The 210,352-nt window shown below is 39.5% G+C and overlaps 4 protein-coding genes and 1 pseudogene across 6 annotated transcripts; 4 read left to right on the top strand and 1 right to left on the bottom strand.

The window, feature by feature from the left end:
- Window positions 1-278: 278 nt before the first annotated feature.
- Window positions 279-28,522, top strand: LOC122738067 (inositol 1,4,5-trisphosphate receptor interacting protein). Of its 3 annotated transcripts, XM_043980117.1 has the most exons (3): window positions 279-751; window positions 4,626-4,723; window positions 25,404-28,522. In XM_043980117.1, the coding sequence occupies exon 3, from the start codon at window positions 25,417-25,419 to the stop codon at window positions 27,067-27,069; it is 1,653 nt and encodes a 550-aa protein (XP_043836052.1). In that variant the 5' UTR covers window positions 279-751; window positions 4,626-4,723; window positions 25,404-25,416; the 3' UTR covers window positions 27,070-28,522. The 3 variants fall into 3 exon arrangements, with proteins under 3 accessions (XP_043836052.1, XP_043836053.1, XP_043836054.1); XM_043980118.1 differs by lacking the exon at window positions 4,626-4,723; XM_043980119.1 differs by lacking the exons at window positions 279-751; window positions 4,626-4,723 and adding an exon at window positions 12,880-13,015.
- Window positions 28,523-46,242: 17,720 nt separating this feature from the next.
- Window positions 46,243-64,408, bottom strand: LOC122744019 (glutathione S-transferase omega-1-like). Its single transcript, XM_043989312.1, has 6 exons — window positions 64,106-64,408; window positions 63,744-63,852; window positions 62,180-62,402; window positions 60,314-60,415; window positions 48,207-48,313; window positions 46,243-46,552 (listed from the first exon to the last, which is right to left on the bottom strand). Exons 1-6 carry the CDS (start codon window positions 64,137-64,139, stop codon window positions 46,399-46,401), a joined length of 729 nt encoding a protein of 242 aa, XP_043845247.1. The 5' UTR covers window positions 64,140-64,408; the 3' UTR covers window positions 46,243-46,398.
- Window positions 64,409-85,459: 21,051 nt separating this feature from the next.
- On the top strand, window positions 85,460-85,660 carry LOC122739917 (cytochrome c oxidase assembly factor 5-like). The gene has a single exon (XM_043981645.1). It carries the CDS (start codon window positions 85,460-85,462, stop codon window positions 85,658-85,660), a length of 201 nt encoding a protein of 66 aa, XP_043837580.1.
- Window positions 85,661-85,681: 21 nt separating this feature from the next.
- On the top strand, window positions 85,682-208,751 carry LOC122738364 (cilia- and flagella-associated protein 43-like). Its single transcript, XM_043980409.1, has 40 exons — window positions 85,682-85,698; window positions 86,525-86,667; window positions 86,782-86,878; window positions 88,069-88,322; window positions 91,590-91,686; window positions 93,012-93,179; window positions 102,572-102,722; window positions 116,712-116,848; window positions 119,096-119,103; window positions 122,840-122,910; window positions 124,782-124,913; window positions 126,803-126,919; window positions 128,955-129,035; window positions 136,495-136,643; window positions 138,963-139,066; window positions 141,153-141,293; window positions 142,483-142,655; window positions 147,193-147,339; window positions 149,813-149,943; window positions 150,964-151,111; window positions 155,641-155,754; window positions 158,572-158,649; window positions 159,185-159,310; window positions 168,037-168,141; window positions 174,277-174,513; window positions 175,686-175,892; window positions 176,714-176,803; window positions 177,055-177,135; window positions 178,009-178,137; window positions 182,254-182,373; window positions 185,090-185,197; window positions 187,030-187,116; window positions 187,627-187,715; window positions 189,527-189,734; window positions 192,231-192,343; window positions 195,722-195,881; window positions 204,442-204,606; window positions 206,551-206,631; window positions 208,015-208,168; window positions 208,585-208,751. The coding sequence occupies exons 1-40, from the start codon at window positions 85,682-85,684 to the stop codon at window positions 208,749-208,751; spliced, it is 5,085 nt and encodes a 1,694-aa protein (XP_043836344.1).
- Window positions 165,990-167,063, top strand: LOC122741471 (annotated as a pseudogene).
- Window positions 208,752-210,352: the final 1,601 nt, after the last annotated feature.

Genomic DNA, 210,352 nt, shown 5'->3' on the forward strand with positions numbered 1-210,352 from the left:
GGATCCCCTGGCCAGGGCTACTCCCAGGAGCCCAGCTGCAAGGCTCAGCAAGTAGCTGGGAGGAGGGCAGACGTTTTTCCAAGGTTTATGTTGGAAATATTTGGAGGGGAGGAGAGAAGAGGCACAGCGTCTGTTCCGGTAGTCGCTACAGCAACTCCAAGCTGCTGGAACCCCTAGGCTGAGGGAGGGAGGGTGGTGCTTAATTAACCCCCTCCGCTCCGCTCCGCTCCGCAAGCAGGAACTGGTATTTACTTAAGGCGGTCTGCCCCGGCCACCTCTCCCCCCGCACGCTCCTTTTAGGTTTCAGTGCCCACCCTCACCTTGCCCATGGTAGGCTCGCCTTCCAGCCCCGGGGAGATGCCCAGCTGCCCGTCCCTCGGCCCGTTCGGCCCCCCGGATTCTCGAGCCCGGGCAGTGCCTCCTTAAGCAGCGTCTACGAGCCTGAAAGTTGAGGCGGGGGTTTTGTTCTTATAAGGAGGGAAAAAAAGTTTCTCTGACATCCAGGAAATGAGCAACCCCCGAAGCCCATTAGGGCCCTGCTGATGGAGACAAGAAGATTGGAGTCAGCAGCGCTATCACCGGCTCCTTGGAGCTCATTAGGCGGAGAAGCGCCGGGCAGCAGTTAAACATCTCTCGCGCCTAAGTTTCCAACTCCCTGTAAACTTTTCGCGGACCCACCCACCCGCCTGTGGGTGGGGGGAAAGTAGCGGGACAGCGAGCCAGCAGGCAGACGTCGGTGGACTGCTTGCAGGTAAGTCCTGGGACCATCGCCTTGTATTTCTGTCTTTTTGTTGCTCTAGACCTGTCCACACTTCTCTTCCGGGGCGATGGGAGAAACACTCTTTGTGGGTGCCATGAAGAATGGAAGGGGGAAAAGGAGGAAGGGGATTTGGGTTATATTATAGTTATTCTGTTTTAGGGTTGGAAGGGACCTTTAGAGACCATAGAGTCTGATTCCCTCATCTTACAATCGAAGAAACTGAGGCCCAGGGCGAAGAATCGACTTGCTCGTGATCGCGTAACAAGTTGGAGGAGAACCGATACTAGAAGCAGGGCTCCTGGCTCCGGGTCTAGGGCCCCAAGATGCCCTCCAGATCTCTTACTGATTTTTGATTGACTTTAGGGCCCTCTGTGATAGGATTAAACAAAGAACAGGGCTGAGTAAGCTGGACACCAGTTATAGAAGATGCATTTGTTTTGTTCCTCCCACTTTCTGCCGTGCCGAGAAAGGATGCAGTTAAACTATCAAATCTGCTTTCCTTTTCCCATTCTGACAAGGCAGGGATGGAATCCTTCTGTATCTCCTGTTACTGCCAGAAGTGGAAACTTCATCTTCAGCCCCCTTCTCCAGTTCTGTCATTTGATTTGAATGACAGCCTCTAAGGCTAAGCTGATAAGTGGACTTAAAGATCATCTGGTCCATGAGTTCTCAGAGTGTGGTCCAAGGACTCCAAGGCAGTCCCCAGAATCTTTCAAAGGGTCCCAGAGGTCAAAACTATTTTCATAATAATACTGAGATGTTTTAATTTCTAGCAAGACGAATGTCAATAGATAAAACCCATATCAACAAAAGTTCTTTGGGGAGTTCTCAATAATTTTTAAGAGTGAAGAGTCAGGAGACCAAAAAATTTGAGAATTGATTATCTAAGCCACAGCCATTTGTGTTATAGGAATGAAGAGTCTGAGATCTAGAGTTAAGTGACTTGTCCAAGATTACATAGCTAGGGGCAGCTAGGTGGCACAGTGGATAGAGCACCGTCCCTGGATTCAGGAGGACCTGAGTTCAAATCTGGCCTCCGACCCTTGACACTAGCTGTGTGACCCTGGGCAAGTCACTTAACTCCAATTGCCTCACCAAAAAAAAAAAAAAAAAAAAAAAAGATTACATAGCTAGTTGGTGTAAAAGCCAATCTAGAGCCTAGGTCTTCCACTTTCTAGGCCTTTGTTCTTTCCCCTTCACCTTTCTCTGATAAGGAGAAAGTAGGATTCCCTGGACCCCTGAAATCTCAATGGGAAAGACAACACTTCCTTCTTCAGGTGAAAGAAAGTTGAAGTTAGTGGTTTATGTTTGTGGAGGTAGTGAAGCAATGAGGTCTCCACCATGACCGGATGATGTTCCCACAGCTTCCTCTTTCTGAACCTGTAATAAGGACCCACATGTTGTGTACAAATTTTTCCACTGGCCAAACCTTCTTTTTCTCCTGGATTGCTAGCATCCTTTGCTTTCTCCACCCCCAATACACCTCTTCAAGAACTTCAGCTCAATATTCAGGGCAAAGGGGGAATCCCTAAGAGGAAAAAGGAGGGGATTTAAGATTGTGATTGTTGATGTTGTTGTTGTTGTTGTTTGTCCTTCATTCTCGAAGAGGACCATGACATCAGGAGGTGATGTCATGACTTGCAGTGCGTTGGATTTAAGTCAGGCAGGGTTGTGCAAGGTCACCAACCTCACTTTTTACACCAGAGCCATCTGGGTCCAGGGGCAAGATATATATCAGGACAACTAGAGATGGCCCCAAATATTTAAGTCAATTGGGGTTAAGTGACTTGCCCGGGGTCATACAACTATTAGTGTCTGAGGTGAGATTTGAACTCATATCCCCTTGATTCTAGGGCCAGCACTCTATCTACTGTGCCACCAGACTTAGGAAGCAGCATGGTGGTTGGTATAAAATGGGGAAATCCTTGGCTTTAATGTTAGAGGACCTGAGTTCAAATTCTCCTTCCGATGCTCACTACTTCTATTACTTCAGTCATCTTACTTGACCTCCCTGAGCTCCAATTTCCTCATTTATAAAATGAGGAGGGGTTGGACTAGATGCTCTCTGTTGTGCCTTCTGGCTTTAGAGCTATGATCTGAGGAGAAAGCTTTTTTTCCCCCTTCTTTATTGGGTTTCTGGGTGCCAAAGAGCTCTCAGTGGTCCTGAGGCTAGAAAGTGCCTCAGACTCAGATGTAAAACAACTACACCTAATTCTGCTGTTAGCTTTCCTCTTTGAGATTTTTCTTGGAGTTTTCCCTCTGGCTCACCTCCCAAGCAAATGTCAGCCCCCACCCTCAGAAAGCCCTCTTGTGGCTTTTGTCCTGAGAGAAGGAAGGTTGGGCTGGAAGGGGACAGAAGGGGAGGGGGGGGGTCTGCCCCAGGGATTGCACTACAAACTCCAGGCAGAACATGGATCATGCACACCCCCTCAGTAATAACATAATGACAGGGTTAGTTTATATATCTCTTTCCTTCCATCTGCTCCACCACGAGGGCTTCTTTTACCTCTCATTGCTTACTAATTCTCCATGTGTGTGACTGCTCCAGGCAGTGCTAGACTCATATTTTCCATGTGCATAGTATGACTGTCATCTTTCTCGAGCCTCTTACTGAGTAGATATAAAGGACTTATTTCCTTTGAGTGGGAGCCTACAGTTTGATTAATTTCAGAGAGGTAGTCATATCTAGCTTCTAGTTTTTATGTGTGAAAAGTTCTAAACTTTTAACTTCTTCCCCATACTCCGGATGCTTTTCTCTTCTCAAAGCACTGGTTTTGAAATAAAGAACATCTGGGGTATGTGTGTTTGGTTATTTTTGTTTTAGCACCTCAAAGTGTGGGAAACAAGAGGAACTTCTGGGCTAAGAGATCTTTCAAAGATCCTGCTGGTTTGGGAGTTTCATATAGGAACATGGTCTTTTGCTCCTAGCTCCAAAATTCAGGCATGGGAAAGGGACCAAGGAGAGAAGGGGACATTCTTTTAGCTGGGGATTGTAGTAAGTGCATCTCTCCTACAGGGTAAGTTTAAAAAGAAGGTTGAATTAGTAGAAAGGTCACCTTGGTCAGATCTATACACTTCTGGCCATTACACTATAAGAGGGTCATTGACAAACGTGTCTGAAAGAAAGAAATCACCATGGTGAAGGGACTTGAAAGAATGCCATATGAGAAACTGTCTAAAGAACTGGGGTTGTTTATTCTGGAGAAGAAAACTTGGGAGGTTGGTTGGATAGGGAAGACATCATTGGCTTTAAGAGGAGACTGGCTTGGTGACAGCAGAGAGCCCCTGACAAACACCCAGGGATTCCCCTTTTTAATTACTGCATAGCAAGAGGTAGCAAATCCAGTTTGGGGACTGGAATGGATCAAGGTAATGACTAAGTGCTGCCCGGGTGTGTCTAGAAGAAATGTGCTGCTTTATGCAGGGTGCCTGGCCCACAGCTGCCAGTGGGGAAAGGGTGGAGGGAAGGAGGGAGCTGGCAAAGTACCTTTTAAACCACCCTTTCTCCTGAAGGGGAAGGATGGTGAAGATCTGAAGACATGAAGTCCAGAATTGCCCTCGAAGGGATCGGATCAGTAAGCAGGTCTGGCTAGAATTGGGACAGCTGATAATGAATTCCTCTCTGTGACAGAGGCAGCCCTGTAGCTGATAGGGTATGGGACTTGGATTTAGAAAGACCTGTCAGATTCTGCCTTACTTACTTATACTTACTAGCTGTGTGACCCGGGCAGGTCCCTTACTCTCTCTGTAAAATGAGAATGTACCTATCTCATGGAGTTGTTCTGAAGATCAGTACTGATACTTTGTAAGCCTTAAAGTGTTATATAAAATCTGAGCTATTATCAAAATTATTGTCTGTCCTTAGGGAAAGTAAGCTGTCACCTATTCGGGAATAGAGGAACTCCTCACCTGCTGGCAGAAACCTAAGATTATTCCAACGGGGACAGAGCTTTTTATTGCAAGGTGAGAGAGAAAGTTTGGGAGTGGCAGCTGTGACATGCTTTTTTTTTTTTTTTTAAGTGAGGCAATTGGGGTTAAGTGACTTGCCCAGGGTCACACAGCTAGTAAGTGTTAAGTATCTGAGGCCGGATTTGAACTCAGGTACTCCTGACTCCAGGGCCGGTGCTCTATCCACTGCTCCATCTAGCTGCCCTGTGACATGCTTTTTAACACAAAGGGTTTGGAATCAGCAGACTTTGTTTCTGTTTGGCCTAGGAAAAGTCACTTAATCTATAAGGGCCTCAATTTCTTAACCTCCTCTCACTCCAGCTCTGTATCCTATGAATGCACATCCTCCTAGGAAAGAAAGAATATAGTGATTGAATTTCATTTACAGTCAGGTCTAAGGGACTAATACCAAATCCTTCAAGAAAAACAAGTGTGGAGAAATCAGGAGGACACTGAGACTTTGAAAATGGGATATAGAGGGTGCTGATTTCACCATGTGGTACAGGACTGGCCTTGGTCCTAGGTTCTGTGTGCTATACCTTGGCATAGAAGCCTAGCACATACAGGCCCAGAACTGTTCCATGGGTTGCTGTCCTACAGTCATCAGCCACCAATCAGGGGGAAAGAGTATAAATTCTGACTGCAAGATGATGATATGGTTAAGAGCTGCATCCCTTCACTTCTGCCCTTGGTGAACCAGTTTGCACAGTGATGACTTTTCTAGCTCAAAGGGGTTCCTTGGTTTTGTCACTCATCTAAGTTCCAGGGGCTACTTGAATGGAATATACCATGTATATCCATGCCCACAGTGTTTTGCACTTGATAAATATGCTAGGTGGCACAGTACATAGAGTGCTAGGCCTGAAGTCAGGAAGACTCATGTTTCTGAGTTCAAATCTGACCTCAGACACTTCCTTGGGTAAATCCCTTAATTCTGTTTGCCTCAGTTTTCTCAGCTATAAAATGAGCTGGAGAAGGTAATGGCAAACCACTCCAGTTTCTCTGCCAAAAAAACCCCAGATGGGGTCACAGTGAGCCTGACAAGACTGAAAAACGACAAAACAACAACAAATGTTGGCTCAGTGTCAACACATGACAAGAATGCCAGCCTACAGATAGCACTTGCAGGCACATTGTGGACCCGGGTACCATTATGCTGGTCTATGGTTCCTCTTACAAAGTGGTCTCCTGTTCTCCACCATCTCCTTCTCCAACTCCACCCCCCTCTTGTTCTTTGAAGTTTTCTTAACTGTAGCTAAACCTAACAGGTGACTAGACAGCAGCCATAATGCATAGAGGAGAGTACCTAGAGTCAGGAAGACCTGAGTTCAAATCCAGTCTCAGATGCTTACAAGGTACATGACCCTTAACCTCTGTGTACTTCATTTTCCTCATGTAAAGTGGGGGGTAATAACAGCACCAACCACACAGGGTTGTTTTAAGGATCAAATGATATCATATTTGTGAAACACTTATTTCATAAATGCTTTGTTCTTCTCTCTTCCCCACCAACAAAAATTTTAGTCACCCTTAGGGTTCAAATGTACCATTCCTTTCAGGTGTCAATTCCCTTTAAGGGTGTAAAGGCCTAATAGTGCAGGTGTGTGAACTCTCTGTCATACTGGTGAGATTTACATAGTCTCAAGGTGGTTAGTCTGGAGGTCAGGAGGGGCTTCAACACTGAACAGCCAAGGTTCAGGAACCAGAGTTCAAGCAGGCCAGCTAGAATCCAGGGGAGCCAGATAACAGCAAAACAGAGCAGAGAGGCTCATAGCTCTTACTCTGTGGTGGTAACCAGAAGGCTTCACTGGAGCGTCCAGGGCTTGGGTGGCAGAGTTAGTACACACAAGCCTGGGGTCCTTAGCCCTTCATGTCAGTCAGTCTAGTGAAACCTACGAGCCCCTTCCCAGAACAGTGTTTTTAAATGCACTAAATACTTAATATTACAACAGAAACCAGTTAATATTAGAACATTTGTTAAGTATTATTGTATTGAAATCATTTATCAAAATAATAAGTGTTTTCTTATTACACACAAAAAATAGTGTTTTCTATGAAGATTGCAGTTACACTGGTTAGGAGATAGCTACAGCTACCGTTGCCCCGAGCTACCAAAGTATTTCTATGACCTCTGATTTTAGGGGGACTAAAACTGCTTAAGACTCCTTGCCGATCATTCACTGAACCTTCTCTGGATGGATAAGGGGGACCAGAGGGATTCTCTGTGTTCCTGGATCCTAGGGTCTGACCACATCCTTACTGCCTTCATCCTCTGGAATCTGGGCGATGGGTCCTTGGTTACAGGGGTTCTGAGAATCCCAGAGGTGTGGAAAGGGTACCATTTCACATGGGTTTGTTTAGCAGTGAGCACAGTGCTGCCAGTCATAAAGTTTCTGTTTGTTTTAGGCTTGAAGGATCCACAGGAAGAGTTAAGTATTAGGAATGGCTTGTAACAGATATACAAATTGGAAAGGAACGTGAGGATACTTTTGTAGGGAAGCAAGGATCTTGTTTGGAACTAGATAGAGGTTAACCAGATGATTAAGCCCCTTCTGATGGGCTCTAAAACATCTCCAAGTGGGTCTAGGCAACAACCAACCTCCCACTTTGCCACATAGTCCTTCCTCCATCTGCTTCCATCCAGATCTATGACATCACCAGAACAGTAAGAGCCCATATGCGTCATCACTGTTGCCCGGGGCAATACTGCTATAACAGGGCAAGATGCTCAGGAGACACCACCCAAGAGTTGATTGGCATGAATGCTGGTCCCAAAGTGAGGATATTCAAAGACCTTACCTTCCTAGGGGTTCTCTGGGGATTTCATCAGGGAGCATGGTTGGCTTAGATTTACCAGCCTGTGTTCAGTTGGTAGCCGAGGCCCGAGTCACATGGGTGGGATGTGGGAATGAGGGAGTAGGGTTTAGCAGAGGTAACATTCACAGGTCATGAAACCCTATACCTTTCGTAGTCTCTCAGGCCTTTCTGAGGCTGGGGGTAAGGCAGAGGCAAGGTGAAGCTTTAAAAGTCCCTAGGGCTGCCTGGCCTCAGGAGGAGCTGTCTTGGCTGCTGCCACTGCTAACTTCTAAGTTTGGTGGGAGGAAAGAGGAACTCTGGGGTTCCTGTACAGTTCTTCAAACTGTGGCTTGTGGGTGTGGAGTGAAGCGTAGCTCCTGGTGAGGGTTTTCTCTTAGGCCTGGTCACGCATCTGTCTACCCTTACCTCTGTCCTACTCCTCATTTACTCTGCAGCCAGAGTATTGGACAAAAAATTAGGAGACACAGAATCTTGTTATGACTCTGAAACTACTTGTGTGACCTCAAAGCAGATCCTTCCTCTTTCTCAGTCTCAACCTGTTCATCCGTAAAATACGGGAAGGGGGGAGGGGTTGGACAAGAGGAACTAACTCTAAAGTTCTTTCTACCTCTAATAGTCTGTTACTCTTAATTCTTTGACTCTGCCCTGTCCGTACCCCCCCCACCCCTCCCAAGAGTGGCACAGACTGAAAATGCACATGGGGACACAAAGGATTTAAATAAACTCATGTATTTAGCTGTGACCCTCCCTTTCCTGGGAGGGTCCTTAAGAGAAAGTTGGGGTGTTTAGGGAGATCCCCTTGAGAGGCAGTGTGGGATAACAGGGAAAATGCAAGACTTGAAAGCAGATGGTTTCAAAGCCCATTCCTGTCAATGAATAACTGTGACTATGTACCTCATTTTCCTCACCTGTAAAATAAGAAGGCTGAACTAGATGACCTCTGAAGTTCCATTCAACTCTATTTCTGTGATTCCATGATCTTTTGAGGTTGACACTGGGGACAACAGCCTTGACCTCCTCCCTTCTACTTATTAAACTCTGGAATTGGATGAACCCTGGGCCTATGCACATATAAAAATTCTGATTTTCTTCACTTAGTTGGAATGTAGCTGTCTGCATTGTCACACCTGCTGTGTCCCTTTAATTGCTTCTGTTATACAGAAATCTAGAATACATTTAGCTGCAACCAGAAGATTGCAGAGTAGAACTAAAGATGTACTTCCTATCCAGAAAAACGATGAGAAACCAAAATAGATTAAGAGAAGGAAGGTGTGGTGATCTTCTCTCTCCTTTGCTGCTTGGGTCTAGAGTGCTAGACTTGGGGTCAGGAGGACCTGATTTAAATCCTACCTCCGACATTTATTGGGCAAGTTACATAACCTCTTCATCTGTAAAATGCAGCCAACAATAGTACTTACTTTGAAGTTGTTGTGAGGGTCAGATGAGATAATATAAAGTACTTTGTCAATGACAGATCTTAAAGCTATATAGATGTTAGCTGTTAATATTATCACCTTTCTGAAACACGGATGGTGCAGGCCTGCTTTGAGGCAGAGGTTTGAGTTAAATAATTATCTCATGCCTTCCTCTTTGGCTTAGCTTTAGGTTTTATGATAAATTGGGGGGAGGGATCAGAAATAGACAGGTAGGTGGTACAGTGGATAGAGTGCTAGGCCTAGAGTCAGGAAGACTCATCTTCCTGAATTCAAATCTGGCTTATTAGGAACATGACCCTGGGCAAGTCACTTAACCCTGTTTTGCTTCAGTTTCCTCATCTGTAAAATGATCTGGAGAAGGCAGTGGTAAGCCACTCCAGTGGCTTTGCTAAGAAAACCCCAAATGGGGTCATGAAAAGTCAGACACCACTGAACAACAACAATTATGAAAATTTCTCTGGATACAGTTGCCCAAGTTATATATAAACATAGCTGTGAGTCAAGATGGAAGTCAGGCTTATATGCTATAAAGAACAGTGAACTCATTCATGAATGATACTTCTATTTACAAGTCTCTTCTCAAAGCTAATTATGGAAGGAGCATTTCTGTTTTGATTATGACCCTTTTCACAGAAAGGGTATTTACAGATTATATCTTAATCCTTTGTGTGAAAAGATAAAGCAATTTTGAAACAAAGATGAGAAAGAAACTAATTATTAGCCCCATTTCCATGTCCCTAAGTCTGTTCCCACTCTTTGGGGTGATTCATCTTGTGATGGCTGACAGATGGGTCTCAGTTGTCAGGCAGATGGGTCTCAATTTCCCCATCTTTTAAAGGGAGTTAATAACAATCACCACCACCAGATAATATTCAGAGTACTTTGAGATCCTTGGATGAAAGCCACTTAGGTAAATACGAAGCACATAATTATCGAAATATCTAAACCACAGAAGAAGAATATAGAGTGACTGGAATGTGTGGCCTGGAAAAGGGGTCTAGAGTTTTTCCTCAAAATTGGCTTTGAAGGGGCAGCTGGTTGGCGCAGTGGATAAAGCACTGGCCTTGGATTCAGGAGTACCTGAGTTCAAATCTGGCCTCAGACACTTGACACTTACTAGCTGTGTGACCCTGGGCAAGTCACTTAACCCCCATTGCCCTGCAAAAAAAAAAATGGCTTTGAAGGGGCAGCTAGGCGGCACAGTGGATAAATCACCAGCCCTGGATTCAGGAGGACCTGAGTTCAAATGCGGCCTCAGACACTTGACAGGTACTAGCTGTGTGACCCTGGGCAAGTCACTTAACCCTCATTGCCCTGCAAAACAAACAAACAAATTTGGCTTTGAAGCTGCCTTGGGCTCTGTTGATTTCCCTCCCTTTGCTTTTGCCTTTCTCTGTAGCTGTGGGCTGGGGAGCCCCAGCCCCTTCTGAATTCTCTATTCTAAACTGACTTCAAATAGGGACTGAGGCAGGGAGGAGAGAAGGGGGAAAGGGGAGGGAAGTTAGGGAGAGAAGAGGGAGTAGGGAGAAAGAAGAGGAGGGGGAAAGAAAGGAGGAGGAGAAAGAGGAGGGGGAAGAGAAGGGAGCAGGAGGGAGGAGGAGGAGATCTTGAAGTTTGGGGCTCATCCAGAGGCTGACAGCAAATGTGCTTATAACTGGCCATCCTCTTGGGAATGTGTTACATTAGCCTTCTATCCAGGGAGGGTAGAAAAGGAGCCAGAGGCCCTCAGCCTCTGGTTTATGAAAGTGGCCTTTGTTCTCCCAATTCTTTGTTCCTCAGTCACTGAGAATGCCAGGCTTCTGCAGACCCAAATTAAATGGAAACTGTGTGGCGGGAATCACCCAGCATTATTCATTTGTGAGCTGCACAATATGCCTTGCAATAATACCTCAACATACCTCTTGCCCTTACACACATTCCCTACAAGATCCAAAACAATCTATATCCTTTTTCCCTGATTGATTTTGGTAGAAACACAGGGAAGGCAGGGCCTTTTTTGCAAAGTTCAGAGAGCTTCCAAAATCCTCTGGCTGGGAGAGGACCTCAGCAGCGTAACCTAGTCCACCCCGCTGCCTCCCAAAAACTCTCAACAATCTCACAGCCATTTCATTCCCACATCTCTTACCCATTTACTTATTTGATTTGGCTATCATCCTAACTTGTCACTACAAGCAAGTCATTGCAATGGAGAGTGGCATCGTGGGAAGAGCTTTATAGACTTAGGAGGAGAGAAGACCTGGGTTTTGAATTCTGATTTCAGACACCATTAACAGCTGGACGACCCTGGGCAAGTCACTTCACTTCTCTGAAGTTTGGGATCCTCTTGATCAAATGTAGTTAATAATAGTGCTTCCCAGCATTGTTGTATCATATAAGATTAATGAAGGGATGACAAGCCCTTTGTAAACCTTAGGATCTCATGGAAATATCAGCTGTTTTTACTAATCATCCTTTCCCTTCTTCCTACCTGACCAATGCTCTCATTGCCATTAGCTAGTAAATTTATTCAAATCTGCTCCTTCATTGTGAGCCACTTCTTTCTATCTCCCAGGGTCTATAATACAAAGCCTCATGCATAGTAGTAGTTGTTGCTTCAGTTGTGTCCTACTCTTCATGACCCCATTTGGGATTTTCTTGGCAAAGATACTGGTTATAAGAGTGGTTTGTCATTTCCTTCTCCGGCTCATTTTACAGATGAGGAAACTGAGGCAAACAGGGTTTTAAAGTACCTTGCCCAGAGTCATACAGCTAGGAAGTATCTGAGGCCAGATTTGAACATTGGTCCTCCTTATTCTATGACCAGTTACTCCATGCACCTAGCTGCCCCTCTTATTTTCTTTTTGAAAGAGACTGTGTGGATAGAGAACTGAACTTGGGTTCAAATTCTACCTCGGACACACACTAACTGTGTGACCCTAAGCAAGTCACTTCATCTCATGCCCCAGACAACTCAAGACTATGAGTTACGGTAGCTAATGTACAGTAGTAAATGAAGTTTTCTTCCCTGGAGTTTTCCTTATATCTGTGAAAGAAAACACAGATCAGGATACTCCCTTCCGCACCCCCTCCACAAGATATTTTCATTGTGAGTAAATACAGAAGTCTGATTGTGTCCATTTTTATATTCCAATGATAAATTCAAATCATAGGATCATGAGATTTTAATATGAAAAAGACCTCAAAGATCATCGAGTCCAACTCTCTTGTTTTATGGCTGAGAAAGTTGAGCTACAGAGAGTTTAAGTTACTTAAGTCAAGTACCCAAAGTCCCACAAGTCAGTGACAGGCACGGGATTCAAATCCAGATCTTTCTATTGCCTCTCCAACTAAAAGGGAAATTAATCATATTCCAAAGAAGGAGAGGAGAGCCCAACTCTATTCATCTGAAAATCATTTCCCAGCTTTGTGACCCCAATCTCCCCCCTTCCCAGAAAACTTGTTTCTGAAAAAGCAGAGGGAGGGAGAGAGACAGTCTGATGAGCTTTAGGTCTAGAGGGATTGTGGGGGGGGGGAGGGAGGGGGAGAGAGAATTGAGTGTATATTTGAGTATACAAGTTAATAGGGGGATAAATAGAAGGAAGCAGCTGGCAATGCTAACTGTATTCTATGACTTTATGGTCCCAGGGGCTTGGTTCTCAAAATAATAGAACCGGTCGGCTCTGAGTAATGCAACCAGGGTGTAGGAGGGTGGTAGGGCAGGCAGACACCCCAGCTCTATTGTTCAGCTGGGCCCTGGCAGCAAAGAACACAACAATCAAGCTCTTAATTTTTTATAACTGGGCTGGCTGCTTTTTTTTTTGTCTGATGTTATTGTTCACCCTTATTAAGATGAAAGGGGTTGTTAGAGACAGCCTCTATGTGTATGTGTATATTCCCAGCTCTTTCCCCCATCATCTTCTGTCCTTCCCCTGGCACTAAGTTTTGGCATCATGTGAGGTACAATCTGGCAGAATGGGTGATGGGTCTTGGAGGAGACAGGAAGGGGCTTCCCAGGCCAGGAACTAAAGGTTTAGTAGCTCCAGGAAGAGAAGGATCCAGCCCTACCAGCATACAGGTGAGAGAGTGATGAGGAGGGAGGAGGGCATGTGACTGGGTGTGCCAATTGTGACATGAAGGAGAAGTGAGTGTGAGGAGCTGCCTCTTTCCAGCCATTCAAAAGCTTTTGAGAATTTTCCTTTTTCTGATGGTGGTAGAAGAGCCTTCGAGAGGCCGACCGGGCTGCCTCTCCCTTCTGATCTGTCTTTGTTATCTAGGAACAGAGGGAGCTCTCAAGGACTGATTTCAGGTCAGATTATTCTCTTCTCTGAATGGGGTGGGATGAGGAAAGGGGACTGGCTGGTTGGTATTCCAGCCACCCTGACTGAGCCTCCTAGACAGAAGTGATGAACTGAATTGGTTCCTTCTGTCTGCTAGTGGGTATTGTCTGTGTGCCCCATCGTGGCTCTGAGTCTTCCAGCTCAGACCCAAAATAGCCAGGCTCTAGGAAGGGAAACCACAGCTGTTAGCTGAGACTGGAGCATAGATACAGGTAGGTTGGAGTGACTCAGCCCACAAAAACCTAACTGATATGAGGGAAGAGGCAGAAGGAAAAGAGTTACAGATGAGGTTCACAGTATGAAAAAATGCCATACCATATACTTTTCCCAAAGTACTTTTGCTATAAAACAGAGGGGCATTTGTTTTACTATACCATTTGTCCCTCTGTTACTATGTGGAGACTCCTCACCTCATCCTCCCACCAAAATTTAAATTACAGTTCTATAAAAATGCCAGCATGGTGAAGTGTCAAAAGCACAGAAGATTAAGAGGCAGGTTGGTATGGTAGACTGGGTGCTAGACTCAGGAAGACCTTTGTTCAAATCCTGCCTTAATCAATTTACTAGTTGTGTGACCCTAGACAAGTCACTTAACTTCTCTGTGTCTTCCTCATCTGTAAAATGAGCATGTGGGAATCAGTGGCCTTTAAGGTGCCTTTCCCCTCTAAGTCTATGATCCTTGGTCAGTGACTAAATTGCTCTATGGCTTTAGGAAAATGTCTTTCCTTCACCAGGGCTCATTTTCTCCATCTGTAAAATTTAGGGTTGAACTAGATACAGAAGTATCAAACTTACTGTTGGCTGGAACCAAGTGGCCCACAAAACTCCTGAGTAAATGTAATTAGGAAATGTTTAACACATAAAAACACACCATAGTGTTGATAATTTATGATTTTCTAAGTCGATGTGCAGCTTGTTTGTTTTTGAGTTTGATATCACTAGACTAGAAGACCCCAAAGGCCCTTTCCAACTCTGACATTTAAGGAGGAAGTATGGCTGAGTATTGAGAACATTCCAGATAGAGGGAACAGTATGAGCAAAGGCATGGAGATGGAAGCAGTCAGGGGTAAGAAGTAGCTGAGTTTGACTGAGTCATAGTTTATGGAGGAGGTACTAGTAGAGGAAAGACTAGAAAGTTAGGCTGTGTGGAGATTATAGAGAGCCTTGGAGAGCAGACTGAAGAGTTTGGATCTTATTCAGTAGATGATGGGGAGATGTGGAAGAGATTTGGCCAGAGGAGTGACATGCTCAGCGGCTCTCCCTCTAACAGAATGGTCCAGGGCAGTGTGGAAATGTTGTATGATCTTCTGTTGAGATATTGGATGTTTTGGAATCAGGCAGCAGGGAGGGAGGGACTCTTTGTTCCCAGGAAGATTGATGGCACACATTTCCCTTTCTAACCTTCTACCTAAGGGAAGGAGTGCAGTCTGAGGGCAGGAAGGATGTCTGACTTTCCACCCTAGCACTACCACTGTCCCTTCCTGTGCCTTGCCTCCTAACATTCTTTGCCAACTAACTGTCACTACTGGATGGGGCCAGAGATCAGTGCTAAAGCTGACTCATAACTGTACGATATTCATTGATCTTCAGAGAAGCTTTGTTCCTTCATCCAACAAGTATCTACTTATCCCTAACTTTGTACCAACCACTAAACTAGGCACTGTGAAGGGACAGGAGAAAGAACCCTGCCCTCAAGGAGCACTTGAGGGAGCAAGACTCTTGGAACAGTTAAGTATCAATATGAATCGGCATCTGATTAACTGTCTGTGAGTGCTGTAGGATTTCAGAGGAGGGAGATATCAGTGTGGGCTGAGCTGGTCCAGAAACTCTGCATGGAGATATAAATTGAGCTGGGCCTTGAAGGTCTGATGTTTTCTTTGCCTACTCATCTTGATCCCCTATTTCTTGGCTTTTTGTGTGTGTGTGTGCGCGTATGTGTGAGGCAATTGGGGTTAAGTGACTTGCCCAGGGTCACACAGCTAGTAAGTGTTAAGTGTCTGAGGCTGGATTTGAACTCAGGTCCTCCTGAATCCAGGGCCGGTGCTCTATCCACTGTGCCACCTAGCTGCCCCTATTTTTTGGCTTTTAACTCCTTCTTAGAGTGTAGTGTTGCTTCCAGGACACACTGTTCTGAACTACAGCATGGCTCAGGGGGTGATTGGGCTTCTCAGCTTGCCTGGCCTGTGAGTAACCACAGCTGCTTTCTCTTTGTTCGGTCTGGTTGGACTGGAGTCTCCCTGTAGGACAGGAGCTCAAGAGAGAAGTTGGGCCTGAGAATCATATGCAGGAAGGTAGTAGTTAAGACTTAGTAACCAATGTGCCCCAAGGGAGGGAAAAAGGGATAAAGACACAGCCTGCTGTGCCTGCACTTTGGGGATAAGTGAAGAGTTAGGCAGTATCACTGAAACCAAGAAAGGAGAGGTGATCGACAGAATAAAGTGCCACAGAGAGGTTGAGAATAAAGAGAATTAAGAGAAAGTGGTTGGATTTGGTGATTAGGAGGTCAGTGGAAAGCTTAGAGGCATTTCAGTAAAGTGCTAAGATTGGAACCCAGGTTGTTAACGAGGAACTGGGAAGTGAGGAAGTAAAGGCAGTAGACCTAGTCTGATGTTAGTGGAAATGGGAATTTGCTGGAAGGGGCAGGTGAGTCAAATGAAAGGTTTTTTTAAAAAATTTCTCTATGGAGAATAAAGGGAGCGAGAGGACCCAAGGATGTTTGAAAGATAAGAGAAAGGAGACAGTGGAAAATCAGAGTTTGAAAATGTAATAGAGGGGGCAGCTAGGTGGCACAGTGGATAGAGCACTGGCCCTGGAGTCAGGAGGACCTGAGTTCAAATTCAGCCTCAGACACTTGACACTTACTAGTTATGTGACCCTGGACAAGTCACTTAACCCTCATTGCCCCACCAAAAAAAAAAGAAAAAGAAAATGTGATAGAGGGGAAAGAGTTGGACTAGGGATGTTGAAGAGGAGAGAGGGTTCAAAAACAGAGACTAGAAGCTGTCCTCCCCAATAAAGGTACCTCCCTCAAGTCTTCTCTTTCTTCCCTTCCACTCTTCCTTCTCCCCATTAGAGTCAGGACTTCTTAAGAGTTGACATGGATCCCCGAGGTCATATCCAACCTCAGTCCAAAACATAAGTCCTGTCTATGATGATTCTCACCAAGTAGGTCATTTACCCTTTGTTCAAATATCTCCCAAAGCAGCCCTAACAAGTAGCATTCTCCAAAAAATGGAATGAAATTTTTCCCCTTATATTAAGCCACAATGTAGCTCTCTAGCTACCATCCATCTCTCCTGGTTCTGACCAGACAAAATTCTTATCCTCCTTAAACATCAACTATGCCCCATGTATATTCAATAAATCTTCTCATGGTTTGGAATCTTCATTCTGGACTCCTTTCTCTGAACATATTCTAGCTAGTTAGTCCTGCTTCCTAAAAGATGGTACCCAGAAATGAATACAATCCTCCCTCCACATGTGGTCTGACCAGGGTGGGCTACAGAAAGACTCTGTTTTTGAACATCATATTTCTATTCATGCAGCCTAAGATCTGGTTACCTTGTTCATCCACCTTGGTCATCCACAAATTTCTGATTCATATTGAATTTGCTGTCCACTGAGATTCCCCGGATCTTCTTCACATGTGATGCTTTCAAGTCACATCTCCCTCTGCCTGTGCTTGTGTAGTTGATGACTTAAACCCAAGCTCAGCCTGTCTGTCTTCTTGGCACCCAATTCCTATATTAGCTACCTTTTGATTCCTCTACCAGTGCCATGTCCCTTTCTTTGTTTTGCCATGTCCTTAGCTCATAAGTACCTGCTCTATAGTATCATATAAGGCCCTTGGACCAAAGAGAGTCCTGACATCTGCCTGATTGCAGTGGCCCCTGCCCAGGTTTCCAGATCTGTCTTAAGATGCTCCTCTTGTCATGTCTAGAGAGCCTAGCAGTTTTAGTGACCACTCTTTAGTTATTTTAGGAAGCTCAGTAATCCCTGGCTCCTGCTAATCAGACCAGAGAGCCTGAGCCAATACCAGCTGCCTTCTAAGCAACTCTGTTCCATCCCTGAGTTTGTGGATAATCTTCATAAAGTTTGTCACTCCTGCAACCCTGGAAAATGAATTCCTGACCCATACCCCTATCACATGGGATCGATTAACCAATAAGAACTTATTGATCACCTGTTATGAGCCCAGTCTGTGTGGAAGGCAGGAAAAGACAACATCCCTGCCCTGTTCCCCCTCAAAAAAGCTGGATTATAACCTTAGAAATCAAGAGTGATGTACATGAAATAATTAGCAAACAAGTATACACTAAACTGTGTGCTGTAGAAATTCAGAAAAGAGAGGTCACTGTAGGCTAGAGTAGTGTGGTTAGAAGCTTAGAAAATGAGGGAGAGAAGATATATGAGGGCATTCTCATAATACTGTGATACTGCCAATGGTATGTGTTGTCTCTCAGGATGGAATATCATCTCCTTAAGAACAGGGAATGTTTCATTATTGTTGTCTGTTTGTATCCCTGGTTCTCAGCCACACAGCAGGTACTTTTTATTTATTTATTTATTCATTCATTCATTCATTCATTCATTCATTCATTTATTTATTTTAGTGAGGCAATTGGGGTTAAGTGGCTTGCCCAGGATCACACAGCTAGTAAGTGTTAAGTGTCTGAGGCCGGATTTGAACTCAGGTACTCCTGACTCCAGGGCTGGTGCTCTATCCACTGCGCCATCTAGCTGCCCCCATACAGCAGGTACTTAATAAATGCATGTTGGCTGGTTGATTGAGGTGGAATTGTCACAAGACAGGGAAGAGGCCAGAGGAGACGATGTGTGAGGTGAATAGAAAGAGATGAGATGGGAGGCCTAAGGTGGGGACATATTGTGTAGAACTTGAATGCTAGTGCTCTTCATCTGTTGAGTATTTCCAGTTTATCCTGTCTATACCTTGTTTGTACATAGTCATTTGCACACTGTTTCTCCCATTAAGACATTGAGTTCCTCTAGAACAGAGACTATTTTTTGCTTTTCTTTGTATTCCCAGTACTTAGAACAGTGCCTGGCATGTAATAGGTGCTTGACAAATGCTGGTTGACTAACTAACTGGCCTTGAATGCCAACCGGAGGAATTGGGAGGTGATGTTCTATGGGAATAGAAATCCTAGACCAAGTCTCAGGAGCATATGGGTTTTGTTTGTTTGTTTTATTAAAACACTTTCTTTTGGATAACCTGATTTCTCTTGGATAAGTGAGAAAGCAGGGGTCGGTGGTGGTTCATAGAGTGTCACCTCTTGAGTTCAAGGAATCCAGGTTGAGAGAAAGTGAGAAGAAACTAGATCCAAAGGTGAAGAACTAGTCTAGGTGGATCTCTCCTTCCCTTGTGACCCTCACAGCATCTTTCTGTCTTTTCGATTTGGGCTGAGTCATTTTGTTTTTGTGGGATTCAGCTTCTTCTCTGTAAATGAAGGAATTCAATAAACTAAATGGTCTTAAAAATTTCTTCTAGCTCCAGATTCTAAGATCCCTCATATCAAACCACTGTTGAACTCTCTGTCAAACCACTATAGGAATGAATTACATGAGCCCCAGCTAGCTATTGCCCTTCTCTGGGCCTCAGTTTTGTTTTGTTGTTTTTCTCTGAAAAATGAAGGAGTTTGAAATAAATGAGCTTTCAGTTGCCTTCCCTGCTATGACATTTCTGCAGTTCTGTTATCTTTCCATGTGTGTAAGTCTTGTCTCCCCAGCCAGACTGTGACCTCTTCCAGAGCAGGAACTGTGTCCCTCTTATCTCCCCTGGGGCCCAGGGTTGGGCCCCCACAAGATGTTCATTGCACACTTGCTGATTTTTTTTATCAGTTATGTCTCATTGGTTCCTTCTTAGGTAAGGTTCTGTTTGTTGTACATTTTTAGAAAAGGGGGGAAAAAATCTCCTTTTGGTTTATATGTAACATCTTTAAGTCAATGGTTATTAGACAAGACTTGTATGGTAATAATACTAGCATTTATATTGTACTTACTGTGTGCCATGCACCATGCTATGTGTTATGGGGAAGAGAATGATCATTTATATAGCACTTACTAAGTGCCAGGCACTATGCTAAATGTTAAGAATTTTGTTATTGTTGTTGAGTCGTTTCAGTTGTATCTGACTCTCCATGACCCTATTTGGGGTTTTCTTGATAAAGATACTGGAGTGGTTTGCCTTTCCCTTCTCCAGCTCATTTTACAGGTGAGGAAACAGAGGCAAACAGGGTTAAGGGATTTGCCCAGGATCACACAGCTAATAAGTATATGAGGCCAGGTTTGAACTCAAGTTTTCCTGACTCCAGGCCAAGCATTGTATCCACTGCATCACCTAAGCTGCCCAAGTATTAACAATTAAACTAAATGTTTGTAGGCATGTAAATTGTACCATCAGGGCTATGAATGAGCTAAAAAAGAAGGTGAGCCGGTCACATCTCAAGTTCTAATAATAACAACTCATATTTACATAAGATGTTAAAGTTTGAGCTTTGCATATAACCTCAAGATACTGAACATGCTAGAGAAATGTCTCCAGGGCATCTGATGGATCCTCTCTGTAGGACATGGAGAAGAACATGGACAGATTACACTGGAGGAAGTGGGTAGGGAATATAATCTGTCCTGGTAGGTAGAATACCTACATTAAGGAAATCATGGATCTATCAAAAAATCCTGGGTTAGGGCTGCTCTCCGAATTGTAAACCTGGCTAATCATCTGATGAACAGGGTATCTGCCCAAGGCCAGATGTCCCACCCAGATTTTTTTCAGGGATGCCCTCCCACAGTATCACTTTTTTTTTTAATTGGAAGTAGCTGTCAAGTCCAAGTCATGACAGCCCCCCCCAAAAAAAGAACATCCACTCTGACATACCTGAGAATTGATCATCCAGCTTCTGCCTGAAGGCCTCCAGCCAGTGAGAAACACTACTTCCCAAGGCAGCCCATTCAATAGTTCTAATTTGTAGGAACCTTCTCCTGATGGAAGCCTAAATCTCCCGCTTTGCAGCTCCTAGCCATTCTTCCTGGTTCTGCCAGGAAGTCCTCCAGGTTACAGCCATTGTAGGTATCAGAGGATCACTGTTAGGTTTTCCCTGACCTTCTCTCCAGTCTTCTCTTCTGTCTAAGCACCACTATTTTCTTCAATTTATCTTCATTATGGCAACAGGATCGAGGTTCGTCACCATCCTGGCTGTCCTCCTCTGGACCCTCTCTTCCCAAAGACAACCAGAGTTTATAGCAGGATTATTTATCTCACTCTCTCCCCTATTCCCCACAAACCTATAAGACCTTGGTCTTGGCTTGGATTAGTACCAGTACTATTTTTTTTTTTTAAGTGAGGCAATTGAGGTTAAGTGACTTGCCCAGGGTCACACAGCTAGTAAGTGTTAAGTGTCTGAGGCCGGATTTGAACTCAGGTACTCCTGACTCCAGGGCCGGTGCTCTATCCACTGTGCCATCTAGCTGCCCCAGTACCAATACTAATGACTAATAACAGTACCGTGACTGTTGGGATCAACTAACTCATGGACAATGGAAAGAGTGTTGGCTCTGGCAGACCTGGGTTTTAATCCCACTTCTACCATTGACTATCTGTGTAATGTTGGGCAAGTCCCAACCTCTATGAATCTGTTTCTTTATCTGTAACATAAGGGGGTTAGACTTTGAGGTTCCTTCCAGCTTTAAATTTTTGACCCTGTAGGTATATGGTCTATGGGCCTTGGAAGGGGGAGGGTGGTCTTGACCCATTCTTCCCAATTTAAATACCTTTTATTACCAGCCAAATATGGGGATCCTGACAGGGAAAGAATGGAGTGAGAAAGGACTGGTAGTATCTGGACATGAGTATACCCAGATGGTCAGCAGGTTGAAAGGTAGCAGTTAGAGGCAAACATGAAGCCAGGCTGGATTATCAACCAAGAGTGGTGTTGAGGATGCACAGAAAGAAGTGGGCATGAAGTGACGGTGTATGTAGAAGTTTCCAGCCTCTCCCTAAGACCCTAGTAATGAACTTTATCAGTGGAAGATAACAGGAGTTCACCATAGTAAGATAACTGGATTTGAAGTCAGGGGACCCGAATTCAAATCCAGACTTTGTTGTATTTTATTTATGTGACTACAGCCAAGTTCCTTAACCTGTCTAGTACTCAGTTTCCTCATCTGTAAAAAAGAAACAGCTGGACTAGATAATCTCCTGGAGATCTTTTCCATTTCTAAGTTCTATAAGCCTCTAAGCAAGGCTATGACCTTCCAAGAAGGCAGGGTGGGGAGGAGAGGGAAAGAGAGGAATTTAGCACTATTTCCTGCCTGTTTCCTGGCAGTCTGATAAAAAACCCTACCCCACAAGGTGACCCTGGTTTATTTTCGAATCTGGTTGCCGCTAACCAGATCCCTTAGTCTGTGTGCTGCTGACTGAGCGGAGACTAACTTGATTTAAGGGGTAGTCATACCCAGGACTGGGAGTCCACAATGGTAGGTAGTTGATTTTTTTTAGATATTTCTCTAAAAAAGTCAGGAAAATTATGTCTTTTGGCAAGTGACTTATCTAGTTGTTCCGAAGGAGTTGTCCCCATGGGTGTTTGTAATCAGTAGAAATTTTTACACTGCCATCCTGTGCGGTGGGTGCACATGCGCACACACATATATAAACATACATACACACACACAGAATCTTGATTCCCAATTGTTCTTTGCTGGAAGTGCAAACCCTGCTTATTTAGTATGTGGCTAGATTGGAGGGAGGAAGTGGCAGAAATTTCAAACTCTGGTCCCCTGGGGGAGATGTGGTGAACCACCAAGGCCCCAAATCCCTGTTTTGGACAAGTTCCACAGCTTCATCACTGTTGTAATGTTGGAAACAAAGGGGGCTCATAAAATTTAATGAGGAAGGAATAATAGCTTTGCTCTCAGATGGGAATCCTGGCCAGTCTGCTGGAGACCTGTTAATTTCATGAAGGTGATGACTCAGTAACCTGCCAGCCCAGTGCCTCCTTTCCCCATGGGAACCAACAGCCTGTCCATCCCACTCATCTGCCTTCCTCCCTTTGTTTGGGTTTAGAGTAGGCAGTGTTCCATTCAAAGGAACCCAGATCATTTTGTACGTCATAGCAACAACTCCCAGCAACATTGGGCTATAAGGTCAGCCAAGTGCTGTTCCCACAACTCCTCTATGAAGTAGATGATATAAGTGGCATTGGGCTTATCTTAGGGAGAAACTGAAATATCAGGGAAGTTAAGGAAATTGCCAAAGGTCACATAGTTTATAAGCATCAAAGGGGACCAGGATTTGAACTCAGGTGTCCTGACTCATTAAGTACAATGCTCTGTCTACTACTCAACAGCTGTTTCTTCTATATGTGTGCACAGAGTGAGCTTTATGCTCTTCATAACCCTTTCTCAATAATTAGAAGGAATATGTGTAGACAGAGGGTATGGTAACAACGTGACATTGATGGAATGACACCCCAAAAAACAAAATAAATGAATAAGAAAGAAATTGCATAGAAGGAGGGGGGAAATTGAATGGGGTAAATTGTCCCACAAAAAAAGAGGCATGAAAGTTAACTATCATAATGGAAGGGAAGAGAGGCGGAGGGTAGGGGAGCAGGCAAAGATTAAACCTTACTCTCATCAAAGTTGTCTCAAAGAGGGAATAACATGCACAGTCCGTTGGCTATAGAAATCTATCTTACCCTATAAGAAAGATGAAAAAGGGACAGGGATAATAGAAGGGGGAGGGGGGACTTATAAGAAGGAGGGGATATTGGGGAAGGCAGTGATCATAAGTAAAACACTTATGAGGAGGGAAAGGGTGGGGGCTGAGTGTGGGGGGGTGTAAACAGGTGAAAAATAAACAGGCATCATAACTATAAATGTGAATGGGATGAACTCACCCATTAAATAGAAGCAGGTAGCAGAATGGATTAAAAAACCAAAATCCTACAATATGTTGTTTATTCTTAGAACCCTTTTCTCAAACAATTATGTCATTTGGTCCTGCCAATATCCCTGTGAAGTCAGAAGGATGGGGATTATGAGCCTTATTTTTATATATGTTTTATTGATCTTTTTTATGTAAACACAGTCATTTGCCTAATTTCATAGATGAGCAAACCAAGTCTCAGAGGAGGAGAAGCCATGTACTGTTTTTCCATTTTAGGTCTCTAGTCATTGACTTTCCTGAGTACACAGGAGGCTACTACAACCATTTTCCAGGGATATGCAAAAAGAATAGATTGAAAGCCAATCATTATATTAGATGAAAGGAAAACTTCCTGTTACATATAAGGATGAAAAATCCTCTCCTCCAAATGACAAGGCAATCACCCATCAGTTCTGTGTAGATCCCCTATGAAAGGTAGTATCTCAGTCACATGTAAAAGATTTCATATCATACTCATTAGTACAGTTAATATTACTGGGACTCTGAAGACCTTGGTCCCCCCAAAATCCACCTGATTCCCACAGGCTACTGCCTGGAATAATAATAATTAATAATGAAAATGGCATTTATATAACACTTTAAGGTTTGCAAAGTGCTTTACAAACTTATTTAACTTATTTTACCTTCACAACAGCTCTGGGAAGGAAGCTATTATTGTCTGGGAAGAAGCTATTATTATCCCTATTTTTCAGAAAAGGAAACCAAGGAAGGCAGTGTTTCAGTGACTTGCCCAGGATCACACAAATAGTAAATGTCTGAGGCAGGATGTGAACTCAGGTCTTCCTGATTCTAGGTCCAGCACTCTCCTTTAGCTTCGGGGGAAAAAAAATTTATCTCAGGTAAATGCCCATCCTTCTGGAAATATTTTAATTCTTTTATTAGATTGTTTTAATCTGTCATCAGCCATTTAGCCCAACAGTGGTCAGAAAAGCCCAAAAGCAGACTTTGAAAGAGGAAGGGAGGCCCAGAGGGTGCTGGCCTAAGAGGGACCCTCAGAAAGAGGGGATAGATTGAAGACCAAAGAGATTTCGGGGACTACACATGGAATTTGTTGGCTTTCACACTTTCACCAGCCCTGACTCCAGTCATTCTTTCCACTGTGGTTTCTCTGGTGGAGAGAACAGAGCATCTGCTTGGCTCTGTTCCCTTGGAGCCATACTCAACAGCCACACCCTCCAGATCCTCAACTTTCTCACCCTTTTCCCAGGTGTTCTCCTGAATGGGACCCTGGAGAATTCATCTTGGAAGGCTGCTCTTTTCCTGCCTTGAATTCAGCAGAGACCTAGGAATTCCTTTTCCCCCTCTGACTCCTCCAATTGGCACTCCACTGAACCATACCTGAGGGGAGGCCGGCCTGACTGAGAGTGGCTTTTAGCCGTGGGTAATTTGTGGGTAATCTGAGGCCTGTCTCCCAAAGAAGACAACTTCTAGAGATAGTCACCAAGTAAGAAACCCTTTCCTGCCTGTCCCATCACTACCATGGCAAATGATTTGTCATAAGACTGTGAACCTCTCTGAGAGTGAATTAAGGGGCAGCTAGGTGGCGCAGTGGATAGAGCACCGGCCCTGGAGTCAGGAGTACCTGAGTTCAAAACCAGCCTCAGACACTTAACACTTACTAGCTGTGTGACCCTGGGCAAGTCACTTAACCCCAATTGCCTCACTAAAAAAAAGAAAAGAAAAGAAAAAGAAAAGAGAGTGAATTAGAACACGCTAAAGAGGAAATATTGAAATAAGACCAAAAAAACTCTCCCAGCATGTGCCATCATGCATTGGAGGGAGGGGTGGGAGGGGACTGTTTGTTTTCCTTGTCTTAAAAGAATGGCCTCAGCTGATTTCAGCTTGGGTGTCGCTCTAGGAGCTTAGCCTGCTTAACAGTTGGGGAAGGGCCATGGAACCCCAAAGACAAACTTGAACAACTTCATAATTATCATAGGCTGACCCTGCCTGTGCTATCTTGTCTGGGAAGTGGTGGGCAAATAACCAAGCTCTTACTGAGGTAAGGGAGGAGGACAGGGAAAGGAGAGTCCTTCACTGAGGAGTTTAAGGAGAGAAGAGAATGGGTTTGCAGTAGAAAAAGATCAGGGACAGCCCAGTAATTGGGGCAGAAGTTGATTGGAGATTCATCCCCACCCCCTCTTGTCTCTTTCTCCCATTAGGGAAGTTTTCAGCATGACAGCAGGAATCTTCAGGGTCTGCCTAGTGGTGGTCACTGCCATCATCAATCATCCAATCCTGTTTCCTTGGGAGAATGCCACAATCCCAGAAAACGAGGAAGAAATTATCCACAAGATGAGGGCGCACCAGGAGAAGCTGCAGCTGGAACAGCTGCGGCTGGAGGAGGAGGTGGCCAGGCTGGAGGAAGAAAAGGAGGCCCTGAAGCAAGCCGCTGAGGATGGCCAGCAGCAGAATGAAGGTCGGTTGGCCTGGGACCTGTGGAGTACCCTCTGTATGATTGTTTTCCTGATGATCGAGTTGTGGAGACAGGATTACCTGGACGGCATCCCACCCGACTCTCCTGGAGAGGAAGATGACCTTCCCAGCCCAAGGACCACCTTCCAAGGCATCAACCTCCCTGACAAGGTGATACTGTCCCACTTTTATGAGCGATGCATCCGAGGGACTACCGGAGATGCAGTCCGGACCCGGGAGTTTGTAGAAGGCTTTGTGGATGATCTATTGGAGGCACTGAGGAGTGTGTGCAACCGGGACTCTGACATGGAGGTGGAAGACTTTATTGGTGTGGGGAGCATGTATGAGAACTGGAGAGTGGACAAGCCATTGTTGTGTGATCTCTTTGTGCCTTTCACACCCCCGGAGCCATATCGCTTCCGCCCAGAGGTCTGGTGCACTGGCAAGTCAGTCCCCTTGGACCTCCAGGGATATGGCCAGATCAAAGTAGGCTGGATCAATGAAGACTCCATGGGCTGCATCTGTGGCAAGACCAAGCTGGGGGAGGACTTGCTCTGCCTTCTGCACAGTAAGGACAACAAGATGAGGCCCAGCAACGAGATGGAAGACCTACTGTGTTTCAAGGACTCTCCATTCTTAGATATGGACCAGGTCATGAAGTGGTTCCAGACAGCCCTCACCAGAGCTTGGCAACGCATCTCCCGCAAGTATGAGTTTGACTTGGCCTTTGGCCACCTGGATACCCCAGGATCCCTGAAGATCAAGTTTCGTTCGGGGAAGTTCATCCCCTTCAACCTCATCCCAGTGGTCCAGTGCGAGGATTCGGATCTATACTTTGTCTCCCACTTCCCCAGAGGCCGTCCTGTTGGGGCCCCATCCTCTAGTACACACTGGTTTCTCTCCTTCGCTGTTTATGAGAGACACTTTCTTAAGATGATCACTAAGGCACTGCCGGAAAATGCCTGTCATCTCAGCTGCCTCCAGGTTGCCTCCTTTCTGCTAACAAAGCAAAACCGCTTGACAGGTGTCAGTGGTCTCAGCAACTACCACCTAAAGACAGCTTTGCTTCACCTCCTGCTGGCCCGGCCAGCTTCTGACTGGGGGTCTGGACACCTGGAATCCCGCCTGAATGACCTGCTCCGCTTCCTGGAGAAGAGCCTTCTAGAAAAGAAGCTCTGCCACTTCTTCGTGGGCAACCAGAAGGTGCCTAACACCATGGGCATTCCTGAGGTCTTCAGACGGACAGAGCCCTTAAACCTCTTCTGTCCCTTTGTCCTTCAGCGAAGTCTCTATCAGAAAACAGTCGATTCCTTCTACGAGATGCTAAAGAATACTTCTACCCTCATCAGTGAGTACTCCTTGCACATCCCTGCTGACCACTCCAACTCACTCCAGAAACGGACCCTCTCTTAGGGTAGCAGGAATGCAAGGACCAAGGTCAGGGGGCATAGAACATTCCTCTTCCAGGTTCCAAGGCCTTCAGAATCACTTAGAAACCCAGACCTGAGAAGAAGGGCAGACTTTCTTGGGAGCTGTTGGTGCTCATCCTCTGGAGGAAGCCAGTGGCCTCTAAGAGCAGGGAATGTGGGACTTGGGGACCCCCCCCATCAAAGGCAACAACTCAACTGCTTTTATGCCATATTAGCTGACTGGTGGTTGATGGTTCCCTCTACTTTAGAAATCATTCTTTTTAAAGCTCTCTTTGATTTCTTTCTCCCATCTCCTTCCTCCCCCCACAACCACCAGCAGGAAAGTGAGGAACAATTCCAAGCTTTATAACTTGGGTGTAATCATTTTTTTGTTTTTTTACGTCAGGTCCACAATCTCTACTTGAATAGCTTTGCTTTAAGGAAAGCAGAGCAGGGAGTCTCAGGAAACGGCAGGGAGAACACAAAGGGCCCTTGTTGACAGAAGCATCTAGCCTCTCTTAAAATTTACTAGGTCCTTGGCTGTGGGCTCCTACAACCAGAAGTACCAGTGGAATCCTAATGTTAGAATTCCTAGACTCAGCCTTATATCCTATATAGCCATCTGGGCTTCTTTTTATATAAAAACAGAAAAGAAGGATGATGGGCATGCAAGGTAGTGGTAAGCTGATGCCTCAGATACAAGGGAGATGCATAAAGATTTAAAATGAGGCAGGTTCCTTCTGCATTCACAGTGACTCCCTTGCCCCAGCTTCATAGTACATCAGCTCCCCAGAGCACAAAGGCTCACCTGGGTGAGTTCTAGCTTCCCCCTCTGCCCTTGTCTATCACTTGCCAGCTAAACTGGCATTCTTGCCAGTAGGATGATGGGGTGTATATAAGGTGGGCTTGGGTGTGGATTCTAGCTGAATATTAAAAGGGGAGGGGGCAGGAAGAAGCTGAGATTAGAAAAAAGTTATGTTGGAGGTGGGGTGGGGAGGAGAGAAGAAGAAAGAATAGGATACCAAAGACTAATTTCAGAGCCTAATGGTGATTATGAAGAGAGCACCTACTCCCTACAACATTTTTGCTGCTAAAACCCATCTGTTCTCTTAGTCTGGTCCCAGTATATACCTTTCCTAGTCCTTTGTGTCTTGTGACTCTGAGGTCACAGAACTGAGGAAGGCATTTTGAACAATCAGTGAGAGAAGCACAGCCTAATGGGCAGCAGAAGTGCCAGAGGGAACCTGCCTATCTTGTTGAGGGGTTTCATAGAGAAACACTTAGGAGGAGCCCAGGAAGGTTCCTTGGCAGTCTAGATGTAACCTTCTGGCTGGGCTTCTGCAACATGCTGAAATGTGCATTGCGGAATCTGTCCCTGCCTGCATTTCACCATGCCAGTGACTCAGAAGCAAAACCACAGAATGTCTCAGAAAAAAGAAAGAAAGAAAGAAAGAAAGAAAGAAAGAAAGAAAGAAGCAGAGGCTTCCCAGGTCCCCAGCCAGCAGGCTACCAGCCATTGTTGGGACACTGGCAGTAACTTAGCCAGCTTTGCCTCGGATGTATTTGGTCTTGAACCACAGGTGATGGAGGCCTTGGGCATGGGGACAGGCAGTTCATGAAGGAATGGACCATAGAAGTTCTCCAGCTTTTGGAGCCTGGCATGGGTGGCCCCCACCCCAAGGAAGTTTTCACTTACACCCTAGGTTTCTGCTACTGATCTTTGGCAGTAGCTTCCTCCATGCAAAGGAAGCCAGAAAGAAAAGGGGGGAGGAAGGAAAGGAGGTGAACAATCCCCTTGGTACAGTTTCTATTCCAACTCTATCCTCCTCCCTGCCCTACCAATACAGAGTTATGGAATAATTCATCTATTGATCTTCAGGGTCTGAGAAAAAAGAAACAATTTCCCCATCTACCTCTCTCTGACTCTTGATAAAAGCCTCTCTCCTCCCAGGGATTCTTGACAGTGTGCTAAATAAAAGGTAATTATCAAAGAGGGAATCCTGACAGGTGAAGGCCCTGGTTAGGAGTAGTTAAATTACCTTAAAAAAAACAACAACCTTAAAACTAACTTCTAGTCCACAGAGGTTACTGATAACACAGGGTACTAACTTATCCCTGCCTAGCAAGGCCAGCCGATTGAGTGAAAGTGGGAGGCAGGAGAAAAGTTTCCTCCTGCACTGATTCTGGTCTCCCACAGGGAACTGCAGTCATCCTTCAGATGCCATCTTGAGGTTCCTTGGCCCAAACCTCCAAGGCACTCAGTGGTGGCAGCCCCTGAACCATGGGTGATAAATAGCCTTATTTATTACAGCCTTTTTCTTTTCAAAGCCCTATTCTGGATTCATCTGATTCTCTTTGAATAGATTACAGAGATCAGAAACCAACACCTGAAATCCAAGACCCAACCCAAACTCCATTTGACTTTCCTCTCTGACTCCATGAGATATTTTGCTAAGGAATATACTCTGCCTTGTTTTTTGTTTTTATTGTTAAGACAAATCCTAAAGGGGCAAAAGGGATCCTTTTTATTTGTATCCAAACGCTGCTTCTAAAGCAGAATGTTGTTGAAGTTTTTGTCTGCACTCGGTATTTTATGCCGCCTTATTTATATTATATTAAAGAGTTAAGTCTTGTAAAAAAAAAAAAGTGAAAAAAAAAAAGAAAAAAAAGTGGATGTGTCCGTGGTGGTTATTTATAGCCTCAGGAAATCTCATGGGCCTCAGAGGGCAGTGTTGGATGGGGGAGGGCTGTGAATTTCCTATTGACATAGGGAAGCTTTCACTCCCTTTATACGAATTCAGGAAGCATTAAAAAAATATATTTCTGGCTGGTCTTTGAAGCAGGCAGGGTGCTTATGTGCTGTCAGCTATGGTGGAGAAGAGAGTCTTGTGAAAGAGGGCATCAGCATGTGGCTGCCTTACAAATCGTTTATCCATGGCGGTAAGCGTTGGCCCTGGAAGCAATGGAAAGTTTGGAGGAACTCTTAAAATGGAAGCAAGCATCCTGGCCCCCTGGCATTCGCCTGTTCTAATGGCACAAGCATTCCTGTGACCCCCTTGGGAGTCATTTGCTGCTTCCCAGGAATGTCCCATCCTATTCCAGCATTTCTTGTGCTGTGTGTGGGACTATCATTCCCTTTGCCTGCCCCACCCCCACAAAGGATGACAATGCCAGCCCTGAGCAGGATCATGGCAGGTAAAATTATAGAATCATAAAACATTAGGCCTTAGAGGGTCCTTGGCTCTCATCTAGTCCAATCATTCTACTCATATCTCAGACTTATTAACCTGAGAATCTCAGAGAGATTAAGACTCAAGAGTTTCATTTTCCAAAATAAAAATTTAATTTAAAAATTTTCAATTTAAAAAATTAATTTTTTTAATTTAAAAAAGAGTTTCATTTTCAAATCCCTCTCATTTCCCTTTTCTGCCTTCTTTCCTCCCACTTCGCTTCTCTTTATTGCCTCAATACCAAGTGTCCTTCTACCACTACCCTAGCATCTCTTGATGGGAGAAGAGCCTTTGGCAAACTCATTTGGCAGGTAGGTAACGGGCTAGGGAATTCTCACAGTGTAATTTACAATTTTTTAGAGGCTCTAACTCCAGTGCAATGAGCTTCTAATGATGGAATTTTCAGGATCCTAGAATCTTGGAGGTGGAAAGGACCCGTTTAAGAATTTTAGGATGTTGGAAATTCCACTCTTAGATCTGAGGGTGGCAGAGATATATATGGGAATGAAAAGGCCCTTCTCAGAATCCCTCAGATCCTATATCTGTAGAAAGCACCCTAATTGGCCTATATCTAAAGGCTAGTCCTGGGAATTAAAACAGAAACTTGAAGAGCAAGCTTTGGGTTCTGTTTGCAATGGCAGTCACAAACATTTTGTAATTAGAGATGCATTCAACATCAAGAGACCGGTATGTGAGAGGATCCACATGGGATGGAAGCTTCAAAGTTTGCCAAATGCTCTGTGCACACCATTCCATTCAAACCACCCAATACTACAGAAATTACTGTCCCCATTTTACTGATGAAGAAACTGAAACCCAGAGAAGTTGTCTGCTCATTGTCCCACACAGCTCAGCAGAATTATATGACCCAATGACATCTAAAAAGCCAAACAAATTGGAGAGGTCCCATTGGGCATCTTTACAGGAAGTTTCATGCTATGTTCCTGATGTACAGATGGAAGGGGAAGGGGACAGTGAAACCAGACTTAGGGTGACCAAGTGCCTCAGGAAGGAACCCTAAACTCATAGGATTTAGAGCTAAGAGAGGCCCCCAGTGCATCTGGTCTAATGTCTTCATTTGACATGAGGAAATTGAGATCCAGAGAACAAAAGTGATTTCTCCAGTTATAGAGATAGTAAGCTTCAGAGACAGGGCGCAAGCTCAGATCTTCTGAGTTCAGGCCTTCCAAATTCAATATCTTTTCCAGCCCAATTCTGTCATCTCTGAGGAGGTAGGGGATGGGAGTAGATTAAAATGAAGTGCCTGCATGTATAATAATTATAATCCACAGAGAGGAGCCGATGGAATCCGTTGAAATCTGTGTACCCAGCTTAGCCAATTGGATCACAATTCAGAGGAAATTTACCTGGCTTTAATGATACTAAAAGATATAGTAAGGACACGTGTCATCCTTTGGCAGACACCTGGGTATCTTTTTGTGTTGATTCTAGGACATAACAGACACATGAGATCCAACTAGGAGATCTGCTAGTATTGCATGCTAACTTGTTGTTCAGTCGTTTCAGTCATGTCTGATTCTTTATGATCCCATTAAGGGTTTTGGTTTTGGTTTTTTGGGGCAATGAGGGTTAAGTGACTTGCCCAGGGTCACACAACTAGTAAGTGTCAAGTGTCTGAGGCTGGATTTGAACTCAGGTCCTCCTGAATCCAGGGCTGGTACTTTATCCACTGCGACACCTAGCTGCCCCTCCCATTAAGGGTTTTCATGGCAAAGCTACTGGAGTAGTTTGTCATTTCTTTTTCCAACTCTTTTTACAGATGAGCTAATTGAGGCAAACAGGGTTAAATGACTTGGCCAGGGGTTATATAGCTAGTTAATGTCTGAGGCCAGATTTGAACTTAGGTCTTCCTGACTCCTAGCCCCAGCAGTCTATCTAATGTGTCACTCAGCTGCATGCTAATGTGATTCACTCCCCAGTATTGAGGTTTATATTGATTGATAATTAAGGATTAGAACTGGAACTATTACTTCATTGGCACAGAAACTCCCAAGAAACTCAGAATCTTAGAATTGTCTTAGAGCAGAGGTGTCAAACATAGCCCACAACACTCCTGAGTTCAGGCTTCACTAGATTAAAATATAATTGGGAAATATTTAGCAAAATAAATGAAAATACAATAAAACGTAGATAACATTAACTTGTGGTTTTCTAAATCAATATGTGGCCCACAGGGATCCCTATATATAGCTTAGTGGCATTTCTATTTGATTTTGACATTACCAGCCTAGTGTTGACAGGTTCAGTGACTTTCAACGGTCACATAGTGAGATCTTCCAGGCTCCAAGGCTAGCTTGCCATTCTCTTCTTTAGGAAAGCTCCAGTCAAGGTTTGCCTCCTCCTCTTCACCTTTTAATGTTTTACAAAATATTATCTCATTTTATCCTCACAAAAGCCCTGGAAGGAAGGTGCTATTATTATCTCCATTTTATAGAACTGAAACCTGAGGCTGGTAGACGTTAAATATCACAGGGTCACACAGTTAGTAAGTGTTTTGAGGCCAGATCTTAACTCCATTCTTCCTAAATCCAGGTCCAGGGTCTATGCCTATGCTACCTAGAACCTTCTCCCTTTAATAAGCTTCCTTTAATTTGGCTACTGTTGAATTATTATTCTATTTCTATTTCTATTTCCATCCAAGTACAAGGACATTCTCAAGGTCTCTCTGAAAAACTTTGGAATCTATTTCGAGACAAGGAAGATGCTGTCAAAGGGCCACCTAGCATGACATGCTTGCCTTCAGAGCAAAGCAAAGCAGAATTGCAGCAGCTAAAAACAAACATGACGTGCAAATTTAGAGAGATCTCCACTCCAAATGTTCATACAGACTATTGCTGCCCAACCTGTTGTAGAGGCTTCCCAGCTCATACACAGTTAGACACACTGTGCCTTGACAACAACCTGGCCTCTCAGTGTGCCCTAATCCCAATCACCTAGACCCCTAGACAAAAGTAAAGACTTATTTAAGTACTTGCCATGTTCTCTTTTGTGTTGCAGTTATTTGTGTACCTGTTTTATCACTAGGGCAGCTAGACGGGTACAATGGATAGAGTGCTGGGCCTAGAGTGAGGAAGACTCATCTTCCTGAGTTTAAATCTGACCTCAGAGACTTACTAGCTGTGTGACCCTGGGCAAGTCACTTAACCCTGTTTGCCTCAGTTTCCTCATCTGTAAAATGAACTGGAGAAGGAAATGGCAAGCCACTCCAGTATCTTTGCCAAGAAAACCCCAAATGGGATCACGAAGAGTCAGACATGACTGAACAACCACAAAAAAAAAAAAGTATCACTCTCTACCAGAATATAAGCAACTTGGAAGCAGGCACTCCATCTTCTTTGTCTTTATTTGTCCCACACTTTCAGTAAATGCACTGCATAGAGTGGATGCATAGTAAGTATTTGTTTCATAGTGATTGAGTGAATTTGTTCTAAACTTTACCTCCTTCAAGCTCCCAAAGGAGTCCCTGGTTCTAGAATTCCACAAAGTGGTAAATAAGACCATGTTCAACATGCTTTTGGTTTTCTCATCTGTATGATGAGGGGATTGGATCTCTAAGGTTTCTTCCTTTTAGAACCTGGGAACATGCACGAGTTCATATTTATAGGCACTTTTCAGTTCAGGGTTTGCCTCCCTCCAACATGTGAGGACTTAGCTGTCCTATCCGAGAAAATTCTGAAGCAAACTATCATTATAGTCTATCCCCCACACAGAGTGCCAGCACCCAGGACCAGCTTTGTTTCCTCAATAGGATATTCTGACCCCATTTGAAATGCTTGTGTTTGATAAATGAAATTGGCATTTTCCACCCTTCGATGTTCATCTCCAGCTTCACAAAGGAAAGAGGCAAATAAGATTGTCAAAGAGAAGCACAACAAAAGCTCTCACAGCAAGACCCAAACAAATAACAAACCTTAGAGATCCACACTCAAAGATGTTCCTACAATAATGCGCCTGCATTATTGCATGAAAAGGCAGCTCTTAAGGGGTGAAGGCAAGATTTTCAGGGGAAAGGGGTTGGGGAGGAGGGAGGAGTCAGAGTTAGCACAGTCATTTCTCTGAAGTCCACTATGGAATTAAATTCCATTTTGTTCTTCATGTCACCTTCCAAGATCTGTCCTTTAAAAACAAAACCAGGGGGGCAGCTAGATGGCGCAGTGATTAAAGCACCAGCCCTGGATTCAGGAGTACCTGAGTTCAGGTCCGGCCTCAGACACTTGACACTTACTAGCTGTGTGACCGTGGGCAAGTCACTTAACCCCCATTGCCTAAAAAACAAACAAACAAAAACAAAACCAGGGGGGCAGCTAGGTGGCGCAGTGGATAGAGCAGCAGCCCTGGAGTCAGGAGTACCTGAGTTCAAATTTGGCCTCAGATACTTAACACTTACTAGCTGTGTGACCCTGGCCAAGTCACTTAACCCCAATTGCCTCACCAAAAAAAAAAAAACAAAAAAAAACCCCAGAATTCAGCTTCTGTCTCTGAAGAGACTGTGGTTTCCATCTCATAAAACCTTTAACCTTATCACTTGGACTTGTCTTCCCATTCAGCCTTAGGCGAGAGGACCTGAGGTACCAAGAGAAAGATGACTCATGTAGCCTCCCTGCCTCCATTCATTCTTTCCTATAGGATTCGACTGGGCAAGGCTCAGTCTGAAAGTCTCCTGGGAAACTGAGTGGACCTAAGGGCTGACTCAAAGCCACAAGTCTCCTTTAGGTGAAATCAGAGAGTTGGGACTAAACATGTCCCTGAAGGATCAGAGGCCTCCAAGTCAGACCTGTAAGTGGTCCAAACCAGATCTAATTAGGTCAGAAATATCCCCTCTACCCTAGTGATCAGGGCTCATCCCAACCAGGAAATATCCCTAGGGGTTAGGAACCAGAAGTATCTCCCGCACTGCAGTATTATTCATACCCAGGTCACTTAGCACACAGAACTGTAGAATCAGGAAGACAGGTTAGAGATTATTTAGTCCCATCTTCCCATTTTGCAGAAAACAGAGCAGAGGGATAGTGATTTTCCCAAGATCCCATAAACAGGAGCAGAGCCCAGTCCCTGCACCGCCAGTTTAGAGCTCTTTTTCATGAAAAACTTTCCATTAGGAACATTTCCAGACATAGCTCCACATATGTGCTCCTTGCCTTTTTTCCTCATAATACTTTTCTTTCTGTATTCCTTTTGGAAAGTCTATCTATCCAAGCCTCCCTGTAGTCAAGACCTAACTTCCAGTAACAAACATGCTGCAGCCCAAATCTTTAATGCTATAAAGAGAAAGATGGAAGATTTGCCCTGCCCAAGGCCAAGTCAGTCCTATGCCTTCTCTCCATGTTCCAGATGTAGAGATCCAGATGTGGCATTCTGCCTACTTTGTAAGACCCATTGCTGTCCACACTTCTCCTGAGAGGAGACTGCTTTTTCAATTTAAAAGAAAAAAGAAATTTCCTTATTCCCTACTAGAGGGAGCAACAAAAAAGATACCCTACCCTAATTAACACTGAATGTTTTTTGTTTGTTTTGGGTGGGGACTGGGGACTAGCCAGCATGTTCAACAAACAAGTGTCTATTCTGGGCTCCACTTTACATCTGTCCTTGTTTGGTTTCAACTCCATGGAAGATGCCCCAGGATAAGCTCATGACTTCTAATTCTCATCCCCACGATGCTAACTCAAGGCTTAATTGATTCCACCTCCCTTAGCTTCCTCTCTCCTCTGTTTGGAGTGCTGGAGGGTGGGAATACTAAACTCCTTCCTTTGTAGACTGCAGAACATAGATTCAGTTCACTCCACTTTGTATCTGCTGCCCTCCCTGATTTCAATGCCATGGAACCAGGTATTTCCTGGTGTGTTCCTCTTCCTCCCCTCACTTTCCTGCCTCCTTTTTTGTGTTGTCTTCCCCCCCCCCTCAATAAATTGTAAGCTCCTTGAGGGCATGAGCTGTCTTTCTTTTTATTACTATATCCCCAGAAATTAGCAAAGTTCCTGGCACATATAAATTTATTGGATGGATGGATGGATTGATGGATGGATGGATGAATGTGTGTGTGTGTGTGTGTGTGTGAGAGAGAGAGAGAGAGAGAGAGAGAGAGAGAGAGAGAGAGAGAGAGAGAGAGAGAGAGAGAGGCACTATGCTAGCTGCTGAGGATACAAGGCAAAGAATGAAACAAACCCTGACCACTGAGAATTTATTTTCAAGGAAAGACAGGTGGAGGGGACAGGTGAGGAGTGATATAGCCTGTATACAAGTAAATACATAGTCTATGCAACATAGAGAGAGAGAGAGAGAGAGAGAGAGAGAGAGAGAGAGAGAGAGAGAGAGAGAGAGAGCTATTAAACCGAAAAAATCAAGAATGGCCTCATGTAAGAGATGGAACCTGCCCTGTATCCTTAAGGAAGACTCCAAATGGCAGATGTGAAGGGAGAGTGCATATCAACTATAGTTGTTGTCCAGTCGTTTGAGTTGTAGCCAACTCTTTGTGATCCCTTATGGGCTTTTATTGGCAAAGATACTGGAGTGGTTTATCATTTCCCTCTTCAACTGAGGAATGGAGGCAAACAGCATTAAGTGACTTCCCCAGGGTCATGCATCTGTTATGTGTCCGAGGCCAGATTTGAAGTCATGAAGAATTTTCCTGATTCCAAGCCCAGTGCTCTTAACCACTGTACCACCTAGCTGCCTCACATAATTTGCACTCACAGGGGTGGGAGATGGAATGTTAGTAGAGGTAATAGCTTGTAGACCAATATGATTGGGTCTCAAGACTGAGCCCAATCCATCTTCCAATAGGATGAATTCCCCACCAGACATAAACACACACACATATAGACACAACATATACACCCATATACATATAAATACACACATTCTTTCTGGGCTTTCATACTCTACTGCAGGTACCATTTGTACCATATTTTCAACTTTTGATGAACTCAGGTATTCAATAGTCAAAGTGAGATATAAGATGGAGAGCTTTCTGCTCTTCTTTCCTTGATTATTTGCCTATTTCTTTTTCTCTCCTCGCCAACAGAAAACTTCTGTTTGGAACGGTTTGATGCTTGGCGTTTAGACTTACCACAGTCATTGGACTAATGTGGCTCTCACTGGTTTGCCACATGACTAATGAAGGAACAGGAATGGGAGTGGGGTAGCTGATTTTTTTTCCTCCAGTTTGTGCCTTCACAAGCCTCAAAAGCTAGCTGTCTACTGCTAGCCAGGGAGCCTTGGGATATATTCCTACTAAGAACCAAATAGACTGGGGGATACTCACTGTCTGTGTAGGAATGGGTGGTAATGGTTGATATTTAAAAATAAATTACAGGGCAGAGTATTTCATATTTCTTGTTTATGTAGCAAATTGTAATGGCTCTTTCCTGAAGCCAGAAAATGCCAAGGAAATTTTTGTGTTCTATCAACAGACCCAAGCTGCCTGGTAACAGAAGCATCCCCTGCTGCTGCTATAAATCATGTTTCAAAACTCTGACATCTAAAGCCTTGCCCTGCTGAGATGTGCTCTTTGTTAGAGAATGGAGAAAGGATTCTGACTCCTCCTGTGACTTTAGATTTCATCATCACTTCTAATAATTATCACCAATGAGTATTTTAGAACCTACTGTGTGAACACCACTGCATGAGGCATTGGAGGGAATTTGGGGTTATGGAAGAGAAGTTACAAAAGACATGAAAGACCCTCCCCTCAAGAGACTTACAATTTAGTTAGAAACAAAACTAGCACACACAAAACAATCAGAAAATAGCCAACAATCAATCAGGGGCAATTTAGGTGTCACAGTGGATAAAACACTGGCCCTGCAGTCAGGAAGACCTGAGTTCAAATCCAGTCTCAGACACTTGACACTTACTAGCTGTGGGACCCTGGGAAAGTCACTTAACCCTGATTACCTCAAACATCTAAAGCCATCTCCAGTCACCCTGATGTATATATTGCCATTGGACTCAGATGGCTCTGGAGGAGGGAGTGCACAGCCCTCCCTCATTTAAATCCAATTCACTGAAAGTAATGACATCACTCTGATGTCATGGTCCTCTTCCAGAATGAAGGACAGGGGCAGCTAGGTGGCTCAGTGGGTAAAGAACCGGCCCTGGATTCAGGAGGACCTGAGTTCAAATCCAGCCTCAGAAACTTGGCATTTACTAGCTGTGTGACCCTGGGCAAGTCACTTAGCCCTCATTGCCCTGCCAAAAAAAAAAAAAAAATGAAGGACAAGCAACAACCAATCAATCAACAAGTACTTAAGCATCTATCTACTCTATGGAAGGTACTATGCTAAGAGCTGATGAAGAGTGAAAAATCCTTAATTACTTGCCAAGAATTCACATGTGTAATCATGAAGCCATTTGAAAATACATGTGGGGGACAGCTAGGTGGCACAGTGGATAAAGCACCAGCCCTGGATTCAGGAGTACCTGAGTTCAAATCTGGCCTCAGACACTTGATACTTACTAGCTGTGTGACTTTGGGCAAGTCACTTCACCCCCATTGCCCCGCAAAAAAAAAGAAAAAAGAAAAAGAAAAGAAAATACATGTGGGTCAGTGTGGTTCAAATTGCAGACAGTGATGAGAGAATGCAGAATGAGTGACCACTTTGGGGTGTTACTCATCCTGGAGGAGCTGAGTGTGTCTCTGTTGTGATTATTTGAATGGACACATAGTGGTGCAAAGAAACAAAAAGGCATTTTAGAAAGGGGAAACATTTACAAAGGTTCAGAGGTTTGAACAAGATATGGTTGGGACACGGCCAGAATCAGTTTAGCTGTCGCCGTCCCATCTTCTAGGAAGGGTGGGGCATATCACGTCAGGGTTGAACATACGATCCCAAGCTTGCCATTTAACTCCTGGTTCAAACTGCCCAAATTAATCAGAAGCTAAAACTGTTCAGTGTTGGGTAGAATGACTTCACCTGAGGAGGATATCCCTCAAGCCCAATAGTCCTTGGGATCTGCTGCCACAGTTTCCCTCTCATCGCTTCTATGTTGACATGATGCTTTAAAGCCAGTGTAGTAAATGTTTGCTTTGTACTATAAATTGTGAGGATCTTTGTCATGGAGAATCTAGACCCTCTAAAGAACCGTTCTATCAATAGAAAAGCAGAAAGGACTCAAATTCTTTTTTTTTTTAATGCTTCCATCTGTTTTCAGACACCATCAGTTCTTTCTCTGTATGTGGATTGCAATCTTCATAAGTCTTTCAGAGTATTCTTGGATCATTGCTTTGCTGAAAATAATAACCAAGTCATTCACAGCAGATCATCTTACACTATTGCTGTTATTTTGTATACAGTACATTTCACTCTGCATCGGTTCATGTAGGTCTTTCCAGGTTTTTCTGGTAACATCCTGCTCATCATTTTTTTTTGTTTTGTTTTGTTTTGTTTTGTTTTGTTTTGTTAAGGACTCAAATTCAAGCTCATAAATAGTCAAGCTAAATCTCCTTCCCTTTCTGGTGGGCTTCCATTTTCTTCAAGAACTACCCCACGATTTATATCGAAGAAAGCATTAGGGGTTGACCTCTTTCCCTCTAGTAATATCCATATTTCCCAGAGGTAGGTATACAATCTTCTAGACTTATTGTATTGTCTTGTGGTTGAGGCCCCCCCAAAAGGAGAAAGTACTGGTATTTATATTTTTCCCTACCCTTGCACAGTCCATGTAACTCATAGTACTAGTGAAGGATAATGTCTGGGTTTATTCTTCCACATCATGATTCTATGTCTTGCTGCTCCTTGGCTTTGGATCCTACCTGGTGATGAGTTTACTCCATTTGGTCCAGGAACTTGTCATTTTCCAATAATTTCTCCTTTTCTCTCTGGAAAGCTTAATAGAATTTTTGAATTGTCTACAAACCTTTGCTAGTTCACAACCACCCCTCTGTTTTCTAATATAGCCCACTATAGCTAGGAGGCATCCAGTCATACCTTACTTTATACCTAGTCTATATCCTTGCAAGCTGCTTCTCCTGTATCCTCCACTATGTCCCTATAACCAAATACCATTGATCTATTCCCCTCACATTCCTTTAACTTTCCAAACCAAAATGCTTCTTTCTGGCTACAGATCCTTTATAATGGTCTGTCTCCTCCTATTAGAATGTAATCCCCTAGGGGCAGCTAGGTGGCACAGTGGATAAAGCACTGGCCCTGGATTCAGGAGTACCTGAGTTCAAATCCAGCCTCAGAAACTTAACACTTACTAGCTGTGTGACCCTGGGCAAGTCACTTAACCCCAATTGCCCTGGAAAAAAACCCAACACTAAAAAATAGAACATAATCCCCTAGAGGGTAAAGACAATATTCACATTTGTATTACCAACTCTTGGTACAATGTTTGGCGCATAGTAAGCATTTAATAAATGTATTTTCATTCATTCCATCAATCCATTGTTATCTCTGGGGCCACATGGTTCTCCCAGGAAGAGTTGAAGTCTCTGTGAGTAGAGCCTCTCCTGTTGGCATCTATCAGCTCCCTAGTTCTTGTTCCTGGAGGTGTGTAACATTGGTCAGGCTCCTCTGCATTGGATGGCAGTGTGTAAAGGCAGTGGTATAATGTCAAAGAGTAGTTCTTAGACAAATTTCTAGACCAAGCCTGCTGGGCACAGAGTAGTAGTCCTGGACTACTGGCATGAGCCAGAGCCAAGAAACAGCAAGGGACAGAGTCATGGCATAGGGGAGCATATGCAAGCCTTGTTCTACATTACATTGAGCTATGTGGTTTTGGCGGGGGGACAGGTGGGAAAGAAGTTGATTTTCTTACAACTGACCCTGATTTGCTTGCTTTCCTGCCCCTCCCCCACTTTTCCGTTGTGGGGTAAGTGGTCTCAACCACAGGGTATTCCTATAAGTCTAGAGGAGTGCATGGATTGCCTGAAGGTGAAGTTCACCAGAAGAAGGGGGTTTGAAGTATTCTTCCCTTGCAGAAGGGAAGTAGGACTCCACTCTGGGAAAGAGTCCCTTGGGAAAATGGAAACCCACCAGAGGGAAGGAAACTTGCCTTGGCTGTCTATACGCTTGGCTTGAGTTGTTTTGTGTTTTTCCATTGGGTTAAAGTAATATTATTCTATATTCAACAAACTCTTAGCTAGCATGTTCACATGGAAACAGAACCTTCTTACCTAAGCTTACCTTAACTGGGTAAATTCTGATGTTCCTAGAAGAAATCCTGGGTAGGGGGAGGGCACAAGAGAAATATGTGACATTCCCCAGATCGAATCCAGTCCATAAAGCTCTTTTTCCTGGTGTACCCCAAAACTGGACCATTGGTTACAAATAGAAGGAAGGCCAATATATACCCCAGGTAGAGCCACTATAGAGGATTTCTGGGGACTCATGAACAAGAGAAGACAGGAGGGAGCATGACAGTGTTTTTCGAAGTTTTGAAGGGCTGTCACATGGAAAAAGGATTAGACTTGCTTGACCCCAGAAGGTGGAACTAGGAGTAATAGGAGGCAATTGCAATGAGATAAATTTAGACTTGTTGGGAAAGATTTCCAAACAATTAGAACTATCCATAAATGGGATGGCTTGTCTTTAACAGCAGCAAGTTTCTTTTCATTGAAGTCTTCAAGCAAAAGTTGAATGACCATTTAAATGCTCAACCCTACTGTAAGGGGCCAACTTTAATATGTCACAGGCTCTGAGGACACTCCTTCTCAGGGTTGGCTAAATTTAGACTAAGGTCTGATAGGATGGGCCAGGTGTGGCTCAAGATCTAATCACCTTAAGTGGGTACTTAGTGGTTTCTCATTCACACCCAATTCAAACACTACTAAGTCAATCAAGTGGACCCCTGGCCATATACCAAATTCCATTATTTTACCACACTACCTAAGAGAGAAGGTTGTAACCAACAGAGTGAAGTTTTTAGCCATTTTAGCCATACTTCCATGTTAGTATACCAACATATACCCAAAGGCTGGGGGTATGCCATAGTGGGGACTCACATTTAGGTATAAGTTGGGCTAGCTAGATGGCCACTGAGATTTGTTCCATTTCTAAAAGTTTGTGATTTTGTGGGTTGTTGAGAACGAGAATACATACATAGTGGGGTTTTATGTTTTTAAATGAGACCTTTCAAAGTAAAAGCAATGGGATTCAAATATTTAAGAAGCTTAAATTGAGCTATGAAGCCTTGAGATGAATGATAGGGAAAATAGATTCAGATCTCTAGTTAGTCACTCAGTGATTATTGTGCCAAGAAGGACATGACTTTTATAAAAACAATACGTGGTGAAGATATGGAGAGGGAATAATCAATATGGAGCTTATGTGGCTACAAGGATGAAGTCACAATGAAGAAGTCCCCAAATCAGAGGGAAATAATCCACACCTTGTAATTTGGATCAAATCTCCTTTCTTTTGGCACAACTATCTTTCATTGTCAGACAGCTTATTATAGAATCAGAGAATCTTGTGGCTGTAAGGAACCTTGAAAAACCCCCTTGTCTGGACATTCAACTTTAACATGGGGCCCTGCTAAAGCCATTCCAGCTAGATGATAATCCCTCTTGTTTAAGTACCTGAAAAGAAATTTTTACAATCTCATTTTCTCATCTGTACCAATATTTAACATTGAACACTGCTGTGAAACTCTTCCTTATGACAAATTTTAAGATCCCTTGGACAGATAATGGTTTTTACCCTCCCTGTATACATAAGCCCTTCACTGACTTTATTCCTCTCACCCATCTTTCCCAAGCATCACCATACTAGCTCCTTTAATTTTTCCTCACTGAATTTTTTCTCCCAATTCTTGATTTATCTTTATGACTTTTTTCAAGTTCTCTGATTTCAGATTCATAGAACCGGGTAGTTCCAGTAGAATGTATTTTATGATGTCCAGCATACTGACACGAACTTACTGGGAACTAGCCTTTGTGTTCAGATAGTTCCACATCCAGCCATCTGGGTGGCACAGTGGATAGAGTACCAGGCTTGGAAGTCAGGAAGACTCATCTTGAGTTCAAATCTGTCATCAGAGCAGCCATGTGACCCTGGGCAAGTCACTTAACCCAGTTTGACTCAGATCCTCATCTGTAAAATGGGCTGGAGAAGGAAATGGCAAACCACTCTAGTATCTTTGCCAAGAAAACACCAAATGGGGTCACAAATTAAACACACAAATTAAATGACTAAACAGTTTCAAATCCACAATAGCAGATTATGCAGTCTTTTAACAAACATTTGTTAAAACATGGAATCTGTGCTGGCTATAGACTCTGCTAGAGGAGACAGTCAGGTCTATGATGTTAAGGGTTAAAATTCTAGCTAAACTGTCTAAAATATCTAATGAGTGGTCGCCAATAAATTATAAGCTTTAGCAAGAGTTAGACTTTTAAGCATTTATTAAGGAGAATGAGAATTTGGTAAAGAGAGAGAAAGGCCTAGATTCCTATCTATTAAAGGGAGAGCACATTTCTAGCTCCGCTCTCCACCAGAGTCCAAAGGAAAAAGAGCGAGACTGAGTGCCAGTCTCTTCCTTCCTCCTCCCACTAGCCCGCGTCACTTCCTGACGCCAAAGAAAAGACTCCTGGTCTTGCCCTCAAAGACCTTTGCTTCATGGGCGGAACTCTTCTACAGTAAGTCTCCAGCAGGTGGCGTCATTCCAGTCGTTACAATGACAACTGATGACTGACCATAGGAAAGTTTCTCCTGTTCCCTACCAAAGACCTAAGGGAAATGATTCATATCTTTGACATATCAGCCTTTCACACCATAGCAATAGGGCTGCACAACTGAACAGATGGCAGTATCAGACTGCCCCCTATCACACAGGTCTTGTTTAGGCATAATAGACCTCCAGTTATTACTGTGTCTATGGAAAGTTTTCTTCTACTTCAACTGGTATTTAACTATTGATTGGGATAGGATAGGAATTAGTGTTGAACCTTTGATTTTATTGATACAGAGAAATTCTGAGTACTTTCTTCTACCAATGTAAGTTGGCCCTTTTCTCTGCAACTTTTATATACATACATAAGTTGTAGAGAAAGAGGCCAACCTATGTGCACACACATGTAAATGTATGCATGTATGTGTGTATACATACATATACATACACATATGTAAAAAGATGCAGAGAAAGGGGCCAGGCTACAGAGGTCTATGAATATACAATTTATTCTTAGAGTTGCCTGGGTCACAATGAAGTGACTTTTTCAGGATCACACATCCATAACCAGCATGTGTCAAAGAGGGGACTTCACCCCATTCAGGTCTTCCTGACTTCAAGGCCAGCTCTCTAGCCACTATATAACATTGCCTCTCTATTAACTATTAATATCATTTTTAAAAGCACTCAGAATCAGCAAAATGGTAAGGATGTAGAAAAAGTATATGTAGAAAGATGAGTTAGCTGGGACTGATACTGAGAAATCAAATGAATGCAATAACTAAAAACTTGACTCTGCTCCTAATAGCCTTTTTTTTTTGTAGGACAATTGTAGGGGGTTAAGTGACTTGCCCAGGGTCACACAGCTAGTAAGTGTCAAGTGTCTGAGGCTGGATTTGAACTCAGGTACTCCTGAATCCAGGGCCGGTGCTTTATCCACTTCGCCACCCAGCCGCCCCTGTAATAGCCTTCTCTTTCATCATAGCTACCTAAAGGCCAGGAAGAGTCAGCTTCCAACAAAGCTGAAATTATAACAAGACAACTACTCCAAGATAGTCCTGATACTAAATATGCCACTGGAAAGAATTAGACCAAATTGTACATCATACTCAGACACTGGTACCTAGCGTAGGGCACTTAACTCTTTGGCTCAGCTCCCTTTGTTGTTCTAAGTAATGAGGTATCGTCTGCCTGAAATAGATGGGTATAGTGGACAACACTCTCTTTGCTCTTGACAGTAATGTTCAATTTATCTGAAAATGGGGCTACTGATGGAGAGTCTGGTCATGCAAACTACCAAATCTGAGACCTCCAACATACAAAAGGATTCCTGCTAGCGACCTTATTTATTTTAACAAGGGTCAAACTGGGAAGCAAGTTCATCTGTGTGACTTTTGCCTAGGACTGCATTTGGAATGTGCTCTATATTTATATTTTCAGTCAGGAAGTCTGTTAAAAGAATATTTTAATGCAGACATCCTGGACCCTGACAACGGCAATGAAATATGGACTTGTTTTGTTCAGCAACATCAAGTGACATGTTACTTCTGCTTGGGAGTACTCTGTCATTAGAACTCTGCACTGTCTCCAAGATCCATAAGCTTTGCTTTAAGGGAATAACACCATACACATACCTACACGGATATAAACACACACCTATACCATAATAGGTCTTACAACTGAGCACTTCCTCTTCTCCTTGTTGTTGTTGTTTTTACTTCATTTTCAAAGAGGACCATAGGAGGTGGGGGGGTTGGGGGGGGGGGAAATGTCATGAGTTGCACTGAATTGGATTTAAGTAAGGCAGGGCTGTATAAAGTTACCAACCTCACTCTCTCCTCCAGAACCACCTGGGTCCATTGGCAAGATATACATCAGGATGACTAAAGATAGCCCCAGATATCTAAGGCAATTGGGGTTAAGTGACTTGCTCAGGGTCATACAGCCAGTAAGTATCTGAGGTCAAATTGGAACTCAGGTCCTCCCAACTTCAGGGTCAGTGCTTTATCCACTATGCCACCTAGCTTTCCCTACTCTCCTTAACCTTATCTCATCAGTAGCACCTTTAAAAATATCTAGCACATAATGACCTACGTCAACAAGGTTCTCAACCTCAAACACTAAATTAGCACAAATAAGATGAGGAAGAGTCAAAGGGTCATACATGTTATGGAGAGAGAAGCTTCAAGCTGAGCCTTCTCTGTATAAAGAGTTCAATACTTGGCATTTTCCAAGATCACCTAAAGTGGGGAAGCTTCTCAACACAACGCTAGAGACCGGTGGATGGGGAGAAAATCAACGGTTTTCTCTCATTTAGGACATTTTAAGTATTTATTGAGAACTTCTCGAAAACTAAGGATTATCAACCCTTAGATAAGTTCAAACACAATGATTTTGTTGTGAGTTTCTGTTGGAAATACCCAATGGTGAAGCAGTAGATTCTATAGTTGGTGCTTCAATATACCACATCACAGTCCATAGTCAAAGGCATCAGGATTATTCTGAACATAGAGATCAAAGAAGCCTTTATATGTCTTCACATCCGTGAGGAGAGCTTGGACGGTGGAGTCCTTTTTCATGGCGGCAACCCACAGTTTCAGAGCAGGGGTGTGCTCCACGCAGCTGTGCAACAGAAACAGAGACATAAGCAGAACAAAGGGGGAGGTGCCAGGAAGTAGCAGTATCTATTAATGTGTTAATTTTGCAGCTTTATTTTGTTTATCTTCCAATTCAACTCTACAGAAGAACATAGCTTTGTAGCTTTAGTTTCAAAGGATGTGAGGCACTTTTTTTTTTTAATTTATGAAACAGGCACTAAAACAACGACATAGATATTATACCTAATCCTTCTACTTCAAAGGAGCCTAACACTGGGTGGGTGGGGCATCAAAAGACTTGAAGGCTACCTGGTATTATATCCATGCCCCAAGGAAAAGCTATTACACTGCAGAAGCATCAATAACTTTCCAAGCCCCATGGATATAAAGGAAAGGTTCTTCATTCCTGAAATTGCAAATTGCCCTGGCCGCTCTAGAATCAAAATAGTTTTTATTCAGTTACTCACCTGCCTAAATGAATACACTGGCTACCTGAGTATTATAAGGGTGCTTACTTCTCACTAACCACTCTTCATGATGACTGTCCACACCTAACTTGTGCTTGCTAGTTAGATATTGCTTGCACATTAAAGAGTCCTGGCATTGTGATATTTGAATAAAATATACAGTAGTAAGTAGTTTAGCAGGTAACCTCCATGAAACTAAACAGGAAGGAAAAAACCAAGTGGCTGTCAAAGTGTGCTGTGGCTTTCAGACTACCTTAAGCAATGAGGTCCAAGTCAGTATTGTATTAAAAACCTTAGACCTGGAGAACCATCAAGAGATAACTGGGGGGCAGCTAGGTGGCACAGTGGATAGAGCACAGGCCCTGGATTCAGGAGTACCTGAGTTCAAATCCAGCCTCAGACACTTGACACTTACTAGCTGTGTGACCTTGGGCAAGTCACTTAACCCCCATTGCCCCACAAAAAAAAAAAAAGAGATAATTGGACACATAGGCCTACAAAAACACATTCAAGGGAGAAAAGCAGAAATACAGGTATAGTTTGGCCCTTGGTAAGTGGCAGAACAATTCACCTATATTTAATACAGCAGGATCTTATTTTTATTTTATTTTTTGCGGGGCAATGGGGGTTAAGTGACTTGCCCAGGGTCACACAGCTAGTAAGTGTCAAGTGTCTGAGGCCAGATTTGAACTCAGGTACTCCTGAATCCAGGGCCTGTGCTTTATCCACTGCGCCACCTAGCCACCCCAGGATCTTATTTTTAAAACTGGTTCTTGTGCATACATGAATAAATAACTGGAGGGGCTTGATAAAGGAGTGACAAATCATTATTTGTGTGCATAATATTTTACAGTAAACAGGTTTTTTTTGTTTTTGTTGGGTTTTTTTTTTTGCTTGGGAATGAGGGTTAAGTGACCTGCCCAGGGTCACACAGCTAGTAAATGTTAAGTGTCCGAGGCTGGACCTGAACTCAGGTACTCCCGAATCCAGGGCTGGTGCTCCATCCACTGCGCCACCTAGCTGTCCCAGTAAACAGTTTTGAAATTATGTTGAATTTCATCTTTAAAGTTTGTTATAAAGTTATTTCAAAAAATACAGAAGATGACTATCACAGTCCACAAAAATCTAAAGGATAAATAAGTAATACATTATTCTAACAATAATTATACTATATTTATCAGGAAGCCCTGACAAAGTAGCCAGATATCTTACTCAGTCATCTCATATGATTCCAAGCGTTCAAACCAGGGCCAGATAAGGTAATCAATCATAGATATCGAGTTTCCACCAAAGAATGTTGTCTTCTGTCGGGTAAGAACCTGAAAAATTGGACAGGACAAAATCTAAGTTTTTGTGTATGTATCTATTATGCTGCCTATAAAACAGCAGAAGCATCAGCTGGACCAGTCCTCCCATGCTGGTTTTAGTTATAGCCCATAGAAAATGTGCCCTATCAAAGGAGCCCAAAGTCCAAGGGCAGGGTGAAAGGCCTCTGGCAGAGCCTAACTCAAGGGGCAGCACTGGGGCCCCAGCAAAGCCCAACTCTACAGAAGTCAGAGTCCCTTGAAGAAGGAGCCTATTCCTGGCCAGGCCAGGCAGGGTCTTCCCAGGCCATTCAGGAGTGTAGCAGCAGTGCATTACCCAAGCATAGGCCCCCAACCTAAAAGCTGCTGAAATAAGTAAACCAAGAAAAACACGAAATACTATAAGGAAATACCGTGGACTAAGAGCTACACAGAAAGTAAAGTCTAAAAATAGAGCAATCCCACAACAAGTAGAAAGAATCTGGTCACAAGAACTACAAATGTACCTGGAAGAAATGAAACGTGATATAAAATAGAACAGCTAGGGAGGAGATAATAGCAAACAGAACTGATACTTTAGAACAGATAGTGGAAAACTCACCACAAAACTGAATGCAATGAAAATCAGAATATGGCCCAAGAGAAAATGACTATATGAGACAATAAGAAATATTAAATCAAAATCAAAAGATTGAAAAACAGAAGAAAATGTAAGAACTATAATAACAAAATCCTGGAAAACAATTCAAGGAGAGATGATGTAAAAATTATCAGACTATCTAAAAAGCATGACCAAAAAAAAAAAGGCAGCCTAAATACCATATTTCAAGACATTATAAATGAAAACTTTCCAGAACTTTTAGAACTAGAGAGGCAAGTAAAAATATAAATTATACCAGTTATCTCCTGAAAGAAACTTCAAAATAAAAGTTGTCAGGAAAATTACAGCTAAAATCTAGAGCTTAGAAGTAAAAGAAAAATATTACAAGCAGTCAAAAAGTAAGAGTGCAAGTAAAGATCATATAAGATTTGACACCTGTCACCATAAAGAGAGTTTGTTATACAGTACTCCAAAATGCAAAAGATAGAAACTTACAAAATATTTTTTAAAAAGTACTATCTTGGGGCAGCTAGTTGGCGCAGTGGATAGAGCACTGGTCCTGGAGTCAGGAGTACCTGAGTTCAAATCCAGCCTCAGACACTTAACACTTACTAGCTGTGTGACCCTGGGCAAGTCACTTAACCCCAATTGCTTCACTTAAAAAAAAAAAAGTATTATTTTATGGGGGAGAAATGGAACATTATGGAAATAGAGGATTTCTAAACATTTCTTATGAAACAGCCAGAATTGAGTAAAAACTGTGAAATGAAAATGTAAGAGCAAAAAAAAACATTGAAAAGTACACATATTTGTTTAAATGGAAGGGAATATGTGGGGATGAATTATATGGTGAGGTAGTGAGGAGGTAAAAAAAAAAATGCAATCTCCTAATCCTAATAACTTTAAGGGCCAGAGAGAAAGGTAAACATGACAGAGGGCCTATGGGTGGTTTTGTTCTATTTTGATGGACTCAGTAAAAGACAAAAATGAGAGGTACAGAAGATAATATCGGGGAAGGAGGAAAAAGGAGAAAGAAATCAGTATCACATAATATAGGTACATAAGATGAAGAGTATTTAATCAAGGTTGTAGAATCAAAGAGAGAAGAATGTCAAGATATGGATTAAAAGGACAGGAAGAGTAAAAACCAGAAATTAGGGGCCAGGCAATAGGAAGAAAAAATGTGCAACAGAGAGAAAACAGGCCATTTTCATTTATAGATCACAATTGTCAGACAAACTCTCTCTTTTACCACCTTTTTACTTATAAAGGGAAAAGCTGGAAAAAAGAAAGGAAAAAGTACAAGAACAAAGGAGAGATGGAAATACACAATTAACAATCATAATCATGAACGTGAATGGAATGAATTTCCACATAAAAGGGAAGTTAGTATCAGTATGGATTAGAAAACAATCTAACACTATGTTGTTTATGACAACACATGAATGTTTATAACAATATATTTTATGCATGGATGTATAATATATTCTATTACATATAGAATGACTGATATGACTATTTCATAGAGAAAAGTGACTTTGAAAAACTTAAGAACTCTCATTAATGCAATGATTAAACCATGAATTAGAGTACTGAAAAATACGGAATGACAGCTGCATTTTTGGACATGACCAATGTGGGAAACTACTTTTGCAAGACTATGCATGTTTGTTATGAGGGTTTTATTTTTCACTTCTTAAAATTGTCCAATTGAGGGAAGCGGTGAAAGGGAGAGATAATAAATGCTTGTAAAATTTTTTAAAGATTTTTTAAAAAGAATCTTATAGGTTAAAATTCTTTAGGGAAGTCAGAATAGAAGGGACAAGAAATTCTCGGGAAAGAAATTCTGAAGACAATAGAACAATTCTGATGAGGAAGAAAAGTTGTACAGGGAACTCAACTATATCTTAATAAGACATGTCTAAAAGATGGCAACAAGAACAGGTAATGGGAAAATGGACATAGAGTATTACATAATCCTTTGAGTATAGTGTGAAGAATGCTGAAGCTTTAGATCAACTGAGGTTTGCAAGGAAAGATAAAGATAATAAAAGGGAATAATTTAAAAGTGTGTAAGAGAGAGGACAGGACCTTATATTGGGATGGATGGAATGATAAAAGAAATAAAGCTGCTCAACTCTTATTATGCTTCTTTTCTCTATCAAAAAGAATGTTCTTTGACCTGGAAAAGAGATTAAAAATGGGTCACGTGGAATTAATATTCAAGATAAATGGGGAGAGAGCATCCAGCTCCTTCATGAGTTTAAGTCAAAAGGCCTAGATAAACTATATAATGGACACTTTTTCTTTCCACAGTATTGGAAAAGGCAAACCTTTCCCCAGTTTTGAAAAAAGAATGAAGCCTGCAGATTACAGTTCAGTGGGTTTCATTTAAATTCCTGGCAAAAATCTGGAATGGCTTATGAAAAGGATAGTGTGTGAACATTTGGAAGAGGAAACTGTGCTCATAAAGAGCAAGCAGGGCTTCATGAAGAACATACCACTCAAGCCTAGCCTCATTTTTTGACAGAATATTATAGATATAGTGTACCTACACTTAACAAAGTACTTGACAAAATCTTTCATGCTGTTCTTGCAGACAAGATGGAAAGATGTGGGCTCAAGAATAGTAAAGTTAAATAGATTTAGAACTGGTTGTATGACCAGATCCAAAAATAAGCCATAAACGGTTCAATGCACTGCTGGGGGATGGAGAGGGAGGGAGGAAGGAAGGAAAGAGCAAGTTTTGAACCTAGGTCTTATAGGCTCTAAACTACTATGTTCCATGCTTATTGTATTCCCCAAAAAAGTTGACTGTAAAATGAATCCTATTTAAAAATTCTATCACAACTTGCTGAACTTATCAGCTCCCATGGTTTCAATGGTCATCTCCAAGCTGATGATCCCCAGATCTCTTTATCCAGCCCTAACCTGTCTCCTGACCTCCAAGCTCACACCAGTAACTACTTACTGGACATTCTGAACTGTTTGTCCTATAGAAACCTCAATCTTGAGATATCTAGAATAAAACTCATTGTCTTTCCTCCTAAACCCTCCCTTCTTCTGAACTTTCCTATTGCTGTCAAGGGCACGACCACTCTCCAAGTCATCCAAGCTTGCAATCATTATTTCATACTCAATTCCTTACTTGAACTTACTCCACATATCCAATCTGTTACACCAAGTCTCGCTTTTTCCATCACAATATTTCTAATATATGTTCCTCTCTCGCCTCTGAAACAGCCACCACTTTTACCAAGGTTGCCACTCATCATCTCACCCTTGGATACTGCAATAATCTTCTCATTGGTTTTCCTGTCTCAAGTCTCTCCCAAGTCCAGACCATTCTCTACTCAGTCAGCAAGGTGATCTTCTTAAAGCTTAGGTCTCACCTTGTCCCTTCTACTCAGTAAACTGGAGTGCTCACTATTACCTATATCACTAATTGTATAATCTTGTTTAGCAGACAGCTAGGTGGCGCAGTGGATAAAGCACCGGCCCTGGATTCAGGAGGACCTGAGTTCAAATCTAGCCTCAGACACTTGGCACTTACTAGCTGTGTGACCCTGGGCAAGTCAGTTAACCCCAATTGCCTCACCAAAAAAAAAAAAACAAAAAAAACGTGTGTCAGAAAGCATATGAGGGGCAGCTAGGTGGTGCAGTGGATAAGAGCACTGGCCCTGGAGTCAGGAGTACCTGAGTTCAAATCAGGCCTCAGACACTTACTAGCTGTGTGACCCTGGGCAAGTCACTTAACCCCAATTGCCTCACTAAAAAAAAAAAGAAAAAAGAAAAAGGAAAACATATGGATCTAAGATGGTTGCTTAGAAATTATTGAACATAGATTTTCATTTCTACTATAGTCAGCTAAGTGGCTGTATAAGAAAGAGGCAGGAATAAGGACTTCTACTCAAATAGAAGTGAAAAAAGTCTGACAAGAAAACTTATCAGGTAAAAGAATTCTTGGAAGGGCTTCTTCATACCCACCTAGCAGTGATTATTTTAGAGGAGGATCACTCTACTATAAAACAGGTTCTTCCTGCTTTATCATGAGGAAAGAGAAGATGCCAAGAAACCAAAGCGAAGAGAGCCAATGAGACCACCAAGAATGTTGGGAAGGCCAACAATGGCCTCTCTCCCTCAAGTCCGCCCTACTGGCCGAAACAGAACAAATAGACTGTCTATGGGTATAAGAAGAAGAGAGTCTAGATGACAAGATACACACCATAAGAGGAAAGAACGTGACTTAGGGAGGAACAGATTCCTATCTTCCATCCATCCCACACTGACTCCAGGGCATCCATGGAATGGCAGTCTTCTGTCTTAGACTATGAACATTTTTTGTCTTTTTCTTTTCTCTCCCTTCTCTGGCTTTGTCTCTCACCCAATGGAATAAATTAATTCAAGTGAAATGCACTTCCATTCTATTATTAAATGTCTACTATACATATAGAACAGAGTTAGGGGAAGGGGAAGAAGGAGGGAGAAAAAGGATTCTAAATCTCAATGATGAATTTCAGTTTCTCTGACCTCAGGGAACTTACAGTCTAGTAGAGAGTTAAGACAGACAGCTATAATATACCATTCTATATGCAAAATAACTGTATTAAGGGGCAGCTAGGTGGCAGAGTGGATAGAGCACCGGCCCTGGATTCAGGAGGACCTGAGTTCAAATCCAGCCTCAGACACTTGACACTTACTAGCTGTGTGACCCTGGGCAAGTCACTTAACCCCAGATGCCTTACAAAAAAAAAACAAACTACATTAGAGTTATAAAATATGTGCTACATAATGGTAGGTTGAAGGAAAGGTTGTTAGTAAATAGCATCAGGGGCTAGGCTGAGGGAAGGCTTCCCAGAAGAGCTATATTACATACTTCACAAAATTTTGAGGAAAATGCTTGGAAAACCTTAAGGAAATGTGAAGTTATTATTGTTATATAATTTAGTCATCAGCTCCTTCAAGGCACCTTGGTATTATCAAAGAAGCAGGATGATAAAACAAGTAGTAGAAGTGTGGGCTGAGGTGGGAGGAATGACCAGTTAGAAATTAGAGAGTTTATCTGGAATTAGAAACCTAAGGGAATTGAGGTTCCTATTTCTTAATCCCAGTGTGGTTAAATCTTACAGGTTTGAAAGGATTAGCACAATCTTTGATGCAACAACAAAGGATCTGGTGAATCAGGCAAGGGTCTGGAAGTCAAAACACTTCCATTGTTAGACAATCCAATGAAGCTTTCTGCTTTCCTTGACCCCCATAAAGCTATCACCTATTCTTAAAAGTAACAAGATTATTGTAGTGGCGCAGGTGGAACTGAAAAGGAAGTATAGGACAAAATGAGGTGGCACACTATTCATTATTCACATCATCCATCCTTCTGTAAATATTAAGGGATTCCACGCACTAGGAAACAGGCATTGGAAAGTAAATGCAAATACATTACTCATGGAGTTAAAGGCTCCCCCTTGTGGATGGTGGAGGTGAGAAGCAAAGAGCATAAAAATCACAGATTTAAAAGATAAAAGGATTCTTTGAGATTATATAGTCCAACAGCTTCACTTTACAGTTAAGGAAACTGAGACCCAGAGAGGTTAAATGACTTTTCCAAGGTTACACAGGTAGTAAGTTATATCAGCACTGTGCCTTGTACATAGTAATAAATGTTAGATGGTTGATTTTAGCTGGGGGTTTTTTCTCTGAACAATAAACAAAAATTTATCTTATGACAAGTCCCTAGATCTACTAACCAATCCATTGAGAAGCACTTTGGGGGCAGCTAGGTGGTGCAGTGGATAAAGCACTGGCCCTGGATTCAGGAGGACCTGAGTTCAAATTCAGTCTCAGACACTCGACACTAGCTATGTGACCCTGGGCAAGTCACTTAACCCTCATTGCCCTGAAGAAAAAAAAAAAGAGTGAAGAAGCACTTTTAAAGCACCTACTATGTGCCAGGCATTGTACTCAGTGGTGGGAATACAAACATAAGTAATGAAACAAAAAAGCTGACATTCTAAAGGGCAGGGAGATAGCACATATATAGCATACACAGAATAAAGAAAATAAATTCAAGATCGTTAGGGAGGAGGGCACTTGAAATTGGGGGAAAACTGAAACAGGCTTCCTGTAGAAGATGGTATGGTATCTCAGCTGCTTCCTAAAGAGATTCTGTGAGGTAGAAGTGAGGAGGGAATGCATTTCAGGATTGGGGAAGGCAAAGGCAAAGTCATGGAGGTGGGAGATAGGAATGAGCTATAAGGAACAGAGAGCAGGTCAATTTGGCTGGATCAAAGATTGCAGATAAGACAGCAATGTATGATAAGGCTGGAAAGATAGGCTGTAGATGGGTTGTGAAGGCTTTAAAAGCTAAACAGAGAAGTTTATATTTTATCTTTGTTGTTCTTTGTACTTTTTTCTCAAAGAAGACCAAGGCATTGGAGTGATGTCATGACTTGCAGTAAATTGGATTTAAGTGAGGGAGGGCTGTATGCAAAGTCACCAACTTCACTCTCCCCTCCAGAATCATCTGAGTCCAGTGGCAAGATATATATCAGGACGAGTGGAGATGGCCCTGGGTGTTTAAGGCAATTGGGGTTAAGTGACTTGCCCAGGGTCATATCTGAGGTAAGATTTGAACTCAGGTTCTCCCAACTTCAGGGCCAGTGCTCTATCCACGGAGCCATCTAGCTAGCTGTCCCCTATATTTTATCTTAGAAGCAATAGGAAGCCACTAGAATTCACCAAATAGGGGATGTCAGATCTTCATTTAAGGAAAATCACTTTGGCAGGTGTATGGAAGATGGGTTAATGAAGAGAGAATGGTGGCCGGGGAGAGATGCTGAAGAGGTAGAAATGACAAGATTTGGTAAATCAGATATTTGGAGTGGGAGTAAGGAGTCCAGGATAAAACTGAGCTTATAAACCTGAGAGACTAGAAGAATGATAGTCCCTTTAACAGAAAGGAAAGTTTGGAAGAGGGGAGAAGATGACTTCTGGTTTTGGACATGTAGAGTGTGAAATGTCCACAGGACATCTGATTTGAAATGTCCAACTGGCAACTGGTGATATGGGACTGAAAGTCAGTAAAGAGACTGGGGCCAGAAAGAAACATCTGTAAGTCATCAGCACAGAGACAGAAACTAAACCCATGTAGAGCTAGAAGGAACCTCAGAAGTCATCTAATCTAACTCCTTCATTTTATGGATGAGGAAAATGAGGCCCAGTGATGTCCAGTGACTTGCCCAAGGTACTAGAGTAAGCAACAGGGGCAGGATTCAAACCCAGATCTCCTAACTCCACAATCACTACTCTTTCTACTGTGAAAAGTTTTGAAAGTAGAATTCAGGAAAGAAGCAAAAGATTCTACCTTTGGGCAATCATTTCCTCAACTTTTACAGCTGTACTTTTGTCACCCTCATATTCATCCTATGTGACAACTTCAATGCCAGCTGTTCCTCCCTAGGGGGTTGAAGAGTCTTGGAAATTCTCTTAATACTAACTGGAATGAACCAAGTAGAAAGTATGGGCATACTTTAAATGTTAGCTATTATAATTGCTGGAGGAAAAAACCTTTTTCCCTTAAGAGGCAAATTCTTATTAAAAGCAGAGAGTCAGGGCAGCTAGGTGGCACAGTGGATAGAGCACCGGCCCTGGATTCAGGAGGACCTGAGTTCAAATCCAGCCTCAGACACTTGACACTTACTAGCTGTGTGACCCTGGGCAAGTCACTTAACCCCAAATGCCCCACCAAAAAAAAAAAAAAAGATAGTTCCCCAACAAGCACAAAAACAAAGGTTAGGGGCAGCTAGGTGGTGCAATGGATAGAGCACTAGCCCTTGGTTCAGTAGGACCTGAGTTCAAATCCAGCCTCAGACACTTGACACTTACTAGCTGTGTGACCCTGGGCAAGTCACTTAACCCCAATTGCCTCACACACACACACACACACACACACACACACACACACACACACACACACACACAAAAGGTTAATCGTTGGACTACACAGCAGGACAAGTGACAGCTCCTTCTAGGTCAAAAATTTTCAAATGTTTCAGAGGAGATTACTAAAATCAGAGCTGAAAGGCTGCATTCATTTTATGAAGTGCAACTAACTTTCATACAGGCATGGCAGAAGCCAATGAGGAGTTAAAGATAATAACGTCTCATAAAAATGAAGAGACAGAGTTAAGATGAATTCTTCTTTGGTAAGAAGTGTCAGGGGTAGAGGACTATCACAGAGACAGGCACATATGTTATTCTCCCTATCAAACATGGCCTCTGACTCACATATTAAAAATACTAAAGCTAAACTAATTAAAAATCAAACCTATGAAAACAAGACTTTAAGGATAGTTTTGGTTACTCATACGCTGGTTCCAAAGATCACTAATGGGTCAACGGACAGAAACTACGTTTAAGCCCATGTTAGACTAATACTTAGGACTGCGAGTCTTACGTCATGTCAGTGACAACTACTTAAGTCTAAGGTAGTGGGTGATAGGTAGTCTATGGTTCCATCAATTCCACAACAACAAAAAAAGTTAAATAATTTTTCTGCTTATAAAGAAGCCTAACTGATATGAAACCTCATAACTTCTAATTCCCATTCTATCACTGCTCCAGTTGCTGAATCTTTATTTGCTGAATCAATGATTGGACAACAGATAAAAAAGGTTAAATTTTCTTTGGTACAATACTACCACAAAACATCTATGGATGCCAGAATCATGGAAATGAAAATGGCAGCTTGGATTTTAAAGAGCTAACCTGACCTGGCTCTACTTTTTAAGGGAAGGAGAAAAGAAGGAAAGAGATTAAAACCAGGACTTGACTGAGGAAAAAAAGATAAGGAAGAAAATAACATTGTGTGACAGTTGGTGATTCTCTCAGGGGAAGTGTGAGTGTGACTGACAAATTAGGGAGCATTACACCCAAGCAAAATGAGAAAGAATAAGTAGGTTTGGGGCAAGGCATCAACTCAAATAAAGGAAAAATAATAATCCCCACGGTTGTGAGACAGAATTCATTTTTGGACTCCTACTCAAATTTTAATCAGTATTAATAAGTTCAGTGTGATTCCATAAGGCATAGTGATTATCAGCAATTTTTTTTATTATTAAGTGACACACTCATCCAATAATACATTTTTAATCATTCATCTAGTAATAGATACAAGAATAAACATGTACCAATCTATGTTTCACACAAATAAAATAAGAGATTCCTATAGGAGGCCTCTATATTAGGCCTTACGTTCACTACTTCTTTATGCTTTTACTTGCGTAACCACATAATGCTGACAAAAATATCTCCATCTTGTTTTGCTCAAATTCCATGACCAAGCCAAGCATGGGCAGCATAGTATGGAAAGTCCCCCAATTTGTTTTTCATATCTATGTACAACTTGTACCATCTCCTCTTGCTCAATATGTAGAGGAACACAGCTATCCTACAACCAGTTAATCAGTGGAGATATTCCATGCTTTACCCAACCCATGACTCCCCTGATGACATACCATTCCTAGCTGATGTACCATTTCTGGCCCTCAAAGCAAGATCTACCAACTAATGGAATTCTGTATTTTGTGTAGCCCAGAACCTGGTCTCAAATCCTATAAAAACAAGGTCCTGGGGACCAGGGGTTATCTTGGACCACAAGGAAGGTCTGGAGTTCATTTAGAGGATGCCAGGTCCTTTTAATAAAGTACTGTTGGCATGGAGCTCTGCCTCAGTTTCTCTTTTTGTAGTTTGGGTATCATTGTCCCTGAATGGTAAAGAATTATCCAGAGATAAGTCAGAAAAAACAGTACCACTGCAGGGAAGCTAACTTACAGAGCAAAAAGGCAGCCAACCCACTGTGCAATCTTAGATGCAAGAAGTCACTTCAATTCTCAAGGCATAAGTTTCCTTAACTGTAAAATGGCAAAAAATTTTTCCTCCTTTAAGATAGATCCAGCTCTAAATTTATGATCCTATGATAAGAGATTTGAAATCGAAGAGATTTGAAATAGAAAGTATTCAATTGAGCTATGCAGAATAATAATTATTAAATAAAAATAATTACCTTATTTTTAAAATGTGAGTATGTATGTATTGTGCATGCATGTATGTGTATTCATGTACATATGTATGTATATGTGTATGTACAGGTATCAAACAGTACTGACCTGTTATATGTACTTTTTAAATTAATTTTTTTTTCTGATTCCTTTTGAGAAGGGCTAATTTTTGGTTTTGGTCAGACCTTTGATTTCACTGGCACAGATAAGAAAGTCCCTCTGCCAATGCAGATGGGTAGCTGTTCTGAATGGTTAGTCTTAGAGAGTTTTTTGGAACCTGGAGATTCATAGAGCCAGTTATATGGTAGAAGTGAGACTTGAACCCAGTTCTTCCTATCCTAAAGAACAACTCTCACTCCACCACACCAGAAGTGTCAAACTCTCCCCAGTGCAGCCCTGGCCAGATTAAACTGAAATTGGGAAATGTTTAACAATATAAATAAAAATACAAAAAAACCCCAATAAAGCATAAATGTTAACCTGTGGTTTTCTCAGTCAATTCTGTGGCCTGGAGGAATCCATTTCTACTTAAGTTTGATATATGAGGCATTAAGTTTGATTTTTTGAGGCATGTTGCCTCAAAAAAAATTTAAATACAGTTCCTTGTTGGTGAAACTACTATCTTTGCTTAATCTTTCACCTCATTAGTCATATAACTTTTAGATAAAATGGAGGAAAATGTAAAAAGGAAAGAGAAGGAAAAAAATAACTCTTCCTAGCTAGAGGCAGTGTGTTTTAGTGCCTACAATACCGAATTCGGAGCCCAGACCTGGGTTCAGCTCTTACCTACAATATTTACTAGCTGTGCTAGGCGATTCATATCAACTCTCTGAGCCTCAGTTTTCTCATCTGCAAAATGGAGATAATACCTACAGGACCTACCTCCCAGGGCTGCTGTGAGGCTCAAATGAAATACCATGTGGAAAATACTTTGCAGAACTTAAAACACCCTATAAATGTCCGTGATTATTATTCACCTTGGAACACAGTCCAGTGCTGAAGTAAGGACTGCCAGGCTCCATATTTCCAAAGGTTACGGGCCTCATTAACAAACTGTTCTAACTTAGTTTCTAGTTAGGAAAAAATAACAAGGGGCACCGGGATGCAGGGAGATAACTGTGCTGGGCGTGCTCCCAGTTCCAGGGTTTTCAGGACCAAGCACAGATTTGTCAGCCCAGATATTGCAAGCATCAACACATCAGTGCAGAAAGACGGAAGCAGGGGAATTTCTGGATTTAACAAGGTCTGACAAGCTATGATAAGCTTTTCGCATGTAGGTGGACGAAGGACTGAGGTGGCTATTGTGCATCCCTTACCATGTGACTCACATAGGAGAAGGCAAGGAGCATTCTTTACCTCTTCCAGTTTGCTGAATTCCTTACGGAGTTCTGCTTTATGAGAGGTACAGTCTTCCCCACTTTGTACTGCCATGAGAATATTCTTGGTCAAAGGTGGTATCTAGACAGAAAACAGAAATTTTTAACATATTAGTTTAAGGATAACAATATTTTCCTTCTTCATCTAAAACAATAGTAGAACCTTCTTAGTTCAATAATTCAAATAAGCCATTATTTATTTTTTTTAATTTACAATTAAGCAGCTAGATAGCTCAATGGATAGAGTGCTGAGCCTGGAGTCAAGAAGACCTGAGTTCAAATTCAACTTCAGACATTTATAGTAGCTGTGTGACTCTGGGTAAGGCACTTAACCCTGTTTGCCCGAGTTTCCTCACCTACAAAATGGAGATGATAACAGCACCTACCTCTGAGGGTTGTTGTGAAGATCAAATAAGATAACAATTGAAAAGCACTTATCACAGTGCCTGGCACAAAGTAGGCACTATATAAACGTTAGCTATTACTACTATCAGTCTGAGTAATCCCTGAGTACTAAGTCCCTCCACTGACAAAAGGACACATCCTCTGAGAAGCATGAAGAGACAGTCTTCGTGAATTTTGTGGCCAAAATATGTGATCACCTGGTAGGCCCATTGTCTGGTAATGAGCCTCCAATCTTAGGCTGGTCCCTATATGACAGACTGACTGTCATTAGGGCCATACTCAGGTTTGGCAAGCCCTGCAGTTTGTTCCTCCGAAGCAGGTAAACCTAGGGTCACCTCTTTGCTGTAACAAGTCACTGGAAAAGAGATTCAGTGTTACTCTTGAACACTAATTTTGTGACATGACACTTATTTTATAGGCTTTTCCATGTACGGAATGTTTCCAGGAGATAGGGGCTTATTTTGATGGGGGGACACGCTTTAAAAGGGGTTGTACATAACTCCATACATAACTGATTTTCTTATAACCATACAGTCAAAAAGAATCTAGAGGCCCAACTGGTTTTCATTTCTAATCAAACCAAGCAATCATTTGCCTTGCTACTTTTTCTCCCTTTCTCTCCAAGATCTCTCTGACAAGCCTCAGTTTTAGACTTCTATTACCTCCTGTAAGGTAACCCCCCTCCTCTATTTTCTTTCCCTCTAATAAAAGACAGTCTCTCTCAGGAGCCCCTTCCCATTCTTATTATGTTCTTTCCCTCTTAAAATACCTCTTGCAGCCATAAATTCTAAATGGTATTAACTTTAGCATCTCCAGCTTTAAGCTTTATCATTCACTCTCCTTGCCTCAGGAAGAAGTCATGCTATAGCTAGGGGGCACAGAGGATAGAGCAGCAAAGAATTTGAAGTCAGAAAGTCCTGAGTTCAAACCCAATCTTAGACACTTGTTAGGTGTGTGAACCTGGGCAAATGATTTAATCTTTTGCCTCAGTTTCCTCATCCATAAAATGGGTATAATAATAGCATTCATCATTTTGTGAGGACAAAATAATATTTGTAAAGGTCTTTGCAAACCTTTAAGTGCCATATAAATGCTACTGTTGTTGTTGTTATTATTTTTATTATCACAGTGTCCCAAAAGTATTCCCAAATACTGAGCAATATAAATATAACCTGAGGCTGATATCTACAAAGAGCAATTGCTCATTTCTTACCTTTAATAATAATGTTCATAATACCAAAAATGAAACCAATTTCCATACTAGCTACTATTCAGAATAACATTCAATATATTCCTTCTCTTCCTCCCCAACCAGTGGCAGGGAGGGGGAGTGACAGATATTTTTTAATTAAAGTAAATATTATCATTGGTGTAGCTCAAAGAAATAGTAAGAGTAAATTTGTATGAAAGAATAGATTGGAGATTAAAAAAAAATAATTACCTTAGAAAACAACTCCAAAATCATCTTTTGTACAGCTTTCTCATAAGGATCTTCTGGAAACAGCTTCTTTCCTGGATAAACTTCATCTAGGTATTCACAAGTGATCAAAGAGTCATGTATCAACTGACCCTTACTGGTTTCCAGAACAGGTACCAAACCAAGGGGGTGTTTCTTAAAGAACCATTCTGGCTTGTTTTTCAAATTAATATTAATGACCTCATGCCTTGAAAGACATAAAGGGAAAAAATATATGTTAAGAGTTATGATGTTGAATCAATATTTATATCACTAACACATCACTAGTCTCACATTACCAACTACCTACTGGTGTATCTCCAAGTGGGTGTCCTGTGGGCATCTCAAACTCAACATCTCCAAAACAGAATTCTTTCCTTTCAAGCCCTTCCCTTCCGGGGCAGCTAGGTGGCGCAGTGGATAAAGCACCAGTCCTGGATTCAGGACCTGAGTTCAAATTCTACCTCAGATACTTGACACTAGCTGTGTGACCCTGGGGAAGTCACTTAACCCTCATTGCCCCAATAAAAATAAAAATAAACAAACAAATCCTTTCCTTCTTTCTAATTTCTCCTTTTAAGGGACCACCATGCTTCCCGTAGCCTAGATTTACAACCTCAGAGTTATTCTTGATTGTTCCTCTCTTTCACCTTTCATTACCAAACAGTTTCATGTTTTGTCAGTTCTACCTCTGGATTTAATATATCTCCAACCAATCTTTTCTTTGTACTCCCACAGCCACCATCCTAGTTCAGGAAGGTACTCATCACCTCTAATGTAAACTACTACGATAGTCCCTTAATAATGTCTTCTTGCATTTAGTTTTTCCCCTTTCCAATCCATCCTCCACACAGCTCCCAAATTGATACTCCTAATGTATAGGTCTCATCATGTCACCTCCAGCAACTAACACAATAACTGGCAGGTAATATGGGCTTAATAAATGTCTGTCGAATGAATACATTATTTAAGTGAAGATTTAATCCCCTGGATATAAAGAAAAAATAATTTATTAAATAGTACTGTCAAATGACTTAAAAGTTTGTTGTGAAAACATTTTGTAAAGAAAAAAACTGGGTATTACAGGAAACTGAGTACCCATAGACAAAGCATTCGGGAACATGTAAAGGGAGATGTGAAGATAAATAATAAGATTTAGGAGTTTATAAGTGGAAGGGAGCAATAAGAAGGTACTCAGCTAAGTGGAATGCAGGCACAATTCACATTAAAAAACTGGCAGCGGGGGCAGCTAGGTGGCACAGTGGATTGAGCACCGGCTTTGGATTCAGAAGGACCTGAGTTCAAATCCGGCATCAGCCACGTAACACTTACTAGCTGTGTGACCCTGGGCAAGTCACTTAACCCCAATTGCCTCACCAAAAAAAAAGACAGGCAGCTAACTTGCAAACTGCTTCTAGAATAAGCCCGAGTTTCTTTTATTCCAAGAAAGCCGTCTGGCCAAAAAGCCATATAGACCGCAATTAACAAAGGGTTCAGAAGTCCCGCCCCGGCCAGTCCGGCTCCCAGCCCCCGTCCGTATCTTGCTCACTTTATTCCTCTGGCCTTCAGGATAAGCCGGGTTCTCTGGGAGAAGGGGCAGAATCTCATGCTGTACATCCGGATGACTCCCAGCGGGACAGGGCCGGGCTGAGCGCTGCCTGCAAAAAGCCCCAGCATTCAGTGAGCGCCCTGGGCCTGGAGTCCGCGCCTCCCGCCCACCCCCTGCACCCCCGGCCCGCGGCCCAAAAAAGCGATCCGAGAGCGGCGAGGCGGCTTCTGGCGTCCGCTCGCAAGGGAAGGGGCCAAGTCCGCCCGGAATAACGCTCCTGGAGCCCCGACGATCGAGGCCCAGGCGGAACTTGGCTCCTCTGGGCCCGGACCGCCGCCCCCGAGCGGCTCCCCGGGACTCACCTTTTCCCAGGCTCCGGAGGGACTCGCCGGACATCGTGTCGCCAGGTGCCTGCAGCCGCTTCTCAGGCTCGCAGCTGTACGCACGGGAAGGGGCAACGCCCGGGGTTGGCCCCTCCCTTCTCCAGGATCTCCCGGGTGGCCTCGGGGCGATCTGGGGGTGGAGTGGGGCGGGTAGAGAGAGCCCGACCCCCAACCCGGGCTCGGGCAGCCGGCTCTGAGCTCTGGGCCGCGAGTGAAGAGGAACCTGTCACTTCCCCCTCCTCTCTTAAACCAGCAAAGCCCAGACCAAGGTTTGGCTAAACCTGGGGGAAGGGTCTGCGCCACCCGCAGGTTACCAAAAACGATCCAATGCGTTGGTGTTTTCCATACTGATCCTGCAGCCACACATTACCTGGTTTGGGTCATTCTTTCTAGTCTTGTTTATAGAACTCACTGAATAAGATCTCAAAATATCAAGGCGATTTCTTTTTCTTTAGTTCTTGGGAAAATCTATCTTTGTATATCCCACGAAAGGGGGAAGGTAGTCTCTCCAAGCTAGAAATGGCTTGAATCTTAGAACGTCAAGTACAATTCTGTCTGTCATAGAAGCCTAAACTCATTTTTTCGTAAGCTCCTCCAGGACAGGGGCCGGTTTTTGTCTTTGTATCTCCAGTGTTTAGCACAGTGCTTGGCACATAGTAGGAGCTTAATAAATGCCAGCATTGACCGTGGGAGGGTATCCTTACAAGCTGGGCCTCCTGGCATAAATGTCATATAGGGTACCTTGGTTAACTGGGAAAACAACCCCCGTGCAACGTAGAAGCATGCCTGACTCCTGGGCTTTCCTGCTGCCTTTTTAAAAACTTTACATTTATTGAGATTTGCAAATGTTTCTTCCTCAACAAGTTGGTAAACTTCAGCCAGTGAATAACCAATTTGATTGGTAGTTTTTGTACATGTATTGTCTCAAATGGCTTTTGGAATATTTAATAGTGATTTTATTGTTTTTTTAAACCTGCACTGAATAGCAGGAAGTGATTGTCAGGAGTGGATTTTTTTTTTTTAGCGTTTCTTCAAACACTAGTTTGCCATTCAGAGATGGCTAGTCAACAGCTTTACCATTTATCTTGGCAAACAAGTTGCCCTTTCACCGTTGTTTTATTTAGACTTAATGAGCTGCCTAGAGAAATTTGCTAAGTCATTGTTGTGTACTGTGGTTATCTAATTCTTACTTTCTTATGAAAGTTATTTATAATCTTCTGCAATTATCTGCCATATTATAGCCCACTCTACAAATATTAGAGAAGCCCAGCCCCCTTACTCCCAATGATTAAGCAAATATTTACTAGGGGAAATAGCACACATTTCACAAAAATACCATGTGAGGAAAGAAAGCACTTTGTGAATTATAAAGGATTATATTGATATAGTGGGAAATTGGGTACAGGTTGGGGTTGGGGTTCTTGGGAATTCCTCTTTAAAGAATTACACCCTCTTGCACACAAAACTTAGTTAGAATAAGGTGATAGTTTATTGAGGAGCAAGGGAAGGGAAGGGTGGGGGAGGGAAACCATGAAAGAAATCCTTGGACTTTTCATGGGGAGATTTGGCATAAAGCACATGGCTCAGAGGTACCAAATCTCCCCAAACAGGAGACTGGAAGGTACTTTTATAGAGGCCTGATGGAGGTGGACCATCTGCCGGTGAAAAGTTCCTTTAGTGAGAGAGGACCATCCCCCACTGGTGGTAGCTGGGGGAATTGGGTGAGGAGTGGAGGACCATCCCCCACTGGTAGTGACTAGAGGAATTGGGTGAGGGTGGCTACGGATCCCTCTTCAGAACACAAAGGCCGAAGCCACACCCAAACTTATCTCCCCAGGATAAGGGAGACCAGAATGAAGGGTAGGAATCCCAAGCTAGCTCAGTCCGATTTGGTTCCTCTAGGCGTTATCTGTCCTCTGGTTTAGTTTCTCAAGGAGAAGATTCCTCGGTGTGCCCCAGAGAAATTCTGGGGTGCTCTGCGCCCCATGACATTATGAATGTGAGCTATAATAATGTCTACACAGTTTGGGGTTGGAGAAGAAAGAGGATAAAGGTTGAGGAATCCTGAAAAGAAAAGCCAGGAAAGTTTCCTTCAGTGTCCATCCCTCTGCCACACCTGAGCAGGTGTATCATGTTTGGTAACCCCTTAGAGCCAAGGCAGTGCAGGCATAGAGGGAATCAGAGGGCCCATGTTTTATCTCTGGCTCTGTTGCTTAATGGTTGTATGATCTGGGGCAAGTCACTTAGCTTTTCTGGGCTGCAGTTTCTAATCTGTAAAATGGTTTCTAAAGTTTTCTCCATACTTCTGTCCTAAGGATAAATTAACCTTCATCTCTTCTTCCACTCCTAGCTTTTTCCTTTCAACTATTGTCTTTCTTCCTTAGAATATAAGCACCTTGGGGGCAGGGATTTTCCTTCTTTCTGCCTTTATGTATGTTTTCCCTGCTAGTCCAGCATGTAAAAAGCACTTAAATGCTTATTATTGACTTGACTGTAATCCTCTTTTTTTTTGGTCCATATTTCTCCTACTTCTATTTTCTTTTCTTTTCTCTCTCTCTCTCTCTCTCTCTCTCTCTCTCTCTCTCTCTCTCTCTCTCTCTCTCTCTCTTTGGTGAGGCAATTGGGGTTAAGTGACTTGCCCAGGGTCACACAGCTAGTAAGTGTCAAGTGTGAGGCTGGATTTGAACTCAGGTCCTCTTGAATCCAGGGCCAGTGTTCTCTATCCACTGCACCACCTAGCTGCCCCTTCCTACTTCTATTTCCTATTTTAAAAGTGTCAACCTTATCAGATAGTGGAAGGGCTATGACCTGATTTAAATTTTTGAATGTAATTCTTGGGACACTTCAGACCAGATGGAAAACATGATCTAATTAGAAAAAGAAGGCAAAAATACAGGGTTTTTGGTTGTTGTTTTTTTCACTTAAGAAAGCCATTATTTCTCTACAGATAAATGCATTTGTACAGTGCCATTTCTATCTCCACAGTATCTTTTGCATCCATTTCTCACTCAGCCAACACATTAGTGAAAAGCCCTCTTCACCCCTCTCCAGTCCAGGGGTCAGCAAACTACAGTGTTACCGATAAATCCGGTGGCCACAGATGTGGCCTGCAGGATGTAATTTGTCAAACCCAGCCCTTGACAATTTAGGTAGTCTACTAATTGGGTTTTCTCCCTTCCAATCAAAAGTAATTTCCTTAAACTCTCTTCTTAACAAATTCCAATAGCTCCTAATCACCTCTAAAATAAAATATGTAAATTATTACTGTTTAGCTTTCACAGCCCTTTGCTCCCTAGTCCCAATCTACTTTTTCAGCCTCATTATACATTACTCTCCCTTCCCAGAACTGTTTGCTCATCTGTAAAACGGTGTAAAACCCACACAGATTACCCCACAGGGCCTTGATGATGAAATGACATGTAGATGCTTGATAAATAAAAAAGCATAAAATGTTTTAAGAGTCATTTGTAAATCTATACACAGATATTAGAATCAACACTAAACTTTTCTTCTTTCTAATACTTTGTTCTGAACACAAATCAATATTGCTTTCCAGGAATGTGTTTATTAATATCATTCTGCCAATCCTTCCCCTTAAAGCCCCTGGGAACTACCTTCCCAGGAAGAAATACTACTTGAGGTTTCCCTTCTGTTACAATTGTTATTGCTCAATTCCCTTAGGTATGTCTTTGCACCTATACTGTAATAAGTAGCTTATTAAAAAATAGCAATGAGCCAATATCAATTAGGCTTCAAATCAGTTTTCTGCTATATAAAACCTAGCCCAATCTATATTTGGAAAACACTTTGCTCATTTGGAGGCTTACACTCCTAGGACACCGAAGACACATAGAGTATTCAATTTCTTTAGCCAGGACTTTGGTTATAAGAGGGGCAGGGACTGAGGGGGAACCTGGATCGTGGAACTTTTTAAACCCTCCTTTAAAGTATTACTCCCAGATTGTGGCAGAAATGAAAGCATTAACTTTTAACTTACAAGTCTCAAGAGTCAAGTAAATTGGCATTTGCTAGATACCCACGGGCCAGGAATGGTGGAATAGAGGGAAGAACAAAGCTATCATTCCAGATTCTGGGCTTACTTGTTTGTTTGCAAGAGTGAGGATTCCTGGGGGCAGCTAGGTGGCACAGTGGATAAAGCACGGGCCCTGGACTCCGGAGGACCTGAGCTCAAATCTGGCCTTAGACAGTTGACACATACTAGCTGCATGACCCTGGGCAAGTCACTTAACCCTCATTGCCCTGCAACAACAACAAAAATTTTAATAAAATTAAAATAAAATAAGAGTGAGGGTTCCAGAAAACCAGAAAATGCTCTTCTTATTTTAAAATGTGGTCCTCTGAACAAAACAACAAAAAAAGGTTGTTTAGCTGGGGAGAAGAAATCAAGTTCGAACAATTTAAGTGAAAGCAGAATTCCTGGGTTTTAGTTTTTGTTTTCAGTCAAGCAGAGCATATACTTCATTTATTTACCACAACTTTGGAGAGCTGGGTCATCAACAAAGAAAAAAATATCTTTGAGATGCCACGAAATTTGATTATTACACAGATTTTCAAGATCTAGGAATTACATGGAAATTACATAAATGCCACAAATCCTACTTTGGGAAAATGAGAGGGAGCATGGGAAGGGACTAGATGTTTTCTAAGGTCCTTTTCAGATAATAAATGTTATGCCGTAAAAAAGCAGGTATCTTTTTTGACTTTCTTTGTAATCCCCGAGGCTCAGCATAGTCCCTGGCATGTACTGGGCGCTTAATAAATGCTTGTAGACTAGTACACGAAGAGCCTGCGCACTACAGTCCCGGTGCTTCCTGGGAGTTCTCCAAGTTGCCTTTGGCCAGGTAAAGGTCTGCGGCCAAAGTATGGCTGAAGGTCGAGGCCCCGAAAAGTGGGGGCTGGGAGCGGGCAAAACCACTCGCGGAGACTACTGACCAGGATCCCGAGGATTTAAAATCTAGATTCCCGGGCCCCATTTCCCGCTGGGTTTCCAGCTGCAGACCTCGGTCGCTCTCCAAGTGCTGTACCCTTAGTTTTGCGAGGCACTTGTCCTGGGATAAATGAACCTCCACGACAGGAGAAGGGCACCCTCTAACTCCGAGATCGGTTTGCGCCTCCTGAATGAAAGGATCACCATGGGGGGGGGGCCCTCTCTGGCTCCGTCCAGCCCGCCTATTGGTCGAGACATCGAGGAGCATTCGCCAATCCCGTTGAACTTTCCACGGGCATTCCGCCCCACCCTCCAGGATAAGGGAAGTCTAAACCAATAGACGATGGCGTTACGGTCTCCAGGATACGAGCGTCAACTGTCCGGGTGTCAGTGTAATGGCTGCCTTCGTGATAGGATGTCACTAGTCCGGCCCAACTCTGTAGTTTCCGTCCAATTCCTTGGCTATATCTGCAGGATAGGCGGGGCGAGGGGTTGGCGGGTGAGCGGTCGTCCGCGCTGCTAACGTCGCCTTTTATTGGAACAGCCCCACGCGTCAATCGGGCATGTGTAAAAGAAGGGGTTGACCATAAATTTTAAGGCTCTTTCCAGCCCCACAAGCGAAACATTTGATGACCTGACTCCTTTCTGTCTTTCCAGATTTCTGTGACATTACTCCCTCTCTAGCACTCTACACCAATCCTAACAGGTCTGCTCCTCACAGACAATGCTCCATCTCCCGACTCTGGGCTGACTGTTTCTCATATCTAGAAAGCGTTTCCTCTTCATTCCCACCTCACAGAAGCCCCTTTAAGGCTTCTTTTAGATTCAGCTCAGATGGCTCCTTCTGCCAGCACCCCGGTGCGGGTCCTCATCACCTCTCACCTGGACTATTGCAATAACCTGTTTCAGGTTCCCTGCCTCAAGTCCCTTCCCACTGCAATCCACACACTTGTCAAACTGCTCTTCCTAAAGCTCAGGTCGGACCATATTATTCCCCAGTAAACCCCAGTGGCTCTCTATTACCTCCAGGATCAAATATAAAATTAGTCCATCAAAACCTGGCCCTTTCCTACCTTAACAGTTTTCTTAAACTCTATTCCCCTCCACGTACACTTCGATCCAGTGATACTTGGAAGAGTTTCTTTGCTGTTCCTCGAACTCAGCACTCCATCTTCTGAGGAGCGTCTTCAAAGGCTGTTCCCTTGAAGCCTGGCTCCTTCTCTCTGACTTTGGCTTCCCTCTATTCTTTCAGTCTCACCTAATGTCCCACTTTCTATTAGAAGCAGTCTTTTCCAGTCCTTAAATCTCAATACCTTCTCTAAAGAACTCTCCCTACCCCCAGACCTCCCCACCCCAATTTACCCTTTATATATTTTGTAGTGAGCATCTACTCTAAACCCCTTCTTTAACCAGTTAGGAAACTGAGGGTCATAGAGCTTAAGTGATTTGTTCAAAGTTGCTCAAAGCCAGGCTTTGAACTAAGGTCTTCTGATTCCAGAGTTAGCATTCTCTGTACCATGTTACCTCTTCCCAGCTGGGCCTTCAATGCTATATTCCTTTTTCTTCCCTAATTGACTAACCCTGTCATATTCTCCACAATGGGTGTTTCAAATCTCCTCCCCCTTCTACTGTCTTTCCTCTCAGCAGATGATCCCAACTCCTACTTTTCTTAAAAAAGAAAAGAAAAAAGAGCCTTTTCACCTCAAGCTCTCCTTCCACAAAAGCCCTCTTCATTATTCCCCATTCTCTCCTTTTTTGCTCGTCTCTCATAAAGAAGTAGTGCTCCTTGCTGAGGCCAGCCCTTCGTGCTATTTGTCTCATCTCCTCTCATCTACAATAGGAGTTCACCTCCTCAATCATTCCTTCTCTTCCTTTTGTCTTAAATCTCTTCTTACTTGTAGCTTTTTTAGCTTTTACCCTGCTGCTTATAAGCATACCCAAGTTTTCCTCAGCCTTAAAAAAATTCACTAAAACCTGTCATCCTGTCTATTTTTCATCCTATATCTTGAAGCTTCTTAAACTGTGGGTCATGACCCCATATGGGGTCCTGTAATTGAATGTGGGGGTTGCAAAAATTTGGCAACAGTAAAAGGTTTTGTTTACTTATATACCTGGGGTTATATGAAAATTTCTCAGGTGAAAAGGGTCTCGAGTGGAAAATTTTTTGAAAGTCCTGCTCTATCTCACTTTTCTTTCACAAACTCCCAGAAAGAATTGTCTGTACTGATTGTCTTCATATCTTTGTGCCTCACTTTCTTCTCAATCTTTTACAATTTGGTTCCTGATTCTGCCACTCAAAATCCCATTACAATCTCCACTTGAAGGCTTAGTTGGATATATGGAATATCCTTCAATAAATCTTTTTTGGACTCAGTCTTATGATTGGACTTCCTCCATTTTCCCTTCTCTAGTGTCAATAGTTGAGTTACTCCATAATCACTCATTTAGACAAGCCTTTATTACTAAATGTAGCAACTCACCCAGTTATGGTGAATGTCCCTAAATTACAGTACAGTGAGGAAATCAAGATTCAGAAAGGTGTCTTCTCTGCCTACTGCTCTTTCCATTACTTCACATTAAACAAATGGATAACTTTTTTTTTTTTGGTGAGGCAATTGGGGTTAAGTGACTTGCCTAGGGTCACACAGCTAGTAAGTGATAAGTGTCCGAGGCTGGATTTGAACTCAGGTCCTCCTGAATCCAGGGCCGGTGGTCTATCCACTGTGCCATCTAGCTGCCCTGATAACTTTTTTGTTTTGTTTTGTTTTTTTGGAGGGGCAATGGGAGTTAAGTGACTTGCCCAGGGTCACACAGCTAGTAAGTTTCAAGTGTCCGAGGCCGAATTTGAACTCAGGTACTCCTGAATCCAGGTCCAGTGCTTTAACTACTGTGCCATCTAGCTGCCCCCCCCCATAACTTTTTAAAGTATAAGAAACATTTAGTAAGGCTACCTGCTATATTCAATGTGGCCTGACTTTAAAATATAGGTATAATACTATAAAAGCAAATGACTTTCACGAAAACAGTGGAGAAAGAAGCAAAAATGACTGATGGCTCATTGCCAAAATGTGCCTGTTCTCAATCAGCCTTGTAATCTGGTTGCTTGGAAACCTGTGTTTGGAAAGGGTGATATGAAAAACTTAGATAAAGGACAAGGGTGAATGGACTTATAGCCTTGACTTTCAGATCTATGTAGTAATTGTGATAAAGCTTGGGCTTTCAGCCTGTGGTAGAACCGAATGTTTATATTTTTAACTATGAAGAGGGTACTAAGTTTATTTAAAAGCTGATTTTTCTTAATAGCACTCTCAAACTTTTTTCCTGCTCCCTACAAAAGAAAGAATACTGCATAAACTGGGAGGAAGTTATTTCAAAAATCATTTTATAGAACACTAAGAAATTTGGCCCAGAATGGTAAAATGTAATATTGTTTTCCCATAATGTGCCCTGTTTTTTAAACAATAGCCAGAGAAGATAATCATGGATATAGAATTTCCACCAAAGAAGGTTGTCCCCCCATGAATAAGAATAGGAAAAGTTGAACAAACTAAAACAAGGACTCATTTTATGCTTCTTTTCCTACATTATTCCTCAGTGACTTGCAGGCTACTCTCAGGTCCACCATGTACCTTAACATTGACCTTTGAGAGATAATGAATATAATTTGGGATGAAAATACAATTTAACATATGGAACCCAATGTTCTGGTAGGTAGAAAATATAGTTGTAAAGAGTCTGGGGTCAAATGATGCAGCTTTTCAAAGTGGTTAGAGTGTTAGACTTGAATTTAGGAAGAGCTCAAATTTAATCCAGTCTCAGATCTCTACCAACTTTCTGATGCTGGGCAAAGCACTTAACCCCCTGTGAGAAAATGGGTAGTTGTCTCCTCTCAGTGAGGATATAACAATCATACTCCTCCTGACCTGTTTGGAGGACAGAGGTCTCAGATCCCCTCCTCCCCTTCAGGCTAACAAAATCACATGGTTCAAGGAGCCCTGGTCTCAGTGAGGTACGCTCTGAAGTTGTGTCCATATAAGGAAGTATAAGGTCCACTCCTGAGTTATGCCCATACAAGGAAGAGGGGTGGGAATACTGCGTTCTGATTAGCTAGTTTTTGTGCACAGATTGTAACCCTTGAGTAATCAGACCAATGATGAAAAAGGAGAGGGTTCATTTGCTTTAGGGACTAGGGTATAAAACAGGGCCTGTGAGCCCCCTTTCTTGGCACCCACTAGCTACACACTAGGGTGCCTCCTTTTCAGGAGAAGGAAATAAAAGAGCCTTTGTCACATTGCTGCTGAGTTCCTGAGAATTATTGAGAAGAGGATTGTTTTTCCCCTCACACCCCCTCAGCCCATTTCCTCACCTATATAAAGAGGATAATATTTCCAACTTATTTTGGGGGGGGCAGTGAAAGTTAAGTGACTTTCCCAAGGTCACACAACTGGTAAGTGTCAAGTGTCTGAGGTCAAATTTGAACTCAGGTCCTCCCAAATCCAGGGTAGGTACTTTATCCACTGCGCCACCTAGCTGCCCCCTAATATTTCCTACTTCTCAAACAATATAACATGTAAAGTACCTTGTAAACTATAAAATGCTGTATAAAAGAACTATTAAAATTGTTACTATTAATTTATATTCACAGATGAAATTTCTCTGCAAGGATGTTTCTTAGATTTTTACTCATTTATAAATAGATTAGTGGGCAGGAGACACATCAAAGTTAGACCAATGCCTACTTCTAATTGACTTTGAAATAGGCTAATTAATAATAGATTTAAGCTCATTAATAATGGATGGTTTAAGCTACTGTAGTTGAGCAAACAGCAATTTCTTATATTCTTAGGAAATTGGCTGTTAGATGCCTCAGGCTCCAGGTCTGCTTCAAATGAACCATGAGGCCTCAAAAATACTAATTATACCTTTGCTGAATGTAGCCTCCTACCTTTAGTAAATGAGTCATGCTTAGAAGTGTGTCCTTGGCTCTGAGAAGGAGGTGAAATATGGAGCTGTATGATAACCCAACTCAGGGTCAATCCAGATTTTCTGATAGATTCAATCAAAATTTATCTCCCAGCATATTCTTTGTACCCATGCTGGCCCTAGGAACCTTCTTCCTCTGAACTCAGCCCTCCAGGTTCCAGGCTTAGAAGACAAGTTTTGTTCCACCCCTAAATGCATCTACATGAGAATCAAGGATGCATATGGAAGTTAGCCAGGTTGATAACTGCTGCTGTTGTTGTTGTTTGTCCTTCATTCTCTCTCAAAGAGGACCATGGCATCTGGGGTAATATCATGACTTGCACTAAATTGGATTTAAGTGAGGGAGGGTTGTGCAAGGTCACCAACCTCACTCTCTCCTCCAGAGCCATTTGGGTCCAGTGGTAAGATACACATCAGGATGACTAGAGATGGCCCCGGATGTTCTATGGCAACTGGAGTTAAGTGACTTGCCCAGGGTCACACAGCTAGTAAGTGTCTGAAGTGAGATTTGAACTCAGGTCCTCCTGACTCCAGGATCTGTGCTTTATCCACTTCACCACCTAGCTGCCCCATCATGATAACTACATAGGCATCCCAGCCTTCCTGGTTCCTCATGGAGGTATGTCCTCAATACCAGTGGATTTTATAAAGCAGCCATAATGGAAGGTAAGGTTTAGCCATTTTAGAGGAGCAATGCCTCACTCCCAAACTGGACCCCTTGAAGATCCACAGATCTCAGGTTAAAGACCCTTTGTTTAAATGAATCCCTGAGAGATCAATTTAAGTAGTTCTACCTCTCCGATGCATTAATGTGCTATTTTATTTGTTTGTATAGTTATTTGTCTATGAGTTATAGATAGCCCTATGCTAGATAATAAGTTATATTAGGATAAGGGCCTTGTTTTGTCTAAGCTTTGAACTTTCCTCAATGAACACAGTGCTCTAGACTCAGAAGACCCTTAATAAATTTTTGTTGAAATGGACACATTTATCCTAAACATAATAATAAAAGAGGAATATTTGCCTACCTGAAGTAGGATATTTTTAGAATGGCTACTTTCTCTAATAACTATAACATTAATTTATCATATACATTGATTGTATGGAAGATTTAAAACATTTCCAAATGATGAGATCATCTTATAAATGATCTATCAAGGATCTCTAATTTCTGACACAGATCATAACTGATTGATAGTTTAGTAGATAAATCATAAGAGAATTGCCCAAGGCTAAAACAGATCAAATTGGGGCAGCTGGAGGCACAGTAGATAGAGCACCTGGCCTGGAGTCAGGAAGACCTGAGTTCAAATCCAGCCTTAGACACTTACTAGCTGTGTGACTCTGACCAAGTCAATTAGCCCTGTTTGCCTCAGTTCCTCATCTGTAAAATGAGTCAGAGGAGGAAAGGGCAAACCCCTCTAGTATCTTTGTCAAGAAAACCCGAAATAGGGTTATGAACAATTGGTTGCATACAAAACAACTGAACACAACAAAATAGATCAAATTACTTGGCCACAGAATTTGTATCCTGGGTAGAATCAGGTCTTTCTGACTTCAAACCCAGGACTCTCTTTGCTAAGTCCCACAGTTTCTCTTAGCAGGGAGAAGGAAGTGAATTTTACAGTATTCTTTGGCATTAATTCTTTAAAGTCATTAAGATATTATTAAGAAACTTGTGGTATTTGTATCAAAGTTTTAAAATAATATTATACATTTGTAGAATACTTTTTATTTTTCAAAGCAAGTCCTCATCACATTTTTGTACAATATAACTCTCAGAATTCTCTCAGGCCTAATAAAAGATAATTAGGAAAGATCTCATTTTTGTTTCCTACCAGAAATATCACTCACATTAAGGTTTAAAAGAAAAAATTCTCAGTTAATGAAATCTGTGCTACAAAACTATGCAGTAGGGGGGTAAAAAAGAATACTCTAATTCAGGGAATTTTAATTTTTTTGTGTGTCATGGGCGCCAAATGATGTGAGATGGAATTTGGGGTCAAATTGATCATGGGTCATCCCAAAAGAATTACAAGACTCCATGACTCAGTTTCCCAAGCTTTATTGCAATACTGTGAGTGACCACAGGGAGAGAACCAGAATAATGGAAAGGTATCTCTCGAATAAGGAAAGGAAAGACAGTTATATTTATAGTATGGATAAATCGATTATCAGTCTCATTATAATAATCTCCACCTTTGGGAGGTACAGGGGAAGGCCTGTCCTAATTTGGAGTTCCTGGGGTCCTAAGCCAACCCCCAAGGTGGGTACCTTTTTCTGTAGAGGTGTGTTTTTGGGGTTTACAAGTCATAAGGTGAATCTGGGGACAAATTTGGCCTTTTCTGCACATGTCTCTTTCTGATTCCTATGGCTAGTTTCTAAACACCTTCATTTGTGTTTTTTCTAGTCTGAATTTCTATAGGCTGTCTTTTAGTCTAAGGTCATCATGGCCTCTCTCCCTCTGTTCCCATTATGGGCACTGATTTCTGTGAGTATAAGAACCTAGTATCCTGACTTATAAGTTATTCATTAACTGGGGTCTAACTCCCTTTTGGAGCTAATATCTGAATTAAAGCTTGAGTCTTGGGTTTTTCTATTAACCCTTTTTTCACCTCCTACATCACTTTGGCAGTCTAGTAAAAACCATGGATCCCTTCTTAGATTGATGTTTTAGATACATAAGAAAAATGTTATGCGAAAATCGATGGGGCTTTGGAGTAGGGATTCTTCGGAATTCCTCTTTAAAGAATTATACCCTCTTGCACACAAATCCAATTAGAATAATATAATTATTTAGGCACTAGGGAAAGGAAACCAAGAGAGAAATCCTTGGACTTCTCATGGGGAGAAGGCATGGAACAGAGGTATGGCTCTCTGAGATACCTATCTCCTCAAGCAGGAGACAGGCAGATACTTTTTTTTTTTTTAGTGAGGCACTTGGGGTTAAGTGACTTGCCCAGGGTCACACAACTAGTAAGTGTTAAGTGTCTGAGGCCAGATTTGATCTGAGTTACTCCTGACTCCAGGGTCAGTGTGGCAGATACTTTTATAGAGGACTGATGGTTGTCTGATGAGGTGATCATCTGACTGTGGAAAGTTCCCTTATTGGGAGAGGACCACCCCCACTGGTGGTGGCTGGGGGAAGTTGGGTGAGGGCTCCAGATCTCTCAAGCCATCTCTCTCCCCCTCATGCCACAAAGGCAGCAGTCACACCTAATCTTATCTCCCTGAGGAGTGGGGGGACTGGAATGAAGGGTGGTGGTGCTGGAGCTAACTCAGTCCCGATCTAGTGCCACTTATCTCTTTAGGTATATCTGTTCTTTGGTTTAGTTTCTCAAGGAGAAGGTTCTTTGATTTACCCCAGAAAACTTCTGAGGCACCCCAGGCCCATAACAAGAAACACATTGGATTACAAAGGAAATCAACTATGTTGAAATACTTATGAAAATTTTTTTTGCAGTTTTTTATTAAAAGAAAATTCATCCAAGTTCATCCTTGGAGTCTGTGGACCCTAAATTAAGAGCCCTGCTTTAAAAAAAAAGAGAGGGAAGACTGAGAAGAAACAAGTCTGTGCAAGAAGAAGATGACAAGAAGAATGAAATAGATATTGTGCATCATTTATTTTGTTGTGCTTGATATAGGATACATAGCTCATTCTTTTACCTCCTCTAACCCGCTGAATGCTGTACAGTATTGCTTCTGAGAAGATCAGTCTTCACCATTCCTTACTGCTATAAGGGGCAAGCTAGGTAGCATAGTAGATAGAGCAATGGCCTTGGAGTCAAGAGAACCTGAGTTCAAATCTCACCTCAGACACTTACTAGCTGCGTGATCCTGGGCAAGTCACTTAACCCCAAGTGCCTTAAACATCTGGGGCCATCTCCAGTCGTCTTGATGGTTCTGAAGGAGCTCTCCCTCACTTAAATCCAATTCAGTGTAAGTCATGACATCACCCCGATGTCATGGTCCTCTTTGAGAATGAAGGACAAACAACAATAACAGTGATGGTATATAAACACAAGAAAGAAGTTCCTGGTGTATAATGTTTGAGAATTAGTATTTTTCCCTGTTCCTTAAAAAATAGAGTAGAGTCTGCTTAGAATTTTGATGATTGAGGACCATATCTACATCTTAGATTTCCCATGCTTCCTACATTTTTTTAATAAGGGGGGTAGAAATGATTTATTATGAGATTGCTAGACTTGGCCACAAAGAAAACAATCAGTCCAGAATGTCAAGAAGGTCCATGACTGTAACTAAATGAAGAACTTGTACTGAAAGATGGAATGCCCTTTGACAGAAAGGATTCAAATGGTGATAATGGTCCTTTAGGATATGGTAGAGATGTAGTAATATTAAGTTTTAGAGAATGTTTCAATTTTTGTTTTTATTATATGTTTCATGTGTAACAACTAAGATTCTGAATTTCCTTAGTCATTTTTTTGAGAACTCTCATTGTTTGATTTGATATTGGCAAAGATATTTAAAGTTGTGTGAAGCTCAATTTTGTAGGACATTTTCCTGGCTGATTACCAGCATCTGAAACACCTGAAAGACTTCCATTCCACAACTATACCCAGAGGACGTCCCAAGAATCATCTGAGAAAAGACTTCCAAAGACTTAAATAGAAATTTTCCTGTTTTCCTTTTCCACATTGTATACACTATTTATAATGTCCACTTACTAAAGGTGAGCGCCCCCTTTAGTTTTTCTGTTTCTAATGTCCACCTGCTAAAAGGGGAGTGCCCCCTTTAGCCTTTGTTAATGTGTAGCTCAATTTCTTTTTCTCTCTTTTCATCCCCTTTACTTTGTTAGTCATAAATATCTATAATGTTTCTTTCCATGAAGCACAGGGGGGAGTGTGAGAATTGGAACCACACTCCCTGCTGAGAGGGACATTGTGAAAATAAGGCCTGAAAAGAAATCATGGGACTTGTCATCTGGAAGTGACCTTTCTGGGGTTTTGAAGATCAGATTGGTGTCTGGAAGTTGTGTCTAATGCCTGTGGGTCGTATCAATCAAAGCTACCAGCCAATTAGCTTGGAGTTGTGGGTGTGGATGGCTTTGCTTGCTGTTTCACAGAGGGCTTCTGGGAGATGCTGCTGAGAAGCTGTCTCTTCATTCAGGAACCAGCTGTTGGTGGCAGGAACACTCTCTCTTAAATAGCTAGATGAAGGCTATTTCCCGCCCCCTCCCTCTCTCTCTGCTAACCCCTAATGTACTTTAATAAATGCTTAATGCCCAAAAATTGGTGCTAAAGCTTTTCTAATTTAAGGCAACCACTCATTAGACTTCAAACATCACAGCTAGAATTTTAGGCTTTACAGAGAGGAATTCTGGATCAAGTGAGAGAACTGGGTGATGTCTCCTGAAGGTTTCAGCCAGATGTGACTAGAGGGCTGGCATTCTATCTATGCCTGTATGGTGGGGCCACTGCCAGTTGTCTTGACCTATGTCTTTCCACTGAACTCAGATGACTCTGGAGGAGAGAGTGAGGCTGATGACTCTGCCCAGTCCTCCCTCACTTAAATCTAATTCACTGCAAGTAAAGATATCACCCTCCTAATGTCATTGGTCTTCTTCAAGAATGAAGTAATTGGGGCAGCTAGGTGGCACAGTGGATAGAGCACCAGCCCTGGATTTAGGAGGACCTGCATTCAAATCTGGCCTCAGACCCTTGACACTTACTAGCTGTGTGACCCTGGGCAAGTCACTTAACCCCAATTGCCTCACCAAAAAAAAAAAAAAAGAATGAAGTAATCTATGCCCCTGTGCCTTTGTCTTTGGGTCATTGTCACCATGAATAGCAGAACAGGAAAAGGAGAAAAGCAATGACAATTTTTATTATCAGAGTTCTGATGGACAAGGTACATGCATGTGTAAATGTTTCAGGGGTGGGGGTGAAGGGTGACCTTAAAGGCTTCTAGGGCAATTATCAAGGGATGTAGGCATTCTCTGAAGATACTTTGGGATAGTTTAGTACTGTAGCACTTAGACTAAATGATCCAATAAAACAGAAAAGTATTTTGCTCATTGAATTAGGACACTATGCTCCCAAGTCTTACAGAGCATGTTTGCCACATGCAGTCAGTAGTACTCTTAAACTTGTGACTCGGTGGAGAAAAGATGACTGGTGCTTAATCTCTCTTCTAAAGCTCACAGCCTGGATCCATTCTACTTGAGACATTACGTGTAATGTCTCCCTCAGCAGTCTCATTGCCTTTTGTTGCTACTATGGGTCCTCCATATTTGCTAGACTCATGGACTGTGAGTCCAGCAAATTGGCTTAGCTGGATTACAACAAGGTTACTTCCAACTTGAATCCATCCCAGATAACTCGAATGACTTTTCACCTAAAAGGGTTATTATTGGGGGTTCCCAGAACCCGGCCTTGTAGACCCTAGGAAAGCAGTTCATCATGATACCACGAAGGCTATCGTTAAAGTATTGTCAAAGGAGATAGGGATCGGGCTAAGACAAATAAAAAACAACTGTATATCACTAAGTGGAATTGTTACCTGTCATGTTCACTGTAGTTTTATTTTGCCTTGCCATCTCAGGAATTTCCCCTCTTCTCAACTGCTCTCTATTACTTGGGCCAAATAGAAAACACCTGAGAAAAGGATCTTATATGTTTATATGTTGTCTGTATTTTCCAATGACCTTAACTAGCACTTTATCATTTTTCCTAACTTCCTGGGCTTTGCTCTCCTTGCCCAAAATCTTCGCCAAGGATTGTCCAAGTCGAGTATGAGCTGACCTAGCTGCTTGGACATGTCTGTCTTCTCAGTTTTTTAAATTTCATTTTGTATTTCCTGGTTTTTTGTGGAGTCATTGACTTTCATTTGGTCTGTTCTTATTTTTAGGGATTTTGTTGCTTGGGTAAGTTTTGGTACCTCATGCCTCATTGTGCATTCCCTTTTCAATTCTTTCTTCCATAGCTCTCATTTCCCCCCATTTCTTTCCTCTTATTCTAGGTTTATGTCTTTAGTATCCTAGGCACCATAATAGCTTTTTTATGGTGGGATTATTTTGTTTGTTTGTTTGCTCATTTTTCCAGCCTACTTCCTGGCTTCAGATTCGATTTTAGGGCCAGGCTTTGTGCACTTCTGGAGCAAATGTCTGGGCTGTTTCTGCTACTACTTTCTTAAGGTACTGAGTATTGAATTGTTCTTGGATCTCAAGAATAACTCAGGCTGGAGGCTTGCAAGCTTTCAATGATCCCAAAATGATCTGATCCAAAACAAAATATAATTTCTGCCCACCCAGTCTGAGCTCTGCAAAGTTCTTGATCTAAGTTTGGATCTGAGCAACAGGCCTCTGAACTTGTCCCATGTGGAGTTCAAGTAGATAGTTGCTAGACTCAGCTTCTATCAATTAGGTGGAAAGTTCTGCTTGTTCAGAGTAATAGATGTAGTATCCCCTTCAGTCTGGGGTTCTTGCTGTGGTTATTACACTGTAGAATGGGCTGGAAGCTGGAACTGAGATTCCTTTCTGGGGGGATATGAACCCCACACTTGATACTTATTTCTTTGCTCCTCTGTATAGAAGTGAGAGCCCATTGAGGAATACCACCCCCAGGCCCAGGTCCTGGTCCCCTCCCAAATCAGTCCTGGGTTGGTGACTCAGACCTGGGTAATGAGTAACAAAGTTGTCAGTTGGATCTTTTCCTACACCCTGCCCAAGACCCAGCCTCTCTTTGTTGGATTTGGAACCTTTTGTTGCTCTGAGGTCTAGCCTATCCTTGAACTGCAATACTCCAAGAGGTCATGCCCAAGTAGGTCCCCCCACCAATGTCCACACAGTTCTATTTGTCTCCCTGTGCTAACCTGAGGTGGAAAAACGACTGTGATTTTTTCTTAGATTTCCTGATCTGTCTAAGGCTCTTTCTAAACATGTTTAGAGCTGTTTTCTAGTGGACATATCCTTCCACCCAAGAGCTGGGAAGTTAAGTTCCAGTCCATCTCCACCCCTCCCATTCTCAACCTCTCCCTTCCCCAAGGCCAGTATCATAAAAGTGGGAGAGGCAAAAGTCCCTGGCCCAGGGAAGGCCTTCCACCTTTCCCTTCTTTCCCCTAGCACTGATGTCCTCTGTACCTGGAACCTGTGAGGTGAGGCTTTCCCACCCTTGTCTTAGTTTTCTCTTGACAGGTCTCCAGAGTAAGCTGGGGATACATCTGATTGGGGGAGCATCTCTGAAGGTTAGGGAAGCGCAGTCCGGTAGAGCCTTTTCTTCTGTTCTGTACCAGTTATAGAGGAGTAATCCCCAGGAAAAACAGGAGAGTAGAGGGCTCCACTCACTACATTTGTGTCAGTTAGGGTGGCCCCATTACCTGGGAGCTGTGGAAAGACAGAAAGCACTATTGTGGTGTCTGAGGCATGAATGCTAAAATCAAGAGGAGAAACTTCCAGTGTGGGGAGGCCAAGGAGGGGGAGTCAGGAGAGAAGAGAACAAGCCTGTGGTGAGGGAGACAAGTATCTCTGCAACAGGGCTGGTGGGCCCCAGAAAGAATTAGCCCAGGGGAGCAGAAGGGAAAGAGAAGAGGAGGAGTAGTGGGAGACCCCAGGCTTAGGACTGCGCTACTGGGGAATTGCGAGACAGGACTCTTACTAGAGCAAAGTGACACAATTTAGGACCTTTTCCTTATCATCTAACCCCCTGGTTCCACTAGCTGGCCCACTCCCCTGCTTCTCTGGGAGGTCTCCCTCCCAATTTTGTTTCCCCACCACATTGAATGTGGGAATCTTGTGACATGGCTGTAGTCCTCCCTTTTGAACATTCTCCTTGCCCCTCTCCATTAGTCAGTACACATGTCCAGTTGACCTAATTAGTTGATAGTGGGATCCCACTGACTTATTTTTCCACTATTTTAAAACATCTTTTTAAAAATAAAATTTTATTTATGTATTTTGTTTATATGTTGTCTGTATTTTCCAATATATACCCCATTTCCCCTCCCAGAAAGCTATTCCTTATAATAATTTTTTAAAAGGAAGAATGGGAATATGGTTCAGAAAAACTAACCAACATACTGCAAAAAGTTTGACATTATATGCAGTGTTCCACACCCTTAGCCCTCTGCCTCTATAAAGAAATGTGAAGTACTTTCTCATATCTCTTCTTTGGGGCCCAACTTGGTCATTATAATTTTGGAGCAATCAGTTTTGGTTGCTTAATTGTTGTTCTTTGCATTTACCATTTTTGTACTCACTGTGTATGTAAATTGGACTTCAGTTCTAACGTGGAGGTGCCATTGAAGGATTTTTTGAGAATGAACAGTTGGCCTAACATGGAGCCTGCTGCATTTTCTACCATGTGGGTGGAGGTAGGTAGCCTCTTTTGATTGGCTGCCTTCTACTTTAAAACTAGTGAGAATGAACTGTTCACTCTCTTTTCCACCCAGTGTGGACACTATGAAGCCAACAGATGAGAGGGGAAAGGACCCTTTTGCTCCTTCTCTTTTACCCCCAACTCCAAGAAATGGGCCTGGGAGTATTTGTTTCTGTTCTGTCTTGTTTGTCTTCCTCAATTTCAGTTTTCCATCCCCACAGGATCTGGAATTTGAACGCAGGGACCTTGGAACCAGAATTGATGTGGGTTGTTACAACCAGCCAGCCTGTTATGAAAGCTTTGAGAAGCCAGGGTGCCTGTGACTCAAGACTGAAAGAGATTCTGGACTTAAACTGGGACTGTGCCCTGGGAACTGGGTTAAGCTATGAGCCTAATTATTTTGCCCTCCCCAGAGACTGAGGTGGTACAAAGAAGAGGGGGATTATTCTTCACGTGTGTTGGGGAGAATAGATTTGTATATTTGTAATTACACTTCCTGAAGTAAATATTTTCATGTAAAAGCTAATCTGATTGTTAGTGGCTAATTGAACTGGAGTGCAGAGGATATACTCTCCCTCCCTACAAATGAGGGAATGTAATCAGTCTGGGCTGAAGCCATTGGCAAAGAATCTAGACTGCCCAAACTTCCTTTCCTGGTACTGGGTTCTGGTTCTGTTTACTTAATTTTTGGTATAAATGAATGAATGAATGAATAGATGAATAAATAAATAAATAAAAAGAATTGTCCCCATGGCAACTCACAAACCAGAGCAAGGAGAAGTCAAAGACATTTTTCCAGGAACCAGAGTAAGGAATGTCAAAAAAAAACCAGACATGAAACCCCAAATGGCTCAGGAATGTTGGGGAAATGAGACAGGGAGTCTCTAGCAGACCATAAACCACCAAATAGCTCAGGGAAAAGTCTCTGCAGATAAGGATGTCCCTGGAAGGACCATAAATTCCCAAATGGTTCAAGGTCTGCTGCAAGACTCTTATGTCTTTATTGTCCTTAGGATTTTTACTAATTGCACATCCTGCCAGGTTCAATCTCTGTCATTGCAAAGGATTTCTGATATGTTAGGCCAGGTTTTCATATAGCTGCTCTGGACAATAAGGGGGTTCCAAGAAATCCAAATGATTCATATAATTATTAATCATCTCATTGGTACATGAATTATTAAATTCTGTACACTTTCCACTAATCCATATGACTTCTAATGCTTCTCTGTATTTATCATATAGCTTCCTACAGCATAGTGGCATGTACCACATCTTACAGGATCATAAATTTATATCTGGAAGAGACCTGGGAGGCCATCTACTTCAGCTGCCTCATTTTACAGTTGAAGAAAATAAGGTTCAGGGAGTAATATGTCCAAGGTCACACAAGTATTTGTTAGTCTCAGAAGCAGGATTTGAAATTAAGTCCCCTGACTATATTCTGCACTTTTTTCTATTCTATCACAATACCTCTAGATGAGTAATTCTCCAATCACAGGGCATCTACTGTTTCCCAGTTCTTTGCTACTTCAAAAAAAAAAAAAGGCTGCTATAAATATGTTAGTATGTATTGGGTCTTTCTTTTTGTCATTGACCTTCTTGCAATTTCATATCTCTACGTCAAAGGATGTGGACATTTTAGTCATTTTCTTCTCATAATTCGTATTTTGTTCCTAGAATGGTTTAATTACTTCACATATTTCCAGAGTACATTAGTATTATCAGTCCACAACCCTTCCAATGTTGGGTTTTTTTCTAATGACCATTTTTTCCAATGTGCTGAGCACGAGTCAATAAACATTTAATAATTACTTGTCACAGGCCAAGTGCTATACTATATTCTGGAGATATAAATATGAGAGAGACAGACCCTGCCCTCAAAAAGTTTACAATCTAATGGGGGTGAGAAGGTTGCTTCTGCCGGAAGTGGAAGCAGCCCCGGGCAGGTGGGGGTAGTGTCAAAAACCCCGCAGGGGGTGTTTGTTGAAGGCGCTGAGCTTGGCTCCAGGGGTGACTTTCGGTCCTCTGAGTCGGAGGCTGCCTCGGTGGCGCGGCGAGGGGGAGGTGATGCCCCATTACTATGAGGACAAGCCGGAGGATGACGGCGCATGTGCCCGGGTGAAGGAGGATCTGGGGACTTGCCTACTGCAGTCGGACTGTGTGCTCAAGGAAGGAAAAGCTTGCAAAGCTTTGAGATACTCATTTTTTGAATGCAAAAGGTCAATGTTGGATGCCAGTTCAAGATTCAGAGGAAGAAAAGGATATTGACGCTTTTCTCTTAGAACCAACATGGATTCATCTGTATGGTGAATGAGGCCAATTTTTAAAAAGCATGTCTATATTTTTACCTCATATTCAGTTGAATAATTTTGTGATTCTTTTTAAAGAGAAAACAGAGATGAATCCTGCTATTTAAATATGGACAGAAATTGATCTGTTAAATTGTTCTTATTCAAGAGTATTAATTTGTATTAAGATGTAAGTTATGCATATAATACATTTTCAAAAAATATTCAAAAAAAATCTAATGGGGGTAGCCAAGGACAATAAACTAGACAGGGGAAGAGGGAAGTGACAGGAGAGGTCCAAAACGAATGCAGAATGGTGGGAAATGAGGGGAAATCTCAACATTGTTTTGATTTGCATTACTCTTATTAATGATTTGAAACATTCTTTCACGTGGCTGTTAATAGCAATTCTTTTAAGAATTGTTCATAGCGTTGGACCACAAAACCTGTAGGGGAATGGCTTTTGTTCTGATGCAGGGTGGCCCCAAAGCTATTAAAATTTTAAGCTGCACTAAGACTTTTGGAGCACCCTGTATATAATTCTGTTAAGTTTCTAAGTATTAACTTTTGTGCTAGTTATTTAATACAAAATTTTCCTCCCTTAATCAGCTTCACTTCTTATTCTAAATAAATACATTAATTTTGTCCGTGCAAAAACTTTTCAATTTCCTATAATGAACATTATCTACTTTACCTTTTGTCATATCCTTATTTTGGTTAAGAATTTACCAAGTAGCCACTCCCACTTGCTTGGTTAATTTACCCCAGGATCCAGCCACATTGTGGCACTCCCACCCCGGTACCTGAATTCTTGCTTTTCTCCGGGCCTCCCCCCCCCCCCCAGTTCTCCTCCTGCACGGTGTGCCTTTAACTCATCCTCGCCTTGGGATTGGCTGAGGCATCGAGATATTTCCACCAGTCACCTTGGTCTTCTAAAACCTCCGGGTGTAAGGACCAATGGGCATCAAGTTTATACGAGTTTAAACGGTCGGTGCCCTCCTCTGCTGGTGGCTAGGGGAAGAGCAGTTGACCGCGTTGTTTTTGTAGGAGTAGCTCCGTCCTTGGGAGTTTTTTGTTTCGTTTTATTCTGTTTGTTTATAGCTATATCTATTTTATTTTCCCGAGCACCTCTGCTGTTGGCGAGTGTCAGAGAGCGTGAGGGATCGGGGGTCATGTCCGCAGCATCCCTGACACTGAGGTGACCTGGCTGGCTTCCTACCTCCTCTTCTCTCCACCTGGTTGTTCCTTGTAAAGCCTTCCCGCCCACTTTTGTGTTCCCCTTCCCTTTGACCCCCGGGGCATTCTCTGGAGCCCCGCCTTTTCACTGCCCCCACCCCAGCTGTCACTCTCCCCTCAGCCTCCTTAGTGACCTGTCCACCCTCTTGCTGACACCTCTCCCTACACCTCCCCCCCCCCCTCAATTCCTGGTGATTACCACCAGGCCTCCATTCCCTACCTTGTGACTCATCTCCCTACCTTTGAGGCCTTGTCTCTTCCCATAGGCCAAACGAGATTAATGCACGTGGTAGACTTTTTATGAAGCAATATGGCATTTTAAAAATTACCCCTATTTACCCTATCCCATATTCCTCATACCTTCAGTACACTCAACTCTGGTTCCTAGATTTTTGACTTTATCAATCCAGGCTCCTTCATTTGCCTATCGCCGTTCCCATGATTCCTATTCACAATTTTAACACTTAATTGTAACGGCTCTCCCCTTCATCTCACATCCTTGTCCCTTTCCTGTAGATGTTACTCAGTATGCAGCTTAGCCTTAATTCTTTCTCGTTTAAGACTGCTTCTTATTAATTTTCTCCTGTAAATTACTGTTAGACTTTCTTTTAACTTAGGAGTTGGAAATCTCATTCTTCCTACTTCTGCAAAGAAGCAGTCTTTTTACATCTGATAACATACTCAAAATACCCCATGTTGTCTTATTGGAAGCTATTAGTAAAGACAACTATATCTGAAGGCAAATTGTAAAGGAGAGAGACCAGTTGTACTGTTTTGATTAGAATCAAGTCCTCTTTGCTCCTCTTAACTTTTCCCCTTTTCTTTCTATAAGTACACTTGATCCTAGGAGGTTCCCCCCCACCCCACCCCCAGGCCCATTTTATGGTTATTTGAATGATAGGAAGTCAGTCCTGGGAAGAAAGTTTATGGTTTATCATCAAAGATTTTGATCTGTTTAAATTTTAGTGGTTCTTAGTGAAACCTGGATAGGCAACCAATTTGGGGAGATGTTTTTATTTGAAAAATACGGAGGGAAGAGGGATGGAGGAAATGGCATAGTTTTGTTCTAGAAATTTTGATGAACTTTTGTTTTCTTTTTAAAAAGTGATTTGATATGTATAATTATTGATGGCTATATATCCTTTCCTAAAGATGGGTGCAAGGATTCCCTAAGCAGAATATTGGTTTTATCAACAACAACACAGTTTGCTACCCTTGTGGAAATTACTTAATTTTCATTAACATTGAAACTGAGAAAAGATCTGTTCTACAGTGTATGAATGGAAAAGTGGGTGCTATTGCAACTAACATTCCTTTTCAAGCAGTGGCTTTTTCAGACCGAAAGCTTAAACCCAATATCTACGTATACACCTTTCCTGAATTGAGCAGAAAGGCAAAATTAAAAGGTATTTCCTCCTTGTTCTGTAATTAGAATAATTTCTTATAAAAACATAAAACATACTTTTGGTTCTGAATAGGAAAACTTTAAGAAAATATATACTTAGAGATTGGATGAAGGCAGTAAGAATTGAATTAGTGGGTTGGAGAGCTGAATCAGAATCTTAAATTCAACCGGAATTTTTCCTCAGAGTGGCAGTCTTTCTGTTAAGATCAAATTTAAGTTGAATAATTACAAGGAATAAGCTGCTATTCATGTAGTTGTTTAAAGTGACTGATAAAAAATAATGGTTTACAAATTTGGTGGTTTAGGCTGTAATCTCAGCTACTTTTTCTGAAATTAGTGACCATCTAGCACAGCAAGGTTGTACAACTGAAGTATGGGGCCAAGAGAGGGGCAGTTTCAGCCATTTGACCCAAGAGGTATGTCTCCCAAACTGAGCAACTCGAGGCCCTTTCTTTTTTTTTTTCTAACAGGGCGATGAGGGTTAAGTGACTTGCCCAGGGTCACACAGCTAGTAAGTGTCAAGTGTCTGAGGCCAGATTTTAACTCAGGTCCTTCTGAATCCAGGGCTGGTGTTTTATCTACTGAGCCACCTAGCTTCCCCAAAGGAGTTTTGAATTGCAGGGAACTAAACTGATAACTTGTCCTAAATAAGTTCCCCATGAATATGGTGAACCCTCAGGAATGTGTGGTCAGCAGGCTGTGTAAGGCAAAGGGAAAATGGCTCAGATCTGAAGTGGAACAAGACTAAACTCCTATGCTGATGGAAGTAGGGAAAGATATCCTGAATATTTAGTTCGATCGCTTGATTTTTGAGTATGATTTTTTTTTTTTTTTGCGGGGCATTGAGGGTTCAGTGACTTGCCCAGGGTCACACAGCTAGTAAGTGCCAAGTGTCTAAGGTCACATTTGAACTCAGGTCCTCCTGAATCCAGGGCCAGTGCTTTATCCACTATGCCACCTAGCTGCCCTGTTGAGTATGATTTTTTAAATTCTCTTTTAAATTAAATTTTCTTTTTTCAATTTACAAATACTTCTTTTCTGGCACTCTCCACCCCACCTTGGTGGGGGGAACAAACCAAACCCCAAATCTTGTAAGAAAAAATTCATAGACAAGAAAACAATTTCTGAAATCACTTTATTCCATGAGAGATTTCTATGTATTCTCTCCAGATTTTATAAGGTTATGCACAGCGATGTATAAATGTTAGTTTCCAAACTCCAGAAAAAGCTATACTTTTCCTACCTCCTGTGTGTTGGCTGTAGGCAAGCTCAGCTTGGGAGACAGACAGGCATTCTTGGGCCAAATGGCTGAAACTGCTGCTCTCTTGGCCCTATACTTCAGTTGTATAACCTTGATGTGCTAGATGGCCACTAATTTCAGAAAAAAGTCAATTGAGTTTTATATAATTTAAAATAAAAGGTATTTTTAAATTAATTTTTTTACAATAACTTTATTTGTTGATAAACTATTCAATGGGGCAGGTGGGTGGCACAGTGGATAGAGCACCAGGTCTGAAGTCAGGAAGACTCATCTTGAGTTCAGATCTGGTCTCACACTTACTAGCTAATTGCTTAGCCCTGTTTACCTCAGTTTCCTCATCTGTACAATGAGCTAGAGAAAGAAATGGCAAATTACTCTAGTGTCTTTGACAGGAAAACCCTAAATGGGGTCCTGAAAAGTCAGACAAGACTGAATAACAACAACAAAACCCTATTCAATAAAAATATATAAACACATATATACATATAGTCCTATGAGAGAAGGTGAAAATAAATAGGAGGGGAAAGAGAAAGGCATGTATGTAAAATGAAGGGATGAGGGTGTGAAGTCCAGAGACAGAAATGCAAAGAGACACAAAAGAGGAGAAAGTGATCCCCAAACCACATAGAGACCTTAATAAAGGCACCATCTCCATGTTGTGGTCTTTTAGGGCATTTTTGCTAACACTTTTGAATATTTTTACAAGCCTAAACAGAGATAGACACCATAGGTTTAGAGCAGAAAGGGAAGGGAAAAGGGAAAAGGAATAAACATTAAGTTCCTAGTATGTGCCAGGCACTGCTAGGTGCTTTACAAATATTATCTCATTTGATAGAGACCATCAATGCCTCCTAGTCCAACCCTTCATTTTTTCTAATGAAGAAACTCATCTGAAGCTCAGATTAAGTTCCTTGTCTATGTTCGCAGTTAGTGTCAGTGGTGGGAACGAAACCAAGGGTTTGCAGACTTCAATTCCAATAACACTTTTCTATTATGTGATGCTGCCTCTTAAGTACTTTCTACTTGTCTGGAAGGTGTTAGAAAATTAAGCTGAGAGTTGAATATGGCTTGAGAGATTTACGATTATATATAATCACAATATTATAATATATAATCACTAATATAAAGGTACCACAAGAAGTAAGATAATTTTTTAAAAATAAAGCAAATTAAATTTAAGATCATTAGAACATTTTCAGTGATATTTGTGAGTGGTTTCCAGATTGGTTAAAAGTTCTGAAATTATCAGAAATTTATGATATAAAGGATTAGTTCTGCCCTGAGAACTACAAGATGTGCTTTATTTATTTTTTTCATCTCTAGGCTCTAATGTTCGTAACTTTTTTTTAATAAAGTATTTTATTTTTTTCTTGTTACATGTAAAGATAGTTCTCAACTTTTGTTTATACAAGCTTTCCAATTTCAGATTTTTCTCCCTCCCTCCCCTCCCTTCCCCCTCCCCTAGACAGCAGGTAATCTGATATAGGTTTTATATATATATATATATATATATATATAACATTAAACATATTTCCACATTAGTCATGTTATTAGAGAAAAATCAGAGCAATGACGAAAAACCTCAAAATAGAAAAACAATAGCACCAAAAACAAAAGAAATAGTATGGTTCGTTCAGCATCTATACTCCCCAGTTCTTTTTTTTTCCCTGGATTTGGAGATCCTCTTCTATCATGACTTCCCTAGAACTCTTCTGTACCATTGCATTGGTGAGAAGAATATAGTCCATCACAGTAGATCAACACACAATGTTGATGATAACTGTGTACAATGTTCTTCTGGTTCTGCTCATCTCACTCATCATCAGCCCACGTAAGACCCTTTTAACAGTTTTATTCAGAATGAGTAAATGGGGAAAAACCTAAGGAATACATTAGAAGAAGAGATATATATGACATGACAAAGCAATTAGAAAAAGGAAATTAACTCTTTTATCAGTGGTTAATTTGAAGACTGATAACTAAAATAGATGTAATTTTCTGCATTAGGGCATGCCCAGCTGGATTATACTTCACTTGAATTTAGTTATTGTGGCACATACCTGGCTAGTTACTCTGCAGTTCCAGAGTATGAACTGATACTTTGGTAAGTTACAGCATTTGCACATTCTTGTTTTAGTAAAGGGAAACTTTGTGTAAATAGTTTAAATGTTTGCATTTAAAGTGAAATATAGTTCTAAAGTGTATCATTCCTCAGCGAGGAGTTCAACTTAAGCACATTGTTTTTTGGGGTTTTTTTGGTTGTTTGTTTTTTTAGTGAGGCAATTGGGGTTAAGTGACTTGCCCAGGGTCACACAGGTAGTAAGTGTTAAGTGTCTGAGACCGGATTTGAACTCAGGTCTTCCTGATTCCACTGCACCACCTAGATGCCCCTAAGCACATTGTTAAAAATATTTTAAGCTATTATTTAGAGAATGAAATATTTTATTCTAGGCTTTAAAAGCCACCTTTGTGAACTTCTTAAAGACTTGGCTTTTTTAGATGGGGTTTTAAACTATTTTCTTTGAATGTTGCCATTAAAAGATATAGGAGACATCAGAAGTATCATTAAGCATCAGTTGTATATCAAAGTTTACATTTTCAGTTTGGGAGTGATGGCATTATTACCATGGACAAACACTAAGCTTTACTAACTAGACCATACTGTGCTAAACTCTGGGAATATCAGAGATATGTAAAATAATCTCTAATTCCAAGGACCTATAATCTATTTGGGAAGATGAGACACATATATACAAAGATGCAGTGGTTCTTGAAATCAGCAAAATCTTTTTTTGTCTTCTACTATAGTAGGGTCCCAACAATAAATATTAGTTAACATAATTCATTACTGAAGAGCAAGCCTTAATAATAAGATTTAGTATAGGAGGGAACTTGAAATATACATCTTTGTATCAACTGCAGCAGGGCCTTGTACATAGTAAGTATTGAATATAATATATTTAGTGAATAATTAATAAATTCATTTTGAAATTCTGATGATCTGATAAAAATAAACGAAAGGCTAATTGATACCAATTAGTATCTTGTGGCAATGGAGTAGTGATTATACATAAATAAGCAGTATTTATATGAACATTTCTAGACATAAACATATTAGCAAATTAATATCATTTCAGCAACATTTTGTCACCAATCTTTGGGCTTTTTGGTTGCCAATTTGTAGTACACAGTATGATACTAACAAGGGAAATTAATAGGTTTTTATGGACTAGCTTTGGCCTTATATATTTTAAATGTAATTTTTGTATTTATGTAGAATAAATTTGCCTAATTTATTCATAATATTTTTAAATGTATTCTTACAGTCAGTCCTGGAGTATATATTTCACATGTTATTTAAGAAATTTTCTACAAAATTAAATTCTAGTGTAATTATGTTTCACAAAAAAATGTTTTTTTCCTTTTAAGGAACTGGGAAAAAAAGGTTATGTTGTGTAACAAATTACAACCAGGTATGGAAGTAAGCCAGATGACTTTTAACCCCATGAACTGGCACCAATTGTGTTTGTCTAGTCCAAGTGCTTTATCTATATGGAATATTGAAAGGAATGACAAGAATTATCATCTCAAGTCAAAGTAAGTAACATTAAAACCTGGAAATAAAATGATAGCATTTCTTTGCATCACTTCACAATGAACTGTGTCATTGTCAATAATTTTTAAATTTAGTTTTCTAAGCTTATTTTTTAATTCAAATAAAATTAAGAATTAATTACAATTTGTATAATAATATGTCTTAAACATGCAATCAAAATAACACAACAGGGGCAGCTAGGTGGTGAAGTGGATAGAGTACCGGCCCTGGATTCAGGAGGACCTGAGTTCAAATGTGGCCTCAGACACATGACACTTACTAGCTGTGTGACCCTGGGCAAATCACTTAACCCCAACTGCCCTGCAAAAACAAAAACAAAAAACAAACCACAACATACACATATTTATATATTTAGTACTTTATAATTTTCATTTATATTACATAAAAATAATAACCATAATATTCTTAATGTGATAGATTTGTTTTGGGGTATGTGGAAATTTATTTTGATTTGGGGACCCTACCTTTAGGCTGAGATTAGAAAGCCTTAGGCCCTCAGGGTCTCTTCCCCTCCTCCTCAGCTTCAGCTGAGGAGAAAAAGCCTCATGGGCTATACAAGACGCCAGGTCAGATGGGGGGGGGGGGAAGAGCCCCCAGCTCCCTCTGACCTGAGCGGAGCTATCTGAAGGATAGCCTGTGCTGAGGCATGAGGCTCGAGAGCACACACCCCGCGCCCCCCCCCCCAGCTGCAGCTCTGGCTGGTGGATTAGCTTGGTCTGTGGGGGCGCAAGAAGCCCCGAGATTTGAGTGGAGAGAAGAAAAGGTATACATAGACCTGGGAGTTAGACAGGAAGGAGAAAAAAGAAGACTCGGGGGCTGACTAAAGAAGGAGAGGGTCTGACTAGAGGGGAGCCCAGACAAGGACGGAGGAGAGTTTGGTTCGGAAAAAGAGAGACGGGGCTGACAAGGTTACAGACCTTAATACAAACCAGGGAAAGTGTGATGTGCCCTGAGGCCAGAGGCAGCTAAGGCCCTTATTGTATTCAAGAAGTTCGAAGCCCAGCAGGTGGAAAAGAGACACAGTGGAAAGAGACCACAGGAAAGCAGTCAGGTTGTACATTTTATTTTCCTGTATTCTTAATTTCAAATAGTATCTCATAAATAAACTCTGCTTGGATTATTTAGTTAAGAGGCTTCTTAATCCTGTGCTTATCAATTTGGGAGTAGAGCAGTGTGGTGGAACTTTATAAACGGCCCACAAAGTCAGATAGCCAAATAGTCAACAGTCCCTAGTTTAGTCCTCCAGTCAGATTAGCCCCCCAAATTAGGCTAATCAAGTCAAAAATATTTTTATATTTGAATGGCGACCACAAAGGGATTTACGGCCCAATTATAATTTCTCTAAGCTTATCATTTTTCATACACTCATAATTTTTCATAAATCCAATTATATAATTTTCCAGGTTAGTTATAGTTATTAATAATTAATTTTTTTACAGGTATGTAGTTTCTTTTTTTTTTTTTTGCGGGGCAAAGAGGGTTAAGTGACTTGCCCAAGGTCACACAGCTAGTAAATGTCAAGTTTCTAAGGCCAGATTTGAACTCTTGGGGTACATAGTTTCTTAAAATTTGGTGCCATTGATATTACTACTCATTATTCTTTTTCAACTACTAATTCAGATCCATATTTTTTCTTGTGAGAGCTAAAGTAGAAAATTGTCTTTCACAGAAAAAAATGATTTTAAAATATCTGTATCACTTGATAAACCAAATGACTCACTCAGTTTACTTGTAACCAAAACATAAAATGTTGAGGTTCAAATATTTCTTTTCAAAATACTATATGGGGCAGCTAGGTGGCACAGTGGATAAAGCACCGGCCCTGGATTCAGGAGGACCTGAGTTTAAATCCAGCCTCAGACACTTGGCACTTAGTTGTGTGACCCTGGGCAAGTTACTTAACCCTCATTGCCCTGTGTGATGTTTAAAATCTAAATTGTGGTCACCTTAAATCAGAAGCTTCAGCTCCAGTCTAGTCTAGAGTTCCAGCCTGGTTGGGTTCTTCCTGAAGTCCTCCTCCACGAGCCTGCTTTGATCAGGAACACACTAGCAAGCTGTTTGTGGAAGCATTTTATAGGTCTGGAACAGAGGCGGTCCTTACACCCTGCTTCAAGGTGATTGGTTGGCGTCATCCAAATCCATTGTCTTTGAAGGTGTTCTCAAGTTGAGTTCACAGTCTAGTTTCTGAGAACAATACCTTCTTAAGGGATAGCCAGGTGTGATTACAATCCAATTAACTTGAAGTAGGCTTAATCAGCAGTCAATCACTCTCATTTGATTCAATCAGTATAGATTAATCTCCAGGTGGGTCTTTGAGTATCTGCGAAATCCCATTATTTCATCACACCTGCAAAAAACAAAGCAAAGCAAAACAAACAAACAAACAAAAAATACTATATAATTAGGCCAGTCTAGTAACTGTCCTTAGAAAAATGAAGGAAGACCAGATGTATTATATTGTTCCCATGTGAATGACTTCGTTATACATGTTTATTTAGAAATATATAGGTCTTAAAAATTAAATGACAATTTGTTCTTTAGATTGGTCAGATGATTAATAAGCAGATCAAGTGTATTTATTTTTGGAGGGCAAGTATTTAGAAAATTATTTAACATCTCAAAATATTATTTTTTAAACTATCCTTAGTTCAAGGTTTTATGAAAAAAATAGGTTCTTTATCTTTCTGGCTCAGAAGGTCAGTTTGAGCATTATGCATTGACTACTCAGCTTTCCAAAAATATTGAACAAATTCACAAATTTCAGGAGGAAATTTGTTATAAAATGAATTTGTTTAATCTTAATTATCATGACAAAGAAAAATACAATTTCTTCTTTTAGCTCAAATACAAAATCCATTGTGTTTATAATAATATAGAAGTGTGCTATATTCTATATCCATTGTCTTAGATCTTTTTACAAGAAGCCTTTTAATGGACTGTTTATTTTGTGCTATTTTCATTAATATCTTTTGTCTTTTTCTCATTTATTTAGAATTTTTTCCCCAAATTACATGTAAAAACAAATTTTAACATTGATTTTTAAAATTTTGTGTTTCAAATTCTCTTCTTCCCTCTCTCCCCACTTCCCCTTAAGAACTCAAGCAATTAGGGGGCAGCTAGGTGGTGCAGTGGATAGAGCACTGGCCCTGGATTCAGGAAGACCTGAGTTCAAATCCAGCCTCAGACACTTAACACTTACTAGCTGTGTGACCCTGGGCAAGTCACTTAACCCCAATTGCCTCACCAAAAAAAAAAAAAAAACCTCAAACAATTAAATATAAGTTATACATATGTAGTAATGGAAAACATTTCCACATTAGTCAGATTGTGAAAGAAAACAGACAAAAAAACCTTCAGAAAAAGAAACTAAAAAAATTATGCTTCAATTATATTCAGAAACCATCAGTTCTTTTTCTGGAATGGATAGCATTTTCCATAAGTTCTTCAGAGTTGTCCTGGATAACTGCATCGCTGAAAATAACTAAGTCATTCACAGCAGATCATCTTACAATATTGCTGTTTTATATATAGTACATTTCACTTTGCATCAGCTCATGTAAATCTTTCTAGGTATTTTTGATAGCATCCTACTCATCATTTCTTATAGCACAACAATGTTTCATCATAATCTCATCCCACAATTTGTTCAGACAGTCCCCAGTTGGTGGCCATCTCAATTTTGAATTCAACTTTTGAGGGTTTTTTATCTCTTTTTATATACCAACCTTATAGTGGTATTACTAGGTCAAAGAGTATGCATGGTTTTATAGCCCTTTGACCATAGTTCCAAATTGCTCTACAGAATGTTTGAATCAATTTACAACTTTACCAAGAATGTATTAATGCCTCATTTCTCCATATCCCTTACAACATTTGTCATTTTCCTCTGCTGTCCTATTATCCAATCCAATAGGTATAAGGTAGTACCACAGAATTGTTTTGACCTGCATCTCTCCAGTCAATAGTGTTAGAACGTTTTTTTTCATATGGCTATAGGTAGCTTTTATTATTTCATCTGAAAACTTCATATCTTTTGATCATCTATCAATTAGGAGATGGCTCTTACTTTAACAAATTTGACTTGGTTCTCTATGTGTTTGAGAACTGAGGCCTGTCAGAAAACTTGCTTCAAAATTTTTTCAGTTACTATTGCTAACTGTATTTCCCTCCATCCTATTCCCATACCATGTCATTTACTTTATTTTCTATCTTCTTTCACCCTATCCCTCCTCAAAAGTGTTTTGTATCTGACTGCCCCCTCCCCCAATCTGCCCTCCCTTCTTTCACTCACCTCCATCCCCTTTCCCCCCTACTTTCCTGCAGGATAGGATAGATCACTATACCCAACTGAGTGTGTATGTTATTCCCTCTTTGAGCCAATTCTGAAGAGAGTAAGGTTCACTCACTCTCTAGCACCTCCCCCATCTTCAGCTCCACTGTGTAAACTTTTTTTGTTTCTTTTATGTGCGATACTTTACCCCATTTCATATCTCTTTTTCCCTTTTTCCTAGTGTATTCCTCTCAGCCCTTTTATTTTTTATATCATCTCTTTATATTCAACTCACACCTATGCCCTCTGTCTAAATATACTCTACATAGCTGTCCTAATAATGAGAAACTGTTGTAAACTGTTTAACCTTTTACTATCCCTTATTATTTCTTTTTCCTGTTTACCATTTTATGCTTCTCTAGGGTCTTGTATTTGAAAGTAAAATCTTCTATTCAGCTCAAATCTTCTCATCAAGAATGCCTGAAAGTCCACTTTTTTCCCCCCTGAATTCTCATTTTTTCCCCTGAAGGATTATACTCAGCTTTTCTGGGTAGGTGATTCTTGGTTGTAATCCCAGTTCCTCTGCCCTTTGGAATATCATATTCCAAGCCCTCTGATCCTTTAATGTAGAAGCTGCTAGAACTTGTGTTATCCTGACTGTGGTTCCACAATACTTGAATTGTTTCTTTCTGTCTGATTGCAATATTTTCTCCTTGGCCTGGGAGCTCTGGAGTTTGGCTATATTTCTGGAAGTTTTCTTTTTGGGATCTCTTTCAGGAGGTGATCGATGGATATTTTTAATTTCTATTTTACCTTCTGGTTCTAGAATATCAGGGTAATTTTCCCTGACAGTTTCTTGGACAATGATGTCTAGGCTCTTTTTTTAAATCATGGCTTTCAGGTAGTCCAATAATTTTCAAATGATGTCTCCTGGATCTATTTTCCAAGTCAGTTGTTTTTCCAATGAGATATTTCACATTGTCTTCTATTTTTTCATTCTTATGGTTTTACTTTATTGTTTCTTGATTTCTAATAAAGTCATTAGCTTCCATTTGCTCAATCCTAATTTTTAAGGAATTATTTTCTTCAGAGAACTTTTGTACCTCCTTTTCCATTTAGCCAATTTGGCTTTTCAAGTTGTTGACTTTTTTTTCATGATTTTCTTGCATTACTCTCCTTTCTCTTTCCATTTTTTCCTCTACCTTTTTTTGGGGGGGGGGGGGAATGAGGATTAAGTGACTTGCCCAGAGTCACACAGCTAGTAAGTGTCAAGTGTCTGAGGCCGGACTTGAACTCAAGTCCTCCTGAATCAAGGGCTAGTACTTTATCCACTGCACCACCTAGCTGCCCCCTCTTCTACCTCTCTTTATTTTGAGCCTTTCTATGGCTTGAGACCAATTCATATTTTTCTTAGAAGTGTGAAAATATTTTTGATGACTAGGGCTAATTTTGGGGCTAATCTGATTGGGGTACTTAATCTGGGACTCTTGACTAGCTGGCTATCTGACTGCTGTAAATTTAATGTGGGCTGTTTATAAAGTTCCACCACACTGCTCCACTCCCAAATTGATGAGCAAAATATTAAGAAGCCTCTTAACTAAATAATCCAAGCAGAGTTTATTTATGAGATACTATTTAAAGTTAAGAATACAGGGAAATAAAATGTACAACCTGACTGCATTGCAGTGCGTCTCTTTCCATTGCATCTCTTTCCCACCTGCTGCATGGAACTTCTTTAATACAATAAGGACCTTAGCTGCCACTTGCCTTAGGGCACTCAGGTCCTTTATTCTAACTCCAAACCCCTTTCACTTTGTAAATCCCCCTGCTTCTAGCTTTCTTCTCCTTACTGCCACCGCTGAGCCCCTGTGTTTCTCTCTTACTGACCTTCTGTCTATCTGCTCCGTCAGTCTGCCTTTTGGCCTCTCTTTTCCCTGCTCCTAGTCCTTCTCGTCTTCTTCTGCATCCTTGTAGCCCTGTCTGCCTCGCTCCAACCTTTCTAATCTCATCAGCCACTGCTTGACCTCTTCTCTACCTCGTCTCGTCCGTTGGAACCCCTTGCTGTCTAACTCCCAGGTCTATATATACCTTTTCTTCTCTCTACTCAAATCTCGGGGCTTCCTGCGCCCCCACAGACCAAGATAATCCTCCAGCCAGGGCTGCGGCTGGTAGGGGGCGGTGCACTCCAGCCTCATGTGCCTCAGCACAGGCTATCCAAGATCTTTCGGATAGCTCCCCTCAGGTCAGAGGGAGCTGGGGGCTTTTTTTCCCCAAGCTGTCTGACCTGGCATCTTGTACAGCCCATGGGGCTTTTTGGCTCAGCTAAAGCAGAGGGGGAGGGGCACCAGCACCTCCCACACAGAAGAGACCCTGAGGGCCTAAGGCTTTCTGATCTCAGCCTAAAGGTAGAGTCCCCAAATCAAAATAAATTTCCACAGAAGGTTTGGATATAGGAGCTTTGACTTTGTTATCTTCTTCTGAGGGTGTATTTTGATCTTCCTTGTCACCATAGAAACTTTCTAGGGTCAGAATTTTTTTATGTTTGCTCATTTTCCCAGCCTATTTCTTGACTTTTAACTCTTTGTTAGAGTGGGGCACTGCTTCCAGGGTGGAGGGCACACTGTCCCAAACTTCATGGGGCTTGTGTAGCTGTTTTCAAAGATACTTCTAGGAATTTGTAAGTCCTTAATTCTTCCAAGGTGGTATGATTTAAGGAGAGGTATGTTCACCATTCTCCTGGCCTGTACTCTGCTCTGCAAGCAACCACAGGCCTGCTTTTCTGCCTTGGAACAAAGAACAGAATCCTGCTCCAGTGTGGCTGCAAGCTCTTTTGTGCTTGTGCTCCTCCCCAATCTGGGACTGCCACCCAAGACTCTGACCCAGATCCAATCATGGGCAAAACAACAGAGTCCTGCCTCAGCACCAGCAAAGAGACCCCTATAATCTCCCCCTATCCAATCACTGGACCCCATCACTATCTGTGGCCTGAGTTCCAGAAGCAGCTGCTACTGTAGTTGATTCGTTTCTGGGGCTGGGTCTGTTCTGGGGTTGGATCTGTGCTGGGGAGGCCTGCACTGATCTGTACTCTACTCTCACCCTGGTACAACAGACCTTTCCTACCAACCTTCTAAGTTGTCTTTGGCTGGAAAATTATTTCACCCTGTCCTTTTGTGAATTCTGCTGCTCCAGGAATTGTCCTATAGCATTATTATTAATTTTTTGTTTTGTTTTGTGAGGCAATTGGGGTTAAGTGGCTTGCCTAGGGTCACAGGGCTAGTAAGTATTGAGTGTCTGAGGCTGGATTTGAACTCAGGTCCTCCTGAATCCAGGGCCGGTGCTCTATTCACTGTGCTACCTAGCTGCCCCCCTCCCCCAAAGCATAATTTGAAGGTATTTGGAAGGGTCTTGGGGAGAGCTTAGGCACATCACTGCCTTTCTTCCACCATCTTGACTTTGCCCCCCATTGTCTTTACATCACATTCACTTCCAACATATCCTTCCCCCAGTGGAAAATGCTTTTTGACTTTGGTGTCATAAGTTCTGGGTTTGACTATCACCTTGTCAAATTGTGTTATATTTTCTTATGTGCATGTTGTAACCTGCAGTAGAATGGTAGTTCCTTGAGATTAAACTATTTCATTTTTTTCTTCGTATCTCTAATGCTTTGAACAATGCCTTATACATATTAGGTGCTTAATAAATGTTTGTTGACCCAGATGTAAGCATTTATTCTTTTCCTAAAATTCAACTTTAGAAACTACAAATTATTTCTTTCCCACATCTTACTCCCACCCCACACTGAGAAAGTAAGAAAAAACTCCCTACAAGCATGTATAGTCAAAACAAATTTCCACATTTGCCATGTTCCTTATGTTGATCCAAGTTCCTAAGTTTGTTTCAAAGTTGTTTATCTTTTTAATATTGTTACTATACAAATTGTTTTCCTGTGTAACAATTGGAATGACGCCACCTGCCAGAGACTTACTGTAGAAGAGTTCCACCCATGAAGCGAAGGTCTTTGAGGGCAAGACCAGGAGTCTTTTCTTGGGCATCAGGAAATGACATTGGCTAGTGGGAGGAAGAAGGAAGAGACTGGCGCTCGGTCTCACTCTCTTCCTGGGAACGCTGGTGGAGAAGGCAGCTAGAAATGCACTCTCCCTTTAATAGATAGGAATCTAGGCCTTTCTCTCTCTCTTTACCAAATTCTTATTCTCCTTAATAAATGCTTAAAAGTCTAACTCTTGCTAAAGCTTATAATTTATTGGTGACCACTCATTAGATATTTTAGACAGTTTAGCCAGAATTTTAGCCCTTAACACCTGGTTCTTACATCACTATGCAGTAGTTTGTACAAGTCTTCTGAGGTTTTTCTGAAACCATTCCTTTTATCATTTCTTACAAAATAATGGTATTCCATCATATTCATATTGTGATGTTTCAATATATCATAACTTGTTCAGCCATTCCCTAATTGATGGGTATGTCCCACATTTACTTTTTGAACATGATTTTTTTTTTTTTGAAAATGCCATTTCAGGACCGTGAGAAAAGCTGAAGTAGCTGCTAGGGATATTGAAGCTAACTGGTTTAGAAATAAACTTTGGTGGTCACATTCTGAAATGCAAATTTGAAACTATGAACTTCCAATAAATTCTTTTTAGTCATTATCAACTTGAAAAGTAGATATACTGGGGCAGCTAGGTGGCGCAGTGGATAAAGCATTGGCCCTGGATTCAGGAAGAGCTGAGTTCAAATCTGGCCTCAGACCTTGACACTTACTAGCTGTGTGACCCCGGGCAAATCACTTAAGCCCCGTTACCCCATGGGGAAAAAAAAAAAGATATACTAGTCAATAGGGACTATCTTGATTATTTCTCTTATATCCTTGACAATTTTCTTTGTCTAATTCTTAACTGTGATTTATAGATTCTTTTATAATTTATATAGGAACTAGCCCAAAAGGATGTATTTTATTATTTTATATACATAAAATGTATATATATGTATATGTGTATATATATACATATACATATGTTGGGCTATACATGATTATTTTCCACTAATGATATTTTTGCTTAATAATGGTTCTTTCTGTTTCTTTAGGTCAGTAAACCTACCTGCAGAAGATGGGGCATATATTTATGATACAGATGGAATGGTTTCTTGCACAGAGTTTAAAGATACTCTCTTTGGACCTTCTCTATTTGTTTCTTCCATTGCTGGACTAGTTGGTGTAGAAGCAGAAACATTCAAGGTAATTAGAACAATATTCAAGATTATCCAACCCATGCTCTATTCTACTTGGCTTGGCACAGAAAAATTGTGCTTATTTTAGAAAGTGGGTTACAAGGATATGGTCAAACATAGGAGATTACTAAGGCATGGAAGATTACTATTAGTATTTCAGTATAACTCTTTGGGTGCAATTTAATTCAACAATATTTGTAAAGTGTATTGTGTTAGGAGGAGAAGGAAATAAGATATGATCTCTCTCCTCATAGAGCTTATATATATTTCTGATCAATTCTAGTTTTTTGTTTTTGTTTTTGTTTTGCAGGGCAGTGAGGGTTAAGTGACTTGCCCAGGGTTACACAGCTAGTAAATGTCAAGTGTCTGAGACTAGATTAGATTCCTCCTGAATCCAGGGCCAGTGCTTTATCCACTGTACCACCTAGCTACCCCCAATTCAATTATTTTTACCAGATCACTCTATAAAATAGAAATAATAAATCTATGCTAATTAACTCATAGGACTGTGGTAAAGCTCATATTAACTAATAGATGTAAAAATACTTTGAATATCAAAAAGCACCAAGTAAATGAGGTATATTTTAAACTAGTTTGGGGTATGGAAATATAATTTATATTTTAAGATTATAAGGACCCTCTCCTTGGAGGTTTTTAAGTAGAGGATAAACACCTATTTCTCAGGGTTTTTTATTGTGGAGATTCTTTTTGTAAATAGGTTGGGCTTTATGATCAATTTTCTGGAAAATTAAATCTAAGAAACTTCATTTATGTTTATTCCTTATATAATATTGGATGTGTTTTTCCCTTTTTGAGAGAATAATGCACTTTTATAAATACAATATGGTCATAGTAAATGTGGTCTTCTTACCTTAAGATTACTACATTCTTTTCTTTTTCTCTTTCTTTTTATAAAAACTTTACCAAAAAATAAATAAAAAAGTAAAAGCTTTACTAACTAGAATTACTTCATTATATTAGTCATCTAATAAAGCCTTGAGGGAAGTAAAGGTACATAGGACAACAGGACAGATAGGACAAATTTTGAAAGACAAAGAGATCAGGAAAGGTCCAAGGTACTGAGCTGTTCCTAGGAAAGGAGTTGTGGAAATGTTTTCCAAAAGAATGCCCCCACTGAGAATACAGGGTAAAATAGAAACTCTTTCTTAGAGGAACTCCCACAAAATAGAAGAGTATAGAAGAATGGATTAGAAAGCAGAATCAAATATGTTGTTTGTCAGAAATATACTAAAAAGATTTAACATTAGACTATATCAAAATTTATTATTTATTGTACATTACATAGTAATTATTATTAGCTGAACTGAAAAAGGTTGGAATAAAAATTGTAATTTCAGAAAACTTAACAGCAAAAATAGACAGTAAAAATAGATAAAATAGAGAAGCTTCTCTTTGCTTATTAGTAATTATACTGATATATTATTTTCATAATTATACTCATATATTATGTTAATTATACTTAATTATACTTAAAGACTCCATAAAAAATGAACCAACAGCAATGCATAACATATGTGTAACAAATGGCATAGTATCTAAATAAGTGTTAAGGCTAAAATTTTAGCTAGTCTGTCTAAAATATCTAATGAGTGGTCGCCAATAAATTATAAGCTTTAGCAAGAGTTAGACTTTTAAGCATTTATTAAGGAGAATAAGAATTTGGTAAAGAGAGAAAGAAAGGCCTAGATTCCTCTATCTATTAAAGGGAGAGAGCATTTCTAGCTCTGTTCTCTGCCAGAGTCCACACGAAAGGAGCCCAAGTCAGAGAGACAGGCTCCCCCTTCTCCCTCCCACCAGCAAACGTCACTTCCTAATGCCAAAGAAAAGACGCATGGTCTTGCCCTCAAAGACCTTCACCTCATGGGCTGAGCTCTTCTACAGTAAGTCTCCAGCAGGCGGTGTCATTCCAATTGTTACATAAGTAAAGTAAAAGCTAATTGAATTGCTGTGAGAAATTGACAGTAAAACTATAATCATGGGGGACCTCAACGTATTCCTTTCAGAACTAGATAAATCTAACAAAGACAAACAAGAAAAAAGTTAAGGACCTGAATAGAACTTAAAAAAGTAAAAGATGGGGGCAGCTAGATGGCGCAGTGGTTAAAGCGCTGGCCCTGGATTCAGGAGTACCTGAGTTCAAATCCAGCCTCAGACACTTAACACTTACTAGCTGTGTGGCCCTGGGCAAGTCACTTAACCCCCATTGCCCCGCAAAAAAAAAAAAAAAAAAAAGTAAAAGATGATAGATCTCTGGTGATTGTTGAATGAGAATACAAAAGAATATATCTAATTCTTAGTAATATATGGTACTTTTTCAAAAATTAACTGTATAAGGACATAAAACCTCATAAATTAATACAGAAAAGCAGACATATTAAATAGATCTTTTGCAGACTACAGTGTAATTAAAAACTACATTCAATAAAAGGACTTTGAAGAAAGGATTAAAAATTACTTGGACACTAAAAGACTGAATCCTAAAGAATTGGTAGAATAAATCATGGAAACAATAGTATTCAGAAACAGGGAGTGATAACCCTATACTGCTGTGCCCTGGTCAGACTATGGAAGATTATGTTCCCTTTTGGGTGCTACGTTTTAAGAAGGAAATTGATAAACCATAGAATGTTCACAAGAGAGTGACCTGCATAGTAAAAGCCATTGAGATCATGTCATATGAGAATTGGTTAAAAGAACTAGGAATGCTTAACCTAGAGGAGACTTACTTCTAGCTGTCTTCATGTAAATTGAGAATGTCATGTGGAATTGGGTTTAGATTTGTTCTGCTTGGGTATAGAAGGTATAACTAGAAACAGAGGTGGAAAGTTTACAGAAATGATGAAGCTTAATGCAAGGAAAAATTTCATAATAGAGCTGTTCCAAAGTGCTTCTTCAGGGTGTAAAATAATTTCTAATCATTTAAACAGTATTTTTTAGCTTGTGAGATCATGCTTTCTCATGTTTATGTTAATTTGAATTTGCCCTCTTTTATTAGACTTGTTAATTATTCATCAGGGTTATTAATCTTAAAAACATCTCTAATTTGTCATTTTAATTTGTTTACTTAATTTCAATTGTATCAATATCTTTTCTGATTTTTCTCTTGATTATTTTTCTTTTTCTATTTGTTTCTTGGTATATTTGTTTCTTGCTATTTAAGTGAATCTTTTTCTTTCTCTTATGGATATGAATATTCAGCCATAAATTTACTAGTGTCAGTATAGAGTATTAATTTGGCTGCATCTTGTACATTTTGACCTTTATTAGTTTTATAATTTTTGCTTTGACCCAATTTTTACTTAACAAGTCATTTTTTAGGCTCCAGGTGGACTTAAAACTTTTATTTGTTATATCATCATTGTTGGGTACTGGCAGGGGCTTGGTTGTTTACTTTTACCTTTCACTTTTAGCTCCAAGATAAAAACTCGATACCAAAAAAAGACATTGGCAGCTCCAGGGTGAAAGAGAATTTATTTAAAGGAGACTTACAAAGTTTTTTAAAAATGATGTCAAAATTTGCTTTTACATTTAATTTGGAAAATAAAAGTCAAAAAGAAAAAAAAAGGAGACTTACTTACAGTAGGGAGTGGGGAGGGGAGGAGGTGGCCAGCCAACAGACATTATGTAAATTCCTGTCAAATCTCCTCTCTGACTTTCCCTGATATTTATACATTTAGGTTATATAAGCAAACTTGGCAGAAAGCCTTCTTTGTCTATGCAAGCATGAACCAGATGTATCACGACACATGTACAGGAGATTGGTCAAAAAGTTGCACGATTTTCCACACTAAGCTAGGATACACTGATTGTACTTTAAGGGTAGCATGTAGGGCTCTTCATTATTTGAATATTCCATTTTGCATGTCTTGGATCCCATTCTCCATTAATACTTCCCTGAGAAACTATTGATAAGAAAGTCTTCAAGACTGTCAAAGGCTAAACATATAACAGTGTGCCTGAAAGATGCACATGCACACAACCTCCCCTTAGGTATGGGGTGAATGAATGGAAGGTCAGAATTTTCCTTGTGTGACCCAGCCATACAGCTAAAGCCATGGTAACCTACAATCATTTGCTACTAATTTTATTGCATTATGATCTAGAATGTAGCATGTATAATTTCTGGTTTTCTAAATTTACCTATTTCATTTATGTGGCTAATGTGATTGGTTTTTGTATAGGTTCCATGTACATTGGAAAAGACTGTATATTTTCTATTTCTCCATTGAGTTTCCTCCATATTTTTATTAGGTCTATTGTGTTAACACTCTATTTTGGTTCCATAATTTCTTTATTATTTGTCTTTTTAAAAAAAGTTGGGTAGGGGCAGCTAGGTGGCACAGTGGATAGAGCACTAGCCCTGGAGTCAGGAGTACCTGAGTTCAAATCCGGCCTCAGACACTTAACACTTACTAGCTGTGTGATCCTGGGCAAGTCACTTAACCCCAATTGCCTCACTAAAAAAAAAAAAAGTTGGGTATTAAAATTTCCTACTATTATTTATCTTTTGTCTATTTTGTCTTGGGACAGTATGACCTTTTTCTTTTTAAATTTTACTGATTATTTATTAGATACATACACAGTTGAAATTTATATACTTTTATTTTTAATAAAACCTTTTAGTATAATATATGCTCTTGTTCACTTCTTTCTTTCTTTCTTTCCTTCTTTCTTTCTTTTTTTGGTGAGGCAATTGGGGTTAAGTGACTTGCCCAGGGTCACACAGCTAGTAAGTGTCAAGTGTCTGAGGCTGGATTTGAACTCAGGTCCTCCTGAATCTAGGGCCGGTGCTTTATCCACTGCGCCACCTAGCTGCCCCTCTTGTTCATTTCTTCTGGTTCAAATTTGGTTTTATTTACTATCTCCAATACTACTCTGGCTTTTCTTGATTTGGTGGTACTATGGTAAATTTAATTTTTAGTCTCTTTATATCTTTTTTTTGTTAAATGTTTTCTCTAAACTATTTTTATTGAATTCTTTAAAAAAAAATCCACTCAGTACCTCTTTTTTTTTTTTTTTTAAAGTGAGGCAATTGGGGTTAAGTGACTTGCCCAGGGTCACACAGCTAGTAAGTGTTAAGTGTCTGAGGCCGGATTTGAACTTAGGTACTCCTGACTCCAGGGCCGGTGCTCTATCTACTGCGCCACCTAGCTGCCCCTCAGTACCTCTTTTTATTTAAGAGTTTAGCCCATTTACAATGATCAGTATAGTAGTTGAGCTTTTCTAGTCTTCATTTATTCTCTCTCTCAGAATGGAATAAACACTTCAGTATTCTTATTGAGTTGTTAACCCAAACTTAAAACAATTTTCAACAATTTTTCATAATAGCTATGTAGATTTCTATAACTTGGATTTCCCCTTTATTGCAGGTAGTAGTTTTGCCTGGGATTATTCTGTTGTTGTCATTGTCATTTTTTAGTTGTTTCAGTCTTGTCCCACTCTTTGTGACCCCATTTTGAGGTTTTCTGGGCAAGGATACTGGAGTGGTTTGGGCATTGCCTTCTCCAGCTCATTTTACATATGAGAAAACTGAGGCAAACAGGGTTAAGTGAGTTGCCCAGGGTTACAGCTAGTAAATGTCTGTGGCCAGATTTGAACTCATGAAGATTAGTCTTCCTGATTCTAAGCCTAGTACTTTATCCACTGTGCCAGGTAGCACTGTGCCACCTATCCAGTGTGCCCACCTGTTGGCATTATTCTATCCTTGGCTTTTTCCCATTCATTTTTCCCATCCTTTCTTTTTTTTCTTTTTAAATTTTATTTAGAATTTTATTTTTTCCCAATTACATGTAAAAACAATTTTTAACTTCAATTTTTAAAACTTTGTGTTCCAAATTCTCTTCCTTCCTCCCCCTTAAGAATTCAAGCAATTCAATATGTTATACACATGTAGTCATGCAAAACATTTCCATATTAGTCATGTTGTGAAAGAAAACAAACCAGAAAAAACTTAAGAAAAAGAAACCAAAACAAATTATGCTTCAATCTGTATTCAGACACCATCAGTTCTTTCTCTGGAGATGGATCACATTTTTCATAAGTCATTAAGAACTGTCTTGGATCATTTTGTTGCTGAGAATAGTTAAGTCATTTAGAGCTGATTATCTAACAATATTGGTGTTACTTTATATACAGTACATTTCATTTTGCATCAGCTCATGTAAGTCTTTCCAGGTTTTTCTTAGAGCATCTTGCTCATGATTTCTTTTTCTTTTTCTTTTTTTTTCTTTTAGTAAGGCAATTACGATTATGTGGCTTGCCCAGGGTCACACAGCTAGTAAGTGTCAAGTGTCTGAGGCCAAATTTGAACTCAGGACCTCCTGAATTCAGGGCCAGTGCTCTATCCACTGTGCCACCTAGCTTCCCCCTGCTTATCATTTTTTATAGCACAATAGTGTTCCATCATACCCCACAATTCCATTCTACCCCACAATTTGTTCAGCCATTTCCCAGATGATGAGCATCTTCTCAATTTCAAATTCTTTGCACCAGAAAAGGACTGCCATAAATATTTTTGTACATATAGGTCCTTTAACTTTTTGTTTTTATCTCTTTTTGGATACCAACCTAGTAGTGGTATTCCTAGGTCAAAGAGTATGCATGGTTTTATAGCCCTTTGGCCATAGTTCCAAATTGCTCTACAGAATGTTTGAATCAGTTTAAACTCCACCGACAGTACATTAATTTCTCATTTTCCCCATATCCCCTACAACATTTGTCATTTTCCTCTGCTGTCCTATTATCCAATCCAATAGGTATGAGGTAGCACCCCAGAATTGTTTTGACTAGCATCTTTCTAATCAATACTGAGAACATTTTTTTTTTCTATATGGCTATAGATAGCTTTGATTATTTCATCTGAAAACTCTTCATATCTTTTCATCATTTCTCAATTAGGAAATGGCTCTTATTTTAATAAATTTGATTCATTCTCTACGTGTTTGAGAAATGAGGCCTTTGTCAGACAAACTTGCTTCAAAATTTTTTCAGTTTCTACTGCTAACTGTATTTCCCTCCATCCTATTCCCTCTCCATGCCATTTATTCTATTCTCTATTTCCTTTTACCCTGTCCCTCCTCAAAAGTCTTTTGCTTCTGACTGCCCCTTCCCCCAATCTGTCCTCCCTTCTATCATTCCCATCCCCTTCCCTGCAGGGTAGGATAGATTACTATACCCAATTGAGTGTGTATGTTATTCCCTCTTTGAGCCAATTCTGATGAGAGCAAGGTTCACTCACTCCCCAGCACTTCCCTCATCTTCCCCTTGTAATATGCTGTATGTATCAAGTTTAAATTTGTTCTATATGGGTTATATTTTGAAGAACTCTCACTGTTTAATGTGATCACTGACAATGCTATACTAAAGATTGGTGGCCTGTGGGCGGCCCTGTTTCCTATGGGAGAGGGGGCTTCTGGGAGAAGGGAGGAGAGTATTCACTTTGGTGCACGTGAGAGAGGGAATGAGACGCTGGTGTGGCGGACCTATGATCCGGACCAGGGAGTGCTGTGCAGCTGGTTCTCTTTGGAACTGCTGCTGATTCCGGGTGGTGGTGAGTTTGCAGATTGTATTTTTTTTCTTCCCCTATTCCCTTTTTCATTGTCCTTAGTTTTATTAACCTCACTTGTGTTTTAAATTTGTTCCCATTAATAAACCCTGTTTTGTTTATTGAAAAGGGGCTGTTAATCTCCTTTCTTACCCCAATATTATGGTGAGCTGCCCAATTAACTCCCCATAATAAGTTTGGCCCTTACACCCTCCACTCTATAAGCTTTTTCTTGCTTCTTTTACATGAGACACTTTACCCCATTCCACTTCTCCCTTTCCCTTTTTCTCAGTGCATTCCTTTCTAAACCTTTAATTTTATATTTTTTAAAGATATCATCCCTTCATATTCAACTCACACCCATGCCCTCTGTCTAAATATACTACATCTGTCTGCCCTAATAATGAGAAAGTTCTTATGAGTTACAAGTATCATCTTCCCTGGTAGGAATGTAAACAATTTAACCTTTTAATATCCCTTATGATTTCTTTTTCCTGTTTATCTTTTTATGCTTCTCTACAGTCTTATATTTGAAAGTCAAATTTTCTATTCAGCTCAGGTCTTTTTATCAAGAATGCCTAAAAGTCCTCTCTTTCCTTGAATTCCCATTTTTTCTCCTGAAGGATTTTACTCATTTTTTTGGGGGGTAGCTGATTCTTGGTTGTAATCCCAGTTCCTTTGCCTTTTGGAATATCGTATTCCAAGCCCTCTGTGTAGAAGCTGCTAGAACTTGTGTTATCCTGACTGTGGTTCCACAATACTTGAATTGTTTCTTTCTGGCTGCTTGCAATATTTTCTCCTTGGCCTGGGAGCTCTGGAATTTGGCTATAATATTCCTGGGAGTTTTCATTTTAGGATCTCTCTATTTATTTATATTTTTTGCGAGGCAATTGGGGTTAAGTGACTTGCCCAGGGTCACACAGCTAGTAAGTGTCAAGTATCTGAGGCTGGATTTGAACTCAGGTACTCCTGACTCCAGGGCCGGTGCTCTATCCACTGCGTCACCTAGCTGCCCACATTAGTATCTCTTTCAAGAGATGATTTATGGATTCTTTACATTGCTATTTTACCTTCTGGTTCTAGAATATCAAGGAAATTTTCTCTGACAGTTTCTTGGAAGATGATGTCTAGGCTCTTTTTTTTGATCATGGCTTTCAGGTAGTCCAATAATTTTCAAATTATCTCTCCTGGATCTATTTTCCAAGTCAGCTGTTTTTCCAGTGAGATATTTCACATTTCCTTCTATTTTTTAAATTATTTTGGTTTTGCTTTATTGTTTCTTGATTTCTCATAAAGTCATTAGCTTCCATTTGCTCAATCCTAAATTTTAGGGAAATATTTTCTTCAGAGAGCCTTTGTACCTCTTTTTCCAATTGGCCAATTCAGCTTTTCAAGGTATTCTTTTCCTCATTGACTTTTTGTACCACTTTTACCATTTGGCCTAGTCTATTTTTAAGGTGTTGTTTTCTTCAGTATTTTTTTAATGTCTCCTTTACCAAGCTGACTTTTTTTTTTCATGATTTTCTTGCATCACTCTCATTTCTCTTTCCATTTTTTCCTCACCTTTCTTACTTTATTTTCAAAGACCTTTTTGAGCCCTTCTATGGCTTGAGACTAATTCATATTTTTCTTGGAAGCTTTGGATGTAGGAACTTTGACTTTGTTATCTTCTTCTGAGGGTGTATTTTGATCTTCCTTATCACCATAGAAACTTTCTAGGGTCAGCATTTTTTTATGTATGCTCATTTTCCTAGCCTTTTTCTTAACTTTTAACTCTTCGTTAAAATGGAATATTGCTTCCAGGGTGGAGGGCGCACTGTCCCAAGCTTCGGAGGCATTGTGTAGCTGTTTTCAGAGATACTTCTAGGAATTTGTAAGTCCTTAATTCTTCCAAGGTGGTATGATTTAAGGAGAGGTATGTTTACTACTCTCCTGGCCTGTACTCTGGTCTGCAAGCAACCACAGGCCTGCTTTTCTATCCTGGAACTATGAACAGAATCCTGCTCCAGTGTGGCTGCAAGCTCTTGTGTACTTGTGCCCCTCTCCCACTTGGGACTGCCCCCCAAGACTATGACCTGGATCTGAGTATGGGCAAAACAATAGGGTCATACCTTAGTGCTGGTAAAGAGATCCATGCAATCTCCTTCTGGCCAGTTGTTTGACCCCCTCACCATCTATGGGATGAGTTCCAGAAGCAGTTGCTGTTGGTGGTGATTCAGAGGCCTGCTACTGGTTTGCTGTGGCTGTGGCTGTGTCTGTGCTGGCTTGGCCTGTGCTGGGTTGTGCTCCACTTTCACCCTGGTACAACAGACCTTTCCTACTAACCTTCTAAGTTGTCTTTGACTGGAAAATGATTTCACCCTGTCCTTTTGTGGGTTCTACTGCTCTGGCAATTGTCATATGGCATTATTTGAATGTATTTGGAATGGTCTTGGGGAGAGCTTATGTAAGTCACTGCCTTTCCTCTACCATCCCCCCTCCCCTTACTTTTGACTTAGGGAAACATTTTGTGTTTTAGCTCATATAAATCTATGAGGAATCTCACATTTCATCAACTGGCTTATCTTGATTTGGGAAGTGTGAATTGTTTTCATTAAATATCTTTTTTTGATTGGAGCCTTACCTTGTATTCAGAATTCCTTAAAGAGCATATTTCTTTTCTTTAGTTTTTCAGAATCTGAAAGCGTCTCTAATAACTATTTCTTGCTTTCATATAACCTTGGGTTTTGCTAATTTCATTGCTCATACTTAAGAATTTTGTATATGTCATATTCTAGTTTCTCAGATTGTCCTTTGTCTTCCTTGATAAGTCTTCTGTGATCCTGATTTATTTTCTTTGTCATACAACTTATGTTGGTTTTTTTTTTCTGGCACCTTGTAGTATTTTTTCCTTGTAATTGTAATTTAACTATAAGGTGTGTCTGAGTGTTGAATCTTGAGCTATTTTTTATAGAATCCTAAAGACTCTTTATTTCTATATTTTTACTTGTTTTAATAATTGTGCAATTTTTCCTTTGATGATATTCTGGATTTTTCTGGAATAAATGATTTGTATTGTTTTGTTTTTTATAAAACTTTCTAAAATTTCTGGGATGTTGATAATCTTGAGATCCCTACATTTGGACCTGTCATTTAGGTCTATCTTTTGAATCAGTATATTTTCCAATTTTTTTTACATATTTCAGTGGTATTATGTCTGGCTTTTTCTCAGTTGAGTAGCATTGTATGCAAATATGTTTTGCATTGTAATGTCTGTTTTGGGCTGCTTCTCTTGTGTCTTTTGTATTTTCTATAGGTCATTTTAAATGATTTCATCCTCATCTTTTTTAGCATCTATTAATTATGTTATTTAATCTCTTCCAAAGAATTTTTCTACTTATGAGGGTATGTTTTATGTTTGGGTTTTTTTTAGTTTTCTTATTAATGTTCATTCTTTTCATAATTTTCTCAAATGTGTCATTTATCCATTCATTTGAAGATTTTTCTAGGAATATTTGTGTTAGTTTTTTCATATCTATATTGCTTCTGGTATTTTAGCTGTTTCAATTACACAAAGTTGTTGAGGCTTAAAAATTGTATTAGTCTTTTGTTCATTTCCTATTTTGGTTGATTTTTATGCTCTTGCATGTTTTTAAAGTTATCTTCTCATTGATATTTCCATTTCTCATTTTTGAGAGGTAAATGAAGAGTGTGACTCCTTTTTGAACTCACTCAGCCATTTTTGACTAGAAAGCCTGTTTCTAGTCAATATTTCACTAAACATTTTTGACCCATTGGAATATAGCATCAATATCAAAATTAAGTTACCATTTTGTTCTTAGTGAAATTTTAAAAAATGGTATTGCAAGAAAGATCTGACTTTATCCAATCCTCTAGTAATTTAGCTTTGATACTGGAACAGAACAAAGCACTCATAGGAGATCTGATAACTAACAAAAAAGAGATTTGATTAGTCATAATAGGGGAATAGTCAATAGTCAGTAAAATTTATTGACTTCTATGAACCTGGCACTGTGCTAAGAACTAAGGCTACAAATAATGGGAGATTAGGGTAGGAGAGACAGTCCATGTCCTCAAAGATCTTACAATTTGATGGGGGAAGACAAATATTTAAAAGTTGGAGGGAGGAAGGTCCTTGATTTAGAGGCATAGAGGAAAAGTGAGAAAAGTCCTAGAGTAGTGCAGCCAGTTGCAAAATGAGATGCCTGAACTGAGCTCCCTCCTTAAATGGAAGTTTTGGGGTTCATGGCTCACCTTCCAAACAGAAGGGCAAAGTATAGTGATAAAGTGGAGCACCAAGGCTGATGGGATCTTTCAGGATGAGGAAGGAATGATATTTAATAACTATATTCAGCGAGGACCTTAAATATATTTAGCTTATTGTAGCTCTCCTGTGTCTATGGTAACCTGCTGGTTAACTGGTCATTGAGGAGCAACAGTATTCAGAAGACTTAAAATCTGTTGGCAATTACATCTCAAGGACAGTTTCAGTAACTTTTCTTTCTTATTTTTTTTCCCCTCAGGGCAATGGGGGTTAAGTGACTTACCCAGGGTCATACAGCTAGTAAGTGTCAAGTGTCTAAGGCTGGATTTGAACTCAGGTCCTCCTGAATCCAGGGCTGGTGCTTTATCCACTGCACCACCTAGCTGCCCAGTTTCAGTAACTTTTGGGGGGGGGTTGGGCAATGAGAGTTAAGTGACTTGCCCAAGGTCACACAGCTAGTAAGTGTCAAGTGTCTGAGGCCGGATTTGAATTCAGGTCCTCCTGAATCCAGGGCCGATGCTTTATCCACTGTGTCACCTAGCTGCCCCAGTTTCAGTAACTTTTAAGGAAAAAAGCAAGCCAGTTTACACAGAAGGATCACTCTGGTAAAAATTAAGTCCTCCAACAACTATCACAGTATCATGTGAGAGGTGAAGTAGCATTTTTAGGTTTATATCCAGAAAGGCTAATATAATTAGATTCACATAATTTTAAAACCAAAAGAGACCTGAGAGAGAATTGGTTCTAACCTCATCTTACAGATTAAGACATTTAGGATAAGAGAGTTGAAATGATTTACCCAAGCTCATACCTCTAGCTAGGAGCAGAGTCAGGACTGAAATGTGAATATATATATAATATACATATATATATTCATGAATATATGCAAATGCATGTTCTAACTTAGAAGTTATTATACTATCTACTTTGTCATGCTATTGTCACCCACAATATATCTGTGACAAAAGAAAGAATTCTCTCATATGCTGTAGGACTAAAGGCGGCTAGTACTTTGATGTAATACTGGACTTTACACTATATTGTTGATATTCTACATTTATGAGTGTTATTCTAAGTACGTGACCACAGGATCTGTATGTACTCCTTTGACAGTTTTTTATGGGATCAAAATCACATAAGGAACCATCATTAACCAGATTATAGAGGTAATTAGCATAATTTGAACTATTCTGTTTGAATTTAGCTTAACACAACTTCAACCTAGAATTTGGTAAGCTTTTCTCTCCACATAGATCAAATGTCTAAAAAAAAAAGAGAGAGAAGATAAATAATTTGCTCCAAAGCAATGACTATGGCCTGAGAATTTACTTAGATTTGAAGGTACATTTGAACTGAAAAGAGTAATCAAACAAAGTAGTTCCTGACTATTTTTATAAGCAGGTAGTTGTTTGCTCTTAGAGTAATGAATTATAGTAGAAATGATTAATTGAGATTCAGGTGATATGGACAAACTGGGATAGGTCAAATGAAAAAAATTGAAGGCAGGAAAGTCTAATGATTTTTGAAATGTAGTTGTAAACAGAGACATACTTTGGATGAGGTGACAAGAGCTTTCTCTTAAAGCACTGAAATTTAGAAGCACTGACAACTTTTTGAGGACATTCTTACTCCTTCACTCCAAGCAGCTTTACCTCTGGTGAATGCCTTTCTGCCCAGTCCCACCCTAGACAATACTTGTGATAATGTACTCCCTCCCTTCAGCGATTGCATCTCTACCCCCCTGGTGCTTCCTGTCTCTCTCTCACCAGTAGTGATCAGTCCTTCAGCAGTATGGAAAACTCATGAAATCCTGGTAGTATGTGGTTCTTTTTCTTTTTTTTTTTTTTTTTATTGTTTGTTGGTTTGGTTTTTTGTGGGGCAATGGGGGTTAAGTGACTTGCCCAGGGTCACACAGCTAGTAAGTGTCAAGTGTCTGAGGCCGGATTTGAACTCGGGTACTTCTGAATCTAAGGCCAGTGCTTTATCCACTGCACCACCTAACTGCCCCCGGTTATTTTTCTTAACAACCATAACCCAGGTGAGGTTCCCACTTTGGTTCCTTAACCATCCCCACTTTTTTCTATGTGCAAATATTCATAGAATTTATTTGTAAATCTCTAATATATTTGGTAGTCTTTGACAGAAATTTTAAAAATGTTTTATTAAAGCCTAAAGATGATTTTCATCCCTTGCTCCATCCTACTATACACTGTTGGAATGCAACAAATGAACTATATGTGGGCTGTGAAGAGGGTCACATTCTATTGATAAATGCGGAAAGTCTACTTGTTACTATCCTGTCTCGGTTTGCTGAAGCACCACAAGGTAAGAAACAGCTATGCTAAATTTATTCAGATATCATTCTTAGTATGCTTAAATATAAGAATTCTATCATATTTTCCCTTTCCTTGGAGTCATTTCTGACCTATCCTCTTTTAAACTTTGTCAAGTTAGTCACCTTGTCCTATTAAATTTTCCTACAAAATATTTCTTATAACTGACTTTTATTCTCCATTTCCATTGTCATCACCCTAGTCTAGGCCCTAATAATCTCATACTCAAGTTTATGCAATAGTCTTCTAGTTGGACTCCCTAAATATAATCTCCAGTTTTTTTATGTACTGTTGCTAGATTATTCAATGTTACTTTCATCATATCATTATTAAGTCATATTAAGTCTAAGCTCCTCTCTGTGGCTTTCAACACCCTTCATAATTTATATTCCATCTACTCTGTTTTCTTATCCAGTCTTATTTTCCAAAATTCCCAGACATGACTGCTTCCTTCTTTTAGGTCAATGTCCTTGTTGTTCATTCATTTCAGTTGTCCCACTCTTCGTTATGCCATTTGGGGTTTTCTTGGCAAAGATACTGGAGTGGTTTGCCACTTGTTCTCCAGCAGAAAGTGAGGAAACTGAGACAAACAGGGTTAAGTGACTTGCCCAGGATCACACAGTTAGTAAGTGTCTGAGGCCAGATTTGGACTCAGGAAGATGGGTCTTCCAGACTGTAGGCCCGACACTCTATCTACTGCACTACCTAATTGCCTATACTGTCTTTATCATCTCACAATAACATTATGCTTTTTGTTACATCTATTCTTTGCTCATATTATTGCTCGTGCTTTTCTTTTGTCAGTTCTTTCAGACCTAGATTAAGTTCTACCTCCATCAACCTTTCTTCAAGTTGTCTATTCCTTTTTGGTTTTCAACTCCTTTGAATTCCCACTTGAGGGTAAAGTATGCACCACGCAACTTGGAATTGATTTACTATCCTGGATGGTTCATTAATTATTTCATTTGTATCAATATTTTTATGTGTATTACATTGTAAATAGTTTTAGGGAGGGGCCCTTCATTTGTATCCCTCACAGCATCTGAAATATTGTTTATGGGTTGAAGTATTTTATTGAAATTTGAATTATTGCTTTAATATTTGTAATTTTTATATACATAAAACTGTAGCTCATATTTTTACAATAATTTACAAAATGGTGAGCATTTCAATAAATCAACCAATTATTCACCAAACAAATTTGTCAGGTACCTAATATGTGCCCAGCACTGTGCTTGGTGCTGGGGATACAAAGAAAAAATTAAATGGTCTCTACCCTCAAAGAGCTTACTTACCTTCTATAGGGTCGAGACAACATATACACATAGCTGTATATATAAAGTATATATAGAATAATTACAAGGTAATTACATTTTTGTGGGATAGTATCAGTAGCTGGAGGGATCAGAAAATGTTTCATGTAAAAGGTGACATTTGAAGGGAAATCGGGATTCTAAGAGAATAAGGTAAGAAGAGTATATTTCAGGTATGGAAGATATCCTTGCAAACGCAAAAAACCCAACTATGGATGTACTGACGTGTGAGGAATAGCAAAAAGTCTGACTGGACTGTAGAATGCATGAAGAGAAATAATATATGGCATTTGAAAGGTAAATTGGAGCCAGGTTGTGAAAGAGTTTAAATATCAGACATAAAAGCTTAAATTGTGAGAGCCAGCCACTGGAATTTATTCATTGTGGAGTGTCAAGGTTAAACCTTTGCTTTAGAAAAACTAAATCAGCAGCTTTTAAAGGCGGAATAGAGGAGTAAGACACTGAAGCAAGAAGAACAATTAGGAAGCTCTTCCAATAGACTAGCTGAGAGGTGATGAGGACTTGAAATAGTGTGGTGGCTATGTTCATAGAGAGAAGGTAATGGATGGAAGAGATGTAGAGGTAGAAACAACAAAATTTGGCGACTGATTGGCTCTTTCAGAGAGCATGGAATTAAAGCTAACATTGGGATTTAGAAATTGGGAGACTGGAATAATGATGGTACCCTGATTAGAAGTAGCTTTTTGGGAGGATGGAGAAGGTAAAAAAATCTATTTCGGACATGCTGAGCTTAAGGAACCTATTGGAAATTCAGTTTGAAATATCCAACAGGCATTTGGAGATGTGAGAATGGAGCTCAGGAGAGGGAATAGGGCACAATATGTATATCTGGATGGATATGCCATCTGCATAGAAAGGATAATTGAAGTTCTGGGAGATGGTGAGATCACCAAGTGAGAGAGTGCAGAGAAAGAAGAGGAACCAGGACAGTCCTTTAGTTAGGAAGCTTGACATGGATAATGATCTAGCAAAGGAATTTGAGAAGGAGTGGTCAGACAAGCTGGAGAAGCAAGGGAGAACACTGTAATGAAAACCCAGAAAAATGTGAATATTAGAGAGGAGATACTGGAATCCTCCATCTTCAGTTGCTAAGTTTTTTGGTTCTAATAAATGAGAATGGCATTGAAGGACACAGCTCATAACAAAATAGCTGAAGACAGTGTGCCTGGGATGCGTATGGGAGGGGGTATGTGTTTTTGTCCACTTTTCCTACAGGCTCCAAATTGGCTTCCAGAATGGCTGTAACAATTCACAACTCTGCCAACAATGCACAAGTGAACTTGTTTTCCTGTATCCCTCCAATAATTCTTATTTTTCTTTGAAAAAATATGTGATTGGGGCAGCTAGGTGGCACAGTGTATAAAGCACTGGCTCTGGATTTAGGAGGACCTGAGTTCAAATGCGGCCTCAGACACGTAACACTTAGTAGCTGTGTGACTCTGGGCAAGTCACTTAACCCTCATTGCCCCTCCCCCAAATATGTGATTATTTCATTATTGACAAATGGAAACTCAGAGTTGTTTTAATTTGCATTTCTCTTACTATTAAGTGATTTGAAACATTCTTTTAGTTATTGAAAAAAGTGAGGAGGAAGGAAACCAAGAAGGACCATATCTCAGAATATATATACCACAAAGCAATCATCATCAAAAACATTTGCTACTAGTTAAAAAATAGAGAAGTCAATTAGTGGGACAGATTATGTTATAGAATATACCAAAGCAAATAATCATAACAACCTAGTGTTAAAAAAAAACCCAGACCCCAGCGATCTGAATAAGAAATCACTATTTCACAGAACTATTGAGAAAATTGGAAGAAATTAGAGTAAGATTGCACTCTGTATACCAAGATTTAGAACTTTTTCATATGGTTATTGACAGTTTTGAACTCTTCCCTCAATAAAATTCCTGTTCATATCTTTTAACTATTTATCTCTCTTGGAATGACTCTCATCTGTCTATACAATCATCCTTGATCTCATTGCCTAATATTTCCTTCAATTAGGCACTGATACTTCTTTCCTCAAAGCTAACTACTTGGGCCAGGACCTGTGTCCCCCAGATTGCCCTTTTTGGTAGATAATAAGACTAATGGCTCAGTGGTACATTAATTAACCCAGTTTGCTTTAGGAAAGCTAGCCACCCATCTATGGGTGTTTGTGCTTTAGTGGGGGATCTAAAGAAGATAAGCATATTTATATAAGCATATTTAATTTGGAGGTTACCTAGTGCCTTTAGAATTTCAGCTATGTGAATACTCCCTGTTTCTTTACTGTAAGATAGTAGCTTGCTAAGGCCAGTAATATGTGAATATATTCTTTCATACTAGGTAGAGAAAATAGAATATATAAAGGTTTCTGTTGACTTAAAATTTTAGATGTGAAATATCCTGCAGTGTGTTGTGGTTATCTGAAGAAATCAATTTCAACAAGAATTTATTAAGCACTTGCTATATACAAGGTACTATGTTGGGCATTATATTTGAAAGTTTCTCACTTTTTTCTTTTCACATAAAGATGAAAATATGCTTACCTTGATGCCTTCATCCATGCTTACGCCTGAAGAAAAGTGGAGACAAAGAGGTATGCACTTAAAAAATGAATTAATATCATAGTATAAGTCCAAGCTTATGTTAGCCTTCAGGCTAAATTTCTTGATGAACCCCATCTATGAAGTAAATTATCTTTTCTGGAATGAGGAGTTGCTTTTGTGTGTCCCATGGCCTTCTCTAAAGGAGGGCTCTTCTCCAAAAATAGATCTTTCAGGGTTCCTTTTATTCCCTCTTAGATACTCAGCTAAATCTTTTGTTTCTTGATAACCTGTAGAAATGCTGCCTATAATTGCAGCTGCTGAACTAAACTATTGAAGAAGTCTTAGTAAACTACTCTCAAAATACAATCAGGACTAATATCTTCAAGGAAAAACAGTCTTCCATGAACAATCTTACCTGATTTTTTTTTTTTAACTCTTCCTTCTTGGTATCCCCTTTAGGGCTTGTGTACTTAGTTTATCCTATGTAAGTTTGTTATGACGAATATCTGTGGTCACAACTTTTGGACCACCTTAAAGAAAACCAGACCAACTGGGGTTCTATCTATTCTTTCTTTCCTTCCTTTTTTTTTTTCTACCTATCCACCCACCTACCTACCTAAATACCTACCCACCCACCCATCTATCCATCCATCCAGCTAGCTAGCTATTTCTATTTATTTACTGAGGGAGTGGGATAGAATTCTTCATGGGCAAAGCATCTACTTTAAACAAAGCATTCCATGGTATACCAAAACATTTTCATAGTACAAACTTTGCCAGATTCATACTTATATAAAATAAGCCTATAGGAAAGCAGGCTTCCTTCCATGCTACAACTCTCTTTTTATTCTTTCATTTCTCTCTCCTATAGATCCTTTCCTACAGTCCCCTTGTTACCACCTCTATGCTGCTGTTCTAGATATAATGTAAACAATGCTGGATTTGGAATAAGGAAAGATCTAGGTTTGAATCCCACCTCTGACACTGGTTGTGAAACTATAAGCAACTTACTTAAGTTTCCTTACCTGTGAAAAGGGGAAAATAATAATACCTTTAATACTTACCTCATAGGGTTTATCTGAGGTCAGCAGTAATAATCATTCTCATTAATATTAATCATTGTTGTTATTATTTTTTATTATCATCCCTTATAGAGAGGCAGTATGGAGTAGTAAACAGAACCAACCTCAGAGACAGGGCTACCTGGGTTCAAATCTAATAGCAGATACATATTGACTGTGTAACCCTGGGCAAGTCACTTAACTTTATCAGTGTCCTAGGCTACTAACTCTCAAAGACTCTAAGAGGCAGATTTGTATTTGGAGAGGGAGTTTCTTCACCTGAAAGCTCCCTTTATCAGTGATAACACAGGTCTGCACAAATAGGACATTCTTTGAAGATCGTATATGTTTTATGTATGCATTCAAACTAACAGACTGTGGTGTGTATGGGTGCACATCAACTCATCTTATTGGCAAGCTCCATAAAACCCAAAGGGGGGGGGCAGGGAGGAAAAGGTTTTTCCAACTAATCCAGGTCTTTTTAATCCCCCTATAGCAATTATTGACTTACTAGCTAAAAGACTGACAGTAAGTGACTGAAAAATCATACATTCTGGATATATGGTCCATCCTGAAAGTAAGGAATCTTAGCAACCCTCTTAAACTATTTTTTTCCACCGTGAGGAAACTTTCATAAAGCTTATTTCTCTGGGAAAAAAACTTCCAGAATAATGAAGAATAATAGTATGAATGGAAAGTTTATATGATTTTGAGTTGGAAGATAGACTAGAGGTCATTGAAACCAATCACTTTCCTCATTTTACAGCCAAGTCAAGGAACAGTTGAATTCAATCTGTAAGCATTTTACAAACAAGGAAAGTGATGCCCTGAGAGGGTGACTTACCTAGGGTTACACAGCTGGTAAGGGTCTGAGGCTAGATTTGATCCCAGATCTTCCTGACTTCAGGTGCAGTGTTCTATCTATTTACTATACTACCTCCTCATAAAAGCATGAATATAAAGCTTATTATTGTTATTATATTTTGATATTTCTATCACCCATGCTACTTTGTTTTTATTTCATGAAAATGAAGAAATCCATTCCAAAGATACCAGTGTAAACACCATGGCATTTCACAAAGAAGGACTATTTGTTTCTGGAAATGTAAGATGCTCTTCTCTCATATTTATTTTCCCTTAGAAAATACATGGCACAAAGTTTCCTTTTTCTATTTTTCTGACCTAGATTTTAGAATGTTATTTATTTCAGAATAATATTCTAAATTGCTATCTTTGTAGTTTGTTTTTTGAAAGTGAATGTAAACTTTAAGAAATATAATTTCTTGGGGAAGAAGGTAGAAAGGGTGAAGGGAACTACAGTAAAGAAATCCCAGATGATTATATTTAATTGTAGCCTAAGTCTTGCTTCCGTGGTTTGTTTCTTAATTTATTTCTCACTCTAGTGATTATCCATTGTAGTTTATAGCTCTAAAGGCTGCTGCAAAAATGAAAAAGAACCAGATCAATTGTTATTTCTCATTGTAGCATCAGAGTCAACACCTTAGTAGCTGTTTAATTCTCTTAGAATAGAGTGTTTTGTCCTTTATTGGGTCAAAATTTTGCTCTTATCTATAGGAAGAATTAGCTCTAAGATACTTCCTGGCAGAAGGTCAGTAACCCAGAGTAGCAGGATGTGGCTACTTCAGTTGCTAAAAATCTATCGTGTATACATACATATATAAACAAACAAGCGTCCATACACACACAAATATACACACACACACACACACATCTTGTGTGTATGTGTATGTGTGTGTGTATACACAGAGAAAGAAATTAAGAGAGAGGGTCAGCCCATAGATTCCCAATTGGAACTGCCTTCCCTTTCTCAGATTGTTTTAATACTTTATATTCCCTTCATAATTGCCTTTCCTACCATTTTAACCTACTTATAAGAGAATGAGTGGAGGCTAAGGGGAGAGTTGCAATGCCACCGATTCATTTGCTTTGGGCCCATATCCCCAGAGTGATGGAGAGTGCTGAATCCAGACACCTGATAGTTGTCTAATATTGATTTCAAGGAATGTAGATATATTAGCCCAAATTCAAGTCTTGCTACTAGAAAAAAGACCTCAAAGTCTTTCTATAGGCAGGCCAGCAATATTCTCTTTACACACTAAAGGATAGTTAAATTAGCCTATGTCTATTTATCATCAGTAATTATTATTCAGGCAGTTAATCAGCAAGCATGTATTAATCACTTAATTACGTATCAGGCACTGTGCTAGATGCTGGGGATACAAATATAAAGAAGAAACAGGCGTTAATATCAAAGAGTATACATACTAACAGAGACAAAATGTATTTGTGTGTATATACTTACACACATAGTAGACACCTACTGTGTTCTCAGTTTTTTTCTTAGATGCCAAAGAAAACTTTAAAAACAAGCTTCTTCCCTCAGAAAACTTGAGAAGGCCAGACATGAACAAATGAAACATTAGAAAATATAAGACAATAGTGAGAATCAAGTTGTAAGACTAATTTCCATGTGACATGAAAGCTACAAAAGAAAATCTGTTTCATTACTTTATCATAAATAACATTGTACATAATTAGCAGCCTCATACAAACTAAAAACAACAACAACTGGATTTCAAAGAAGGAGATTGTTAAAGATTTGGGAAAGGCTTCCTGAAGGAGATAAGACTTTAAAAAAAAATAGGGGGGCAGCTAGGTGGCGCAGTGGATAGAGCACCAGTCCTGGAGTCAAGAGTACCTGAGTTCAAATCCGGCCTCAGACACTTAACACTTACTAGCTGTGTGACCCTGGGTAAGTCACTTAACCCCAATTGCCTCACTAAAAAAAATAAAAATAAAAAAAAATAGGTAGAATTTGCTTCAAATGGGAGGAGTGTACTTCCTAAATGGTATGTGTACAGCAATGCTCTTGGTGTAACCAGATTAGTGTGGAAAGTCTATTTTACAATGACAGAAACTGACACCAGAATTTATTTTCTTATTTTTTACATCAAGGATGGTATTGTACATTCTTTTACTATCAAGGAAATGCATTACAGAGTAAAAGACCATTTTGATGTGCAAGAGCCTGTAGGAAGTATTATATTCTCTCCTGATTACACACTGTTACTGATTGAAACTCTCAAGGTATGAAATATAATGAATTCCTCTTATGAAAGGCTAATACAATGTATCATGGAAAATATTCTCTTGTTGATGTACTTACAGTCAGCAGTGGGATGTGGCAACCAAATACTTGAGCTTCATGAAAAGAGGCAAATCTCCTGAGAATGGGGAGATAACAGTCCCACTGCATTCTACTCTTGTCTGATCTCATCTGGAGTATTATGTTCAGTTCTGGGTATCACAGTTTATTTAAGTTATTGATAAGCTGGGAAAAATTCAGAGGAAGAATAACCAGGATGGTCAAAGGCCTTGAGGCCATGTTATATTAAGATCTGATCTGGGCATGTTTAGCTTAGAGAAGAGTAGATTTAAAGGGCAGCATTTTAGTGGTTTGTAAGGGCTATATGTGGGGAAGAAATTAGATTGGTTTTAAGGTAGAACCAATAGCAGTGGGTAGTAGTTATAAAAAGACAAATTTAGATTTGTTGTCAGACCAGACTTAACAATCAGAGTTGTCCGAAAGTGAAATGGAGTGCCTTAATAAGCCCTCCATCCCACCTCTTTGGAAGTCTTCAAGCAGAAACTTGATGATTACTTGTTGGGTAAATCATCTAAAGGCATTCCTTTAGGATATGGGTTGTACTAGATGGACACTGATAACCCTTTCAGTTCTCAAATTCTGTGATCTTTCATCATTAGGATGTGACTTTAATGAAGTATACAAAGGGTATGATTATAAAGGGCTGTTTTCCCACGCTATCTCCCTTGTTTTGACTTTGTTTCCTTCCCTGTATAGGCTTGACTCCATAGAGAACCATTTAAAAAATGCATGGTACTTTATCCAGGAATCCCTTGGCTGTTTGACCTTCCATTGTTCCTTCTTTGCTAATTCCAACACTGGGTCACACTTAATAGTCTACCCTCTTTAGACAACGGATGTGTAATTGATATATTGCTTACCTTCTCAGTGGATGGAAGAGGGAGTGCAAGGGAGGGAGAAATTAGGAACTCAATTTTTTGTGTGTGTGTGGGACAATGAGGGTTAAGCTAGTAAGTGTCAAGTGTCTGAGACTGGATTTGAACTCAGATCCTCCTGAATCCAGGGCCACCTAGCTTCTCCTGGAACTCAAAATTTAAAAGGAAAAGAATGTTTAAAATGAATTAACACTACATTTAGGGAAAGTCATGAAATCAGGTGGATCAAAACCACACAAATTTCATGCTGTTTCATGCTAAGTCACTTAACCTCTCTCTGCCTATTTCCTCATCTGTAAAATGGGGATGATAATAGTACCCACTTCCCAGAATTGTTGTGAGGATCAAATGAAATAATATTTGTAGAGTGCTTAGCACAGTGCCTGGAACACAATAGATGCTATATAAATGTTATTTATTATTATTTAACTTCAACTGCATCCATACTACTACATAGCAACACTTTTATTCATAATTATCTACTACAGTTCTCAGGGCTATTCCAAACCCTTCTTCTCTGTCTTTTAACCCTTATGGCTGCCCTTCTACTCTGAAAAGATAAACTGACCTTCAGCTCTAAAGAGACAGCTGATGCTATTTACCTGAGTTTCCTACTCTATACCTCTCTGTTCCTTCACAAACCTTTTTCTTATTTGCTCTGGTGTGAGAGATCAAGATGTACACACACACACACACACACACACACACACACACACACACACCACAATTCCAGACTTAGCTCTTTGAAAGGTGAGTTGATCCATTTAAGATCTGAATTTCTAATCTGTAAGTCATAGACTTTGTCACATTACTCCCCACGCCCCTTCTTTGAGGTGTATTTCAAAGTTTTAAAAAAGAAAATCCAATGTCATGTTTTCTTAAGATGTTATAGCAAATGATTTATTTTCAAATGATTTTTAAAATATGCTTTACAGGGATCAGTTTATACCTATACTTTTGGTGAAGAACCAAAAGTTAAAAAAATCTTGGATGCGTATGGTGGCAATATACAAACAATTGACTTTATCACACCTGGAAACAAATACTGCATGGTAAGGAATTTTCCCTTATCTGTCACAGGATGCAGTAGAACTGAGATGTTTAAAATGTAAACCCTTCTATATTTTAAAAAATTAACTATGCATCAATATTGGAAACTGTCTCTGAATGATGAAGCATTTGCAAGTGCATGACAAGGAATAAGATCTTGAAGATTTTGGTTGGAAGTTAAATTTATTAGTTTTATAACCTTCCTCAACAAGTATGAACTGATATTATCACAATGTTAAGATCATTGATGTTATTTCTTTTTTCTTTTCTTTTTTTTTTAGTGAGGCAATTGGGATTAAGTGACTTACAGCTAATAAGTGTTAAGTGTCTGAGGCCAGATTTTGAACTCAGGTCCTCCTGACTCCAGGGCTGGTGCTCTATCCACTGTACCACCTAGCTGCCCCTCATTGATGTTATTTCATTCCTGAAAATGAAAAAAAAAAGCAAGCAAGAGTCCTTAAAAGACCTTCCCTATACTAGCTTTCCAAAAAGGCATTTCAGTACATTACTTGCAATAGTTAAATATTCAGCAAACTTACAAGGTTTATTTCTCTCCAGAAATATAATAATTAATTAAACAGATTAAACATGTGACATTTTAATCTAGAATTTGCCTCATAATTTGGTATTATGAGTGATACATTTATATCTGAGAGTTTAAAAAATTTTAAGTGCAGTTATTGAAATATGTGTGCCATAAGAAAAGCAAGAAAACACCCACATCAACGTATTGTTCCAATCTCTTTGAACCAAGTCACCAGATATATTATAGGCAGTGGATTATTCCCTTCAGTGGCTCTGATGCTGTACTTGTGATCTGCTCAAAAAATTCATTTCACTATTCAGATGCACTATCATCAAACTCATCAATTGTGGTATAGAGGAAAGAGCATTGACTTAAAACCAAATCTGAATTCTGCCTGTTGCTGGCTGTGTGTCTTTTAGCAAATTACTTCACTTCTCCTATGCCTCAATTTTCTCATCTCTGTAAAATGAGGTGAGGGTTAGACTAGACAAATTCTAAGATTTCTTCCAGCTCAAAATCCTATGCCAAGGGGCAGCTAGGTGGCGCAGTGGATAGAGCACCGGCCCTGGAGTCAGGAGTACCTGAGTTCAAATTCGGCCTCAGACACTTAACACTTACTAGCTGTGTGACCCTGGGCAAGTCACTTAACCCCAATTGCCTCACTAAAAAAAAAAAAAATCCTATGCCAAATATTATTAGTTTTGAATTTCAGGTAGTTAGAAGGAAATGTTTGATATTCAGAATCTGTTGTGGAAGAACCTTGCCTGTTTTCAAGGAGTGTCCAAACCAATAAAATTCTATTCAAAAGCTTAACAACCTAACAAGTGCTCTTATCTGGGGCAGCTAGGTGGCACAGTGGATAAAGTACCAGCCCTGGATTCAGGAGGACCTGAGTTCAAATCCGGCCTCAGACACTTGACAGGTACTAGCTGTGTGACCCTGGGCAAGTCACTTAACCCTCATTGTGCTGCAAAAATACAAAACCAAAACAAGTGATCTTATCACTTTGCTAGTCAGATATTCACTTCTTAGCCCCTTTTCTTCATATCCATCTAAAAGAGGTGTCAGGTCTCAATTTCTATGAAATTTTACTTAAGTGCTGATTCTATGAAAGAATAAAAATATGAGAGCAATTTTGATATTTTAAAAAAAAGAGCTTTGATGGTATTTAAAAAAAAATCTGCACATGTTCCGTGGACAAAATTCCTTCCATTATCTTATTAGTCACATATTAAAATGTCACATATTTAATCTGTCTAATTAATTATTTTAAGCCTTTTGAAAGTGTAGTAAAGTTATTGTTCAATGCATCTTTAAATTTAAAATGTTGGTGTTGAAATATTCATCTTGATTAAATTGTTCTTGATTTATATAAATGATACTTATGGCCCATTTTTAAGCTATGCAAAGAGGCTGATTTTTCTTAACAGGACATAGAAAAAGTTAATTTTCCTCAGAAAACAGTTTCTATGCTTATGCTTTTTTTTTTTTTTTTTGCTTGTGTGTTAAAGTCAGTAACCATTTTAGGAGAAATCTGTATTTGGTTGTTAGAGAATGGATCTCAGGTCAGCAAATTACACCTTAGGACTGAGGTATGTACATTTAAGGGGTAGGTAATTTTCATGTTGAATACAATACAAGTTTGTCTCTATTTTCACATGGTTCACAGGAAATGCCCTTGTTATATATATATATATATATATATATATATATATATATACATATATGTGTGTGTGTGTTGCTGTTTTATAATAACTTTGGTGTATATAAGTATACTCTAAAATTATACAACTGAATACTGCACAAAGCATTGCTTGTATTCTGCAAAGATATAATACTGTATTACTGGTGTTTCAAAGATGACATTTCATTAAACATAATATCAAATTATAGCAAGATCCGAAAGAAGTGAAAGAATTTTATATATATATTTCTTGCCATTGTTAATATTTTGTTCATGTCCATTGGGTACGTGGCACAGTTCTAGGTATTATGAAAATCTGACAGTGATTAGAAATGGTGCTATCTCTTCCCTTTATAAGATTCTGATCTCAATTAAAAGAGTAGACTGTGACACCAAACTTTGTTGTTGTTTGTCCTTTGTTCTCAAAGAGGACCATGACATTGGGGGGCGGGGATGTCATGCTTTACAGCGAATTAGATTTAAGTGAGGCAGGGCTGTGCAAAGTCACCAACCTCACTCTCGCCTCCAGAGCTATCTCAGTCCAGTGGCAGTCCAGTGGCAAGATACGTGTCAGGACAACTGGAGATGGCCACGGATATTTTAAGGGAATTGGAGCTAAGTGACTTGCCCAGGGTCACACAGCTAGTAAGTGTCTGAAGTCAGATTGGAATTCAGGTCCTCCCAACTTCAGGGCCAGTGCTCTATCCACTGCACCACCTAGCTGCCCCAACACACTAAATAGGAGAATTATAGGGCAATAAAATAAACTAGAGAATGAAGTTTAAGGGGTTAAATCATAAGAAAAGGACTAAAATTATAAATTTGTTACCCAAACTTGTAAAAGACAGGAAATCTCCATGATCTATTTAATTGTGACTCAACTTTGATATTTGGTTGTTTCTGTTTAGATTCATAGAATATTAGAATTTCAAAGAACTTCATATATCATCTAGTCTAATCCCTTCATTTTACAGCATACAAGAGAAGGGAAGTCACCTGCCCAATATCCCATAGAGAGTTAGAGTCAGAGTTGGATGGAGAATCCAGTAGACTAGTTTCAGGGAGCATGGAGGAGAATAAGGTATGAGAAGCCTGGAAAGATAAAAATGAACTAAATCATGAAGAACTTTAAATGCAAAACAGTGGAGTTTATATTTGATCCTAGAAGTAATAGGGAGTCACTGAAACTCAATGAGCAGAGGGTGACATAGTCAGATCTATTATGCTTTAGAAAAATTACTTTGGTAGCTAAGTAGAGAATGGAGTAGAATAGGAAGAGACTTGAGGTAGAGCATTTGTGAGGCCATTGCAATAGTCCAGGTCATAGGTGATGAGGACTTAGGGTGGCAACTGTGTGATTGGAGAAAAGATATAAACAAGAGATGTTGTGAATGTGGAAACAACTTGATTTCATGACATATTGGATATGTGGGGTGAGTGAAGGTGAGGACTCGAGGATGACAACGCTGTTGAGAATCTGAGCGAATAGGATAATAGTGGTGCTCTTCATAGTAATAGAGAAATTTGGGAGGAGGGGAGGTTTGGTGGGAGTTGGAGGAATAGAATGAATACTGTTTTGGACATGTTGAGTTTGAGATTCCAATGGAACATCTAGTTTGAGATGTTCAGTAGGCAGTCAGTGATGTATGACTTAGAAGAGAGATTGCTGCTGGGTATGTAGAACTGGGAATCTATGTAAAGATATGATAATTAACTCACAGTAGCTGATCTATCACCTAATGAGATAGCAAGGGACAAAAATAGAAGAGGGCTTAGGGTAGAGCCTTGGGGAAGATTCATAGGTGGTGGGAGTGACAAGGATGAAAAATCAGCAAGAGAATTTGAGGAGCATTCAGACAGGCCAGAAGAGAACCAGGAGAGAAAATTGTCACAAAATCCTTGGAAAGCAGAGAATAACCACAGGGAGAAAGATGATCAACAATACCAAATGCTGCAGAGAGGTCAGAAAGAGTAAGGATTGAGAAAAAACTCTGACTTGATAATTAAGACATCATTGGTACCTTTGAAGAGGGTAATTTTCGATTGAATGATGAGGTTCATAAACTAGATTATGAGAGGTTTAGAAGAGAGAGAATAGGAAGGGGGAATCACTTTCTCAAAGAGTTTAGTCAATAATGAGAAGAAAGATAAGATGATTACTAGCAGGGAGGAGTTGAATCAAGTGAAAGGTTTTTTGTGTTTTGTTTTTGTGGGGCAGTGAGGGTTAAGTGACTTGCCCAGGGTCACACAGCTAGTAATTAACAAGTGTCTGAGGTAAGATCTGAACTTGGTCCTTCTGAATCCAGGGCTGGTGCTTTATCCACTGCACCACCTAGCTGCCCCTGTGTTTGTGTGTGTTTTTTAATGGGGAGGCATGAACATGTTTGTAGACAAGATAGTCAGTAGATAGGAAGAGACTGAAGATTTTAAAGAGGAGAAATGATAATGGGCATCTGCTGAAAAAGAGAGAAAGTAATGTGAGTAAGGACTATGTAAAGGAGTTTGCCTGGGCAAGGAGAAAGGCCACCTCTTGATCCTAGACTAGAATGAAGGAGGATACAATAGGGGAAGATGTTTAAATGATATGAGATGAGGAGAAAGAAAAAAGACAAGGCTCTTAGTTAGTAGTCTCTATTTTTAAAAATAAGTGTTTACTGATATTTTATGTTTCTCACATCACTCTGGTCAGCAAGTAGGATAAGAAGAAAGTATCCAAATGGGGGGAAATCTTTGTATCAGATTCCTCCGATAAGGGTTTGGTATCCTAGATATATAAATACATAAGACTAATAGCCATTCCCTCTTCCCCTCAAGCCATCCCATTGACAGAATAGTATTTTTAGGGAGGATAAATGAATCAGCACAATTGATTTATACATTAAAAAATTCTGAAAAGATATGTAATATATAACACCTGTGGAACTCCCACCTCCATGAAAGGATAGGTTGGAAATGTCTTCTCATCTCTTCATTTGAATCCTGCTTATAATTTTGTTACATTTGCTTTTGATTTTTTGGTGTGTTGTTCTTTCCATTTATATTGTGGTAGTAGCTGTGTATATTGTTTTCTTTACTCTGCTTACTTCACTCTGCATGAGTTCATATAAATTTTTTCTTGCTTCTATGTATTCATCACATGATTTCTTACAACACGGTAAAATTCCATTACATTCATGTACCTCAATTTGTTTAGCCATTCCTCAATTGTTGAGCATCTACTTTGTTTCCAATTCTTGGCACAAAAAAAAAGGTACTGCTATAAATATTTTGGAGTATATGAAGATTTTCTTCTTATTGATGATTTCCTTGAAGTAAAAACTCAGCAGTGGAGTGTCTGGTTCAAAGAAAGGGTGTAGATTTAGGCACTTTATTTGCATGATTCCAAATAACTTTCCAAAGTGGTTATATCAGTTTACAGCTCCACCAATAATGTATTAGTATGCCTATCCTTCCATAACCTCTGTAACATTGACTATTGACATTTTTGGTCATTTTTGCCAATTTGTAAGATGTGAGGTGAAATAGCAAGGTTATTTTAATGTGAATTTCTCTTAGTGATTTGAAGCATTTTTATATGGTTGTGAATACTTTGCAACTCTTCTTTTGAGAACCGTTTATTCATATATTTTGACCATTTACCTATTGGGGAATGGCTATTAGTTTTATGTATTTATATATTTTGGATGTCAAACCCTCGCAAGAGAAATTGATACAAAGATTTTCCCCCATTTGACTACTTTCTTCTTATCCTACATGCATTAATATTGTCTGTGCTGAAACTTTTCAGTTTTAAGGAATCAAAGTTATCTGATCTTTTGTAGTTGGCTCTCTCTCTTTGGTAAAGAATGCATTTCTACCCATAGCTGTCAGAAGTATATGATCTGTTTCTCTTCTTATTTTTTTATATTATGGTTTTAAATATTAAGGTTACATATCCATTTAGAATGTATTATGGAATATGGTTTAAGGTGTTGGTCTAAGCTTAATTTCTGCTAGACTGCTTTTCAGTTTTCTTAACAGTTTTTAATCAGATAGTTATTTCTGTTTTTTGCTTTATTTAACACTGAATTGTTGAATTCCATTGTTTCTGATTCTCCCTAGTCTGTTCCATTAATCTACCTCCATTTTTAAAAAATGAGTACCAGAGTACCAGATGTTGTTGATAATTGCTTCTTCATAATATAATTTGAAGTCTAGAAATAGTTTCCCCTCTTTGTCTCTTAGTTTTTTCACCATTTTCCTTGATATTCTAGATCTTTTGTTTTCCAAATGAATTTTGTTATTAGGCCAATTTTTTTTTAAGTATGGGATGATGTTTTCAGTTGAGGGTTTTGGGGGAAGGGGCATGTTAGAGATTTGAGAAATGAGAAGGTTTTGAACAGCTACTGTGAAGAATGGGATAATGAATCAATTAGGGAAGAAAAGAATGGTTGCCTTCCTACACTGAGGATCTAGTTGAAATTAAAATTTATACTGGGCCCAGTAAGTATAATTTCATGATTTCCTCTGCCTTAGTTCAGCAGCACATAAATAGGAGAGAAGAAGGATAGTAGAAGTAATCTAGGGTTTTTGTTGTTCAGTCATTCAGTCATGTCTGCTTCTTTGTGACCCAATGGACCATAGCATGCCATCACTCTCTGTGGAGTTTTCTTGGCAATAATAATGAAGTGGTTTTGCTATTTCCTTTTCCAGTCGATTAAGGCAAACAGAGGTTAAGTGACTTGTCCAGGATCACACAGTAAGTATCTGAGGCCAGTTTTGAACTTAGATCTTCCTGATTAGAGTTAACCCTTCCGTAATCTAGGGTTAGGCTTTGGCAAGTCCTGATTAATGATAGAATAAGGGGGAATGGGGTTTGAAAGTAGAGGATAGGGGGCAGCTAGGTGGCGCAGTGGATAGAGCACTGGCCCTGAATTCAGGAGGACCTGAGTTCTAATCCGGCCTCAGACACCTGACACTAGCTGTGTGACCCTGGGCAAGTCACTTAATCCCCATTGCCTTGCAAAAAAAAAAAAAAAAAAGAAAGAAAAAGAAAAGAAAGTAGAGGCTAGTGTGGTGTAGAATTGATTCTCCAAGAGGTTGGATAGGAAAAGGAGGAGACTGTAGCCAGTGCAGGGATGATGGCCTGGGAAAGATGTGAGAGATAGAAGAAATAAAAGTCACAATGAGAACAACAAAACAAAACACCAAAAAAAACAGTGTTGGGAATAGTAAGGCATAGAGAAAGATGGGATGATAAAAGTCTATGATCAAATAAAGGAATCTCATAGTTCATAAACAAGGAACATGGAATATTTGTGGGTGATTGCAAGATCAAAGTTATGACCATCTCTGTGTGTAGCTCAGGTCCTTAGTTTCCTCATATATAAAATGAGAAGATTCGATTAGATCAGGAGTTTTTAACATTTTCTATATCATGGACCCCTTTGGTAATCTGGGTGAAACCTATGGATCCCTTCTCAGAGTAATGTTTTTAAATACATAAAATATGTAGCATTACAAATAAAATGAATTATATTGAAATCTAGTTATATAAATATTTTTTAAAAACAAGTTCACAGTGGATAGAGCACCAGCCCTGGAGTCAGGAGGACCTGAGTTCAAATCCGGCCTCAGACACTTAACACTTACTAGCTGTGTGACCCTGGGCAAGTCATTTAACCCCGATTGCCTCACCAAAAAACAAAACAAAACAAAAACAAAAAACAAGTTCACAAACTCTGGGTTAACAGCCCTTGGAATAGATGAGCCCTTATTTAAGACAACTACAATCACATGGTATGATTATAAAGTAATAAAATTGATTCTATTAAGCTTCACATAAGAGTAACTCTTGGGGCAGCTAGGTGGTGCAGTGGATAGAGCACCGGCCCTGGAGTCAGATACTCTAGAACTCAGGACCTGAGTTCAAATTCGACCTCAGACAATTAAGACTTACTAGCTGTGTGACCCTGGGCAAGTCACTTACCCCCAATTGCCTCACCAAAAAAAAAAGAGTAACTCCTTATTTCTAGTAAATCTGCTATGCATAACTTCAGTGGTCCAGTAAAACAACTATTACAAGTCTCCTTGTGGTTTAAGTAGGATCCATGATGTCTTTATCATTATTCCAATATATGTGTCCTGTCTATATAGCTAATTCTTTTAAACCTGATTATTTTAAATATGTCTAGGAGGGAAATACTCCAGGAAGGAAGAGATAACTGAATCCATATTTCTCTCTCAATTTCCTTTCATTATGTATGACTTCAATAGGGTACTCTAAGGCTCCTTAGTTTTCTTGGTTTTATGAGGGAAAAAAAAATCTCATTTCTTATTTCAGCTAAGATAAAAGTTACTTTAAAAAATCCTTTTTTAAGTCAATGAGGAATACATTTTTAAAAGTAATTACTCAGGATATTAACAGATGAGTTTAATGAGCAAGAGACTCTTACCCTATCCTAACTATGTTTATAGAGACCTGTTCCTAAATTTCAATTTTGTCATTGCTTTGCTAGAGCTAAGGAAGGAAGAAAGAGATAAATCTCTTCATTCATAGACCAAGATAGCTAGAGATATCAGAGTGTCTGTAGAAGCCAGGTGTCTATTTTATTTCCCAAAACTTTAGGGAGTGGAGAGCTGAGGATGTTAGAAAGATAAAAAATGTATGAAGGAGAAATGGACTTAATCTGTGATTACTGATCTCTTTCTTTTCTAATAGTTCTTCACAGTGACCTAGAATAGTGGTGTCAATTAAAAAGAATTGGGGATCAATAAGGATCCTTATGGGCTTAGAAAATACTTAGAAAACCACATATTAATATTATCAATTTTTTGTATTTTTATTTATCTTGTTAAATATTTCCTCGTTACATTTTAATCTGGTTCCAGCTGCAATCTAGAGTATTGTAGGCCACAATGCAGCCTGTGGACAGTTGCAGACACCTCTAACCAAGAATTCAGCTTACTTTTATGTATCAGATTATTATTAAAATTGTCATGTGATTATAATTTATATTTAAGAAAATCTCTTGATAAAGGTCATAACTCCTACTTTTTTGACAGAGGAATGTCTTCAATACATGTCACACATTTCTTTGACTCCTTAGACATTTTCACCACAAGAATAATAATAGTAGTAGTAATAGATAACATTTACATAGTGCTTTAATGTTTATGGAGCACTTTAACATATATTACTTCATGAAATCCTCACAACAACCCTATGGGATAGGTAGTACAAGTATTAATACCCTCTTTTTAAAAAACATGTTTATATTGCAACCCAGAGCTACCTTTTTGCCCATTTGATCTTTGCAAAGCCAGGGTAGAGTTCTGATGTGAGTCCTTATGCTACAGCTAAACATTTGGGGGTTCATTTTAACTAGGTAAATGATATGGCTTGCTGCCCTTCCTCGCTTTCAGTTGCTATGGGAACTAGTACAGGATATATCCATTTCCTTGATGTTACTGATATTGAATTACCTCAAGTTGTTCATAAGGTCTTCCTGACCCGATCTTCAATACAGCATGTGCAGTAAGTATAACTGAAAATAAGAGAAACTTTTAATACCTTGCATGATAGTTTTCTGGAATAACATGAATCAATGGTTTTGAGGTCATAGCATAGCATAGCATTCAGCCTCCTTAAGTATTAGAGCTAGCTGAATATCGAGGGGACATAATAGGTTTCTTCTTAGTATAATATATTTTTCAGTGAATTGTCATAATTTTTCCTTTGATTAAGGAAATATTTTAACATTAAACATTAAATGAAACATTTTAACATTTAATATTAACATTTTATGCTTTTTTCTTTTTTAATATTAAATTTTGAGAATTTCAAAATATCCTATTTTTTGTGATATTCTCAGGTATTAATTAAAGGGCACCATCCTAAAGGGCACATCTCCCTTTGAAAATTATTTCAATGACACAAGAAGTATTTTGATGTCAAATTATGTTGACATTACATTTCACTCATCATTTTCTATGATTAAAGTAGTCACTGTAGGCAAATATTGCATAATTTTAATTGAACCAACTCTTTTATTTTTTTAATAATAAACATTTTTATTTATAGTTTTGGGTTCCAATTTTTATTCCTCTTTCCCTTCTTCCCCTTACCCTTCCTCAGGCAGCAAACATTCAGATATGGGTTATACATATATGATTATGTAAAACATTACCATATTTGTAATTTTGTACAAGAAAACTTGATTAAAAGAAAAAATGAAAGAAAGTTAAAAATAGCCTGCTTCAGTCTGTTCCATCAATAATATCTCTCTCTTGAGTTTTGTGACACTCTTTCTCTTGGTTCTCCATACTCTTCTTGAAAGATCCTTCTAGATCTCCTTTGTTAGTTCATCATCTTATCTCATGCTCATTGATGGGTTTGAGGCCTGTCAGTTATGCTCAACCTGGTTTAGCCCATCTGCTGAGATGGTTTTACCAGGGTGTGACTGCTACACATGCTTTCCATACATTTCTGTTTATTGATGACCCTATGTTGATTGCATCAAAGCACAGAACATTGCACATTCTTGTATATGAGATACATAAGAAGAACCAAGTGGGTAGAAGATGCTCATTGTCTAGATTATAAAGTGTGCTTGGAGGAACAACCTATAGAGCTCATTTGTCAGTGTAGATAACTTGGATAGACCCTTCAAATAGTCAACAACTTGGGCCTAGAATTAAAAGATGAGGAAAATGAGCTGGATTGCCTCTTAGAAATTGAAAGGTGGCACAGTGAATAAAGCACCAGCCCTGGATTCAGGAGGACCTGACTTCAAATCCAGCCTCAGACACTTGACACTTAGTTGCTGTGTGACCCTGGGCAAGTCACTTAACCCCAATTGCCCCACCAAAAAAAAAGGAAGAAAGAAATCAAAAGGCTCCTTTACTTTACTTCTTGAAACAAAGGTTTATCTTTTGTTTATTTGGTTTTGGTGAAGCAATTGGGGTTAAGTGACTTGCTCAGGGTCACACAGCTAGTAAGTGTTAAGTGTCTGAGGCTGGATTTGAACTCGGGTCCTCCTGAATCCAGGGCCGGTACTCTATCCACTGTGCCACCTAGCTGCCCCCCAAAGGGTTTATCTTTTAATATCAGTTTTATTGTTGCAAAGTTGTGCTGAGCAACAATGGACAAGCATATGATGGGTGTGAGCAGACTGAAACACATAAGGAACTATGAAGAAGAATTGAAGCAAAAGATGTCAAAGAAATGTATGATCAAAAAGAAAATGGGTTGCTCATGTAATGAGAAGGAATAACTAGTAGACAGCCTGTGTGCTCTACTCATATCTTCTCAATATCAGGGGAAAGTAAGGAATGCATTTACATCTATTGGATGGTCCTCCTTTAGCAAATTTTGGAGACAAGTCATGAACAAGCTTTGGAAGGGATGGGCAGATGCTATCTTTATCATCATAGGGGATAGCTACATCAGTAAGATCTATTTCAATATAAGGAAGAACTTCCTAGCAATTAGAGCTCTCAGGAATACAGTGTCATATAGTGTGGAATACTGAATTTGGAATCAAAAGACCTTGCTTCAGATCATTTAACCTCTCCAGTCCTCAGTTTTTTAAATCTCAAAAGGAAGCAATTGGGCTTTGATATTTCTTTTGATTTCTAATTCCTGTGATTCTTTTAAATGGGCTGACCTAATAGTAAATACCCATGAGTAGATGCATTCAATCAGGACTAGATGACCATTGTACGAAATGCTTCTATAGAAATTCAGGCACTGAGCAAGAGTTGGCCTAGATCACCTGTAAAATCTCTTTCAGATATTCCTTTATTATAATGGGGGGGGTATAATATAATCAGTTTTTTGTTTGTTTGGTTTTAGTTATGACCAGAAGGGACAATACTTGATAACTGGAACTTCCGATGGATATATCTTCATTTTAAATGCCAAGCCTTCACAGTCCTTTAAGGTTCTTGGATTCACAGGTAATAGTCACACATAGCTAGTATTTATTGATTTAGATTTTCTTGTTTCTTTCAAAGAGGTTAAAGTTCTGGGAATAATTATCTGTGTCTGAATGTTTGTTGTATATATATATATATATATATATATATATATATATATATTCTTTATTTAGATGAGTATTTCAATTCTTTCAAGAATGGTGGGAAATTTTACTTAACTTGTATTTAATAAGCATTTACTATGAGCCAGATGTGATATTAAATGCTGGGGATAAAAAGAAAGGCAAAAACATAAAAATAGCCCCTGCCCAACACGTAAATAAGTAGGTACATACAAGACACAGAGAAGAAGGGAAGTAACCTTAGAGCCGAAGGCTCAAGTTATTAGAAGAATTAAAATCAGATATAGGAGATGGATTTTGATTTGTATTTGGTAAGAAATGAGGGATGTCAAGAAGCAGAAGTAATGAGAGAAAAAATGCTAGGTTTGGAGGATAGCCAGCGGGAAAGCTTGGGCATGGGAGATAGAGTGTGTTTGAGATACAACTTGTACACGGTATTACTAGACCATAGAGTGTGTTGTGGGGGTGCAGCATGAGAAGACTAGAAAGTTGTGAAAAGCTTTAAGTGAAAAACAAGACTTTATATTGGATCCTAAAGATAATAGGAAGCTATTGCAATTATTGAGCAAGGGAGTATGGATGGCATAGACCTGTGCTTTAGGAAAATCACACTGGCTGCTATGTGAAAGATGACCTAGGGAGGTGAGAGAATTGAAGCAGGGAGGCCAATTAGAAAAGTTCTGCAATAGTCCAGATAAGATACAATGAAGGGCTGAACCAGCATGGTGACTTATGTATGTAGGTAAAGAGAAAGGGTCTTTTATGAAAGATTTTGTAGAGAAGGAAATGATACTGTTTGACAATGGATTTGATATGTAGGGTGTGTGAGAATGAGGAGTTGAGTTCAACACTTGAGTTTGAGAACCTGGGAGACTAAGAAGATGGTGATGCCTTCAATAGTAATGGAGAGATTGAGAAAAAGAGAAAGGCTTGGGTTGGGGAGTAGTAGAGATAATGAATACTCTTTTAGACAGATTGAGTTTAAGATGCTCACAAGACACCCATTTGTAAATGTTCAGTAGTCATTTGGGGATTTGGTTGCAAGACAAATGGTGAGGATATATAGGTCTGGAAATCATTTGAAAAGAGATGATAATTGAACCCATGTGAACTGATGAAATAACCAAGGAAGATAGTACAGTGAGGGAAAAGAACAAAAGCAATAGTATATATTCCCCTAACCCCCTTTGTTAATGGGCATGGCAAAGATGAAGATCTGGGAAAAGGGACTGAGGAGAGGTTAGACAGGTAGGAGGAAAACCAGGAGAAAGCAGTATATGAAAAAGTAGAGAGGAAAGATTTTTCAAGAAGAGAAGGTGATCATGTCAAAAGCTGCAGAGAAGTGAAGTGAAAAAAATACGAGGATTGAGAAAAAATTCTGAACTTTTAAGAGATCATCAGTAACTTTGGACAGAGCAATTTAGGCTGAAAGATGAAACTACAGAGCTTTGGGAATACAGAGGTCTGGTATCAAGTTGCATACAATAGTCAAACATTCTTTGGTTTGAAAGATAAGTTGTATAGATTTCTTCTTTGACAATTACATTGATATTTGGCTTTGAATGGGTTCTCTAAAACATATTTGGCATATATCCTTTATATTTTCTTTCATATTTCAAGTAATGTGTCACAAAAAACAAATTCAACTAGAAGTGTGGTGAAAGTTGAAATAATTTTAGATGATAAATATAAAGAGCTTACTTAATCTCTTTAATATTTTATCTTTAGAATGTAAAATATCAAAAATGTTAATAAAATTAGAGACTCAGATTAGCCCAAGTTATCCTGTTACCATTATGATAAAAATGTCTCTGTTGGTCCTTTAGGGTCATTCTACAAATAAAATTCTATTAGCCCCTGCAATTTCAGATATAGAAATTTAATCAAGGAATAGTTTGTAATGACATCCCTAAATTGGGATGAGCAAAGGGTTAAAAAGTATCAGAGATGTCAGTTTGCATATGTCTGTTTCTGTCTGCTTTCAGAAATGAATGGTAACATTGTACAAATGTCTACAGTCTACATTTCTGAAACAAAGCTTGTTGAAGTAATGGTGCTTATCAAGACTTCAAAAAGTGAAAAAAGCAAATTGGAAATGTTTTCTCTTCCAGAAGCAACCTTAACAGGTAAGAAAAGGAACAAGTAATTCAGTGATATATGGATTATATACACACAACTGCTATCACCTTACAGCTTGTTTCAGGAAATGAGATTTCTAAATGTAAATATTTTAAGGAAAAAGAAAAACAGAAAAGGAAAATTGTTTCTTCTTTGCAATACAACAGAAAGGTATTGCTACATGAAGTGAGTGGTATACTCTATTCTGGCTTGGGACAAATACAGATTGGAGTAATGGAAAGCACACTAAAATTGGAAGTAGAAGTAGAAGAACCGGACTTGCCACTCACATCCTCTGTCACTCAGTATCTATATCACCTTAGACAATAATCACTTAATCATTATGAGCCTCGATATCCTCCTTTATAAATATAATAATTCTTACCTTCAAGAATCAATGATAACCTTCAAGTTATCATAAATCTCAAAATGAGATAATATATGTAAATTATTGTTAGTTAAGTATGTTATTATTATTCACTTTCATCTGTCAGCCTCTTTTCATTTTGAGTCTGGTAGGAAAATTGGGCAGTTCTGATATACCTTCTAAAATATTTGATTATTTTGTGCTATCTTCTGTTTTATAGTTTCAGATATTCTATAGTTAAATTCAAGTAACCAGTAGGCTAGTTACCTGTTATCTAGTAAGCGAGTTAGCTGTTAAGAAAAATTTCTAACATGAAAAGATATGTGAAAATAAACTCCCTAAATTCTTTTCTTATAGATATACAAGTTAGTAGCTATGAATAAAAACATGTCTATTTGGTTTATAGATAATATTTGTACTTAGAGTAACATAGATATTTAAAACTTAAGAGAATGTTTTATACCTTTGCCTTGAGTACGACCAGGAATTATTTTATTCCTTCTGATTTCTGAACTATTAGCTTATCTAAGCTGTAAGAATTTCAATAATTTTTACTTATCATACAACTTGTGAATATCACAGAAGAAAAAGATGTGAATAATTTTAAAAGACTCAAATTTCATTCACCAACTAGTTTTACTTAAATGACATTTTAAAATACTTTTGGGTTTTCATAAATAGGAGAGTATACATTTTCCATATTGTATTTTAAAAGTTAAATTTGAAATATCAATCAATAAATAAACATTTGTTAAGTACCTACTATGGGCTAGATACTATGCTAAACATAAACAACCAAAGTGATTCATCCTTTTCCTCAAATCTTATAGACCCTGACAACTGTTGTGATGAGAGAGGGAGGCTGAAGAATGACATCATTGAGAGGAGGCTATATGAAGTAAATTATTCTCTGACCTCTGCTATCTTGGATTCACACAGTGAACAAATATATGGCTACTGTGGCCATGTACCATATATCTGTAGCTATGGTATTCCTGAAAAGGTATTGCTCTGTTGCCATAGAGATATAGATATAGATACGTATATATATATATATATATATATATATGCCAAAACACGAACATTATGTCATTTTCCTTAACCGTTAAGATAAACAAATTGTATGAATTACATTTCATTCTCTTGGCTGATCCCAGGGAATTCTAGTCAACATATTCTTTATTAATCCTGAATTCAAACTAACATCATTTGGAACCTACATGGTAATAAAATAGTGTTTATTAGTAACACTATTAACACTAGTGAAGCCAGTTATTATTTGAACATATGAAAGATAGCAGCTCATTTAATGATAGTAAGGAAATAACTATCATTGTCTTTTTCTTCTCTTTTTTTTTATTATTTCCCTTATAGCCTAAGAAACAGGGGAGTATTTCTGTATATTTGTAATGATGTGTGGTTCACGATCCAGAGGCCTCACACCCACAAAGAAGTACTCTGCTCTGAACTTTCATTTACCAGATTCAAGAAGGGGATCAGATTTCTTTTTTCTTTCTGGCTTATTACCTCTACCTTCAGTAAGCTTTGGGAAATGTCCTTTTTTATTAGAATTTAATTTTTTCCAATTACATGTAAAGATTTCAACATTCATTTTTATAAGATTTTGAGTTCCAAATTTTTCTCCCTCCCTCCCCCTTCCCCAAGATGATAAGCAATCTGATATAGGTTATATACATGCAATCATGTTAAATTTATTAGGAAATATATATTTTTTAGGTTTTTAAAGCCTAAAATTATTTTTTATTTTCATCCATTTTTAAAAAAATAAACATTTTTATTTGTAGTTTTGAATTCCAAATTTTATTCCTCCTTCCCCTCCCTGAGGCAGTAAGCAATCAGATATGGGTTACACATGTCAATTATGTAAAACATTACCATTTTAGTAATTTTATACAAGAAAACAAATAAAAGAACAAAATGAAAGTGAAAATAGCATGCTTCAGTCTGTCTTCAATATCATTTCTTTGGAGGTAGATAGTATGTTTCTTCATTAGTCCTTTGAGACTGTCTTGGATCATTGTATTGTTGAGAATAGTTAAGTCTTTCACAGTTCTTCATCATTAAGTCATTGAGAAATATCTTAAACAAAGCTTAGGTATGGCCCATATCCAGCATCTTTCCAAGACCCTAAGAGGGTCTCTTTTTAAAAAGGTACCAAATATACAATACATTTGTGTTAGGTTTAGGAGTTACTTATTTTCTTTACCCTAGAAAGTGTTTAAAACACAAATGACTCACAAGTGAGTATAAACAAATGTACAAGAAATGTACAAATGTACAAGAGTGTACAAGAAGAACCCATTACACTCATGACACTCTCCTGAAATATTAATTTGCCAAATAGATATATCACATTCTCCTCATATATACATGGTCTGAAAAACTCTTTGACTAGCCTGAGGACATCTTGGCTTTCAATAGCTGTTCTGTTCTAGCATCCTCATGTTCATAGTGCTCTTTTCCTGTGATAACTATGGATGTTCGGTGACTATGGGACCATGCCACTGACAGCTGACATCTGATTCTGGAAATGCTCAAATTCTTAAAATTTTGAGTTTTGCTTAGGCTGAAAGCATCCATTTCTTAGGATTGCTAGTTGCTGGTCTACATTCAGGAAAAAAATAGTAAGAAAAGTAAGCTAGGGCCTCTGACTTGCCTAGGAAAGTATATTCCCACTGTCATTTGCTTGTAGTCAATGTTGCTACCCATGGAAAGGGAGGAGAAAGAATTCTCTCCCCCAATGCCCCAAGGTAAGAAATTCAAGGGAGAACAATGGGGCCCCAACAATGCAGGAACCAAAGAGGCTGGAATGTGCCAATTCTACCCCTCTTATAGACGACCAAAGTGGGGTGGAGGGAGGAGAGCTTCTTCCTGACACCATCACCTTTGACATAACCACCCTAATCATGGTGGCAGACAAGTACCAATCAGGCATTACATGTCACCCCAAAATGCATGTTCCCCACACTATGGAAATTAGGTATTCCTCTGGTCATCCTTACAGAGCAGTAAGAATGTCTTTCTTGACTGAGGGTCAAGACTCTAAGGCTCCTCTCTTCTCACTAAAATTTAATTAGATGTATTAAGACACCAGTTTCTAATTCAAACGAAATAGAGAAAGGAAGGAGAAATTCTCCAAGACTCATTTTCAGGTTTAAAGTGAGTTGTTGGAAAAAAACACAATAATAAAAATTAAAAAGTGAGTAGTGGAAGGGGGCAGCTAGGTGGTGCAGTGGATAAAACACTGGCCCTGGATTCAGGAGGACCTGAGTTCAAGTCCAGCCTCAGACACTTGACACTTACTAGCTGTGTGACCCTGGGCAAGTCACTTAACCCCAACTGCCTCACCAAAAAAACAAACAAAAAAGCCCCCATAATGTCATATACATACCTTACAACTAACCCTGCTAGGTCAAAGACTCAGAATAGACAATTTTCAGTGGCAAATTGTATTTGGATCATAAGCAAAATTGTAAAACTAGCAAATGTTGTCTTTCTTATCCTTTCACATTCCTTTCTTTGAACTGCCTACTACTTGTCAATTTCTCTGTCTCTACTTGCAAAGGACTCTGGCCATGCAAAGCTTCTAATTTCTGGTCCCCATCTAGTTTTATATTTCTTGCTGTTTGCTGCACCTTCCATACCAGATTTCCAGAGACCATACCTTGAGCTATAAGAACTTCCATCTAGGGTCATACTGTCCTTATTGGTGAGAGCCACTTGTTCTTATTGGTAGAAGTTTACTATATCTATTCAGCCTTGGATTAGAATGTGCTATTTAACCTGAGGCAGTTTATTCTTATTCACCCTATCACATTATATGTACTCCAGTCTGACCTCCTCATTTGCTCTAAGAACAGTAATCAAATCAATACTACAATTGTTTCTGGTAAGGGTGTCAACTATCCTGTTGCTCCACTCACAATCCCTAAGGCTTTCCAGACCAAAACAATCTTTCCTGACCATAACTCCCCTATATGTGTTATCTCCCTATACTAGAATGTAAGCTGCTGGAGGTTAGAGACTTGTTTCCCATCTGTATTTGTATCTCTATACCTGGCAGTTAGGCAGACAGGCACTTTGAAAGTACCTCCAATCTTGTCTGTTCCACATCCCTTACTACCCAAATGATACCCTTTTAGGTATTAGACAAGGCTGTAATTAATGTCAAGTTCTATCTGGAGGTAGGAGAGAGGGTCATTCTGAAAACATATTTATGCTGTTGTAATTCAGCAGTTACAGAGGGGAAGGAGATAACAGTTTCTACTTAAAAGAGGTACGTTTTAATTCTAATGCATTTATAATTAGTGAAATGTATAAGGAGAATTTTTTCCAAGGTTCTTCATACCAGAATAACAGACATCTCTCCTTCACAAGGGAGTCTTCTGAAAGTTTGTTAACTCCTGCTTTAGATGTTAAAGTTTAATGTTATTGTGAGTAATAAATGATTTTATAATATATTTTGATCTGTATTGGGCAAGGTCTACAAAAGGGTTTATATCCTTATCTACAAAAGCCTACCAGATCAATTTTTTTGTGATCAGTTTGGTTTCTTTTGATTCTATTAACAGGTACTTCAATTAATAAAGTAGTATTCAAAATAGGCTTTCATTTTCATTTAGGAGTCTGGTATTGGAGAAAAAGCAGGAGATAAACCAAAATGGTTTTGTCTGAAAAACATGCTTTAAAGATTCATGATGGAAAAAGCTCTCCACATCCAGAAAAAAAAATTGTGGAATCTGAATGCAGATTGAACTATATTATTTCTACTTTTTTTGTCTTTTTGTCATTTTTTGAAGTTTTTCCCTTTTGTTCTGATTCTTCTTTCACAACATGACTAATACAGAAATATGTTTAATGTGATTGTGCATATATAACCTATATCAGATTGCTTTCTTTCTTGGGGAGGGAGGAAGGGAGGGAGAGAGGGAGAAAAATTTGGAACTCCAAATCTTATAAAAACAAATGTTGAAAACTATCTTTACATGTAACTGGAAAATAATAAAATACTTTTGTTGTAAAAACAATATATACCTTAAAGTATGAAACATGTTTTTGAGAACCCAGATGGAAATAACATTGAAAAAAAGGATAGACCCTAATTATTAGGCCATCTAATCATGTGTACCTGCTTATTTCATATCATAATTTTAATTTCTTGGTATTCTGTTGTCCAGTTGTGTCTGACTCTTTGTGACCCAGGGACCATATGTTAATAGTGTCCATGGGATTTTCTTGACAAAGATACTGGAGTGGTTTGCCATTTCCTTCTCCAATTGGATTAAGGCAAGCAGAGGTTAAGTGATTTGCCCAGGGTCACAAAGCTAGTAAATTTCTGAAGCTTAATTTGAATTCAAGTCTTCCTGACTCCAGACCTAGCGCTCTTGAGCCACTTAGCTGCCTCTTTTTTTTTATACTAATGACCAAACTATCAACAAGATTATGTTTTTTTCTTATAAACCACAAGAATTATTTCCATTATCTTCAATATAGTTTGATGTTTTCTTTTCTGTTTATAGGATAGCAAAGTTGTAGTTCTCAAAGCAGATATCAAAATGCAAAGCAGACATTTTGGAACTGGAATATTGTGCCTATCATCTCATGGCAAATGGTTAGCATCAACAGCCAAAGATGGAATGCTGAGTATCCGCGATAGCAATAATTTGGTAATTATTGATATTAGCATAAAACCCTTAATAACTCCTAGGGTAATTGGTATAGAAAGTCTAAGAAGCAAATAAATACTTTTAGGGAGTTTGGAAAGGAATGGGGGAAATAATCTAGCTTTTATAACCTCCTAAACTTTGGCTTGTACTTTGTTGATTTTCTTGATTTCTTTCTGTTCATAGGCAATATGATTATAGAGATAGAGATAGATATTTGGGTTCTTTTCCTTTTTCTTTGATCTCTTTGGAGTATAGAACTAGTAGCAGTATTACTGGATCAAAAGACATGCATAGTTTAATATCTTTTTGTATATAGCTCCAAATTGCTTTCCAGAATGACTGGATTAGTTCACAGCTCCACTTACAATACATTAATGTACCTATTTTTCTTTAGCTTCTCCAGCATTTGTCATTTCTCGCTTTTTGGTCAACTTTGCCAATCTCATGGATGTGAAGTGGTACCTCAGATTTGTTTGACTTTGCATTTTCTAATTATTAGTGATTTACAGTATATTTTATATGCTCTAGGTGGCACAGTGGATAGAACACTGAGCCTGGAATCAGGAAAACCTGAGTTGAAATCCAGCCTCAGACACTTACTAGCTACATGACCCTGAGCACATCATTTAACCCTGTTTGCCTCAGTTTCCTCATCTATAAAATGAAGAAGAAAATGGCAAACCACTCCAGTATCTTGCTAAGAAAAGCCCAAATTAGATCAATGAAGAGTGGACATGACTGAAATAACTGAACAACAAAAATTGATCATTTGAAGTTTTTCCTCTGAAAACTGTCTGTCCATATACTTTGATCTCATCTAATCACATCCAATAGGCAAATGGCTTTTATTTTTGTAAATTTGATTCCATTCTCTCTCTCTCTCTCTCTCTCTCTCTCTCTCTCTCTCTCGCTCTCTCTCTCTCTCGCTCTCTCTCTCTCGCTCTCTCTCTCGCTCTCTTTTGCTCTCAGAAATTGAGGGTAGTCTCAGACATAAGGCACTAAAATTAAGGAGGACTAATAAAGGCTTCTTACAAAAGGGAAGACTTAAGCTAAAATTTGAAAGAAGTCAGAGAAACTAAGAGGCAGAGATGAGGAGGGAGAACATTTGAGGCATGGAGGTGGGACAGCCAGTGAAAATGCTTAGAGTAAAAAGAGTCTCCTGTGCGAGGGTCATGAAGCACATAGAGGGGAGTAAAGTATAAGAAGCTGGACAGGGAGGGAATGGCCAGGTTATAAAGGTCTTTGAAAGCCAAAATGAGGATTTAGTATTTTATTTTGGAAGTAACAGGGAGCCGCAGTAGGAAATCCACTAATAATTTTCTAGTAGAGGAGTGTCATGATCACATTGATCCATTATGGTGGTTACTGGGCGTGTATGAAGGATGTATTAGAAAGACAAAGTGAGAAGATTATTATAATAGTTTAGGTTAAAAGAAAAAGAAAGAAAGATGGGGGCCTGAACTAAGGTAGTTGCAGTTGGAGTGGAATGGGAGAGGATAGATATGAAAGATACTTTAGAGGTAGAATGGATTAGATGTGTTAGGTAAGGGAAAGGCAAGAGTTAAAGATAACCCCAGGGTCAGAAGCGTGGATGAGACTGGGAGGATGATGGTGCCATTGATCAAAACAAGTAAGTTATAAGGAGGGGCAAAAGACTTAGAGGGAAGATGACTTTAGTTTGTGATATTTTGGCTTTGAAGTTTTGGTGGGATATCCATATAGAGACATCTATTAACTGGAAATGTGAGATTGATACTCTGTGCAGAGGATGGGGTCGAGATACAGATTTGAAAGGGCTCTGGGTAGAAGTTTGTTACTAAACCGAAAGAGTAGATTGAATCACCAAGGGAGACTCTATACAGAGGGAGACAAGAGAAGAGGAGAAGAAAGGAGGGAAGAGAAAAGGAAGGAGGGTAAGGGAAGTCAATGGACATAAACCTCATTCTTCTGATTCTAAGACCTCTGTTCTTTCTGACACCATGTTGCCTTTCTTTTGTTCATTTAGTTTAATAAACAGAGAGCTGAGTTGAGAGATTAGCATCCGAAGTTTTAGATCTAGTTCTTTTATCAATGTTGTATAACTTTCAGTCACTTAAACTTTTTCATGCCTCAGTTTTTTTCCACATACACTTTGAGATTAATAACTTCTTTCCCTTCCAATGCCACAAATATGTTGTAAAAATAATCAAAATAGTAAGTATGAAAGACTTGAACTATTGGCAGGTTAGGTATTTAGTATTTCTCAGTCACTATTAGTATAACAAAATTGTTACAAGCAACTTATTCCAAAGATTCAATGTTAAGATTCTACATCCCCCAGACTGAAAAATCTAGGTATTTACTATGATCTGTATTTGACTGAATAGTCCATGGTGATAGGAGAAAAATTAATGTGCATATTGTTTCATCAATAAAACATAAAGTAAAATAGAAACATGTATCCTTTTTAAATGTTGCTTCTTTAACCATTCAGGAAACATTTGCTCAGACTCCATGCCATTCTTATCAGGGACAAGGAATTCAATCAATGGCATTTTCACTTGATGGCCGTTTCATACTAGTGAATGGTAGGGAAGATGGGGCCTTTGTTTGTCTGAGATGGAAGTAAGTAAAGGCTGAGAAAATATTATTTATACAATATTTAACTCCCAATTGTTTGTACTGATGGATAGGAACAATACCATAGATTGTTCCCAAAAGTATAATTCAATAGAAGTTATTCAGTCCTAAAAGGAGTAATTATTTTTTAGCAGTTCAATTCAACAAATATTTTTAAGTGTCTGCTATGTTTAAAACACAATGTTAGTGCTTGCCGTTTGTAATTAGTCCATTATTACAATTAGTTTTCATTGTTCATGAATATACCATTTGATGGTGTGGGAAGAGGGAGAAGCCATTCAGCAATCTAAATTTGGTTGTGGATATCCTCTACACTTGTGTCCCTTGCCCTCTTATTCTTTCACTGATCACGACTTGCCAAACCCCAACCTTGTACAATAGCGACTACCCCATCCTACACGGCCTGAAGGCCGCCTGCTACATTTTGACCCTCCTCCACTGATCTATAATACCCTTAAGGGGGGTTGGGAGAATCTAGTCTCTTGCTATTGGCTCAAGCCCCCATGATGTATCTCCCCAATTTTAGGGGCCTCCTGAATGCCAATTCCATTTAATCACAAATTCTCAGTCAGATTGGCTTTGTATAAGAACAAATATACAAACATCCTCCCCCAAAAAACTTGTGTTTGTGTGGGGAGGTATAAGTACCACCTCAGTCTCTAGGGAGAGGATTACATTCACAGCCTAATAGAGTGAAAAAAACACAACTAAGAATATATGCAACACTATAATCATATAAAAATGATAGCAATGAAATTCAAAAACATGAAAGTAAAATAAAACAATAAAAGTACATTTTGTTATTTTAGTGTTATGATTGAGATTTTTCAAAATTATAAATAATAATGAGCAATTTATGTAAAAATAAATGTAAGTTGTTTTTGTATTTTAATTCATTAGTAAATGGTTGTCTGTTCAGTGAATGTATATAAAAGATAAAATGGACTTTTGACATAATTCTGTAACTCTCTTATGCGATGATTCTCATTCCGTTTCACTCAACAGAAAGATACCTGAATATCTAGCTCAAGAAGCTGCTGAGCATTTTCAAACCCTTCTAGACAGTCTGAACAGCAGCATTGTAAAGGAAAATTCAGCCTTATTGTACATGAGAGCGAGTCAGCTCAGTTTGGATTCAGTCTCTAGACAATCAGTTGAGTTACTATATAGATTTTAAAAAAATCTTATACTCCTATAATAATCTGTTTTAGTTGTATTATTCAAGTAGCTGTGCCTTTGAGTTTCCTTTTGTTTAAGTAATACTATCTCAGGGCAGCTAGATGGCGCAGTGGATAGAGCACCAGCCCTGGAGTCAGGAGTACCTGAGTTCAAATTCGGCCTCAGACACTTAACACTTACTAGCTGTGTGACCCTAGGCAAGTCACTTAACCCCAATTGCCTCACTAAAAAAAAAAAAAAAAAGTAATACTGTCTCTTTGTGCAATGACTCTGTCATTTTAAGAAGACAGCTTAAGATGCCTTGCCCCTTGTGCGTGCTGAGATATTATTTCTACCTTTTCTCACACTGACAAGAAACTGCTAAATCTGAGCTTATTTAAATTATAGTACAGAGAAATGTTGAACTTTGAACTCAGAAAAATTTCAAAATGATGAAAAATTATAATAATATGACACTTAACATACGAAAACTTTGTTATATAAACTTTTCCATGCCTTTCTATTGCATGCATTATTTTAAGAGAACATGGCCAAAAGCCCAACAATAATAAAACTGAGAATATAATACCTCTAATTGTTATGTGAAAAGTCTTCTTTTGTCCCGAATTAGTGTATTATTAAGAAATGTTTGCCATTTACTCTGAAACTTATGATACATGAGATGTGTAATAGTTTGTATACAAGCTAAGACTTCCTCTTCCACACCACTGAAAATTGAGGCAGTTATTTGATAATTCAGACCAGAAGGCAACCATGGAGGTGGCCATCATTAAAAGCATATATTATGCCTCTCAGTGCAGCTGGTATTATGACACTGACTCTCACTATATGCATCTCCTTGGTAAAATCTCAAAATACCTGGAACTCAATTTTCTCATTTATAAAATGAAGTTGGAATAGATGGCCTCGCCAAGGTCCCTTTCAACTTGAAATCTATGATGATATAATTTTATTCTGAGTTAAACATAAACTGCCTCTTATGAGCCTATAATCTGAAACTAATAGCCATGATTAAGGTAGATGATTAAGGACATAAAAATAAATTGATATGTTATATAAATAAAATGTAGTATAATACATAGTCTAAATATTAGGCATATTTAACAATATATTAAGCCTATAATATAGCTTATTCAGTGCATTAAGCCCTAGGGATACAAGGAATGAGTGAAAGCAGTCCCTTCCCATAAGGTACTTATATTCTAATAGGAGAGGCAGCATGTATATAAATAGATATATACAAAATACATACACTAAGTATAAGGTAACTTTAGATAAAAAGGTGCTAGCTAGCACCTGGGAGGATGAGGAAAGAATCTTTCAGATAATGGTATTTTAGTTGAATTTTGAAGAAAGCCAAAGAATCTGAGACATTAGATGAGGAAGAAGAGCATTCCAGGCATAGGGTATAGCCAGTTCAAAGGCATGGAGATAGAAGATGGAGCGTCACATGTGAGGAACAGTAAAGTAGGACATTGTAGCTAGACCATAGAGTTCATGGATAGGGAGTAAAGAATAAAAAGATAGGATGGGTGGGGGCAGCTAGATGGCACAATGGATAGAGCACTGGCCCTGGATTCAGGAGGACTTGAGTTCAGCCTCAGACACTTGACACTTACTAGCTGTGTGACCCTGGCCAAGCCACTTAACCCTCATTGCCCCACAGGAAAAGAAAAGGAAAAACAAGGTTGGGGCTAGATTATGAAGAGCTTGAACTGCCAGACTGAGCAGACTGTATTTAATCCTAGAGGGAGCCACTGGAGTTTATTGAGTAGAACACTGGCATTGATTAGACTTGTGCTTAACCACTTTGGCAGCTGTGTGGAGAATTGATTAGAAAGGGAAGGAAAAAGAGAGACCAATTAGGAGGCCATTGCTGTAGTCTAAGTGAAAGGTGATAAAGGCCTAAACTAGAGTGGTAACCGTGTGAGTAGAGGGTAGGGAAGGTATAGAAGGGATATTGTAGAAATCAAAATAAGTTGGCATCTGATTGTATGTGGTGACTGAAAGTGAGGAGTAAAGGATGACATGGAGGTTGGGAATCTTAAGTGACTAGAAAAATGTTGGTGCATTAATGAGAAAGCCCAGAAAACAAATGGGGTTGGAACAAAAATAATGGGTTTTGCTTTGCACATGTTGAGATATACATGAGACATTTAATTTGTTTTGTTTCGGGTTTTTTTTTTGGTTGTTTGGCTTTTTTGGTTTTGGGGTGGGGTTTTTTTGTGAGGCAATTGGGGCTAAGTGACTTGCCCAGGATTACACAGCTAGTAAGTGTCAAGTGTCTGAGGCTGGATTTGAACTCAGGTCCTCCTGAATCCAGGGCCGGTGCTCTATCCACTGGACCACCTAGCTGCCCCAAAACATTTAATTTGAAAATGCCAATAGACAGTTGGTGATATGGAAATCAGGAGATATCTAGATATTTAGATCAGGGAGTCATCTGTGAAAAAATGATAATTAGGCCAAAGGATGCTGATATGGTCACCAAGTTAGAGTATTTAGAAAGAAAAAGAAAAGAGGCCTCACGATAGATCCTTGGGGCAATATTCTTAATTAGTGGGTATAACATAGATGAAGATCAAAAAAGAGGGGTAAGAAGGAATGATGAGACAGGTGGGAGAAGAATCAAGAAAGAGCAATGTCATAAAAACCAGAGAAGAGAGAGTATCCAGCAGATGGCCAATAGTGTCAAATGCTGCAGAGAGGTCAAGAAGGATAAGGATTGAAAAAAGAAAACCAGATTTAGCTATTAGGGGATCATTGGTAACTCTAGAAAAAGCAGTTTCAGTTGAATGATGAAGTCAGAAGTAAGATTATGGAGAGTTTAGATCCATTGACTGTAGACACCTTTTTCCAAAAAGTTTATCAGAGATGATAGGATTCATGAGTTGTTTTTTTAAGATGGGGAAGACTTCAGTATATTTGTATGTAGCAGGGAAGGAACCATTAGATAGAGATTGAAGATTATCAAGAAGAGAAGATGATACTGAGGGAATTCTCTTTGGGAAGGCAGGAAGGGATGGGATCAAGGTAATATGAAAGAGGATTGGCCTTAGCAAGAAAAGCAACCTCTTTCAAGAGACTGCAGTGAGAGAGGAAAGAATTGTGATGATGTCAGGCAGATCTGAGATGAAGAATAAAGAAAATGAAAGAGGTTTTTAATTTTTTTCAACAAATATTGAAGTCCTTAGCTGAGATGGTACGTATGTCATGTGAGGCTTGAGGAAATAGGGGAAGGTTTAGAATAGCTGTAATGGTTAATGGTATAGAGAATTAACTAGGAGAGTTGTCTGGCTGTAGTGAAAACTGATTGAGATTAAATAACATTCACAGTGAGTATGATTTTGCACTTTTTAGCTCCAGCGTGGCTAGGAGTAAAGGAAGCAGATGATAGGAGTAAATCCAGCATGTATGTCGAAGGTTCCCTAGCAAGAGGAAAGGAGTTGAGGTGAAAAGGGAGACTATGAACCATTCAGTCAGTCAATAAACAGTTATTAAGCATGTACTATATGCCTGGTGCTGTGCTAAATACTGAAGACACAAGGAAAGGCCGAAAGCAGTTCCTGCTTTCAGGAAGCTCATGATCAAATGGAGGAAAGAGCATGCAAACAACTATGAACAAAAAGGATACAAACAAGGAAAACTGGAAATAATCAACAGAGAGAAGGCGTTGTAGAATGAAGGGGGAATCAGACAGAGCTTTCTGAATGGGTTATTAATTTCAATAGAATGGACTTCAGAGAAGAGTTTGCTGAGCGATGGTGGTAGAACAAGAATCTGAAAGTGGCCGTAGGGATCAAAGAACACTGCTTCCAACCGGGACCTATGAATTGGGGAGATGAGAGAAAATGTAAATGGTACTGGAAAGGATCCTCCAAGATTAAGTGTCATGAAGGGGAAACCAAAGTTAAATGAGTTTCAGAAGATGTAAGGAGAAAGAGTCTAAAGTCTGGGGAAGTTTGTTAATTAAAGAGTTGGAGTTCCAAAAGATATACAACGAAAAGGAGAGACAGATCTGGAGTGACAAGCTGAAGGCGTCAGGTTGAAGTATATGGGAATAAGGGAATAGATCATGCCAACTGGGGAGGGAAACCTGTTCTTCAGTAGCAGGGGTCAGTGCCACTAGAATAAGAATATGGCATAATATCATGTGCTTATTGAAAAGGGACTCGCGGACTGCACGTCAAAAAATAATCACTTCCAATCTTCAAAATTATCAAGAAATCCTTACGGGGTGCAGCTGTGTGGCACAGTAGATAAAGCACCAGCCCTGGATTCAGGAGGAACTGAGTTCAAATCTGCATCAGACACTTAACACTAGCTGTGTGACCCTGGGCAAGTCACTTAACCCTCATTGCCCCGCAAAAAACAAAAACAAAAACAAAACAAAGAAAGTCTTATGGTGTGGGGGTTATAGAGGTTTCTTGAATAATGGGATAGGGACAGTTTGATGGATTAGAGGTTCAGTTTAAAATAAATGCCTGTCCTTTTTTTTCTGAGGCATTTTCTAAAGCAAAATCAAGTGTAGACTCATTTTCACAAGATGAGCATTCAGGTGCTGCAGATGGAGCCAATGAACAAGAAACTACATGGCTAGAAAAGAAAGATCACGAGGTAACTATGTATTTATGTGTTCATTTATGTAGAGGCAACCAGGTGATGCAATGGAGAGAGTTCCTGGCCTGGAATCAGGAAGACCTGAGTTCAAATCTGATCTCAGACATTTACCAGCTGTGTGACTTTGGGCAAGTCATTTAGCCTCTCTATTTGCTTCAGTTTCCTTAAATGCAAAATGGGAGTGATAACAATAGCACTGACCTCCAAGGGTTGTGAGGATCAAATTCAATAATATTTGTAAAGCACTTAATATAGTGTCTGGTACATAGGAGGCATTATATAAATGTTAACTATTATTATCATCACCACCATCATCATTATTTTATAGTTGATGGCAGGAACGGGATAAGGAATTTATGCATCCTTGGCAACATTTAAAAATTGTACCTTACTATTACTATGTATTACTGTCCACTAGTGTCTCTTACTTAGCCTTTAATGCCATCTATAATCTTCCTCTTCTTCCCTACCCACATGCTCCAGGTCATCAATCTTTTCAATTCTCTTAGGCATATCTCAGTCATACACAGTGAGGTCAGACGTCAAATTTCACCATCACCAATGATGGTCATTTCTTTCGTCTTAATTTCTGAAAATTTCCTCCCTAATCATAGGCACCTGTCTTTCCATCGCTCTTTTCCTTTATACATCCCAAATCTATTCTTAATTCTTAATGTGACTTCTAGTTCCTCCATCCCTCTCCTAAACCATCACTCCACTTTTTTCCCTTCATAGTCTTATCTCTAGAGTTGACCGGTTCAACCATGTACTCTTCTGTGCCCTTAAATACCTACCTTGCTCCCTTGCCTTATTCCCATCCTCCCAGTCCTCAGTCCTGAGTTACACCCTTTATCTACCTTTACTCCCACTCTCATGTTTCTGAATGCTGCTAGAGGAAAACATGCAACTGTGCTAACTATACCCAATATAAATTTGTGTTGTATCAACATAATCTCAGCTATAACCTCACTGTTCCATGGCAGTCTTTTTTATTCTTCCCTGATTGACTGTCACACTTCCCACAGGAAACCTCCTTTCTCTTTAAGCCCTTTATATTACCTTCAACCCCATTTATTCATAGTATTTATCTCACCTTACTGAGAAAATCAAGGCCATCCACCATGAGCTCTCTTTTCTACCATGCTCTTCACTTTCAAAATTCCTCCACATCTTCACCCATCCTCTCCTTATTTGCTCCAGCCCCATTTCCTTGTCAGGGCCAACCTCTCCCTTAGTACCCTTGATCCCAACCTCTCCTCTTTCCCTACTGGTGCCTAAAAAGATACAACTGTTCTTATAATTTCTTGACTATAAAAAGACTTCGGTTGGCACACCAAGGCACCATCCTAAAAGCTCTCTTCCAATAAGGTATTTTTCATGTATACTTCAAAGTTATAAAAGATGCCTTGTAATAGAGATAATCTCGTTTGATGATCCTGAGATCATTAATATCATGTGAAGTATAAAAATAGAAGAAACATATTTGCCAAAGAAATTCACCACTACTTATAGAGATTGAGTGCAAAGTCCAAGTTAAGGAGTGATCTATCTACATCAAGATCTAGAACATGGTAGTGACCCCTAGAAAAGATACAAAACCACTCTTAAAAAATTGAGCCTAACTGTCCACACAAAAGTGAATGATGAGGGGCATCTAGGTGGCGCAGTGGATAAAGCACCAGCCCTGGATTCAGGAGGGCCTGAGTTCAAATCCAGCCTCAGACACTGGACACTTACTAGCTAAGTGACCCTGGGCAAGTCACTTAACCCTTATTGCCCCGCAAAATAATAAAATAAAATAATAAAAGTGAATGAAGAATTCTTGTTGGCTAAACTATAATGTGGTTAATAAGATAACTTATAGAGCTTGTCTACGGATATAGCAAATGATGAGTGAATTGGGCTCAGGATTAAAAAGGAAGGGGTCAGGCTGATTGCCATTGGGAAATTTAAAAATTATACAAACTTACCAGAAACCTCTTCCTGAAATGAGGGCCTATCTTTTAAAAATCACTAACATAAATATTCTACCAGGTTTTTTTTTAAATATGGAAGCAAAACATAGAACATTATATTCTCTAAAGAATTTAGAGGGCAATGATGAGATGCACCGTGGGTGTGAGGAGGCTTCAATATATTACAAATAAGGAATTATGGCAAGGTTATATAGTCTGTCCCCTTCTCTAATCTATCTTCCACATAACTGCAAAAGTTATTTTCTCAAAGCATAGATATGACCATATCATTTATCTGCTTAATTAACTACAGTGATTTCATATTTCTAAAAATCTTCTAATTGAAATAATTTACCTGATCAACTACTCATTAAATGCTCTAGTGTTGAACTAGACATTAGGTCATTTCATTGGGTCATAGATTTAGAGCCAGAGGGGCACCTAGAGATCATCTGGAAGTTCACACCTTTGGTTAGAATGAGGCTGAGAAAGGTTAAGTTGACTTACCAAAGGTCACACAGATAACTGGCAGCAGAGCCAGAGTCTGTGATGCCCCATTCAGGGCTCTCTCCACAGGAACACTGACTCCCAGTTTTCACTTTTAGGTTTTCCTCAGTACAATAACTTGACTGTGTGCCAGTGCCAAAGTTGTGTTTTTATTTTCTTTCCCCACTACTTGAAGAGCACAGACTCGAGAGAGATAAGTTGTTGTGATGACTCCTTTTCACCTTCAGTGTATAATCTCATTCATTTTTGTGTGTTCCATTTTTTAGAGTTATGCTTTTAAATAATAGACCTTGTGTTCATTTGGGGAGCCATTCTTGATTTCTTTCTAAGTGTTGTATTTGTTACATTTCAGGCTGTTGAAAAAGAGGTTAAGGAATTTAGTGAGAAAAAGAAAGAGCTAAAACAAGGAATCAGAGCACTGGCTAAAACTGTAAGTGTTGTGACTCGTACTCCAATATTGTACCTTTAGTCTCCCAAGATCTACAGGCATGATGTGGCAGGCATGTCCAGTTGATGAGTTCTCTTCCTACTCTGCCTGCAAACTCACCTTTCTGCTGTATTCTAGTAAGTTAGTTACCACACATGCTCATCTCAGAATTTGACACATTAGATAATAAACATCAACGATAAAGAAAGAACAGAGCAAAATATGTGGGAAAATTTAAAATGGCTAGGTCTTTGTTATTTAAAGGAATTTTGTGAAATAAATGTTACCTATTTTGGTTCTCTTCAATGTTTCTGAGATAGCACAAGTTCTTTAAGAGAATGGATGATAATGGAATGTGCTCTGAAATGAGAAGCAGTTGTAATCACCAACCTGGGAATAGCCCTAAGGAACTAGTGACTCAACCCAATAAAACTCAAAGATCCTGGTGAATAGCAACTCTATGTGTATAGACTCAGGGAAAGAACTCTAAAGCTGAAATTGTTTCCTTGTCACTGACAGCTTCTATGATTTAACTCAGATTCAGGAAATGCTGAAGGAAAATGATTTGGCACCTCAGATTGCACAGTTAGAAGTACAAGAATTTACTCTGGATCTTGAAGAAATGAAAAAACTTTATAATGAAAATGATAAAGAAGTAGAAAAGGTATATACTTGAAGCATCATCATTTTATGAATATAGACATGAATAAGAAAGGAGGAAGGGGCAAAACAAGAAATTTTCAAACACATTAATAAGGGGGAAAAGTGTGTGCACAAATGGGATCTAAAAAAATTTAGTTTTATTCATTCACTCTACTCCCCCACCATCTTCTTGACAGCTGCCTTGCCACTTGAACCCTCTGCCCCTTCCAGTTCTGGAATCATAATTCAGTACTGTCAATGCTGCTGGGAAAGGATGTGTTAACCTACTCCCCTATGGCTCTCCTCACCATCCCTGTAAGTGCTTAACAAATGCTTGTTGACTGACTGACTGACTGTAACTTTCCAAACAATAATATTTTTCCCTGGCCACCACTCCTTAGGTGTGTTTTCTTCCTTTATGAGATTGTAAACTCCTTGAAGGCAGCGACTATCTTTACTTTTTTTTTCTATATCCCCAGGGCATAGCACAGTGTTTGAAATCTATTAGTATTTAAATTTATTTTTTCATTCATTCAACATTTATCATTTCATTCATTCATTCATTAGAATTACTTCCCTTGTGACTTCAGAATTTCATTATTAAAAGTTTCCCATAGGTTCTTCCCCTTTTTTGTGTCATCCTTTGGCAATCTCATAACGTGGATGGACCCCTTCTCAGAATAATCTTTTTAATTGCATTACATATATAGGATTCCAAAGGAAATCAATTATGTTTGTAAAAATTATTTTAACTGGTGGGCCCTAATCTGTGAACTCCTGGCTGGCTATCTGACTGCTTTTCCCAAATTGATAAGCAAACACCTCTTTTTTTTTTTCTTAAATAAACAAAGGGTTTATTTATATGAAACAAACTTAGAATTAAATACAAAGACAAATACAACCTGACTGCGTTTTAAACTCTCTCCTGCTGGAGCATCTCTCTCACATGAGGGTATGCTGGCTGCTGTTGCTGCAGCCTGCAGCCACTCCTTGCTCGGACTGGTTCACCTCCCCCTCTCTATCTTGCACTTTCTGCCCTCCTGTCTTTCACTACCTTCCCTCTTTCACTGTAGTGACCTCTGCTTCACTGCTCTGCTCCTTTCTTCTAACTCAAAGCCCTCTCTTGCTTTCATTGCTCCGCTCCTCTCTCTGTCTCTGTAGTGTCATTGTAGTGTTCCCCTGCACCTTCTTAACTTCCCTGGTATATAAAAGGCCTTTCTTTCTCACCTGACCCTCAGGCCACTCCACACCCACCGGAACACCAAGCTAATTCCATGGCCACCCCAGGGCTGGGTGCTGGGCAGAGGAAGCTGGTGTAGCCATCCAGCTGGGCTGGCCAGCTCCAAGGCCCATGGGGCTTCTTAGCTTGGCCGCTGAAATGGAAGAGGAGGGGTGCCAGCCCGTTCGGGGTTTCCGAGGTTAATTTCAGTCATTCGCACATTGAAATCGTTATCAAAAAATGTTAAGTTTACAGACAACTGTTAAGAACACCTGGACTAGAGGGAAGTCCTCTTCCATTTGTATTATGACACATGGCAGTGGCAAACACCTTTGATGTGCAAATTCCAGTTTTGTGTCTCCCTTGGTATAGCAGAGTCATGTATATTGTACAAATATGGTATGAACTTAATATATCACACTTCCTTTACCTCTACTTCTAATAGTCAAAGGCCTTGGGAGTTGCCTGAAGATTGGTTGCATTTTGTTTGACCAAAATAAATGGATTTTATAATCAACAAACAATAAATACAGTGAAACCTTAAAAAAAGTTTCCCCAGTCTGAAAGGCTTACTTTGGGGGGGGGGGCAATGAAGGTTAAGTGACTTGCCCAGGGTCACACAACTAGTAAGTGTCAAGTGTCTGAGGTCGAATTTGAACTCAGGTCCTCCTGAATCCAAGGCCTATGCTTTATCCACTGTGCCACCTAGCTGCCCCCAGGCTTACTTTTTATAGTCCATGGAATTCAACCTAACTTTTCTTTGAACACTTTGAAATCTGCCCTCCAAAAATCTTTGTAGATTTCAGACTTTGCCCTCCTTCCTTATCCTTCTCAAACATATATCCTAAGATGGAATGGTCACTTCTCCCCCAAGATTTCCAACCTTTCCACACCAGAAAGTAGTTTTTCCCTGTTAGTGAGGATCATGTTTAGAATAGAATTTCCCCCATTGGTTCTTCCAACTTTTTGAAGGATGAAATTATCATTATGGCCCAACCCGTCCTGTTACAACCCAGGATCTGATACCTTCTGAAAGACAACATATTTTATTCTTACTTATAACTCCCCTTTTACTTTGCACAGTATTATGTCCATAGTAGGTTCTTGGTTTAAATTCTAATGAGGAAGAAAAGCTAGAGTTGTCCAAAGAGACCTTTATGAGTATACAAAGAAAGCCCCATCCGACTTAGGCTTTTAAAAGTTTGTACTAAAGATGAGTAACAGAAGATTGATACAAATGTGTGGCAGGCAACCTACTGCAAAAAAAGTATCAGGAGACCTTAAACTGTGATTGAACTGAAGCTAGCGAGGAAAGGAAATCTTAAAGGCAACCAAAAAAGTGCTTTTTCTTCGTGTTTTTGGTTTTTGTTTGTTTGTTTGTTTTTGCTGTGTTGGGAAAAGAGGATCAAAGAAGGGATAAGATCATTGTCTCATAAGGCAAAATTGGGAGCAACAGATAGAAACTGCAAAGAGTTGAATTTAGGTTTGGCATCAGGAAAAATATCCTAACAATTAGAGCTATGGCAAAGAGTACTGGGGCTGCCACAAGGGGTGAATGAGCTAAAGAGACCAAGGCTAATCTCCCTTTCCCATGTTAGCCTCTCCAGTACTTGCAGGCAGTGGTCATGGCCCCTTCGAATCTTTTCTTCTTCCAGCTAAATAAACTCCTCCAGTTCTTTGAGTCTGTCATGTGGCATGAGCTCAAATCTTTCCCTCTCCATTTTGCCATCCTCTGAATGTTTTCCTCTGTTACCATCTCCTTTCTAAATTGTAGTGCCCAGAAGTGAACACGATACTTTAGCTGGGCTCTGATCAGCAAAGAAGAGTGCAGAGAAACTGGCATCTGTTTGCTTCTGGAAGCTATGGCTCTCAATGTAGCCCCAAATTGACTTAGCTTCTGTGGTTGCCATATCACATTGTTGAATCATATTGAATCCTCAGACCACTTGAAACCCTGGATATGCTTCCTCCATCTTGTGTTTGCAACCTATCTTGTGTTGTTAACTTATTACATTTCATTTTTTTTTGTTGTTGTTGGTTTTTTTCGGTGAGGCAGTTGGGGTTAAGTGACTTGCCCAGGGTCACACAGCTAGTAAGTGTCAAGTGTCTGAGTCCAGATTTGAACTCAGGTACTCCTGACTCCAGGGCTGGTGCTTTATCCATTGCGCCACCTAGCTGCCCCCTATTACATTTCATTTTGAGCCAGGTAGGAGGCACAGTAGATCAGGCCTAGGGTGAGCTAGATCTGAGTTCAAATCTATCCTCAGACACATAAGCTGGGCAAATTACTTTAACACCTATTTGCCTCAGTTCCTCATTTGTAAAATGGGGACATAATGAAGAAGGAAATGTCAAACCACTCCAATATCTTTGCCAAGAAGACCCTATAAATGAAGTCCATGTAGAGTCAGACAGGACTGACTAACTAAATAATAACACTTCATTTTAGATTTATCCCAGTGTTCTAAAGTGTCAATGACTTTTTGGACCCCAACTCTTACCATGCACTGTGTTAGATATCCTTCCCAGAGCTGTGTATCATTTATAAATTTGATAAGCATGCTCTTTCACTTTTATCCAAATAAGTGGTAAAAAATGTTTATTAGAATAAATCGGGGGCAGCTAGATGGTGCAGTGGATAGAGCACTGGCCCTGGAGTCAGGAGTACCTGAGTTCAAATCTGGCCTCAGACACTTAACACTTACTAGCTGTGTGACCCTGGGCAAGTCACTTAACCCCAATTGCCTCACTAAAATTAAAAAAAAAAAAAGAATAAATCCAAGGCTCCATTCCTGGGTACTATTGGAGACCTTCCTCCAAACTGTCATAGAACCACTAAAACTGATCAAAAAAAGGAACTTAACATTAGTCTGTCATGAAGTGTTCTTTTTTTTTTTTTTTTTTAGTGAGGCAATTGGGGTTAAGTGACTTGCCCAGGGTCACACAGCTAGTAAGTGTTAAGTGTCTGAGGCCGGATTTGAACTCAGGTACTCCTGACTCCAGGGCTGGTGCTCTATCCACTGCGCCATCTAGCTGCCCCATGAAGTGTTCTTAATGAAGCCGTGCTGCCTGCAATTGTTGCTTCCTTTTCTAGGTGTTCCCTAATCATCTCATTATAATACATCCTATGATTTTTTTTTTTATCAAAATCAAACTCTAGGTCACTGGTCTATAGCTTCCATTTACTTCCATATTCCATTCACTCTCCCCTCCCCCCTTTTCAAGATGGAGGTATTTACTGTTCTCTAGTCCTTTTGTACCTCTCCTTTTTTTTTTTTTAACTATTCATAGCTCTCCTTGTTCTTTGCACAGATCTTTCAAAATATTACTGATACCAGCTTAGCAATTGTACATCAATTCTTTCAGTACTTGAGGATGTGGTTTGTTTAGGTCAGGGACTTTGATTCATTCATGGGCAGCTAACTGGTCTCTTACCATCTCCCAACTTATCTTAGATAGGAACTCCCTGTCAGTCACTTTTCTTCTGTCCTTTCCTTGAAAGAAAAACAAGCCAAAAAAAAAAAAAAGCCAGAAGTAGGGTCAGAATTGAATACCCTTGTCTGCCTCGTGTTTCTTGTCAGTTAGCAGCATGCCATCTGTTTCAAGTAGCAGTTCTGCATGTTTTTCCATCTTTCTCTTTTCCCCAATGTAGCCTAACATTTTTATTGTGGCCTTAAGTTTTCTTCACTAGCATTAGCTCACTCTGACACTTATCTTATGGTACTCTGCCTATTCTTGTACTCACCCTTTGTTGCCTGCCTTTATTCTCCTCTTCTCTGCCCAGCTTCTGAAAAAATCTAAACTGTTTGAGGATTTCTCTGTATATCCATATCAGTCTCTTCAGACAATTCCAGTTTTTTATCCTCATCCGAACTCATTCTCTTTGTGACTTCAGAATTTCATTCTTGTTTCCCATCCCTGATGGGCTAACTTCCTCTTCCTGTGGAATCCTAACTATTCTTTCTCTGAACCCTCAGAAATCTGCTCTCCCAAAACTTATGTACTCCCCCCAACCTCATCGTCACAGATTCTAAGATGGAACGGTCACTTCTCCAAGGTTTCCGGTTTTTCCATCCCAGGAAGCCTTCCTCTGTTAGTGAATCAGACATAGAGTAAAATTTCCCCTCCTTGGTTCAAACCTTCAATCTTTTAAAGGATGAAATCTTTAAGGCAAGCCAGCCAGTCAACAAGCATCAACAAGCAAGTGCTTCCGATAGTCCAGGAATTATGCTAAGTTCTGAGGAAATAAAGAACGCAAGAAAACACAGTCCTTCCCCTCAATGAGCTCACATTTAAGGGGGTGGGGGGAACAACATGCAAAACAAGTGCATGCAAGAGAGAAACAGTGTAAATGGAAGAGAATCTCAGATGGAAGGCACTAGCAGTTGGGGGAGGTCTTGCAAATGATGGATTTGAGATAAATCTTGAAGGAAGCTAGGAAAGCCACAAAACTGTAGGTAAGAAGAGAACGTTCTAGGCATGGTGGGGGGACAAGGAGTTGTGAGATGGAGTCATGAGACATTAGAAGAACTGCAAGAAGACCAGGGCCACTAGATCTTAGAATACATGGAAGAGAGCACGGTGTGAGAAGACTGGCAGGGGAGGAAGAGGCCAGGTTGTGAAAGAGCTTTAAAAACCATTAAAATTGGTCAGGTAGGTGGGGGTGACAAGGTCAGATCTGTTCTTGAAGAAGATCCCTTTGGCAGCTGAGTGGAGGACGGGCTGAAGTGAGGAGTGCCTTAAAATAGGACTGCCAAGGTAGTCTGGGCAAGAGATAATGAGGGCCTCCACCACCACAGAGGTGGCAGTGTGAGTGGGAGAGAAAGGGATGTGGTGCAGCGCATAGAGCACCAGGTATGGAGTCAGGAAGAGCCGAGTTCAAATCTGACCTCAGACACTCACTAGCTGTGTGATCCTGGGCAAATCACCAAACCCCATTTGCCTCAGTTTCCTCATATGTAAAATGAGCTAGAGAAGAAAATGGCAAATCATTTTGTCATTCTTTGCAAAGAAAACCCCAAATGGGATCACGAAGAGTCAGACATGACTAAAGTGACAGAAAAGAGGAAGGCAAAGCATTAAGAGGAGCTGGTAGGGTTGGGGCACCTGGGGTGGGGTGGGGAGCAGGCCTGGCTGGGGACCCATCAAGTCAAGCAGCCTTCAGAATGGAGTCATCATGAGGAAGGCAGTGCAACTGGCAGGGAGGAGGGGGAAAGTCTGGTTTAACTGCTGCTCCACTTTTAGGAGGAAGAGAGGAGAGAGGGAGGGATACACAGAGACAAAGAGAGATATTACAAGAGTCAAAGGCCCACATCATTATTATGTCATACCTGCTTTCCTTTATCCTTCCATTGACCTTTGCCCAAGGACTTTCTCACTCTGATTACTGCATTTCTTCACAAAAGTACACCTTTTTGGCTCTTAGCTCCTCTCCCAAGCTCAGTGCCAGGATCCGCTGCTTCAGTTGCATCCCTGAAACAAGATGGTAAAGGTCAGAGTCAATGGATTTGGCTGTATTGGATGCCTGGTGACCAGGGCTGCATTCAACTCCAACGGAGTAGACATTGTGGCCATCAATGACCCCTTCATTGACCTCAACTACATGGTTTATATGTTTCAATATGATTCCACCCACGGCAAGTTCAAGGGCACCGTTAAGGCTGAGAATGGAAAGCTGGTGATCAATGGAAAAGCCATTACCATCTTCCAGGAACAGACCCCACCAATATTAAGTGAGGAGATGCTGGAGCTGAGTATGCTGTAGAGTCCACTGGTGTCTTTACAACCATGGGAAAGGCTGGGGCTCACTTGAAGGGTGAAGCCAAAGCGGGTCATTATTTCTGCCCCTTCTACTGATGCCCCAATGTTCGTGATGGAAGTGAACCATGATAAATAGGACAATTCCCTTAAGATTGTCAGTAACTCCTCCTGCACTACCAACTGCTTGGCCCCCTTGGCCAAGGTCATTCATGACAACTTTGGCATCGTGGAAGGACTCATGACTACAGTCCATGCCATTACTGCTACCCAGAAGACCCTCTGGCAAGCTGTGGCATGATGGGCGTGGTGCTGCCCAGAACATCATCCCTGCTTCCACTGGTGCTGCTAAGGCTATAGGCAAGGTCATACCTGAACTGAATGGGAAGCTCACAGGCATGGCTTTCCGTGTTCCTACTCCCAGTGTGTCTGTTGTGGATCTGACCTGCGGCCTGCAGAAAGCTGCCAAATATGCCGATATCAAGAAAGTGGTGAAGCAAGCACCAGAGGGACCCTTGAAGGGCATCTTGGGCTACACAGAGGACCAGGTTGTATCCAGTGACTTTAACAGCAACACCCACTCTTCTACCTTTGATGCCGGCGCTGGCATTGCCCTCAATGACCATTTTGTGAAGCTCATTTCTTGGTATGACAATGAGTATGGTTACAGCAACCGTGTAGTAGACCTCATGGTCTACGTGGCCTCCAAGGAGTCAAGTGGAAAGCCATGGATCTTCATCCCCAGCCAAAAGAAGAGTTCCACCACTGGGGAGCCCATATCCCTATGTTCCCGTGCTAGGGATCCCATGCCCCATTCACATTGTTGTTCCAAAGCACCCCTGTAGTAGGGGGGAGAAGCCTAGAGTCCTCTATTGTGTACATACCATCAATAAAGTCACTGTATTCAGTGCAAAAAAAAAAGAGTACATCTTTTGGGGGGGGGGGCAGGGCAGTGAGGGTTAAGTGACTTGCCCAGGGTCACACAGCTAGTCAGTGTCAAATATCTGAGGCTGAATTTGAACTCAGGTCCTCCTGAATCCAAGGCCAGTGCTTTATCTACTGCTCCACCTATTTGCCCCAAGAGTACACCTTTTTAATATCTGCTATCTACGTTTCCTCCCTTTTCCCCACTATGTTTTATTTGGGGGGGGGGGGGAAATGGCCACCCAGAGTCACATTGTAGTCAATGAGTTTCATCCTGCCAAGGCTCAGGGCTATCTGCAAGGTCAAATTTGCCTCCTTGTGTTAGGACCTCTAGTTTGACTTGCTTGTTTCCTTATGTTCATGAACTTGAAGCAAGATATTTGTAGTTTGGGGCTTTACTACTGGCTCCCTTTTCAGATATTGACTCAGTAACCTTCCCGGTGCTCAACAGCTATTCTTTCTACATTATATTTTTTATCTCTATAGAATTGAGAAGTTTTCTCCTTACCCCATTCTTTTCAGTTTGAAAAGATTTGACTAGATTTGTAGAACACCAGGCAAGTGCGAACTAGCTCTCTTTAGGTGCATGTTGTCCCTGCAGTAGACTTATTATTACTTCATCAGAGCTATTTACTTTGTTGGTGAAGATCATAACTCATCCATGCTCTTCTCATCCTGTGCATTCTTGTCCATATTATCCTATAGATCCTCCACAGAAGCTGCATGTGTGCGCACACATATACATATGACATATATCTATAGTTATATCCCCATGCCAATTATTGATATTAGTAAGTTCCACATGTGGCTTTTTGAAATAATTACAATTTCTTTTTTCCCCCTTACAGTTAAGAAAGGAAACAGAAATGGAAAATCTAGCGAAGATGTATTTGTGGAACGTTTTAAAAAAAGAATGTTGGGATTCCATGAGTGTAAAAGGCCAAGTACTTATGGTGAATATTCTAAACATATTATCTCAATTATTAATAACCTCAGAAACACTGAAGGTAAAAGTAAAACAATCCTTCCATTACTAAAAAGCATTCTTCCCAAAGTGCAGAACTGTGTTTGTTCAGTCCCCTCTGGAGCTTTCCCAGCACAGTACCTAGGATCTGTCTTCTTCATTTAGATCCTTTCTGCTTTGGTCTATTTGGGCTTTCACACTAACATATCCCCATATTTGTCTTTCCTCCTTTCTTCTTCCACTCCTTAGTAACACTTGCAATTACTTCTTCATTTCTGATCTCTTCTTTCACAGATTTCTCTCTCCGAAAATCATGTCAAACATTATGTATACCAAGAACATAATTTAATTTACAATGACCCTTTGTCATGGTTTCATGTCCTCTGATAAAGGTATGCCCAGAAAGAAGAAGAAAGGGCTCCACAGGTTTTTTTGAGAATGCATTTGTAAGTAATCTTGTGATGTGGAGTAATCACCACCTGACCCATGAGTATTCTTTAGCCTAAGAACTTGGGGAACTTATAGCACATTCTGGTTGTACTCAAGACTTTCTGAAGGACTCAAGACAGTCCTGCTGAATATAAAGAAATGCGAGTCATATAATGACATTGGGCTCTCAGAACTACACTGCTTTGCCATGACTAAATCTTAACAGGTTCTCTGACTCTATTTTGAAGACACATACCTCTGCCATCACAGTATAATTGGTCAGCCTGTAATAAATGCCAACCCAGAAGTTCTTGCTCTCCCTGTTTTTTATCAACTACTTACAAGCTGCCTTGGAATGGGAGGCTTGTGTTCTTAGGGTAACTGACAGCAGATGCTACATTCCTAATCTCACAGATCACCTGACTTGCATTATTCCTTTCTGGAAGACTTAGGAGAGGGCATGGACAAAAATCACACAGAATGAGAAACCCTGGATAGTTTATAAGCTACCCAGATGAGGGGAGTATCCACACTGATAAAATCACAGATCCAACAAACAATTAATGAATTTGTCCTATCTATCTATCTGTCTGTCTATCTATCTATCTCTATCTATCTATCTAATCTCTTTTGTACATCGTTGTTTATGTAATCAATTATGTCTTCACCCCCATGATGCTGCTAACCTTGTACCAATCATAACTTGTTCCCCACCTACAAAATCCTGTTCTTTGTTCTATACTCCCCAAAAAACAAAAAAGAGGAGCTATCCTTCTACTTGGGGTCTTTGGCTTCATTGACACAGCTATTTATCTATTTTCTTACCAGACAGCCTACTAATAAACTGTTATTTTGGTTGGAGAGAATATGCCTCGGTCTACTTCTTTTTGGGGGGGGGTCAGGGCAATGGGGGTTAAGTGACTTGCCCAGGGTCACACAGCTAGTAAGTGTCAAGTGTCTGAGGCTGGATTTGAACTGAGGTCCTCCTGAATCCAGGGCCGGTGCTTTATCCACTGCGCTACCTAACTGCCCCCCTCAGTCTACTTCTTGTTGAATTTTACTCATGACACTACCTAATCTGAACAATAGGGTTTTTTCATCCATTTCATTTTTCCTTTTTGGTTGTTTTGCCAATCCATTTAAAAAATCAGAGGTTTCATTGAGAAGCTTCATAATGTTTGGGAACTTGATTCAATCACTCCAATGTCTTTCACATAAAAAAGCATATAAAGGACCTCACCATCTATAGGGAATCTCTCTTCCATTTGGACTATGTTCAAGACATCCCCCATAATGGTAGTGAATAATTTGGGAAAGCATATATTTCCCTGTTTTATTCTTCATTGGATGTTAATAACCAGAAGGTGATTGAGCAAAGTTGTATTTCTGTGATCTCATTTATCAAAGAATCTTATATAATCTTAATATATTCCTGAGATAGTCCTTGTTGGAGGAAAACCTTTAAGATTTCATTTTGCTCTACTAAGTAAAGGCACTTAGAGGACGACCTAAGGAGTAGGTACATCTTCAGATTAATGATCACCTGAGAAGTTGATCTTCCTAGGAGTATGTAATGATTGGCCTGCCTCCTGTTTGGGAACTTTTCAGATTTCACAGAACCCCTAACTTCGGTCAAGTTGTCTGTACTTGGGATCACCCAGAAAATCTTCACAATCAAACAGGGAAGCTTCAGGAATCAATGCTTCCACTGTATCCTTGTGAAACTACTTGAGGGTTCTATTCTTTCTATCTCAGTAAAGCAGGCCTTGGTTTGCATACCTAGACTAAGTGCTTCATCGCACCAGTGGTGAGCAGAACAGCAACAATGATCCTGAAGAGGAGCCTGGCAAATATCCGTTAGAGGCACAGGGGAGTAAGTATGATAAGAACCAAGGGCAGAGAAGGTAAATAGGAAGAAAGGGTGATTGGAGGTCAAATAATGGAGAGGTCAAGAAGGATAAGGACTGAGAAAGGCCACTGGATTTAATGATCAAAAATTTATGGGTGACCTTGGAGAGACCTATTTCAGGTGTTTTGGGGAGCCAAACTGCAAAAAAGTAAGAAGTAAGAGAGCAATAAACCGAGACAAAGTATGCTTTTCCTAGCAGTTTGGCTATGAAATGGAAGAGAGACGTGACAATAGATCGAGAGAATAGTAGAATGGTTACTGTGGCAGCACTACCACCTTTCAGTTACTCAGTTTTAAAGCCTGGTGTCATCCTCAACTCTTCTCTCTTGCTCACAAATTGCCAAGCTGATTGCCTAACAGATGCTACATCTTGTCATTTCTTTCTTTATAACATCTCTAGCATGCCTACTCACACAGTGACCACCCTAATCCAAATACTCATCACCTCTTGTCTGCTCTATTGCAATAATCTTCTCATCTCTGGCTCAAGTCTTTCTACATTCTAGTACATCCACCACATATCTGCCTGAGTGTAGGTCTGGCCATGTTATCCCACCCCCATCCCCTACTCAATAAACTGTAGTGGCTCCTGATTGCCTGTAAGATCAATATAAACTCTATGCGTACAAGCTGAGAGCCTTCTTTTTTTTTTCTCTTGCAAAGAGCTAGACAAGTCAGATTCCAAATTCCCAGAAGAAAGCATGGAAGTAGGAACTACATCATTAATCAATAGGTCAAGGATCTGTGATTTGGTTGGCATAGATATCCCCTTCCTTGATGCTAATCCCATGTCTATAACTTAAGCTTTAGAGAGTTTCTTGAAGTTCAGAGAGGACAATTTATGGTATTACAGGGTTCATATTATTAAACTACAAACTATCTTTTTGTTGTTGTTGTTGTTCAGTCTTGTCTCAGTCTTCCTAATCCCATTTGGGGTTTTCTTGACAAAGGTACTGGAATGGGCTCCCATTTCCTTCTCCAGCTCGTTTTACAGATGAGGGAACTTAGGCAAACAAGGTTAAGTGATTTGCCCAGGATCACACAGCTAGTATATATCTGAGGACACATTTGAACTTAAGTCCTGACTCCAGGCTTGACACCCTATCCACTGTGCCCCCTAGAGACCCATTCAAACCATCTTTAGTGAAAACTATTAAAATTCCAAAGAAATGGATTTGTCACTACTAACTATTAATACTGAAAAAGTCGCTATTAATGCTGAGAGAACAAAGTAGGTAGAAAATGTATATTATCCTAGACTATGACACAGCCAGAGACTCTCAGCCTATTGAGTGGGTCAGTGGGTATATTCTGAATAGGCACTGTAGCCAATGAGTCCAGAATTGAGTAGGAGCAGGATCAAGCTAGATCATCTTTGGGAATACTTATCACAACCCTAGACTTTTGCAACTATTAAAGCCCATCATGTTAATACTGGTATTCACTCAGTGCTGCTCTATAATTCAAAATCATGGAAGACCAGGAAGAATCAAAATTATGAATAATCCAAATAGCAGTGGGAAGCTCATGGGAGGTATAAGTTGTCTGCAGCATATGACCTGAGTAGTCTGTAACGATGACTTGCATGTAAGAAGTAGTACAAGAGACACTTAAGGTAGATGTGACTGGGAAATGAGGTGGGCTCATCATGCAGGAAATATGGGGAAAAAAATGGTGAATCGTTTCACCGGTACATTGGTATAGCTAAGAGAGACAAATTAGAATAAGACCTTCAACAAGGTGGTGGATCTTTTATGTCAAATTTATAAGAAGATATAGATTAGGATCACACAGTGAAGTGATTGTGATATGTGTCAATTTGAGAGGATGATACACAGGAAAAGCCAGGGCTTCATTAAACTATCAAATTATTAATAAAAAGTCATCATGGGGCAGCTAGATGGCGCAGTGGATAGAGCACCGGCCCTGGAATCAGGAGTACCTGAGTTCAAATCCGGCCTCAGACACTTAACACTTACTAGCTGTGTGATCCTGGGCAAGTCACTTAACCCCAATTGCCTCACTTAAAAAAAAATACTAGTATGGAACATGAGGATTTAGAAATGTTATAGAATGATGACTTTTTTTTTTTTTTTAGTGAGGCAATTGGGGTTAAGTGACTTGCCCAAGGTCACACAGCTAGTAAGTGTTAAGTGTCTGAGGCCGGATTTGAACTCAGGTACTCCTGACTCCAGGGCCGGTGCTCTATCCACTGCGCCATCTAGCTGCCCCATCCATACTAGTATTAATGAAATTCTATCAACTTATATTTTACAAACAGTAAACATTGATGCTATTTATCAAGAGATTTCATTTTTCACAAATAAACTGAAAACATGTTTTAATTCTTTATTTTTTACATTTGTCAAGTCCTTTCATACTCATTCGCAAGTGCAGAATTTCCCAATGAGAAATCGAACTCCAGAAGAGTTGGAAGAATTGGAGACAGTTTTACATGTAAAGAAGCTTCAAGCAGCTGAAGTTAAAGTATGGATTTGAACATGTGTGATGCCTTTTAACTTAGTCTCCCTTAATGTTGGCTTTAATTGAAATGCAGTGTAAGAGATGTTGAAAATACCATTTCTGTTAATATTTCCAACTTATTACATTATGTAATAAATTCTATACTTATTCAATTAGCATGGATTTTTAAAAAAATATGAAAATGAGCACAGCACATGAACCTTTCATTATTTAGTAAGTAGTGATGAACTGTTACTTTTAGTCATTTATACTTTCTCCTTGTCCCTTTTATATAGTGATATGCAATTTTAAGAAAACTAGTCAAAGGTGGAATGAATTGTTACTTTGGAACGATATGTTTTTTCATACAGAATTATCCCATACAGGTTAGAACCCATAGTTGTGTAGCCTACCTGGCATTACAAAGAATGAAGTCAGACCCTTAAAGCTACAACACCTTTTGATGTAGTATGAGCTACTGAGCAAAGGTCTAAAACTTTCCATTTATAGTTTCTGAAGTATAAAACATTCACATACATATCAGTCACTATGTGAATTAATTCCTGTATAAATTACAAACACGACTTTTTTTCATGTTTAAGTACCAAACCCACATCTAAATATTCAAAAGGACAAATTATCCTATTAACCTTATACTGCTGCATACTAGGTGGCACAGAGACAGCTAGGTGGTACTGGACTTGGAATCCAGAAGACCTGATTTCAAATCCAGCCTTACCAGATACATTTTACACTGTAAAATGAGAATAATAATAGCATCTAATTCTCAGGGTTGTTGTGAAGGTAAAATGAGATAATCTTTGTAAAGTACTTTGCAAACTATAAAGCATTATATTTGTTGTTCATTTGTTTCAGGCATATGACTCTCTATGACCCCATTTGGGGTTTTCTTGGCAAAGATACTGGAGTGGTTTGCCATTTCCTTCTCTAGCTCCTTTTACAGATGAGGAAACTGAGGCAAACAGGGTTAAGTGACTTTCCCAGGATCACACAGCCAGTAAGTGTCTGAGGCCAGATTTGAACTGAGATCCTCCTGACTCCAAGCCCAGCATTATCTACTGTGCCACCTAACTGCCAAAGCATTACATAATGCTATCTATGTTATTGTTATTATTTCTCTATAGTACATTAGTCTCTGAAGATCTAATCTCTTCTATAGAAGTGTTTAGGTCCTCCCACAATTTTGAATATGAGTGTTGAAAGCAGAATTTAAAGTCTTAAAATGATTTTAAATAATTATATTCAGAGGTTGACTTTTAGAGAAGTTATTTGTTAATAATGAATGTGTTTTTTCATACATAGCTGCGAAAGCATATTGTAGAGCTTCATCCTGTAGCTTCTTCCCTGGATAAAAAGTCAAATGAAGAAGAAGAGGAAGAAGAAGAGGACGAAGATGAATTAGCAAAAAGAGATAGCAGTTTACCCAATTATCTACTTGGAAGTTTATGTACAAGCTTTGGTGTGGATATAGGTATATTGAATAGCCAATTAGAACTTCATACCAGAGAGGAGAAAATCAACCAGATTATACTATTGAAGGTAATCTATTTTTATCTTTGAAATCAGTAGAGCTTCCTTATAAAGTGAGGCTGAATACTAGATTAAGGTGCTGATCACTTTTTTCCTTTTTTAAGTTGATATAGATCTGAATAGAGCAGGCTTCGGACTCTGGAAGACTCAGATTCAAGTCCTGTGTCTGACATGAACTGGTTGCATGACCCTAATCTCTTTGTGCCCTAAGCAAACCACTAAGACTTTTTAAATTGCTGACTTGCATTGTAAGAGGAAGTTTTCATCAGGAAGCTCCTTGTAGCGATTGAAATTGTAGCAATGAAATATTACCAATTTAGTCCCTATCCTTATCCCATATGCTGTTTTATAATAGTATAGAAAACATACAGAATTTGGGTCATTGTAACACACCTTGTATGGGGTACATAAGGAGTACATTGCATTAGTGTCCCACGTAATTAATACAACCCTGTGATGGCACTGTCACACCGTTGTGCTATGATTCTCCTCCTCCTTCCTCTCCTCCTCTTCCTCCTCCTCCTCCTCCTCCTTCATCAAAAAGCCTTTAAGTGATATATGTCTTTGTGTATAGTGGTAAGACAAAGAAAATCCTGTTCTATTATATCTATTATATCTGTATTTATCTATAAATGATAAGAAAAAATTCTGATCTCATGACAGTATGAAGTGTCGTTTTAAATCATCTTTTCTTTTAAACCACCAAATATTAGATAATAGAGTATAGATATACTAAACACATTTTTGATTGAGTGAAACCTTCAATCAAAAGCCAACCCAAAGGAGATAGTTCAGCATGATATCTATGCTGGTGTCTTCACCTTTTGGCAATGGGGAAACACTGAAAATTATTGAGCAGGGGATAACTTTGAATCACTGAATTTAAGAGCTGGAAATTATTTTATATATCATCTAATCTAAACTTCTCATTTTATAGATAAAGGAGCTGAGGCTCAGAGAGTTAAATGACTTGCTCAGAGTCCTAGTTTATAATAGAATCCTCATCTCCTGATCCCTACTCTTTTTATCATATTCTATGAAAAAGTATTCTGTTAGGAAAAATAATCTGATTTTGATTTGTATGGTTGATTTAGAATAGGGAGATACTTGGAGAGTTGTTAAGATTGTGGAATAATATTACCATTAAAACTGCAACCTTTAACCAATATGTGGTATTTCAGGACATTATTTACAAGATTAAAACCACTTTTAATAATGAGTTTGATGCCACCTTTCAACAAAAACAATTGGAAATAGCACGTGTGAGGGAAAGAAATATAAGAATTCAAGAAATCATCACAGATCTAGAACTTGGGGAAGAGGTCTGGCAACCAGAAATAGAAGATTGTGAGAAGCCAGACTTAGTTTTAACAGTAGAAGACAATGAGGTACTGTTCAACTTTTTCATTCTTTCCTTACCTTCTCATGCCCCTTTTCTGATTTTTTCCCAGATTTTTTGTTAGTTAAATTGCTGAAGAAGCCATAGTCGTAGATGGTGTAAACAATAACAATAATTATAATGATAGCTCATATCATCTCATGATTTACAATTAAGTATTTTCCTCACATAAAGTTTATGGGTCAGAGAAAGTATTATTGTACTCATTGTAATAATAAGGAAAATGAGGGTCAGAAAAGTCAAGTGACTGGCCCACTACCAGTCCTGCTCAGCCATACATTCTTTACTAGTTTGTCTTCCTCATGAGAAGGACAAAAAAGTAAGGCCTAGAAAGCAAGCTCACCTAACAGTGGATCCCTATAGACCTCAGAGAGGGTGCCCTGGCTCCTAAGACCAGGGCTTGACCTACTGAGCAGAATCAGCCAAGCATCAGGAGTCTCTATGTCTCTTTCTCTTCATGGTTAAGTGCCCCAGGAGTCCTAAGACAAAGATTTGGGGCATATCAGATTGACTGGGGAGTTCATCAAAGTGATAAAGAACTTCCTTGGACCCTTTGCTTCTATTGTGGAATGTTAGAACTGGAAAGAGCTTCAGTATCTCTCTTCATCTTTCTCATTCTTTTTTTCAGGTAATGGAGCTCTTTCCCTTGGACTTTAAGCACTTAATTAGTGGCAGAGCTAAAATTAGAACTTAAATTTCCTGACTCTTCCAGAAAAAAGAAAAAAATATTCAAGAGAAAGTTGAACCCATTTAGTTTGAGTTTTATGAATAATACAGGAGGAGAAATAAAGTGAAACTTTGTCTTTTCAGATTAAAGTTGAAAAATACCTTACTCCATGGCAAAAAGAACAAGCAGCACTAGCTGCAGCTAAGGAATTAGAACGACTCCTTTTAGCTCAGGTATGGCATGTTAAATCACACATGGTGTTTTCTACAAATATCTTATTAGTTTTTAAATATATCAGAAAAAAACCAATAAAATCTTTTGTAATTTATCAGTAAGAAATGCTTTGGGAAGAGCCTAATTCTACACACCCACACACATACACACATACACACAATTTGGCCTATGGTCTTAGATGATTGCTAATAAAGTCTGAATGTTTTAATCTCTACCTTCTGTCTCCTCTTGCTTTTGGTTATTTTTCCAGAGAAATGATTTTAGACGTCGAGCTTTGATGGAAATGATGAATGGAGTTTTGGAAGTCAAGAAAGAAGATATTTTGAAGATGGTAATGGTTCTGTCTAATCATGGAAGGTAGAATAAGAAAGATGAAAGTGAGAACTATGAATTTTATAATTCATCATTTTTCCAAGATGGAACACAGTTTTAGAAAATTTTTAAAAAGCAAACATTCCATAAAATTTTAGTAACTCCAGCTGAGTGGGATGTTGCACACCTGTAATCCCTTTTATTGGAGGAGGCTCAGCCTGGTAAATTGATTCTAGTGTTCTGAGTTAACCAGGTGTCTGGATTAAATTCAGCACCAATATATTGAGTCCCAAGAAGAAAAGAGCCACCAAAATGCATAGAGAGCGTCAAAACAACCCAGGCCAGCAAACCATGAATAAAAGTATTAGGATCAGTCTGTAAGTCGCCGCTATATTTCCAACCTGGGAAAAATAGGAAAACACAGACTCCAAATAATATCTTTTTAGTATCTCCCACATTTTAATAAAACACAAAGAAATGTGAAACGTCAGCACTGATTTTCAAACTAAAAGAAAACCATACTTTAAAGAAATAAGATTTATGTACTTGGTAGCAGTGAGGGAAGCTACATTAATAATTTTATGCATAATTAATAATTTTCCATTATTGCTACGGAAAATTCTCTTTGAAACAAAATTCCCTTGTTGTAAATGATAGTAAATCCAGAGTATAAATATAATAGTAAACAATTCATTGGCCAAAAAGAGCTAAACAGCCAACATCATGGACACACTTTGTTAGTTTAATTGAACCCTGGGCCATTTTTCCTGTCGCCTTCAGTGATGATTAGTTAGAGGTTGGTTTCTTTGTTACCGGTTGTTTCTTATTGCTTTAATGACACTGTCACTTTGCCATCTTGAGTGGATCATGTGCTTCTCTGTTCTATCTTCAGGAAGTTCCTCAGCCTGCCTTTATGCTCTCTAAATTGGATGAAATATGGACTGAGGAAGAAATGAGACAATTCAAAGAATATGAGAAAAAAGTCAAAGAGTTAAATGAGGAAAAAGAGAAGTATAAAAAGGTCATGAAGAAGAGGGAATATATTAAAAACATGTTTTCCAAATTTCAGATTTCTGTGCCTTGGGGGGTTACTCTAAAGACAATTATATAACTTCTATTTTCTGAAAGGGAAGATGTGTGATCATATTTTATGAAGAAAACTAATAAATTTAATAACTTACATCATTCACAACAAAAATGATCCAGGAAAAATAGGGAAAATCAAATATGATTTGTTTCAGTGTATCACTGACTTTTTTTGAAAGACATTTTCAGTTCAGTAGTGATTAGGATTAATTACCATTTAAAAAAAATTTTTTTTGGTGAGGCAATTGGGGTTAAGTGACTTGCCCAGGGTCACACAGCTAGTAAGTGTTAAGTGTCTGAGGCCGGATTTGAACTCAGGTTCTCTTGACTCCAGGGCCAGTGCTCTATCCACTGTGCCACCTAGCTGCCACTTAATTACCATTTTCAAGGAGTAGAGAAGTTAAGAGAAGGATGGATATGCCCACTGAGTCTAAACAGTATATGTGAATCAAATGTGAGGTGGCTTTGTGGATTTTTTTGCGAATACTCCTGGTTTTATTTATTCTTTTGTGAAAGAATACAGCATCAAATAGGGCCTGCCAACTTGTTAGCTTTATTTATCTTATGATCAATTTGTCTAATCTCCATATTTTAAAAAAAATTTTTTTTGCGGGGCTACGGGGGGGGGGGGGGTTAAGTGACTTGCCCAGGGTCACACAGCCAGTAAGTGTCAAGTGTCTGAGACCGGATTTGAACTCAGGTACTTCTGACTCCAGGGCCGGTGCTCTATCCACTGCACCACCTAGCCGCCCCTAATCTCCATATTTTTAGCTGTTTTCTTTTCCACTGAAGTTCTTAGCTGTATCCTTGATGTATTTTATCAGAAAAGAGTTTTTATATATGAAGGCAAAAATGAACAAAGGATTTTGAATGTCAGTGGTGCCTGAAGAGTTTTTTTCCCTATATGTCTAAGGAACAAAACTAATATGCTATGTCTTGGGGAAGTCTAAATGTCCTTGGTGTGGTGGCATTCAGTAATGCCTTGTTCTTTGAGCTCTGGGATCCCACTGCTGGCTTCACATGCTTCTTCATAATGGTCTCCACACCTTCAAAGACTTTTGTAAGTAAACTTGGAGTTGTTCTTGAGCACATTTGAGGGAAAGGAATGTTGCCCAGTTTAATACAGCAGAAAGCTTCTTACAAAACTCAAAAGCTTCCCATCCTTATGAAGTTCTTTAATGCCTCGCCACAGAGCCCAACATATCTTTTCTTTTGCTTCTTACTAAGTTAGAGACCATTCAAATCCCAAAGTAAAAGAATTGAAGACTATGTATGGCTTTGTGTTTCTCTGAGTTTTGTGTGCAATACAAGCACGTCCCCAAGAAACAAAAAATTACCTACCATCACCATCATCCCTTTTTGGTTTGTTTGTTTACTAGTTTTCTTCAGATAGGCATGGAAAACAAAAAGATTAGCTTCCAATTCCAATACTATATAAACAGTTTGAAGAAATACATAAAGAAGGAATCCTACCAGATTCACCAAATATAGTTTTTTATTTATTTTTGACATTTGTTTTAAAATTTTTTTGAGTTTCAAATTCTCACCCTCTCTCTAGCACCTGCTCCACAAAGCAGAGTCAATATGGCAGAATAAAGTTTGGTCATAACTGTCAAACTTCCCTCAAAACCTCTCCTATAGGACAACTATAGAAAAGTCCAACTTGAACTCTGAGTGGAAAAGTCAGAGTGAGTTATTGTTTCAGCCTGGGAAGCTGAGGGGGGGGGGGGAGGGGGAGGGAGGGAGAGAGGTAGAATGTAGCTCGTGGCAGCAGTGGTAGTGGCTCTAGGCCTTGGAGACAGCAGCTCCAGCAACAGTAGCAGGAACACTGGCAAACCTAGTGCACAGGGATGGATGGAGAGGAGCAATGGTTCCACCTGGGTAAGGACCAGAGTACAGAGCAGGAGGACAGTGACCAGACCTCTCCCCAGATCACACCACCTTGGAAGCACCAAAAATCTACAGGAACCCAGGTTGAGCTACAGAATCTTAGGCCAACCAGCCCTCCCAGAGGGGAGCACAGACCAACTCTAATATAAAGTCCAAAGCCAAGAAAGAGGTTGGAGGCAGCTAGGTGGCGCAGTGGATAAAGCACCGGCCCTGGATTCAGGAGTACCTGAGTTCAAATCCGGGCTCAGACACTTGACACTTACTAGCTGTGTGACCCTGGGCAAGTCACTTAACCCCCATTGCCCCACCAAAAAAAAAAAGAGGTTGGAAAAATTCGCAAACAACAACAAATGAACCTGACCATAAAAGACTTCTGTGGTGGTAAAAGGCAATTACAGAAAAATAATCTACAAGCAAAGCCTATTAAAGCAATGTGAGAAAATTCTGAAAAAGAGAATTGACATCTTGGTAAAAGAGGTACAAATCTTACTGAAGAAAATAACTCCTTAAAAATTATGAATGATTAATTGTAAGCTAATGACTGCATGAAACTTTAAGAAACAATAAAACAAAGTCAAAAGAATGAATAAATAGAAGAAAATGTGAAAAAATCTCATTGTAAAAACAACTGACAAGGGCAGCTAGGTAGCACAGTGGATAAAGCACTGGCCCTGGATTCAGGAGGACCCGAGTTCAAATCTGGCCTCAGACACTTGACACTAGCTGTGTGACCCTGGGCAAGTCACTTAACCCTCACTGCCCTGCCCCCAAACCAAACAAATAAAATTTAAGAAAAAGAAAGTATATACAAAGGGAAGCAGCTAGATGATACAGTGGATAAAGCACAGGCCCTAGATTCAGGAGGACCCTGACACTTACTAGCTATGTGACCCTGGGCAAGTCACTTAACCCTCATTGCCCCACAAAACAAAACAAAAAGGGGCAGCTAGGTGATGCAGTGGATAAAGTACCCACCCTGGATTCAGGAGGACCTGAGTTCAAATCTGCCCCAAACACTTGACACTTAACTAGCTGTGTGACCCTGGGAAAGTCACTTTACCCTCATTGCCCTGAAAAAAGAAGTACATGCAAAGAATGGTAGAAAAACCTTCTAGTGCTTGTTCTGGGCTGTGACAGCTTTCAAGAACACAGGATCACTTCTATATCATCAGAATTGGGCTCTATGGAGGAAATAAATGTATGGATGAAAAAGAAGATGGACTAGGCTTGGCAAGAGTGAGGGGTATCCATTAGATAGCCCTTTGGCACACTTAGTATTTTCCTCATGTCAAGAGACAGCAAGGAAGGCCCTTACCACATTGGATAGGGACCCCTTGTGGGAAGATACAGGCAACAATTACACAGGATAGACAGGCATGGATAAGTTGTACTCTACATCACTAGGGGGAGTACTCATATTGATTAGATTCATTTGAGTAACAGATTAAAAAATTCCACTATTATTGGTCTTTGACTTTATTAAAGTAGAACTTTTGAGAGTTTTATTGTTGTCATTTGTTTCTTGAGAATTTATTCAGTCAGTAGATGCCTATTTCTGCATTATGTTCTGTTGGAGATTCAAAAGAAGAAACCTTATTTATTTCCCAAAAGGAGCTTACAGACCTGTTGGGATGACCAAACATACCAATGTAAACAACTAGAAAATCTCTGGAAATCATCTTTTAAATTAATGCAAGAGGATTAGTATACATAGGTATTTCTTGTTTCTATAAGATGCAAATATCTTACCAAAATTTTCTTGTGATATAGTATAAATTATCATTATATTATTACTTTGAAAAACATCAGGCACTCATGGGACAAAGGCTATCCTAGAAGTGCCAAACTCTAGTGAATCTATCCCTATGGATGTCCAGATAAGTTTGCCCATTTGGAAGACTGAGTTGAAGTTTACTAACAAGTTTATTCTATTACCTTGAAACATGTAACCTGGGGCAGCTAGGTGGCACAGTAGATAAAGCACCAGCCTTGGATTCAAGAGTCCCTGAATTCAAATCTGGCCTCAGACACTTGACACTTACTAGCTGTGTGACCCTGGGCAAGTCACTTAACCCTTGTTGCCCCACCAAAAAGAAAGAAAGAAAGAAAGAAAAGAAACATGTAACTTTACTAAGTATTAATTTTACTACTATTATTTTAGTCACTGGATGCTGAATTAAGGAAGATTCAAGGGTCTATTCAAGAAACAACACAAATCTTTGATGACAATCTGAGAAAACTCTTTGAAAGGAAGGTGATAGCAGAAATGGTTATCAAACAGGTAATGAAGAGCTCAAGGATATCTAAGCCAAAGGTAGTGTGAACCTTGGCCCTACAGGTTAGGGACAATGTTAGTATACTATGACTTAATTTCATCCAGATTTCGCAACTGGAGAATTAAACAGCACTTGGTACAAAGACACAAATAAAATAGTATCTGCCCTCAAGGAACTTGCTTTCAACTAGGGAGTAGATATTATGTACACATAAGTAAATACTAAGTGATTTGAAGAGAGAAAACACTGAAAACTGAGGGTATGAGGCAATGCTTTAAATAGGAACTGGCTTCTCAGTGGACTCTTGAAAGAAACTCAGAATTTTGTGAGGTGAAGGTTAAGAATAGGCATGGGGCAGCCTCTGGCAAAGACACAGAGAAAATAAATGGAATAGCAAATTCAGGAACTAATTCATAGGCCATTTTGGCTGAAACATGGAATGTGTGAAGAAAATTAGTATAGAATATCTGAAATAACCTGATCCACAGCTAGGGTATAGAGGATTTCAAATGTCAAAGTTAACAATATTGTCTTATTTTATCCAAGATGCAACAGGGACTGATTTTTGAGGAATGGGATGAAGATTATTTTATCAGTATAGAGCCTAGCTTTTTAAACTGTGGGTCATGACCCCATATGGGGTCAAGTAACTGAATGTGGGGGTTGTGAACAATTTGGCAACAGTAAAAGGTTATGTATACCTATGTTATATACCTACATACCCAGGGTCATGTAAAAATTTCTTGGGTAAAAAGGGGTTGTGAGTAGAAAAATTTAAGAGGGCCTGGTATAGAGGATGGCTTAGAAAAGAGAATAGAAGAATTATAACAATAGTCCAATAAAGAGTTGATAGGGGCATAAAATAGCGTACAAAAAATTAATTGTTCATAACTATAACTAACCTGGAAAAATTATATATAATTGGATTTATGAAAAATTATGATTATATGAAAAATGACAAATTTAGAAAAATTATAATTGGGCCGTTAAGTCCCTTCGTGGTCGCCATTCAAATTTAAAAATATTTTTGGTGACTAGCGCTAATTTGGGGGGCTAATCTGACTGGAGGACTAAACTGGGGACTGTTGACTTGCTGGCTATCTGACTTCGTTAATTTAATGTTGGGCCGTTTATAAAGTTCCACCATACTGCTCCCAAACTGATAGACTAAAGATTAAGAAGCCTCTTAACCAAATAATCAAAGCAGAGTTTATTTATGAGATACTATTTCAAATTAGGAATACAGGGAAATAAAGTACAACCTGACTGTTTTCCTGCGGTCTCTTTCCACTGTGTCTCTCTCGCACCTGCTGCGCTTCGAACTTCTTGAATACAATAAGGGCCTTAGCCGCCTCCAGCCTCAGGGCATGTTACACTTTCCCTGATTTGTAATAAGACCTGTAACCTTCTATCTGTCTGCTCTGTCAGTTTGCCCTTCCGCCTCTCTTTTGCCCGCTTCTAGTCCTTCTCGTCTTCTGTGTCCTTATAGCCCTGTCTCTAGTCTCCAATCTTTGCCATCTCCTCAGCTACCTCTTGACCTCTTCTCGTCCGTCTGAACCCCTGAGTCTTGTCTATCTAGTCCGTCCTCAGCCCGTCCTCTAGTCTGTCCTTCTTCTTTCTTAGTCTATCCCCAGCCCGTCCTCTAGGCCATCTCTCTTTATCTAGTCTGTCTCCTAGTCCCTCTCCCTCTAGTCAGCCCCTCTCCTTAATCTTGTCTCTCTATCTAGTCCGACCTCACTCCTCCTTATTCCGTTCCCTCCCTAGTCTAACTCCCAGGTCTATATATACACCTTTTCTTCTCTCCACTCAAATCTCAGGGCTTCCTTCGCCCCCACAGACCAAGCTAATCCACCAGCCAGGGCTGCAGCTGGTTTTGGGGGGGGTGCATTCCCCAGCTTTCACGTGCTTCAGCACAGGCTATCTGGGATCTTTGGATAGCTCCGCTCAGGTCGGAGGGAGCTGGGGCTTCCCCCCCCCCCCCAGCTGTCTGACCTGGCATCTTGTATAGCCCACGGGGCTTTTTCGTTCAGCTGAAGCTGAGGAGGAGGGGGAGAGACCCTGAGGGCCTAAGGCTTTCTAATCTCAGCCTAAAGGTAGGGTCCCCAAATCAAAATAAATTTCCACAATAGTCTTGTAGTTATGTTAGTAGAAAGGAGAGTGGACAAAGGGAATGTTGTGGAGATAGGATGTGCAAGCCTTGCCATCTGATTGAAGAGAGTGAAGGAGAAGGAAGAGTCAACTCCAGGCTTTTGAAGCTGAGTGTCTAGAAGGATGAAAGAGCTTTATTCAAAACAGTGAAATCTGGAGATAATTAAGACCTGAAGGGGTCAAGGAAGGCTTTATAGGGGAAGCTGAACTTGAGCTGGGCTTTGAAGATTGTACAGGATTTAGATGTGAAGAGGAGTTTTCCAAGCACCTTTCACCTACCCCTTCCCTCCCTTTTCCTCTGTCTATTCTTCCTTCCTTCCATCTACACCCTCAGCTATTTAGAATATATAACCATACCATATGGAGTATTTGTTGTATTGTTTTATGTGTCCAGTTCCTGTTTTTTAAAGATAGTACTAGAAAATTTTTTATTCCTTTAATTAAATAAGATCTTATTCATATATGGTCCTCAAATGATTTTATGTGGGGAATAGGAAGAATGGATCTGAGACCCTTATTAGGCTTCCTCAAGTGTTAGTATTAATATGTTTTCCTTCTTTAATGTTTCCACAGGAGGAGTTAAAAATAACCAACCTTATTTTCTCTTTACTCTTGGATGAAGAATTAAGTACAAGGGAATTAGGACTGAACAACTTCCTTGAAAGGAAACAGATAGAGAAAGTAATTATAGCAGTTTTTTGTATTGAAATGCTCCATGCTCATTAATCATTTACATGTTCTCATTCTTTCCTTCTCTTTCCCTTTCTCCATGTTCTAGTCCCATATGTCATCTCCAGTTATTTAGCATCTCTGGACCTCAATTTTCTCATCTATAAAACAAGGGGGCTCAGGCTACATAATTTCCTAAATACCTTCAAACTCTAAATTCTATAGCCTATAATTTATTGCCTTAAGATTTTTTTTGTGGTGCAAAGTGACTTGAGCAGAACCAGGAATACATTGTATACAGTAATAGCAATATTATAGTGATGATCAATTGGGAAAGATGGTTACTCCAATCATTACAATAATCTAAGACAATTTCAAAGGATTTGTGATGAAAAATGCTGTCCTCCAGAGAAAGAGAACTGATGAACTCTGAGTGCAGATTGAGGCATATTGTTTCTCACTTTGTTTTTCTTACTTTTTTTTTTAGTAACATAGCTAGTATGAAAATATCTTTTACATATCTTCACATGTATAATGAATATAATATTGCTTCCTACTCTGTGGGTAGGGGAGGGGTAGGAGGGAGTGAAAGAATTTGAAAATCAAAATGTTTTTAAAATGAACGTTGAAATTTTAAAAAGAAAGAATGAAAGAAAAGTAAAACCTGTTACAAACATGTATAATCAATCTAACCAATTTCCCCCCCCCGCAAAAAAAGTCTCATTCTGTACTCTGAGTCCTTTACCTCTCATTCAAGAGGTGGGTAGCATGTATCATCTTTAGTCCACTACACTGATCAGAATTTCTCATTCTTTCTAAGTTGTTTTATTTTACCATATTATTGTCATTGTATAGATTGTTCTCTTGGTTCTTTTCACTTCACTTTGCATCAGTTCACACAAATCTTCCAGTTTTTTCTGAAACCATTCTTTTCATCATATTTTATAACACATATGCCATGTGCTATCTCTTAGAGACAATATGATGCTGGGGATTTTTCAGTTTGTGTTAAATGTGGTCAATGCTCTTATAACATTTAATATGATTTAATAAATGCTTACTACCTAAATGGGTTCAATAGCTATTAATTTATAAGTAGCAATATTTTAGTTCCCCAGTAATTTAGATAGAAACTGTGTAGCTCCCACATATTTTAAATGACATAAAAGGAATACATGGCAATAAGATAAGGTGGTGAAGATTATTTGTTTTTTAAATTTTGGGGGGAAACAATTGGGGTTAAGTAACTTGCCCAGGGTCACATAGCTAGTAAGTGTCTGAGGCTGGATTTGAACTCAGGTCCTCCTGACTCCAAAGCTAGTGCTCTATGCACTGTGCCCTGAGGGATTCTATCATAGATGATAATGTGGAATTGAAATGGTTAGCTGTCAGGTTGAGACTAGGAAGGGAGAAAGGAAAAGTCAAAGCATAGGAAAGTATTGGAGTAGAGGTCTTGATGAGGGAGAATAGGTTTAGAAGGGATGAGGTCCAGAGAAAGATAGAATCATAGTTTTTCTCAGTTCTCATCCTTCTTGACATTTCTCCTCTATTTAATACTGTTAAGCACTCTCTCCTGCAGGATATTCTTTCCTCTCTGGGTTTTTGTGTTTTTACTCTTTCTTGGTTCTTTAACCACCAGTCTCTGCTCTTTCTCAGTCTTCTTCATTGGCTTATCATTCATATCATGCCCCCTAATTGTATCTGTTCCCAACATTCTATTCCCAAGGATATAATTAGAGAAATGTCATAGTTTTCATCACAGGCACATTTAGGACATTCCTTGTTCTCAACTTAATTGTCTACAAAGCATCTTTAATTTTGCTCTGTTCCCAATATTGTTATAGAAAAATACTTCAAAGGAAGTCTTCATGGCCCGAGATGAAGTTGATGCATACAGAGAGAATTATGACAACTTAGTTGCAGAGGACAAAGTAAGAATCATCTATCTATTCCTGCACATACAGAGTTACCTTTGAATTTCTGAATTTGAGAGGGACTGAAAAAAAATAGAATTTCTTCATAGACTTTTCTCTTTTCAGTTTCACTTTGATTCTTATGTGCAGGTTCACCTTACTTTGTGATATAGTATATTCCTAAAAAATGTTATGTGAGTTGAATTTTGGTAACTATCACTTCCCCTCTTTAGGCCTCATTTTCTTTATGTCTACAATGAAGGGGTTGGGCTAAATGATCTCTTAAGATTCTTTCAGGTCTACAGGTCCATAATTTTATGGAGTAATATTTTAATCCACTATTCAGTTCACCATTTAAAAGAAACTGGTGGATCCTTCTGCATAGTGAATGAACTTCCCTAACATATATGTTTTCATATATTGCTATTTCTCAGAATAAGATGTGACAGAATTTTGAATAAGAGATGTCAATAAATAAAAGGTTTCAAAATAAACTACATTCTAATGGATAGTGTGTTTTTCCTACAGGTTATAGAGCGTGGATTTAAAAAAGAGTTTGCTGAACTTAGCAGTCATCACGCTGAAACACTCAACAAACTATTTAAACGCCGGCCAAGGTTAATTTCCCTTTTGTTTGTCCTTTAGCCCTTTGCTAACATCTTTCTCAAGGATTGTTTTTGACTCAATTAAGTGAGAAGGAAAATCAGAATTTATTTTGCCAATATACCAAAATATCTAGTACAACATCTAAGCAAACTGATTAAAATAATACAATTTTAGACAAATGATTGAGCTCATAAATGAACCTCATACTTTACCATTGTAAGTAAGCCATTTTGAGAAGTTTAAATGAATGACAAAATGAAAAGAAAGCATTGGCTGAGTCAGCTTATGTTGTCTATGTGTAAAGATATGTGATAAGCACTGGGGACAGAAATAGAAAAGTAAGATAATCTTTGCTCTCAAGATTACCTTCTTATAATGTGACAAAAAGGTTTGAGAGACATAGTTTCTGGGTAATTTGATCATTTTTATTAATAAGGCCAGTAGGTTATTAATAAAAGGATGGTCATTTTGACATTTCTCTTAAACTAAAGACCCTGAATGGCGATGGGGTCACAGTTTATATTCCCTTCAAAGAGGTATTCATGAAGGGTGGCAATCAACTCAGACTGATTAACACAATGGGAGATGTGGGCTAAATTGAAATAAGGGTCTTCAGGTATGTGACTTAGGTCACTCAAGTCTTGGTCAAAGAAGAGACATCAATTTCCCTATCACCTGTCTTCATAGTAGGGAGAATCAGCCTTTCCCCAGACCTGTCTGAGCAAACATAATGAGCAGGAATACACACATTAGCCCAAACTTAGAATTTATTTTACTGTCTAATTAGATCTTGACCTTAGTAAATCTTTAAGAGAGATTTCCCACACTGGTTGGTTTCTGGATAAGGAAGTAGAAAAGGGGAAAAACCCTGGTCCTCATACAATAATTAGTTATTAAATATGACACACATTGAAAGTATTTAGCACTAATTTTTATAATGAAATTCTAATTTCCATTATTCCTAAATTAGAAGGAATATGATCTGATTAATCAATCAACATTTATTAAGCACTTACTATATACCAAACACATAAGGAGGATGTCTGGGAGTCTAGAGGTTTTTTTTGTAGCTCCACTAACAGACTAACAGTGTCAAATCATGTCTAGCTTGGGACTGTTAGCCTGAAAAAATTCAACTCTCAGTTTCTTGGTTTGCCCATGTTTAAAGATACATGTGAACAATACTGTTCTTTTCAGAGACAACCTAGGATCTTCCAAGATTTTGAGCTGTAAGGTGCCTCAGAGATGATCTGCAAAGGATACCTTTTCCTAAGTGATGAGCTCAGTTCTGTCTCCTCTTTGTTGGAGGAAGTGGAATATTACTTTATAAGCACAAGCCAAGAAGAGCAGTATAAACTTACATAGTATGAGGAGAATCAGCCTTCCCACTGTTCATAGCGCTGCAGCAAAGGAAATAACACTGAGAGGAGGGTAGGCAGGATAGCTTAGGGAGGGATTCACTATAGCATTCCTCCCATGCTGAGCTTCTAGAGCAGACTGCTCCCTGCTTCTCTCTGATCATCCTGTTTGTCAATCCCACCTCGATGTCTGACTATGTACATAAAGAGAGAGGGGCCTTTTCAAACCCATGCTAGACTCTGGGCTTTGGCAAAGAAGGATTCCAAGGGAGCAAAAGAGTGTGCTTCTTCCTGTGTTCTGTCCTGAAAGGGAAGCCCAGCAGGCTCCAGATTTTGAGGTTCTCTAGCAAAAGGAAGAAGACATAGCCTCTTACTAAGATTTCTACTTAGTGTTGAAATGTTTAACAGGAATATGATCTTACTTTGTCTTGGAAGACTTACTATGAATTTGTTGATCATCCCAGGCTGCCAAGGCAAAGAGTGCATGCAGAGAGCACTACTCCTTTTGGCAATCGGCTCGGGTCTGGCAAAGTTAAGAAGGATAACCTTGCCCAAATCATGAAAGCCATGGATGATTTGGATGATCCTCACCATATGCCAGAGGGTTTAGATCCTGGGGTCTGGCAATATTTCTGTGCTGCAAGACGAACCAAAATAGAAAATGAACAGAGGGTAATATAATTTTAATTTTATGATTTTTGCTTATTAATATGAAATATTGAGGGTGGGGAATATGGCATTTCCAAGAAGACACAGTCGATGTACTGGTTTTGCTGAACTGCTTCTTTGCTTCTTTTCTAAACTTTGTTATAAGGGAGAGCTTGATCATGGAGGGCTATAGATTAAGATATGAGTGGCAGCTGGAAGGCACCATGATACATGGAATGCTAGACCCGGAGACACTAGCTGTGCGATGCTGGGCAAATCAGTTAACCACTGTCTGCCTGGGTTTTCTCATCTGTAAAAGGGGATGATAATAGCATCTACCTCCCAGGGTTTTTGTGAAGATCAAATGAAATAATACCTGTAAGTCCTTAGCACAATGCCTGGCACATAGTAGATGCTATATATATTTTTGGTATGATTATCATCATTATTATTCGCAGTGTGGTAAAATATGAAAGTTTTTAACAGTCGGTTAGGATAACTGAAAGACGCCAGTTTTTCAAGGACCACCCTTTTGGGGAGGAGATGAACAGTCCGCCTGCTGCGCACGTCAGACTGCCTGCGGGACTCGACTTCCGGGGTGGAGAGAACGGAAGTGGAGGCTTTTGCCTGCTTGGTGGGACTCCTGACGGCGCGGAACAGACTCTCTCTCTCCAAAGGTGGCCTTTTCGGTTTGGTGAGTTTTTATAAGGAATATAGACTAAGCTTAGACTTAAGACGATTTGTATTGTGTTTCTACTTTCCTATCCTTCTAATCAACATCACCTTGTGACTACCATAACAATAAATAAAAAGGTCTATCTAGAAAACCAAAAGCTTCTTCCATTTACTAGTTTGGGAGATAAATTAAGGGAAAGGTTAAGTAGGGGAGATTTATGATCTAATATCCAATTTTAAATCTCACATCAGCCTGGTATAATAGCTGATAATACTGGAATGATACAATGAAGTCTAGAATCCCAAAGTCTGATTTCAGAGAGACTGACAACTATCATTAGATGAGACAATCAGAATACCAAAAGAAAAAGATTTTGACAAGCTAGAATGTTAAATTTAATCTAATAAGATAAAATTTAATAGCAACGAATGTAAAATCTTACACTTTGGTTCAAAAAACTGGCTTCATAGATATAAGATAGGAGGATCATGGTTAGACATATTCATCTGAAAAAAATCTGGTAGTAGACTGCAAGCTCAACAAGAATCTACAGCAGGCTATGACAGTCAAGAAAGCTGAAATGATGATGGCCTGCGTTAAGAGAGGCATCAGGAAAGTCTGTTGCTACTCTGCTCTTCCTTGGCCAGACCACATTTGATGCACGATGATCAGTTCTGGGCATTGATAATCGTGAAAGTTTCCAGGGGAGGGCAAGTAGGATGATGAATATTGCCTTGAGTTCATAAAGGAAGGTCAATTGAAGGAACTACTTAACCTGAAGAAGAATAAACTCAAGGGAACACGAGAGCTTTCTTTAAGTACCTAAAGAGCTGTCATATGGAGGAGGAATTGTTACCCTTGGCTCTAGAAGACAGAACTAGGAATGTTGGGCAAATTAAAGCTTGCTATAAAAAAAAAACTTCCTCAAAATGAAAATTACTCCAAATGGAATGAGTTCTGCCAGGAGGGCACAGATTATCCTGGGGATTCCTCACAGGGCTTCTTTCTCATGGATGCTTTGGACTAAATGGGTCACTAGCGTCCCTGGTCACTCTGAAATTCTGGCTATATTATCCTGAGTTTATTGGTGCTGTGAGATTACCTGCATAGATAGGCTTGTGGTAGTGAAATTCTTGTCTATTATGTTAGAGTTTTTCTCTTTTTCAGGGAGTCACAAAGAAAAACTATTTGATGTAAATTAGTATGCCAAGCATTATTCTTTTACTAATTTGTATTTTATTAGAATGGGAGAGATGAAAAACCATGGTGCTTGATTTAAGGAACACAGGAAGGATGCCTTTTCCTTCTCACTCCCTCAAAAAGCCCCACTTAGCAGAATGGTCTCTGCCTATGCAGTGCTGCTTAAGCCACTTAACCTTGCAGTGTTTTAGGCAACAGAGAAGTTGCTGAGAATACATGTAACTATTGTCAGAATTTTCTCACCTAAGAGAGTTAACTATATTAACAAAAATACAGATCCAGTTCCTCTGTCATTAAATGCAGAGTCACTAACATGTGACCTACCATCTTTTCAATGATGTTGGAAACAAAGTCCAAAACTAGAAGCCAGAAGAAAATCCTATTATTTGTATATTTCATTTTCATCAGGAGGAAATTTGATACCCACTCCAAGTATTGACAGAGAATGTCATAGAGGTGGGACTCACTTGACAGAATAAGTAGTGAGGAGTGTAATTTGTGTTTCCATTTATCTTTGATAGTTAACAACTTATTAGTTCTTGTTATGAAAAGAAATTATTTTTCCCAAAAACTCACTGAAACAGGTTTGTTCTCATTTTTAAAGTCTTATTCTCTAAGAAGGTTGTGTTTTGGTTTTTGTTCAGGTAAAGCAGAAAGCTGCTGGTTTGCTGGAAATGCAAGCCTTCCTCCAGAGAAGAATTGAGGAAGATGAAAAGGTTCAAATGGACATTGAAAAAATTTTCCAGGAAATCTTTGTGTAATACAACTATTGATTCTCTCAGTCACTTTCATATATGCCTGTTTTTAATTCTTTTAATTTGGAAGTAAATCTCCTTTGCAGAGGAGACTAATATCAGCTTACAGTAGACATGAAGTATTAAAAGATGAAGTGTTCATCATTGTTATGACCCAGGGCTTTGAGAACTCAAACCTGAAGCGACATTATACGAAATCTGACCTATCAGATTAGGACTTTTTGACCTGCTCCTTTGTTTAATGTTTCAGCCTAGGTTTTTTGGCTAACTTCATATGGACTAATAATTTTTTTTTAAATCAACAATAATTAAGTCTCAACTAGGTCCTGGGCTGGTTGCTGGGCATGCAAAGACAGACCTGCCCTGCCTACAAAGAGCTTCTATGCCACTGGGGAAAGCAGCATGTACACATAGAAGTAAATGAAATATGTGTGTATCAGAAAAAAGACTCAGTAAGAGGTAATATTGTAGCTGATCTTTAAACAAAACTAGGGATTCTAAGAAGAGGAGCCTTCCAGGTATGGGGAACATGAATACAACTAGTCTGGCTGTACCACATAGATTGTGAAAGGTTTTAAATGCCAATTTTTAGAAGTTTGTATTTGATGTTTTAGGTAATATGGTATATACAGCTAGGTGGTGCACTGGACAGAGTGTCAGAACTGAAGTCAAGAGGACTCATCTTCCTGAGGTCAAATCTGGTCTCAGATACTTACCGTGTGATCTTGTTTTCCTCATCTGTAAAGCTGGAGAAGGAAATGGCAGACCCCTCCAGTATCTTTGCCAAGAAAGCCCCAAATGGGGTGATGAAGAGTCAGACAAGACTGAAATGACTGAACAACAAAAGTTTATTGAATGGGTAGGAGGTGTGTGTGACATGCTCAGACTAATGTTTTAAGAATAATACTTAAAAATTTTTTTTAAAGAATAATACTTTGAGGGGGCAGCTAGGTAGCACAGTGGATAAAGCACTGGCCCTGGATTCAGGAGGACCTGAATTCAAATCCAGCCTCAGACACTTGACACTTACTAGCTGTGTGACCCTGGGCAAGTCACTTAACCCTCATTGCCCCGCAAAAAAAGAAAAGAAAAGAATAATACTTTGATAGGCAAAGTATAGATCAAAGAAAGGACAAACTTTAGTCAGGAGACTATTTAATAGACTACTGCAATTAACAGGCTAATACAATAAGATGTATGAGGGGTTGAAGTAGCCTGGCGATCATGTAAGTGGAGGGAAAGGATGAGAGAGATGTCGTGGAAGTCAAATAAAGATTTGTTATCTGATTAGATATGTGGGGTGAGGAAGGGTGGGTATTTATTTGAAGGTGGAAAACCTGTGTGTTTGAAAATATTTTAGTTACCTCAAAAGAAAGAGTTCCAAACTAAAGTCAAGTTCAGAAAAGGAATAGGTTTAGAAAAAGAGTAAGTTCTATTCTGGACATACTGAGTTTGAGATGCCTACAAATAGCTAGTGTAAATATCTACTGGGTACTTTGGTGATGTTGGATAGATGCTCAAGAAAGAGATTATGACTGGATTTATAAATCTGTGAGTCATCTGATTAGAGGTGATAACTAAACCCAAGGGGTCTGATGAAGTCACCAAAAGAGTTTAGAAAAAGAAGTGGGGGCCAGTACAGTGCTTAGGGGTATAACTACAGTTAGGTAACATGATATGAATGTGGGATGATCCATCTGCCAGTAGAATTAGTCAATTCACCCTCTTTTTCTTTGGTAGCAGTTTTTTGGACCTGCATTATTCTAGATAATTGCTTCAACTCTCTGTTTAATTTTTCCTATATTCATAAAATTTAATGAATCTATAATTATAGTTGGCATGCAAGTTTATTACTATGGGAAATTCCTAATTTATTTTTAAAGTATCACTGTAGGGGGGCAGCTAGGTGATTCAGTGAATAAAGCACTGGCCTTGGAGTCAGGAGGACCTGAGTTCAAATATGACCTCAAACACTTACTAGCTGTGTGGCTCTGGGCAGATTGCCTCAAAAAAAAAGTTTCACCAAAAGAAAAACAATCAAATTATTCAGCAATTAGGTAATTTCCAGTTATGTGTGATGTGTGTGTGTGTGTGTGTGTGTGTGTATAGTGAAACTGTCAGAAATAAAAAAAGGCAAAGCTTTTAACATATATTTATGCCTTATAGTAGTTTGGGTTTTTTTTCAGATTTAAATCATTTTAACAGAATAAAAGTTTGACTATTCAAGTATTCTTAATCCTAGAATAACATTTTATGAACCCATTTATGCCTATACCATATTTTAATCCACATCAAATAGAATTATTATAGATACTTGAGTGAAAACTGATTTTGAGAGAATTGGCTACATTGTTTTTAGTATTTTGAAAGTAAGGTGGTTTCGCATGACTTCAATCAATCAACAAGTACTTGTGATGCACCTAGTATGTGCCAGGCAATGCACTAAGCATTAGACACAAGGCAGAAGCAAAAGAGTCCTTCTTCTAAAAGAGTTTACATTCTAATAAGGGGGACAACATGGGTTCTTGTTGTTATTTGTCCTTCATTCTCGAAGAGGACTATGACATGGGATGATGTCATGACTTGCAATGAATTGGATTTAAGTGAGAGAGGGCTGTGCAAGGTCACCAGCCTCACTCTCTCCTCCAGAGCTATATGGGTCCAGTGACAAGAAATATATCAGGATGGCTGGAGATAGTCCCAGATGTGTTTTGTTTTGTTTTTTTGTTGTTGGTTTTTGTGGGGCAATGAGGGTTGAGTGACTTGCTCAGGGTCACACAGCTAGTAAGTGTCAAGTTCTTGAGGACTGATTTGAACTCAGGTCCTCCTGAATCCAGAACAGGTGCTTTATCCACTGCACCAGCTAGCTGCCCCCCAGATGTTTTTGTTTTGTTTTGTTTTGTTTTTTTTGTTTTTTTAAGTGAGGCAACTGGGGCTAAGTGACTTGCCCAGGGTCACACAGCTAGTAAGTGTTAAGTGTCTGAGGCCGGATTTGAACTCAGGTACTCCTGACTCCAGGGCCAGTGCTCTATCCACTGAGCCACCTAGCTGCCCCAGATGTTTTTTTTTAAGGCAATTGGAGTTAAGTGATTTGCCCAGGGTCGCACAGTTAGTAAGAGTCTGAGGTCAAATTTGAACTCAGGTACTCCCAACTTCAGGGTGAATGCTCTATCTACTGCACCATCTAGCTACCCCAAAGCAGACAACATGGACATATATAGTATATAAAAGACTTACGACAAAAAAAACTACAGCGTAGCCTTGGAAAGACTTGCATGCTTTATTCTCATTTACTATTATTCTCATTTACTTACTAAATTACATATAAAACAAATAGAGAGCAACAACTACAACTTGTTTCTTATTTTTTTCCATCTTAGATTACGGAAGGATAAAGCTAATTATGAAACAGATTTGACAGTTCAATTCCTGCTTAAACAAGGGCAAGTGGAAACAGAAAATTTCCATTTTCTGTTAGACTACTCTGACTCTGTTATTATTACCAGGAGTATAATTGAGGATCTGAATAATTCAATCCGGGTAATTATGAATTTTCAGGAGGAGAAAACACTCTAATTGCTATATGAAATAAAAATAATGTTTTTGCTTGTTTAATTTCCACCTTTCTCCCTTCTGTTTTATTTTTTTTTAATTTTCATTGCTACCTTTTGTTTTTACATCACTTTCATTTCTGAATACACCTCACCCTCCCCACCTAGTGATCCATCCTATGTAATAGACTTAAAAAGGAAGAGGGGATAAAAATTAGTCAAGCAAAACTAAACAGATCAATAATATGCAGTATATACAATGTATTGCACCCATATTTGTCCACTTCTGCAAAGAAGAGATGGCGGTACATTTCCTCAGTTCATCTCTAGGGCAAATGGCTATTGTAATCATACAGCATTCAATTTCCCCTTTTTGTTCTTTCCAATTGTGTTGTGATTTCCGGGTTCTACTTGTCTCACTCTGCATCTATTTATATAGCTCTTCCCCACCATTCCTTGAACACTTCATATTCATTATTTCTTAGGGAATAACAATATACATTCATGGGCCAAAATTTGATTAGCTACTTCTTAATCTTATTTTGTTTCCATCTTACTTTGTTTCTAGTTCTTTGCTACCAGAAAAAGTCTTGACATTAATATTTTGGTGTATTTAAGAGTTTTCTTTATAACTTTGACATCCTAATTGCATTGGTTCATACAAAAGCTTTTAAATTTGCACCACCAAAATTGTCTATTATCTTTTGTGATCATTTTGTTTGAGGAAATACTCTTCTCCTAGATATTGCTGGAAAAAAAACAATCTGATCTCATTTTCTTCTAATTGTTTAAATGATGTTACTTTTAATGCAAGTCACATATGCATTTTGATCTTATAAATGATATGATGTTGATCTAAATCTAATTTTTGTCAAACTGCTTTTCAGTTTTCCCAGAAGTTCTTGTTGAATAGGGTGTTCTCTTCCCCCAAGTAATTTGTGTTCTCAGGTTTATTGGATTTAATTGTTTCTAATTCTTCCATATCTTCTTTGATCTACTTTTTTCTTCTTTTAATTGTATAATCTCAAGTCCGGAAGTACTATTCCCCTTTCATTCCCCATTTTTAATTTCCCTTGAGATTCTAGACCTTTTCTCTCCTCCAAGTAGAATTTGTTATTATTTTGTCTAGTTCTATAAAGTAGTCCCTTAAGAGGTTTAGCACTGCATCTACAAATTAATTTAGGTAGTATCATTATTGTGCAGTTTTGGTTTAGTTTCCTGATATTTTCCTTTGAGATTCTCACCCCAGTTATTAAAAATTCAGGAAAATACACCAATATGTGATTGTTTGTAAGCGGAAATAAGAGAAAGGAGAATTATTAAGTGATGGAAATGTGCTAGTTATGGTTCAAATTCTTTCCAGTTTAAGGTTTAAGAACTTTCATGAAGGAAGAACCAGACAACAACTGCAGTCCCATCCCACTATTTACATTTCCCCAGAGTTGGAGGTCCTTTGAGGGTCAACTCAATGACTGTATATTTTCCATCTAGATATAGGAGGGAACAGATAAAGAAGGGTAATAAGAAGCAACTGGACAGGGATAAAGAAATTAATATAGTCTAGTTCTCTCTTTGCTTTGTTCTAGCCTTTAGTACTGAAAACATTCTGCTTATAGCTGACACTGCTGGAATCAGTGGCTACTGGGTTTTTTGTTGTTGTTTGTTTATTTGTTTTTGTTTTTTGGGGCAGTGAGGGTTAAGTGACTTTCCCAGGGTCACACAGCTAGTAAGTGTTAAGTGTCTGAGGCCAGATTTGAACTCAGGTCCTCCTGAATCCAGGGCTGGTGCTTAGTGGCTACTGTTTTGAAGCATAAAAAAAGTAGAGGGGAATATTTAGCAAGAAGTAATTGTTTTTCTAGACTTTTTCTTGAAGCAAAATTATTATAAAAATATATTTTTTGCAAAAATGTATGAGAAAATACTTGAGTAAATATGGTGATCGACTTTCTAAGATTAATTTTTAATTCATTGTTATCCTGCTAACCAATATGGGACATTTGTAGTCTCTTCCCATTTATCAATTGATAATCTTCACTCTGATATATATAAGATATGGAGTGTGAAATATGTGACGGCTGGTATTTCTTAATCTAAAATCAGAAAGTAGTAGAATAGAATAGGTAGAATCAAAGGAAATAAGTCAGAGATACACTTTTTATTAAAGTGTTCCCTAATGGTTTGCAATACTGAAGCATACAGAATGAATACTATGGTAATTTTTTACATAATTCCACATGTATCATCTGTATCTGATTGCTTACCACCACAGGAAGGTGGGAGGGGAGGGAAGGAAGGAGGGATAGAATTTGGAACTCAACAGTTTAAATAAAAACGTTTATTATTTTTAAAAAATACTAATGAGGCCTAGAGTAATAGGACAAGGCTCTAAGTTGTGGAAACAAAGCCCAGTTGCATTGGGCTTTGTTATGATTACCTGACTGATTGCGATGAAATAGGGAAACTGATTCCTCTCATTTCAGCCCTTGCCGCCCTATGCCCCACAATGACTTATTGATACTTCAATATTCGATGCATCTGTGATCTCACTGATGTGGGTACTCCTTCCAAAAGTACAAGCCATTGCAAACCACTCATGCCTTCTAATCCTGGCACATCTTGTCCATGTACTCTGGTTAATAGCCCACAGGAAGTAGACCCATCATTCTGGTAGTCACCCAGACTCATTGATATTGCATAGCTACTAATGGAACTCATGGGCTGCCCTTTAATATTCCTCACTCTTGCCATGACTGTCCTTCCTACTTCCTTTTCCAGACAGTCATTCAATAAGCATTAAATATCCTCTATGTGCCAGGCACTATTCTAAATGCTGGGGATACCAAGAAAGGCAAAAGATAGTACCTGCCCTTGAGGAATTCACAATTTAATGGGGGAGACAACATGCAAACACCTATGTACAAGCAAACTATATACAGAATAAATAGGAAATAATTGGAAGAGGGAAGATACCAGAATTAAGAAGGATTAGGAAAAGCTTTCTGTAAAAGGTGGGTTTGAAAGAAGCCAAAGGAAACCAGGAGGCAGACATGAAGAGGAAGAGCATTCCAGGCATGGGGGACAAGCAGAGGAAATGCCTAGAACCAAGAGGAGGGTCTTGTTCATGGAACAGGAAGGACGCCAGAGTCTCTGTTATCAGAAAGCAGGGGGAGGGCCAGAGTGTAGGTATCAAAAGACTGGAAAGAGGGAGGGGCGGGAAAGGGCCTAAGGATATGAAGGACTTTGAACACCAAAACAGGATTTGGTATCTAATCTTGGAGGTATGATGTTTAAAATCTAAATTGTTGTGATCGCCTTAAATTAGAAGCTTTAGCACCAGTCTTTGGGCATTAAACATTTATTAAAGCATACAGGTCTTCACATGGAGTTCAGAAAGTTAAGAAAAGGCCTATCTAGCCTAGAGTTCCAGCCTGGTCGGGTTCTTCCTCAAGTCCTCTGCCAGGAGCCTGCTTTAATCACAAACTCCCCTCAAACTAAGTGTGTAGAAGCTTTTTATAGGTCCAGAGCATGGGTGGTCCTTACACACTGCTTCAGGCTGATGGGTTGGCATCATCCAAATTCATTGGTTTTGGAGGTGTTCTCAAGTTGAGTTCACAGTCTAGCTTCTGAGAACAATACCTTCTTAAGGGCTAGCCAGGTGTGATTACAATCTAGTTAACTTGAAGTAGGCTAATCAGCAGTCAATCACTCTCACTTAATTCAATCAGTTTAGATTAATCTCCAGGTGGGCCTTTGAGTATCTGCCAAATCCCATTATTTTATCACAGAGGTGATAGGGAACTACTGTAGTTTATAGAGTATGGGGGTGACATGTCAGATCAGTGCTTTAGGAAAATCACTTTGGTAGCTGAATGGAACACATGGACTAGAGTTGAGGAGAGACTTGTGGTAGGCACACCAACCTGAAAGTTATAGCAATAGTTCAGGCATTGGAGATAATGGAGATGGAGACACACACCCAGGGTGGGGGCAGTATCCTAGGAGAAAAGGGGGCATATTTGATAGATATTGTAGATATGGAATCAATAGATCTTGGGAGCAGATTGGATATGGAGGGTGAGAGAGTAAAGAGTTAAGGATGACACTTAGGTTTTGTTTCTAGGGGACTGAAAGGATGGTGGTGCCCTTGACAGTAATAAGGAAGTTTGAAAGGGAGGAGGGTTTAGGGGGAAAGAAGAGTCCAGTTTTGGACATGCTGAGTTTAAGATGCTACTAGACATCCAGATCAAGATTTCTGAAAGGCAGTTGGAGATGTGAGATCTGAGGCCAGATAAGTAGGTTTTAGAATCATCACCAAAAAGATGGTGATTAAATCCATGGGAGCTGATGAGATCACCCAGTAGAGTACGATGGAGGGAGAAAAGAAGAGGGCCCAAGACAGAAGAGCCCTTTAGGACACCAATGGTTAGTGGTCATGACCTGGATGGGGATCTGGCAAAGAAGATAGGTAGAAGGAGAACTAGGAAGAGTAGTGTCCCAAAAACCTAGAGAGAAAAGAGTATTAAGGAGAAGAGGATGATTAAAAATTTCAAAGGCTGCAGAGAAGTCTGGAAGAATGAGGATAGAGAAAATGACATGACTTAGCAATCAGGAGGTCATTGGTAACTTTGGAGAGAGCAGTTTCCGTGAATGATGAGGTCAGAAGCAGAATTGTAGGGGGTTAAGAGAGGAGAGGAAAAAGAGGCAACTATTGTACTCGGCCTTTTCAAGAAGTTTAGCTACAAAGGTCAGAAGATATATAGGTTGATGGTTAGCAAGGATGGAAGGTCAAGTGAGGGTTTTTGAGGTTGAGGGAGACATGGGCATATTTATAGTTATCAGGGAAGTAGACGACAGACACGTAGAGATTGAAGTTAAGAGAAGGGCTTGAGACAGGATAGAATGTGATCAATTATGCAGGAAGAAGGGGTTTAACTTGGCAAGGAGTAGGGCCCACCTCTTCATGTGAGACAGGTGAAAGAAGAAAAGAGTGGCAGAAAGCACCTGAGTGATATGAGAGGGAGCTCTCAGCAAATTGCCTCAATTTTTTCAAGAAAATATGAGGCAAGATTGTTAGCAGGAGGGGTGAGGCATAGAAGGGGTGAAAAACAGTTTGGAAAAGGTGTGGAGGGGAATAAATGTATCTAATGCTACTATATGTCAGGCCCTGTGCTAAGTAAATTTTACAAATATTTCAAATGATAATTTGAGACTGGAAAAATAAGTTGACAAGGGCAGTATGGAAGGATTAAATAGCAGCAGTGAGTAACATAAATTTGTAGTGGGCCCAGTCTGAACATTTGCATGATTTTCTCCAACTTCATTCAGCAGCATGTGTGTAGGTGTGAAAGCAGTAGATATAGGGAGTGATCCAAGGCTTGGCAGGGCACATTTAATAATATGATAAAGGGGTAAGGAGCACAAAAGTAGAAAACAATGTAGAATTGAACCAGTTTATCAAGGGGTCAAGATGGGGAAAAGAGGAGAGTGGAAAGTGCAGGAGAGATGGCTTGGGAAAGAAATCAGGGGTCAAGGGATTGGAGGTCACATTGTAGACAAAGAATAGGGTTTGCTATGGGAAGGCACAGGGGCATTTGGAAAGTGGATAGATTGTGATAAGATAAGGGGATTTCAGAGTTCTTGAATATGGAGGTGGGATATTTGTAGGTGATGACAAAATCAAGGGCATGACCATCTTTGTGTGTGGCAGAGATAGTCATGGAAAAGTGAATAGGTTGAGGGCGTTTGAAGGAGTATCAATGTGTATGTTAAAATCCCTCAGTATAAAGGCAGGAACTGGGGAGGAGAGAAAAATTGTAAGCCAGATATTGAACTCATTGAGGAAAGAAGGGGAGTGACTTGAGAATTTGTAAACAATAATTCCTAGGATTCTAATTGATTGGAAGATACAGATTGTATAGATCTCAAAGGAGGAGAGGTTACTACATGGTGGTGGTAGGAGAGAATCTGGAAGTGGTAGTGGGGAGCCAAGATTATTCTAATTCTCCTATCTCAACCAGTGAGGTGAGGAAATGAGTGAAAGTGAAGTCAGTACTGGAAGGGGTAGGCTGTTCTTAGGAGGGAGTCAAATCTTAGTGAATGCCAAAAGATGGAAGGACAGAAGAGGAAAAGATTTAAAATGAAGGCAAGTTTGTTGTCACAGAGCAGGAATTGCAGAGGGCACGGTGGGAGGGGTAGGTAGGTGGCACTTGGTTAGGACTTTGGGGTGGGAGGGGTGAGGGAGCTGGGAATAAGGAATCATGTACTGGGGGGTGGGGAATGGGGTTGGAATGACCCAGAGGAGTTCAGAATCGTTGAGATTTGTGGCCATAGTATCAGGTATGTTAATCTTTAAATGGGAGGCTGGAAATCAGGCAGAAAACACCCCCAGCAGGATGGAAGGGTCATGGTGAGATGGAAGGCCTCTTTTCTCCTCTCCTCCTCCCTTTGAGAGCTGGAGACCAGGCAGGAGATGCAAGGCAGGTCCAATCCCATGCTGCCTTGGCTCTTCCTCCCCACTCAGGGGCGGGCACAGGAGAGAGAGGGGGCTGGTAACGTGTGAGGTTGAACTTTACCCCTCCTGGAGAAGGCTGGAGAAAGGTCAAGGGCAGCAGGAGACAGAAGTCATGCCTGGCCCAGTGCTGCCTGTCCTTGCCCTTTCCTCAGTGTCATACAAGCCCCCCGACACCTTTTAATCACTAATAATATGCTGCAGCATCTTCACACTCAGTGGGGCGCTCTTCAGTAATCCACTAGGGAATTGTAAGGAAACTGATTGACAGCCATATGGCATCACAAGAAGAGGGATCTTTGTTTGAGGAAAGCATTTGAGGTCACTAAAAGCACAGCAGTTTTCCAAAGGTAATCCATCTTACTCTTTTTTCCTATTTAATGCCAAGCCCAGCTCATTGCCACAACTTAATATTGGTTCATGATATTTTTACAGATCTGGAGTCAGGAAGACCTGAGTTCAAATCTAGCCTCAGACACTCACTGTGTGACACTGGGCTAGTCTCTTAGACTCTCTCTCAGTTCCCTCACCTATAAAAAGTCAATAAGCATTTATTAATCAGTACCTTCTACATAGCAGGCACTGTGCTAAGTGCTGGAAATACAACGAAAGGCAGGCAGGCCCTGCTTTTGAGTTTACCATTTAATCATGGGGGAGACAACATGCAAGCAACTATGTATAAACAAACTCTAAAAAGGATAAATAGGAAATAATTGACAGAAGGAAGGCACTGGAAATAAGAGGGATTGGGAAAAGACTTCCTGTAAAAGATAGAATTTTTGTTGGGACTTGAGAAGTCAGGGAATCTAGGAGGCAGAGGTGCAGAGCCAGAGAAAATGCCTAGAGCCAAGAGGTAGTGTCTTGTTTAGGGAACAGCCGTGAGGTCACTGTCACTGTACAAGATGGGGATGTATAAGGTGGAAGAAGGCTGAAAAGGGTGGAGGGTGGGAGGGAGGCTAAGAAGGGCTTTGAATGCCAAAGAGAGTATTTTCTATTTGATGCTGGAGGTGATGGGAAGCCACGGGAGTTTATTGAGTATGGGAGTTGCACTTTAGGAACATAATTTTAGTGGCTAAATGGAGGGAGGATGGACTAATACTAATACAAAGCCTCTCAGGATTGCTGGGAATATGATATATTGCATTCTGCAAACTTCAAGTGCCATATAAATGTTAGGTATTACTACATATCATAATGTACACAATAGGTCTTCTTCATCCACTTGTTTTTCCATAGTTCATAGTTGGGCCAAACTACTTTAAGTAATAGTGGATTTCACTTGGGAGATTTAGCAGAATCCCAGAGCTTGATGCAATCAAAACATGTCTTGTGAAAAAAAAGGAGCAACTGGAGAACCTCAGCATCTACACAGATCATTCTTCAGTTTGGGCTCTTTAATGGATATCCTCCGTGACAGTGGCAAACGGTGTTGTCATATACATCTTGCTTTATATCTCAGTTGATATTAAAAGTCAGAGGTTCAAAAAAAGGTCAGAAGTTCACTGTTATTGTCACAAATTATGTTATTACATATTTCAAGGAATTCAATATAATTCTTACTTGCATGGGAAGGTACCTTTCTTGAAGGTACCTTTAAGATTGCTTCTTATTTTTAATTTCTTTCCTTTTGTTTTTCATCCTGCTTGTCTTTTAGAAGTGGCACAGTAGATAGAGAGCTGGATCTTGAGTCAGAAAGACCTGAGTTCAAATCTAGTTTCACACACTTAACTAGCTGTGTAGCCCTGGGAAAGTAATTTAACTTGTCCGGCTCTGTTTCCTCATTTATTAAAAGGGGTGATAATAATATCTACCTCCCAGGGGTGTATGTGAGGATAAAATGAAATATTTGTAAGGCATTTTGCAAACCTTAGAGCACTATGCAAATGCTAACTATAATCCTCTTAGGGGATGTAATTTAACAAAGATCAGGTCTTTACCAACCCCCTCTAAAGAGTGACATTTTTATAACAGTATAATCATTTCTATGATGTGCAAAATTGTATAATCTAAACATTAGGATGTGTGATTTTTTTTTTGCAAGGCCCAAGGACAAAAGAAAGTCACCAACATGGTAGAAAATAAAAATTATCACAAAGGAATATTCCAGATTGAATGGGAACATAAAAAAATGGAGATGGAAATGGAAGATCTAAACCAAAAGGCTTGGGATGTTCAGATGCTGTTTTTTTCAAGAGCTCATCAGATGGTAAGTTACTCTTTTGAATACAGATCACTTTAAAAAATTATTCACATGGAGCCAGTAGCATTTTATAAAAAATTTTTTGAGTCTATAATTATCAATCAGCAAGTATTTATGAAGTGCCTACTATATGCCAGGCTGATACAAATACGGTAAATGAAACAACCTCTACTCAAAAGTAACTTCTATTCTAACCAGGTAGACTGCAGATACCTATGTAAATATGTACATATAGAGTAAATACAAAGTAGTTAAATACGCCATCGTTTAAAAGGTACGCTTTTAGCAAGGAAAGCTAGATTGGCTTCATTTTATATTAGGTGGTATTTGATATGTGAAAATGAAGAGGGAGGGTCGTCTAGGAGCGGGGAACAACTATTGTAAAGGTGTGGAGATAGGAAATGGAGTATCATATGTGAAGAACAGATAAGGCCAGTCACAGAATAAGAGAAAGTAAGGAATGTAACATGAGGCCAAAAAGGTTAGAGCAAGATCGTGAAAGGATTTGAAAGCTAAATAGAAGAGTCTCTAATTTATCCTGGAGGCTTCTGGAATTTACTGGGTAGGGAAGTGACATGGTCAGATCTGTACTTAAGGAAAACCATCTTTTGTAACTAGTGTGAAGGAGGATGGATTGGAAAGCTGAAAGACCAATTAGGAGGCCATGGCAATGGTCTAGGCAAGAGGTGATGAGGGCATAAGCTAAAGCGGGAGTTGTGTGAACAGAGAGGAGTCCGATTTGATTTGACAACTGATTATATTTGTGGGGTGAGAGGAAAGTAAGATTCAGTGAATAAATAAATATTAAGTACCTGCTATGTCCCAGGCCCTGTAATGTGCCCTGGGGATGGGAAGATAGGCAAAAGCCAGTTCCTACTCTTTAGGAGCAAAGACAACACATAAAAAGAAACTGTCAAGGGGAGATGGGGGAGAGGTATCTGGCCTAGGGGCATGTTGAAGTCCAGAGGAGTATAGCAATAGGGGAAATGATGAGATGGCCATCCTGCCCCCTCCTCAAATGGAGGATCTTGGAGGAGTTCTCCAATGCCCACTGTCTACCCTCTCCAATCAGAGGAAGGGAAGGGCCTCAGGGGCAGGGGGTACTGAGGTGTGAGTTTCAGAATCCGTGTGAGAGGGATATATGGATATGGCCCTCTACTGAGAGGGAAAATGCCCCCCCCCCTCGGCCTAGTGATCTGATCTCAAGGTCTTAGAAGCCTGCCTCTCTCTCTCTCTCTCTCTCTCTCTCTCTCAAAGAACAGGAAGCTTCTATTCCCCCTGATAAACATAGGCATATCAGCTTGAAAGTTGCTTCATAGGGTCTGCACAGAGATATTATGCAGACATGACAGAATGTTTGCTGAAACAGGAAATTTTGCAAAATAACCTATGGCTGGACCGCTAAGGTTGGAGCACTCTGACCTAGGAGAAGGATTTATTGCTGAACATATAGTTTCAACCTAATTACCATATCCTACTTAAAATAGATGTCTGTAAAGGGTATTAAAAACTGCTTGGTTTTATATTTCTGTGTGTCACACCTCCTGGTTGCCCCAGTGAGTGTGCTGCACCTTTCTTTCGAAAGAAATAAAATCAGTGTTTTGACCTCCCTTCTCCTCGAGTCTCGATTATGGGGTCAGTGGGTGTATTTCCCATCCCACTCACATGTGACCTCGCAAGATGGTAAGTTTCTTGAGACTCTAAAGATATCCTAGAGTAGAGTATGGTGGAAAATGAGGGCCAGGACTCAAGGGACACAGATTCAAGTGCAAATGGTTAAATACACATCACCATTACTAGACATACATCTAAGGAAGGTGGAAATAGGTCAAGGCAAACAAACGGCATTTTTGAATACAGAGCAGAATGACCCATAACCTGCTTATTAAAATAGGCAAAATAACCACGTGAACTTTACATCTGTTTTAATATGATCTTTCTTCCTCCTAGTACTTACAAGAAGAAGATCATGACCTCATGATTGGCTTCCAGATTTCTCTAATGGAGCAGACTATTGCTTCTATAGATAAAGTAAGATTCAACCTTACCAAATAGAAAACAAATTATGAAATGTCCTTAAATTAATACTTGTAATGGGTTTCAGGATGAATTAGAAATTTTAATTATGAGGAATCTAACTTCACTTCAATATTTATGATGCACCTAATATGTAAAATGTCCTTGGTTGCTGGGGAGACAAAGACAAAAAACAAAGCCATCCCTGCTTTCAAGGAGCATGTACTGGGGTGGGGGGTGGGGGGTAGGAAGGGGTGGAGATTCCATCTATTACCTATAAATAGCCACAAGGGAATCTGTGGCAAGTAAGGTTTCATGGAAGAGGCAGCTAAGTGAAGTACTAAAGATGAGGATTCTGGGAAGAAAATTAGGCATGAAGCCAATAAGGGGAAAAAAACCCCCAGAAGCCAAAGGTAGCATGTCCAATTTAGCTAGAATGTAGAAGGTATGGAGGGCAGTCTTTGTGATAAGACCTTAAATGCCAGCCTGAGTTCAGTTTGTCTTAGAAGCAGTAAAGGGGCTGCTGAAGGCTCTGGTTATTATTGCTGGTTTTTAGCATGGGAGCAACATCATTTTAGGAAGATTATTTGGCAGTTCCTATGTGGAGGCCTAAGAGGGGAAAATACCAAAAGCAAGGAGGCTAATCAGGGTGACTAGGAAGGAATGTGAATGAGGGTGGGTTGGGGGTGGAGTAAACTCTCTACCACCTTAAAGATATTAATTATATCCAGGTGGAAATGTCCAGCAGGCAAATGACAATGTGAGATTATGAGTACAGAAGAGATTAGGTCTGCTAATCTGCATAGAGTTCATAATTGAACCTATGGGAACAGAGAAGACCAAGGGGTAAAGTATAAACCATGCTTTCAGGGAGACAGAACAAAAGAGGAGAGAAGCAGAAAAAGAAACATCACAGATACCAAAGGAAGCAGCAGTATCCAAAAGAGGCTAATCAGCAGGGTCAAAAGTTGAAGAGAGGTCAAGGAGTACAATGAACAAGAAAAGTGATTATTAGCAACCTTTTGAGTAGAGGTGGGAGAAGAGGGAAGAGAACAAGAATGAAAGTGGTTGGGAAATAAGTGTAGAAAGTAGTGTGGGCAACTTTCTAGAAATTTTGCAGTGAAAAGAAAAAAGAGACACAGGACAGTAGCTTGCAGGGTCATATGAACTCTTATTGCTTCAAGTTCCAGGGTTATACAGAGCATTTTGATTGATATTATGTCAATGATAATTTATATATTTTATATATATGTATATATACACACACACACACACACATACATACATATATAAGAATATAGTTAAGCTTTGTAATAGTATTCTCACATAAGTTACAACATCTTTTTCAAACATGTTTTCTTGGGTGGGGGGATGATGTTGTCATTATAAAATTTTTAGACTCACAAAAAAGATGTAGAAGCCCAAAAACAGTTACTCAAGAAACTGAGAAAAGTCAACAATCTAAAAGATTTAGCAAATTATGCTCTAAGCTGCAATCTACATGAAGAGTTGGTGTGTATTGCTGAAAGAAAACACATCTGTCAATCAATTGGTAAGCCAATTTTTGCCAACCAGGGGATATGATAAAATTAACCTTCTTTCTTTTCTTTTTCTTTTCTTTTCTTTTCTTTTCTTTTCTTTTTTTTTTTTTTGGTGGGGCAATGAAGGTTAAGTGACTTGCCCAGGGTCACACAGCTAGTAAGTAGTGTCTGAGGCCAGACTCAGGTCTTCCTGAATCCAGGACCAGTGCTTTATCCACTGCACCACCTAACTGCCCCCAAAATTACCTTTCTATAGTTAAAAAGTTGGTTGGCAGATTTAAAAGCTGCACAGCAGTTTACCATTTTGTTATAGCAGTTCACAAAATTCTTGATATAGTTAAAAATTTTATTAATCCAGTCATAACAAATGACATTTCTTCAATATTTTAGACAGTAATCCCACTTTTCTGTTGTTGTTTTTAAACAGGGGTTAAGCTGACTTGTGAAAAGATTTCCAGGGAACGTTACGAGGCTACATTACAACAACAAAAGCTAATAGATATTTCAAAAGAGCAGTATGAACTAATTTCAATTTTACAGGCAGAGGTTGAAAGATTAAGAATGAAAACATTTCCTGCACTTATTCATATGTAGAAATACTGACAAAATATGTGAGGCAGAAGATAGCAGATATCATAAAGAAATCTCTGTTCTCAGGCATTTGAAATCCTTTTCTTCAGTGAGAGAAAAACTAAATACTGGGGTTTGTTTTTTCTTAAAATCTACCCTTAATTGAAATTATTTAGCTATTCCCAAAAGACTGTAAAAATGTAAATTCTGTACTTAATGAATAAAAGTGTTCAATAAAAAACCTATCAGTGTCTCAGATCTGCTAAGAAAGAAATTTAATTGTGCACACTTTTTAACCCAGAGATCTCAGTAAAAGGCATCAAGGCAGTAAATGGTAAAAAGTTTCCATATATACCAAAAATATTAGCATCACTTTTTGTAGCAGGGAAGAACAGAAAACAAAGTATATGTTTCAAGTGGGTGTGGACTATTGCTACACTGGAAGAAATGATGAATGTGAAAAAAAAAACAGAAAAGCAGGGAAAGATTTCTATTTTATGGTAAAAAGCGAAGTTAGCAGAGCCACAAAAACAGTCTACACTATAACTATAGCGATATCATTGGAAAGAACCAAATCAAGTGAATGTTGTGAAATGATGATGAAGCTGGGCCCCAAAAGAACAGAATGTACCTGGATCCTTTCATTGCAGTGATAGGTACTATGGATGTGGAAAACTGTCTATGTCAGATTAGATGATGTGTTGGTTAGTTTTCTGAACTGTTTTCATTATCCTCTGAGAGAGGTGAGAGAGTATATTGGAAAATGAAGGGGAAGTAAAACATAAGATATCAATAAAAAATAAATTTTAAAGACATCAGTGGGAAGTGGACAAGATCTATTTTATTCATTTACCCAAAAGAGACTTTCTCAAGTATGGTATAGAAATTAAATCAATTTTTCTTTTTTTTTTTAAATAGAAAAATGTGAGTTTTCTTTATTTGATAAACAAGAGAACACTTTTTTTTTGCCCATATCTAAAGGATAAACATTTTGGGGTTCTAATGCTTGTTTCTTTGTTGTTTTGATCTTTTATTTATTTTCAACTTTTTTTAAAATTCTCTCCCTCCCACAAATCCCTCCCCTACCCCACTGAGAAGGCAAGCAGTGATACACATTATACATGTGAAATCATATAAAACATATTTCCAGGTTAGTCATGTTACCAAAATAAAAAAAGCAAAAAAATAAAATGAGAAAATCATACTTCAGTTTGCCCTTAGAGTTCATCAGTTCTCTCTGTGGAAGTAGATAGCAATTTTCAACCCAAGTCCTTTCAAATTGTCTTAGATCATTGTATTGATCAGAATAACTAAGTCTTTTACAAGTGATAGCCTTTTAACATTGCTGTTACTGACAATCATATACCACAACTTGTTCAGCCATTCCCCAAGTGATGGACATCTCCTCTGTTTCCATTTTTTTGCCACCACAAAAAGAGTTGCTATAAATATTTTCTTTTTCTTTTATCTCTTTTGGATACAGACCTAGTAGTGGTATTGCTGGGCCAAAGGGTATGTATAGTTTTATAAACCTTTTGGCATAGTTCCTTTTGTTCTCCAGAATGATTGGACCAGTTCACAACTCCACCAACAGTTCCTTAATGTACCTATATCCCCACAAATAG

Source organism: Dromiciops gliroides, chromosome 2 (assembly GCF_019393635.1).
Source record: "Dromiciops gliroides isolate mDroGli1 chromosome 2, mDroGli1.pri, whole genome shotgun sequence".
NCBI lineage: Eukaryota > Metazoa > Chordata > Mammalia > Microbiotheria > Microbiotheriidae > Dromiciops > Dromiciops gliroides.

Excerpts from the sequence above, each read along its gene's own strand:
- LOC122738067 (XM_043980117.1), top strand. The coding sequence starts at position 25,417 with ATGACAGCAGGAATCTTCAGGGTCTGCCTAGTGGTGGTCACTGCCATC.
- LOC122738364 (XM_043980409.1), top strand. Across the intron at positions 91,687-93,011 it reads GAGTATGAACTGATACTTTG|GAACTGGGAAAAAAAGGTTA; the intron begins GTAAGTTACAGC and ends TTTCCTTTTAAG. Across the intron at positions 178,138-182,253 it reads AAAAAGAGAAGTATAAAAAG|TCACTGGATGCTGAATTAAG; the intron begins GTCATGAAGAAG and ends CTATTATTTTAG.
- LOC122744019 (XM_043989312.1), bottom strand. The coding sequence starts at position 64,139 with ATGTCCGGCGAGTCCCTCCGGAGCCTGGGAAAAG. Across the intron at positions 60,416-62,179 it reads TTTTGGAGTTGTTTTCTAAG|ATACCACCTTTGACCAAGAA; the intron begins GTAATTATTTTT and ends TTTTCTGTCTAG. Across the intron at positions 46,553-48,206 it reads GAATCATATGAGATGACTGA|CTGCGTGGAGCACACCCCTG; the intron begins GTAAGATATCTG and ends TCTGTTGCACAG.
- LOC122739917 (XM_043981645.1), top strand. The coding sequence starts at position 85,460 with ATGCCCCATTACTATGAGGACAAGCCGGAGGATGACGGCGCATGTGCC.